The 288,358-nt window shown below is 42.0% G+C and overlaps 1 protein-coding gene across 7 annotated transcripts; it reads right to left on the bottom strand.

Moving 5' to 3' along the window:
* Positions 1-14,907: 14,907 nt before the first annotated feature.
* Positions 14,908-156,168, bottom strand: LRRC8D (leucine rich repeat containing 8 VRAC subunit D). Of its 7 annotated transcripts, none has more exons than XM_036754739.1 (3): positions 156,149-156,168; positions 117,741-117,893; positions 14,908-17,885 (listed from the first exon to the last, which is right to left on the bottom strand). In XM_036754739.1, the coding sequence occupies exon 3, from the start codon at positions 17,881-17,883 to the stop codon at positions 15,295-15,297; it is 2,589 nt and encodes an 862-aa protein (XP_036610634.1). In that variant the 5' UTR covers positions 17,884-17,885; positions 117,741-117,893; positions 156,149-156,168; the 3' UTR covers positions 14,908-15,294. The 7 variants fall into 7 exon arrangements, with proteins under 7 accessions (XP_036610634.1, XP_036610632.1, XP_036610633.1 ...); XM_036754737.1 differs by lacking the exon at positions 156,149-156,168 and adding an exon at positions 155,215-155,366; XM_036754738.1 differs by lacking the exon at positions 156,149-156,168 and adding an exon at positions 145,960-145,998.
* Positions 156,169-288,358: the final 132,190 nt, after the last annotated feature.

Here is a 288,358-nt window from a genome sequence, read left to right on the forward strand (position 1 = left end):
GTCACACAGCTAGGAAATGTCTGAGGCTGGATTTGAACTCAATAAAATGAGTCTCCCTGACTCCAGGCCTAGTGCTCTGTGAACTATGGCTCCCCCTAGCGGCCCTTATAAACCCTAGTTTTTCCCTAATTTTAACCATGATACTGTGTGACCTTGGACAAGTTCCTCAACCTTCCTAGGCCTCAATTTCCACCTCTGTAAAATGGGAGTAGGATTAAATGGATTCTAAGTCTCTTCCAGGCCTAAGTCTACGATCATTTGATTTCTGCTCTATGTTCTCTACTACAGAACACCATCTTTTTTTGTTTCAGAGAAGTTTTTTTTTTTTTTTTAGATTCTTAGTTCTGGGAAAGTCCTCACAATCACAATTTGTTAATGAGAAAGGTTAGACACCTAAGATAAGAGCAGATGCAGCAAAATAATTGAGGTTATATGTATTGCCTAATGATATGCAACTTACCTGTGGTTCTCATTTCAGGCAAGTCCATAGATCCACAGCCCCAAAAGTTTCTGAGGTCAGAAAAGGCCAAGAAATGAATCAGAACACTGTGGAGGCTTTCAGTCCCAAACCTGGAGGGTTTGTGTGCGTGTGTGCGCGTGCGTGCGTATGTGTGTGTATATACACATTGGCAAGGGTGGGGATGCTAACTTTTCCAGCCTTTGTTCCTTCCATCCTCAAACCAGTTCTTCCAAATGAAACCTGCCCTTTCCCCACCACCAACCACAAATTTCCGACTCCTGCCCTGGCCCAGATGGTGGTGTCCAGTGATGGTCCATAGAGGAAGAAAGCCAGCCAGCAGCAAGAAAGGTCAGAATGAAGGGGTGAGTGGGTGGGGGTGGGCACGGTGCAGCTTTGGCTGGGCTGTCATGGTTAGCCAATCTTGGCCTGAAATGTCATCGTAGGAGTAAAAGTCACACAGCCCCCGAGGCCACTGACGAATGTTGCAGGGTGTGTCCCAGCACTTACCTTTCTGGGCATGTTCCTTTGGATGTAACATTTTGGCTCTAACACTCGTGCTTAGGGACAATAGAAGGAATAAGACTTTGTGTAAGATTTTAACATCCAATATCCCCATGAGTTTACTTTGTCTCAAACAACTAAGAAATCACTTTGTTTCCGATTAAACCACTGTATATGAATAGGGACAGGACACATCCCAAACCAGGATGTCTACGATATTTAGGGTGGGAAGATAATTAAGTTACCAGGGTGCACTGCCCTTTTACATCTACCAACTTCCTGGGGAGGAAGCAAAGGGTAATACTGAAGACAGATGCTCCAGCAGATCAAACCCCCCTGTTTAAATACTGAAGCATTAGAAAAAAATCCTCACTTGGGGCATATGTGCATTATTTGATGTCAATACAGATTTAAAATCACCATTTTCCCTCTCTGACTACAAGAAGCAGCTGGGGGCTTGAATTTTGCTCACTTGCCTTCTAATACCTTCTTGTACCTTGAGGATGTCTAAGCCTGTGGCCCTAGGGAGCTCACTTGGTTACCTCCAGAGACAGTTTTTCAAAAGCCAATGTAGAAAAATGCTAAAACAAATGAACAAACAAACCTCGCTAGATCTGGCAGCTAGGTGCCATAATGGATAGAGTAAAGGATTCAGAGACAGAAGATCTGAGTTTGAATTCTGACTCACACACTTTTTAGCTGTGTGATCTGGGCAAGTCACTTAAAATCTCTTAAGACAGAGTTCTAAGAAGGCAAGCTAAAGAGGGACAAAGTAAAAGCATCGTGAGTAGGAACCTGGCATCCTCTGAGAAAGTGAGCTTGACCCCTGACGTAAGCCTGAGCTGGCAGTGGTTTAGCAGTGAATTGGGTTGTTAGGACCCCCAGTGCCCATGTTCCTCAATAAAAAGTGCTCTTTGGGGTACCAGACTCCCCAAACCTGCTAGACATTGATCAGGGTTGAAGAAAAGATGCTTGGAGAAAGTAGCCACCTGTAGCAGCAGCTTCCACCTGCCCCCTCGCCCTACAAAACTACCAACCATGACTCTAGCTTCTGTCCTTCTGATCCGTCAGCATGGGAAGGGAAACAATTCGGTTCAATCGAACAAATATTCATTTGGTCCATGTGAGACACATATTTGTAACTATCAGTTGGCCAAGGGCAACTTGTCACACAACCAGCACTTCAGAAGGAGGACTTTAACCAAGGTTTTTGTTGCTTTTTTTTTGTTTGGATGCCAAGGCTGGCTTTCTATTCATAGGTGTCCATTACATGTAAGTTACTGAGCTGCGGGATTCAAAGATACATATGATCCAGACCCTGTTCTTCAGAAGCACAGTCTAAGGGGAAGCAGAGGGAAAGATAGCTACAGAAATAATTGTGAGACAAGAATGTGTGTGATGAGTGAGGCAAGGGAGTATGGCTTAAAACTTGGTTTGAATTAGAGCTCTGCGACTGACTAGTTGGTGTGACTGGCAACTTTCTCCCTCCTCCTCTTTTTCTCTTCTCTCTGTCTCTTCTTTCCTTCCTTCCTCTCTTTCCTCCCTCCTGTTCTCTCTCTCTCTCTCTCTCTCTCTCTCTCTCTCTCTCCTTCCCTCTTCAGTTTTATTATCTATTAAATAAGAAGATTAGACTATCAGGAGGTTCTTAATCTTTTTGTGTGTCATGGACCCCTTCTCAGAATGTGGTTTTTAAGTGCAAAAAATACATAAGATTACAAAGGGAACCATTTGACATGCAATTATCAAAATGTTTTTAAAAACAAGCTTACATAATGCACATTAAGAAGCCCTAGACTAGATGGTCCCCAAAGTCTCTTCCAACTTTAAATTCTATGATCTTATAGTAAATGTTATGAGAAATTTCAGAATCAGGGAATTCCAGTTGGAAGAGATCTGAGAGGCCACCTAGGTCAGCTTCTACACAGATAGGAAGACTCTCTTCAACAACCAAGGCAGTGAGTCCCAACAGGTAGAGTGCTGAAGTTGGAGACAGGAACACTTGGGTTCAAATTCACCAAAGTTACTTGTGACCTATTAATTGCCAAACCTGATGATCTCTTCTCAGTTCTAATCTTTCTGGACCCATCTGCTTCATTCAACACTGTTGACTAGTCTTTCCTCCTGGATACTTTTCTCTGGGTTTTTTTCTTCACTTAATAGTATTTCATTTTTTCTCAATCACATGTAAAGATAGTTTTCAACATTCATTTTTGTGAAATTTTGAGTTCCAAAATTTTCTCCCTCCCTTCCTTCTCCCCTTCCTCAAGACAGTAAGCAATCTAATAGAGATTATACATGTACAATCATGTTAAATATATTTCCACTTCAGTCATGTTGTGAAAGAAGAATCAGAACAAAAGGGGAAAACCATGAGAAAGAAAAAACAAAAAAAAAAGGGGGGAAATTGTGTGCTTTGATCTGCATTCAGACTCCATAGTTCTTTCTCTGGATAGGGATAGCTTTTTCCATCAAGAGCCTTTTGGAATTGCTGACAAGAGCTAAGTATGTCATAGTTGATCATCACACAATGTTGCTGTTACTGTGTACAATGTTCTCCTGGTTCTGCTCACTTCACTCAGCATCAGTTCATGTAAGGCTGTCCAGTTTTTTCCTGCTCCTCATTTCTTACAGAACAATAGTGTTCCATTACATTCATGTAACATAATTTGTTTAGCCATTCCCCAATTGATGGACATCCTCTCAATTTCCAATTCTTTGCCACCACAAAAAGAGCTGCTATATTTTTGTACATGTGAGTCCTTCTCCTCTTTTTATAATCTCTTTGGAACACAGACCTATTAGTGGTATTGCTGGATCAAAGGCTATGTGCAGTTTTATAGCCCTTTGGGCATAGCTCCAAACTGCTCTTCAGAGTGGCTAGATCAGTTTACAACCCCACCAATAATGCATTAATGTTCCAATCTTCCCACATCTTCTTCAACCTTTATCATTTTCCTTTTCTGTCATATTAGTCAATGTGATAGATGTGAGGTGGTACCTCAGAGTTGTTTTAATTTGCATTTCTCTAATCAATAGTGATTTAGAGTATTTCTTCATATGACTATAGATAGCTTTAATTTCTTCATCTGAAAATTACCTGTTCATATCCTTTGACCATTTCTCCATTGGGGAATGACTTGTATTCTTATAAATTTGATTCAGTTCTCTCTATATTTGAGAACTGAGTCCTTTATCAGAAACACTGGCTGTAAAAATTGTTTCCCTCCTTGCTGCTTTCCTTCTTATCTTGGTTGCATTGGTTTTGTTTGTGCAAAATCCTTTAAATTTCATGCAATTGGGAAACTAGGTGGCACTGGCCCTGGAGTCAGGAGGACCTGGGTTCAAATCTGGCCTCATACTCGACACTTACTAGCTGTGTGACCTTGGGCAAGTCATTTAGTCCCAATTGCTTCTCCTCCCCTTACAAAAAAAAAAATTTAATGCAATCAAAATTATCTATTTTGCATTTCACAATGTTCTCTATCTCTTGTTTGCTCATAGATTCTTCCCTTCTCCAGAGATCTGACAGGTAATCTCTTGCTTGCTCTCCTAATTTGCTTATAATATCACCCTTTATGTCTAAATCATGTACCCATTTTGAGCTTATCTTGGTATAGGGTGTGAAATGTTGGTCTACGACTAGTTTCTGCCATACCGTTTTCCAGTTTTCCCAACGTTTTTTGTCAAATAGTGAGTCCTTATCCCAGAAGCTGGAGTCTTTGGGTTTATTGAACAGTAGATTACTATAGACACATGTAGTCTTGTGTACCTAACCTAATTCACTGATCCACTACTCTATTTCTTAGCCAGTATCAAATAGTTTTGATGATTGCCGATTTGTAATATAATTTTAGATCTGGTACAGCTAAGTCACCTTCCTTTGCATTTTTTCCCATTAATTCCCTTGATATTCTAGACCTTTTGTTCTCCCATATGAACTTTGTTATTGCTTTTTCTAGCTCTATAAAATAATTTTTTGGTAGTTTTCTTCTCTGGGTTTTTGTGATACTCCTCTCTCCTGGTTCACCTCTTACCTGTCGGACCTCTCTCAATCTCATTTGCTGGCACATCATCCACACTGTACCCACTAAATGTGGGTATCCCCCAAAGTTCTGTCCTAGGTCCTTTTCTCTCTCACCATTTTTTTCTTTTGGTAAACTCTTAAAAACCCAGGGGTTTAACAACCATTTCTATGAAGATGACTCAGATAGCTCCAGTTCTATCTCTCTCCTCTCTAGCACAACCTCACCCAAGTTTCAATTCTGCTTCACCAATTTTCTATTACACATTTCAAACTGGATGCCCTGGAGATATTTCAAAATCAAAACATCCAAAACTCAACTTTTCTTTTTTAATGAGGCAGTTGAGGTTAAGTGATTTGCCCAGAGTCACACAGCTAGTAAGAATCTGAAGTCAGTTTTGAACTCAGATCCTCCTGACTCCAGGGCCAGCGCTCTATCCCCCGAGCCACCTAGGTAACCCAACTCATCATCTTTCCCACTTAAATACTCCCCTTTTCTAAATTTCTCTATTTCTGTCAAAATCACCACCATTCTAGTGACCATGTTCATACTCTTGGAATTAGCCTGTACTGTTCACTTTCCCTCAGCTCAAATATCCAATCAGTTGCCACTTGCTCTTTCTACAACAAGAAACATCTCTACCATGCAATCCCTCCTCTCCACTCACACTGCTACAACTTTCATTCAGGCTCCCACCCTCTCTCACCTTGATTATTCCAACAGCTTCTTAGTTAGTTTCTCTGTCTCAAGTCTCTCTCCATTCCAGCCTACTATCCTATACACTACTACCAAAATAATTAATTTTCCTTAACACACAGTTATGACTCTCCTATACCATCAACTCTGGTGGTTTTCCACTTTCTCTAAGATAAAATATAAGCTCTCCTGTTTAGCTTTTAAAACACTTTTTAATCTGGCTCCAACCTCGCTTTCCAGCTTGACTGGGCATTGCTCCCCTCCACCCACCAGCCGTGTCTATACTCTGTGATTTGGGCAAACAAGCCTTCTCTCTGTTCTCTGATCATACTTCATCTCCCATCTCTGTGCTCACCCTCCCCCATGCCTGGCAGTACGTGTATCTTAGAATTGGCAGCTCAGGCACCAATTTCACCGTGAAGTCCTTCCTGACTGTGCTGAGGCTGCTCTCTTGCAGACAACCTTGCATTTACTTGTCTTGATTGATGTCATATTTTTGTTGTATACATTTTTATACGGACTTGTTTCCCCATTAGAGTGTAAACTTCTTTGTTCTCATATCCCCAGAGCCTAACAAAAACCAACAACAGTGCTCACAATGTTCACAAAACCTTTACTTTTATCTTATTTGGCTTGTTGAAGTAGGTGCTCCCCCCCCCCCCCGAGCTTTTCATAGAGGGAACTGAGGCTGAGAATTTAAGCTGCTTGCCTAGAGCCACACAGATATTGTGTCTGAGGTTGGATTTGAACTTGGATTTGGCTGATTCCAAGTCTATCCACTACACCTCTTGGCTCATGGTAGGTGCTTGATAAATACTCCAAGGCCAGCACTCTACCCGCTACACCTTCTGGCTCACAGTAGGAGTTTAACAAATACTCGATTGAACTTTGGCTTCTAATACTTATTAGGTATAGGACTAAGGGCAAGTCACTGAGCCTCAGTGTGAATATTCCTATCTTTGGTAGTTAACTCATAGGTTCTTTGGGAGGAGTCGATGAGATAAAGAGTACTTTGGAAACCTTAATGAACCCCATAAATGTCAGTCTTATTATCATCATTCCCCAACAATATTATCTCTAGGAAGGAGATCAGTTGGAAGGAAGGATACAACTTCTGCATAGAGCTGTCCAGCACATGTGAAGACCACAGAACTGTATTGTCTTTGTTCATAGACCTCTCCTGAATTTTCCCTTTCATTGAACCTAAATCTGCTTCTTTGCACCTTCCACCCACTGTTCCTAGATGGGCCTTCTGCGACCAAGTGTAACAAGCCTAACCCTTCTTCCATATGACAGCCCTTCAAATATCTGAAGATGTGTCATGACATAGGAGCAAAGAGTAGTGCTAGAAGGGACTTTAGAGGATAATTACTCCAACCCCTTCATATATAGATGAGATACAATGTTTGAGAAGTTATGACTTGCCCAAGGACACACATGTAGTTAAGTCAGTGTCAGGATTCCAGCCTAGTTCTTATGATTCCAAATCCAGTTTTTTTTTTCTTTTCTAGGCTAAATACTCCCAGTTTCTTCTACCTATTTTCATGTATGACATGACTTTCAGACCCTTCACCATCTCTGGTTTATGCTTTTTTTTCCCAAGAGGTGGCATCCAGGACTGAATGCAATATTCTAGATGAGATCTAACCTGGGCAGACTATTGTAGGTCTGATCACCATAATAAATGGAAATATTAGGGAAAGTTTCTTGGAGCAGAGGATACTTAAGTTATGCCATGTAGAAAGGGAGTATATTCAACAGGATGGAGCACAAGCAAAGACATGGAGGGCACAGGATGACACCAGGAGCAGTCAGAGAACCAGAGTTCAAATCCTGGTTTTGCCATTGACAATCCATGTGACTTTGGAAAAGTCATTTGCCTTGTGACTTGCCCACTCTTGGGGTGGGGGGGTGATGTTTTCTCAGTTATAAAATGAAGTGGTTGGACTAGATGACCTCTTGAATCAATGACTGCAAGCCCAAACAGGCCTGAACTAGACATGGCCTGTGGCTAGAATCTGAGTTCTTTTATTCAAAGGGGGAACAAGTCTCCTAGAGTTTGTTGTTATTGTTTCTTTCTTATGAAAGAAGCTTTTTTAATACAGTCTTTGTTTTGGGAGTCAGTTGATAAAAAAGACCATTTTATTGGGATGAATTAATGACATAGAAGCTGCCAGAAATCTCTGAGAGGATGCTGCTCAGGCTTTTACCCAGAGAGGCGAATGGTAACAGCTCTGGGTCTCAAGGACACACTGGCAGATAGGCCTGAGCAGGCCTCTGCTGGACTCTGGCTGCCTGGAGCCAGGTCACAGACTCTGTCAGCAGGACAGCAACCGCTACAGAATGATCTCAACAAAGGGATTTCTAGTGCAATTATCATTTCCCCTTTTGAATGTCAAACCTTCCTGGACTTGTTGGGCTAGGAATTACATAAGTACACCCTTGGAATAGTTAATCCTTGAGGATAAATTATTTGGCCTCTCTGTGTGGTGATTTCCACACATCTTTCCGAACCCCATGGCACGGCACTCCCTGGGAATGTGTCAAAACTTGCTAGAGGAATACAAAGAGTGAAAATGAACCAGTGGCTGTTAAGTGTTTCACATCCACTCTGATAGACTCATTGGATCAGATATGTAAGAGTCCCACATTTTTCTAGGTGCCCCATCCCCTCATTTTAGACAAGGAAATAGGCCTAGGGAAGGTAAGTGATTTGCCCAGGGTCACACAGGTAAAAAGCAGCAAAGTTGGGCTGCACTGTACATTTAAAGGGTTTGCCTGTAGCCAAAGAGCAATGGTGGGCCCTAAAGAAGGAAAAACCACATTAGACCCAACCAGGCCAAACCTTAGAATCTCCTCTTACTCGTTGTTGGTTCATGCACAGACTGGAGAAAGGCTAGAATGTTTGGATAGCATCTGAAGATTACCAGCTCTGTGGCCGCCAAAAGATTAGCAAGCTTATTTCCAGATAGCTTTCTTGACTTCCTTGAAAATTTCAAGCCCAGACTGGATGCAGAATGGTTGGTTAACACCAGCATTTCATGGAATCAAAGATTTAGAGCTAGAAAGAACTTTAGAGGTCACTTACTCCATCTAGTCAAATACACTGCTGAGTGCTGTCCAAATCAGAGTAAAATGTAATAGGGAAATGTTTAACAAAATAAATACAATAAAATGTAGATAAGGCTAATATGAGATTTTCTAAGTCAAAATGTACCCAGAGGGATCCTTATATAGTTTAGAGGCCCGTGTATTTGCATTTAACACCAGTAAGTCCAGCCTACCTCATTTTAGAGAAAGTGAACCAAGAGGGGTGAATTAATTTCTCAAAGGTCACTCAGGTGATGGTAGAGCTGAAATATTAAGCCCAGCCCTCTGACTCCAAACCTAGCACTCTTTCCCTACACATCTCATAGAATTACAGTCTCAGTGCTACAAGGGACTCCAGGGACTGTCTAGTCCAACTGATACAACATCCCTGGCAAGTAGACGCCCAGCTTGAAGACCTGTTGGGAAAGCCAGGTCCAATTTCTGCCAGCTTTGATTGTTAGGAAGATTTTTGTTTTCCCCTGACATTGCAGCTTCTACCCATAGCTCCTAGCTCTGCCTTCTGGGGCCAACCAGAACATAACTAATCCCTCCTCTGCAGGGACACCTTTATGAAGGATAATATGGATAGCCATGGTGGTACCTACTGCACTGATGAATTTTAACAAGCCATCTTCAGACACTGCGCTCCTGTGAATTCAAGCCTGGGCTCACCAATGATGTCACAACCCCAGAGAGTGAGGGCTTCAATGATAAATTTCAGAGGGTGGTCCTTCGGCTCCCCCCCAACTATATACATTAACTAGGACATACATTAAAAGGGACTACACATGTAGCAGCAAAAGCTCCCACAGCAAGTCAGCAAATTCTTTTCATCAGGCAGCTTAGCTGCCAATGTATTTTTATGAGCAATTATCAGACAATGACTATGGAGACAGGCAATTGTGAAGGAGGACAAGTGGATGCAACAGACAGGGAGGCAAGTTCATCCAGAACCTGGATCTTCAGCATGGGATAACCCCTATATCAACGAAGCCTTCTAAAAAATAAGTGAGCTACCTCAGGCCACCGCGAGCATCAGGCAGCTTCCCAAATGCATCTCTGGTCATGCTGCGGTTCTATGGGACATCACTGGGGTGGCAGAGGAAAGCATCAGTGCTGCTACCCTTCCCTCCCCTTCCTTGAAATTATGTATGCATCATCAAAAAGACTTATTACATGCAGCACTATGAAAACAGGCTTAAATGCCTCTATTTCACACTAAAATTTCTCTAATTCTCCTTTATTTCCATTTGTTAGGTTACTTTAATATCACAACTGAGACTCATTGGCCATCTGCAATGCCGGTCGGGAATGCTGCATTCAAACTAAGCAATTATAAAAATGGCAAAGTTCAAAGAAATCATTTTAATAGTTTATTCCATTAAGCTAATAGAAATTCTGCAGTCCAGGTATGCTGCTAGCTTATACTGCATGGAGGCAGTCAATGCCCACTTGTTTTAAGCCCAAAGTTTTGATTAAGAACTAGACATTGCTGAAGGGTGATTCTAACACTGAAGAACAGGTATTAACATTCTCCACACCCTCCTTTGCCTTCTCCCATTAATCTTGGGAGTTCTGCTGCTATAGAGACTTCCAATCCCAATCAGCCATTATTTTGAGCTCCAATTAGAATGATTCAATGTTATGAACATGGTGAGGGGTAAATGGATGCTTTGGCATTTTAACCAACTTGAAAAAACATCCCCAACATACCAAACACTGCTAACAATGTAGGAGGTGAGGAAAAGGCATGTGAGAAGTCAGCAGAGCACGTGGTCCAAGGGATCGAGGGAAATGGGTGGGTTAAGGGAGGATATAGCTCTACATCTCTAACTCTCTGTCCATCTCTCTATATACCTATTGATAGATAGTGGTATAGAATACATATGGAGCATGGAAAGAAGAGTGGAATGAGAGCCTTGGGTGATGGCACCTACTACCAAAAATTTTGTCATCTGCCACTGTATCAGATAAAATCAAAATAATCCCTCCAAGAGACACCTGGGAAGTAGGAAGTTCTATATTTTATTTGCCAACCAAGCTGGCTAGTCACCTAGAGCTTCTCTATGCCACAGGCATGAGCATCCATTACCAGTCTAAAGCCATCAGGAGAAGTCTATGGACCCCTTCTCAGAACATCTTAAATACGTGTGTAAAATAGAGGATTACAAAGGAAGAAAATTATATTGAAACAGTTATCAGAATAACAACAAAGTTCAAAGACCCCAGGTTAAGAACCTTGGGCTAAATAAAAGCTACTGACCTCCAGACAGCTGAATAAATGTAAGCAAACTTAATGCTGCCCAATTTTGTTCACTAGTTTCACAAGAACACCCTGAATGAGATAGGAACATGTTTATGACAAGGTTTTGCAACATCATAGTGGGTTCAAAGGTCTGGAGGCACAAGGAACTTCCAAGGCCATCTACTCCAAAGCCCTTGTTCTATATTTGAGGAAACTGAGACCCCTGGTGGTTCAGTGACTTGCCTAAAGGCACGGAGGAAGTCAGTCTAAAGGCGGGGAAGTCATTGGGCAACTGAGTCAATGCTCTATTGTACCATGTTGGTTTGGTTATAATTAATTACTGATATTGTTGTGACAAGATGTTGTTTGTTGGAATGCTGGTTCTGATAAGCTTGCATTTATGAAGTGCAGAGATGGTGGTAATTACTAAAGATAGATAAATAAGATACAATCCCTGTCCTCATGGAGCATGCAGCTTTTGCTCAGTGCTCCTCTAAACTGGACACTAATGAAGTTTTGATAGGACTCAAAGAACATGAAAACGGACTCATATTTTAAAAAAAAACACAAAATAATGAGGTTTATATGTAACAATAGCAACAATACAAAATTAGCCCCTTAACTTTTCAGCTGCATGTTTGGTACAACTCAGGTTGTCCCCTCAGCATCTTTTTCTACCAAGCCAACAAGCAAAGATACCAGTGGTCAAGCCTTGTGATCAGCAGATGCATGTTTCAGGTGTTAATTCTGGGTAAGGGGCTGATCCTGAAACAGCTTGACCTCTCCCTGCCCTTGAAGACTCTGGGTCCCCTTGACTTGGACATTGGAACACATATCTTTTCTAAGTCTTTTCAACTTTTTCCTTTGGTAAAACCTAGGGAAGCCTACTTTAGGTCACAACCTGAGGGTGGAAGCTGATGAATCAGGCAAAGGTTCATTCCTTTGGGACGCATTTCTGGATCGACCCCATCATTATGACGAATGGCCACAGTTCTTACCAGGCACAGGCAAAAACATGAATTTAGTTTTGTTTCTTTCTTCCTACAGTTTTTCACGTGGTGGCAAGAAATTATGAAGATGCTGTCCAATCTTTCACGAACCCTTCAAATCTGGCTGGCTTAAAGACAGATCTTCATCCTAATAATGCTTTGGCATCTAAAGCAAAATAATCTTCATGATACCCACTCATACCCTAAAGGACAATGGTTGTCCTATTTTGCTGGTTGAGGCCAAAGGAGACAATAGTGCTGCTTTAATTGAGGGTAAAAATCTCTTTCTGTATTTGAATTAATGCCATCACTCAGAGGGCTGATGAGGACCTTAGTTTTGCTGTCAACCTTTGGACACTGAACTGACTGCAGGTAACGGGGTGTGGGTGTGTGGGTGGGAATAAAAGGAAAGGGCAATGCTGAGAGAGAAGTCTAAAGTTCATGGTGAAAGCAAAGCTTTGGCATTTTGGTATTATTTTAAATGCCAAATATTCATGCTTTTATTTCATTGTTCGATAAATTCTGTTTAAAAGAAGCTGGGTCTTGGGATTCTCTGGGGCGGAAGGTATATACAGAGAAAAACAAATATAAAATGCTCTTTTGGAACACTGCTTACAAGGAAAGCATCAGCTGACCATCCAGGAATAATAATGCAAACTGGTTTTAATTCTGAGGGAGAAAAAAAAAGCAAGAGCACACCAGACAATCAAAAAAGCAAACAGCAAAAAGCTTTATCTTATTACCAATATAAAAAATGCTGAAAGGCCAATGAGGCTAAATGACAAATTAGGACATGAGAAAAGGACTATTACATACTTTGAGAACAAAACACCATGGAATGAAATGAAGGGCAAAGTCTAAGCGTTGAGGGAAAGCTGGACTTGTAATATGTGTTTAGCTGAGTAAACATTTACCAAAATATGCAAAACGAAGATACTTCAATGGGTTGAAGATGACCTTCCACCAGTTTTGAATTATCTTTCAAATGACTATTTTGTTTTCTGGAGAGGACCTTGGAAGTCCTGGCTAAATAATGGCCCACTGGGCTTAAAGGGACTTAAAAATATTTGACAGTGACCTTAGAAACCATTACCGGACATTTGAAGAGATTGACTGTATTATCCCCTTAGAGGTGAATGTTACTGGTATCTCCCTACATATGACCTTGCTCACACATGGTCAAACACAGGAAATATAGTTTGTCACTAAACTGTATGGGAAAGGTTAACATTTTCAAAAGTGAATTGAATTTAAGTCCTATTTGATTTTTCATTTGTTACTACCATTGTTACTGCAAAAAGAGTATTTCAATTTACTTTAGGCCAAATGCCTATGTGTGGGATCAACTGCAAAATTCTTAATTTACTTTAGTGAGGTTTTGGACAAATTAATTTTCATTTCTAAAGGATGCACACTTTCCAATTAATGGTAAACCCATAGGATATTGCTGAGAGAAGTTGTTGCAGGCTGTCAACATCTTTGTAAAAGTACCTGCTAATGACCAACCATGACTGCAGACGGCTCATGATGAAACATGCTACCCACCTCCTGAAAGATGAGTGGACACAGAGGGCAGAATAAGCCCTACATAATCTTTGGGCATGACCAATGTGGGAATGTGCTTTGCTTCATTATATGTGTTTGTTACAAGACTTTCTTTTTAACTTGGGAGAGGGGAGGTAAGAGAGAGACAGATTTTAATTAATTGAAAAGATATAATAAAAAAATAGCAGGGACTACAGAGAGGGTGTATATCTTAAAAGATTGTTTTTTAAAAGCCACATCCCTTAAACCAGAGCAGCATGTGATACTGTAACCAGAATGGCCTTTGTTTTCTTTGAGTGACTCAATTTATCTCAGTGAGCTTTACTAGGTGCTAAGCCCCAGGCCCAAAGCCCATTAGGTGTTAACGTAATCCATGTGGATGTGAACCTCCCAGGGTCCTGAGGCGAGGGGCCAACTCAAGAACCAATCACCAGAGCCTGAGCTCTGGTGATTCAGATGATGTTTGATGTCTGAAGCCCTATAAGAAGGGAGGACAGAGCCATTTGTGCAGGGCTCTGGAGATGGTGTTGATGAGGAGACTCCGGGCCGCTGTAGCCAAGGAGCCCTCCAGCTTGTAAACCCAGATATTGAGATTTTGTTGAACTCTGGTAACTATGTGTTGGGATTTGAATCAGACAAAGTCTATTGATGTTTGTAATTTGTTTGCATTTTACTTTGAAGTTCAGGGTGCTGGCTTTTTCCCTTGAACTAACTGAATGATATTTGAATGCTGAATTATAAGTAAGCTTATCAACCCCTTCACCTTGCTTTCCTTAATTAAGCAGATCAGAAGAAACTGTGCTGTTGGCAGCTTTCTGGGTGCTGGCTGTGGGTGAATCTTATACCCCCGCAGAAGCTGCTAGCCGGATTGTTCAAACAGATATTACTTACGGAGCTGGTTTCAAAGCCAGGAAGAAACTGGGTTCAAGTCCTGCCCCTGACATATACTGACTGTGTGACCTTGGGCAAGTCACTTAGCCTTCTGGTTCTCTAGGCAAGTCTTTTAAACTGTATAAGTTGCAAAGAAAGGGGTGACCTGAGTTGCGGGGGGTGTTCCTCACCTGAGAATTCCCTGTACCAATGAAATCACAGGTGTAGCCCCATAGCCTTATCTCTTTTCTACATATTATAGTCCCCAGAAAAGTGAGAGCCAAGCTTTGGTAATATCCTGAGTCAAACGTGTGTATTACGTGTATACATTTTATATAGAATAGAATTTGACTCTTTTAAACTGAAGCATAAAAGGAAAGCAATGGTAGCAGAACTATCCCTCACACATGGGCTTTTAGGGGCTTTATTTAATCCAAGTATTGGTCTAATGGTCGGGCCCCAAATAAATACAGACACCTAGGGAAAGGGTTATATAGTAAGAAAATGTGGATTTAATCATTTACTTTAGCAGGCAAGCACTTTGTAAACATTCAACAGCGGCAGCATCCAAGTTACAATTTAAAAAGAAATTGAGATTAGTGATTATAATTTGTCCTTCCCTTCCCACAAAAAAAAAAAAAGAAAGAAAGAAAAGATTTGGAAATGTTGTCTTGAAACACTACGAACACTGAACACTCGGTTACGTCTCCTATCAGACTCCTTCTACTCATTCTCACTTTCCCACTCTCTCCCTCACTCTCTCTCCTTTAGAGGTGTCTCTCCTCCTAATGTATCATCTTGCAATAACTCGTATACAAGCATTTGCAACCTAGGAAGTCTTTCCCACCCATGGGTGTGGGTATGTATGATCTCCACTCAGATCCCGTTTGCAAAAGGGGTATTTGTGTCTTGGTTCAATGCTTCCTTGACCTCTATTGGCAAAGTGTCAAAGAGGTGATCTTCCACCACCAGCCCGCTCTTCTTGAGGAGTCGACACTGCCCTAGTTGGGCCGGTAGGCGGTCTAAGCAATTTCCCTTCAGTTCCAACTGAGTGAGCTGTGATAACTGACCGATTTTTTCTGGGATCGAGGTGATACAGTTTTGCCCCAGACTCAAAGTCCTCAATTTAACGCATTTAAACAACTGTTTGGGCAGAATGTCCACTTTGTTCCCGGTGAGATGCAAATGCTGCAGGTTCTGGAGCGATCCTATTTCTATCGGGATCACTGAAATGCTGTTGTAGCTCACGTCTAAGCATCGGAGTTTCTGTAAACTAAATACTGCCCCGGGCAAGGCCTCAAGCTTGTTGTTGGAGAAATAAAGTGACTCCAGATTCTTGACGTGGGTAATGGAGGGGGGAATGTTCACAATTTTGTTATGCCATAGTTTCAAGCAAGTCAGTCTTTTCAAATGCTGGAAACTAATGATTTCCTCAATTGTGCGTATATTATTGGACTTCAGATCCAGCTCCTGCAAATTAGAGAGGCTGAAAATGGCATGAGGGATCCTTTCTAGCTCACAGTTCTGGAGTTCCAACTCGGCTACATTCATCATTTTCTTAAGGCTGTTGAGTACCACAAGCTTAGTACCGTCGTTGTGAATGACTAACTTTGTGAGATGCGGGGCTACGTCAGTGATGTTGGATGGAACTTTGGTCAAATTGCTCTTCACGTGGAGGATTTTAAGGTGCCTCAGCTCCCGCAGAGACTCCAGTCCTATCATCTTATTGTTCTCAGAGTTTAAATTGCCCACCAAGTACAACTCCCGAAGGTTCTTAAGCAAGTACACCCAGGCTGGGATCTCAGCCACGTCGGTGAATTTGACATGAAGGCATCTCAAGTGATCTCGGAGGAAGCTAAAAGCCGTCTGTTCCACTTTGGCGGGACAGTGGCAGAGATGGAGCTCTTGCAAATTAGTCATCTGGGAAATCTTAGCCGGGATCTTGGCTTCCGGGATGAGCTCCAGCTTGAGCACGTCAAGGTCCGTGAGGTCAAACACGGCATCGGGGACCCCCGAGAGCATAAAAAGGTGCAATTCTTGCTTGTCTTGGGCATTGCGAGACACGTGCTGCCGGAGTTTTTCAAATGTCCATTCATGGTTTAAGCTGATTTCCCTAAGTTTATTTTCACTGACCTCAGACAAGAAGACACCAAAACGCTTAGAGTACAATTGGTCGTACTGGTCGACCATGTGAAGAAGAAATGCAAAGTCATTCTTAACGTCCGGAATATCACTGAAACTGCTCTCTTCCCTCACCTTTTCAAAGGAATATTCCTTCAGAGGTATCCGAAACAACCAGAAGAGGGTATAGAGACAGATAAAACCATAGACACAAATGATGGAGATGTAGCTGATGAGCAGCTTTTTCAACATATAAGCCATATTGTGGGTACACTCAAACTCCTCATAGCCAGTCAGGTGCTCCACTTTGGGCTTGCAGGTATGCTCAAAGCTGATGGCGTTGACAAAGTTAGCAGTGTAGCAGAGAATGAAAATGAACTTGGCTGTCTTGATAACAGTCTGGACTACATAGAGTTTATAAATCAGGTCACTGTCTTCCACATGGGCACGGAACTTTCTCACCTTCTCAAACAGAGCTTTGGCCTGTTCGCCATCTTTTTTATCCAGAATAGTCATGCTAGGGACCTCGATCACGGGCTTCTCGGCTGAAAACTTGAAGCCCGTTTTGTTGATCATGGGGGTACTCGCACTGGGGCTCCCTTCGTCGCTGCTGGTGGACACGTGTTTTGGTAGAGACTGGGCTCCGGTTATCCTCTGCTTGTTCTCTTCTGAATCTTCACAGGCTGTTTCAGACAGTGCTTTTGTAGTCCAAGGAGATTCAAAGCACTTTCCTAATATAGAAACAAAATGTTCCACTTTTGAGCACGTTTTGGGATATTTGAACCAAAAGTTGCTACTGACCATGAGAATAATAGTATGTATTAGAGCAAGGTAGGGAAAATACTTGGAATACCATGGAAGAGCGACATGGTAACACATCTGGTTAATAAATACATATTGCTGGAAATCCAAGTTAGTTTTCCGACCCGTAGGATCTTTGATCTCCTTTCTCACCTCCTGATTTGGGACTGGGGAATCTGTGTGAGGAGAGCTAGCCCTGCTGAGAGGTGAGCCAGGGGTTACGGCAACTGCCTCATCAAAGGATGTGGGTTTGGTCATCCCCCGGCCTTGGCCTTGGCCTTGGTCTGCAGTGACTTCAAACTTCGGGACATCAGTGGTCACATCAGCATTTCCTGACACGAGGTGTGCTTTTGAATTTACTGAGGATGGCAACACTGGCAGGCAGACCACCTGATCTTTGGTAAGCTGCATGGTTCCGGCGAAGATGGCGACCATCAACATAACAACAGCCAGATAATCCATAAATACATCCCACCATGGTTTTAGGATACGGTAAGTAGGCTGAATGTCATTGAGAGAGGCAACTTCTGCAAGGGTGAACATTCCTGGAGAAAACAAAAACAAACCACCCATTACTACAAGGATACAAAACACTCATTCATTTTTCTCTTTAAAAGAGCTTCACACCAGTCAACCACTTTTGGCGTCTACCCAATATAAGCCCAAGTAGAAACGGAGGGATAGATGAACTGGAATCCCCAAGGATATACCTGGAAGTAGAGGAGAAGAAACAGAGTGAAGATGTTAGAGCTCTTTGTTTGGCTTCCTTTCTTTGCCCCTTGAGAGAGAAGGGAAGTAAAGAATGGAGGTAGGAGGGATAGCAGGAGGAGACAAGTATGGAGGTATTTGTTAATGTGAGTATTTCCCGAGCATCTTCCACTTGTTAAGTGGAGTGGGATATTGAGCACTTTTCTCTGTCTTTAGGAATTTTTCACTTTTCTCATTTGGGGTTAGACTACGTCTCTGGCCTGCTCTAAAACTACGATACTATGATCTTTCTTGGGAAGACATGTTTACACACAAGAAGATAACTAATAACATAAGACAGGAGTGGGTAAATGCTGAATAGATAGTGTACGTGTATGTATATATCTCTATATATATCCTATCTACTATCCTGTCTCTCTGTCTGTCTAGTCTGTTTATCCATCTAGCCTATCCTCTCTGTCTGTCTATCTATCTGAAGGGCTTCACACCATCAGCTCCTCACAGGAGGAGGCTCAAAGCTTATCAAAAGTATGCTTCTTCAGTAAGTAAGCTTTACCAAGTGAGATAATACTGTGTATGTATCAGCTATTAGCATTGTTATCAGTAGGAAGGATGGATGGTTTCCAATATAGCATGATTTTCTAGGTATCAGGCAGGCCACCATGTGCAAAGCCCTCCCCCTCCCCCTCCTCCTCCCCTTGCCCATATCTTTTTAGGATCATGAGATTTAGCAAAATGGGATGTTGGAAGACATCTTGTCCAACCCTCATTTTACGGATGAAGAAAATGAAGCCCGGAGGATGGTGATGTGTCCAAGGTCATACGGGAAGCATTCACAAAGTTGGAAAGCCCATAGAATGGCTTACTTGGGCCAGATAGTTAGTTCCCCACAGATGTGTGGGCCAAGAGTTACTGGGAAGGCTGTATAAGGGCAGAGACCTTTAACTTATTCTGGGTCATGGACCCCTCATCACAATAATTTTTTAAAATTCATAAAATAAAACACAGCAGATTACAAAGGAAGCTAATTATATCAAAATGCAGTTATAAAAATATTTTTTAAAAAGACAAGTATGGATGCCAGACAAAGAAACCCTGCATTATGATTTCTTGCTGCTATTAAGGTTCTTCCTGATGTTGTACAAAAGATCATTTAAAATCTACAAACATCTGCATCTGGTTTATTATCCCTGAATATTACACCGATGTAACTCCAATTTTAATTACCTTAATAATTGCTGGCCTTTCTCAGAACACCCACAGACTACTTAGAGAACCAAAGTGGTGGCTACAGCATAATTATCCTGTTTCATTGTTTATCTTTTCTTTAAAAATTTTTACCAGGCTGCTATCTGTGGAGTATTTCTTTCCTGGTCACTAGACTACCCAAACTGGTTACCATCCACCACCAACTGGTAGACGTAAACTCCAAACTTATTTATAGTAGCAATTAAGCCACTAAAATCATTATGCTCTAGTCCTTTCATGAAGAGACAAATGTTTAAGATGGCAAGTAACACGAATGGAATCTAAACCCACTTCCCTAATAATAATATACTTAAACCAAGTGTTTCTTTACTTGTAATTTGGAAGTTTCAACTTCTTTGTTCGAATCATATGGTCACCACATCCTGCTTTCGTAGGAAGTTCCGAGCTTCCAGTTTAGCTGCTATATTTGTATCTCATATCCTTCATTTCAAAAAGCATTAGTATAGGGTTATTTAAAATGAAACTAGCAGAGTTATTTAAAACTAAGCAGGCCATTCAAAACAAAAACAAAATAGCAAATGCCTAAGATTCTGACACTACCTATACCTTCTAGCATCTAAATCCATTCAGGGCCAGGATCATTAAAGTACCAGGAACTATCAGTATGGGACCTTGTATGAGGTACTCAAGAAGTACTTGCTAATTCATCTTTAAATATCTACCAACATTTATTGCCCAGGCTTAAAACCTGTTATCTGATTATTGCCATGTTTTGTATGTGTGTATATATCTCATGGGTGTGTATATATGTATGTGTGTACACATGTATATATGGGAAGAAGAGGAAATGTATGTGTATATATATTGATTTTTGTTTTTATATTTATTTTCTGCTAGCTATCATTCCATATGTGCTTAATATTTGTTGAACTCTTCTTGCCTATGACAGAATAAAAGAAAATCTACTAAACAGTTCTTTTGTAAGCACTTTTTTTTTACCTATTCTTCCAGCATTCATGATAATAAGGCAAGACTATAAGTTCAAGTTCACTGAGAAAAGAGACTCATCTTGTTTACACTTGTGAATCTCTCCCAGGGCCTAGCAGAGAAGGCCATGCAAACCATAGTTGTTTTATAAGGTCTGCTTAACTGAATAAAGAAGAGCTTCTCCCCCACCCCCAATTCCAGCTCAACAAGCAGGGTAGTTAAGGAGAGCTTTTTAAGGACAGCAATAGAGACAGACCACCCTATTTTGACCACAGCCCCCAGTTCTGAATCTGAAGAGCAGGCAGGATGAGAACACTGGACTAGAGATAAACAAAGGGTCAAGGAATCAGTCCCTGGGTACTCACTGACTTCCAAGGCTTGTCAAGGGAGATAGGGCAGTGAAAGTAGGTTATCTTTGTGGCCTAATTACAAAAATGCTTGCTATAGCCCAACTTGAGGGAGAGAGAATAGGGGGAGGGGGGAGAATGATCATCCATGAACATATGATGTACAATATGAAATAAGAATTGGAATGCTTTTAAAATGCCTTTGTCCGAGGTTCATCTCCAAGGTGGAGGGGGTGTGTCCTTAAGGGTGGTTAAGGATTAGGTATTTTGCAGGTATGAAAAGATTATATAAAATGATTAGTTCAAATTTATTTTTATACTCTCTGGTGTGGAAATTACTAAATATGATCAGTCAACAAGCATTTATTAAGCACCTACTATATGCCAGGCACTGTGCTAAGCACTGGAGATACAAAGAAAGGCAAAAGACAGCCTTTGTTCTGAAGAAGGTCATGTGGACAGACAACATGCAACGTACTGTATACAAACAAGCAATCTATAAGGTGAACTGGAGAAAATCGACAGAGAGAAGGCATTAGCAGTACCAGGGATCAGGAAAAGCTTCTTTTAGAGAAGAGTGTATTTTAAATGGGACTTGAAGGAAGCCAGAAATTTGGAGCTGAGAAGTGAGAGAATTCCAGGCATGGGACAGCCAGAGAAAACTACTTGGAGTCTGGAAATGGATCCGGATGGTGATAGAAACCATTTTAGGAAGGCCTGAGTGGAACAGAGCCTCAAGCAGGGAAACCAACCAGTAGGCTACTGTAAGAGTTCAGATATGAGGTAGTGAGGGCCTATGCCATGTTGGTGTCAGAGGAGAGAAGAGGGGCATGTTACAAAGTGAGGTTACAAAGAAATCACAGGACTTGGCAACATACTGAATATGGGGAGAGGTTTGGAGACTAGGTAGAAGGACCCTCAATAGTTAATAGGAAAATTTGTTGTTGTTTGCCTTTTGTTCTCATGACATCAGGGAGGTGATGTCATGACACGCAAGTGAACTGGATTAAGTGAGGGAGGGCTGTGCAAAGTCACCACCAGCCTCACTTTCTTCTCCAGAGCCATCTGGGGCCAGTGGCAAGACAGATCAGGATGGCTGGAGATGGCCCAGGGAAATATGCAAGGAAAGGAGGAAATAACGAGTTAGTTTTAGACACACTGAATTTTACATATCCATAGGCTATCCAGTTTGAGACAACCAACAGAAGGCTGGAGATGGGAGAATGGCGATCAGGAGAAAAGTTAGGGCTGGATACGTCGATCTGAGTCATGAGCACAGAAATGATAACTGAATCTATGAAATGATGAAATCAACAAGTGAGATAGTACAGAGGGAGAAGAGAAGAGACCCCGCAGGACCCCACCCTTATTGGGCATGGACTGGGTGAAGATCTGGTAAAAGACCTGATAACGAAGAGACAATATCCAAACAACTACATATGCAGCGAGAAGAGGAGAAAGTGGGGAGAGTGGTATCGGAGAAATCCAGAGGGAAGAGAGTACCAAGGAGAAGAGTGTGACTGACAGCATCAAAGACAGAAAAGAGGGCAAGAAGGGAAAGGCCGAGAGATTTGGCAATTAGATTTACTGGTAATTTTGGAGTCATCAATTTTGGCTGAACGGCAAGGCTGGAAGCCAGACAGGAGAGAAGTTAACAGAAGAGTGAGCAAAGGCTGTCCAAACCCAACCTTTGCTTCCAAAGACAAGCAGTTAAGAAACACACAAGAACACAACCTTGCCCTCGCCAGCTCTTAACACCAAAGATGTTTAATTTAAATCCTTTGACCTGGTGCTAGTGTCTATTGCTGTGCTAAGCACATAAGAGGTACTCAATAAATACTAGACTGTATGAGATAGCAGCACTGTGAGCTGGCTTTATTCTAATATATACGCAAACACAAGAAGGATCTAACATTTCATCAGCACTGGGAATTCTCAGGGCGGGGTCCCTCTACTAATATAGACTGTGACCTGTTTACGATTTAGTATTAGTAGCTGTGCTGGAGCATTAGAGAGCTGGCTTTGGAGCCAGGCTGACCTGGGTCCAAGGTCTATCTGTGACATATGCTGGCCATGTGACCATGGTCATGTCACTTAAATTCCCAGGGCTCTAGGCACCCCTCAAATTGCAGCAAAGGTATACTGGGAGGAGTTTCTTCACCTGAGAGTTCCTTAGATCAGTGAACACACAGGTCCTGTCTACAACCCTATGTTTTAGTGGGTCCATCCTAGGCAATGGCCAGAAGCACTGAGGAGTTACGTGACTTGCTTCCCTGTGCCCTGTGAGGAGGTGTCAGCGGCAGCATTTGAATGCAGGTCTTCCTGACTCTCTAGTCCAATGCTCTATCCACTATGGCATGTTGCCTCTTATTCTAATCTACATGGGACCTTTTCTGCAGTAAAAGGAAAATGCCCTTTTTATATCACAGATCCCTCTGGCTGTCTAAGGAAGCCCTATGGACCCCTTCTCAGAATAATGCCTTTAAACACAGAAAATGAAATACAAAAGGATTACAAAGGAAGGCAGTTCTATTAAAATACAGTTATCGGATCCTCCCTTCCCCAATAAAAAAACAACCAAGAAGTCACCCAAGCTCCAAGACAACAGATTCAGAATCCCAAAGTGTTAAATGAAAAGATGGTGGAACTGTAACATCACAGGGATAATGGCGGAGCTATCCCTTCTCCCTTGCACCCTTCCTGCCTTCCAAAGTCCCCAGCCTCAGAAATCAGAAGCGCTGCTAACCAGGGACACATTTGCTTCCCACCCAAGTCTCAGGGAAAGCAGATCTCGCTTGAAAGGGCCCCAAAAGATGCCTATAACATCTCTCAATAATAATATGTAATATTTATTTGTAGGGAAGGTTAAATTATTTCTCAGTCTTCAAAACTTCAAAGCAAGGATTTATGGTGAAGAATATTTTTATACAGTTGTCTATAAAAAGATAAATCCAACTTCTAAAAAAAAGTGGACTTTTTTTTAAAGAAGCAAAGAACTTCCTAAAAGGGAAGTTTGTTCATTAGTTATGGCAATGTTTAAGAGACAACAACTTGTAGAAGTTTGGAATTTGCAACAACGACAAAGGGTCTGGAACAAGGAAATTATAAAGCAGATTTCACGAATGAATAGTTATACCAATCTATTGAGCACCTACTGCATGCAGGGTACTGTCCCAGGAGCTAGGAACACAGGTGGATGGAGACTGGTACCATCTGTGATGGCAGTTACCTGAGACCTTGAAACACACCCAGCTAATCCAGGAGAAGAATTCTAGGACCTCGCCCCAGCCTAAGAGGTATGACTCAGGGCTATAAAAATCTACATCCACAGTGACAATTTGTAAATCCCCAGAGTTGTGTTTAAAATCTAAATCTCAAACTAGAAAAACAGGCTCCTTTCTTACCCAAACTTCATTAAAAGCAGGTTCATCTATCTGCATTAGAGCCCAATAGAAATTCATTCAAAATAACTGTGTCAAATATTTCAAAGAATATTAACTAGAAGGATCAAACGTTGTCAGGTTTATCATATGAAATATATTTATTGAAGAAAGTTTAAAACACATATTTTGATTAAACTACAAAAGATAAATTACCTTCATTTAATCAATCAAAACAATTTTCCAGGTCAGCAAACAGCACAAACTATGGCAAAATATCAAACTCCCTATTCTCTTACATGATACACAACAAACCTTATACTTTTTTTGGGGGGGAGGGGTAATATCGCTTCTTTTCCTTAGAGCTTTTAAAAGCATAGGTTTTTATTGTGTTTTTAATGAGCAAGTTGGCTGACGCAGTCCACCCAAGGGACAGATGAAGGGAGAAACTCAGATCACTCATTCTCTTTCACCTGAAATTACCATCTAAAAAAAGCCAAGGGAGATAGAATCTGAATGCAAGAAGAGGTTGGACAGACTTACTGTACTCTCACCATCTGCTTCCTAAATCAAAATCTGGAGCTCAAAACTCAGAAGGGAAAGGAAGAGTACACAGACTGTCGACTGCTAGTAAATTAAAAAAAACAAAAACACAGTAAAAGTGACTGGCTTCTTTCGACATCCCCATATATTACAGATCATTCCTATTTTTAGTGGCCACGGAGGAAAGTACTGTTAGGGTTGGCACTGTATGCTATATAACCTATACTTTTGGTGAGGGCACAGTCTCTGGTAACCCCCCTGAATCTGGAATACAGTCTCTGGGAGCCCCCTTGAACTGTCCTTGAATCTTCCAACTAGGTCTGGCCTTTCCCTAAGGTCATAAGCCTCACATTGTCATTGGACCCAAATCTCTACCTAAACCTTGCCCTCTATTGTTACTATAGGTATGCATGCCTTCAGCTACTTCCCATCCTTAATCCCATTCCCTTGGTTCCCGGACTCTGACCTCACCTGGTCCTCCTTAGACTCCTCCTCAAGACCCTCCCTAAACCCCTCCTCTGGTCACCCCAGACCACCCCTCAATCCCTCCTACAATCTTTGTGTATATAATCTCCATCTTGCCTCCATGAAGGCGCTCAGGTTCAATCTATCTCAGCTCAGATTCAATCTAGCTCAGCTTAGATTGAATCTGGCCCGCTTGTGAAAACAGGCAACACAAAGGGTGGGATTTCTTAAGACAACTGCATGGGGTGGATAATTGTGAAGACTTCACAGGGTATGTCTAATGGAGAGGTTTTGGGATTTGGCCTTGTAATTTTGGGAAGGCATGCCCTTCCCTCCCCCCCCAGATGTTAGAAGATAATGAACTTCCTGTGAGCTATTTGTTCTCTGCTCTGGGAAGGGTCTCTCCTTCCCCCATCCCATTTCTCCTCCTAGACTTTCAGACGCCACCCTGGCAGTTGAGTTCTAATAGGGAAAAACCTGAACGAACCGGATCCATCTTGGTCCTCTGTGTAGTTTTCGAGCCTAGACTGTAAGCCCACCCCCCCAGCCAATGGTGAAAAGGGATAGAGGTGGGTGGGAATCTTTTTCATTAAGACTATAAATTAAGGCAGGTTCCCTTTTACCTCACCTCCTCCCTTATGGAGGGGTGCCCAAATCCTGCAAGGTTTGTAGAATAAAATTTACTTTGTTTCTCTTAAAGATGTCTCTCCTATTATTTGAAAATTCTGTCCCATACACAACCCATTATGGTGAACCCCTAATAAACTTTGTCTTTTCCCTTGGCTGAGAAGGCTTGAGTTGAATTCTTTCGGCAGAACCCGGCGTGTCGGTATTTTGGGGTCTCGAGCACCCCTAGAAACGTATAGTTCCCCTACAATCATTCATTTTTCTATAACCTCTTCACTTTGACGACATTTTGGGTCTTTTAGGAGTATTTCATTAATTAATTATATTTTGATAACTGCGCCCATGGTTGGATAACTCAAAAATATCTTAACTGACAAACATATCTTTTCTAGGACCCACCTTACTGAATTGTATTTCCCTAATAGTACTGATTTGTAACAAACAGCATCTGGCCTGGAGTCAGGAAGACTTGAGTTCTAATGTGACCTCAGACACTTACTAGCTGTGTGTCCCTAGGCAAGTCACTTCACCCTATTTACTTCAGTTTCCTCATCTGTAGAACAGGCTGAAGAAGGAAATGGCAAACCACGTTAGTATCTTTACCAAGAAAACCCCAAATGGGATCAAGAAGAGTCAGACACAACAGAAACGAGTGAATAACAATAACAAAGACCACACCTTTATTTCTGGCCCGCCAAAAACTTTAAAATGTCTTTCCATTAGATAGTGAGCCAACTGAATCCAGGGACGGTTTTTGCTTTTATTTGCATCACTAGCACTTAGCATAGTGCCTGCCTGGTACGTGATAATGATAATTATTATTACTATAAATAAAAATAAGCCCTTCATGAATTTACTTGTTGACTCAATGATTAAAAACTACAAAGTACCATGAAACAGAGGGCTTTATATAGTAACATTCAGAAGTCTCGTTTGCTTCTTTTGCAAGTTAACACTAACCACAGGGACAAACAATTTAAAAAGAAATTAACAGCACACATGGAAGGAAAACTGCAAGATACTAAATTTAAGTAAATGTTAATCGGTCTCTGAACAACATCCTCAGAGCTTTCTAAATTACTTCAAGGGTGAAATATGTGTCAGCACACTGATGATATTTTCCTGTTCCTTCCTCCTCTCAATTCCAAAAGTCAAGGTCTATTTCTGACAAGACATAAATGGCTATCTGTCATACCCATGCACAACGCAGTCTATCCTATAAAAGAGAGCTTTCCAACTTCACTCTGCACGGTTCCTGATGTGAAAGTTTCTCACGCAAACCCCTGTTAGCAAATCCATTTCCCCGACGTCAAAGTTATCCACATGAGTTCATATCTGGCCTACCTTCATGTGTAATGTTGGGAGAGGAAGTACCTTCTGCTCCCACGCATCAGTTTCCTCATAGAAAAGATGGGACTTGGACCGGACAGCTAAGCTTTTTATTTTTTCCTCCCAGCTCTAAATCTATGATCCCATGACCCAGATTTAAATGCTGGCTCTGATATTTATGACCTGCATATCCTTAGGGTGAGCCATTCAGCAGCAATCTGGGCCTCGATTCTCTGGTTTGCAAAATGAGGGGATTGGATTAGATGACCTTCCAGGTGACTTCTGGCTCTAAGTCTTATGACCCCATGCCAGTAGCTCATATATACTCAGGTTTTAAGATTTCTAGACATGAAATAAATACAACATGAAATTCAAATCTCAGAAAGATGAAAACAGTGTTTTAGGGCTGCCTACATGGGTCACATCCAGCCCATTTTGCCCCTGGGTCATGGCTGCTCTGTATCCACCCACCCCCCCCCCACCCCCCCCCCCCCCCGTATATTGGTATCAGTATACCTTCAATTTAAAATAAAAACTATTCAGAACTTTTGGGGGAGGTTCACAGGACAATGGCCAGATGTCAACTTAAAAAATCTGATAATCTAGTCAGGTTGAAGCATCCCCTGGGACCAGTGGTGTGACCGACGTTCTCTCTTTGTTGGATGAAGAGCTGTTAACCAGTCCCTAGTGCTACTCCCAAAGAGTCAATAGGAGACAGACAATGGAACCTATTCCAGGTGGGGCTACCAGCCCTGGGTACCTCAGCTTAACTGTGAGTGATACCTCCCTGAACTAGTTGGATGTTCTCAACCAACCTCTGGAAGAGACCAAAGGGACTTTAGGCTTCATGAAACCTCCAGTTTCCTCCCTGGGGTCATCTCCCCAATCATCCCAAGCAATGCTCCAGGGGGGGCACTCTTCTCCTTCCCTACTGGGCCTGGTAGCCCTTTGTTCCAACCATTGCCACTCCAGTAGGGAAGCCCCTTGAAGAGAAATGAACTCTTCCTTTGACCAATGTCTGCACCCTGCTGCAATCTATCAAGCCTGGCTGAGCTCTTTCAGTGACAGCCTATGACAAAAATGGTTTCTGCAGTCCCTTTCACTTTGCCAAGGAGTGCCCACCTAGGCAGCCAGATGTGCTGGTGGTTGGGGTGTCCGTGTTGGACACAGCTCCACTACCTGTCAAGTACATTTCAACAATCAACTCCTTTACCATCTGGAGAGGCAGGTGGGTGGCACAGTGGGCAGAGCACAAGATGTAGATTCAAAACTCTCCACACATACTTCCTAGCTGTGAGACCCCCTAGGCAAGTCTCTTAACCTCTTTTATCTGTAAAACTAGGACTATAGTACAACTACCTCCAAGGGTTGTCTGATGATCAAATAGAACATCTAAAATGCTTCACAAACCTTAAAGAGCTATGTAAATGTTTACTATTAACTATATTAATGGAGAATAGGGATGTCAATACATTTACAACAGAAATTTCTCAAAAATTTGAATACTTTCATAGGGTAAGGAACCCCCACAACATATTTACCTTCCTGATTATGTTCTCCACAGGTCAATAGCGTAAAGAGTTTGTATTCCCCCAGTCAAAGCGCTACTCCGAGGCCAATCTATCTGAGGAGACCCATAAGATACAAATGAGAAGTCAGTGACAGGTTCTGTGTTTCCAATAATAAATGTTGTAGGAATTTAGAATTAAGAGTGATCATCATAGATCAATGCTGTCAAGGAATAATTCATGGAAGAAGCTTAACTTTAGCTGGCTTTTCAAAGAGAAGAAAAGTGGGCACTTTAGGCAGGGGGAAGAGTACAAACAAAGCATGAAGGGAGCTATGATGGATACAGTGACACGGCAGAAGACTCGGCTGATCAGAGCAGGGTACACATTCTGGAATTAGTAAATCTGGACTGGAATTAGTAAATTGGATAGGTTTCACCAATTGGAATTAGTAAAGCTGGATAAGTAGGGAAGAGTTTGAAGACAAGAGGTCTTGAAAATAAAAAAAAGGAGCAGAGACTAACTTGCGGTAGACAATGAGGAGCCATTGAAAGTTCTTTAGCGGGAGAGTGACAGGACGAAAGCAAAAGATAAACTGGGCTAAAGTTACAAGAGGCCAGTGAACTTGGCAAGGAAGACCAGTGGGGATTATTACTGGCAGTCCAGGCACAAATTGATGAGACGGTAGCAATGGAAATGAAAAACACTAAAATGATAAATCTATAGGGCTGGGCAATTACTGAAGCACAGAATTTTTAGGGACTTCTGAAGTCATTTAGTCAAACTCATAGCTGACCAAGAATTGCTTCAATAACATCCTCAGTAAGTGGTTTTCCAGTTTGGGTACCAGTGAGGAGGAATCCATTACTCTGAAGTAGCTCAATTTACTTTGGGATGGCTAAGAAAATTTTCCTTACATAGAGCACAATATGATTCCCTGCTACTTTCATACACTGCTCTATTGGGGCCACATGGAGACCACTGGAAGACTTGAAGACATCTCTCCTCTGGGCTAAACATCTTCAGTTTTTTTCAACAGTCTCATGTGTTGTGTCCTCCAATTTTCTCTCTACTCTAGTCACCCTCTTCTGGAAAAGGTCCATCTTAAGGACATGTGTCGAGGTCATTCTTATAATGCGGTGCTTGTAACTGAACACAGGTCTCTAGATAACCTCTATGGAACCTTTCAACTCTAAATGTATGATCCTAAGATGTGGTGGTCTGACTAGGGCAGAGAGGCATCTGGAATGAAGAAAGAAGAGTCAAAGCTGACTCCAGGTTGCTGGGAATAGCAATGTCATTGACAAAGAAAAGTAAAGGTAAAACAGGGAAACTACATATGCTTGAAAAAGAACAAAATGACACTGCTTTTAAAAGTCTACAATTTAAACTTCATACTAATTCAGATTATCCTTTTTCCAATTGGTACGAATTAGTGAACAACCAAATTTAGCAGCCCAAAATTCCTTTAAAAAGGCTGAAAACAAACAAAAAACAAACCCTAAATTGATTGCTGTCCAAGATAAATGGTGGGTGCAAGCAGGCACTTTACCAAAGAATAACTGCCCACACATCACTGAAGAGTAAGGAGACATATGATTCAAAAAGCAAGTGGATTGGCCATGGTGCTCTCTGTGGAGGATTTCTGGCACAACACGGGTAAAAGTTCCCCAACGTGAGGAGCTGTGTGTGAACTGTGACTTGCCATACATAAAGATGTCCCTCTTGGATAGATCTGAATAAATACAAATATGCTTTTATCCTAAAACACATGGTTATTTGCCTTGGGTGAATGGCTGTTTGCAAGGCTACAGGAGAATTTTTGTTTTATACAAAGTCTAGATTTAGAACCAGAAAGGATCTGAGAAGTCATCTAGTTCATTTTATGGTTGAGGAAACTGAGGCTCAGAATGACCAAGGGGCTTGGCCAAGGTCACATAGCTACTAAGAGGCATCAGGTCCTCTCTGCCTCCACTGTACTTCTCTATAGATTCACTTTTTCTTTATGAGTTCCCATTGCTTTTCCCTCAAGTAGTTTTAGGCATTTCACTCCTGATAAAGGTTTAAGCCTGTTACGGGGAAAAAAAAGGAACCAACAAAAAACCTAAAACTAAAACCAACTGAAGAGTGACCCATGACAATTTATTTTAATGTGCTAAATATATCAAGTCCTGATGTCTCAAAATGCCTACTAGTTTAAATATGGGAAGAGCCTAGACAGAGCTAGATACTTAGGTGAAGATGAACCTAAATGACTCAAAGTTTTATTGCTGTAAAATCTTATAAAAGTAACAGAAATGAGCCATCTTGATGCTTTGAGGAGGATATCCTCTTCAGAGAAATATGATCGTTCTTAACGATAATATTTCCTTCCTACTGAGCACAGGCAGGACCAATCTTCTGGCAGAACCCACAGAAATAGGTTTTTTGAGGTCAGGGTCAAGACAAGGGAGCTTAGTTCTGTGTTAAGCAGTTCTTTTCACAGTTCATTATTACTAAATAACAAAGGGCTTAGGGGGTATAAACTTTACAGGATACAGGTGTGAATACCATAGGCCAATAAATACTTATAAATCCTTGACTTGCCAAGATTTATTAGTTGGAGGCTGAGCAATGGGGCTTAAATCCCTGTCACTTACTATGTAGCTTTGGAGATATCACTTACAGATGTTTCCTTGTCTGTAAAATGAGAGGGTGGAGTAAAGGGTCCCTAGGTACTCTCCGAGATACGAATCTATGTTCCTATTTGAAAAACCAAACAAAACCCCCCTGACCACACCATCCTACCTCCAATCAAGCTCCTTACAAATGTTCTAAATTCTCAGAATTGGCATCATAGGGTACCCTAAAGTAGATACACAAACTTTCAAGATCTCTTCTTGGCTTGTAAAGACCTAGCTATCTACCCCAACCATTTTCAAAGCTTTTTCATATCTTTAGTATTCTGAAATAAGTATATCCTTATCTAGGAGCTTTTCATTAAAGTAGTTAAACCATAAACAGCTTATCTCTGGCTCCTTTCACAATAACCTGGTCTTGCATAAGAAAGCCTAGAACGTGTTGTGTTGCCCTGTAAATGTGTATATATGTGTTTATAGCCTGAACTGCAAAGTTAAACACCTATGGCTACAGACTACAACTTGTATTCATTTTGTGTTTGATGCATTCACAATATTTCCCCCATTAGAATTTAAGTTTCTTGAAGGCAGAGACTAATTTTTGCCTTCAATTATCACCAACACCTAGAACAGTAAGCACTTAATAAACGCTTGTTGATTGATTAATAGAGAGGTGATCTCGGACTAAGGAAGGACTAGGTTTGAGTCCAGCTACTGACACTTCCGAGCTCTGTGAGCCCGGGCAAGCCACCTCTCAGTGCCCTCAGTAAGGGCATTATCAAATAAGATAATATTATCAAATACTAATATGTAAGATATATAAGATAATATTATTAAATAATTACAGTAAGACAAATAATCAAATGAGGTAATATTTGTAAAGCTCTTAGCATATTGCCTGGCACATAGTAGGTATTATATGTTATTCTTCTTTCTATGATATAAGTTGCAGAACTGATACAAATCTGCATTGGTATAGGGTATTTCCTGACTGGGAGGTTCCCTAAAACCAATGAAATATAAAGTCTGGTCCAAAAAAATACATATTTGTGCTCACCTCTTGTTTTGTATACGGTATTACATCTGATCTTCACAAAAACTTGGTGATACAAATAGTGTATGATTATCTCCATATTACATATAGGAAGATTAAAATTATATGCAGAAGGTCATAAAATTGCAAAAGGTAGAGTTGGGTCTGAATATTAGTTGTCTAGTTCAACCAAACTGAGATCTAGAGAAATTAAATGATTTTTGCTCAGGAAGCATATATAAGATCCAGGATTTTAAGCGGAATTCTATGACTCTAAGAATGATGCTCTGAGTTTTGGCAGCTGTAAATCTCTTTGGAAAGATTCCCCAAGTACTTCTTCAATGAAGATTTCTGCAATGTATTGGCATAGGATATGCCAGGATTGTTCTTGAATGAGAAGTCTAGATCAGAAAAGATTTTACATAAAGGACCAACAAAATCATACGTCTAATAAGGTAAGCTGTGTTTATTTCCAACAGATATTAAGGCAACAGAATACAATGGATCAAAGATAAAAGATGGCCTCTTTCCTGACTAAGGATATTTCCTACTGTCCACCTGGGCCCTGAGGGTCAGGACCAAACAACAGAAGAAATGCAAAGAGGAGGGGCAGCTAGGTGGTGCAGTGAGTAGAGCACCAGCCCTGGAGTCAGGGGGACCTGAGTTCAAATCCGGCCTCAGACAACTGACACATGTACTAGCTGTGTGACCTTGGGCAAGTCACTTAACCCCAACTGCCCTGCCCCCCCCAAAAAAAAGAAATGCAAAAAGGAGGTGACTGTACAGTGGCTGCAGGACTCTGAAGACAAGAATCAAGGAAAACAAAATATCAATCAGCCTTGCAAAAATATTAGTGATGCCACAGTAACACTGCCCAAATCCTGCAATTTGACAGAATCCACAGCAGTCTATACAAGTGGTCCCAGCATCTGTCTCTATTGCCCATCACAAGAATACCATAACCTCAGATAAGAACAAGCTGACACATTTATTTACATGACTTCCACTCTGAGTGACAAAAGCTAGCAGAAATGAGTAGAAAAACATCTAAGGACTGAAGCATTGCCATTTTTCTAAAATAGCTGTAACTAATCATAGGAGCACAGGTCTAGAACTGAGCAGAACATTTGTTGACACGCACGAAGAAAGGGGATTTTTCTCACCAGAAGTTCCCTTTACCAATGAAATCCCAGGTTGGGACCCAAGAAAACCCATCATTGTGAGTCTAAAAGGAAAATGGGAGACGTGTGTGTGTGTGTGTGTGTGTGTGTGTGTTATTTGCCTTTCTCTTTGTTTTGGTCAACATAAAAGCATGCCCATCACCCAAGCCTCTTCTACAAAGTGCCTCTGCCTTGTAAAAAAACAATGGCCCTCTACATACGGCCCACAATGTGTTTTCTAACTTCATGGATGGGCACCGCTGCCCATTTGCATGTAGTCCCATTAGCGATGCCTTTGAAGGCCAGGACGATGGCCCCAATCTCATACCGTCTAGTTGAAATACCTTTTGTAAAGGTCAATCGTTCACTAAGGAAGGTTCTTTAAAAAAAAAAATCAGGCTGACTAGACTAAAGCAAGGGAGGTGGGAAAACAAATGCTTATTATTCCTTGAGAACCAAAAGAGGCATGTTTTCTTTTTCTCTGCTTCTAGGGTGGTAAAAGGAAAGGGGGACAGAAAGGTCCTGGGCCGTGGGTGTGCTCTGGCCATTCCCAGCCCTCAGTGGGTGTTTCTGCATCACTGTCATTCTATGTGGGCAAGGCAGGCCTTGCAGAAAGTGCCCAGGGAGGAGTAAAAACTACAAAGAAGGAATTTTCAAAATGCAGTAACCAATTTAATAGCACTGCCATGCTGAATTTATATTGCATTTTCTAGTTTTCAAAGAGATTGCCATGCCTGGTATCTCACAAGCTTCCTTTGGTACAAAGTAGGGCAGGCACAATCACCTCTCTTTTATAGATGAGGAAAGGAAGGCACAGAGATGTCACACATTTTGCTGAAATTCACACAGGTAGAAAGTTCCTCAACCAGAATTAAACCCAGGGCTTCTGGCTCTTCTACTATTTAACAAGACTGTTTTCCCAAACTAAAACAGGCTCCAAGGAAAGAAGAGAAATTTTTAAATGCTGGGAAGTCCAGGAAGTTCTGTAATAATGCTAGATCACTGACTGGATTCTCCTATCTGCCCAATTCATTTGGGTCAAGCTCAAAATGTAAGTCAGTAAAACTGCATGTTTTGATACGTTAGGTATGAAACTTGCATAAGTGGTAGATCAAGGCTGCTATACACTCCTCCCCCTTACCTTATCTCCTCCCTGGCCCCCATTAGCACATTCTCCTTCTTAAAATTACTTTGTATCACTGTATTTTATATATTGTATATATTTGTATATTGTAGAATGGAAGCTCACTGACTATGCAGTTTTGGTCTCGGTAGCTCCAGTACCTAAGGCACAGGAGGCATTTAGCAAGTTCTTGTTGAATTAAAATTTACTTCAATACCCCAATGGATCTGTGAACCTCACAATACAGGCTCTTGTTCCTAAAGAACCAAGAGTGACCTCTTCATTCTGTGCAACAGTCTAATCTACTTCACCTAAATCACAACCAAGAGGAAAGAACACTGGTTCTGGAGCCAGAGGAAGCAGGTTCAAATCTTGGCTCTGTTACTTTTTTGTTGTATGACCTTTAACAAGTCCTTTGACCCCTCTTGACTTCAGTTTCCTCATATGTAAAAGGAAGGGATTGAATAAGGTGAGCTCTGAGGTATCTTCCAATTCTAGGTCTATGATCCACCATGAACAAAACATTGTTTGGCACCAGGAATACTTACAACATATGCACAAGACAGTACCCTAAGGACCTTAGACAAGTCCCTTATATTCTTTTACCTCAGTTTCTTCTTCTGTAAAGTGAGAATGGTAGACAGGATGACCTCTAAAATCCCTGGTAGCTTAAAAAAAATTATATACTTTAATGCTATATTTCTAGATGGTTTTTATTCAAGGGGAAGGGAATGTATATAGTTAACTGAGCAAATCACTTCCCTGCCCCCATTTTCCAAACTTTGCTTACGTTCCTCAGGAAAGTTACACAATTGTAGTCCTAAGCACATGTTTTCTCTTAGGTTGTGAAATGGACTTCATGAATTTAAATAAAGCATTAGGACATATTACTTTTATTTTGGAGTGCCTGGCTAGACAGCTAAATCTGTCTGAATCAGGTCCTATTCATTGACGGAGGATGAATATTTTCCTTAAACTTAAGAAAGTTTAAAAAAGTGTGGTGGTTAAGGTAATTGGCTTCTTAAGTGACCCAGCCATTTACTTACCAAAGAGATGATCAGAAGCAGAACAGAAACTGGACCTGCAGCATCCAGGCACAGAATGAAAGATACCTCCCCGGATCTGAATTACAAACTTCCTGTGAATCTGAGACTGTCATCAATCTCACATAATGTTTCCTGCCCATTAAGATTCTCCTAAATCGTTTACTGTTGTTGCTGAAAAGCCTTGTATCAGTACTGCCTCAAGACCCACACACAGAAAAGCACCATGGGAATTTCTGGGAGACACACACACACACACACACACACACCCCTCAAAGCCCAAGTGTACACAGAGCTTTTAAGGAAACACTAACAGGGACAGGTTGGGGGTATTTTCCACTGGTTTAAAAATAAAACATTCTACTCATAAAAAATAAATCTAAGAATCATAGGAACAGGAAGCAACAGCTGGATTTATCATCCTTTATTTCCTCTGAGAAGGCTTTATGAAAAATTCACAGGCAAGAACAGAGAGGGATTAGTAAGGCTTTCCCCCATGTTCCTTCTCCAGCCTCACTCACATATTCTTTCTCTTTCTCTCTTCTCTCCTTTTCCCTCTTTCTCTCTTCTCTCCTGCCCCTTTCTCTCTCTGTCCTTTTGCCTTCTCTCTCTCTCATTTCCCCCCTCTCTCCCCTCCTCCCCTCCTTCTTCTCTCTGCTGCTGCTTTAATTGGATTTGCTGCTACTTGCAGCCAAGCAAAGGATGGCCAGCAATCAAAATAATAAGTAAAACTGGATTTACTTTGTGCAGCTTCCTGTGACTGAATCTTGGTTTTAGATACACATGGAGCTTTGAGAAATGATGAACATGATTTAAAAGCAAGCAAATGCCGAAGGGGACCTGGTAGAGTGTCTTAAGGAATGTCTCTTTTGAATTGCCATATTTTTGTGATTGCCTGTTGAGAAGTGGAAGAGTCCTGGACTGGTGGCTGGAACTTAAGATTGTGATCTCAACTTTACCACTAAGTAGGATAGTGAGGTCGTGAAGTGGATATAGCACCAGGCCTGGAGTCAGGAACACTTAAGTTCTAATCTGACCTCAGACACTTACTGGGCAAGTCACTTCGCCCTGTTTGCCTCAGTTTCCTCATCTGTAAAATGAGCTGGAGAAGGCAAACCACTCCAGTATTTTTGCTAAGAAAACCCCAAATGGGGTCATGAGGAGTCAGACAGGACTGAAAACTACTAAACAAAAACAAGCTGTGAGGCACAGGAGATGTCTCCTACTTACTTTGGCCCTTACCTTCCCATCTGTAAAATTAAGAGGGCTTGCTTACCTGATCTTTAATGTTTCTTTCAGGCCTCAAACTCTGTGATTCTAATCAAGTCCTGCAATCAGAACAGGTGTTCTTAACCTGGATTCTGGGAACTTGAGTTTTCAAAAAAAAAATTTTTTTTTTTGATAACTGTGTATAATTGATTGTATTACATTATTTTGGTATACTGTATTATATGCTATGTAACTGTATTAGATTTAAATATAATTAAATATATCATATTGATTATAATACAAATGATTCCTCTGTAATTTACCTACTTTATTTTGTGCATTTAACATTTTTCTGTGAAGAGGTCCATTGGTTTAGCCAGACAGCCAAACTGGGACACAAAAAAAGTAAGAATCCCTGGCCCAGTCTAACAGCCTCATCTTACAAATTAGGAAATTTAGGGGAAGACCATAGTCAATCAGGCAGTGTTAAGATTGGAATCCAGGCCCTGTGACTCCAAATCAGAAACCCTATCATGTTGCTCTCTGAGAAAAGACATTTGTGATTGCTCATCACTATCGCAAATATTTCTCCTTATGGCTAAAACGCTACAGAGGCTTGGGTGCAGCACCAAAGAATTGATTTTATTTTTATTTCTTGTAAATGTAAAGAAAAAACTCATTAGCGATAGGAGTGATCCAAATGGTTAAACACAGATGTTTTGCTTCAGAAATAGATTTAAGCAGAGTCTCAGCAGGCTAGATAAAGGGCACATAATTTCAGAATCTTATATTTAATGGCATATTTTCTAGGGACATGATCATTTCTATTTTTACTCTGCAAAATTAGGGATTTTGTTCTGAAAATACAGTCTTTATGAAATTCTGTAAATATAATTTTGAAAAGCAGCTACAGTTAGGGTCTCCTCTCTTCCTATTCCTCTGGCCTTTATTCTCCTGGCAAGAGTAGGGTTGGTAGTGGTGTTTTGAAAGTTACAATTTCATGTAACATTAAAGATTTAACTTCGGGCCAACAACCCAGGAAATGCGAGCATGTCAACTTATTCACAATCTCCTCCACTCTCTTATTGCTCACAGACAGAGTTTTAGATAATTAATTGGGCTGTTAACCACATGCTACCTTTTGTTGTGTTTCAGCCCAGTAAGTTTAATGGGAAAGGGAACACACTTGTGTAAAATTCAACTTCTTGCAGCTTGAGTGGGATGCCTTACCTTGCAGCATCAGCATGCACCAAACAGATTTTCCTTTCGATATGGCCTGTGTTGAACACCATCCTTCCACTGGCTTGGAACCAATGCCATTACTTCCAGCCCCTTAGGGCTTAAGGGTTTTACCCTTGCCAGTAATGTCAGGAATCAGGAAGCATGATAGTGTGGAAATTTCACACTCTGGAGATGGAGGACCTGGATTAAGATCCCATCTCTTGTGTCTGTTTAAACACCTATATAACTTTGAGCAGTTGCGTGGTGCGCTAGCTAGAGCACAGGGTTTGGAATCAGGAAGACTCATCTTCTTGAGTTCAAATATAGCCTCGGACACTTACTAGCTGTGTGACCCTGGGCACGTCACTTAATCCTTTTTGCCTCAGTTTTCTCGTCTGTAAAATGAGCTGGAGAAGGAAATGGCAAACCCCTCTAGTATCCTTGCCAAGAAAACCCCAAATGGGGTCACGGAGATGACAACAAGAACAGTATAACTTTGGGCAAGACACTTAACATAGCAGTTTTGTTAACTGTAAAACTAGGAGGAGGTTGGATTTCATGGTGGAGGGGTAGGGGTGGTAGCAGTTTCTAGCTCTGGATCTAAGACCCTGGGGTCCTAAGTCTTTGAAATTAATTTGCCATAACCTGTGACTGCAGAAAAAAGCACAACTCAAATACCAACCAAAAAACCCTCCAAAACCAAAAAACTCAACAACAGCAATGGGGGTGGGGTGAAGAACCTGGCCCCCAAACACCTACGCTATTCTAGGTAATATAGAAATACTGATCACAAAATATGATCATCTCAGCCTCCTCAGCCTCAGCTTCCCCTTCTGTCTAGATCTTGAGGCAGCTAGAACTAGAGGCAGCTAGAGGGGCACAGTAGATAAAGGGCTGATCCTAGGTCAGTTCAAATCTGACCTCAGACATGTACTAGCTGTATGATCCTGGACAAGTCACTTAAGCTTTGTTTCCTCATCTATAAAATGGAATGATAACGGCATCTACCTTCCAAGGTTGTTAAGAGGATAAAATAACATATTTTTAAAGTGCTTTGCAAACCTTGAAGCACCATGTAAAAGGAGTTATTATTACTTGACTATTTTATTCCATGGTTTCCTGATAATCATTTGTGTAAAAACTGCAGAGTGAGAAAAAAAAGACTTATCGAGAATTAATAATAGTATCCTATACATCACAGGCCCTCGATAAATGATGATAATGATATTAGTAAATTGCCGTACCAAACTATAGAAACTTTTAACTAAAACGCCTGGACAAAAATCGGATTTCTATAGGAATTTTACAGAAATAGGAATCATAGATTTCTATAACTGGTAGGACTGGAAATTTCCAGGGCTCTGGGAAGCTTAAAAGATCAAACTAATTGTCTTTTGTCAGGGTTCGTGGTCAGGAAATTTCAAAATACAAATATGCAAAATACAAAAACAAAAAGCCAAAAAAATCCAATAGGGTAGTGGTGTTACCATACTTTCCTGGAAAAACGCTCCTGTAACAAGGCTTGTCATCTCCCACCCAGCCAGCCAGCCTCTGGCTTCTTCCCTGCTCTGTGGGGGCAGGATCTGTCACACTGCGGCAAACTTTATGCAATAGTTCAAAATGCAAAAATTATTTGTGGGCCATGAGTGACTCCACTTAACAAGTTACTAAGCAAGCTGCCTTTGTAGTAAGGCAAAGCTGGAATGCTGTTAGTTATCACCAGGGACGTTGGAAGGCCAAGTTAATAGCCCTACTAGCAAGGAAGTGAAATCACTGAAGGTTAGTGCTGGATGGGGCGTTAGCCAGAAAGGGGGTCTCAGTGCTTACATGTGCACTAAGACTTTTGGGACACCTTACATAAAGAAGTGGCTTAATTTAAAAGCCAAGGAAAATGAAGGACCTTACAGCAGACCCCTAATTCCCAAGGTGCATCACTTCAGTGGCAAGAACAGTGTATCAGGAGTAGGGAAGATCTGGATTTGAATTCTAGGTTGAACTAGCTGTGAGACCCTCTACTCAAATCACTTAGGCTCTCTAGGTCTGACCTTCTTTATCTGGACAACGAGAGTCTGGCCTTTAGTTGAGTTCTAAGGTCAGCTGGGTGAAAGAGTGTTGGGTCTGGAGTCAGGAAGACTTGAGTTCAAATCTAGACTCAGACACTTACTGGCTGTGTGACCCTGGGGAAGTCACATCCCCGTTTGCCTCAGTTTCCTCATCCGTAAGATGAGGATGATAATAACTGGATTTACCTCCCATGGCTGTTGCGAGGATCAGATAAGATAATAACTATAAAGTGTTTAGCACAGCACCTGGCACAAAGTAAGTGCTGTATAAACGTTAGCTACTGTTCTCTCCCAGGGTGGTTATGAGGGTCAGAGGAGATGACGATTATAAAGCGCATGGCAGGCACTAAGTGCTATCCAGATGTTCCCTATCACTGTTGTCATTAGCCTCAGTGTCTCTCTCCACAAAATGAGATAATAACAGCACCCACCTCCCAGGACTGTTTAGAAGGATCAAGAGATAATAACCTCAAAGCACTTCAGCAAAGCGCCTGGTATATAGTAAGGGCTGCCTAAGTATTACTTATAATTTACGTTTGTTTATTCTCATTTTTATTGTTGTTCCCTGCCTTTTTGATTTAGACGATCATAGATTCAAAGCTGGACAGGACTTTAGTGGTCGTCTAGTCCAACCCCCTTATTTTTTGGCAGAGAGGTAAACTGAGTCCCAGAGAAGTGAAGGGACTTGCTCAAAGTTATGCAGGGGGTAGCTGGCTCAGCCACGTATTTACTACTGGCCATGGGGCTCTAGATTTCAAGGGGCTGGTCCTCTGTCTCCAAATCAAGCCACCTCCACTTAAGGACATCAGTCAGGGGGGCCTGAGTTCAAATCCGGCCTCAGACACTTGACACATGTACTAGCTGTGTGACCTTGGGTAAGTCACTTAACCCCAATTGCCCTGCCTTCCCCTCTCCAAAAAAAACCCCAAAAAAACAAACAAACAAAAAACATTCACAAGTGACTGTGCTCAGAGACTGGAATGGGTAGATGGGACGGTACAAATACTAATAAGTACACCATTCTTGCTCTTAAAGAAATTTTAGCCTAAGTGGAGAGACAGTACTTAACAGAAAAGGGGACATTACAATAAAAGCTAGATGACGCCGTGGTGAAATGAATGGTGCAGACAAGGACAGCTAAGTGCCCAATCAATCTCTAAGGTTGCTTCCACTGAAATCCCCTGTGATGGGAAATTCTAAGCCTTAACCTGACTTGCCTTTTCTACCTTTCTTCATACACCAGTGTGCGATGGAAAGAACATGGGATTTTTACCCAAAGAACCTGGGTTTGAATCCTGACTCTGACACCTACTGTCTGCACAACTTTGTGAGGCGACAAGCACTGATCACCTCCTTTTTAAGTGTTGGGCCCTTGTTAGTTGTCACTACTCTTCTGACACTCGGCTTCCTCATCTATAAATTGAGGGTTTTTGTGGACTGGAAGGTCCCTTCCAGCTGTCAATCCTATCATCCCATGCTCCTGTTCCTGATGATCCAACTGTTCAGAAAGAAAAGGAAATGTTCTTCTCAGTTGACTGAACTGAATTTGGGAGCAGAGGAAATGCTAACAAGCCACAAGTGGCCAGTTCAGAAGAGGAAGAAGGCAGAATATTTGAGAGCAAGGAGAGGGAAGAAAGAAGCCCAGAACCTGAGACACTGCAAGACAGGGTGGAGTAAGTTAGTGGCAAGGTTATTCCAGGCCAGGGGAGGAGAATCAAAGGAGCACAGATAGATGGTTTTTGGCTTGAACATGTTTAGCTTTCGGGTTCCAAATCTGCCTGAGTTTCATGCAGGACTTGACTGCTTTCTGCTATTTATTTTTCCTGTTCATTCACATCTTTAGCATTCAGAGACAAAATGAAGGGAGCCACCAATGCAAAAAGCTCCGTGGAATGATGGGAAGTCGAATCTCTGTTCTTTGGGACACTAAGAGTTTTCAGCCTAACCAAAACAGCCTCTTTGTACATAAATTAATAACTACAAAGACACTTGAGCTAAATGGATTTTTCCCACTGCTTTCTTGGTTTTGAAAGGAATCAGAATTGATGTCTTTAGTTTTCACACCCCAGCAATTTCTGTATAACCCTTTCCCTCCCCTGTATGGAGCCCTCCTATATAACAGAGAAAAACAGGTAAGCAAAAACACAGCATTCCATCTCCCTCCTCCTTGCCTTTGCATAAAATAAGCTGTACCTCATGCCTGGAGTACCCTCCATACTTCTCCCTCCTAGAATCCTTAGCTTCCTTTAAGGCTCAGTTCAGGTACCACTTTCTCCAGCATTCAGTTCTTTCTTGATTCTACTATCCATCCCCAATTGCTAGTGCCTCATCCTCCAGCCTGGAGCCAGGAAGACTCCAGTTTGAATCTTAGTATTTTTTTTTGAGGGGGGAAGGCAGGGCAATTGGGGTTAAGTGACTTGCCCAAGGTCACACAGCTAGTCACTGTGTCAAGCGTCTGAGGCCAAATTTGAACTCAGGTCCTCCTAACTTCAGGACCGGTGCTCTACTCACTTCGCCACCTAGCTGCCCCCTCAGATACTTGTTATTTTTGTGACCCTGGGCAAGTTATTTCACAGCTTCTTGCCTTGGTTTCTCCATTTGTAAAAATGGGGATAATAGCACCTACCTCCCAAGGCTGTTTTGAGGATCACACGAGATAACAATTTAAGGCATTCAGCATAGTGCCTAGCACATAGTAGGCACTTTATAAATGTTAGCCATTATTATTGTCTGTTATTTACTTTGTATATGGTTAACATTAACATTAACATACATAGATATATGTAGATGTTATTTTGAAACTATTGTACTTACGTTCCTTGACAGCAGGGACTAGTTTGTTTTTGCTTCCCTGGTGTCTTGTGCAAAGCAAGCATGAGAAAAGGCATGGATCAGGGGTGGGGAACCTGTAGCCTCAAGGCAACACATTCTATGAAGTTTGGATCCAGTCAAAGGGCAGCACTTGGGAAACTAGAGGGCCAAGTATGGCCTCGACACAGAAGGTTCCCCACCCCTGCATAGATGAATGACCAGGGTAGAGACTAAGTCTTCCAATTCATGTAATTCATCAGCCTCTGCCTCTTGTCTGAGAGGAGGGAGCAATGTTTCTGTCCTCTAGGACGGCTGTTTTTCCATTGTTTCCTTGGCCTGTGGTTCTCTCTGCTACACTAACCTTACTATCCACAGTTGGGGGTTTAGAATAACTATCAGAAACAAAATAAATGACAACCTGGTTTGTTAAGTGCCAAGTGCCTGGGGATACACAGGAAAAAAAAAAGCATTCCTGCTCACCAGGAGCTTCCATTCTAATACTTGGGGGGAGGTTACCTATGTGGAAACTGATGGCCAGGGAAGAAGATAGCCTAGACTGGGAAGACTCAGGGATGGTCAATTAAGCTATAAGACAATTAGGGATGCATGCCCTTTCCAGAAGCAATGATAACATCCTTTTTATTACTGTGGCTGGATGGGTATTTGGATTGGTAGGAAGATGGAAGTAAAGAACATTTGTGTGACTCGGGGCCAGCTAGATGCAGTGGGCTCTCACCAAATAAGACACCAGGGCCCCAGCAGCCCAGCCCTCATAGAGAAGTTAGGGGGCCTACCTTTTATTCAGGGTTTCTCCAGGGTTGGACACAAATGTGTATAAGCTACTTTGTCTTTCTCCTCACCCTCTCTCTGAATCTTGCCCCCCCAAATGCCACCTGGATGTGATATGAGCAGCAAGCAGGCTTTATTGAAGAAAGGAGGAACTCAGGGCATGGTTGACCAACAATACCTCCACCCCCACTCAAAAAAAAAAAAAAGCTTGGCCAGGTCAGGGAAGCAAGGAATAGGTCATTAGGAAATGGAGTGTGGGTCTGTTTATTATTGAGGGGGCTAGAACAGGGGAGAAAGGAAAAGAAAAAGGGAAGGTAATTTTGTGTCTCCATATAGAGGATACTTTCAGGGAACAGCCACAATTCTATTTCCCAGATGACAAAACTGAAAAATTCCCTTCAGAGATGAAAACAGCCCCACCTTTTTACTGTTCTCTAAGGTCTGCTAGGACATTGTGACTTATGTTTGAGCTGGCACTCTGCCCTGCGCTAGCATTCAGGGCTGAGTTTTCACCCGTTGGTTGAGTCCAAACTGCACATGCTGTAATTATAATGAACAGGCTTTGCCTTGGGAAGGGATCAGAAAATGTACCTCCTGAGCGCCTTCATTGCAGAGGTGGGGAACTCTGGATGTAGAATCCTGTACATACTAGGTCAGACTAATTTTGCTAATTTTGCTGATATGTACACTGCCCCGCGCCACCCCCCCCTGCCGCTTTTTATTATATTTAAATCTCTGTAATAAGGGAGAACAGGTATGTAATGGGAAAGTTACATTTGGAAAGGAAGGTGTAAAAAATAAAAGATATTGATGGGGAAAAAAATGGTAACAAAGCCCTTGGAAGGCAGAACCACCTGCTCCTTTTAAGATTTCTCTCCCCGCTCTGCTCCCTTGTTGATTTTACAGAAAGGATCCCTTTATTGGTTAGAGGTACAGGTGAGGAAGGCCCAGTCTGCAGAAGCGGGATTGTGGGTGGGAGATCAGAAGGGGCTGAAGACCAAACAAGACTACCAGGTGAAACAAAGCATGTCTCCAAAGCCACCCTGGGTGCCCCATACATGGCATGCAAGGATATGGGAAGAGGAATCTTGAGAGAAAATCTGGCCTTTCCTTGTGTGGTTGTGGGTGGAGATAATCTAACCACATCCTATTCCACCAAATTCTTAAGAAGGCACTCTAAAAGAGTAAGAGATTTAAGGGGTGCCTGATCCAATTTCATTACTCAGAGGGAAGCCCTTTAACTGCACTTAAAGGAAAACGGGAAGTGGAGGAGGGGAGAGAAGCTCTTTGTTGACTACACACAGGCTAAATAGGTTCTCATTAGTCAGGAAAACCATGGGGAAACTGGTCTCCCAAAGGTTACGAGTCAGATGGCAGACTGTAAATGTTTGCTAGCTTGAATCTACCAAGGGCAGCCTCCTCCTTGGCTCTATCTGTTGCCATACGGACTGTGAAGGAGGCTAATGGCTATGGCACCAACCTCTTCTGGTTTGGTATTAAGAGCCCTACCCCACTGCTGAAGCACAATATTTGGAAAAACTATTGAACTTTTCTTTTTTCCCCCTTGGGAAACATGGATAAATGTTTTCAATAAAACATTTCTCTCTAGGAGCTCTGACCCTGTTATGCCTAACCATCACTTCTGGAGATGAGCAGACAGCGACCTGTTGGCAGCACAGTTGGGACCAGTGCGCACGCATCCCGGGGCAGCTAGAACGACTGCTGGACACCTGGAGGCCGGGGAAGTGCCTTGTGTCATTAAGGGCCAGGGGCAGATCAGGTTTGGAAGAATGTCTGGCCCATCGTCATGCAGGAGAAAGCTGCTGCTTGCACACTTTAAAAGGGGAAATAGAAAGCTGGAGTTACTGAACCTGTCAGAGGGTTAGCAGGGATCTCAGAGGCCATTTAATCCAGCCCTTACTTAAACAAAGATCCCCTCCACCTCTGGCAAGTGGTCATTTAGCCTGTGCTTGAGACCTCCAATGAAAGGGAAACCCCTGCCTTCCAAAGCCGCCCATTCCATTGCAATGAGTATGCTCATTGATGACATTGTTTGCTTATGTTAAGTCTAAATATGTCTCCCTTCATTGTCAACTCACTGTTTTCAGTTCTGCTCTGTACAAGATTAGTAACTTATCTCTAGCCTTCTCATTTTTCCTCTCTAAAATACTCCTTTTAGGGGTAAAGGAGGCAGCTTGGTACAATGGCTAGAATGCTAGACGAAGTCAGGAAGCCCCAGGTTCAAATCCTGTTCCAGACACTTCCTAGATGTGTGACCCTGGGCAATTCACTTCAAACCTCTGGATCCTCAGTTTCCTCATTTGTAATATCACAGAGCTAGACTTGATGCTAAAAGTCCCTTCTAGGGAAGAATTTAGGACCAAACAAGAGAAAGAAAACATTATGAAGTGCAAAATGGATAATTTTGATTATGTTAAATTGAAAAGTTTTTGCACAAACAAAGCCAATGCAACCATGATTAGAAGGGAAGCAGAAAGCTGGGAAACAATTTTTACAGCCAGTGTCTCTGATGAGTGTCTCATTTCTCAAATATATAGAGAATTAAGTCAAAATGATAAGAATATAAGTCATTCCCTAATTGATAAATGGTCAAAGGATATGAACAGGTAATTTTCAGAGGAAGAAATTAAAGCTATCTTTAGTCATATGAAAAAATGCTCTAAATCGCTATTGATTAAAGAAATGCAAATCAAAACAACTCTGAGGCACCACCTCACTCCTATCAGATTGGCTAACATGACAAAACAGGAAAATGATAAATGTTCAATACGTGGGAAAAGTGGAATACTAATGCATTGTTGGTGGATTTGTGAACTGATCCAACCATTCTGGAGAGCAATTGGAAACTATGCCCAAAGGGCTATAAAATTATGCATACCCTTTGATCCAGCAAAACCACTTTCTAGGTCTGTAACCCAAAGAGATCACAAAAATGGGAAAAGGACCCACATGTACAAAAATATTTACAGCAGCTCTTTTTGTAGTGGCAAAGAATTGGAAGTTGAGGGGACGCCCATTGATTGGAGAATGGCTGAACAAGTTGTGGTATATGAATGTAATGGAATATTATTGTGCTATAAGAAATGACGAGCAGGCAGACTTCAGAAAAACCCAGAAACACTTATATGAACTGACGCTGAGTGAAATGAGCAGAACCAGGAGAATGTTGTACATGGTAACAGCCGCAGTGTGTGATGACTGACTCTGACAGACTTAGCTCTTCTCAGCAGTGCAAGGACCTAAGACAACTCCACATCCAGAGAAAGAACTATGGAGTCTGAATGCAGATGGAAGCAGACTATTTGCTCTCCTTTTCTTTTGTTGTTTTCTTTTGTTTCTTCTTTTTCCCGGTTCCTCCCACTAGTTCTAATTCTTCTTTACATCATGACTCATGTGAAAATATGTTTAATATGAAAGTAGAGCCTATATTAGATTACACCCTGTCTTGGTGAGGGGAGAGGGGAGGGAGGGGGAGAAAATTTAAAATTCAAAATCTTATGGAAGTGAATGTTGAAAACTAAAAATAAATTAATTATAAAAAAACAAAAGTGCCTTCTGGCTCTAAATCTAGGATCTGTAAAGTTGATCGCGGTGTTTCTTTACTCTTACCCATCCAACTCCATATCTGCATAACGAAGACCTTTATGACCCAGCTCAGATGCCTTGGCCTGAGACAGCTTAGTGAAATAGTGGATAGAGTACTGGGCCTAGAATCAGCAAGCTCTGGGTTCAAATCTTGCCTCCAGACACTTATGAGCTGTGTGACCCTGGGCAAGTCATTTAACTTCTGTCTCACTTTCCTCATCTCTAAAATGAGGGGGCTTAACTAGACAGACCCATGGCCCCTTCCAACTTTAAACCTATGATGCTGTGACTGCCCCTTTTCCTTAGCCCCAAACTGAATTTTCCCTTGTGGCAAAGTGAAAAAAAAAAAAATATCCAAGTGAGTAATAGCCCTCTTACAATGTAGATACTCTTCTGTCCTTGGAGTCCTCCAAGGAGGAAGGTGTATCTCATGATAAGTTCTTTGCACCTTCACTGGGTTTTTCAATTATTTAAGAGTTTGATTTCCTTTAGAGAACTTTACATTCACATTGTGGTAGTTACTGTGCATATTATTCTCTTGGTTCCGTCAATTTTACTGCATCAGTTCATACAAATCTTCTCATGATTCTCTGGATTATTCCTCCTCATCATTTCTGATTGTAGTATTCTACTACATTCCTTTATTCCTACTTTCTTTCCAGCTTATTGCTACCATTAAAAAAAATGCATTTGAGGAGGATGAAACAGACAGAGTGTAGTGGAAACAACAAACACAAACTTGGACCGACTTTGAGAGAGTGCAGGATAGAAGGGCCTGGCGTGCCATGGTCCTTGAGGTCATGAAGAGTTGGACACGACCGAATGATCAATTAAACAACAACAAATTTATATGCATACTGACCCTAGTTTCTTTACTTTCTTTTTTCTTTAAACTTTTTTTTTAAATTTTTAGTTTACAACACTAGGTTCTACATAATTTTGATTTCCAGATTTTCCTCCCTCCCTCCCTCCTCCTCTCCCTCCCCAAGATGGCATGGAATCCCATATAACTTCCACGTATAACTTCGCATTGAATTAATTTACACACTAGCCAAGTTGTGGAGAAGAATCATGACTAATGGAATGAATCATGAGAAAGAAGAAACAGAACCAAAAAACAAAACAAAACCGGAAAACAAAAACAAAAGAGAGAAAAAAAAAAGGGGGGGAGGAAGGCGAGCATGAAGTATGCCTCAATCTGCATTCATACTTCATAGTTCTTTCTCTGGATGTAGATAGCATTCTCCACTGTGAGTCCTTTGGAGTTGTCTTTGCACATTGTGTTGCTGAGAAGAGCAAAGTCTGTCAGGGTTAGTCCTCACTGAATCCATATATCTGTGGTTGTGTATAATGTTCTCCTGGCTCTGCTCCACTCACTCAGCATCATGTCGTGTAGGTTTTTCCAGGTTGTTATGAAGTCTGTATCATCCCCATTTCTTATAGCACAACAGTATTCCATTACCTTCATATACCACAGCTTGTTCAGCCATTCCCCAATTGATGGGCATCCCTTTGATTTCCAATTCTTAGCTACCACAAAAAGAGCCGCTATAAATATTTTTGTACATATGGGTCCTTTTCCCACTTGTGTGATCCCTTTGGGATACAGCCCTAGAAGTGGTATATTGCTTTCTTTGAACTTCTTTAGGAGATATGTCCAACGGCAGGATCACGGGGTACAGGAAGTCTTAATACTTCTCTTATACAGAATGACTGGGCCAATTCCTAGCATTACACTCGGTGCACTCACGTCCCTGACTTTCCACAGAACCTCAAGCATTGACAATTCTCATCTTTTGTTACTTCTCTTTCAGTTCGAATGGTACAAGGCAAAATATCTCAGACTTCTCTTAATTTGCATTTTTTTTGCAGGTTTTCATGTAGTCACTTCCAGTTTGTAATTCTTTTGAAAACTAGTCCTATTTTTTTTTGACCATTAACTATTAGGAGAACGGCTCTTGGTTTTAAATATTTGTGTCAATTCCTAACTTTGGATGTCATACTCTTATTACTAATATTTGATGCAGATAATTTCCCCATTCTCTCGTCTCTTCTAATGACATCTTCACTGAATTTATTTGTGTAAAAAATGTTAAATTTTGTGGGGTGGGGGGAGGAGAGACAGGGGGAGGAGACAGAGAGAGAGTCAGTCTATAAATGTCTAGTCTAGTGAAGTTTCCCAATAATACCATATCATGACTGAGCACCAAGTCTGTGATCTGTTTCTAGAATGCATCAATTATTTTCTCCTTCTGGCAAGATGGTTTCTAATATGTTCCCATCAAACTATCATATCTATTTGGGTCTTTGTATCCCTAGCAACTAGTGCCGTATCTTGTACTCAGTATATACTTAATAAATATTTGTTGATAAGCCAGAGAAGAGAGACCTATTTCTCCGTCTGTTACCTTTCTTCTTGCAGGGAGACCAATCAAAGTTTTGTAAAGCCATAGTAATTACCTGGCATTGGCAGAAAAAGAAATACATTTCAGCAAGTTTGGAAAGGGAGAAGTCCAGGGATATGTTTCAATTCTCTCTTACTCATGTTACTAATTTGGAGACCCACTTTCTATTCAATGCACCTGCTCCTTGTGGCCAAGGCCTTCTGGGTGAGCCTTTAGTAATGGTATTGAGTTTTCTTTCTGGTTTCTTCGCTTTTCTCACTGCTATCTGATAGGCTGATATGCTGAAGTTCTCTTCATCTGTACCTAGCAGATTCCTGTTAATACTATCACGTAAATTGTTAACTCTTGGTGGAAATCCAGCCCCCAGTCACTTCTGCCTTCTTTCTTTTTCTTCTTTCCTAGATGTGACAGATGCATCTGACATCTCCACTGTTCCGAGGTTCTTCTTTCAAAGCTTACTGATGAGGTAACTCCCCACAGATTTCAGGTCTTTTCTCTCAGACCTCCCTTTTGTCTCTCTGGTGGCAGCTTACCCCAATTACAAACAAAGTACCAACTGAGGAATAACTAGCCTCTTGAGAGCTGGACTCGAAGATTCTTCTGAACTCCTCTGGCGTATACACCTTGCCCTGAGGTCCAGCATGCCTCCCAGCTCCAAGCTAAGGCAGAGAGGGCATGGGGCAAGAGTCCATAGTAAAATTAAAGCACAAGAGGGGAAGGTTATGTTTGGTGGGAGGGATATGACCTTTCTTTGGACAGTTTCAATTTAGAGAGAGCAGCAGGGCTTTGTACGTACTCCTTTTGAAGAAACTTGGAGTTGTAAGATGGAGAAGACTTGGGTTGGTAGTGGGGCAGGAGGACGGGAAATAACAGTTTCTTTAAGTATGTGAAAGGCAGACAGTCACATGTAATAGGGATTAGACTTGTTCTACTTCCCCTCCCCCCGCCCCCTTTGAAGGGCAGAGCGGAAGGCCAGCTTCAGCCTTTGTAGTAAACACTTTCAGGAGAAGAGATAACCCAAAGTGGAATGAGCAGCCTTGGGGGGCCTTCAAGTGAAGGCTGACTGATTACTTATTGAGTAAGAAGCATAGGGGATCCTTCTTTGGGTTCAGGCTCAACTAATCAGCATTTATCAGGCACCTACCAATCATCAATCTAGGTGATGAGGACAAAAAGACAAACGTTTTAAAAAAAAAAAAAAGGGCCGTGTCTTTGGAGAGCTTATATTCTACTGGTGGTGGGGGGTGGAGGAGGTGAGAGGAATAACATTCACACAAATAGACAAATATGAACTATATACAAAATGAATATGAAGTAATTTAAGGGGAGGGGACAGGCACTAACAACAACTGGGGAAATAAAAGAGAGAGGCCCTTTGAAGGAGTTGGTACTTGAGCTGAGTCCTGAAGGAAGCTGGGGGTACCAAGAGGTAGAACTGAAAATGGAGAGCATTCCAGGTCTGGGAGTGACCTTTGCACAGGCTTGAGGAATGGAGATCACATATAGGGAACACCAGCTTGACCGGAATCGAGAATGTGTGAAAAGTCAGACTAGACAGCCTTCCAACTTTGGTTCTGGGTTGAGACTACCAGGTGGCAAACTGAAATCGGGCAATTTCATATATCAATGCCACAGCCGATAATGATGGGCGCAATATGCAATAGGAGATGTATGAACCTTGGAGTCAGCAAAATAATCTGAATGTTTGACAGATGACACAGTTTGGCAAGAAAATTTAGGGGACCTATTTAAGTGTGCTGTGAAACCACACCAGGAGCATCTTGCAAAATTTTCACCCCCTCAACAATCTTCCAGTTTAGACACCCAGTCCACCATGATAAACATGCCTTTCACCATGACCTATGTGGTTTCTTCAAGATACTCCATCGACCAAAGCATATTTACAAACAAAAAGACTAAACTAAAATCATGCAACAACTAGAGGTTTCCTGCATGAAACACAAGTTGTGACCATCAGCCCATCTTGAAGCAGTGGCAGACTCTGAGACATTAATTAATCACAGATAAGATTCCTCCGCATGAATCACTGTCACCACTCCAGTGATAAACTATGGCAAACACCCCCAAACTGCACATTAGGTCAAGGAGTTCCCTACGCTAGCATGTTCCTTCCGGAGGAAAAGAAACATAACCAACAGACCCGAAGGGAAAAAAATATGGGAGGGGAAAAAAAAAAAGGATTTTGTTTTTATGGTTTTTGAAAATCCTGTTCTTCTCTCGGCAGTGAGAATGCTGTGACCACTATAGGAACTACTACATGCCAGCCGTCAAATAAGCCACTTAAAAGCAGATCACTGCTGTTCACCTTGTTTGGAGCAAAAGCTGGGGAGAAAAAATGAATCTGCAGAGAAAATACAATGAAAATTGGGGGGGGGGGAGGTGCCAAAAGAGTCAGGTTCTAAGACCACCAACTCCCTCTGTGACCTTAAGCAGGTCACTCTCTGAGAAGGGTTTTGATTTATTGACCTCTAAAATCCTTTTCCTCTCTAAGCAAATGATCTTGTGCTCTTGAGAGCGAGAGAGGCCTAGAAGACTGAGGAAAAAGGAGAGTCTAGCTAATGTAGAAAAGCACAGTTAAGACCTAAAAGATAGAAATTTTCAAAGTCCAGAAGGAGGGGTGCTTTGGAATTTCTTCCTGACAATAATCCAATTTTCTCTCACTGTGGTTCAGAGAAATGTCCAAGAGAAACTCAAAATCGACTCCACCCCCCACCCAAAAAGGGGAAATTGCTAGATTCATTCCCCTGCCCCTCCTGCCCACTTCCTTTTCTTTGTCTAATACTCAGAACCTATCACTCTTCCCCTCTATTCCTCTCCATTTCCCCCCCCAAGGGTCAATAAGTATGAAAAATATATTTCTGGAGGATGTTTGTATGCAGAGCCCATGGAAATCCCTAAATAATTCTCTGGACAACATAAAAGGCCCACATAGAGGTTCTGTTTGGTCTCCTATGACCTGTCTCATCAGAAGTCCCATTTTAGCACCTGAAAACTTCATAACAATGAGATTATTGTATCCACTGTAAAAATAGATTGTGCTTTCAGACTGGAAATCAGAAAGCCCAAGTATTAATTCCATTTCTGCTACCTCTCTAGGTCCCAGTTTCCTATATTATAAAATAAGGGGGTTGAACTAGCTGATTCTGAAACAAATTCTTATTCTCATGGGTTGGCCTGACTCAGGTAAGCAGTACAAGGGACGGTTTTGACTGTTGATACAGTACCAGTCCATACTCTCTTCCTCAAAGGAACAAGGCTAAAACATGATGAAGACTGGAGAATCAAGAGAGAATGAGGGGAGCCCAAAGAAGGCAGAGACTCATCTTCTGCAGACTCTAAAAGCTTCCAGTGCTCTGGGAGAGTTCAGGTGCCCCATAGTGGGCAGCTGACAAACACTGAAGTTTAACACCTGAAATTCTGAGACCCTCGTTCAGATATATATGTTTGATGAATGTAACCCAACTCATTACCATCTTCTCATTCTTCAATTCCACTGAAGCTCAAATCCCTCCTTCAAACAGCCTTCCATAGGTATTACAAGGATTATTAGTCCCATCTTAAGGGAGGTTTAGGAGCTTAGAATAGTGAAGTGACTGGGGTTGGGATCACAGAATTAAGCAAGTATTGCAGGCGGAATCTGCATTGGGATTTCTGCTGGCTCCAAACCCAGTGACCTTCCAATTACACCACACACCACCAATACTAATCACTCCTTTTAATTTCTTTTGCAGGCATGGTTGTTAAGACACAGTGTGGTATTGTGGATGGTGCTAGATGAAGGTACAAATTCTACCTCAAACACCTAACTAAATGTAAGCTCTCTGACGGCTCACTATTGTCTTTGCATACTCAGCACATAGCAGAGTGCCGAGTACATACAGTAAGCATTTAATAAATGCTTGTTACCTACAATGAACTGAAATGGCACATCAGCTGTATGACCATGAGTAAGTCACTAAACTTGGAGCTTTAAACACTTCTTTTGTATATAGGGGCAGATAGGTGGTACAGTAGATAGAGTGCCAAGCCTCGAGTCAGGAAGACTCATCTTCCTGAGTTCGAATCTGATCTCTAGCATTTACTAGCTGTGTAAGCCTGGGTAAGTCATTTAACCCTTTTTACCTCAGTTTCCTCATCTGTAAAATGAGCTGGAGAAGGCAATGGTAAACCACTCCAGTATCTTTGGCAAGAAAACCTCAAATGGAGTCACAGAGAGTCAGACACAACTGAAATAAATGAACACCAACAAAAATTTGTAGATACTTTAAGACTGTAAGTTACATGCAGGTTGTGATCTACATTAGGGAAGGGATGGGGTCCCACACCCATGAAACAACAGGCTGTCTATATAACTCATGTTTTTGTACCTAATCATGCACTTCTATTTTTTTTCCCTCTATTTTGTTATTTAAGCAATCCAAATGTATTTGCCATCTCCCCAAATGAACTGCATACTTTTGCAGGGCAAGACTGGTTTCTCATAATCTTGTTTATCTTTTCACAGCACCTTCAGTATTGCTCAAAAAGACAGATCAAGTTAAATACTGTAGACCAGAGGCGTAGCCCCAGGGCTTTGCACAGTGCCTGACACATAGTAGGCACTTCATAAATGTTTATTGGATGAATGAATGTCAAACACGCAGCCCTGGAGCAAACCACATTAAAACGTAACTGAGAAATACTGAACAAAAACAAAAATACTATAGGACATAAACAATGTTAATATGTGGTTTTCTAAGTCAATATACAGCCAAGAGGGATCCTTATGTATGGTTTAGTGGCCCAGGTTTTCTATTTGAGTTTTTTTTTTTAAACCACTGGGCCAGACTACATAGGGAAGACAGTAATGAATGACGCTTTTTTCAACAGAGATCTCAAAAACTGGCAAAGCCAAGATATATAATTATGACGGGCTTTAAGACTCCGAGTGTCTACTAGAAGTCTCATTTCACAAAAAGCCAAGTATCTGATGAATCTTTTAAAAAAAAAAACTTTTAAAAAAATATTGGAAAGACATCAGTATATAGCACCATGGAAAGAATTAGGGAGATGTGGATTTCAATTCCAGCCCTGTCCCTACTACCTGCCTGAGCTTGGCAAAGTGGCTTCACTATTATGGGCCTTTATTTTTCTCATCTGCAAAATAGGGGGCTTGAACCAGATAACCTTTGATGTCACCTTCTACATCTAGGCTCTTATGCCACCTGACTGGTCTTGGTGACAATTTCCCCTTTTTGAAAGTAAAAGAAACACAAGGAAGAAGTAATTGGTGAAGTGAGCAGAAAGGTTGGGAGATGAGGAGCAGACGATCCCGAGGAAAGGAACACTGAGTACGGACAGATGTGTGCTGTAGATTTTAGGAAAGCAGATTTCAAAATCAAAATAACAATCATGACACCACAACTAGAGACTTGCATCTCTCTCTTCTTCAGTATCTTCCTCCTGGTTTCTTCCTCTACCTAAAATACGCTCAGATCTCCCTTAAAACAAAATCCTATCTCTCCCTCCCTCCCATTCTCCCTTCACCTCTTTCTCTCCCTCTCCCACCCTCTATCTCTCGGTCTCTGTCTGACTAGCTCCACTCCCTTTCTTTACTAAATCTGAAGAAAGAGGAATCTAGACTCATCATCTCCATCTCCTAATCACCTGCTTCTCTTCTTGATCCTCTGAAATCTGGCTTCATCTACTCAAATTGTTTTCTCCACAATCGATAATGACTACTTAATTGACAAATCAAATGACCTTTCTCCAGCTGATGCTTCGACAGCATTTGAAATCACTGACCCTTTGTACTGATAATCTTTTCTCCCTTTGCTTGGGAGGAAGAAAACATTTATTAAACACCTATTATATGCCAGGCACTGTGTTAAACACTTTACAAATATTACTATACTATTATCACACCTATTTGGTGTACATCTTAGCCTTTCTATTATAGTGTGAGCATTTGGGGGGCAAGAATTATGTCATTTCTTTTTGCCTTCATATTCCCAGCACTCAATATTTATTAAGCAAAATGTTTTCTGAACTGAATCAAAAGAAACCAAGAAGCTGAAAAAAAGGAGAGATGCACAAAAGATGGAAAAGGAGACATAAAATCAAAGACAGGTTTAAGAGTGGCACAGATCGGAAGGAATAGTTTCAATGAGGCTAAAATCCAGAGTAAGGTGAGTGGTGGGGGTTGGAAAGTGGTGGTTGTGGTGGCTGGCAACAATGAAAAAGGCTTTGGTTTTTTGGCGGAGTTATACTTGGACCAGGAAGAACACAGACTGTGTAAGTATCTGAGCTCACTGCTTGGGGGCAGATGGTAGAAATGTCAGCAAATTATAGAGAAGAAACAGTACATTATTCAATTGTTATTTTGCTCCCACTCCCTTTATCAAGGAAAAAGACCTAACTGGAAAACTAGAAGAGATTGAGCAAATATGGTTTAGAGGAGATGAGTGATAATAAAGATGTTATAAGAGACCTATGATACATTAAATGCTTTTGAGCATCCTAACCCAGATGAATTACCTGACACATTACTAAGAGAACTAAGATTATTGAACAACTGTTGGTAATATTTGAGGAATCCCAGAGAGTGGGAGTTGACAACAGTCTGGAAAACAGGCAAATATCCTACTTTCCACAATGGGGAAAAAAGGTGAATTCCAGGGACTGTGGATCAGTGGAACTTGACGTCAATCCCTGACAGAATTCTACAGTGGATGGCTTGGGAATGATGGGAAAGGGAAGTGTCGATTATGGTGATCCAGTAGGCACTTGCTAAAAGTAATTCCTGTCAAACTAAGCTCATTTCCTTTTAGGAGACTGCTAAATTTGCCCATTAGGAAAACAGGCACGTGCCTTAGATCCAGATTTCAGCAGGGAATATGAGCAAGTATTTCAAGATATTCTTGTGAATAAGATGGAGAAGTCAGAATCTGATGATAGTAAAGTTAAAAAGATTCCCAGCTGACTGAATGATCACATTAAAAAAAAAAAAAACTAGTGATAAATTGGTTCATGTTGACATAGGTTCTGTGCTCTGACATGTACTGTTTAACTTAATTTTCATCAATGGCCCCAAGGAACACATAGACAGACTTCAAGCTCTTTGAAGGCAGGAGCTGTTTCACACTTGTTTTTGTATTCCCCAGTGCCTAGCACAGTGCCTGCCACAGTAGGCGCTTAATAACCACCTCTTAATTGATAATACAAAGCTGTGGGAAATGGCTAATGGATGACGGAATAAGATTCAGAAACAAAGCCAAATTGAATCAGAGGTAAATACAACACCCTGTATTTGGGTTCAAAAAATCAATTATATAAGTGCAGGTGTGATTTAGTGAATTTCTAGCAACTATTTTCTGGGTTTTAGTTAAACTCAAGTTTAGTGAGTCCCTTGAACAACCTGGTTAACAGTGTAATCTAAGAGTGTTTACAAAGAAGGTAACTGTCCCACTTTACTCTGAAGGGATCAGATCACATCTGGAAAATTGTGTTCAGATTTGGGTGTCCCATTTTGTAAGGGACATTACTAATAAACTCGTGCCCATCCAGGAGGGTGACTGGGGGAGTGAGGAGATTCAAAACCGAGGCAGAGGAGGCCAGCCAAAGGAACTGGGATGTTCATTCTACAGAAGATCTGAGAGGAGGATGGTAGGAACATAATTGTTATCTTCAAGGGTTGCCACTGGGAATAGATATTAGACCTTGTAGAAGTCCAAAGCGCAACACTCAGACACATTACTGGAAGTTTCCAGGAGACAGATCTGGACTTACTAGAAGGAAGAATTAACACTGAGAGATGTTTGAAACTGGGCTGCTCTGTGGCTTCTTTCCTTCTCCTAGCCGGAAGTGATACCACCTCCTCTTCTTCTTAAGCACTTTGCACCTCTTATAGACATTCGCACTTTACTAGATGCAATATTGTTAAGGGAAGGCGTCATTCCTTGTCCTTGTATTCCCTCAATGCTGACCACGGCGCTTCATACAGAGTAGATGCTCATGAGGAAAGTTGTAGGGAGGGTTGCTATGTGGAACACGAGAATGGATTAGACAGCTACTGAGGTCTTTTGAAATCTGAGATTTTATAGTCAAACAAGGGCATGATAAAAACTAGTAATCTTTTAGTAGACCTCAAATAAGTACATGTACAAGTGTAAGATGGAAGAAGAAGGAGCAAGAGACCATGCCCGAAGGTAGGAGGGCCACCTGTGACTTGTACTCAGTACCTTAGAGTTGGAAAAGGCTGGATTTCAGTTTTGAGGGGGAGGCAAAGAAGGTACTTCTGACATGGAGCATCACGTGAGAATGCCTAAAATGACACGGCAAGGTGAACGGCAGAACCACAGAATCTCAGCAGTCCAATCTATGCTTCACCTAAGAATTCTTCTGCAACATGACTGACAAGTGGTCAAAATGCCTTCCCTTGGAGACTTCCAAAGAGGGTTGGAACCCACAATTTCCCAGGACAACACATTCCACTTTGGGACCATTCCTATCACGAGGAGTTTTTCTCCATTATGGAGTTGAAACTTGCCTCTTTGTACCTTCTAACCGTGGTGTCTGGCTCTGTCCTCTAGGGCCAAACAGAATGAACCTACTCTCCCTTCTACATGAATATGGTTATAACACCCAGCCTAACTCTCCTCTTCTTCTAGTTCCTCCAACCAGTGCTCCTATTATGACCTAGAGCAGGGGCTTTGACAAAGGCCATATGCGGCCCGAAAGCCACAGGTTCCCCACTGCTGACCTAGAGGATGTAGATAATGTCCAGGTTTTTAATGTCTTTCCTAAACGTTGTGCCCAAATTGAATACCTTAGGTACTCCAGATGTGGGCAGTCCAGGGCACAGGATAATGGGGCCTATGGCTTTCTGATCCTGGACATTCTGAATCTCTTATGCAATCCTCTTCTTACTAATCACACTTGCTCAACAACCCAGTTCAGGATGGTTTCTTCATTTATTTTCTTGCCACAAATCTTCTGCCTTTCCATTCTATCCACACGGCTACCTACGAAATATTTTTAACCTATGCAACTTCCCTGATCAACAAGTTCTACTGCCCCTACACTTAAAAGGCAAACTTACCCTTTCTTTCTTTTTTTTCCAGCGTTTAAAATTGCCCATAACCTAACTCCAATCTACTCTTCCATGTTTCTTACACACTTGTTCTATGATCTGCCAAACACCCACCCACACCCACACACACCACGAACATGTGTGTGCAAATACCATGCCTTTCCCAAGATAAACTTTCGTGCTTGGAAGGGACTCTCACCTGTGCCTTTCAGAATCGCTGTCTTCCTTCAAAGATCAGCTCAAGTTTGACTTCCTACATCAGGGCCTTGACGGATCCCCTCCAAATGCCAGTGCCTCCCCTTTGAAATTACCTCAGTTTACTCCGTCCCTGTTACTTCATACACAAGTACCCCAGCTCCTCCAGGGCAGAAGCTGTTTCATTTTTCTCATTGTATGTATGTAGCATTTAGCATAATGCTTGGTAGGCAGTAAGTGCCTACTAAATGCTGGCTGACAGATGAAACTAGAGCCCTTCCAAATTTCTATCAAATCCTTATGACTTTTGGGTCCTCTTAACTTCTTATACCTTCCCTTTCCGGAGTATTTTGTCCATTTGTTTAGCTGTTTTCAGTCATGTCTGACTGATTTTCTTGGCAAAGCTATTGCAGTGGGTTGCCATTTCCTTTTCCAGCTCATTTTACAGATGAAGAAACTGAGGCAAAGAGGGGTGAGTTACTTGCCCAGGGTCACACAGCTGGTAAGTGTCTGAGACCAAATTTGAACTCAGGAAGATTCTTCCTGACTCCAGGTACGGCACTCTATTCACTGCACCACCTAGCCACCCCACTTCTGAGAGTATCTGCCCTATACCCTAGGGGTACCTAGTTACTTATATTTATCCCCTCCATTAGACTGAGGCCCTCAAGGCCAGGGCCTGGTTTTGCCTTTCTTTGTATCCACAGTGCTCAACACAATGCCTGGCATTTAGTAAGCTCTTAATAAAGGCTTGTTGACTTAGTAACTTTAATACTCCAGGGAGGCAGCAAATTAATGAGTATCTGGATGAGTGGAGATGAACAGGGTTGGCATCTTACTCAACAATCAAGGGTTGGTTGCCTGTGGCCAAAACATGACACCAGTCCATTGTGGATGGCCCATAGGCTGGTCACAGCCACGAACCCCTCCCTGCTGTGGCTTGAGCTGCTCGCCACCACAGGCCACACATCCTAGGGAGGGTGTCCCTGAGTAGCCTCACCCCATCCCTTGTGAGAGAATCACCACTAATGTTGGCTCTTGCCCGAGCATGGCAGAACCACAGAGCTGCCAAGTGAGAACATAAATTTTTGCAGAGGCCTGAAGTGAACCACAGCAGTGCTTAAGTTTAAAAACAAAAAAACACCTAAGGCCCAAGTATTAAGGATGGCTCAAAGAGATTATGTTGCTGTGGGTTTGTAAGAAGTTCTTGGTTCAGAAAACAGTGATGGGAAGGGGCAGGTAAGTGCCTGTTTTGGTATAATGGCTAGTTCTGGAGCAGGCATGGTGCACAATTTAACAGCTAGTCACCCTTGTTAGCTGGTGATGTCTTCATTTCTACCCAAGGCTCGATTATGTGAAGATAAGTGATTTGAGAGGTTGAAAGCACTGCAGGTCTCAGGACCTACTGTCAGGTATCGTTAATTTACTACACCCTTACCTGTACAAAGGGCTCTTTTACAGTCATTCGTTTTGGATGACGTGTCTAAATCACTCAACCTTTACTCATGTTCCACTTCCTCAAAGGCCTGCAAAGAATTATGCAGACAAATGGAGGCGCTTACATTGGCTGCTATTTACTTTACTTTCTAAAAACCCAAATCTATTTACTCTGGTATTGCATCATAAGGCAATCGAGGCAGCCAGGAGGCATGATGGATAATAATAACTGGCATCTCTAGAGAGCTTTAAAGTTTGCAAAGTGCTCTGCAAATCTCACCTCATTTGATCCTCAAAATAACCCTGTGAGTAGGTGCTGTTATTATCATCACTTTAGGGGAAACTGAGGCAGATGAGCTCAAATGTCTTTTCCAGAGTCATACAGCTAATAAGTTTCTGAAGCCAGATTTGAACTTGGGGCTAGAGCTTCATTCACTACACCCACCACTTAGCTGTAGAGGGCAAGGTTCTAGACCAGGAGTCTGGAAGATGTGAGTTCAAAACCACCCTTTTTTCACCTATTGTATGAACCTGGGCAAGTCACTTAACTTCTCAGCCTCAGTCTCCTTAGCTGTAAAATAGGGATAATAATTCATAGTACCGATCTCTAAGGATAAAACCGGTAATATCTGTAAAACACTCTGCATACCTGTGATATATAAATGTCAGCTTATAAGGCCATGTCTCTCTCTGCAGAGAACAATATCATTAGAGTTTAATTATGTTGCATGGTTCATTCAATTATTCTAATCTGAAGGTGAAATATACCTAACTTGCCTCTCTGACATGGAAAATGTGAAGAAAAAGCATTAGGGCTTTTATCATCCCCATTTCACAGAGGAGTAAACTGATGTCCTAAGGGTTCAAGAGATTTGCCTACGGTCAAATGAATTGGTGGAGTGAAAACAGAACATAGGATATAACAAAAGGTTTTTTTTTTAAGATTCATTGTCTAAGTCAAAAGATTTTATTATTTTTACTTTGTTCCCATTAATGTGCCTATGGCTATAGTTCAATTTAGTTGTAAGGCTAGGTTTATAAAGAGGAAAAATGTGAAATAAGGATGGAAAGGTATGTTGGACCCAGTCTCTAGTCTAGAGGTCATGAAATGCCAGACCAAGGAGGTTGCTTTTGAAGAGATAAGCGGCTGGAAGCAGGGGGGTGTCACGGTCAGACCTGCCCATGAGGAAGATGTCTCTGGCAGCTGTATGAAAGCTGGACTGGAGAGGGGAGAGACTGGAGGCAGGGAGTCCAGTGAGGAGGCTATTACATTAATCTAGGCAGGAGGACCTGAAAAAGGCCCTTGTGAGGGCAAAGGAGATAGACTCTAAAGACACTGTGGAGACCAAATGGATGGGTCCTAAAAGTGGACTGGGAGGGATGGGGAAGGAAGGGTCAAAAATGACTCTGAGATTTCAAGCCTTGGTGGTTGGGAGGAAGGTGGTGCAACGAGCAGAAACAGGGAAGTTAAGGAGGAGGGAAGAGGGGCAGAATTAGGAAAGAAGATGAGCTTGGCTTGAAGCATCTTGAATCTGAGTCAGTGGAGAGATTCAATCTGGAGATAATCTCTCTCTCTCTCTCTCTCTCTCTCTCTCTCTCTCTCTCTCTCTCTCTCTCCCCGTTATTCCCCCCTCCCTCCCTCTCTTCTCTTCTTTCTCCCTGCCTTCCCTTCTCTCCTCTCTTCTCCCTCCTTCTCTCTCTCTCCTATATGTACACATTTTCCATACACACACACACACACACACACACACATATTCTTTCTCTACATATACACACACACAGGAGTAAAAATAGGTATATATGTATGTATATACATAGATCCTCATTACATCTTTACTGATTCTCCTAACTCCAGCCCTCTGAGTGTGGGTGCTCTCCAAGACGCTGGCATTAGATCTCACGTCTTCTATCTATATGTTCTCACATCCGTCTTCATAGCTTAAATGATCATGTCTATGAAGGGGACCCCCCCCCCAACCAAATGAAAAATACACCAAGCAGTGGTAGCCAGACACATAAGAGAGCTCCCTGTCGGAAAGCCAAGGAAAGAAGTACAATTGGGACAGAGGAAGGCAGTCAGAAGTAGCAACAGCCAAAGGTACAGAAAAGTAAAAGGAGAGAAGACTTAAATTCGGTGAGACATTTAATGGACATTCATTGTCCCTTCACACCAGGGTGTTTTCTTTTAGAGGAGAGGGGTGGGGTGGGGTGGTCCATAGGTTTCCACGGATGACCAACTGCTTGAGGCCACAACATACAAACACCAAGCTTACAAAACAGAACAAAATTAGGGATATTCATTAACCTTATAAAGGCCTCATCACAGATTTACATCCAATAGTCAGCTCGGTAGGGCATTTAAAATGACTTTATTTACAAGATTTCAATTTACAACTTTGAGAACACATCTACTTGTAAACCTAAGTGGACCCACGTGAACAGACAGAAAGCCCAGAGGTGGGGAGGAGTACATCATTATGGCTAGCACTGCACTGAACACAGAACCCACTTAGGACATGCATGCAATGTACAAGTGGCTTTCATTTGAAGAGGCAGAATGCTTCTTAATAACGCCATTCCTAAAGGGTCTGGATGGAGCCGTGTAGTTGGCCTTAGTAGAGGGCACATTTGTCTTTGAAGTCCAAGAGAATTTCTGGGTAGCATTTCCTAGAAGAACATTCCCTAATGCTTTTTACTTGGCTCCTTAGAGTACACTGAACGTAGAGTACATTGAACACATACTAAGGCTGACAAATTTTTGTTAATTGCAAGAGTTTAAGGACGAAACAAAACAAAATGAGGAAACACCCAACACTCCAAGCGGTGGCTATTAATGGTTATATAATACAACAGAAGGAAGGGAAGGGGGGATTTGTATTTAATCTTACCTCCCAAACAGATGTTCCGTGGAACACTGCACTCTTTCATAGTATTCAAAAAAGCCTGAAGCCATACACCTGCATACATTTTCAGTTTCTAGTCATACTTTTTAGGAACATCTAATCATAAGCCTGGTTCTCAAAAACACTGGTGATGGATGTATCTGCAAAGTGCTGGATACCATGTAGATAGCTCATCTCTCAAGCAATCAAGGGCAGGGATGAGTCAACACTGTCCACTGTTACCCATTTCTAGTTAGTTACCTGTTCCTCTGCTTGGGAGAGGGAGAAAAGACTTGATTTGGCAGCACAGTTGGGACCCGGAGCAGCAGTTGAAAAAGGAAGCTGGCAGGTTCCTAGGGAGCATAATGTTAATGTCCTACAATCACATGATTCTTCCTGAATTTGCCTTTATATAGTATTTAAGCCAATATATTCTCGGATCTATGGATGCATGAACCCATCTAGCATCTGGTGAAAGAAAAGGGCCAGTGAATTTGAAAGGATTATTAATATTGCCATCTATGAAAAGAGTTAGAAGAGTCCCCCCTGCCTTGCAAAAAAAAAGGGGGGGGCAGCTAGATGGCACAGTGGATAGAGCACTGGCCTTGGAGTTAGGAGGACTTCAAGGAGTTCAAGTCCTAGCTTGAACCCTGGGCAAGTCACTTAACCCTGATTACCCCCTGCCCACCAAAAGTTTATGTGATATTTCTCCAGAGCCAAAGTACCAAGTAAACACTGTCACCTCATCTTGCCTGTGTCCCTCAGCAGCATCTGATCTAAGAGGAATCATTATTAGAGCCTTTTGGACTGTCATCGAAAGTGGATAAAAACTGACAGTCGCTGGGAGTTCACCGGGAACATGAACATATACCTGATAACATACGTTGGCACTGATGCTCGAGCTGGCTGCTTTGCACTCACCTCAAGCCAATCTAAGTCACCAGCCTGGATTAGTTTGCTGTCACCTACACACAGGCTATATGGCATAATTAGGGGGTAGAGTCCCCCATCTTGAGCCTGATTGTCCTTCAATACAAACTGCGACCCACAAGGACGTTCAAGTTTCTGAATTTCCTGTGTTCTAAAAGTTAATACACAAAGAAAAATGAGCCAAATTCTTCCTCTGCTGTATATTCTGCTTGGCTCCCAAACATTTCCTCTTTTATTCATACTCTGTTTGCAGCAGAGTCCAAGAATGCCATGCACTTGACCCATGCTGGGAGTTGCAGCCTGGAATTCTGACATGGCAAGGACATGTGGAAAGTCTCCCTTCACAAGCTTTTCTATTGTCATAGGGGGCCAGACTCATACGAAGCTAATCTGAATTTTTTTTTTTTAAAGAACAATCCGGGATTAAAATAAATCATCGAGGATGTGGCAATGTGAAACCTGTATTGGGATTTTTTGATTTTGGCATCCCCAAAGTAAGAACTGAATTCTTCTTGGGATACATCTATTAAAACTCTTGTTTATTGTCATGCTCTATTGAAAAGACTAACAAAAAACAAGCCAGATCATCTGATTTACTCCAAGCCTGCAATCATCAAAAGAGCCTCAGTCTGGGAACTTGCATACCAAGTTAGGTCTCAAGGCAGGATTTTACACTAGGTATTAACCCATCCAAAACAATAATCAATGCCCATGACAATGCAACTGTGTTTTCACTGCTGAAGTATCTTTGTATCTAATCAAGGGAATGGTTGTTCACTTGGGACAACTCGTCTCTTGGCAACTCAGAAAAAGCCAACATTTTTCTGTCTCCTTTTTTTTGGCCGTGACACTCTCACAAAGAGGTGTCCTAGACCCCTCCCCAGAATTCTGCACCCCATCCCACCCCCGTCTCTCTTAGGTAGATTTCATCCTTGGAAACCATGGGAAATTATTTGTTATCGTTGTTCAAAGAGAGTAGATGTTTCTTAGTGTAATCAAGGGGAAAGTCCTGTCAACTAAAAGGAGAGAGGGAGATTTCCACCTAGTGTAAAGAGCTTTTCGAAAATGACCATTATCCAAAAATGGGAATGCGATGCTTTGTGTGGGGGAAGAGGGGGCGGGGTAGGAGGGTCAGCCCAAGGCTTCAGTTAGAAGCTGGATGGCCTCTCTGGAAGGAGAATGTTGTAGTTCAGGTACTGGCTGGAGACGATATGAGGTTCCTTCCAACTCCGAGTTTCTATGACATATATATTCATATACATACGTGTGTGTGTGTGTGTGTGTACACACACATTTTTGCACAAGGATGCTTAATTATTTAAAGACTCTGGGGACATTCTAAATATGTCTATATGTTTGTAAGAGACTCTTCTTAGAACCTTTTTGATATGACCTGTCGATCCAATGATTTCCCGAATCTCTCAGTGTTTACAACTCTCTACTACTGTAAATTAGAGCAGAGTTACAGGTTGGCATTACCGGAGGGAGGACCCACACTTAGCACATCCAACACTAAGGATATTATTATAGGCCTAGATCGAGGCAGAGGAGTTAAGTAACTTCTGTAAGAGAGAAAAAGAGACTTTGAGATAAAAGCGGCGGACCAATCCACGTTCAATGAGGGGAAAGCAGAGTTAGAGGCTCTAAGTGAAACAAAAGCAGCCTCAAGCGGGACGGGGATCCAAGCACTTGAGGAACTTAGAAGTTAATTGGGGAGAGGGAGCTACAACAAAGGAAACACTTAAAGGACAATTAAGTGCTAACGGTGGCAAGGTGTTCCAGAGAAGAGACGCAGGTGCACTGGGAGTCTATCCCAAAGCTTTATGGGGGAGGGGACTGGACCATAAGGACTACAGGATCAGGGATTTAGAGCCAGAAGGGGACCAAAGGCCATCCGGCCCACCTCCCTCACCTTCTGGGTGTGGAGACCGAGGCTCGGAGAGGTTTACTGAATCCGTCCGACATGTAGCCAACCTCGGGCTCTGACCGGGCTCTGACTCAGATTGCAGACCTGGTGCTTTCTCCATTGTACCGCCTGATTCTATGACCCTAAATTGGGATAGTAATAGGGGTAACAGAAAAAGTAGCAGCAGCAGCGGCGGCGGCGGTGGTGGTGGTAGTAGTAGCAGGTAACAGTAGTAGTAGTAGTAGTAGCAACAGCAGCATCAGTAGTACTAGTAGTGGTAGTGGTGTTACTGGTGGCGGTGGTGGTAAGAATAATGTCATTAATAACAATTAATAGCTAATATTTCTATAGTTCCTACTATGTGCCAGACCCTGTGATAAATGCTTTACAATGATCTCGTGTGACCCAGGGAAACAGGTGCTGTTATTATCCTCTTCTGTCAAATGAGGAAACTGAGGCAAACGGAGGTTAAATGACTTGCCCAGAGTCACTCGGCTAGGAAGCATGACGAGGTGGGATTTGAACTTGGGTCTTCCTGCCTCCAGACCCAGGGTTCTTATCCACTGTCCCACCCATGGGGGATATGGTGACAATTGGTACAAGTATGGCAGCAGCGGGAGTGGAGAGGAAGGAACAAATCCCAGAAACATTTGCAAAGAAAGAAGAAAGACAGAAAGTTGTGTTTCTCTTGCTCCAAATACTTATCCGATGTGTCTTGTCTTCTAGCTCAGCTTTTTTTTTTTTTTTTTGGTCAGGGCAATTGGGGTGAAGTGACTTGCCCAAGGTCACACAGCTAGTAAGTGTGTCAAGCGTCTGAGACCGGATTTGAACTCAGGTCCTCCTGACTCCAGGGCTGGTGCTCTACTAACTGTGCCACCTAGCTGCCCCGTAGCTCAGCTTTTAGGCAGCCCAGGGGCATGATGGTCAGAATGCTAGAGTCAAAGTCACAAAGGCCTGAGCCCAACTCATTCCCTCACTATCTCTGTGACCCTGGGCAAGTCATGTAAACTCTCTTCCCTCAGTTCCCCCATCTGTAAAACGGGGATAATAAAAACACCTACCATATTTCACTGCATAATCGTTGCACCCTGTTTATTCAGTCCAAAAGTTGGTTTATAATATTATATTATTATATGTTATAATGCATCGCTGTAGCTTGGTATAATTCTGTTTGTCACACCACTTAAAAGGTAAACAGAGCAGCAATGTATTCACAGGTGGTGGCACATGGATATGCGCTGATCTCTCTGTGTGTGCCATAGCACACGTGCATTGTCAGTATTCAATTCTAACATATATTCACAAGTATTCCATGCATCCTAATCTTGCACCAAAGACAGTTTAGTAATAACTGATTTTTAAGTAATAGCGGAATAAATTAAAAAAAAAAAACACCTTTACATAATGGTCGCACTCTCACTTTTTTGCAGAAAAATTTGGCAGAAAATCTGTGACGATTATGCGGTGAAATATGGTACATAATAGGGCTGCTGTGAAGACCAACCAATACAATATACACAGGGTGCTTTGTAAAATTTAAAGTGCTATGTGATTGTTTCCAGTAGCAATGTATGGCTGTGAGAGCTGGACTATAAGGAAAGCTGAAGGCTTCTGAATTGTGCTGCTGAAGACTGTTGAGAGTCCCTAGGACAGCAGTGACATCAAATCAGTCAATGCTTAAAGAAATTAATTCGGGCTATTCACTGACAGGTCAAATACTGAAGCTGAAACTTAAATACTTGCATTACATAACAAGAAGAGGGGACTCAGTGGAAAAGACACTGATGTTGGAAAAAGATTAAAGGCAAAACGAAAAGGGGACAACAAAGGATGAGATGGACAGATAGTGTCATGGAAGCAACAAATAAGAACTTGGATGGATTTTGAGAGATAGCAGAGGACAGAAGGGCCTGGCGTGTTATGGTCCATGGAGTCATGAAGAGTTGGACAGGACTGAATGACAGCAAACATAATTGTTAGCTATTAATAATAATAATAATGAAGGTGAAATTCATTAGGAAAAAAACATAAAGTCTTCTACGGGGGTTCAAAAAGCCAATTTCACAAATACAAGATAGGGGAGGCATGATCAGACAGCAGCTCCTGTGAAAGACCTGAGGTTTTAGTAGACTCCAATGGTGAGATGAGGTTATCGAAAAGTTACTGTGATCTTAGGCTGCCTGAGGAAAGCAGGGCAGACTGCCCGGTCACATGACATCTGGAGGCCTGGCAGTTCTGGGTGCCATTTTAAGGAACATACTCATAAGCATCTAGAGAAGGGCAGCCAGGATGGTCGAATGTACCCAAGTTCATTCCACATGAGGATTGACTGAAAGAACTGGGGATGTTGAGCCTGGAGAAGAAAGAGATGAAGTGGGGAAAGTGGGGGAAGATACCCTTGGGGAGAGGGGCATGGTGGCCACATTCAAGTAGTTATGGGCTGCCATAAAAAGAAGGATTAAATGCGCCATGCTTGACCTCAGATGGCAGCACTAGGAGCAAAGGGTGGGGAATACAAAGGCAAATGTTGGCTTGATAATAAAGAAACGTTTCCTAAGAGAATTACCCAAGAGTGCCCTTGGCTGCCACAGAAGGCAATGAGGTTCAGCCTCACTGGAGAGTTTCCAGGGAAGACTTGTTGGGTATCTGGTAAAGATGGGTGGAGTCTCATCTAACTCAGAGATTCTGTGATTCTCTATGCCCTGGGACTTTTGTGTGCATCATAGACCTTTTCTTTGGCAACTGGACCCCTTTCAAGAAGAGTATTTTTAAATGCACAAAATGAAATACATAGGTTCACAAAGGAAATAAATTCTACTGAACTACAGTTAGCAAAATACCCAAACTCAAATTCATGGCTCCCAGGTTGAGAGCTGTACTTCAGAAAAACACTATTTGTCTAATTTGCTCTGGGCCTACTCACAGCACTTACTCCAAGTATTCAGCATTCTAGTGCCCCTGCCTCCTTGCTGTTCCTGCCACATGACACCCCATTTCCCGAGTGAGCAGTTTCCCGGCCTGTCCCCCATGCCTCTCCCTCCTCATCTCCACCTCCTGACTTCCCTGGCTCCCTTCCAGTCTCAGCTAAAGCCCTGCCTTTTCCAAGAAGCCTTTCCCTCTCCTCCTTAATTTCAGCACCTTCTCCCTGAGACTACCCCCAATTTCTCCTGCCCAAATCTTGTATGTCAAAGTTGTCTGCACGTCGTTTTCTCCATTGGACTGTGAGCTCCTCCTTAAGAGGAGAGACTGGTTTTTTGGTTTGGTTTTGTTTAGGGTTTTTTGTTTCGCTTTTCATTGTATCCCCAGTATTTGGCATACTGCCTGGCAAACAGAAGGTACTTAATAAATGCCAGCTAACAGACAGATTTTCTTATATTAAATCAAGTCAAATAAAACCAGCTGTGATTGTTCCATGTATGGTTCAGCTTCTCAGCTCCCACTAGACATCAACTTTTACCAGTTCACACTGAGCTCATTCTCCTTTGTAGTAAAGGCTCCAGACCGAAGGATAAATCTCTGTTCACCCGTCTGCCAGTTTTATAGAAAGCCCAGTACCTTTGTGAACATGCCCTCACACGGCCAGATACCATTCAAACAGCAAGCTCTACACTTTGTGGGTTGATGAAAAAAGAAGCGTTCCTATGAAGTTCACTCTTAAAACAGCTGGTGGGTGTTTTTCACCAAACTCTGCAAACAAAACACTGGTATTGATGAATATGAAAGGGAAAAGAAGGTGTAGTATCCCTCTCAATCCCGGGTCACTTTCATCTGCCATCTCTGGAATGGTACCACTGGCAGAAACTGCCAATTATCCAAAGCTTGAGCCATTTATAGTGAGATACTCTTTCCTCCTCCTCCTCCTCCTCTTCCTCCCCCTCTTCTTCTCCTCCCTTGGTGCTACCATGCTCCTATCCTCTTGTTTATCTGAGAAAATCAATCAACACATATTTATGGGTGTTGATTACACTGTATGAGTTATGTCAATTCTTCAAGGACCTGAGATTTCATTCCTGTGGGAACTCTTGGCCTTGGCAACAACCTGTCTATAACTTACAGTTTGAATGAGTCGTCTGAGTCTCAAAGAGGTCCCAGGCAGGATCTGAACCCAAGCCGTCCTGACTCTGAGTTCAGCCTCCTATCCACTATGCCACACTGGTTTATACGACATCGAAGTCAAACCAGCCTCTTCTGGCTTGCTTACTAGTCTCACTCCACAGCCAAGATCCCATGGTTGGCTGTTCCAATGATGGTCACCTCCCTGCCCCTTCATTCCCCACAACCTGGAGTCCCATAAACCTTCTGGTAGAGCCCTCCTGGCCAAACCTTAACCCTTTACCAATCCCACTATGCCCTGTTTCTAGGCTGCTGATTATTTTTAGAAAAAGGCATAGAACTGCTGATTGGGCTCACTAATTCATTCATGCTATTTAAACTGGGTTAGGATCTTATTGCTTTGGGTAATCATTTTTTGTTAATCTCTTGAATTCAAGCCTTCCTATCAGATCTTTATAGTGCCTGCTCTAAATGTTAAAAAAATTCTCCATAAGTCCTTAACTGTGCCTCTGCCCTGCTGCAGGTGAGGATGTCTTGTATCTTATGAAGGTCATGGCTATCCAGTAAAAGCTGCCTCAATTTCCCTCTTCTCCACCTCAACATTTTTATTTTTCTGGCTCCACTTCTCCAAGGTTAATGTCTCCAAAAAGTATTTTTGCCTTGTTCATCCATTACCTGTTTGCTCTACCATCCTCAGTCAGATCTTCTCCACTGGCTCTTTCCATCATGCTAAACCTACAGAGCTATTCAGATCCCCCCATCCTAAAAAGAAAAAAAAATCCCATTCCTTCTCAATCCCCACTCCTTTTCAGTTCTTCATTTCATTGCCCAACTTATCAAAAGAGCAGAAGCCTCACCTCTCTCATCACCCATACATTCCTCACCCCCTTGCAATGAGGCTTCTGCCCCAACTGCTGCAATGAAGCTGTGTCCTCACAGGTCAGTGAGCATAGAGCACACTACAAATCTAATGGCCCTTGTCCCTCCTGGTCCTCATCTCTCTGACCTCTCTTTGCAGCATTGGAAACTATTAAAAGTTCTTGACTTTCCTTTCCCTTCCTTTCCACATCACTGCTTCTCTTTCTGTCCCCTTTAATGACTGTCCTTTCTCTGGCCAAGCTTAGGCATTTCTCCAAATTCTGTCCTTATGCCCCCTCTTTTCTTTTTCTAGACTTTGCCCTGGAGATGAGATCCGATTCTGTTGCTTGAAGCATCCCCCCAATGCAAAAATTCCTGTCTCCAGACAGATTCTTCACTCAGAAGTCCCACAGCCTGGTCCTCAGTTTCAACTCATTCAAAATGGCTATTTCCTGCCCATAGAAATTAGGCCTGCCTCTAGGCTAGACTCTGAGATTTCAGTTTCTAATACCATTTGTCATCTCCTCTCTCAGGAAACCTTGGAAATATCTGTAATTCCTCCTATTTCTTTATTCCCCACATAATGAGCTGTATAAACACACATACACACACACACACATACACACACACACTGTACACACACAGAAAAAGAGAGAGCATGCATAAAAATGAGGCAGCTAGGTGGCACAGTAGATAGAGCAACGGGCTTAGAGTCAGGAAGACTCATTTTTCTGAGTTCAGACAGACAATTGCTAGCTGCATGACCCTAGGCGAGTCACTTAACCCTGTTTGCCTTACTTCCTCCTTTGTCAAATGAGCTAGAGAAGGAAGTGGCAAATCACACTAGTATTTTTGTCAAGAAAACCCCAAATGAAGTCAGGAAAAGTCAAACGCACCTGAAAACAACTGAACATATTGTATAATGTGTGTATATATCAACACACAAACACACACACGTATATCTATTTCCTTCAACAGGTTTATCCATCTTTCCATCTCTACTGCCATACTGTAGTGCAGTTCAGAATCTCACTGGGAAGAAAGGAAGGAAATAAGCACCTATTCTGTGCCTGACATTGTGCTAAGTGATTTAGGAATATTTCATCTGATTCTGACAACAACCCTGGGAGGCAGGTGCTATTATAATCTCCATTTTACAATGGAGGAAACTAAGGGAGACAGAAATTAAATGACTTGAATCTGGCACGCTGCTAGGAAGTGTCTGAGGCTGGATTTGAACTCAGGTCCTCATGATTCAGTTAGAATCCAGGCCCAGACTCTATCTACTACATCACCTAGCAGCCCCCATCAATGTCCTATTGATGCTTTGGAGGGGTGGGGTGGGGTACCACTGTCACTTCCCAATAACTCTCCAGCTCCACTCCCTATACAAGCTTTTTTCATAACAACGAGAAAGAGCTAAACAAAAACAAAACGGAAAACAAACAAAACAAACCCCACACAGTGACTGTGACTAGCAACATAAGCAACAATCCACACCCACGGTCCTCTGAGGTCATGATTCCTGAGGACTATAAGGTATTTCTTCACAGTATTTACCACATAGGAGGCAACTGTAACCGAAAAAACCCTTCCTCAGCCACTATGAGTAAGGCACTGGACTAAGCATCAGGGATGCGAATGTGGGCCCCATTTTTCCTTTTGTTCTGTTTTTTCTTTCACAACATGACTAACATGGAAATATGTTTACATGACTGTACATGTATAACCTATATCAAATTGCTTGCCCTCTTGGGGAGGGGGATGGGAAGAAGGAAGGGAGAAAAAATTTGAAATTATCCTTACATGAAATTGGAACAAATAAAATACTATTTACCAAAAAACCTGAATATTAAATAACTGAATAATAAATTATTAAATAAATTTAAATTTAAAAAATTAAAAAACAAAAACAAAGATGAGCCCAGATGGAGGGGGTTGGGGGAAAGCTTATTTCAGGCATGTATATGCTGGGGCATAGAGATGAAAGGGTGAGAGGCAAGAATAGGAAACTGAGAACAGGTTGTTTTGGCTAGAATATAGGCTAGATTTGGGGCGGGGGGGGGGGAACCTGTGGCTTCGAGGCCACATGTGGCTCTCTAGGTCAAGTGCAGCCCTATTCAGTCAAAGGGCCACACTTGAGGACCTAGAGGGCTACATGTGGTCTCGAGGCCCCACAGGTTCCCCACTCCTGGGCTAGATCAGTGAGACTCATGTGAGGTAGGATCAAGAGTTGACACTTTATTCGATAGGTAAATGGGAAGTTACTGAAGTAGTCTCAGTAGGGAGGGGGAAAGGAATAAGCATTTCTTAAGTACCTACTATGTGCCAAGTACAGTGCAAAGCACTTCACAAATATTGTCTCATTCAATCCTCACAACTCTAGGATATGAGGTGCTATTATGATCCACATTTTACAGTTGAAGAAACTGAGATAGGCAGAGTTTAAATGACTTACCCAGGGTCACCCAGCTAGTAAGTGTCTGTAGCCAGATTTGAGCTCGGGTCTTTCTGACTCCAGCACTAGTGTACCATGTAGCTGCCTCTGAGTAGAGTGTAGGAATGACATGATCGACTGCAGGGCATTGGAGAACTATTCAAGCAGGAATGTGAAGGGAATATTAGAAAGAGAAGAGTGGAGGCAGAAGAACCAGTTAGGAGCCCATTACAGTAATCTGGGTAAGATAAGGACCTGAACAAGGGTGCTTATAGTTGATATTAACCGGAAAGGGGAAACTGTAGAGACACTGTGGAAGTGAAACGAACATGACTTGGAAGGTAATTAAATATGGCGGGGGTGAGGGAGGAGGAAGAATCAAAGATGACTCTGATGGAGGAGTACCCAAGCTGGGGTCCATGCATTTGGTTTATAAAAAAGACTGGTAACTGTCTTTCAATACAATTGATTTCCTCTGTAATCCTTTTTATTGTATGTATTGAAAAACATTGTTCTTAGAAGGCTTTGATAGATGCCAATGGGGTCTATGAGATGGAACAAGGTTGTTCTGGGGAAGACATATGGATGACAGGGAAGTTCCATGGTGCTACCACTGGCAATTGAGGAATCAGGAGGAGGAGAAAACTTTGGGGAGAAGATCATGAGTTCAGTATTAGAAATGTTGAGTTTGTGCTATTGAAAGGGGTTTTGAATCAGCTGGAAATAGGAGATAAGGTCACAGATTCAGAGCTAGAAAGCACCTGGGAAGCCACACAGTTTAACCCCCTGATTTTGCAGATGCGAAAATGGAGGTATAGAGGGGTGAAGTAAATACAAGGAGAGAGTGAAGAGGGACTGGAATCCTGGTCCTCCTGATTCCAAGTCCATTTCCCATCTACCAAACAAGAGGTTGGGGACAGAGATTTATGTTTGCGATTCAGCTACAAAGCATTGCTAACTGAAGCATGGATGTGGAGGATATTATCATGTGTTAGTGTATAGAAAAAGAAAAAGACACCATGCAATGGCGAGGTCCAATGGGAGAAGAATGAGAAGCAGGCAGAGAACCATAAACACACAGTAAACAAGGGAACCTAGGGAGAAGGGAAGGCATCAAGGAGGGAGGAGTCCACCGTTCCAACAGCTACAGAGAGATCAAGGAGGACAAAGATAGACAAAGACCTCTGGGTTCTTTCTGATAAGGAGACTATTAGATCACACTGTAACATGGACTGGTATTTCTCTTGCCATCCTCTAAACTTCCCTTGATCTTTTCAGATGAATTCTGTCTGTCCTGCATCCCTATTCAATTCATCTCAATCGTCAAGATCTTTCTCATTCCTGATTTGAACATCTAGCTGTCTCTTCCATTTTTAGAACACATGCATTTTTGCTCATCATTGCTATCTATGTATGCCTTCATCTAAGTCACTGCTAAAAATGGCAAACAGCACACCCCCATTCGTGCTTTCTACAGGTTGGGCAGTGAAGGGGAACAGAGAAACAGGACAACAGCTTGAGGGTTTACCAAGGTGAAGGAAAAGATTTAGTCTGGGAAAGGGGGAGCATATCTGTAGACTGAAGAGAAGGAACCAGTTTTAAAAAAAAAAGAGAGGGAGATAAGATGATTGATTGAGATTAGAGAGGAAGAGATTCATGGTATGGGTGGCTTGGCAAAATAACAGTAATAATCTCAGAAGCAACCTCAGTACCCATCTTAGTCCAATCCATTATCTCAAAGGAATTCCCACCATAACATACTGATAAGTGGTCATCTATTTTTGACCCAGGCAACAGTGACAATCTTTCCTTGACTCCAATCTTTCCACCCCCAACTCTCACCCTAATCAATTCTCATATACACATGAAAAGTCCTCATCCCACAAGAGGGTTAAATCTGGAGTCACACCTTCAGGAGAACCTTACCCAGAATTCTGATCAAGTTAGAGACTATGGGGGTAAGTACTTTGCATTCCCAATTCCATAACCACATCATTGAAGGTATATCCTGCCTTCTGAACTAAATTACTATGAGGATGGAAGGGAGTTGCTAGCACAGAATACTGTATATATGGTCCAATATGGTCACTGTATGGGACGTTCTTGATTATTTTTCTTTATCACAAGGGAGGATTCAATTTGTAGGAGAGATTCCCATCCTTTCCCTTCCCACACGTACATACAAATGACTGTGATGTAAGAACAAAATGTATTTAAAAAATAATACAGCTCTATGTATGTACACCACAGGTACCTAATCTGAGGTCCATGAACTTTCAAAGAAAAAATGTGTGTGTGCGCGCGCGTACACGCGCTTGAGAGAGAGAGAGAGAGAGAGAGAGGGAGAGAGAGAGAGGGAGAGAGGGAGAAAGAGAGAGTGAACTGCATTTCAAAGTAATTGGCTTCCTTTGTAATACTGAATATAATACTGTAATTCTGAAAAGATCCATAGGCTTCACTAGATAACCGAAGGGGTCCATACTGAGAAATCACTCTTCCAGAGACCATGGACCTTTTGAAGCCACATAAAACGCTCTGGTCCTATTGTGCGACAGAGGACTACTTAGACCACATCTATCCTATTCTTTACTATTCTCCTTTCCTTTATAAAGTCACATTTATATGTTCTTGTAGAGATGGATGGAGATGAAACCCAAAGCCAGCATCAGGAGACGGCTGGAGGCACCGCTGTTGCATCATCTTTACAACATAAAGAGCTGTAACTAGTATTAGGCCCTACAGACGCTCTGATGCAATACATTCCACACACAACTGCCACCTAATCAATGATGGTACATGAGTTTCTGCTGAGGGTAGGCTCATTTTCAGGCAAAATGTTTGTCCACAATATCTATCATTGCTCAGATGCTTAAGCTGTTGATTTTAAACAAGCCTTCACTGAGGTTCTAATTGTTTCCTTTCCCATCATTCAGCCTCAGAGCTATACAGTCACCATGGAACTTAGACCCGGCTGTGTATTGTTACCAATCTTTTCCAAGAACAGCAGCACTGGGAGGAAGCTATCTGGTCCAACCAATAAATACCTGAGAAGCCCCTCTAAAACATTTTTAAAATAATACATTTAATTTATAGAATAAATAAATAATAACATTTTTATAAAAATAATAAATTTTCCGGTGCATCAAAGCAAAATCTGCTTCTCTGTAGCTTCCCCCTATTGTTCCTTCCTCTGTCACCCCCACCACTCCTTGTGTGAGATCTTTAAGTTCAAAAACCAAAGGCTAAATCCTAACATGTCAAAGTCTCACAATTCAAAAGGCTCTTTGTCACTACATGTTATTTTAGGGACAACAGAATGCTGCAGCTGAAATGTACATGTCCTGTTCCAAGTGACCAATCCCTTTCTAATGAATTCTTCAAATGGCCACCATCAGGCTTCTTTTCCTTGGCGGGGACTTGTGGCTGTCCAAAGCAACTTCTTTTTTTTTTCCTCAAAAAGTGAAGAGTCACACAGAAATGCAACACACACGCGCTCTCCCTCTCCCTCTCTCCATCTCTCTCTCTCTCTCAATCTCTCTCTCTTTCTCTCTCTCTTTCTCTCTCTCTCTCTCTCTCTCTCTCTCTCTCTCTCTCTCTCTCTCTCTCTCTCTCTCTGCTACTTGTGGTTTGTTAGCAAAACTAAAACATGGTAAGGGCTTTGGGGGAAGTTGTATAGCTAACCAGGAATTCTATACCCTTAGCAGTTTCAAGTTTACACAATATTTAAGTTATCTTCGATTATCATCTCTCCTAGACCCTTCATCCTGCCTCCAAAATTCTCTTTCTATGGAGGATACCATTATTCTTCTAGTCACCCAGGTTTTCAATCTCAAGAGTTATCCTTGACTTTTTCCTTGCCCTTCTCCCTCCTCACATCTAGCCAGTCACCCAATTTCATCATTTCTACCTTCAAAATAATCTTTCTGAAGCATAAATCTGACCATGCCACTTCCTCTGATCGAGAACCTCACTGGCTCCAGAGTAAAATACAAACTCATCTTAGCATTTAAAGCCTTTACAATCTCAGCTTTAGCTTACCATGTCAAGATGAATTCCTTACTTCTCCTTGTGAGTTCTCTATTTCTTGTCACACTGGCCCACTCAGTGTTTCACCAATTAGTTGTTTCATTTCCTATGACCTGTGCCTTTGTAGAGGCTGTACTGTGCCCAGAATATACCCATTCATCATTCTTACCTCTTAATAATAAAGTTCCTGGTTCCCTTCAAGGCTCGGCTCATCTGCTTCTATGAGAAACTTTTTCTGATTCCTCCTAGCTATCAGTATGCTTATATTTAAAGAGGGGGTATGGTCTGTACACAGACAAATACAGAAATATTAATTTTAGGAAAGGACACACTATAGGTAGGAGGAATTAGAAAAAGTTTCTTGTAGAAGCAGATCAGCGGAGCCTTGAAGAGGGCCTGGAACTTTATTAAGAGGTGAAAATGATGAAGAGGGGTACGGTTTGTATACAGACAAATATGTAAAGGACTATATCTCGTTTTGTGTTTGTATCTGCAGGGCTCTACACAGGAGCTTACTTCATAATTCACAGAAAAAAAATATTTGAGGTCATTTGCCAAGCTCTCCTCCCCTTCTCAGTTATATTCCTTGAAAAAGTCATCCATATGAGTACAGCACTGGCCCTGGAGTCAGGAGGACCTGAATTAAAATCCGCTGTCAGAGACTTGACACACTTACTAGCTGTGTGACCTTGGGCAAGTCACTTAACCCCAACTGCCCTGCCTTCCCCCCTCCAAAAAAAAAAAAGTCTATAAAAGAAGTTTCCACTTCTTTTCTTCTCACTTAATCTAAATCCCCTTGTGACCTCATTGTTCAGCTGTTCTCTTCAAAGTTACCAATGATCAACAGATCATTAACAAATTTAACAAATTAACAAATTGTCAAACATAAGCTCTTTTCTCAGTCCTGATCCCTCCTGACATTGCTATACCTTTGACAATGTTAATTACTTATCTCTTCTCTGACTTTATCACAGTTTTTTCCTAGCTCTCCTCCTACCTATCTCACCACTCTTTTTCCCAGTCTCCTTTGTGGGTGTTCATTGATGTCATGCTGTCTGACCATAAGTGATCCCTAAGGTTCTTGTCCTGGACCCTCTTCTCGCTGTAAACTATCTCGCTTGGTGATCTCATCAGCTCCCACTGTGTTCAATGATCATTTCTACCCAGATGATTCCTAGATCTATATACCCAAGCCCTAATCTCTCCCTTCAACTCCAGTCCCACATCACTGATCACCTTTTGAACACCTAGAAATGGCTGTCCCATAGGCATCTCGAATTCAACAAAGCCAAACCAAATTCATTACCTTTATCCCAGAACCCTCCCCTCTTCCAAATGTCCCATTACTGCTGAAGGCACTATAATCTTCCTGGCTACTTGGGATCACACGATTGGAGTCAATCTCCAATTCTCACTCACACTTAACCCACATATCCAATCTATTGTTAAGTCTTGGTTTTTTTTAAACCTTCAAAACATCTCTCATAAGCATCCTCTTCTGTACACTCTTCTGGCACCCTGGTACAGGCTCTCATCACCTCGTGACTAGGATACTGAAACAGCCTGCTAGCTGGCCTCCTGCCACCAGACTCTCCCCACTCCAATCCATCTTCCACTCAGCTGCCAAAATTACTCTCCTACAGCCTGGGTCTGAACATGTTGGCCCTTAATCAATATACTGCAGTGGCTTCTGATTACTTCCAGGACCAAAAGTGAAATGCTGTTTGATTTCTAAAGTCATTCACAATCTAAGACCCTTCCTCCATTTCTAATCTTCTCATACTTTACTCCCCTCCACATAATCTGGGATCCAGCTACCCTGGCTTACTTGCTTTTCCTCGCAGAGAACATTCATGTTCTGACTCTCTGTCCTTTCACTGGCTGTCCCTCATGCCTAAAATGCTTCCTCTCATCTCCAGGCTTCCTACAAGATTCAGATCAAATCCTAGCTCCTCTAGAAGGCCCTTCCTTCATGCTGCTCAGTGCTATATCCTTCCCTCTGAGATCACCTCCCATCTATTGTGTGTTTTATATGTATATAGTAAATTGTATATTGCATCTCCCATCATAACATAAGTTCTTTGAGAGCAAAGACGTGTTTACCTTTATTTCTAACTCCAGTGCTTAAAACAGAACCTAGAACACAAGTGCTTAATATATGCTTGCTAAGTGACTGACCATAAATGTTTATGTAATTAGAACGTAACTTTCAAGAAAATTACGCATACACACATATATACAATGAGAACAAATACATGTGATGACATCTTATAAATGGGACAAAGAGAAAAATGATTCAATACCTGATCCTTGGCTAAGATATCATTGGCTAAGAGCCAACTTAACTTTCTGCTGAAATTTACATAATGAAGTTCTTCTCCCCTGCCCTGCCCCACTCCTCACCAAGTTTTCAGTTATTCTACAGGAAACAAATGTCGGGTAACTAGATGGCATGGTGGACTTGGACTTGGGGTCAGAAAGTCCTGAGTTCAAATCTGGCTTCAGACTAGCTGCTTCACCCTGGGTAAGTCACTTAACTACTCTATGTCTCAATTTCATCACCTGTAAAATGCAGACCATAATAGCAATTATCTGCCAGAATAAGGATAAAATGAGATACTATTTGTAAAAAGCTTTGCAAACCTTAAAGTATTTATAAATGTTAGCTACCACTATCACTACCACCACCATTACCACCTCCTCTTCAGGAAAGGTTCACCATATGAAAGAGAAAAAAGGTGGAGGAGGAAGGAGATTAATTCTGATTTTAGCTTCAGAAAGTTTTTACTGCTTTCCCCCCATTGCTGCAAATGATATGAATGGGTACCAGTGCATAGAGAATGAAGACAGCCAAGGTTACAATCCTTATACTGTACAAAGCTCCGTCATCCCTCACAGTAAGAAACACCACAAACCCACTTCTATCTGCCCTGTCCTTTAGAGTTTCCTGCTTTTTGTGATTCAGTCAAATAGATGCTGATGTTCCCTAAGACCACTCTCTTCCCACCTACACCCTTTCGGGGGGAAAAAAAAAAGAAGGGAGGGTGTAGAGAGAGGGGGGAGAAAGACGGGAGAACGAGAGAGAATATGAACATGAATGAATATACAAGGCTGGGTTTGTTGTCAGGAGCTGAGTTTAAATCTTAGTTTTGAAACTCACTATCTATGTGGACTTGGGTAAATCATTTAACTCAGTTTCCTCCTCTGAATAGATAAGATATCCTTTCTAGTCCCTTCCAGATATAAGATTATGACCTGATAAACACCCTCAGTTGTTTAACAGCATTCAGAATAAATACAAATACAATCAACAAGCAGAAACTGGGAAAAAGTACACACTATGAGGGTGCAGCCTAACAGAGAAGCTGCTAGAGTCAGAAAGACTAAGCCTGAATCCTGACTGATTATTCTCTAGCTCCATGATGCTAGGCAAGTCGTGTAACACCCCTCAATGCCAGGGGCCTCTCTGTTGATCACCTCCAATTTCTCCCGTCTGTCTGTGTCCTACTACTTCTAGGACATGAAGATGTAAGCAGAGCTTTCGTTAACAGAAGAGCCCCTCCTATCCAAGCAAAGCTTTCTTCATCTATTATTGGCTTATCAGGGGGCATTGCAACATGTCCTCACTGATCAAAAAGAGAGCCTTGGAGTTCAATTGTTTGAGCACGTCCTATCTGCTGAACATTCTGTTGCTCTGGCCTTGGAGGGCAGATCCGAGGACTTCGAAGAATTGTTACATCGCTGTTGTCTCTAAACCGGACGGGATCAGTAAAAAGCTATAATTATGGGTCCCTTGAAAGTTTAAAAAAAAATAGCTATTCCTCAGTCAGAGAAACAGTTGTTGGACTGTGAGTGTACAATATTCCAAGAAGACAAGCTGACAGTCTAAATCTGCTCACTTGGTTTCATTAAATTTTTTTAAAAGGTTTAATTTATGCCCACCTGCTTCTTTCACTTGCCTATAAAGGAGAACACATGAAATCTAACGTTGCTAGGGGACTCACTGTCTCCCTGGTGGCTCTCGAAATAAAGTCTCTGGCTTCATGTTGCTTGGAAACAGTCTCATTCATTTACCAAAGGTTTATCAATGCCAGGAACTAGACTAGGTACAGGAAGGCTGGAGTGGGGGTAGGGGTAGTGGAGGAACAAAGCCCAGTTCTTCCCCTCCAGATGCTTATAATCTAGCAGGAGTGAAAAGAGATAAGAAAGCCAATTCAATTTGACAATTCTGGAGATCAAAGGTACCAGCCTGAAATTATAACCCAGTAAAAGGGGATGAGGCCAGAATATGAGTCAGAGGGTCTGGGAGAGTGAGTGAGACGCATCCAGAAGAGATAACAGCTGGCCTCAGTAGTGGAAGTGGAAAGAAGGGCAAGACAGGGAGGGCCAGCAACTCTGGAAGAGGCCAGGTTCTAAGGGAGAAAACCCAACAAAATGAAACTTGCCCTAAGTGTGGGTTCCAATTAGGCTCAATTTCTGTTTAAAAAGTTGTACCTGTTATTCTTCACACCACAGACAATGCCCCGCCCACCCACTCCCAGAATCTTTCCTCGCAACAAAGAAAAAAGACTAAGAAAAAAAGTGGTGCAATATTCTGTGTACCAGGAGCCCTTCACCTTTCCATCAAGATGGGGGTGGGGGAGGGTGGGAGGTAGGGAGGCAGAAGTGTCCTCTTTAGGGCCAAGATTGGTCCCTGCATTTAATCTGAGGTCACTCAAATATGGCAAGATTTTGGGTACAAACAATCTCCAACTTGAAATTAGACTATGTAGAAAAGTTAATTTGTAAAAGTTAATTCATGCCGGTCTTGAAAATGAGAATGGATTTGGCCATGAAAAATAATATCATGAATACACTAACCCTCAAAAAAACCTGTTTTGCCCAGAATGCAGCTGTAACACTGTCAATCTGCAAGGAAAACAGTTGGAAACCAGCAACGTTACAACATCAGTAATTAAAACTGAAAAACAAAACATTGATTTAAATTTTAAAAAATTATTTTAAAAAATTTAAAATCATATTAAACACTGTTGCTTGAGGATATGTATCCTATTTCCCCAGGCTTTCCCTCTTCCTCCTCTCTCTCTCTCTCTCTCTCTCTCTCTCTTTCTATGCCCCAGTCCAAGGAATTCAGTGGTCTGTCTGCATCTGTCTGTTCCGAACAGCATCCTTTCTGGCTGACCCCAACCCTAACCTTTAACTTGGAACCAGGAACCAAACGCACCCTCCATTCCCAACCATCCTGATTGCTCTTTCGCCTTGATAACCAATCTGGTCCGGAAGAAAGTGTGAGAGAGGGCTACAAGGGTCAATCCCATCCACTCACCCAGCCAGCTAAGTCAGGGAAAGGGCTAAAAGCTAAGCAGGCAATTTCCCACTCTGAGCTTAAAGGGTGCCAATTAAATCTCACCTATCGAGTACAGGGCACGACCAAAGCTTAATGCTGATGGCCAATGGGGAGAAGTTCCCTAGTCTTAGGCTCCTCTGAGGCTGAAGCTGACAGGGTTCCTTCCTAACTTGGCGAGTTCTCTTTCTTCTTCCTTTTCTTCTTCTTTTCTATGTGGATTCCTTTCTGTTCCAAAGCTGCCTTCTTCCCTGGTAGAATCCTCTACTCCTCACTGGCCACCTGTGAGTATGATGAGAATTACAACAAAATCTACAACAGACATTCACTCAGCCCATTAAGGTTTACAAGGTGCCCTACCAATGATAAAATTTCGGCCAGTCCTCAAAACAACCCTGATTGGTATGTAGCTTAATCTAGAGGTATGATTATCCCTACTTTGTGCTGCTCAACAGGGGCAGAGAGCAAGGCTCTGAGACCTTAAATAAGTCTGGCACCTCATCTGACCAGCGTGGATAAAGGCATAGAATTATCCTCATGGTATCCTTGAAATGTAGAGATGAGGCAGTATTTCCTCTTCCCCTCACCCCAACCCCAGCTCCTGCCATTTTTCAAGATGAGAAGGAAGTTATGAAAGGTTGAGCTGTCTGAAGTCACATAACCGACAGTAGTGGAAACCGAGACTACTAAGCCCCTCAGGCCTACTGATTCCTAAGTTTACGGTTCATCCCACTAGATTTGGTTGCCTAGAGATCTAAATTCCATTTATAACAAGCAGATGTTCTTGTTATAAAGAATGTTAGTTACAGTGAAGTTTCAACAGAACCAAAAATTAAGAGGGAATAATTGTCCACTAATATCAGCTTTTTTCAAGATCTTGGTTCTGAACTAACTGGTTTTTCCCTTTTAAAAAAAATTCTTTGTTATAGTGGATGGCTCTCTGGGAGGAGGGGGAGAAGGGAGGGGAAGCCTGGGAAATGTAGGTGGTATAAACACAAAGGAGAGCAGTAAACACGTCTTTTTTTAAAACGGGAGATGCAGGGTGGTCCAATAAATTCCCATTTCTCCATGCAGTGCTCCACTTATTAAGGACATGTATAATTACCTCTTTTTTTGCCTTAGCAAATCTCATGGCTTCCAAGTACAAATGCACGGGGCGGCCAGCTCCATCTTCTAAGCATAATCATGGCATTCCAAATAAACTTTTGGGTTTGAGCCAGAATTCAACCTTTCTATATACAGATCATCACCATCATACTTTACCACTCACTAGATAATGTCTGACAACCTAAATCAATTCACACAGAGCAGAAAACAGCCTGAACACAAATATAAGTTATTATACACAATCCAAAACACTGCTAAGTGCACTTGGGAATCAGGAATGCTAAACTGAGTTACTTTTTAAAAATAGATCACAAAGGAGAAATACCAACAGGGAGGATGACAAAGGGTTAGTCTGACAAAAGTGTGATAATTGTCTTTTTTCTGAGAGCTCTAAAAATCACTCCCTATTCATTTAAATTTTCACCATCTCCCCGCTCCCCTCCCCAAGAGAGCATACAACCAGATATAGGCTCTACACATACATTCTTATTAAACATATTTTCATATTATTCATGTTGTATAGAAGAATTAGAATGAATAGGAGGAACCATGAGAAAGAAAAAACAAAACAAAAAAGAGAGCAAATAGTATATACTTCGATCTGCATTCAGACTCCCCATTTAATTAAAAAGAAAATTTCTTTTTCACAAGTGTTTTCAAGAAAACATACTGGGCTACCCAACCAAACTCAAGTCTTTCTTTCCAGCCTCTTCCTTTATCGTTTTGATCTATTTGTTAAAGAAAATCACGTTTTATAAAAAGTTACTTTTTTTAACCTAAAATTAATTTGGTTTTGCTTCAGATTTTGTCTGAATGAATACAACCAAGAGATAACTCCTTAAGAAGGATGCTTCAGATCATTCCCTCTTGCTAAAATTTTTTGGTTTCTATAGTAATAAACAAAATGCATGTGGTCTGGCTTAAACCTCAGAGTAAGTATTTCCTGATGAATGGCAATTCCCAAATGACATAATTTTTCAAATATTTCATCCAGATGACGGGGGTGGGGAATACCCCCTAGAAAAGATGAATAAACAATGAGGTCATTGAAGATGGTGAGGCATTCAAAGTTTGCTAGGGCACAGCTGACATTGTATATAAAATCTGTTTTAAAAGCATAATGGAAAACGTTTGGTATTTATTATACAGACCCAACAGAAATGAATTCAAAAGTCAAAAGTGATACGGTGCCCTGAATTGAAGACTCATAGAATTTCAGAGCTGGGACCTCATATATCATCTCAGGGGTTCTTAATTTGAAGTTCACAAACCTGATTTTGAAAAAAACTTTATAGCTGTATTTCAATAGAATTGGTTTCCTTTGTAATCCTATGTATTTTATGCATTTAGTAACACTATTCTGAGAATGGATCCAAAGGCTTCATGAGACTGCCAATGGGGTCAAGGACACAAAAATGGTTCAGGATCCCCTCTCTGGTGGCCAAGAACTGGAAATTGAGGGGATACCCATCAACTGGGGAATGGTTGAACAAGTTGTGGTATACGAATGTAGTGGAATACTATTGTGCTATAAGAAATGATGAATAGGCAGACTTCAGAAACACCTGGAAAGACGTATATGAACTGATGCTGACTGAAGTGAGTAGAACCAGGAGAACACTGTGCACAATAACAGCAACACTGTGTGATAACTGACTTTGACAGACTTAGCTCTTCTCAGCAATGCAAGGACCTAAAGCTATTCCAAAAGATTCATGATGGAAAATGCCATCCACATCCAGAGAAATAAATATGGAGTCTGAATGCAGATCAAAGTATACTATTTGCTCTCTTTTTTTCTTTTGTTTTGTTTTTTCTTTCTCATGGTTCCTCCTATTCATTCTAATTCTTCTATACAACATGAATAATATGAAAATATGTTTAATAAGAATGTATATGTAGAGCCTCTATCTGGTTGTATGCTCTCTTGGGGAGAGGAGATGGTGAAAATTTAAAACTTATGGAAGTGAATGTTGAAAACTAAAAATAAATAAATTTATATATATAAAAAGAATCCTCTCCCTAGTCCACCTCATTCATTTGACAGATGAGAAAATGAAGGTCCAAGTTCACAGGGCAAGTTAATGCTAGAGCTGGGTTTAGAACCTCAGCTCTTGGGCTCCCTGTCCAGTATCTCTCATTCTCCAAACCCTAACCCTCCCTCCCCAGTCCATACATCATGCTATCGGAAGTTAATTGCTTTAACATTGTCTTTATCTAACCCCAAAATGTAACTTAAAATTCTTTTATATTTCAAATATTTGTTTTAATTTCAAAGAAGGGTCCTATCTTATTTTCATGTTAACTGTCTTATAGCATCTCCTTTGCCTCTAACCATTCCAAAAATAAATTATTCTGGATTACAAACATACCATCAATAGTTCTTCATACTGAGAATTTTAGATCTGGAGATGACCTTGGAGGCCATCCAGTCCAACCCAAACCCATAAAGGAATCACCACTGTATACATAGCCAACAAGCAGTTATCTAGCTTCTGCTAGAAGATCTCCAAGGAAGGAGATCCCTGTCTTTCCAGAAACAGCTCTTTCCCTCTTGTAGAGTTCTCATTGTTAGAAAGTATTTCTGGACATCTAGTCTAATTCTGTCCTCTTAGGGACTTCCAGGCATTGCTCCATGGTTCTGCCCTCCAGAGTGAAAGAGAAAAAAAGTCTAATCCCTCTTCCCCATCTCAGGCTTTCAAATACTCAAAGACACTTACCACTGCCTCCTGCTCCAGCTACACACCCCTTATTCTTTCAACACATCATGATACTGACAATTCAAAGACTCTTCCAGTACCTGATGTCATGGTACTAACTATGCAAATATAAGGGAACGTTAATTGGGGTGGGAGGAATGGGGTGATGGGTTTTATATCCTACTTTGGAAAAATGTTCTAAGAAGAAAACCACAAACAATACAATGACCTAAGTTCTAGGATCATTTAGAGCTCGGAAGTTCTTCAGAGGCCCTCTAGTCAAACTCCATCTCTTTACAATGGAGGAAACTGAGGAGCAGAGAGGTTGTAACTTGTTCAAGGTCACAGTGGTGAAATTCAAATCTAGGTCCTCTAACTCCTGAATCAGAGCCTTTTTGATGGTGTTACAATGTCAATGGATTCACCATTACGAAACTCCCTTTGTACTCATAACCATAGTCAGGACCCTACATGACTTGGCTTTTTGTGAAGATGTCAAATCTCTTCCGGGTTAGTGAACAGCTGTGGTTGCCTGAGGAGATTGAGCTCTCTCTCATTAGTATGTTTTTATTTGCATCTAGGTTTCAGTTACACTATACGAAAATTTAAAATATTTTGATGACTCTGCGATCTTATCAGGATTTCATATGTGCCTAGATTAAAAATACAAATAATGTCACATTACACGAAGAAATAGGTACCTAAAAAAACCAAACAAACCCAGGACACCAGGCTTGACAACCAACCCATGGTATACCTGAAACTTTTTTTTTTAACGTAGATAAGCTAGGCGCCTTTACAAGAATCAAACTTCTCAGAAATGGTGACAGTATTTAGGTCATTAAAAGTATGCCTTGAACCTGAATCATAGGCAGAAACTTTTTAAAGTTTGTTTTGTTTTCTTACTAGCCTCTTCATAGGCAACAGTAACATTGAAACCAATTTTAAAGTCAAGCTGATCTCTCTCCCATTTTGCAACTTTGTTTTTACACTAATTTCTTTGGGCAAATATTTGCAAAACGCGACAGGTTGAATCGATAGTTTGATGTTCCCTGAATCTTCGCAATTGACAGTCTGGTACAAATCTGGAAGTGCCAGTGCCCGCGAGTTCACCCTCACACTCACTTCCACATGAACTTTATTCCTTACTTCCTCCCAAAAGACTTAGAACTCTTTTGAAATGTGATTCAGAAACTCTGTGTGTGTGTGTGTGTGTGTGTGTGTGTGTGTATGTGTGTGTGTATGAGAGAGAGAGAGAGAGAGAGAGAGAGAGAGAGAGAGAGAGAGAGAGAGAGTAAATAAAGTTTTAAAAACTATCTCTGCATCTCTTCACTTCAGGATCACGGTGTACTTTTAAAGTCAATATGGTACAGCGGACAGAGCTCTGGAATTGGAATCAGAGGACCTTGGCCCAAATCTTGCCTCTGCTAATAACTCAAGTTCATGTCTCCTGAGTATTAGTTGAAGGAACTGGGGTGTTTAGCTTGGAGAAAAGAAGACTCAGGGGAGCCATGATAGCTGTCTTCAAGGGCTGCCATATAAAACAGGGTTAGGCTAGATCTGCTTGGTCCCTGAGGACAGAATGAGAAAGAGTGGGTGGAAGTTTGCAGATGATGAATTTCCTAACAACGATATTTATCCAATGGTGGAATGGATTGCCTCTAGAGGTCACAGTGGGTTTCCCATCACCAGAGGTCTCCGAATTGAGGCTGGATGATTTTGAGTTTGAGACACAGAGGAATGAGTTAGAGTAGATGGATGCTAAGGTACCTTTCTATCTCTTCACATTTTATAACCCATGGGATGTTGGCCAAGTCTCTTCTCTCTGAGTCTGTGAAATAAGTGGGTTGGATTTGATGATCTCTAAGGGCTCCAAAGTGAATTCTCTAATTATCTAAATACCTTCACCATTGCTGGGACCTTGGGTTATTATGGGAGTACCTTCCCTTGGTCCTTTGCAGGACTATGACTATGGACTGGTGTTCTGGAGGCTAGAGCTGAATGTCTTAGGAATGAATGATCACCATTCCTAGTTCAAATACAGGCAATAGATGCACTGTAATAAAGAACATCATCTCACAGCTACCCAGTCACCAGAAGCCAGGCTGGTCATGCTACTTTAAAATAATCATTTATGTTCATCCTTGGCCTGGAAATGCTGTTTCTTCCCAACTAAAAGACTCTCTCAACTGAATGAGGTTAGCGCCAGTGAGTGGGAAGGAAGTAGCTTAAGGCTTAATATAAGGAAGAACTTGTTAAGAATCAGTTGGTTCCATATGGAATGAGTTGCTTCATTAGGTTGTGCTTCCGATGGTGTAGCTGAGTGGATAAGGCAGTAAACATGGAATTAAGCAAGATCTGGGTTCAAATCCCACCCTCAGATACTTACTAGCTGTGAGTAATTACCCCCACATTTCCAAGCTTCTTACACTTTAAACCTCTTCACAGACTCTGCCATCCATCCAGTGTCACTGGCTACCTTGCTATTCCTCAAACAGGCTAATCCGTCTCCTGACTGAGCATTTCCACTGGCTGCTCCCCAGGTGCAAAATGTTCTCCCTCCTCATCTCTGCCCCAGCTTCCTTTGAGTTCCAGCTAAAATTCCACCTTCTAGAGGAAGCCTTTCCCTTTCATGATGCTTCTCAATGACAATGCCTTCCTTCTGTTGATCATTTCCAATTTATCCTATATCTAGCTTGTTTGTACATAGTTGTTTGCAAGCTGTCTTTCCCATTTTACCTTCCTTTGTACCTCCGATGTCTAGCACAGTACCTGGCATACAATAGGAGCTCAATTAATGTTTATTACCTGACTAGCAGAGATTTCAGAGAGAAGATTTTGCCCATTTGGTAAAGGGTTGATTAGATGCCTTACATCTTTAAAAGCTGATGATTCAAAGGATTAGGCACCTGAGATCTGCCAAGCCCTTACTTAAATCAAAAGTAACTAAACTGAGAGAAATGTCAGTTGACATTTAAAAGAAAAATGTTAAAACTTCCAGCATTTTAGAAGAAAATGGTTCACACTAGGATCTTTTCTCCCTCTCTCTCACTTTCTGTCGTTGCTGCTATGCTTTTTTTTTAGAGGACATTCTAGGAATTTCTTCTCCCTCTCTGAAAGTGCACACCAAATTCAGGAAATTTAGTCTTTCTCAAGTTTCAGACTACCTCAGATATGCATAATGAAGCACCCTCATGCACATACACATCTGTCATCTCCAAAGAGTTAATAATTTAAGTGTCTTGTTAGCATTCCAACCAGTGGAGAATGAAACAAGTATGCTAATGAATAAAGTATGCAACACCATTTTTGTCACAGGAGATCTGACAGTAATTATGTCCCACATAAATTAATGCAAACAAAAGAGTCTAAGAGTAAGAACAAGATGTTTTGAGATTTGGTCAAATGAGCCTTCACTCCTAGAGTAAATATTAAATTTTTTGGCAGGGGTGGGGTAGGGGAATGGAGAGGATCTTGAACCTTTATTTCTAGAAGACTGCCATGTATTAGCCCTGTAGAGAAAACTACTTGTATCTGTAATTAATCATTAATGAACCTGTTTGTTAGGAAGGTCTTCTATAAACCTGCAACTCATTTTCATTAACAAAGTGAAAACCAACAACTATTCAGTTAAATTAGATTACCCCAAAGTCTGTGACATTTAACCCTAGATGTACACAAGATAACTTAGCTCCCTTTGGAAACATCTGTCATCTGTAAGAAAAGTCAAAAGATATTTATCTCAATGAACATTTGGGGTCCGAAGTTTCCAGCAATAGAAGCAAATGAACTTTTCATCACTAGTGCAGTAAACAACTTACATAACTCAGCAACCTTGAGGCAGGCAGGGATGCTGTTTTCCTCCTAAGAGTACTTCATCATCTCCTACTACAACTGCATATTATTAAACAGCTAGCCAATCTCAAAAGTAAGATGGCAGGGGGGGGGGCAGTGCGGGGAAGGGTAGGTATCAAAATGGCATTCGAGGCCTTGGAGGATTTTTTAAAATGGGGTACAGAAACATCCTACAGTCAGTAACTTAACACTCAAAAGTTTTAAGTCATCAGGATCATGTTAATTTCCCCACCACCACAAGCCATTGCAACAATTGAACTTTTATGGGAGAGAAAAGGCTGGAATTAAGATTAGCAATTAATTTTTGAGGGATACATATGGGAAGGGGTCAGAGGGCTCATTCAGTTAATAAACAAACCTTATTAACTAACACATATGTACCAACTGCCCTCCCTACCCACTTAGAGCATTCTTTTACAGATTTGGGGGCAGCTAGTTTGGCACAGTACATACAGTACTGGGCCTGGAGTCAGGAAGACTCATCTACCTGAGTTCAAATCTGCCTTCAGACACTTACTAGCTATGTGACCCTGGGCAAGTCACTTCACCCTGTTTGCCTCAGTTTCTTCATCTATAAAATGAGCTGGAGAAGGAAACAGCAAACCTCCAGCATCTTTGCCAAGAAAATGCCAAACGGGTTGAAAAAAGTTGGACATAACCAAATAAGAATTATAGACTTGTCCCTTCTTAGTGCAAGGAAGATAAACATAGTTTGCAATTAATATAGCCATCATAACTGATTAGATAATGGCTACATTCCAGTGCTATTCAGAAATATATAAGAGAGTACCATCAAGAATAATACTGGTTACTAACAATGAAGAACATTTAACTCAGTGAATGGCATATAGGGGGTGCTTAATAAATGCTTCTGGACTAATTGATTGATATGACTGAATCAAAAGCAGTACAAGGTGGGCGAAAAGAAATCTCAGAAAAAGACAAAGCAACCATTACAACTCTGAGATACTTTCTAAAAACAACTAGCTTCTTAGCGCCATCTTGTCAACTTCCATCACACCATGAGAGTCAAGTGGAAGAAGAAGCAAATGCATAGGCTGAAACGCAAGAGAAGAAAGATGAGGCAGGGGTCTAAGTAACCAGACTGTGCTAACCAAGGGGGCCACAGGAGCTGAGATGGAATGACCCTTGGTGACATTCTCAGGAAAGCAGAAATCTTTGGAAGATATCACCCACTCAATGAAAGATCCTACCATCTGAAAAAAGGACTCTTAACCACTTCCCTGACTGAAGGACATGCCATCATTTAATGAAAATTCCACCAGCCTGACTCGACTTTGTGCCATGGGACTTTTGTCATTCCGGACCAATTGTTTTCTTTGTGGCTAAGTGTAGCACACCTGTATAATAAATCCTCAGTACTTTCTTTCGTGTGTGAAAAAAAAAAACAAAACAAAAAAACAACAAAATGCATATTCCTACTGCAAGAAAAGGCATATATCCCTTACCCAAATTCTAGACCTTAAACCCATCCTAAGTGGAAAAGTTTCTTAACGTCTACCAATCTGAGCCACCTTCTCATACACATGTATAGCTCTACAATGAAGACTGGGACATAATACTTTATAATACCTCAGGCCACAGGTTCCCATAGAGTTTTTTCTTTCTCTATGACAAAGAATTTGGTCTTTCAGGAATCCTTATAGTCAAAAGGTTCATGGCTGGGAACTAAAGAAATAGGCCCATATGTATATCAGGAAGCTAATTAAGGAGAAGAATTCTGTTTGCATACTAGCCTGGCATGGCAGATAGAGAGTCAGAGTGGGAGACAGGAATCCCTGGGTTTGAATCACCTCTCTGAACCTCCCTAGTTGTACTGTGGGCAAGGCAAATCACTTAACAACTCTTGGAACCTGATTTTCCTTCTCTGTAAAAAGGAATTAAATGACTACTTCTCAGGTTGTTATGAGCTAAAAATGACATACTATATGGAAAATGCTTTGCGACCTTTAGCAGCAGTGATGCAGTGAAAAGAGTGCCGGGCCCAGGGTCAGAAAAACCTGAGCTTCAATTCTATGACGTGCCCCTGAGCCAAGTCATTGTTGTTATTTCAGCCTCAGTTTCCTCCTCTGTAAAATGTGAAGAATAACAGCATTTCCCTCATAGAGTTGTTGCAAGGATCAAATGGGATAATATATGTAAACTGCTTCATAAACCACAAAGAGCTATGTAAATGTGAGCTAGTATTCAAACGCTATTGTTATTAGTGGGAAATGCTCAAAGTCTAAGCAGTATGTTCTAAGGCTGATATTTATATTCTGCTTTGTGCAAGGAATCTGAAAAATCCTCAAATACTTTAGTCCATGTGTATCAGCACTTAAAAAAATTTTTTTTGATAACTGTATTTCAATATAACAGATTGCCTTTCCAATCCTATGCATTTTATTTTGTACATTTAACATTATTCTGAGAAGGGATCTGAAGGCTTCATTAGCCTGCCAAAAGGGGTCCATAATTCACACAGAAAGGCTAAGGACCCCTTGGTCTATATACCTATCCCAGAGACTTTATTTTCCGGCCCCAAATCCCAGGGACTCCCATAATGATGAAGGCTCAGTGGTAGCAATATTCAAAACAGACCCTCTGATATTTTCTCAATGTCTCATTTAAAAGGGGAAAAAAAAAAAACAACCCAGCTCTCTTCAAATCCCTTGTCCCTTATCACTGACATGGTGCCTCTGAATACAAACTAAAGCATGGCAAAAGATGCCTCTCAACAGAGCCCTGGATAGGGAGGTTTCACACAGAGCCACTGCTCCATTACAGAAAAAGACTGTGAAACAGCATTCAGCTTGGTCACTTAAGGCTGATTTTCCAACCTGCGCACGGCATACAACTCCATCTACCCAAATGTACAGACTTCTGAGAACAAACAGCTCTGGGAAATTTTTCCTGACCCCAGTGGCACGTTTTAACACTCCTAAAGAGAGTTTAAAATGGAATGGAGTGATTTAAAAATCTCTAAGGGCCAGAGAGACAGGAATGAGGAGTCTGAGTATACATTATACATAAAAGGGATCAAGGCTCCCAGAACAAGGCATCTTCCTCACATCAAATGACTGGGGCAGGAGGAAGGGCTAGATTCACAAAGCCTAGAGAAAAACCACTACAAGAAAGGAAATGCATCCTGGGCCTCAATTATGCCCCATAATCAGCTAATATCCACTTTACAAAATGACATACAGTTTTCCTGGGTCAAGGAGTACAAAGAAAAATGTTTTTCATTTTTAGAAGCCTAGATAATGAGATATGAGACCTTTATCAAGACTTCCAGGTTATTAAGAGTTACTTATGGGAGGAGAAGGAGGAGGAGGAGAAGGAAAGGAGACTACAACTTTTACATTCAATGGTCTATACCTCTTGTTCCCCACACAGAGAATGAATGGGATCTGGAGCGGTAAATAGGGCCCAGGTTATTCAGGAAAACTGGCCCACTCCAAATTTTTGTCTTTCTGGGCAGCTCCTCTGCCAAAGCAATCCAAAGGGGTTGAGTTCTACTATACAGAAAACGGTCAGATTCTAAAACCAATTAAAGGTAAGAAAGGAGACATCCTGAACAAACCCCCAGATCCAGCCTTGGGAAGCGACTGACCTAATGAAGTTGAACATCATCCTCCCAGCATGCTGAGTTATAGGGCTTTGATGGGATGCAGCTCTATTTCAAAGAACACGAAGTCAATGAACCTCTCCTGGTCTATTTCTTCATCTATAAAGCTACGGGAATGGAAAGGCTGAAGGGATTCCAAAAGGGCCAGGCAGGGCCGGCTCGACAGTCTTACTGAACCATACACTTGACAGACCATGTCTAGAATATTAAGGTTCAGCTCTGGGGGCCCCATTTTAAGAGGAACACTGACAGAGCTGGAGCTGACCCAAAGAAGGTTCCCCTAGAGATCAGCAGCCTCATTAGCCTCAAAGGCCATCAGGTGTCAATAACTACTGCTGGCAGGTGTCAGGTGCAGTCAGAGTTGAAGGAAGAAAATGAAAGTTAAGGGAGAAGGGGAAGAATGAATAAAAAGGCATTTATTAAATACTTGCCATGCCCCACGAATTCTACTAAATTCTGGAAATACAAGGACAAAGTGAGCAGGTCCCTGCCCTCAAAAGGAGAAGACAACACACAGAAGGAAGTGACGGCCAGTGAGGTTGTGCTTCGGTCTGGGGAGTCTTGGGGATGTTGGGTTGAGTCATAGGGTATGAGAAAAGGAACTGAGTTCATTTTAAAAGGAGAGAGGGCATTGGCACTCATGTGAAGGAACATCTCTGCCAAGGTAGCTGAATCAACAAGCATCAATGAATGAGCCAGCCTGCTGGACAGTTACCCTGTCAATGCAGGCCTAGAGGAGAGTCATACTTACTTAGATACTGTTATTAGTGACTAAATGTCAGCAAGGGAGGAAGATAAGGAGCATGATCTACAGGGAATGTATGGTCTTTGGGCTGATGTTACCAGAAGACTTCTGGCAATCTCTTGGGAGTTTTAGATAAAAGAGAATTTTCTGAAAAAATGAGTGCCTTTTATGTTTGAAGCTCTTAGCAAGTCGGCTGGATGCTACCTGGGGTGGGAAAGGTAATATCACCTTGAAGGGTATAAAAAAGTTGAATGGAGATAAGAAACTAGACAGCACAAACACACAGGCACTTACATTTAGTAAGAATAAGTTCATGGGATTATATACAAGAAAAGAGAAAAATTAACTTTACAGATACAAGATGGAGGCAGCAGAAGGTAAGACTTGGGGGCTCATTGTGGCTGGCTAGTAATGTGCTCTTAGAAATGCTTTTGGACTGATTAAAATGTATAAATATGCCACTGTTATATATGCATGGAGGTTATTCCTCTCCATCACTCTTGGCATGGATCACAATTTGGCTAAAAAACCGTCCCGGCCCAGAACCCACTTCCTCTTAAACCTATGATCCTTTGCTTTGCACCCACCATTCCTTTCCTATGCTCTAGTTATTTCTGGCCATGTCTTTCACTCTCTGTATGCCTCCAATATTACACTGTAAGCTCCCCGAGGGAAGGTATTTTCATTTAGGTATCCTCCACGGCACCTTGCCCATTGCCATGCATGGTGAGGAAGTAAGCCCTCAACCAATATTTGGAGGCCCAAAGGAGATAATATACAAAAAGTCAACTTAAAGCACCAAATAAAGGTCAGTTTTTATTGAGTTGGACTGAGTTTGTTGACTCTTATTCCACAAATAGAGGAAACATGGTGTGGCAGGTAGAAATTCTGCATGATCCTAGTCAGAACCAGAAGCCATGGGTGGGAAATATAAAGGGATGAATTTGAAGGTAAATTCCTAACAATTAAAACAAGTCTGAAGTAGAATGGGCTGCCCTATGAATCAGTGAGATCCCCCTCACTGAAGGTCTTTAAGCAAAGGCCATCACCTATGCTATTGGAGGGGGTTTCTATTTAACTATGGCTTGGACTGGAGAGCCACCAACAACCCTTTCCATTTGTGAAATTCTGTGATGTTGAGGGTTAGGCTTGAAGTCACGGAAGACCTACATTCATGACGTCTCGAGAGAGCATCTCCTGCCAATCCCCAAGCTTACTAAAGGCTTTGTGACTGACTCACTTAGGACCCTAAAATAACTTAGATGAAGAGAGGAAACTGCATAGAGATTCTTTTTCTTAAAGGGTCACTTGTATTTGGTTTGAGATAGCTCATATGTAGCCATGCCCAAAGTAGCAGTCTGAATGAGAACACCCAAATTCCATTCAGTCCACCAAGTTGGCAAAGCCTTTTCTCACATGTCCCCATGTGAAGCCCAGGATCTCCTGCAGAAGTGAAAGCCAAAGGAACATGGCACGGAACTGAAAAAAGGAGCGAGACCACAGCCCAAGTTTTCTTTGCCAAGACTGAAAGAAAGCAATTCATGATTAAAAGGTAACTTTAACACAGCTAAGCAATTTTTTTTAAAATTCTAAAATTGGTTGTGCGACCCTAGGCAAGTCATCCAATGATGCCTAGCTCTCTGGGCAGTTGTCCAAGACAGTAAGTCACATTGGGAGAGGGAGTTTCATTATTGGAGGAGTTCCCTCTACCAAAGTGTGGTCTTTATCCCTATTCTAATGCAGGTATAACAGTGGCAGGGGTGGGGGGGGGGAGAAGTGCTTTAAGATCTTTTTATGGAGATCATTTTTTTTCACCCCTTAATCAACAAATCTTAATAACATATTTAGCTCGTAACAGTCACTTGTGAAATGAATCAGAATGCTCCACTGCTCTGAATATAGGCCAGTTTGTTCTTCAAACCTGGTTTATATAAAATTCTAATATAGCTTATAATTGCTATCATTTTTCAGTGTATGCCTTCTGTGTATGTGTGTGCATGTGTGTGCATGTGTGTGTGTGTGCATGTGTGTGCATACATGTATGTGAGTATATATATATGTATCTTCACATACTGGAGGTTTCAAGGTGATATAGTTGAGAGAGGGCTAGAAGCCAGAGATCTGAATTCAAATTCTGCTCCAAAAGGCTTACTTCTCCCTTTGTGAGCCAGGGCAAATGACTTTTGGAAAATCACATGTGTGAAATGAAGATAATCACCACCTACTTCATAGGATCGTTGTGAGCATCAAATGAGAAAACGGATACAAAATCCTTGGCAGAACTTAAAAGTTATTAAATGTTGGCCATTATATAATTAAATAAACATTGGCTATTATTTTATTTTCTTTCCAAAAGAGCTCATTTTGTAGCTGATAATTGAGGGTCGATTATTTTATCATTATCAATTAAAAAACTGACCTCCATTTAGTGCTTTAAATTTACTTTTTGTATATTATCACCTTGGGGCCTCCAAATAACCCTGGGAAGTTATCATGGCTATCATTTCCCCTACTTTAATGACTAGAAAGCCTAGGAACTCAAGGCTGTGAGATGTTAAGTGACTTGTCCATGGGCACTCCTATTAGGGGCTAGGTGGCACAGTAGATAGAGTATAGGGCCTGGAGTCAGGAAGACTCTTCTCCTCAAGTTTAAAACCACCCTCAGACTCCTACTAGCTGTGTGACCCTGGGCAAGTCACTTCACCCTGTTTGCCTCACTTTCCTCATCTGTAAAATGAGCTGGAAAAGGAAATGGCAAACCACTCCAGTATCTTTGCCAAGAAAACCCCAAATAGGGTCACCAGGGATCAGACACAACTGAACAACACTCTTATTAGGGTTGAGAGAGTCTATTTTTCAGAGAAACATATGATACGATGACACCCAAATGCAAAGATGAACCTGATTGTCAATATCTAGTCTAGACTTTCACCAATGATCAGTACATCCTCAGGAGAAATTAGGAACTCCCAAGCATCAAGTTTCTGCAAGTCAGAATTACTCAATGTCAACCCCAGACTGATTAACAGTAATGTTTATTTTAAGTAGTGACTCAAAGAGATCATGTAACTATCTGGTATTTGTCTCTCCCGAGTCTGAGATGCTTTTTTGCCTTGGTGTTTTTACCATCAAAACAGACTACTTGCAGACCAAGATTTTTCTATTTTTTTTTGGGGGGGGGGGGGAGCAGAATATAAGAAAAGAAAAACAAATTAGCAAGCCAGCATCTGGGAAACAGTCATTTTAGTTCTTAATCACTTAAAGGGGGCACTGTCAAGATGGAATTATAAAAATTGGGAAAAATTATCTCTTTAAAGCTGATAATCACCTCTTGAAAGCCAGGAATGGAAACTAGTTTCCTTGATGAGTCTATTCTCCAACATCATGGCCTCCCATTGGGTGTTCACCACAGGACTAATCACAAGCTCTGAGTTTTTTCACCAGGAGCATGTGATAAGGCAACAAACATGTACGAGACTCATGGAGGGAAAAAGCCTAATTTAATGCCTACCCACCTTTCAATGACAGGGGACATTAAGGCAGTAAAGAACACATTCATAAAAGGAAAGACAACCTATGAGGATGTCTATTCTTTAGGGCTGAAAAGCTCAGTAAGTATACTATGTGGGAACGCTATATCCCATCTTGCCCCAAATTTGTAATAACGGCAGGAGTATTTTCTGTTCTCCATTCACTTTTAAGAGTACTTCTGGCCATCATAACCACTGCCTTCTTAAGCCATTTTCACAGCTCTACATAAAGCATGGAAAGGAAAGAAAAAAGGTTGTATCTTAGGGTTGAGGAAGCTAAATCAGAGCCGCTGAACCACAGGCATCTAGGCTAATGCTGAGAATAATCAGAAAAGACAAGCCAACTGCTCCCCCAATCAATCAATGGCTTACCAGGGTTGGGAAGCCTGTGGCCTCGAGGTCACACCTGGCCTTCTAGGTCCTTGGGTGCTGCCTTTTGACTGAGTCCAGGTTTTACAGAACAAACCTTTTTATTAAGGGGATTTGTTTTGTGAAGTTTAGATTCAGTCAAAGGACCGCACCTGAGGACCCAGAGGGCCACATAGGGCCTTGAGGCTGCAGGTTCCCCACTCCTGGGCTAGGGGACCCCCACCCCAACAATCATAGCTTAACCTTTCCAGGAACCCTAGTTTCATTGCTGCAAGCCCTCCTTCCATCAACTCAGATGGCAATCCTGCTATAGCTAGGCAGATTTTCTAGAGTGCCTGTAACCCCAAAATATTTTTTTTTCTTTGAAACCAACTTGGTAATGAATTTCTCTGAGCCTTGTTAGGCTGTTTCTCAGATGTCAGACCTACAATCCATTACTGGGCCCACACTTAAAGCCTTCTGTAGGAGCTATCAGACTTACGATATGCTGGAATGCCCAACATGAATACAAGATCACCTCCCAGCCCAAGAGTAGGAATTAAAATCAAAACACTACTACGTAGGAACAAGAGTCAATTTAGCTACTCTACCTTCCTCTTGCTGCCAAAAAAAAAAAATTCTGCAAGAAAAAATCAAAACTGAACCCAAGACTCCCCAAGGAACACAAAGATTTAGGTCTACCTTTAGACCTGGAACAGACCTTAGAGGTTAATCCCCTATTTTGCACTCAGGGTCACAGAGGTAATAAATATCACCAGCAAGATTTGAACTCGGGTCTTCTAACTCTAAATCCAGGGCTCTTCTTTAGACCAGAGAAAACATATTCAAGCTGATAAATGCTGCTTTTAAAAATCTTTCCCTTCATTTTAATACAATTTTTTCAGTTTTGCTTCATCTTCCAAATGTAATCACTTCAGTGATGATATAAATTAAAATGGAGATCTCTGATTCTTCAATGGGAAAAAAAGAACCATTTTCCAAAATGCTCTTATGCCTTTCTATAGAACCCTTCCATCCAAAAAGCTAAAAGCATGTCACATGTGTCATGTTTATAACCCTGTGAGGCTGGCAAATAGCAGGTAGTATTATGCCCCTGAGACATTTAGAAATTAAGTGACTTGCTTTAAATCACTCAGGTAGAGAAGTTAATGGCCCTCTTTGAAACCTAGACTTCACAGCTTACTTTTCTCTCTTCCCTAAACTCCCTGGTTTCTTCAAACTCCACTAGATTTATTATTATTATTGTTATTATTATTGAAAATGATGCAACACACACTGCTGTAATTGACACCGTAGCAAGAATAATGTTCACTTTTCTAAGAGTCCTGGGGCCCCCACGTATGGATAAGAGCTGACGTTCTGAAAAAGTCTGATTCTTAACCACGATGTTCAGGAAATAGCACCACTCTGATTGAGGGTGCACAATCCCTTTATGTTTCAACCTTCATTTTTCACATTAACAGCCTAAAGATGAATTCCTAAAGTATATTCCTCCAGATAAAAGGTTCTTAGCCTGAAGTCCCTCAACAGATTTACACCTTTATTCTCACTCACTTCTAACTGAAATGTGGATTTCCTTCAATTAACAATCAAGTAACAAACATTTATTAAACACCTACTGTATACAAGACGCTGTGCTAGCACTAGGGGTATAAAAAGAGGCAAAAGATAGTAAGTGGAGATGAGGAAGGAGCGTTGGAACTGGAGAAAATGCCAAGAGTTGAGAGATGGGGTGTCTTATCTGTCAAACAGTCAGGAGGCCAGGGTCACTGGATCAAAGAGTACTTGTCAGCCAGTAAGGTGTGATTAGACAGGAAAGGTCAGAGGGGGCCAGGTTATGAATGCCAAAACAGAGCACTTTGTATTTGGTCCTGGAGGCAATAGGGAGCCACTGGAGTTTATTGAGGAGAATGGGGTGTGTGTGTGTGTGTGTGTATGATATTATAGGACTTGTGCTTTAGGAATTTATGAATTAAAACAAAGAAAAATATTATTCTGGAAAGGCTTCCAGAGAATTCTCCACACTGGGAAAGGGGTCCATAATATGGTTAAGAATCCCTGCTCTAGAATGTAGAAGGTCTGGGATAAGAATTAATGACCTTTTAAAAGAGCCAATGCCCCAGTGCCCAGGGACAGTCAACCCCAGGCTAATTCCAAAAATCAACCTTGCTCCAGGAAAACAGATGATCAAGGACACTTCCCTTGGGGGACTACAGGCATGGTCTACATGGTCAGTTTCAGTCACAGAATTCCGGAGGTGGAATGGTCCTCAGAGGCCCATCACATAATTGCACAAGAATCTGAGTCTGTCAGCCTTTGTTTGAAGACCTCCAACTAAGGGAATTTACAACCTCCCAGGGCAGACCCTGTACTTCAGGATAGCTCTGTGAAGAAGTTCTTCCCAACTTCTTTCTCTCTTCAGCTTGTGCAATGGGTGGGCTAGGTACTGTGAGCTAACTGTTGTATAAAAAACCATCATCATCTTCATCAACCACCATCATCGATACAACTTAAATAAAAAAGGGGCTGTGCCAAGATGTCAAGGCAGGGAGAAGGTGCTTGTTAAAGGCACGAGGAAGGTGTGTGTGGCCAAAATGAGGGAGTCAAGTTACAATGGAAATGCACCCATATCTCGCCATCTTTGGCATGGGTGCCAGAATTTGTCACCTCCTGATGCTGATGAGGATCCAACTGTATGTATGCTGAAAACAGGACATCTGGGTCATGAGTGGTGTTTTGTCATTTTTACACTGAATTCTTTGCTTCTTCATTCCCTAAGTCCAGTGCAGAAACATTCAGGTCAATTGGGTTCCAGGAAATAAGAGGTTTTACTATACATGGAATTAATCATTAGAGCTAGCATCACACAGCTATTAAATGTCCCAGGTGGGATTTGAACCCAAGGTCTTCCAGATTACAAAAATTTAGAACTCTATCCAAAATAACACATTCTCTTGTTTAAACCCTATAAAGATAAACCAAAATTCTTGAGTCCTGACTTATTTTGGAATGGATAACAGTCTTATATTTATATCCAGATAGCAACAGATAACTTCCAAATAGCATTCAATCTATCCTGTATTTAACTCGTTTGTACATAGTTGTTTTGAATGTTATTATTGTTATTATTAAATTCATTAGACCATCAGCTCCCTGAGGTCAGGGACAATCTCTTGTCTTTCTTTTGGGTCACCAGGACCTGGCACATAAGTAGGTGCTTAATAAACGCTAAGTGATTGACGGACCGAAGTGTATCTTAAACTCTCTCTAAAATGAAACCTGGCAGCCTGAAAAGTAACCAACTCTTTCGTTTAGAGTTTGGTTTTTCTCTCCTCTCTGGAAGGAAGAGAGTTAACTGATGTGCTGCTTCTTCCTGGTTATTACATTGATCCCAATCAGAGAATGCATGAGTGGATAAAGTCTTGGACTTGGGACTAAGAAGAACTGGGTTTGAATCCAGTTGATACTCACTAGAGTGCAACTTACTTAAGCTCTATGAATTTCGATCTAATATATACATACCTCTACATACATACATACATACATACACACACACACACACACACACACACACACACGCTGGGCCAGCTTGGTGGCAAAGTGGATAGACCATCAGGACTAGAATCAGGAAGACATCTTTGTGAGTTCAAATCCACCCTCAGACACTGACTGTTTGCAATCCCTTATTGCCTCAGTTTCCTCACCTGTAAAATGAGCTGGAGAAGGAAATGGCAAGAAAACTCCAAATAGGGTCACGAAGAGTTGGACACAACTGACACAACCCAGCGAGAACAAAAACAACAATATATCTGCTGCTTGCCATAATTTGCTATTGAGACAGACAGACAGACAGACAGACACACACACACACACACACAGAGGCTATCTTATTTTTAAAATTCAAGAACATGTTTGCATCGCCTACCTCAAAGGCTTTCAGAACTAAAGGTTGCAATCTGTAGAGCTGTGGGCTCCTATTCATTGCATGGTGGATTCATCCTCTCATACAGGTCAGCAGTCAAAATGTGCTCTTTATTTTACCATTTTTGGTCACTCTACTGGAGAAAGGTTTGAGCCCGTAATGAAAAAGAATTCAGGGTCAGGTCAGAGGAACATCAAATGTTGGTTCCAGGCCATTGTTTGTGACCATGTATCCAACTTGGTCAAAATACATGCTCAATCTGGCCTGGCCAAGAAATGAGCTTTGGTAGACACTGAGGGAATCAACACTTGAGATAAGGGAATCTCTGCCATGCCAAGTCATTCATTTCCCTATGTTTCACATTCACATCCTGTTGTCCTAGGCACCAAAAAAAAAAAAAAATCACTGCAAGGTCCTGTGAGGTTAGAAAAATGACTTAATAATTTTCCATCTTTGTGATCCTAGGATCTTTGATCTCTAACGTTTTGAGTTTACAGTCAAGCTATTGGGGCTATTTTTAAGAAACCAAATCCTTCCTGCCATCTCAGGAAAAGGAAGAACATGCTTAAGGGTGGTTTTCATATTCTGCTCTCACTTACTTAAAAAAAATACTAAGTATGTTTCACTTTGAAGAGCTGTTAATTAGTAGGAACAACTGAGACTTTCAGAAAGAAATACAGAAAAAAAAAAAAGACCAAGTCACCTTTCTTTGAAGGGGTGAATTTCTTTTCAAGTAGATTATAAAACCTGTTGGACCACGTTTCGGTCCTATAAAGGATTTTCCAAGCATTTAACAAGTTGTGTAAAACTTAATTGGGCAAAATGAAAATGTCCAGGTTTCTATCTGACGTATATAACAGCAAAGAAAAGGGACTGCAGTGCTCATCATGTCTCCCTACACCCCCAGATTTCACTGGTCTTTTATTTTTAAAGTATCTCATCACTTGTTTAAGCTCCCTGGACTCTTCCCCTGGTGGGTACTGATCTAGACTCCTTCATCTTTGAATGGAGAGCAGCTTCAGGAGTCCAATGCATCTAATCCCCCTCTAAAAAAGATGTCTTTTTTTTCTGAAAGGTGAGGTTAATGTTTCTATGTAGGTGTCTACAGCTGACAAAGTACTTCTCCTAAGAACCCTAAGAGGTCACCAATGCACAATCATCATGATTTTGGTCAGGAACCCCTTATTTCATCTCTATAAATTATTTGCAGTGTGGAAATTCTTTCTTCTACCAGAGATACAGCTCAGCAACTTATCTTTAATTAAAGAGTTGCCTGAGGGTACCAAGAGATTAAAAGATTTTTCACCCACCTCCAATATGTCAGAAGCAGGATTTGAACCCAGGTCTTCCTGACCATTAAGGCCTAATCTACCACCCTGCTTCTCACAGGTCCTGTTAGGTATGTTTTAGAGATGAGGAAATGATGCCCAAGGACAGATGGCTAGTAAATGATAGAACTGCAATCTGAAAGGAATTAAGATTAGAAATAGAATTGGCATCCAAAATGGAAGTAGAAAATAGAGTTAGAAAAAAGAATTAGGGTTAGAATTAAGTCCAGTGTGGTCCAGAGGAAGGATGGAGATAGAAGATGTGGGTTTGAATATCAGCTCTCATTCTTGCTAGCTGTGTGACCATAGGCAAGCCTTTAGGACCCGAGTCTCAGTTTCCTCACCTGTAAAACAGAGTACTCATGCCACCCGGCCCATAAAGTTATTATCAGGAAATGTTCTGTAAACCTGAAAGCATCATCTGAGTGCAACGCACAGCACATTGGAATTTTCTCTGCTCAGATCTCAGACGCTCCTCAAATTTCCACTGTCATCAAGCAGCCCAGTTAGGAAGAGTTCACATGTCTATGGAGGGGCAGCTAAGGCAGAGTAACAGTGAAATAATGTATTTCAAATTCTTTCTGATTCAATTCATCCTGTTGGTGAACATCGCCTCTGGGAGACAGGTGGGCTCAACCATGGTTAAAAGTGGCTGTAAATATGCCCAAACTTTCTTCTACCTAATATCATTACAATAATCCCTAGTCCTACTTGAAAAGGTGTGTGATGGGTTGGGAAGGAGATGGAGGAAAGAAAATAGTGTAAGAAAAAGAAATCCAGAGAAGGAAAACCCCAGCCCAACCAGCAGCATCCCTAACCGACTACCTTTGTGAGGTGGCAAAACCATCTGCTAACCTATTGTCCTTCAGGGAACCACAAAACACAGCAAGAGGGTCAGAGAGAAACTACGCTGCCTGACCATAGGACTCCTGTCAATAAAATGTGTTCCTTGCTCATTTCCTTTTCATCTCTGACCTACAGACTCCCCCTTTTCAATATTCAGATATGAGAGAAAATGCTTAAGAAACCTATTATTAGACAGCTGTCCGTGCACTATGTTGTTGACTTCTAAAAGCTACTGGAGGTGAATCTGCCACCGGAAGAATGTTTAAGGTAATACTAGGGTATACCATAAAGAGATAAAAGGTAGAGGAAAAGGAATCAGACATATCAAAATATATACATAGGGGCACTTTTTAACTGTAGCAAAAAAATGGAAACAGAATGGATGCCCATCAGCTGGGAGGTTGAACAAATCATGGCATGTGAATTGTAGTGGGATATTATTGTGCCCTAAAAAAACGACCAAAATAACAGAATAAGAGAAATTTGGGAAGACTTAAGCAGAACCAGAAGAACAATTTAAATAGTTAAAAATTAAAGCATAAAACTGCACTAAGACATTGGACCACCCTGTGTCAACTCTGAAAGACCTCAGAATTCTGATCCAAGCAGTGACCAATTCATGACTTCAGAAGAGGGCTGATGATGAAGTTGGCCATCTGGGCCTTCTTGGCATGGGAGTGATGGAAGAGAGGTGCACAATAAGACAGACATACCGACATTTCTAGAAACAGGCAGTTTGTTGATTTGTTGCTTGAATATACTTACACGTTACAAGGGAGGGTTTAGACTGGGGAGTAGGTTAATGGATAATGACAAAGTTGCAAAAAAAATATTAAAAAATCTAAAATATAAAGAAAACAGTCACAGGACAGACAAATAGGACAATTTTGTTATGACTTTGTTAAATTTAATATATACTTAAAAAACAGGATACATGAAAGTTTATTCTAGAGTCCTCTTTCATGTTCTTTGTATATTGGAATATTTGTTAATTATTGTTAAGTTCATGATAAAAGAGGGGAAAATTTTTAAATGTGTACCAGTTATGCCTTAGTTTTTTTTGAGACTGCTCACCCTCTCATCCAGCCACCTGTAAGCATGATGAGAATAACAGCAGTATCTACAACAATAATGAAGGCTGACATTTACTCAGCCCATTAAGGTTTACAAAGTGCCCTGCCTACAACACATCTCAGCCAGCCCTTCGAACAACCCTGATTGGTAGGTAGCTTAATCCAGAGGTATGATTATCCTCACTTTGTGCTGCTCGACAGGAGGAGAGAGAGCAAAGCTCAGAGAGATTAAATAAGTGACTTGCTCACAGTGGTTCATGTTAGAGGTAGGCAGGTGGGCGGAGGGGTGGGGAACCTTCTGCCTTGAGGCCTCACATGGCCCTCCAGATCCTCAAGTGTAGCCCTTTTCACCCCTGGCCTAGGAGACCCAAGTCTTTCTGAGATCCAAGGCCAGTGTTCAAAGCCCAAGTTCAATGTTCTCTTCTGGAAGCCAAGTTCACTGTTCTTTCTACCTCATTTTTGGGAAGGAGCCTCAGTGTTTTGATTTATGACTCACTCAGATTATTCAGCCTCCTTCACAAAATTAAAAAGCAGAGATGCTCACCATACAGGCTTGTCTTCCTTCCTTCTACCCGAGCACCCTAATTCCAGCTAGCTAGCTCTCTCTCTGTCTGTCTCTGTCTCCTCTCTCTCTCAAGCCCTGACAGCAAGGTGGCTTATAGCAAATCCTGTTAGCTGTTCTATTCCAAGGTCACAGATCACAGTCCTAACCTCCTAATCCTCAACCTAATCTACACGGTGCTAACAGTCAAAAGGTAATCCAGACATGCCACAAGTTACTAACACTTGGTGCCTTAGGCAACTCAGACTTACCTACAACACTATAGGAATGAAATTGAGAGCTGCATCCTGGATCCTTGATCTATTTTTCATCCAAAGAATTTCAAAAGTGATTTAGTGTCTCTTAGTCCAGAATGGAGAAGCCTTCCCAGAATGCTTTTAAATGCATAAAACAAAGAGGATTACAAAGCCACTTATATTGAAATATAGTTACTAAAATATCAAATTTAAAAAACCCAAGACCACAGACCCTAGGATAAGAATACCTAATCTAGCCCAACCTCCCCCAGCCCTACATCTCCCCATTTTACAGAAGAGACAGGGGACTGGAATAGGTAAGTGATTTGGCCAAGGTCATACAGCTAGTGAATGGAAGAACTGGGACCAGGGCCTCCTTAAGATCAAACAAGGTAATACTTGCACATGGCCTGGTACATAGTAGAATCAATCAATGCTTGTTCCCTTCTTTTTCCCCCCTCCTCCTCCTTCTGAGGCTTTTCATTGGGATATGAGAAGATAGCATCTGAAATCAGGAAGATGAGTCTTCTTGATTCTGGGCCCAGCACTGTGGTTGAAAACCTCAGTCCAAATTTATATCCACTACTACTGGAAAACTATCTCCACACGTAATAAAAGTCCAAATCAGCATCCCCAACACACTCTTCTATGACATTATGTTGTTGAAACCTTTTTTTCTAGAGTATTTCATCACACAATAACTTGTGTGATGGAGTATCAAATATCATCATTCTCATTCTTCAGCAAAAGAGACAGGCTTAGAGATGAAGGGCCTAACCCAGGTCAAGAGCAACGAATGTGGTCTTTGGACCAGAAGCCTAGCATCCTCCTTGTGTACTGTTCTGCCTCTAAAGCCTTCTTGATAGTGATTCGACAGCATCATCTGGAATGAAAAAAGAATAGGTGTACAGTGTGGGGAGGAAGGAAAGGCACGAAGGAGCAGTGGGGTCATCTTCTTTTAGACTTAGGAACTCTGGAGGAACAAATTCCAACAGCTCATGTTCACTGGCCTGCCTATATAAGCACAACTGTACCTAAATTCCAATTCTGGCCAAATTTTATACGACTTTGCAAAGGTACTCCACTTATACAACTTTCATTAATAAATAAGAAATAATGGCTCCCAGAGATGGATTTGTGAGGTGTCTGGAGAATCTCTGGCCAAATTCTAAGACGGATTATTAAATGGAAGGCGTACAGATACCTAGAAGGGAAACAGTGACCTCTATAAAGTTCACATCGGTTCAATGAGACAACCTGGCCAAAAAAAAAAAAAAAAAACCCAAAACCTAAAACCTAAAACACTATCCTTTTTTTAATGTGATTCAACAAATATTAATTAAGCAGCTATGATGTAATAATAAGCACAGTGCTGGATTCTGGGGCCATCCCTGCCCTGGAGGTGATTACAACCAAGTAGAGAGTACAAAGTCATCTCTCCCTCCTCCAATTCAACGGCTTTTAAGCACTAACTTGTGCCAGGCCCTGAGGAGACATGAAAGACAAACATAAATCAGTCCCAGTCCTGGAGGAACCGACATTCCACTGGCTGTACTTTGGTCAGCTTGCCTTTGCTGCTATGAGACTAAAATCCTAGGGATCTTTTTAAGAATGTTGTCTCCTCTGGGAAGCCCTCCCAGATCCTATAGTTCACAACAAGCTTTCCTTCCTTCCTCGGATCTCAAAAATTTTTTTCCTTTTACGCATCAATGACATACAACACAGCTACCTGCATGTCTGGTGCATCCCTCTACTAGACTGTATGGTGTTCTGCACACAACGCACTATACACAGAGAGGAAACAGAGGTGTTTGTTAAAGTTGAACCTTGCTATGTGTTAGACTCCCCTCCCCTCCCACCCCCACATAAAAAAAAAGGATGTTGACTTAGTTTGCAAAAACAAAAGTATAGTGTTCATGCTTTTGCTGTTCAGGCATTTTCAGTCATGTCTGACTCTTCGTGATCCCATTTCGGGTTTTCTTGGCAAAGACACTGAAGTGGTTTGCCATTTCCTTCAGCTCATTTTACAGATGAGGAAACTGAGGCAAGCAGGGTTCAGTGACTTGTCTAGGGCTGCACACCTAGGAAGTGTTTCAAGGTGGATTTGAACTCAGGTCTTCCTGATTCCAGGTCCAGCACTCTATCTTGAATGATAATAAGAACCAACACTCATGTAGCTCCTGAAAGTCTGAAAAATATTTTACACAGGATACCTCATATGGACCTCTCTAAAACCTGTGAGGTATTAGCCCTCAGATAAGGAAGCTGATGCTCAAAAAGGTCAAGATACATACCCAGGGTCACAGAGCCAAAAAGTGAAAAAGGTAGGGTTTGAACTAGGGTCTCTCCTAACTCCTAAGAACACCCTTTCTACTACTCAGAGGTATCACACAGACCAACAACACTCTGGAGTGTGGCCAGAACCAGATTAAGATGTAACTGGGAAGTGTTTAACAAAAGACAGAAGAATACAGTAAAACACAGATAATATTGATATGTGGTTTTCTAAGTCAATCTATGGTCCACAGGGATGCTTGTATAAGGTTTAGTGGCCCCTGTTTCTATTTCAGTTTGATGCCACTACAATATGCCACACTGCCTGTCTTGTTTTCCATTCTGGGTATCCCATTTTCGAAGAAACATTAATGAACTAGAAAGGGTTGAGGATGGCAGCCATGACAGGGGTTTGAAACTGTGTTATAAGGAGCGGTTAGCTAGAAAGGCCATGGCTAGTCCAGAGGAGAGGAGCCTCAAGGGGGACAGGAGCAGGGTCTTCAATCAGTCAAAAGGTTTTCAAAGAGAAAATGGATCAAATTTATTCTGCCTGGCCCTGGAGGTGAGGACCAAGTCAAGCAAGGAAGGTGATGAAAAATGGGCAAAAAGCACGGGAAGACAGATTTTAGTGCAACCTATGAAGGAATTACTGAATGATTCTGTATGATCTGAGGGTTGGGAGAGATGTTGTTGGCCCAGCCCAGACCCCGAGAGGAAGATGTACTTTTTAACAAGCCACCAAACAGCCCCCAAGCCAGTGTGTGAAATCTTCCCCGAGGCAGGGGAACTCTCTACCTCTCAAGACAGTCACTTTCCACATTTAAAGAACTTAAATGAGTTCGAATCCAGCCTCAGACACTTCCTAGCTGTATGACCCTGGGCAAGCCCTATTTGCCTCAGTTTCTTCATCTGTAAAATGAGCTGGAGGAGGAAATGGCAAACCGCTCCAGTGTCTTTGCCAAGAAAACCCCAAATGGGGTCATGAAGAGTCAGATATGACTGAAACAACTGAACAACAAATACCTGGATACAGTTACCACATCTTTCTACGGTATTATCTTTTCCTGGTAAGTACTGAGTTCCCATCGCTGGAGGAGTTTAAAGTGGAGGATAGGTGACTAATCAGTGGTTGGGATTAAAAAGGATTTCACGTTTCAGGTAGGGATTAAATTAGAAAACTTTCTGCGGCTCCTTCCAAATCCTAAGACTCTACGAACCGGAAACAAAATAAACTGAAGAAGGTAGACAAACATGGTGTAGTGGGAAGAACCAAAAATCTGGAGCCAGAGGACCTGCATTCAAATCCAGATTCCACTACTTACTACCTGTAGGAACTGGGACAAGCCACCAAGTGGCACAGAATCACAAACTTAGAGCTTTAAGGGACTTTAGGAACCAACAGGTCCAATGCCCAGAAGCCAAGGGATTTGCCTAGTGTAAGAGAACTAGTTAATTATCTAGCAGAATTTGAATCTGGGTCTTCCTCACTCCAAGGCTAGTGCTCTATCCACCGATCATAAATTTCCCCACCAGTAACATAAAAGACAGCCAGACCTTAAAGTGCCTTCCAGCTGGAGGTCTACAATCCCCTTTAATCCTTTAGGAGACTGGTATTTTAGAATAATTTTTTTTAAAGGATAGGGCAGCTTCGGGGCACAGTGGATGGAGCACCAGGCCTGCAGTCAGGAAGCCCTGAGTTCAAATCCAGCCTCAGACACTGACTGATGAAAAAAATGATTATTTCTCTCTTATATTAATAACAACTTATTGAATTAGGACTATTTTCTCATTTGGAAATCAGCCCCTTGTAGAGTATTCAGCCAGCATCTGAAGGACATTGCTGATAATGAGACTGGATTAACTCTCTCTTCAACCTTGTTCTGACCCCACCCAAGGGGAGAAGCCCATTCTGTTCTACTCAGGCTTGGGTGAGGGATGGATCCTTTGTCTAGAATCTAGACAAGGATCTTCTAGGTCTTTGGGTGGGGTCTTTTGCCTGAAGTCCAAGTTTTACAGAATAAATCCTTTTATTAAGGGGATCTGTTCCATGAAGTTTAGATTCAAAGTGTTGCACCTGAGGACCTAGAGGGTCACATGTGGCCTCCAGAATACAGGTTCCCCACTCTTGGTCTAGACTGCCCTGGGCTGAGAGTGGTCTGAGAGCAAAAGTGATATAATCAATCAAGTTCTCTCAGCCTCTTATTAGAATAGGTCCACCTCTCAATAGAATATTCATTATCTTTCATTAATTGGTAACCAATCAGAGCTGATTTCCATCCTCAGGAAGGGCATTTAAGCATTGAATGGGTTCTAAGAGGAGTCTTGGGTTTACAGAGACAGCCAAATAACCATCCTTTTATTAATTATTTGCTAGCCATAATTAAGAAAAATGATTAATCATCTAGAAATTATGTCTCTCAAACTTTTTATATGTCATACTAGCTGTGTGACCCTGGTAAAGTCACTTGATCCTGTTTGTCTCAGTTTCCTCATGTTAAAAAAAATGAGCCAGGAAAAAAAAATGGCAAACCACTCCAGTATCTTTGCCAAGAAAAGCCCAATTGAGGTCACAAAGGATTGGACATGACTGAACAATAACAAAATTTTAGGATGAGATTAATATCTATCTAATACGCAAACCATACCTGTGAAATACCAAGTCAATTCTGTCTTGGGGGCATGCGGTTTGACTTTGGGTATATTCACAACAATGTAACAAGGAGACATTCTAATGGTTTGATACTGGTTTCCATAATCACGTAAGATCCCCTCAGAGATATGAATGGTTAGACCAGGGGGCGAGGGGGGAGGGGATGACCAATGGAGATGTGGGAAATGGAAGGGGCCAAAAGGAAACTTGGCAAGACCCAACCTTAACATTAATTGTCCTAAATTGTCAATCTATTAAAGAACCATCTTCATGCACATTCACACATCCACTTAACAGCATTTCTCCAGCGAAACTCAGAGAAGGAAAGGCCCTAGAAAGCTATCATTAAGTCCAAGTGATGCTAGAGAAAGGCCCCCAAATGCTCCTCAACAGACCAGACAAGGGGGCTGCTAGGATTTGCTTGACCACTTCCAGTAAGGAGGACTCTCACTTTGGAATAGCTGTAATTGTCAGGAAGTTGTTCCTTACAAAAGCCTAAATTTGCAGCATAATTCTACCCCAAAAGAAGCCTAAACCTTTGTGATGAAATAGCCTTTCAAATGCTCGAATACAGCTATAGTATGCCCTACCCTGAATACAGATACAGCATGTCGTGTCTCTTCTCCAGGCCAAATAGTCTCAGTTGTTTCAACAGATCCTGGCACAGACCGGCTGCCCACTCCTAGCTTGTCAATTGCCTTCCTGATCCAAGAGTTAGGGCATCAGTCAGAAATCAGTGAGTCGATAAACATTTACTAGCCACCTACTAATCAAGATGCTAACACTGATGCTTGTAGTGATTGGGCTAATTAGGATAGGGACTGACCCTATGATTTCCCACTGTACAGGGAATGCCTAGATAAGGAAACTCCCATTACTGAAGTAAGAGGGCACCTCCTCTGCAGCTTACAATCTTAGAGAATCTCCTGGGACAATCACAGGTCAAGGGACTTTCCCAAGGTCACGCAGTCAGTATGTGTTTGAGGCAGGATTAGAAGCCAGGACTTCCTGGCTCCAAGGTCAGATTTCTAGGCACCACAACACACACCTCTCTGTGGATAATGATGGCTTTATTCAGGACCTCTTATGCTTGTTGGTGTCACGGCACCAACTGTATCAAAGGGAGGTGATGAAAGTTTTTAAAAAACCAAATACTGTGGGAAAATATTCTGGGAAATAAAATTGTAACAGATAAAGTGACTAAGAATTACCAAATGTCAGAGGACCTCAAATCTCCCCATTATGGAGACTCAATGTGGATACAAGATTCCCATCCAAAGTCAAGATTCTACACCGACTAGCTTTTCCCTGTAGATGCCAGATCTGTTCTGGCTGAGTTGGCAGCTGCTGCTGTCTTAGAAGATGAGCTCTCTCTTATTGGCAGGGGGAGCTACAGTCCTTGGAACGCTGAGCTGGAACTTGGGAGGCAGAGTGATGTGGAGACAGGACCAGGGCTGGACTTGGGGAGAACTGACCTCAAGCAGCGCCTCTTATTCCGATGACAGGTGAGTCATATGTTAAGCCAAATTCAGCTAACAGATGTATTCTCCATCTTCCCCCTCACAACCCCCAACCAAAAATATAAGCTATTTATTGCTGGTACATGCCAATTACATGGTAAAAGCACTGAATCTAGAGTCAGAGGACCTGAATTCGAAACCTGACTGCTGTTTACTACCTAGGGCAAATCCCCTAATCTTTCTGGCCCTCCGTTTCCTCATCTGTCCAATAAGGAGGTTTGTACAGATCATTTCCAAGTCCCCTTCCAGCTCCAAATCGATGATGCTACATAAGGTAGCCTTACACTTAGAGGGGAAGTCAATCTGTCTCCAGTACCTCACAATTTTTTTATTGTTCCAAAACATTAAAATGTGCCAACCTCACCGTTCAAAATAATGAAGCCTTAATCCCAGAACATGATTTAAGGTCGATTTGAAAGACTGGCATGAACATGCCTCAAGGGGTTTGGCAATACTAGCACACACTCTGCTGATGAAACCCGGATCAATCTAGTCTTGGAGGGGAAGGAGGAATAAAAACTATCACAGTCACGGAAGTATTAAGTTCTAACAAGACAAAGCCTGGTCTGTGGCAAATCATCATAGGAAACAGAATGGAAGGCTCCTGGACCTGAGAAGACCAGGATTAAGATCCCACCTCAGATCCTCCACAACTGCATGACCCTGGCTGAGTCACTTAATCTTAATCTCAATCTCTCTCCCTCTCCCATGTCTCTGTTCCTTTCCCTTCCCCCTCTCCCCCTTTGTCTCTGTCTCTCTCTCTCTCTCTCCCCCCACCCCCTCTATCTCCCCTCTTTCTCTCTCTCACTCCTTCCTCCTTCCCCCCTCTCTCTTCTCCCTTCCCTCTCCCCCTTTGTCTGTCTCCCCCTCCCCTCTCTCTCTCTCTCTCTCTCTCTGTGTCTCTCTCCTTCCCCTTCACTGTCTCTTTCCCCCTCCCCTCTCTCCCTTTCTCTCTCTCTCTTTGCCCTTTCCTCCCCTCTCTTTCTTCCTCCCCTCTCTTCCCTCCTCTTTCTCCCCCCTCACTCTGCTTCCTCCTGCTGTTTCTTCTTCTTTTTTCTCCTGTCTCTCTGTCTCTCTCTCTCTCGCCCCGCCCCCTCCTCCTCTGTCCCAGCTTTTGTTTCTTCCTCTGAAAAATGGGGATAATAACACCTCTACCACTTATCGCACAGGGCTGTGGGGAAGGACAAATGAGATCATGAAAGCGAAGCACTTTGCAAGTCTCCATCCGCTTTGTGAATGCCAGTTAATTATTATTGTTGTTTTATTATTCATTCAGAACCATGATTGCATCTGGGAGGAAACTCCCTCTACAGTTGGCAGATCTTCAACTAACTCCCCTTTAACCTGGAATCTCAAAGAATGGGCCTGAGTCATGCAACAAATACCTATTAGAGGCTAGACTTGAACCCAGGTCTTCCTGACTCCAGGGCTGGTCCTCTACCTACTACATCACTCTTTAATATTGGTGCTATTATCATCATTGGGAAAAGTGGGAGTTGACCTGTCAAACCAAGGAAGACCTAATTCAGAGTAGTTCTAGGGTTCGGTTACTGTTTGTTGATTCAACCTCTCATTGGGCGGCTAAAGACATTCTGAAACAACGCTCAGGATGCCCCTTGCATCACAAGTCACCAGGGAGGAATACACTCAGGTGAGATAGCCACCCTCCACCTTCCTCTTGAGACAATGGATGCCAAGGAAGTGAAGGACAGATTGAAGACTCAATCCTGAAACAAAATGACTGGAAATAGTTGGTCCCAGGCTGAGGCTCTACTTTCCAGGCCTCTCTGAAATTTGGGTTCATCCTTCTCATCCCATGACATCTTTCTTGAAGATGCACAAACTCTGATGTCTCCATTAAATTCCTTTCTAAAAAACAACAGAAAGCCACCTGGTTCTGCAAGATCCCTCCTTTCCCCTGATTTCTGGAAGACACCATAGACATCCCTAAGTCAGTCTAAACTCTTGACCAAGAAAAGCCTAGACTTATTTCACTTTCTATATTTCTTCTAAAATAGAAGTATAAAATTAGAGTTTTTTACTCCTTAAGGTATATTTTGGATATTTGCTGCTAAAACCAAAGTGCTGAATTTGGAGTCTGAGGGTGTGGGTGCAAATTGTGCCTCTGCCATGTGTTTTCTTATGAAACCAGAAAGTCACTTTACCTCTTGGGGTCTCAGTCTCATCTATAAAATGAGAGTTAGACTTAGATGACCCATAAAGTACCTCTCTCTTACAAACCGAGGATTCTATGATCTGTTTATTATTACTCTAACCCCAAAGTAGCTGTATATTAGAGAGCTGAGGCTTGAAATCCATACAGGGATACACAAATAAAGGGCACAAATTTATTACTACTATGGTCAAGGGCACATGGTCACCTGGATAGAGAGCCAGCTTTGAATACAGGCAGACTTTGGGCTCAAGTCTCTTCTGTGACCTTAGTGGCTGAGTGACCTCAGGCAAATAACTTAATACCTCGGTGCTCTGAACAACTAAGGCCGTAAATTGTAGAGAGGATGACAAGCTGAACCGGTAGAGAAAATTTCCTCATCTGGGAGTTCCCTAAACCTATGAAATCATAGATTAGGTCCCTATAACTATTTGATAGAAGAAACGGGATGTAGGATCAGAAGAGAGCTGGTGCAGCGGGAAGGGTGAAGCCTTTGGATTCTAAATCCTACCTCTGCCATATATTACCCCTGTGATCCTGGATACCTTCTTAAAATGAAAGAGTTGGATTAAATGGCTTGTAAGGTCCCTTTCCAGCTCTAAGCCTATTGTGAGACCTGAAAAAGACCTCTGAGACCACTTAGGCTAATCCATTTTACAGATGAGGAAACTGACGTCCAGGGAGGTTTAGTTAATTTCCCATGGTCACACACAAAGTGTCAGAGGTGGTATTTGAACTCAGGTGCTCTAACTCCAGGACCAATGATCTCTCTGTTTGACCATGAGTTCACTTTGCCATCATCCATCACTCACTCCCCCATGGAATCAAAATGAACTAAAGAAATCACAATGAATCTTTCATCATCTATAGTGTTCCTGGCAGGAATCCATATCATGCTCTTAAAAATCACAACTAACTCTGGTGCCAGATGAACCTTGGTTACCCAATACACGGAATGATGGTATGTGTAGGAATAGAATTTCATCAATTCTTGGAAAAGCCATAAGGAGACCACCACTTTTCCCTGGTCCCCTAGTAATGATGCTCTATAGGAAGCAATGTTTCTGTACGTAAATTATTTCATTCTTCACTACTGTATACGAAAACTAGTTTTTAAAAATATATCAAGTATTAATATGACTCAGATGGGCAACTTAAAGCCAAAAACAGCCTCGTACCAAACTGGTTTTCTTCATCCCCATGCTCTGCCCTTGGTTTGCTTCAAGGAGGAGGATATTTGTCGGGGGGGGGGGGGGGGAATGCCTTCTCTTTCTATCCCTGGCACCTAGAAGTCTGACTGGCACTCAGTAGGCTCTTATTTAGTGCTTGCTGATGAATAAGTGAATGATAAATGCAAAGCACTTTGCGAATCTTAAAATGCCCATTAAATGCCAGCTGCCAGCATCGGGTAACAGAGTATGGCCAGAACTTGGCCGGTGAAAAAGTCCAATTGATTTAGGGATCTGCAAGGGAAGAGAATAGCAAGGGAGATGACCAGAGAGGAGAGTCGGGGACAAAAGCCACTTTTCTCTGAGCCTGGTGACATCTTTGCTAAGATGGAACAAGGCATCCTCATGAGGTACCACTGGGCCCTGTTGTAGCCAAGAAAAGCTGGGCTCAATGGTAACTGTGTGATGAGCAACATTCAACAAACCAAAGATGTCTGGCTCCCACTTTAAAAAGTAGCTTCTGTCTAGGCAAAGGAAGCCTGACCAAGAAACCAGACAGGAATTAACAGCCCAGACACCAGACTAAATAACTCACCCTGGAGCTCTCTGCCATCTCCGGAGTCTGTACCCCTTTCTTTCTCTTGCCTCAGGTCCCCTGCCCAGCTACCTTCTACCTTCCGGCCTGGATCTCCTGCCACAGAGAGGAAGAAGTCCAGCACTCCTTACTCTATAGCCTAAAGAACAGGCATTTCAGGAGCTGCAGCATTTCCTTCAGAGGTAAGGGAAGAGACCAAGACCCTTCCTCCTGTCTCCCTCCTACACCCCTCAACTCAACGGCCCTTCTTTTTTGTTCCTCTTTCCTTTCTTCCCAGCACCTCCTCCCAAACAAAATCAAAACCACGATTTCAGCAGTTTCCCAGCACAACCTAGAAAATAACCCTTAAGAATTGTCCTGTGCCAGGAACAAAGAGCTGGCGGAACAGCAGTGGCAGCGTGCGGGAGAAGGCCGGCAGAGGCAGCATCGGCGGCGGCCGCCGCAGGCTGGAGGAGCCTGCCACCGGCAGCAGGCAGCCAGCTCGGGCGCAGAGCCCAGGATGGGCGCACGCTGCTTCTCCTACCCCGTCCAAGCAGGGTTAAGCATCTCCCAACATATCCCCGGCGAGCAGCGGCGGCACCAGAGTTTGGGGCAAAGAACAGAAGAAAGAGAAGACAGAGTGAAATAAGGTGGAATTGGGCCAGACCTGCAGGGTAAAGAGGTACATCTGAGCAAAGGGGGCATCCATCACTGACAGCCCAAAAGTCAGCGAGCTGGCAGCTTGTTTGCTCGGGATCCCCCCTCCCCCGCCATCACCCCCAGTTTCCCCCTTTTACCTGGACCAGGCGGCTACCCTGCTTGCCTCAGGGTGCTCTCGGTAAACTCAGACTGCAGCGGGCTCCCGAGTCGAGGATCCGGCACAGGCAGCTGGGAGACCTCACTCCTTCATTCTGGGACCCGGCGGCACGTTACAGACAACCGTGTACTTCCTGTTTGAAAACACAAGGGAGAGAGAAAGGGAGAGAAATCGAGTGTCGGCAGAGTAGAGGGAGGGACGGAGCCATGGAGGAGGGGGGAGGGAGAGGGGGCTTGGAGGTTGCATAATCGCCTGCTTCACCATTGTCAGCCCGGTGGGCAGGCTGGAGCAGCCCTTTCGCCTAGCTCTCTGGCTCCCCAGGAGGGTGTTTGCTCCCTGCTTCCCCCAGACACCAACCATGAGCCGGCATGGCCTCTCCTGCCTCCATCCCCATGGTCTTCCCCCTGCTGGCAGTCATGCTACAAGACGAGCCCTGAGCCCTTCCATTTCCAAACACGCTGGGTGCCCCTACTCTCCCCAAACACAAATACACACTTAATACAACACCAGGTTGCTCCCTGCATCCCTACGCCCTTTTGCCTCCCCTTTGCTGCCCCCGACGACAATTATCCTTTGGCAGATGAAAAGCCAAAACTGGGGAGAGGCTCCCCACAACTTCAGGCATAACAGTTTTTAAAGTTAACTGCCGTGACCGGTGAATCCCTCACAACAAAGATTTTAAAAAAAAGTTATCGGGGATGACATTGCTTACATCTTTTACACTTAAGGGAAAACAGCTGAACACGAATGAGATGAAACTACAATGTAAGACTCACCCCACTTAACTCATCCAGATGTACAGTTAATAGATGGCAGACCCAAATCAGATACACGATCAAAATGTGAAAATGCTTATTCCCGGGTCAGGTCCTTTCCAACAAAAAGTTTTAGGGTGACTTTCATTTCCTTGGCTTATGGTCCCTTATATAGGTGAACTTTCCGGTACTGCTGTTTATAATAATATTGTTAATGATAATGCTAATTCCAAAGCGGTGGATTTGAGTAGGAAGATGTTATTAATTGCCTGGTGAATCCTCATTTGTATTCACTACTACATCAGTCACCACCTATCCCATCCAGCTGATTTCTGACCCTGCCACAGAATCTGACCGACAGCACACACACTGGATTTTACAAGGTTACCCCGAGGCAGCCAGAGACAAAACAACCTCCTAAATTACCAGAACGACGGTGCAGACATCCCTGGTTTTTAGAGCTCATCAAAACAGACCCACAGAGCACGAAGAGTGATCGTCCCCTCAAGTACATAGCTGAGCTCCCAGAGAACAAAGAGATCACTTATTCTCAGTAGAAAAGTGAGCCCGATGACGATCAGAGGTCAGCAGAGTCAGCTCTGGGTGGTCCTGCAAGCTGACCCAGTATCACCATTCTGCTGGGCTACGCTCGTACACAGTTGAGTATCTCTGTACCTTGATCACCAGAGGACAGTGTGCTATTTTCCATTATCAGCTACTGGCCCGTCCACCTCCCACCACTTCTTCCCTCCCCCTCCCTGAAATGACTTGGTGGCAAAAGTTCAGAAAGTCCCAGTACAGGCATTTATACTTCAAGGTACAAAGTTCCGGCAAGTTCAGATGACCATCAGCTGACTTTTCCCAGTAACTTGGCCTGCTGATTAGAAGTCAATGCTCTCCCTCTACGTTTGATGATAAATGCTGTTTTGAAAGCTTCTGTGGCTGCAGCATCTTAGAGCTCCCTCACCTGTCGCTACTGGCCTCCTGGCAGGGAGCAGAAAGTCAGCACCCTTATTAAAAAACGACTGAGAAGAATCTTGGCACTGGAGGAGCCTCCCGGGAATGGGCCCAGCAAGGACATGGCTCTCACCTGTGGCTGTACTTTGTTCCCAATCCAGGCCAATACCAAAGCATGCCTAACATTAAAGTACTGAAGATGGACTGACTGTAAAGAGGCCTCTCCTTATCTCCGTGCCTTTCCTGAAATTTCTCCCTATCACCCTTTTAGGATCCAGCCTGCTCTTCCTATTCCTCTTCCTATGACAAGGCACCTTCTCACTTATCCTGGCCCTGCCAAGCCTGTGCCCTCAGCACAAACTCAGTTCTTCCTCCAACAGCGAGTTCTACTTCCTCTGGAATGGTAATGTGCGTTGGGGGTCCATCTCAAGGACTTCTAGCCCATTTTCAATCCCTGGAAATACCCTCCTCCTTCATTCTCTACATCTCTCTCACACGTAATAATCTCAATTTATATTCTAATAAATGCTGTGCTTGTTTGTAATTAGATGCAATTTATACCTGCATTTTTCAGAGTTCTGCATATATAAAATGCACAGGAGAATGCTGCATTTGTAAATAAAACATATGGTGGTTTACATAGCAGCTGCTTTTTCAAAAATACTGCATTTGCTATGACCAAGGAGCCGGGAGAAAGAGATAATCTTTAATGAAAAGAGTGAACTCCTCAAGTACTAGAAAAAATACTTCAAAAATCCTAATTTTGCTACATATCGCCCTGGTTTGAACATGGGTTGCAACACTGAATGGATTGAGAAACATCACTGGTTGTAGGCAGAGCTCAGGTTTTTTAACTCAATTCAACTCAGGGCAAAGACCCATATTCTGACAAATGTAGTATTTTCTATGTAAGAGCACAGAGTGGGACCCTGGGCAGCTAGGTAGTGCAGTGGGCAGAGTGCTGAGCCTGGAGTCAGGAAGTTCAAAGTCGACCTCAGAAACTTCCTAGCTGTGTGACCCTGGGCAAGTCACTTCACCCTGTTTGCCTCAGTTTCTTCATCTGTAAAATGAGCTAGAGGAGGAAATGGCAAACCACTCCAGTATCTTTGCCAAAAAAAATCCCAAATGGCATCACAAATAGTTGGACACAACTGAGAAAAAAAAAGGAAGAAGAGGGGAACCCTAAGTTAGGGCATGAATACAAATGTTTGTCCACACATGTCTGGCACTAAATAGCACTGTGCTATAAAGAATTTTAAAAGCACATACCTTAACTACATCATTTTAAGCTGAAAGAGAACTTACCACATTTTGTCCAACTTTTTCATTTTGCAGGTGAAGAAAATGAAGTTCAGGATAATTAAAGCTTTTTTGCCCAAGGTCACATAGCTAGCTGGTCAGCCATCCAGCCAGGAGTAGTACTCGTGTCTCCTAACTTCCAGGCAAAGTCCTTCCTTCTATTACATCACCCAGTCTCGCCTAATCCACCTGTTACTCAATTTCTCCACCAGCATTCCTATAAACACTTGAGTCCTGGCTGTGACCGGCTTGGAAAAGATGATTTCCCGTTGATCCCATGAGGATATCTCTGTTCCCAAAGTGTAACCACAAGCCCAGAGTAACAGGGGATACACTCCTTCGACACAGTCAGTCCTTTCCTTCTACTAAGTTAGTTTGACACACTCCAGTTTCTTTCTTGCCACTGTATGTACTCACTAAATGAACAAAACAAAAACTGAAACTGTGACCTCTGTAGCAGGAGAAGCAAATATGTGCCCGGGCACGCACAAATGATCTGGCTTTGAAAGCTAAAAATCAATTTTCAAAGGTTTGGGGTTTTTGTTGTTGTTTGTTTTGCTTTCAAAGTCTTCCTTCGTCCTTAGATACCTGTGCCTGTAAAAGACAGCAGCAACACTGAGAAAGCCATTTTTTAGCCTAGAAATTATGTTTTGAGAGAAGGCTTTTCTGAGGCTGAAATGGGAGTTGGGGGGAGATAACAGAAATAACCCCAAAGTGGCCCCATTCACCTTCCTTCAATTTCAAAGATGGAGTCCATTAGAAAAAGTTGTTTTAGAAAAAGGAATGCACAATTAAATTTCTAAACCTCTACCTGCTGCAGGACATCTGCACATGAGTTAGCATGATCCTTTCTGTGTGGACTTTCAATTATGTCCATGGTTTCAGCAAGCAGAAAAAAAAATGACCTAGCTCTTGGTTACCTAAGAGAATGACACACTCTTTCTCTCTCCCCCTCCCCACTTCTCTCTCTCTCCCCCTCTCCCCACCTCCCACCATAGGTCCCTAGAGCAACTCCCTCCCTCCCTCCTAACAAATCAGCCTCTCACCTTCAATTCCAGGGCACCTGAAAAAGAACATGTTTTGTGAAAGAAGTCTTTGGAATCAAAGCATCTCCACTTGGTCTCCAGCTTGGGGACGAGGTGGGTGGCAGTAGCCAAGCAGGTGGCCAGTTCACCTGTGTGAATGCCACTGCCCACAGTGAGCTGAGCCCCCAGCAGCGGTTGCTAGCCCCATGCTGCCAGTGTGAGTGAAGGGGGCAGGGCTGGTGAGCTTACAGAAACACACGTGTATCTTATCTCACTTCAGGCTTCTGTGTAGGGTTCATTCCCCGGGGTGAGCTTCTTCCTGACTTTGTCTATACAAGCTGGGATGGAAAGCAGTATTTACATGACACAGCAGCATGACTAAGCAAACAGGGCAGCAGGACAGGGAGCCCAGGGACTAAGAATATAATGGGGCTTTGCGACTCATTTCCTCTCTTGACTCCACTTCTCCATATTCCAGAGGACACTGCAACCTTACCCGGCTTCTGCAAAGTGTTACTGAAAAGAAACATCTTAGCAAAGGCCTTTAAATATGAAAACTATTTGGCATTCATTTAGGTCAACATGCTTTGGAACATTAGACAGCTGCCTCTTGAAAATTTTTATTACATACTTATTTTTAAAGGACATCAGAACCAAACACATACAAACTTTACAACCCCTCCTCTTCTGAGGGTTTTCCTACATAAGATAAGTCCATAAGAGCTTACTAATGCATCTGGATCCCAGCTGCTCTCCTCGGCATCTGTTATTATATGTACATGAGTGCTATACATGACACATGCTGTACACGACACCATTACATACTACGGATGTGCACAAATATACTATACACATATGTATGTATAAGTGCATGCATGTGTATGTGTGTATGAGTATACGCACACATACAAACATATGGTGAGTTGGGCCACCAGAAGAACGCTGCAATGGGAGTAAAGGCAGTGACGCTGGGGAGTTTAGAGAAACACACTCTATCTTATCTAACTGCAAGCTTATGTGCAGTGATAGAGATACACAGATGTGTGAAAACATGTATACAATACATGGATATATATACACACAGACATACAAATGCATGCATGCATACACACAAACACATGTATACATACACTAAAACACATATATACATGCACATATAAGCACATGCACGCACACATACAAACACACATAAACACAATGTATACACACAAACATACATACAAATATAGGCATACATACAATATAGACAAACACATACATATAAACACAAATATACATGCAAACACATACATACTAATACATACATGTAGACAAAGATATACATACACATACATCCATACACTCATATAGATATACTGTTGTTGTTCAGTCATTTTCAGTTGTGTCAGACTTTCCATGATCCCATCTGGGGTTTTCTTAGCAGAAATACTGGAGTGGTTTGCCATTTCTGTCTTCAGCTCATTTTACAGATGAGGAAACTGAGGTAAACAGGGATATGTGACTTGCTTATAATCACATAGCTACTAACTGTTTTGAACTCAGGAGATGAGTCTTCTTGACTCCAGGCCCTGCGCTCTATGCACTGCTGTCTAGTTGCCTATACATATACAAATGTATGTGTGTGTTTACAGATATATATTAAATATATTAATTTATTACTGATTTACAATTTGATTATATTATTTTGATCATTATTTACAATTGATATATTAAATATATATACACTTAAATCCAATCCACATGCAAATCAATGGTCCTCTTCAAAAACAAAGGATGGATAACACGTATACATATGTGCATGTTTGTGTAGGTTATACATATATGATATGTGTGTATACACACACATATATAACTGTAAATACATACTTCTTAAATATATCAATTTGTCAAATATTTCAAGTACCTGACATATACTCTCATAAACAAATTTTTCTACCTATATGGCTTCTTTCCCCTCCACTATCTGCAACTTTGTCCACAAAATGGTAAGGAAGTACATGAGAAGCAAAATGAGCGGGGCTACCAGACCATACTGGAATTTACATAAATACATTTGTGAAGGATCTACCGGAACTGTAGGACACTACAAAGTTTTAGTAAATGCAAATAAAGCCATGAGCAGGTTAAGGCTGTCCAGATGCCCTAGGCAGGAACAGCTCAAGGCTGAAGGGACTTCCTTTGATTTATTTATTGTTGATTGCAATGTGCATCATGTAAATCAAACAAGATCCTTAGAAGCTAAAGACACTCAGACACAAGCTGAGGCTACTCTGAAACTGCCTGGGTGCTGTAGTTCACCTTTTGTATAGGATTTTTTTTTTTAGCATTTTTTTCTTTTTTAAAAAAGAGAGCAAAGTTCCACATTAGCATTGTCTGAATCAAAGGCCAATAAAGAAAATTTCAAAAGGAGTGGTTCTAAAAATATTTGCAGGCAAGACAAACTTTGATTACCTTGAAAACCATTATGGTTTTATTTTTTGTTTTCTTTAAGAGGAGTAGGATGTAAGCCCTTAAAGTAGCATTTACCTTTAGGACACCTTTAAAACACTCTTAAAAATCACTGAGGATGCCCTTCCAAAAGGGCTTTTCTTAATGTGGGTTACATCTAAGGATATTTGTTGTGCTAGAAATAAAAATTTTTGTATTATTATGAAAATATTTTTGACCTCATTGGTCCCCTAAAAGGGTACTGGGACATCTAGTGGTCCCTGGACCACACTTTGAGAACCCCTGACCTCTATGGAGGAGCAGGAAGTGCAAAGGAGCATGAGTTGCTAAGAAAATAAATCCCATCCTGCAAATTGGTTTTTCTACACAACTGATTTTCAATAATCCATGAGAGGGTTCAAGGAATACATGGAAAAATCTAACTCATGGGCAACTTAAGCTCAAAAAAATGGACTAATGACTGTCTTCTACTTGCTTTTCCTTGTTCTGATAGTTAAATGGCAGTAGAAGCCAAGAGTATGAGAAATTCACAAACTAAATGGTCAGCCCTGGAATCATTAGACAGCGATAGCAGCAATACTACTAAGATTTGTGTGCAAACTCTGAAATGTGTAAGACCTGGGCAGAGGAAAAAACCAAGCAGCCAAGCAGAATCTAGGAATGAAGAGACATGAAGACAAATAAAAAGAGAAGGAAGGAAGGAAGGAAGGAAGGAAGGAAGGAAGGAAGGAAGGAAGGAAGGAAGGAAGGAAGGAAAGGAGGGAGGGAGGGAGGGAGGGAGAAAAAGATATAGATCTATATAGGCAGTCTCCAAGGCTTTCATTCGATACGGAGGAATCCTAAAACTCAAGAACACTATCAACAAGCAGGAATGGCATAGTGAATTAGGCACAGAAGGAAGGCTGCCTAAACAGATGAAGCCGGTAGACGATCTTCCAGATTGCATGATGCTGGAGGCTAGGGACACAGTACCATATACATTAATAAGAAGGCTAGGGTGACAAAGAATTGTGCATGAGTGGAAGGGTATGAGGAAAAATTAAAGAGGAAGGGTGGGGAGGGGAGGAGACCTGATTCTTGTCTCCAGCCTACCTTGGCCAAGGATTTCCTGATTAACAACTCAAGGACACACATACCATGAGCCCATTGTCCTTTATCTTAGGGAAGCATCTGATAGAGTGTCTCATAAAATCATGCTCACTAAACTACCTGAAACTTATGTGGCCACAGGCGTCATCATGCGGATAGAAAGTGACTTAAAGACAGGAAACCCAAGGACAGCAATGGAGAGCAAACTAATAAAATGATGGTAAATGAGCTAGTTCAGTGCTAGATGTTACCTTTCAAAATATGGTAGCGGAAATTAATCTGCATACAGCACTAAACTGGACCTTACTTGGACCAAAGTGGCTAGACCAAAAGCACACTGGGAGGCAGAGTTCTAGATAACATAGTACATTTCAAGGCTCAGTTGAGGTATGACCCCACTACAAAAGGCCTACCCTGATCACCCTGCTAGTAACCAACACCCTGAAAAATTATTTTGTCTATATTTTTTAAAATTTATTTATCAACATGCTTTTCTCCATTAGCATGTAAGTTCTTTGAAGTCAGGGCCTTTTTCTGAGTCTGAGGTTCCTATATCCCCAATGGCTAATAATAGTACCCCACAGAAAGTTATACCCACCCCCAGAAGAATGTAACTTCCTGTTTATCACTTTAAAACTTTGTCTCTCCAACACCTGATGACTGTGCCTGGCATACAGTAGGCACTTAATAACTGCGCATTGGATTACCGTATGTATTGGAAAGTACAACTACGTTTCACTTCCTTTTCTGTGACAGACCCCAAAGAAAAAACAAATCCCACATACCTTTAACTAGTGGTAGTCACTTACAGGGTTGATATGACAAAAGAGACCACCATAGTTGGCTAATTGGATTTTAGGTCCTCATCATTTCCAGCTTCACAAGGTAAACTAAGAGGGTGGGAGGACGGGAAATGGGGGCGGGGTCAGTGAAGGGATGGAATGAGCGAGAAAGTCTGTTCTACTGTATGTCACTGGTAAAGCCATGTGATAATGCTAACACTTTGCACACCGAGATCTCGTGAAGACAAAATACCGACCAACTGAGAGGGGCTGAGGAAGAACCCAACAGACCAATGGAGGCCCCCAAAAGCCGAATCCTTCGACCGGCCCTAAGTATTGTCTGGCTGCCTGGCCAGGAGATCATGAGAATAGCTCTGAAATACAGGAAGAAGAGTGGGGAAGGAGGAGGGAGAAGAAAAGATTATACAACAGGACAACACTTGGACTGACATGACTTACTATACCATAAATTTCTTGCCTTATTACTTTAGTGCCACGAAAAACACTTCTGAAAGGTAGACTAACAATAAATCGACATTTATTTACATAGCACTTCAGAATTAGCAAAGCACCATGTATGTTATCTCATCTGACCCTCAAAACAAGTCATTCTCATAGTACAGATGGAAAAACTGAGTCTAAGAGAGGTAACATTTTTTGCACCTGATAAGCATTAAATAATTGTTCAAATGAATCAATGAAGGAATGTGACTTGCCCAAGGTCACACAGCTAAGTGTCAGAGATGGGATATGAACTCAGGTCTTCCTGACTCCCAGGCCAGCATTAAATGTTCAGATTTATAGCTGGAAGAGACTTTAGAGACCATGGAATTCAAACCTCCTTCATCTTACAGATGAGGAAACCGAGGCTTGGATAAAGTGACTTGCCCAGGGTGACACAGCTCAGTGTGAGAGGCAGGATTTAATTCCAGGGTCTCTGTGACACCAAGGCCAATGGGATCCACTACACCAAATTATTTCTCTAGATTGCTGCCTATCCTTCCCAAGAAAATTACATGTTAAAAGTTAGTGGTTGGCTTAAATTACAGAACGTGAATAAACTAACAGGTTCTTGAAATGGTATTACCCTGGCCAAAATGCAGTTGGGTACAGCAATGCAAGGCCTCAGTCATTCATTCATGTATTAAAAGCTTCAACAACTGAGCCATACAGCCCTACAAAAAAGTGTTCCTCCTCTCTCTCCCTGCATGAAGAAGGAAGGAAGGAAAGAAGACAGAAAGATGAGAAGGGGAGAGAGGGGCATGGGGGAGGTGGGAAGGCAGGAGGGGGGGAAGGAGAGAAAGGAAGGAAGGAAAGAAAAAAGAAGGAAAAGAAAGCAGGAAGGAAGGAAGGAAGGAAGGAAGGAAGGAAGGAAGGAAGGAAGGAAGGGAGGGAGGAAGGAAGGAAGGAAGAAGGAGAAAAAGTTCTTTCTCAGCTTTTTTTTTCTTGTTCTAGGTCAATACTGAACCACCATGATGGCTACTTTCCTCTCTGGGATATATCTGTTAATGGAAAATTAAGTTATGAAAGACTAGAAGGCACACAATCTGCCTTTTCAAAAACTTCATGTACTAGGTTCAGCACTGTTTGCAGCATTTTTTGAAATTCCCATGACATGCTGATATTTCAAAATAGACAAAAATAAATGTATTTCTAAATCTTCTAAGTTTTCTTCCCCAGATTCTGAGGCACCAGCATATGGTCCAAAGAACCCAGGACTTAGAGGCAGCTAGGTGGCACAGTGGATAGAGCACCGGCCCTGGAGTCAGAAGGACCTGAGTTCAAATCCAGCCTCAGATATTTTGACACCTACTAGCTGTATGACCCTGAAGAACCCAGGACTTGTAGGCAGAAGAGAATGGATTCCCACCCCACCTCAGCCATTTATAAGCTCTGTAACTGAACAAGTCAAAACCGAAGTGTCTTTGGCTATAAAAATGGGAATACCACTGCTAGCTATAGTACTTACAAGGTGGCTGTGGAGCTCATGAGGAAGTGCAGGCACTAATGGCAGCTGTCACCGTCGTTATTACACAGACACCCAGAGCCCAGGGGGGGAAGAGAAGGAACCTGTACTTTCAGCCCACTGACTATAGGAGGAATAAGGCGAGGAGATTCGTGAAATCCTAAGTACCTTATGTCCCTTCTGGGAAGATATGTAGGGAGAGAACAGACAATATAGAGGGTGGTTGCCTTCTGGACAAAAGCATGACGGTGCATGTGAGGAGCTAATGTTCTGAGAATGCCATTCCCATACCCTTTGACCCAAGGATCCCAATACTAGGCATACACTGAGGTCCTGATCAGTGCAAATAATGAACCCATGAAGAGGTCGCATTAGGCAGCACAGGGGATAGAGTGCTGGGTCTGGAGTCAGGAAGACCTGAGCTCAAATCCAGACTTAGACACTTCCTAGCTGTGTGACCTTGGCCAAGTCACTTCACCTCTGCTTGCCTCAGTTTCTTTATCTGTAAAACAAGGATAATAATAGCACCTAGCTGCCCAGGGCTGTTGTGAGGATCACACAAGATAATATCTCTAAAGTGCTCTACACAGTTCCTGACACACAGAACTCCATAAATATTAGCTATTATTAATTACTGTTATCCAAACTCACATTCACAAACACCTAGCTGCATACTCCCAGGAAGCTGATAACACAAAGATCCCCCTGCACCAAAAGCTTTATGGCAGCATTTTTTTTTTTTTTGCTAGTAGCACAGGACAGGAAACAAAGTATACGTAACGTACTTTGTAATATGCGATGTAATCCTACCGGCCCGGAAGAAACAATGAGAATACAGTTGCCCAGTCTTGTCATTTCTATTTCTTATGCAGCTACTACCCTGGCTCAGGCCTTCATCCTCTCTGGGTAGAACTACTGTGAGAGCAACAAAAGGGATCTTCCTAGAGTGTACGTATGTCTGCCCACGGCGTTCTCTCACTCAACAAACTCCAGTGGCTCCCTATCACCTTGATGATCAAATGCAAAGTCTTTGGGGAATTTCAAGTTTTCCACCACCTGGCTCTCCTACCTTTTTCAACCTTCTTATACATCACTGCTCTTACACACAAAACTTATCCTCCCATATTCCAAGTCTTTCTGTTGGCCATCTTCCATGCCCAGAGTACACATATTCTCATCCCCATTCTCTCTCTCCATTCCTCCCTCCTTTTCCACCTTCATTTCTTGGTTTCCTTTAAGACTAAGAGTGGCTCCTTCTTCAAGAGACCTTTACTGGTTCTCTCCCCACTCTCGCTTCCCACCTCCACTTCCACGTATACCTTCTATCTACCTGATGTGTCTTTCCTTTGTATGCCCAAAACCTCTACCATGGTCCCTGGCACTTAGTAGACACTAAACAAATGCTTGACTGGAGATTTACATGAGAGATTTACATGAGCTAATGCATAAGGAAGTTAGCAGAAGCAGGAGAACCATATTCACACTGGCTACACAGACTGAAATGGAAACAAAGCAAAAATTCCAAACGATGACCAAAGCTGACCCGGAAGAAGAAACCAGAAAATGCCCTTCCCTTCCTTTTTGCAGAAGTAGAGAACTAAGGATTTAGAACAGTGCATGTGCTTAGACTCAGGTGATATACTTATTAGGTTTGAAGAGCTGCCCTTCCCTTCCCCCCCTTCTTTTTCATCCTTTGGTTACAAGGGTGGGCTCTGTGCAGAGGGAATAACTTTAGAAATGAAGGAGATATAAAATAAATCAATAAATTTTTTTGCAAGATTCAAAATTATTTTTGAAAGAATCAAACCAAGGTATCTATTCCCATACTTCCAAAGGGCTAGGATTTCCTCAATGTGGGTTCTCCTTCCACTGGCTTGGACCACAACCTGTCCATAACCTTAGTAAACTGTCCCCATGAATTGCTTTGGTCAAAACACACACACACACACACACACACACACACACACACACACACACACACACGAGCAATGAGGCATCAGAGTAGCACTGAGTTAACCACGAATGCTACGTCCACTAAACAATTCAACAAACTTTCCCAAGAATCATAAAGCTTCCACATCACAATGAATATTTTAAAACTGGAAGGGACCTTAGAAGTCATCTGGTCCAACCAAGGTCAAATATCTAGTAAGTAACATGTCGGAAAAGAAACCTGGGTCAGTTGAAGGTACACATCTCAGCTTCTCTTCTAAAGGCCATGCTCATCAGTTTCCCAAGTAGGAACTATTCTCTCCCCACTTCAACCTGCCTCTCCTCCAGATTTCCTTATTTCTGTCCATGGTACCACCCTTCTTTCAGTCACAACTTTGAAGTCATCCCCAACTCACCTCTTACCCATCCTCATTCAAGCTGCCTCTACAAGACCTTTCCCATGCATCCTTCTTTCTCTCCACTCACGTGGCCATCGTTCTAGTTCATTAACTGTCATTAGCCAGTTCTTAGCGCAGTATCTGCCACTCAATAGACTCTCAATAAATGATAGCTGAATGAATGACTGACCGACCTCTCAATCCACCGACTACAATAGCCTCCTAACTGGACTGCTTCTAGTGTCTCCTTTCTCTAATCATCCTGCACCTGTTACAAATAATCTTCCTAAAGTACAAATCTGACCATGACATTCTCCTTTTCACTACTCTTCAGTGGCTCCCTATTTCTTTTATGATAAAATGAAAACTCCTTGGCTTGGCATTTAAAGATCTTCCTAATTTGGTTCCAGTCTACCTTCCCAGACTTTCTGCATGTTATTTCCCTTCACACACACTATGTTATAGCCAAACTGGCCTACAGTTACTGTTCCTTGAACTTGGCATTTAATCTCCCTGCCTATGCCACAGCCTGGGGGGTGGGGGTGGGGTGTTTCCTGGAATGCATTTCTTCTTATCTTGGGCTCTTAGAATCCCTTCTCTCTTTAAGGCTCAGTTCAAATGTCACCCTCTAAGGGAAGCCCTTTGTCTTCTGATCACCCTAATGCTCTGTGGTCCCTTAAATTATCAAGCATTTACCTATTAGTTTACATGTTGCATCCCCATCTCCTACCTCCATGCAGCCTCCAAGGCAGGGGCCATTTTTCTTCTTGTTTTTGGAGCCTCGGTGACTGAACACAGTGCCTTTCACATAGGAAAGCTTAATAAATGCTTCCTGAAATCAATTTCCCCTACACCAGTGAGAGCAAAGATGATGATGCATTAAGGAAAAGGCCTGCTCTTTCTGCTCAGCATTTGCTTCTGGTGGGGGGCTTTCTCTAGCCAATGCCTTTAGAACGTTATTATCCTCACTTGCCTTAAAAGTGAATAAAACCTAACCTAACCAGCCTGTGTCAGGGTACCTCCCGCCTCCTCCAGAGCCGTCATGTTTTGAACTAAAGTGGCTGTTTGCAGCCACAGCCACTGCCCAGATAATTGCCTGCTTTACCCTATAACAAACAGCACTTTGTTGGCAAATTGGAGGTAGGCCTGAAATGGGAGGAGGAGAAATGGGGAGAAAGAATCTGTGGCCTGCAAACAGAGTTCACATCAATGCAACCAGGAATATCATTCTGCAGGTAGGGGAAGACTAGGAAATCGGAGGAATTTGGATGAACGTGAATAACACATTTAATCCCCCCTCCCCCAGCTGCTCACAAAGATCCTTCCTTCCCCACCAACCTCCTAAGCTGGTACAGGCTGACTGATTCTCATGAAGTTTTCAAGCATGCCTTTAGGAACTGACCTAATCTGCCTATAGCAAAGGGGAAAACTGAACAAAAAGGTTCCCTCTACTCCCAATAAGAAATATCTCTACTGTTCAGGCTTACAGACTTTCCTTTCCAATATCCCTCCCCCTTTCTTCTCCCACTTTCTCTCCCTCCTCCACCCCTCTTTCTCTCTCCTCTTTTTCTCTTCTCCTGTCTCCCCCTTTCTTTGTCTCCTCTCTCCCTTCCCCCTTTCTCTCTCCTTTTCTTCCCTTCTTTCTCTCTCCTTTCTCTTTTTCTCCTCTCCCCTTTCTTTCCTTCTTTTTCTCCCCCTCCCCCTCTTTCTCACTCTCTTTTCTTTTTCTTCTCTTCTCCCTCCCTCTTTTGCTCTCTCCTCTGCTTTCTCTTTTTCTCCTCTCCCTCTTTCTGTCTCTTTCCCCTCTCCTCTTTTTTCCTCCTCTCCCTCTCTCCCCCAACCCCCACAACATTGTGTATAAAGCTTCTGAACATGAGACCCACATCTCAGATAACTTACACAACCTCTCTACACAGATAGCCCAACAAGACTTCCAAACCAAGAAGTCCAAACCACAATGACTGTGCCAAGATTTCAGAATTAGTCAGGACCCCAGGGACCATCTAGTCTAACCTGTGCCTGGGATCTGAGCCATCCCAACAGGTGGTCTCCCAGGCTTTGTTTAAAGCTTTTACGTGAGGAGGAATCTGATGCTTGCTGAGACAGCCTATCTTTCCCCTCAAACTTGCTCCCACTTCTGACTTTGTCAGGAGCATCAGCTTTAACCCATACTCAAACTCTGGGTGCCATCCTTAACTTTCTGTCCCTCTCATCTAACACACTCAATCATCAAACCCTATCAGTTCTGTCTGCATTCCTCTACGTCTAAAATCCATCCCCTCTTTTTGGTTCCCTTTGCCACTGTCTGATAAACCTTTAGCCTCAAAGACCTCCGTTACCACCAGCCTCAATCGGAGGTGTCCAACACATGGCCTGCAGCCCGCAACACTCCCAGGGCCACTGCCCCAAATTAAAATATAATCAGGAAATATTTAACAAAATTTTAAAAATACAAAACACAGACAATATTACATTTTAAAACTAGTCAACATGAAGCCCCCACAGATCTTTATGTATGGGTTAGCAGGGCCCCTCTGTATTTGAGTATGACACCATCAACCCAATGACTACAGTGGCTTCCAAACAATCCTTCCTTTTCACTCAAATCTATCCCTCATAACTGCTTCCAGACTGACCTTCTTTGTTCAATGATGTCGCTCTTTTGCTCAAAACCTTTCAATTCAATTGAAATCCTACATGTTTATTATATTTAAGGCATGGTGATAGATGCTCAACTTACAGAGACAGTAAGAGACAAGCTTTGCAATTAAGAGGCTTATAATATAATGAGGGACAAGACAAGTACACAAATTAAGTCCTGTGAGAAATCTGGGAAGGGCATCAGGATGCAAGTAAAAAAGTACTGATTGTGGAATTATAAGCCCCAGATTCAAATATCATCACTGCCACTTGCTAGTTGTGTGGCCTTGGGGCAGTCAATTAACTTTGCTGGGCCTCAGTTTCCTCATCTGTAAAATTAGGGGACAATTAGGGGTCACTTCTATTCATCTTTGAGTTAGTGAATCTCCTATGCAAATAATAGTAAAGTGAAGCTTCTTGGTAGCTAGAGTGCCTAGCCTGGAGTCAGGAAGACCTGAGTTCATATGCAGCCTCAGACAGTGACTAGCTGTATGACCCTAGGCAAGTCACTTAACCCTGTTTGCCTCAATCTCATCTGTAAAATGAGCTGGAGAAGGAAATAGCTCCAGTAACTGTGCCAAGAAAATACCAATTGAGTCACAAAAAGTGGAGCATGACTGAAAATGACTGAACAACAATAACTTCTTGGAAGAGGTGGATTCTAAATTAGGCTTTGAAGGAAGAGAGGAACTTGAGAAAATTATTGGGGCGGGGGGGAATTTAACTAGGCATAAGAGACAGTAAGAGAGAACAAGAAAAGGAAAGGAAAAGGGAGATGCAGGGCATCCGATTTTACCAGAACACAGACTACAGCAAGGAGGCTAGTAAGAGAAAAGGAACAGGGAGAACCCATGAGGAAGTGGGAGTCATCATTTACTTTGGATCTATTTTATCTTTCTGTATACCTGGTGTTTCCCCCAGAAGAATGTAAGCTCTTGGATTGCAAGTCCATTTTGATTTGGTAGAGCAAGCATGCAACAGATGCTTACTGAACAGTATGAATTTTAAACTCATCCTAACCTGGCATTCAAGGCTCTCCCCAACTTGGGTGAACAACCTAACTTTTACCCTTATCTCACACTCACCTCCTCCCCACACTCCCACTATGTTCTTCTCAAAATGAACTTTCTGATACCTTCATACACGTAGATTCAGAGCTAGAAAAAACCTTAGAGATCAGGTCCAGCCTCCTCATTTTACACATGGGGAAACTGAGGCCCAGAGATATTCAGTGATTTATCCAGGGTCACACAGCTTACAAGGGTCTGAGGCAGAATTTGAACCCAGGTCTTCCTGACTCCGTATCCATTGTTCTACTACAGTGGGGTACTGCTCCCTGTGCCTGGAATGCCCTCATTAATCTTAGCTGGTTGAAATTATATTTATCTTCTGAGGCCCAGATGAAATGGGCACATGGGCCCACGAACCCTCTCTTGAGCTCATAGGCTAGTAATAGCCCTTCCCTTTCTACTCCTTGGATTTTGAGAAGCACTTGCTCTTATACACTTAACATATATCATTCTGTATTATGTTACCCACCTCCCACCACAAGAGCAAAACCCATATGGCAGCAAAGGGCAAGCACTCCGTCAATGTCTGAATTTTCCCCAGACCAGTGGTTTATCAGTCAGTAAGCAATTATTAAGTGTCTACTATGTAGCAGGCACCATGCTAAGCACTGGGGATACAAAGAAGGGCAAAAAGATGGTCTCTGCCCTCAAAAAGCTGACAGTCTAATGGAGTAAGTGCTCTGTACAGAAGTGGTGTCTAATAACAGCATTTCTAATGGGCAGTCCAGTATTCCTAACACAGCAGACAGCCTTAGCACCACTGTGTTTCCTGGTGATTGTATTTAAGAGGGGGAGGTTGTGGTCTTCTCCCTCTACCCTGCCTTTCTGAGTGAACCCTGATCTTCCTTCTCAGGACCAAAATGACAGAAGGAAGAATTTCCTTCAGTCAATTTGGTTTTGCTACAAGACTACTTCTTCCCGAAGTCCTCAGAATGAATCAAAATCATTCACATCAAGCCAAAAGTTGAAAACATGGAATTAATTCATTCTTATTAATTTATTCTGCAAGGATAAAAGAGAGTAAAGAGGATTGGATTTGGAGTTGGAAGTCATGGGTTCAAAGCTTAGCTTGGCCACTTACCGGGGTGACCCTGAACAAACTGCCAAACTTCTTTAGGCTTTAGTTTCCTCATCTGTAAAATGGAATGGTGCTGGATGACCTCAATGAACTCTTCCACTAATTAACGTATATTATGAAAATGTATTATTGAGCCACCTTGCCCCCAAACTCTGCACAGTGATTATTAAGTTTTACTTCTTAGAAGGAACTTCCAGGATTTCAAACTATGGACTAGAGTCCTTGAAAAACCAGTATTTCAGGAGTTTGGAGAATTTACCTACGTAGCAGCTCCAGGAAACCTGCAGGGAGCCTCCTGATCCAACAAACTCAGAGTTTCCATTATGCAAACTCTTGATAATTTCAGTGTTAATAATGATAAAAGCTCAAAAGCTGTTTGGGACATGTTTCTCAACATATAGATATATTTTAAACCATTGTTTAAACACTGATATTTACAAAGTGCTATTCTTTGTGGAAGTCATGGCTGTGTTTATAAATAAAAAGGAAAAAGAATCCTTGAGGAGGAAAGAAGGAAAAAAACCTAAGAAATCCAAGGCTCCTTCCCTAGAAAAAATTGGAAATGTTGGGAAAAACTTCCTATATTTCAGGATGACTTGGGGGAGGCTTTAAAACAAAACATTCTCCTTACTATCTAGAACCTGGTACTCAGTATTAGGCCAGATTAAAACTGAAAATATCACAGCCTTTCTCGATTTCAAACACAAACATTACACTCAAAACACTGTTTGTTGTCCATTCTGTTCAAGAGAGTAAGAGTCACTGCCATGCTAAAAAAAAAAAAAAAAAAAACCACACAACCCGCCCCGCCCAAAACCAAGCAGGTTGGCCCCCAGACACCTTCCTCATTCAGTCAGGACTGCCATGTATACCCCTCTCTTGCGAAGCATATCCTGTGGTTTACTTACCCAAAGACAAATTCCACATCGGGATGCTTCGAATGGTAGATGTCCCATCCGATGGACATTTCCCAGTGTTCTTAACTCCCTCCTTCTTACTGTGCTCTTCCTTCACTCCTGTTTTCATGCCTCTCCTCAACATTCACTTTATCACCTGCCTCTCAAATTCTCCAAATGTGAATGCCATTAGGAAGGGGTAGAGCGGCTAGAGGATCATGGAGCTAGAGCTGGGAAAGCCTTCACAGACTATCTAGTCCAATATGCCCATTTTACAGAAGAGGAAACTGAGAGGTCACAGGATAATAGGATCTGATATTTAGGGCTGAAAGAAACTGTAAAGGCCATTGACTCCAACTCTCCTTTAAAGGTCAAGAGATTTGTGTGAAGTCACATAGGCAGTGAGCATCAAGGGCTAGATTTGAACCCAGATCCTTTGAACAAATGCTCCTTCCACCCTACCAGGGGATAATGGCTTTAGCTTTCCTGTCATCTATCATGTTTTCCTTTGTAATGCTTTTAAATAAATGAAACTATTAAATAATATTTTCCTCCCATATAAAGACTTCTATTTGCCCTGTTCCTTCCAACCTTAAAACATAAAACGACATTCGCTGCTTCTGCTATTTGCTGACACCGATGAGCTCTCTCTCTTTTTTTAACCAGGTGATGATTTCCCTGTTTCTTCTCTATTCCTGGTGCTAGAGGCAGCTCCGCCCAACCGACTCCCCCACCAAACATGCCTTTTCCTATTGGCTGTTTCCCTCTCCCCATCACCCACAACTCTTCCGATCTCTCCCCACCCACAAAGGAATTGGGAATTACCAACATTAGAAGCCAAGACTGTCAAAGGAAGGCCTTTTCTTTGTTTTCCTAAAGGGGCGTCAGAGCATTAGCAGAGCCTCCGGCTGCTAATGAAGGTTAATTGAACTTTCATTCATCCCCATTCTGGTAACTAGCTTAGGAAGGAAAACAACTGGAACTGTAGGTGAGAACTTTCTGCTTGAGCCAGGCTCTCAGTAGGTTCACAGGGTCCGAGAGGGAGAGTGGGCATTCTGCGGGCAGTTTATAGGTGGATGCAATAGGGGCAGGCTCCTGGACAGGGAGGAAGCCAGATTTGGGACACTGCACACAGCATAAATGGAGTGACCATCACTACCATGAAGGGATACATGTACAATACACTGCCTAAACTAAATCAGATAACCCCACCCCCCCACACAACACACTGATACACACACACACACACACACACACACACCCTAACCCAGGGCTGGGGAACTGAATTAAAGGGCCACACTTGAGGACCTAGAGAGCCACATGTGGCCTCGAGGACCCAGGTTCCCCAACCCTGTGCCTAACCTATGAAAATTCATAATATCATGAATACATTGTAAGCAGACCCCATGTAACATCACAGAGCCTCCCTTAGCAGGAGGCCATTTATAATTTATACCATCGTAGCTCAGGCACTAATTGCCCTGGGTACTCTTACACCTAACACTTAACTTTCACAGAACCATTAAGAGCATTAGGCAAATCAGCCCCACAAGCCTAACGGGATGTAGGCATTCTGGGAGAGTGCCATTCAGACTAGAGAAATCTGATTCTCAAATTCTAGCCCCTAAACAGCCACGGCTAACCCAGCAGGTAGACAGAAGCTGGGTGAGAGCATCACTGGGCCTAGAGTTAGGGAAAATGTGGGTTCAAATCCAGTCTCAGACAGCTATTTATAATTGGGAGCTAGCTAGCCCAGTGGATAGAGAGCCAGGCCTGAAGTCAGGAAGAGCTGAGTTCAAATCTGGCCTCAGACACTTACTAGCTGTGTGACCCTGGCCAAGTCACTAAACTTTTGTCTCCATCTGTTACCTCAATGGTAAAGTAGGGATAATAGCACATACTTCCCCAAGTTGTGAGGATCAAATGAGACGCTACTTGGGGGTAGAGAATGGGAGCTGTCCATATATTGGAAAGGTTGTCACCTAGAAAATAGATTTCACTTGCTCTGCTTGGCCTTGTGGGCATAATTAGTACCAAGAGATAGAAACTGCAAGGGGTGGGCAAGCAGAGGAGATGGGGCAAAAAGGGCACCATCCCAAAAAGAATTGGGCTGCGCTGAGAGGGAGGGAATGAATTCCCTATTCCTGAAGGTCTGTGAGGAGAGGTTGATAACCAATCCTCCAGGATGCTGTAGAGAGCATTCCTGATTCAGGAAAGGGTTGAATTAGGTGATTTTTGAGGTCTCTTCCTTAGAGTCTAGGATTCCCTCTTCTCTAGGGTCCCTCCCAGCTTTGGTTCCTAAATATCTAATGACTGAAATTAGAAGACAGCATTTTAGTTTCAACTCCACTACTTACTAGCCTGGTGACCTTGGAAATCATTCATTTCTTTCTCGGTTTCTTTATCTGTAAAAAGGGGGGGAGGGGAGAGCGGTGCGCAATACTTTTATTACCTATTTCAAAGGGTTGCTGTGATGAAAAAAAAGGTACACAGAATAACTTAATCTCTGTTAGCCTCAGTTTCCTCATCTGTAAAATAGGGATATTTATAGCAACTACCTCCCAAGGTTGTTGTGAGGATTAAATGAGATGATAATTCTGAAGCACGGTGCCTGGCACATAGCATTATATAAATGTTGGCTATTAAAAAAATTTTTTTTAAAGGTTGGCTATTTTTATCTTTATTATCATCATCACATCGATGAAGAATATAAAATGTGTTATAGCCATAAAGAACCATATAAATGTAGTAGCTGTTGTTGGGGCTGTTTGGTAGTCTGACTGACGCTTCATGACCCCATTGAGGGTTTTCTTGGCAGAGATCCTGGAGTGGTTTGCCATTTCCTTCTCCAGCTCATTTTACAGATGAGGAAACTGAGGCACAGAGTTAAGTAACTTGCCTAGGGTCACACAGCTACTAAGTGTCTGACATGAGACTTGAACTCAGATCTTCCTGACTCCAGCCCCAGTGCTCCATCCACTGGACCGACTAGATGCCAAATATAAACAGCTATATAAATAAGCTATGCTTATCTTGGCTTAATAGTGAAAAACAAAGAAGCACTTACTAAGTACCTACTATGTGCCAGGGTCAAATGGAAAATAAAAACTTTACATGCAGAGACATTACAGCAATAGCAAGATCTCACTGAAATGATAAGGCACTTAGGACTTGAGCACAATATAAATATTTATTCACTGGAGTTGTGTGCTCCAAGAAGAAGGCTCATAACTATTTGTTTCCATCTGCATATATTGAGTTTTCTTCAATAAACATTTGAGAAGCTCCTTGAGATCCGGCACCAAATGAAGAACAGGGAGAGCCTTAGAAGAAAATTCCCTCATGTCTACAGTACCTTCTTCCACCCTGCAAGAGGTCCTCATGGGATACTACTGCAGGATGGTTTTTAAAGCAAAAGACAGTGTGTAGCTGTTTAAATAAAGGGAGAACGGGAACAACCTGTGCAAAGTCCTTTAGGGAGGGCAATTTCAGCATCCAACCTCCTAAGCCTCTCCTAGTCTTGACCCTGTACCATCACAGAGGTACCTTCTCCCTCCATTTGATAGACTGGCTGGTAGAACAAAGGCCTGGGAACCAAAAGACCTAGGCTTAAGTTAAGCACTTAATAAGGATCTATCAAGGGCCTACTATGTGTCAGTTGGCAGGCAGGTGGTGCACTGGATACAGCACTGGGCCTGGAGTCCAGAAGACCTGAGTTCAAAGCTGACCTTATTAGCTGTATGATGCTGGGCAAGTCAATTAACGCTGTTAGCCTCAGTTTCCTCATCTGTAAAATGAGCTGGAGAAGGAAATGGCAAAGCACTCCTGTATCTTAGCCGAGAAAACCCCAAATAGGGTCACAGAGAATCGGACACAACTGAAAATTAACTGAACAACAATGCTCTTTCTTTCCAAATAAAGGCATCCAGCTCTTCCGTTAAGTGGCTTCGTGACCTGGGAGAAGTCAGAGGAATAATCCCCGAGTAGGTTTCATTTTAATTTGATGTAAAAAAAAAATTAAGGACCAGTAACTGAATGGAGGATGCTCTACCTGTTGTTAGATGACTATGACTGCCCCTGATCTCAAGGGAGCTTAGTCAGTCAGTCAAGAGCATTTATTAAGCACCTACTATGTGCCAGGTCAGAGCTACGATACGTAAACAACTAGAATGCAGAATAACATATGGAAAATGCATCTGAGTGATACAAACAAAATGCCACATGAGTCCTAAGAGGGGAAAGGTCATTACTGAGCACGAGGGTCAGGAAAAGCTGGGATTTAAAGAATTCAATGGGTGGGGACAGCAGAGGAGAGGGGGCAGGAAAGGACATTCCAGTCCCAGGCAACAAGTGATGAAGCAAAGCATGGAGGTGGGTCAGCAGGTCAGTCCAATGAGCGGGGCCTGGAAGACATGATTCACTCGAATCTCCTCCACCTAAAAAACCTGACTCTCTTCCCTGTCCTCTGATGGAAACACCGATGGGGTGCCTCTAGGGGTGGGAGGGGGCATGGGGCACATGCAAACCTGCTCTGAAAAACAAGTGAAGCAGAAAGAGACAAACAGGCTTAGAGAGCCTAACTAGAAAATTACCCTGGGTCAGTCAAGTCAAAGAGTTAACTATATCAGGCCGACAGGCTGGAAATGGTTCTTCAGCGGGGCCGTTCCAAGCCAAAATGAACAGTGTTGCAAAAAAGCAACAGATTCGATTTTGCAATATTTCTGAAAAGTGAAAAATGTTGACTCGTGGTGGCCGGTTTCTTTACCAGTGACAGGTTGTCACTGTCATATTATGAGGCTATGATACATGCTGGAAAAAAGTGCTTTTGGCATCTGACATCATTGCCCTCCATCTGTATTTCTCTACCTCCTTTTCTTTCTCCTCTCCGGTCTTCACGACAATGTTAGCTGTTTGAGTATGGCAGATACTGGCAAGGGGATTCTGAGAGCAAGGAGTCCTATTTGACAAATTCCTAACTCTTCACTGGCGAGGGAGAGGGTGGAAGAGTAGGGAAAAAATGATCTACTTCACGAAAAGCACTGTGGTGTGGTAGAACCAAAGTCATAGGCAGCTAGGTGGCCTAGTGGTTAAGGAGCTGGCCTTGGAGCCTGGAAAACCATGGTTCACATCCTGTCTGTCTCTCCCTTTCTCTCTCTCACACACACCACACACACACACAGTGGGACTAGCAAAGTCACTCTCCCCTTGGTGTTCTGTATACAACACCGACCTAAGCTGCAGGGTGGGTGTAGATCTGCACTACTAAAGGGAATTTCCTCAAGTGGGAGTTCCCTGAACCAAAAAATAAAAAATCATAGGGCCAGTCCTTTAGAGTGAGTGTGTGTGTGTGTGTGTGTGTGTGTGTGTGTGAGAGAGAGAGAGAGAGAGAGAGAGAGGTGGGGGGAGAGAAGGAAGGAGGGGAAGAAAGGGAAAGGGGAAAAGGGGGAAAGGGGGAGAACGGAAGAGGGAAAGGGAGAGAGAATCCTGTTAATAGAACCCAACTCCAATAGTGGGGTCATCCTTAATGGTGGGTATGACATAGAATGAACACATCTTAAATCCTTAGAATTACAGCTGGTAAGGGACTTCAGGGCATCTAGTTTAATCCCTTTTACAAGATCCCGCAGCATCTGCTTGAATTCTTGCAACAATGGGAGATTCACTCCTTCCCCTTTTATTAGGAAGGTTTTCCCTTAAATTAATAAAAAGCTGCTTCCTACAGCACTCAAAAGTGATCTCTACCTTAAGGGCAGGCCTGACCATGTCACCGCACTATTTGACCACCTCCAGCAGCTCCCTCTCCCCTCCAAAATCAAACAGAAAATCCTCTGTTGTAGAGGCAACTGGGTGGCATAACAGCTAGAGCACCGGCCCTGGAGTCAGGAGGACCTGAGTTTAAATCCGGCTTCTGACACTTCCTAGCTATGTAACCCTGGGCAAGTCATTAAACCTCTGCTTGCCTCAATTTCCTCAACTGTAAAATGGGGTGATAACGATACCTACTTCCCAGACCAAAAGACGTAATATTTGTAAAAAGCACTTAGCATGGTGCCACACGCTGACACGCAGGATGTACTATATAAATGCTTCCCTTCCCTCAATAAATGCGTGTTGATTTATTTACCATAACTCTGTCCCTTCCGAGTTTCAAAGTGTTCATGTAGTTTGTGATTTTCCAGACTTAAATCACAGGCAGCCAGGTGGTCCCCATGTGAGAGGGGGAGACTTGGAAGTCAAGAATATCTGGGTTCAAGTACTCACGTAGACCCTAGGAGTGTGACCCTGGGCAAGCTGGTGATATATACATATATATGCATGTCTATACAAACACACACGTTTATACATCAGCATCAATTTCTTCACTTGTAAGATCCTCACTTGTAAGACTGGGATCATCGCAGCACCCACCTCCAAGGGCTGTTGTGAGGCTCTCTGCAAACCTTGAAAAGCTAAATGACTGCTTTTTGTTGTCTCACCTCCGTGACCCCATTTGGGGTTTTCTTGGAAAAGACTGGAGTGGTTTGCCATTTCCTTCTCCAGTCCATTCTACAGATGGGGAAACTGACACAGATGAGAAACTGAGGCAAACAGGGTTAAATGACTTGCCCAGGGTCACACAGCTAGTGTCTGAGGCTGGATTTGAACTCCGGAAGGTTAAGTCTTCCTGATTCCAAGTCCAGTGCTGCATCCACTGTGCCACCTCGCTGTCCTGTATATGAATGCTGGTTATTATTTTATATCCCCTTTCAGCCTGCCTCTTTCCTTACTGAACTATCTTATCCTTTTTGGTTTCTACATGTAAAATTTCACAAAGTGCTTTACACACATCATCTCATTTGAGTCTTACAACAACCCTGGGAGGCAGGCACTACAGAGATTGTTATCCCCATTTTGCAGAGGAGAAATCTAAGGCTGGAATGACTTACCCAAGGTCATACTGCCAGTAAATGCAAGAGGCATGACTTGAACCTTAAGCTAGCAGATGCCAAGTTCACAACTATGGCACACTTTGGTACTATTATGAAGTGCCAAAGAGGATATAACCTATTTATGTGAAGTCCCTATCCTTTAGGAATTGAATGGAGCCTGGTGTATGTGGCAGGGGAAGAGCACATAAACACCCAACATGGAATACTTTGGCTTTCTATGTACAGAAGGCAATTTTATTTCCCCTTTAATCATTCTGAGTAATCATTGCCCTTCTCCACCTCCATCATATCTTTTACAAAGTGCAGTGGCCAGAAACACACCCAGCATGCCAGGCTCCTTGGCACCATGGTTTGGTACAAGACATGGCTGCTAGGCCCATGGGAGGGCCTTAACCAATACTTAACTTGATCCAAAAAGGACACGTTCTACTCTGTTGCCAACAGGCCGTCAGCAACAGCAACATCCTCAAGAAACGGCCAACAGTGACTTCCCGTCTTGTTCCTCAGTAATGATTGTTTTTTTCTTTCCTCCTAAACATATGACCTGTATATTGTTTCCAGTAGAAGACCTCTGTGACTTTTCCACGCGCAGATGGCCCGGAGCTATCTCCCTCAAAGTTACGACCCTTAGCTAGACGTTTCATTATATGGAAGGGCTGAAGCTGACTCGAAAACTGGAAGAGTTCATTGTTGTACTTGCCCTTCTCCTTCAGATCACTTCGATAAAGTTAATCTGGCATGACAGAGATACTGAAGATACTGAAGATAACTGGAGGACAAGCAGAAGGCGATGGAAAAGACGTACCCAGATTTCAGCTCTACTTAGATGTCAAACTGATCTTCCTCAAGTGAAGCCCTGACCGTGTCATCCCCTAACTCAGTCACCTCCACGATCAAATCCTCTTTCTGGTGTCCAAAGCCCTTTATGTATAACCTGGCCCCTTCCTCCCTTTCCAGTGTTATTATACCTGACTCTCCTCCAGATCTTCTACAATCCAGTGACACTGGCCTCCTTGCTCTTCCTTGCATGAGACAATCACCTCCAGCCTCCAAGCATTTTCACTGACTGTCCCCCAGGCCTGGAATTCTCTCCCACCTCATCTCTAACTCCTGGGCTTTCCTCTTAAAATCTTCCCATTTATAGGGGTCCCAGACTGATCCCTCTTGGTGTTGGTGCCTTCCCTCTGTGATTCTCTCTAATTTCGCTGGTATGTATCTTCTCCATACATACCATACGTGTTTACGTGTCGTCTTCCCCATCAGACCGTGAGCTCCCTGAGGGCAGAGACTGTTTCTGGACCTCTGACTTTGTGCGTATAAACTCCTCTGCCAATGACAACAGGCAATTCACCCAAACTTAGGCCTTGAAAGTCACCTTAGATGATGAAAAGCTAAGTGACTTTCCCATGATGTCACAAGCTAGTGTGTGTCAGAGGCACATCTTGAATCTTCCTTGCTACTTACTACCCACATGATACCAGGCAAGTCACCTCACCTTTCATTAGAAAGTAAGCTCCCCGAGGGGAATGACTATCTTTTGCCTCTTTTCACATCCATGGCACTTAGCACAGTACTTGTCACATAGTAGATGCTTAATATATGTTTATGGAATTGAATTCTGGGCCTCAGTTTCCTTACACGTAAAATGAGGGAGTTGGACGCTGATGTCTAAGGTCCCTTCCTAGCTCTACCGTTCTGTGATGCTGTTTCTTCCTACGTCTGTAAGATCTGGAGGCCCACAACCTGGGTTCAAATCAAGGCTCTACTACTTACTACTTGAGTAACCTTGGACAGGTCACCTAACTTCCATTCTCTCACCTTGCATATAAGGACTAGATGTCCTCTAAGGTCCCTTCTGGCTCTAAGTCTCTACGACTCAATGACCTAGCTCTTCCTAAATCCAAGGCCCCTGCACCATGCTAAAATCACCTCACTATTCTGGGTCTCAGATTCCCCATGTTTGTAATGAGTTGGCCTAAATGATCTCAAAGTTCACTTCCAACTCTAGTGCCCTGGGATGCCCTCAAGGACAGTAGTCACCGACATCAATATTTTAATGGTTATTGGTGTGGAAAAACATTTTTCTAGACTATGCCAATAATTTCTGTTTCTAAATTCAAATACATCACACATTATTTCTTGTCATGGAAAATTATATTTCCCTCCCCCAAAAGTCAGGGGCCTGAAATGCTCGGTGATCACCAGTTCAGTCAGTGAGGAAGTGAGACTCACAAGTTTGTAGTTCTCAGGGTCTTCCCTGAAACCCTTCTTGAAGATGGCCATCACACTGGCAAACGGCCATCCTTCTGGCAGAGCGGCTGTTTGTAAATGGCAACACATTTTGGCCCACAGTTCCAGATTTTCACCCTCGACTTCCTTCAAAGGTCCTGGACAGATGCCACCTGATCTCAGTGATTTAGACACATCTCATTTGCTGATTACATTTAGGACATTCTATTGATTTACTGCTATTTTTTTTCTTGTACATCTGACCCTTGTGTTTTAAAAGACTGCTTTCCAAGAGGAACTTCACTAATGTATTTCCAAGCAAATGCCAAAGTTGAAAAAAAAAATCAGTCTCTCCACTACCTCCTTTTCCTTTCCTAGTTCATCTTTTACACACTTGGCGGGTCTTGCTGATTCTCTACCTGAAATCTACCCTCTGAGGTACTACAGCCTTCTCTAAGACACGCCTCCAGTTACTTCTCTGTCTTGGAAACTCTCTTTGTTTGCATCCCTCCTGACACACTCTGGTGACTTCTCTCTCCTCACTTGGGCTACTGGGATTTTTTTTTTAAAGCTGTCCTTTACCCCAGAGATAAACACAGAGGGATATTCTCTATAGAAAGGAGTCCCCAGAGGGGCCAGGTATATAAGGATAATGCTATAAAGCACTAGAGAGCACACACAATAGAGTAATATAGTTATTACGCACCTGACTTTACAGAGAATTCCTGGAACCCTAGCTTTATCAGCTCAAGTTTTGGAGATTAAAAGCTGTGGTGTCCAAGTCAATATCCTCCGCATGTCTGAATGAGGGCTCTCGGGGGGGAGAAGTCTCCTACCCTTAGCAGAACAAGGGATAGCCAGGAAGTGCATCCATCTATGAATTAAACAAAGGCCCATGATTCCCCACAAAGAATTTGTTTTTTCTCAACTCCATGATCATCCTTAAAAAACCAAAGCCCTGGTGACCTGAGGGTTCAGACTATAGACAGGAACAAGGAAAAGAAAAGGAAGATTCACCTGTGTGAGAACCAGGCCCATGTCTAGCTTTGCCCTGCATTCGTTGCCTTAACTACCTTTTTGACAAATCTCAAAAGGCAATTCTGATCGGGCAGCTTTGAGAAGCTTGTAAAAAACAAAACAAAATACTTCTCTCCAAGATGCCTGAGCTGAATCACGAGGACTCTAGGGGATGGAGGCTACCTGCAATACACCATCCAGTGAGTTCTCAAAGATCAGCTCAGGAGAAGGCGTATTGGTAAGCAAAAGCAACATGACATAAGAACCACCGCACCAGAAAATAGATTTAATCCAGTATCATATACCAGATATCACATTAAATTCTAACCAGCTATGAATGAATGAATGAAACAGCTTTCGTTAAATGCTTACTGTGTACCACACACTGTGCTAAGGGCTGAGAGTATAAATAAGAAAAAAAAAAAGGACAAGACAGTCACTGCTTTCAAAGAGTTAGTACTATTCTTGAGGGGAGACAACATATATGAAAGCATTCAGATAGATGATGACCTGACTACAGGATTAGACAGATGTAGGAATGGAGAAAGGGAGAGAGAGAATAAAAGGAGAAATCTTTTATAACTGTGGCTGAGGAAAAACTGAAACAAAAAAGAGAAAACAGACAATATCAATAGCACAGAACTAAAAAGCTTTTGCATGAACAAAAATTAGTGCTGATAGGATTATAAGGGAGACTATCAACTGGGGTGGGAGTTTTTGTCAAATATACCCACTGAAAGTCTGCTATGACCCAATTATATAAGGAATGAACATAAACATATATAAGGTCACTGAGTCATTGCCCAGTAAAGGACACAATTTTGAAAAGAATCACAAACTCTTAACAGCCACATGAAAGAGCTCTAATCACTACTAAGAAAACACAAATCAAACCAACTCTGAAGCTTCATCTCCCACCCTTCAAACTAGCAAAGCTGATGAAAACTGGAAGTCATCAGTATATTGCTGATAGAACTGTAACTGGCATAGCCATTCTGGAAAATAGTTCGGAATTAGGTGAGAAAATTCACTAAAGCATTTATACCCTCACAGCCATTCGATCCCACTGCTGGGCATATTCCCCAAGACAGAAAGATACCATATAACAAAGTATACAGGGCACTGTTTTGTGTAGGAAAAAAAAACAAACAAACCTGGAAACAACGTGGGCATCCCTCTATTGGGGAATGGCTAAACAAATGGTATATATACACAAAATGGAATATTATTGCATTATAATGAGAGAGAGAGAGAGAGAGAAGCGTGGAAAGATCTGTTTGAACTGCAGTCATCAGGACCAGGAAAACAACATACCCACCTGCTACTATGCAAAGGAAAGTGATCAAGATGCAAGGTCAATGACCAGTCTTGGTCCTGGAAAACAGATGATGAAACATACTACCCTCCTTTTCTCAGAGAAATGGAAGGCTATGGGGGCCAAAGTGCACACTTTGCCATAGGCAGTCTCTGCATCAGTTGACTTTTTGTTAGAAGGAAAGGTTTATCAGGTATGCATAAAACCCAGAAATGCCTATATTTTTATAAAGTTATTAACAAAGCCTTGAAAAAAAAAACCCTCTGCTCCAAAAACCACTATAATAGTAAATGGAAGCAGATTAGCCCACAGATACAGCAGATACTCCAGGTCTAGAATCATGCTAGTGTCCTGTGTGACCCTGGGCAAATCACTTTAAGTTTCTGGATCTCAGTTTCTCAGTCTGTAAAAAAAGGGGGTTAGACCAGGAAGGATCCCTAGGGTCTCTTCCAGCTCTTAAATCCCCTTCTCTTTCCATGGGATAACGAAACGATATGATACAGATAAAAATAAAAATGCCTTCTCAACAAGGCCAGAATTGAAACTACAAGATACATACCACCTATTAGGTATGTTGTAGAGGCGATTTTTGGGGGCAGCCAGGTGGCATAGCAGATCAGAGTGCCACAGCTGAAGGCCTGAAGTCGAGAAGACTCATGTTTGTGAGTTTGATTCTGGCCTCAGACACTTCCTAGTTTGTGTGACCCTGGGCAAGTCACTCAACTCTGTTTGCCTCAGTTTTCTCATCTGTAAAATGAGCTAGAGAAGGAAATGGCAAACCACTACAGTATCATTGCCAAGAAAACCCCAAATGGCGTCACTGAGAGTCAGACACAACTGAACAACAACAGAGGGGATCCTTGTTCGGATATTGGCTGGATTAGTTGGCTTCTGATGTCTTTTAATTCTGTGGTTCTAAGACAACCAAAATGATAAAATTTATCAGGTAAAAACATTTTGAAATTCTATATTCAGGCTAATTTTGTTAAAGGTTTGAAAGGAGACTCACCCGATCCAATTTCAAAATATATAATAATTACTAAAATTCTCACAGAATCATGGAATCTCAAAAGCCAAGAACACACATTCTTGAAGAAGAATCCCCTTATCTAAAACACAGCAGATTAGAGGAAAATAGATAATGAAACAGAACAGAGAATCAAGAAATAAAAGTGTCTAAGAATTGAGTTCTTAGCAAACCCAAGTTTATAAAACATTAAGAAAAAGAAAATCGATAAAAACCAGCTGGGAAAATTGGACAGTAGGGCAAAAAGTTGAATTTAGTTCCACATCTCACATGATACTATGACAAATTCCAATCCAAACATGCAAAAAAAAATGAAGGTAAGAACATTTATCACAAACATAAGGAAAAAGGTTTATCTATTGGAATAATGGATGAAATTGCTGGAGACAAAAGAGATTGATTTGATGGCAAAAAGCTAAATATTCTGTGTCCCAAAGAATTTTTTTAAAAGATTGGGGGGAAGAAAATCTTTGTGGTATATAAGTTAGGCAAAAATCTGACATCTAAAAATAAATGCAACACTGATATAAATTTTTTCAGAACAACAGCCACCTCCTAATTCATTCCAACCCTCCTTTTCCCCTCTTCCCCTCCACTGAAAGATGTTTCATTATGCTGAATAAAAAGTCAGGAAAACTTTGTTTCAAATACCACTTCTGACATCACCTATGTGACCTTAGACAAGCCTTCCACCCCATCTCTACCTCCTGGCTTCCTCCAAGACTCAACTCAAATCCCACTTTTCTAAAGATGCCTTCCCCAGCCCCAACCGGGCTTTCTCTCCAGGATTCTCTCTCCTTTACTCACTATTTTATCTGGCATGGGCACAATTTTTTGCAAGTTGTCTTTCCCATTATAACGTGAGCTCCCTGAGAGCAGGAAGCTCATTTGTGACTCTCCCAGTATCCCCAGCACCTGACAGATACTAAGCTTGATAAATGCTGACTGACCAATTGGCTCAGCGCCCAAATTACCATCCAATGTCGTAAGGTACCAATCCGGTGCCAATCTGCACTGGTGAGGGAGTTTTCTAATTGGGAGCATCTGTAACAAAAATCACTAATTCTTCTCACCCCTCCACCATCACCCCCATTCCACTCCCCAATTAAATAATGACCAAAGAATATGAACAAATAATTATAGGAAAAAAACCACAAATTACTGATGTAATCACAAACATTTTTTCACATACTCAATCGGAGAAATGGCCATTAAAATATATGGCACCTCTTTACACCCAACCAATTGGCAAAAACAATAAAGTTCAAAGTGGGGAGAAGACACAAAATTATACCACTGATGGAACTCAAACTGGCACGATCTGATCCTTTGGAAGAAACATTTACAAAACAAATCCTGTTTGGTATTCAAGTCTTTCATACCTTGCCCTGCCTTCCACCTTTCCAGTCTATACCTCACCTATACTGGGCAATCCAATGACACTGGCCTTCCTGCTGTTCCTCGGACAAATAATCCATCTCCCAACTCTGGGCACTTTCTTTGGCTGACCCTCCTGCTAGAATGCCCTCCCTCTGCATCTTGGCCTCCTGGTTTCCTTCAAGTCCCAGCTAAAGTCTCACCTTCTAGAAAAAGGCCTTCCTAAGTCCCCCTTAATTCTAGTGCCTTCTCTATTGCTTATGCCCAATTTATCGTGCATATAGCTTGTTTGTACATAGCTGTTTGCATGATGTATTCCTCTTTAGACTGTGAGCTCCTTGACAGCAGGGATTATCTTTTGCCTTCCTTTGTATTCCTACTGCCTGACATATAGTAGGTACTCAATAAATGTTTATCACCTGACTGGCAAAGATCAATCATACTTTTTGATTCAGTGATTGCACCATCAGGACAATGTCCTAAAGATATTATTAGAAAGAAAATAAATACTCTCCCTGCATAGCCTAAATATTGGAAATAGACAGGATTTTCAAAAATAGGGCTGTAGATGAGCAAATTGTGCTATAGCAATAAATGGAATATTACCATACTGCAAAAAAAAAAAAAAAGACTGTCATTCCAAGCCATGCGGCAGGACTTCTATGAAGCTGCCAAGTGAGACGAGCATATGCAATGACTATGGCCACATTTTAAAAAAATCCAGCGTCACATCTAATTTTACAAACTGAACAGCAATAAGGAAGAGATACAAAGCAAGTTTTTGTTAACATCTTGTTAAACAGTTTTATTTTGTTCAAAAAAAAAAAAGTCACCTAAGGATAAGACCAAAAAGCTAAGGAGCTGCTTTTGTAAAGCTGCCCTGGTTGACTGCAGGCATCCTACGAGCCAACAGAGTATTGCAGCTGCTTAGAAGAGCTAAGTCAGGCTGAGGCCGCACTAGCCCAGCACAGTCATCTAGGACACAGGAAGTAACAGCCCCACTGTGCTGTGGAGGGGTCAGAAGACATTAGGAGGAAGTCTCTTGTTCCATCCCAGTTGCCAAAGATTGAGGAAGAAATTCACAAACAATCTGTGTGACTAGGGAAGGGGAACTAGGATAGTCACAGGAAGAATTCAGATGAAGGAAGAAGCGCAGTTTATTTAGCTTGATAGGCGTCTTCAAGGATCTTAAGAACTATCAAATAGAAGACAAAGGGATGGCACTTTTCTTCATTGCCTGTTTCTTAAAGGGGAACATAAAATAGGGTAGGTATGGGATGCAGGATGTGGAGACACTCGCTAGTAGGTGACGACAGATGGACAATTCGCATTACACCGCTGTTATCCCAGATGTAAAAGGGGCCAATAATATTACCTGTGTTTAGCTAGCAGGACTGCTGGGTGAGGGTGTGCGTGTAATAAAGATATATACATCATATTCACCGCAGGCAAGAGCTGTTTTCCCTGATCATCTAGCAAAGTATTCTACACACAGAATGCATTTGATACATTAAAAAAAGAAAAAAACCAGAACTGTTCTGTGTTGCAGCAGAGTTACGAACTAGTATCCATGGAAAAAGTTACAAGAAGGCAGCTTTGGGCACAAACCAAGAATAAGAACTGTTCCAAAGTGGAATAGGCCACCTCAGGAAGGAGTGAGTTGCCTGGCACTGGAGGTCATGTCTAGGACTGGGAGGGACCTCAAAAGTCCGTTAGTCTAATGTGCAAATATGTTTAATACGATTATACACGTATAACCTATATTAGATCGCTTGCCGTCTTGGGGAGGGGGAACAATTTGGAACTCAAAATATTATAAAAGTAAATGTTGAAAACTAAAAAAACAAAAAATTAGTCTGATCCCCTTCATTTCACAGGACCTCCAGTAACAGCCTCTTTACTTGGCTCCGGCTTCTTGCTCCTCAGAAGTCCAAAATCATTCAGATTCTGTCTTTTGCTGTATCATATCATTATCTCCTTGAATGTCATTTTGCGATGCAGACATCTACAATGATTTTCAACTGCTTCAAATTACTATTATAAACCTCAAGCCTCAAGAATTGGAAATTGAAAGACTGCCCATCAACTGGGGAATGGCTGAACAAGTTGTGGGAAAAGATTGTGATGGAATACTACTGTGCCATAAGAAATGATGAGGGGGGTGGGTTTCAGAAAAACCTGCAAAGACTTACATGAACTGATGCAAAGTGAAATGAGCAGAAGCAAGTCATTTTACACAGTAACAGTCATATTGTAACAATGATCAATTGTGAAAGACTTAGCTACTCTGATCAAGACAATTCCAAGGGACCCATCATGAGAAAGGCTATTGACCCCCAGAGAGAGAACTGATGACCTCTGAGTTAAGACTGAAGCATGCTTTTCTTGCTTTCTTATTTGGGGGATTGGGGGAGTTTATATGTGTTTTCTTTTGCAACATGGCTAATACGGAAATATGTTTTACGTGACTTCACATGTACAATCAATATCATGTCGCTTGCCTTCTCATGAGGTGAGGAAGAGCAGGAAGGAAAAAGAATTCAGAACTCAGACTTTTAAAAAATGAATATTCAAAAATTTAATGTAATTGGGAAATATTTCAGAAAATAAAATAAACAATATTCCTCAAACAGTATGGTGCAGTAGACAGTGCTGGCCTTGAAGTTAGTTAGCATTTACATAAGGCTTTGCTAAGTACTTTATGAGTACCATCTCACTACAACCTGGGGGTGGGGTGGGGAAGTGCTGCTATCATTTCCATTTCACAGATAAGGAAACTAGGGCAGACAGAGATTAAAGTTCACAGGTTCACACAGCAAGTGTGGATCTGAATTCAGGTCTTCCCAACTCCAGGTCCAGAATTCTAACCACTGGACCACCCAGCTTGTTAGCTATGTGAAATATGGGAAATCACATCAACCCTAAGTATCTTTTAAGCTATAGAGAGAGGCCGTCCTCTGCATTTAGGGAGAATTCTCCACACCCACTGAAAGACACTACAACCTACATCTTTCATGCTCCACATACATCAAACAAATCTACTTACCATTCTCTGAGTCAGCACAATGGATCAGAGAACATTTGTTGTTCAGTTGTTTCAGTCATGTCCTATTCTGTGTGACCCAATTTGGGGTTTTCTTAGCAAAGATATTGCCATTTCCCTCTCCAGCTCATTTTACAGAGGAGGAAACTGAGGTAAACAGGGTTAAGTGACTTGCCCAGGGTCACACAGCTAGTAAGTGTCTGAGGCCAGATTTGAACTCACAAAATGAGTCTTGGTGACTTTAAGCCTTCAGCCCTGGCACTCTACCCACTGTGCCTCCTAGGTGCCCCGTAAGGAATTCCTAATCAGAAGACCCAGTTTTAAGTCTGAGACCTGCCATTTACTAGCTATGCGAACTTAGACAAACTAACTCTGAAACTCAGTTTCCCCACAGGTAAAATGAGGGAGGGGCATGGAAGGGGATAAGGTAACCTGCCCAGACTTCCTCACAGGGGTGTGTGTGTGTACCATGTGATAACGTAAGGTGCTTTGTAACCTTAGAGTGTCATATAAATTTAGGCTCTTATTACTACTACTGCTTACACATGGCTCCCTTCTGAGTTGGCACATGCCATCCCCTCCATATGGGATGGCTTTCCTTTCAGGTTCACCCAATCTTTTTCCTGCTTTAAAAATGCAAGCAAGACTTAACCTTCCTAATGGTCTCTGGTCTCTGCCGAACCCCAAGCACCCAAGTCCCTCCAACACTGCCCGAGCCAATTTCACCTGACTATCCCTGCTGTGGGTGTGCTCACTAGTCTACCTTCCTGGAGAGTCTAATTGTTTCTTTTAAACTTCTCAAAAGCCACCCTTAGTCTAGCATTCCCCACATTGCTGGCAACTGAACAAATGTTGTTGACTCGCTACTCTGAAAATGTTGCATAATCGCAACAATCATAAATACCAGAAATCCCCAACTGCCATACTTCTAATATCGACTAGTCTTTTTGTATTTTTTTAAGAACAATTTGGAATTTTTAAAAAAATCTGTTTTTCCATGGACAGTGTCAATTTATTAAAATTGCTCTCTAGAACTGCTGAGCCTTACCCATTTTAGATACACACACACACATACACACAATCTTTTAACTGAAATGCTACTTGAACCTGAAGACAGAAAAGCAAAACATTCTGAAATCAACTTAAAAAAACAACAACCCTGTAATAGAAAATAGCCTGAGGGAAAGGAAATGTCTCCAAATTGGATAATATGACAGGATTTTTTAAATGAACAGTTTCCTACAGTGCTATCACAGGACACACAGCCCAGCCTGTCTGAAGAGTCCCAGGGTATCAGCTCACCTACCAACAGTGTAAGCAGCCTCCAACCTTCTAATCTTTTAGATTGTGGCCAACAACATACAGGTAGCACTTACATAAACAGAAGAATACTTAAGATTAAGTGGGGGGAGTTGATATGAGTCTCTCTACAACTACAGATTTTCAACACCAATGACAAAATTAAAATTAATCCTGCAGACTGGAGGGCATTCCTGAACAGCTGGGCAAAGAATCTGATTAGGCAGAACGTTAGAATTCAATTTCTAGATCCACTTTATGGCCATAACTTTCTACTGCTTAGGGTGGGAGATTTTTCCGCAGAAGTCGGTAAGAACTAGAGGGCTCCTGGTCCACTCCAGGCAGGGAAGCTCTGAATCACTATTATTCTTGGCACCTGAAACAGCACTTGGGTGTTTAAGGGGGAAATCGAAGTCAGCAGTTGCCAGAACTGCTGGGAAGGAGTTACCTAAGACCTAGTACACCCAAGCTCCTTGGTGAGTGTCATTTCACGTTACCTTAAATGCAGCTACCAACAGCACCTCAAAACACGTCTCTCCAGTCCAGATCTCTATAGAATTATCACCAAGTATTTTCTGCCCACTAGAACTGAAACCACAGTTCCAAAATCACAAGGGGGTGCAGCTTTGGGTCTGGGATGAACAAAATTTGACAGGGCACAGTTGTCAAAAATGACACTATTCCCAGTACACTTCAAGTTGGTCCCAATTTATGGTTAAATTAGGGTCATGCCAACACCTTAGCCTATCCAGTTGCCAGTTACTGCTTTTTATGTCCTCACCCCACTTTTCACTTTATCCTCATTCCCTCAATGCTCCTCAGCATACGATGATCCCCAACAACTGCCCCCCACCCCATCTTTTCCCCTCCAACCAGAACCTACCTCTCCTCCCCAGGACCTGCCGCAGTTCCTCTCCACTAGAGATGGCCCTTAGGGAAGAAACCAAACAACTCCTTTTTCTAGGGCAGTGGGGACCCTAAAAGGGGATGGCACAGAGTTAAGTGTCCCCTATTAAGCCCTGAATACTTAGGTAGAGTGTGAGAACCCTTTGGCGGCTATTGGAATGCTCTTCTTTTCAGGTTCTCCCCCACCCCCCATGCAGGATTCAAGCCGGAGAAGTCACGATCCCAAATGCCCACGCCTCTAGGCGAGCTAGAAGCGGATTATACCGGTGCCCAACCGGAGGTGGCCCCGCACCTGCTGCCCCCCCCCTCCCCTGGCGCTGGAGGAGGAGCGCTGGCTCTCACCTCCCTGGAGCCCGGCCAAGCGGATTCCCAGCCCCGCCCGCCCGCTCGCTCCCCCGGTGAGGCTCAGCGGGCGGGGGCTGGCTGGCACCGCTGAATATGCCTGGGCACTGGGGCGGGTCTGGAGGAGTGGGCGCGCTCACGGCACGGGGTCGGAGCCAAAAGACAGTGAGCCCCACGCAGCCAACCCAGCCCCGTGCGGGGCCGTGTCCTGGGCTCGCAGTCCTGTGACCGTGGAGAGGGAGGAGAAACGGGAAAGAGGTGGGAGGGTAGGAAGGAAGGACCGACGGACGGAAGGAAGGAAAGAGGGGCAGTGGGGGCCGTCCAGTCCGCAATCGCCTGGCAGCCCGCAGTCGCAGCACCCCGCTCGGCGCACAGGCCGGGGTCCCACCACCACCCCAGGCCCCGGAGCTGGGGGCACCCTCCAGGAGCCCCGCTGGAGGGGCAGCCGCAGCACTTGGCCCGCAGATGGGCGCGCACGGGAGGGGAGGAGAGCGGAGGGCAGGGGAGCATGCCAGCGCCCCCCCCCCCCACTGGGGGCTTCCCCTCGGCAGGGAAGCTGCGGGACCCACCTGGCAGAGCGGCGGCGGCATCACCTGCGGGGGGCGGCGGCGCGGCTGGCCCGGGGCGCGCGGGGCTGGCGGGGGCGCGGCGCGGCGCCCTGGACCCTGCTCCCGCGGCCCCTCCCGCGGCTGCCAGCCGGACGCGCGGCGGAGGAGCCGGGGCACCGGCGGGGGCGACGGCGGCGGCGGCGACGGGAGCAGCAGCACATGACTCTGTAACGAGGGGAATTAGACAAAGCGTAACATGGACTCCGGGGCCGGTGCTGGCGCTGCAGCCTCGGGACCAACCGCAGCCGGCGAGCGCCGCGACTGGCCCGGCCGCAACCAATGGAGCTGCCCGGGGCCCCCATGTGATTGCGAGCGAGCTCTAGCCGGCCGGCCCCTCCCCGCTCCCCCGGCCCTCCGCCGGGACCGCGGGGCTCCGGGCCCCGCTCGCATTGACACGCAGTACGCACACGCCCCGCGTGTGGGGAGAGCGCGGGCTGCGAGCCGCCTCCTTCCCGCCGCAGGTGCAGTGGGCCTGCAGCCCGCGGTCAATGTCGTCCTCCTTGTGCGCCCACCTGTGCCCGGGCCCTATCGCGAACCGGCCATGAGCCGGGGCAGAGGGACCTGAGACTCCCGGGTTCAAATGGAACCAGTAAACAGCTGTGCGTGCAGGGCAGGGGTAGGACAGATACCCGGGGAAAGCAGTTACGCAACTCCCATCCCCCAACGGAGAATGCCCATCTGCTAGTCCAGTGGCTAGATTAATATCTGACCACCCACATTTCATTTCTTACCCCTTTTTGCTCGGTTTGTTATCTTCGGATCTAGGCCTAGTCTGTTACTCTCCCACCCGTTTTCTCCAACCAAGTCTTGCATCTCCAGCAGACCGTAACCGAACTCCCTAACTAACCCAGATTACTTTAGGCTGATGCTGCCTAACGGGGATGTCTTCCCGTAGACACACACCTTTGGCCAGTCGCTTAGCCTTCCTGGGACTCAGTTTCCTCTAATGTAAAATCGAGTTGTACTAGATGTTCCCCCTTTCCAGATCTAGATCCATAATCCTATGATAATTGGGGCTGATTTTCTAGAATGACACCCTCCATAATAAATGATTCATCTTGTTTTTCTTAAACGACTGAAGCTTGTCTAGTATGCCCCCTTTCCCCTTCTTTGTGGGAGAGAAGTGAAGGCGAGAACGAGAAAATAAATATTTTCTTTTTCTTTTTTTCCTGCAGAACAAATAATAGTGATTTGCATTGGACAGGCCCTTGGAAGTCTCTCAAAAAATGAGAGTGTTCATATAATGGCCCAGACTCTAGACCTGTAACTAGTCCTGGTCTTGGTTCCCCACCCCTCTTTGACTGAATGGAGTCCTGTGACCTGTGAGGCAAACCGAAAGACTTAAAATCATAGACTCGTAGATCTTGAGCTGGAAGGGCCCCCAGAAGTCATCAAATCAAACCCCAAATTTGAGGGGGGATAAAACTCAGGCATGCTGGTGAAATGATTTGCCATATAGGCCCTCTCCACCTTATGGTATAGCATATAATAACACTCAAAGGTTGCTAATAGTCTAGTATGAGTTGAATAATCCCTTTTATGAGAATGTTTGTAATATTTTAGGACAGGGTTTTTGACCTGGGGTAGAGGAGCTTGAATGTTTAATATTTTGATAGCTTTCAATAAAATTGATTTCTTTGTAATCCCATATATTCTGTTTTATGAATTTTTAAACATCATTCTGAAAAAGGGTCGGTAGATTTCCCCAGACTGCCAAAGAGGTCCTCTCACATACACCTTAAGAACCACTAATTGAGCAGAAGAGAAGAAAGAGATAAGAGGTTTGGGTTGCTTTATTATCTCCTTTACAACTGAGTTTTCCTTCAGTCCATCCTTTTCCCTTTCAGGTGTCTGAGGGAGAAGGGCAATCACCTTTTGTAATTGCCCGCCATAGGGATGTGTTGGAAACTTTCTGGAACAGTCAGCAGGAGGAACAGAGAAATAGACCCCATAAGAGGAAGTTCCTATCCCCATAGGATGTCAATGAAGCTGTTGACTCAGGGAAAACTGGATCCTCTGCCAGACGGGAAACACTGAAAGCCTTCTTTATTGTGGCAAACATGGTAAGGGAAAGAATTGTTTTTCTTGGGGCTTTGAACTTGCCTGACCAAAAATGCTGAAAAGCTACTGCTCCTGCGGCCAAGAGCTAGAATAAAGTAATGCCTGAGGACACTTTCTGGGAGCAGTCCAGAACTGCAGGAGAAAGCATGTCTGGCCACACCCGACCCTAGGATTATGAAAAGGACCACCATTATGCCATCATTAGGGACTGTAATTGATTGGCAGCTTATGTGCATCATTGGAAGGAATGAATTTGTTCTATGGGTGTTAAATTCTGACTATAAATTACACACTTTTTTGTAATTTTTTTATTCATTTTAAACTTAAATACAAAACAAAGGGAAAAAACATGCCCATGTACATAAGAGAGAATTCAATATAAAACAATAAATTTCCATTTCAAGAAAACCTATATAATAAATGCTATACATTGTTTTCCAAGCCACCCAGCTTTTCTTTGTTTTCTTCTAGGTTTTCTTTGTACTCTGCTGTGTACTTTTTACTTCATTTTTTTTCTCCCCTCCCCTCCCACCCTGCAGAAGGCTACAATTAAACTCGGATATATGCGTGTATGTGTATTTATACATGTATATATGTACATATACATATATACACCTAGATCTATATAAACATACATGTATATACATACATATACTCAAATACATATATGTAAGACTGTAGTATGCATATTTTCACATGTTATCTCTCTCTCTCTGGAGGTGGATATACTCTAAGAATCCTGCCAGGCTGAGTTTATTAAAAGTTTTCCATTCTGATCAAACAGTGTTGGCAGTCACCTCATCCATCTTAATTTAGCCTCGATATGAATGGACATCTTTGAAAATAAAGCTTTTTTGATTCATGTTTTTAAAATCAACAAATTTTAATTGCAAATTCACAGCTCCAAGCTCCAAAAGTATTAGGTTGTATATACCAACAGTGAAGAACCATGAGTAGCATGCAATAACTTACAGACAGGAATGGATCATAACCAACAATTTTATAAAGAATTATAAGCATTTTGCACATTTGTTAATTCATTCTCTTAGGCAAAGTGCATTTTTTTATAATGAATAAATTAATGGATAGACAACTAGAGCAAATTATTCGAGGTAACACAAAAAGTTTTCCTTTCCATAAAATGTCTGATAGTATTATGAACTGTACGTTTGCAGATGGAAAGTTGGTCTGAGTATATCATGGGATATTGTGCGTACGTACATGCCCAACCCCCATCTCCTGAGCTGCATGTATGAGCCAAGATTGTGAGAAAATCATCTCAAATGTACTTTGGCCCTTTGTGTCACCAGAGAGCCTCTGGCAATCTAGTGACAAACTGAATGTTAGGACCAGGGACAACCAATATCCTAAGGACACAGAAGCCCGTCAGCTGGGTAGCGGCAGGTTGATGAATTAAAACCATCTATAAGTCATAAAGGGCTGTAATCTGTGTTAGTGCAGCTACTCTCCTTGTCCATGTAGAACAAAGGAAAGATTCTTTAAAAATATAATAATAAGCCATTCCCCAAGGAGCCATTGGCTAGAGACTTAGGCAGGAATTTTGAGATCTTCGAATCTCCATGGGCAATATCTCATTGGAATATGCCTTTAAGACTGGGTATTGATCTACTGAATCAAACACTTTTGTTTAAAATCAAGAAAACCATAGACATGACAGGATTTTGTATTTTCTGTATCACTTAGTCAACTGAGGTCCCATGAAGAGGTGGTCAGCTATAGAGAAGCATCTGTGAAAGTCTTCCTTCGTATTTTCTTTTAAAAAAATAGCTAAATATGAAAACATATTTTACATGACTGAACATGCATAATCTGTAAAATTGCCCTCAAGGAAAGGAGGAAGGTAGTGAATTTGGAACTCAAAATTTAAAAAAAAAATATGCTAATTGTTTTTATATGCAATTAAAAAAAGATAATTTTTAAAAATTAAAATGGCTAGCATTTATGGAGTGCTTCAGACTTTGCAAAGGGCCCTGCATATGTTGTCTGATCTGCAAATCAATATTGTTATCTCCATTTTACAGATGAGGAAAGTGAGCCTCAAAAAGGTTAAGTGACTTTCTCAGGATCATACTGTTATTAAGTGTTGGAGGCAAGATTTGAACTTAGTTCTTTCCGACTCTAAGTCTGACTCTGTCCACTTACGTGCCTCCTCAGATTTTCGTCGAGGAGAACCTTAATCTATGAGTACACCATTCTACTAAAGATTTTATTGAAATGAGAAAGTAAGCATATAGGTTGGTAAATACGGATGTCTTTTCCATTGCCTTTTAGGTAAACATGCCATTTACTATTCTTTTTGTTCTTTCATTTTATTTGAGAAATCTTTTTTTTTTAAGTATCCTTGAGTATCTTTAAAATTGTGTTGCTTCTAGTTCAGATTTGACTCTGAACCTCGAACATCACTTCCACTTAGCTGTGAGCTGTTAAGAATACAAATATTGTGATTCTGTTGTGGATGATGAGAATGGATTGCTATAGAAATGTGGCAAATATGTTCCATTTCTTTTCTATTTACTGCTATAAGCCTAGAGGAGAATTTTGCAGTACTAGATTGTGGAGACAGCCCAGTTCCAGGTGATGGTGCCTGGAACACTTTCCCTTTTCCCCTCTGTAGCCTCATCCCAAGATGGCTGGGAGGAGGAGGTGCACCCAGAGGAAAACTGTCAAGCTTGGAGGAAGACTCCTCCTGCTACCATACAGTTTCTGTTTTGCCTCCTTCGCTCCAAAGCTATTGCAGACTTTCAATGCATTAACCAAAGCAGATTGGCCAGAACCAGTAAGCTAATTGTTCTGTTGTACTCTGTGCTGATCAGATCTCACCTGGAATCCTGGGCACCCCATTTCAAGCGTGACCTCAGCTAAGTAAAGGTAAATGACCACCATGGTGAAGGGGCTATAAAATGTCCCATGAGGACCCCCACTTGAAGGAACTTGGGACACTTGGCCCGAAAAAGAGAAAACTCAAAGGGAACATAGCTGTTGTCTTCAAATATCTGAAGGGTTGTTTGTATGGGCCCTATCCCTGAGCAGATACAGATGTCCAAATGGAACAGTTAGAGCTGTCCTGAAATGGAATGAGCTGCCAAGAGAGGTAGTGAGCACTCCACCACTAAAAGTGTTTAAGCAGGAGCTCCTGGCTTTCAGAGGTCATCATGTCCCACCAATACCTGAGGAGGAATTCCCCCAGTAACATCCACATCAAACCTTTATGCAGCTTTCAACTTGAGACATCCAGTGAGGAGCCCACCATCTCCAGAGGCACACATTCCACTGCACTTTGGGATAGCTCCCAGTCTAAATTAGCAATTTGCACCCATTATCCCTGGGTCTGCCCTCCAGGGTGAAACAGAATATGCCTCATTTTTTTTTAAAGAGAGTATTCCAGCTTGGAGTAGGGTTCAAGCCTATGTTGAGGTTCCAGCTCCAAGATTTTATGAATCTAACTTCCCCTCCCCACCCTACCTCCACTTAGCTTTGAGATTAAAAAAATTAAAAAGTGTATCATGCTCCCCACATATCCTCAAGCTTTCTAACTGTCTCAAGTGAGTGTCTGCAACAGTTTTGAAATGTGTTAATGGATTTCCTCTCTCTTGGTACTTAATTTTTTACATCTTTTTTAAAAAAGTCTATATTTTGCCTCTCCCTAGATCACTTTTTTTCTTTTTAAGTAGTAAAAGGACAATCAGCCCTTTCAGCTTTTAATTTTGAACTCAGGGTCCAAAGGTTCAAAGTAAAAGAATGAAAAGAAAATCAGCAGATGAAAGACGGAATGAGCTAATTCAGAAAAATTTGAAAGTTTTATGATCAAAGTAAAAAAATAAAAAGGAAAAAGTTGCAGGGTTAAAAACAGCTTTAATATATAATAGTAATAAATCATATTCACAAAGCACTCTCCTCATGACCACCTTGTCAAATAGGTAATGCGGCACTAATAATTCCCATTTTGCAGGTGAATAAACCGAGGCAGGAGGGGTGGCATCATACTCTCATTGTCACATAGCTAGGGAGTGAGTAGCAATGGAGGATTCACACTGGAGTCTAGGGCATCTTTCCGCTGTACCACAATGCCCAGACAAGGGCACAGGGGAACAGTGATTTAAAGCTGGGACAAGTTTATAGCCTTAGAAGGCAGCACCTCTGTTTCATAGGGCGCCAGAGCCAAAGACATGAAAAATGGGGCAGATTTTAATTGCTTTAGACAAGTCCAGAGAAGGACAGAAGAAGGCTTTGTGGAGAGATTTCACTTGCCCTCTCCTACTTAGTTGGGGATCTGAAGGATACCAGAAGCCATGCTTTCTACAACCTTTTCCATGTGTTATCATTCTGTATTATAAAATGAGGAGATATTAGCAAAGACCAGGAAGGTAAGATACTGTTTTATGCCACCCACATTTTCCTGGTGGAAATTAATTCTTATAGATTGAATTATTTTGCATGAGAAGAGCTTTCTAGGAATTCTGAGATAAATCCTTTTGGAAGAATCATGTTGCAAACTGGATAACCAGTCTATGAATTGTCATTTGAAGAGGGTTATATAAAGGGAGTAAATTCACAAATCATCACCCTTGGGGTAGGTTGGCTCTTCTCCTGAGTCACCTGGGTCTGTGCTGGCAGTGACTGCCCAGGAGAAGAGTGGAAGACAAAAAGAAAGAAAGCAGGAGTGCCTTTCCAACTGCTGAAATCCTCCAACATGCTTCCATGAGAAGGAGATACTTTTTGGTGCTAAAGCAAGGAGGAGACACATAGGATAATCTCACCTCAATCTGGCTAGTAATGGGAAATGGAGATTCATCCAAGTGGGGTGAAGGAATATGTTCTCACCGCTCCTTGAGGAAACTTTTTCTCTAGAGTAGGACTTGGGGCCTGGCTCTAAAAGAATGGAATTTTGCAAAAGGGCTGTTGGCTTTCTGATCGATCTGAAGTCATTAATGAGCTGGAATTTAGCTAATATAGTCATTCCTCTGGCCCATTGCTTGGGTAGACCTTAGAATAACCAACTACCAGAAGCAGGAGCCAGTGACCATACTAAGGAGTCCTAGGTCCTTCCAGGGTTGCAAGAAAACAGCAACAGAGTTCCAGATGCCTGTTGGGAGAAGTAGCTGCTAGCAAAGGACAAATGTTTACCCCCACTCCTTTTGGATACCAACCCAGGGAGGTATTTTGAATCATAGAGGCTGTCTAGGTCTCTTGGGGAGAAGAGGAATTTAAGACTTAGTGGGGAATGAAGTGGGTCCTGTGATGCCATATCCAGTCAGGAGTATACTGGCAAATATTTTAGGACTGGCTTTCTGGGGGAGGGAGGAGTACTCAACACACTTTTAAATTAAATCTACATGACTAAAATTTTTTCCATCACATTCAGAAATCTAGTTGATCAAAAGCAACAAAATAAACCAAGCCCCGATTTATAGTGTTTGCTGATTTCTGAGGTACAGTGAAATTTAACAGTCGGCTCTCAAGCTGGTTTGAGCTGGCTTCAGCATGCCCTTGAATCAATCGATCTTTTCCGCTATGTGAGGTATCTCATCCCATCTCAACTAATCTGAGCAGCCAACAAGGGTTCATTTCAGAGACACAGTATATGGGTCAGCAAGTAGACTGTGATGTAGTCATGGCTACATTGAATGATAAACTCCCCAATTTTATCTGCAAAGCAGAGGCTAGGAATTTTTAATCTTTCAACATAGATTATACCAAAATTCCCTGATTTTTTTTTTAAAGGAGGAACGTCTCAAGGTATCATGAATAATGACAGCTTCATGTCGAGAATGGTGGCGCCATTTTCCATACATTTTATTTTCCATCACCTGCTTGGCTTGGCTTCACTTTCACAGAACAACCTTCCCCAACGCCCCCTCCCGCCCCAAATCTCATCACCGTGAAGAGTGACTCAGGTTTTGCTACTCTACACTTTCTCAGTTCGCCCTCAGTTGCCTCTCCTCTCTGAGTGAAGGGCTAGATGGTGGAGCACTAAACTCCTCCCCAAGCCTTCCTTTGTAGAGGACTCACAACCTCCTGGTAATTCTATTTTCCATCAGCTGCCCTGCTTACCTTCAATTCCACGGAACAACATGCATGTTCCCTCAGCCAGGTACATCCCATTCTCCCCACTTCCTAGTTTTTAGCTTTTTTTGGTGTGCCATCTTCCCCATAAGCTTGAGGGCAGGAACTATCTCTTTTTCTTATTTGCTTCCATAACACTTAGCACTTAATAAATGTATTGAATTATTGAAATTGAACCTTCAATATATCATTAAAAAACTCTTTCATATGGATTACTCAATTCACCCAATTTGATCCGCTCACTAGCCCTGTAATGTGGACAGAGCAGGTGTCCCATTTTAGAGATGAGAAGGCCACAGAATCATAGAATTTGGGAATGAAAGGGACCCACCTCACTTACCATCTAGTCCAGTCCACCACCATCCCCACAGGACTCCATTAGGACATTGCTCACAAGTGGTCACTTAGTCTCTGTTTGAAGACCTCCACTGAAATTAAGCGTAAACACACCTCTGATTTCCATTCGTTGCTCCCAGTTCTGTTCATGGGGCCAAACAGAGCAAGTCTAATCCCTTTTTCCTATGACAATCCTTCAAGTACTTGAAGACTATGAGAGCACGTCCTCTCTCTCCCCCAAACCTTCTCTTCTCCAGGCTCCAAGGTTCTTCCACCCAGTCCTCAAGTAGTTTGGACTCAATCAAAGCCCTCTTTCCTACCGGTTGACTCCCTCTGGAGTTCATCCATGTTCTCCAGTTCATCAATATTTTCCTTCCACAGTGGCTTCCTGAACAGAATATGACACTCCTTGTGTGGTCCGAGCAGGTCAGAGTACAGAATGGTCATTGCCTCCTTATTCTTGAAATCTATGCCTCTCTTAATGGCTCACATTAGCTTTGTGAGAATATACTGAGCTTGTAGTTCACTAACACCCCAAGATCTTTTTCAGACAAATTGCTGTCTAAAACATTTCTACTCCATGTTACCAGACTGTTAGAGCCAAAACTTAACTCAGATCTCCTGCCTCTTAAGTCCAGTGCTTTCCACCACAAAACACGAACCACTGGTGGGGCAACATGACATTGACCACCATGGAAGTTTGCAAGGGAGACTCAGTAGGACGTTTTGTTTCTTAGTCTTTGTCTGCCCTTTTGTCCTTTTTTCTTTCTCATTTATGAACAAATGTCTGAAAATGGAAATTCACTTAAGGCTTTCTATAAGCTAAGTGACTTAAACAAGCAAGAACTCAACTGGTATGGGTAGTTTAATCATTTTCTGACGAATTTAGTCATTAAGATTGTGAAGAAATACCGACCTACAAGAAGCATTCCCCACCCCACCCCCATGGCAAAGAGGCTAAGGACTACTAGGGCAGAGTGTGGCATACCTTTTCAGATGCAGTGTACCAGGTGTTTTGATTAATTATTTTTCTTTATTACAAGGAGTTCAGTGCAGAGATGGGAAAAGGGGGAATATTTACAGAAATTATTAATATAAAACAAAAGATATCAATAAACTTTTTTCAAAAATAAAAAAAGAAATACTGACCTTTTCTCACCTATCTTATGAAGAAGGATAGCAGAGACCAGGGCCAGCAATCATACGTTGGTGATGCAAAAGGATCATGGGATCAGAGTTCTAGAATTGGAAAGGAACTCAGAGGTCATGCAGGGATATTTGATGAAACAGCATTCCCAAAATATCCAAGTGGTGTTTCAAGGGGAGAGTGACCATTTCAAGTGAAAGAATACCCCTTAATTTGTAACCCTAGAGTAATATATGTACACACACACACACACACACACCGCCCCCATGTTCTAGATTAGGGACAAGATCTTTGATTTCATTATTATAAGGAATCCCCAGGTGAGGAAATCCTTCTACTAAGCAGGTCAGCATCTTCTCTATACCTCCCATAGTAGAGAGCTTACCAGAGTACTGAGAGAGTAAGTGACTTAGTCAGTGTCACACAGCCTATATGTCTCAGAGGCAAGACCTGAAAAACAGGGCTTGCTGACTGTGATGTCAGCTCTCCGTTGGCTCTCCCATGCTGTCCCCTCTGTCAAGTTTCTCATGTATGACTCATCAATAACCGAGTTAGTGAGGAACTCTGAAGGGAAAGCCGGTGGTGGTGGTTGTTACTGTTGTTTGGTTGTTTTTCAATCATGTCTGACTCTTCGTGACTCGATTTAGGGTTTTCTGGGCAAAGATATGGGAGTGGTTTACCATTTCCTTCTCCAAAAGCCTGTGGACCCCTTCTCAAAATAATATATCAAAATCCATACAATAAAGTACACAGGATCAAAAAGGAAACCAATTATACTGAAATAGCTATCAAAATATTTTCTTTTCAAAAGACAAGTTCATGGACCCTTGGCTAAGAATCCCTGTTCAAACATATTTGCAAATGTGAGTAAACGGATAATAATTTTTAAGTGGCATTTGTATGGTGCTTTTAAAGTTGGCCAAGCACTTTGCATACAACATCATGTTTGGACCTCACAACAATTTTTTTAGGATGGCAGTATAGGTATAATTATTTTTGTTTTATAGATGTGGAAAATGAGGCTCAGTTTGAATGACTTGGCTATAGATTCACAAGTAAGTGTCCAGATGCAGGACACTGTTCTAAACCCTAATCTCCCTGATTTCAAATCCTTTCTACACCCTACTGACATCAGCTGCCTGGGTACCTGGCCCAGAGATCATACCCTGGAGGACTTAACCCTTTCTGCTCCAGAGCTTTTACCCTGGGATCCCTACTGCCCTGATTGGTGAATACCTCATGTGATTCACTATATCTAGGGAGCCCTAGCTTGCTAAAGAATCTCAGTTCAAATCCCGACTCTGACATTTATTACTCGTGTGACCTTTGGTCACACTTAACTTCCCTCAGTTTTCTCTCTTGTAAAAGAAGCAATTAAATTAGATGACCTCTTTTGTCTTTTTCAGCTCTTAATCTATGATCTTCTTGCTGTTTGCCCTGCCAGCACATCTACCTTCTCCCCTCCCCTCCCCTACAATTCCTCTAGCTTGGAATCATAATCGCATCAATGCTGCCATTGCTACTGGAAAGGGAATATCAGTCTACTTCCTTGTTGCCACACTTGCCATTCCAGCAACTTTCCAAAATACCCTTCTCTGGCCACCACTGCTCTAGATATGGTGTCTCATGCATTAGAATGTAAGCTGCTTGAGGACAGGGATTGTCTTAATTTTGGTATTTGTATCCCTAGTGCTTAGCTCAGTGTTTGATGTATAGTAAACAATAAATGCTTTTTGCATTCATTAAAAACAAACTACTGCCCCCCCCCAAAACCCCAAACACCCTAGAATTAGGAAGAAAAATGTTTTGTGTCCATCTCTTCATTTGTACTCTTTTGATGATACTTTCTATCTTGGAGCATTCTGGGTCTGGTGCCTCTCATAAGATTTGTTCCTAATTGCTAATGGTCATAAAAGGGAATCCTTAGTGAAAAATATTACTATTTTGTAAGTCTCCCGTAAGGGGAAAAATAGTGAGTTGTGTTAACGAGCAACTCAAATTGCAAAACAGTGATTCCAAAGTTCTAAATGATGTACCCTTAAGGGAAATATTTAAACAAACTAACACAGCCTAGTAAAAAAAAAGTTACAGCAGATTAAACATTCACTTTTCCTTAAAATATCCCTTAGCTCAGAACAGCTTTGTTTTGTGATGAGACTGCAACATATTCTAATTTGGCTAGAGTAAAGGCACACAGATATAACATAAATTAGCAAGTTGGGGCTCTTAATTATAGTTTTTCCAATAGAAACTTTCAAAAGACACAAAACACCCTTAGCAAAAATGCCAAGAATAGCAAGTGGGCAGCTGCTGAAAACTATGCCCCAGGAAGCTGAATTTATGTACTAATGCATCAATAGATTAATATAAAGGTCGTTAGAAAACTAGAAATTTTACTGCTTGCCTAGGAAAGAGTCCCTGGAATGTTACTTTTATTCCCCATGTTGAGATCACACAACTTTGCTTGTATTTGTGAGGAGATAAATTGTTCTGAGCTGGAAACATGACACATAAAGTTGAGACAATCCAGTGGCTGAACTGGAAGAAGAAAGAAAACTGTGGGGGAGGGGGAGGACACAGGGCAGGGACAGGGGGAGCATGGTGGGAGGAACAATCATCTGGAGTTTTCCTACTTATGGGTGAAGTTTCATCAACTCAGATGAAGCATGTCCTGGAACTTTGTATAAGTTTATATATGTATTGCCCCCAAACAACAGTGCGACCTAGAAATTTTAAAACATAATAATAAATGAGTGTTCTAATTGGCTCTGTTGATTAACTTCTGCTTGGTGACGAAGGGTAAAGCTAGGAGAAATGGGTTGAGGACGTACAGGACATTTCAGCTTTTACATGTGTTGTGTGTTGTTTGTTCTTCGTTTAGAAGAGGCCCGATGACATCACTGGGTGATGTCTTAACTTGTGAGTGGATTGGATTTAAGTGAGGGGGAGTTGCACAAAGCCATCAATCAGCCTCCCTCTCTCCTCCAGAGGCATCAAAATCCAGAGGCAGGATGAAAACAAGGATGGCTATTGATGGCCTGGGATGCAGTGGATGACCTTGGCATCTTCAATGTCTGACCAAGCTCTAAGTGCTCCATAGCACCTGCTTCATGGCCCTTGGAACAAATAGTTCTCATCCACCCATTCTTCAGGGGAAGTCTTCACATGGTTGGGGTAGACATAACTCTAACTCACTGACAAGTGTGAGGCCAGTTGGTTACTCTCAACCTAGTTTAGCTTGTCTCCCAAGACGGTTTTACTGGGGTGTGGCTGCTGCGCATGCTACAACTTCTTGGAGCCACAGGTGAGAGTTGGGTGCCAGGAGGGCACCAAAGGTGGATGAGCAGTCCTGAAAAGGGCCTAGCAAGCCCTCACACCAGAGGTGCTAGTCCTTTGTGAACACCTCCTTCACCTCGGCTCTTATGTAAAGGGAAAAACAAAACAAAAAATAAACCTACCCTACCAATGAGAACTACTCACCTAAGAGCACACTGGGCTTCCTTGGTAGATAGTGAGCTCCCCAGCATGGGAGGACTTCAGGCAGTTCATGATCATACTTAAAACTGGGGAGGAGGGGAGTTCCAGCTTAAATTTGAGGTGTCTTCCAGCTCAGAGATTCTACATTCTCAGCAGGATTTGAAATAAGTGATGCTTTACTATAAGTTGATATTAAGTCATAGGAACATGGGATCAAAGATCTGGAACTGGAAAAGACCTTAGAGGCCATCTAGTCCAATCACCTGATTATAGATAAGGAAAAGGGGAAAGGGAACAAGCATTTATTTAATGCCTACTATGTGCCAGGTACTAATGCTAAATACTTTACTAACAGTATCTCAATTGATCCTCATGATGACCCTGGGAGGTAGGCTGCTATTTTGATTTCCGTTTTGCAGTTGAGGGAACTGAAACAGAAGTTAAGTGACTAATTCAGGGTCACACATCTAATAAGTGTCTAAGGATGGATTTGAACTCAGTTCTTTCTGTCTCTAGGCCCAGCACTCTATCAGCTTCACCAACCTAGCTGTCCACGATTCTAAGAAGCAGAAGAAGGGAGTGCATTCCAGGTATGGGAGGCAGCCTTAGCTAAGGCACTCAGGAAGGAAAATGTAAACTATGGGGAGAAGCAAATAGGCCAATATGACTGGAACAGAGAGTAATATGAAAGCAGAATGGAAAAGCAGGTAGGATCAAGAACTTTGAAACTAAGTCCTTCCTGGCTTTTGAGATCTTCCTTGACCTGTCCTTACTCTACATAGCCAATGCATTTCCCAGTGTACATGATGGAAATGGTAAATAGGGGAGGCTATGCTTGCACTCCTGGCTAAAGCCCATGCCCAGTGTCCACAGTCAGTGACTAGTTTTTTTCCTTTGATATCCCAATCAGTATTAGGTCTGATGTTTTTCAAATTTCTGTTTCAAGAAGTTTTTGAGGGAGAGCTCTGTATTTTTTTTGCTACCCCATGGTCTTGGCTCCACCCCATAATTGGTATTTCAGCTACTCAGAATTAAACTTCATTTTAGTGATCTGTTCATTTGACTTAAATTTTTCTGGTTCTGCTTATTTCTCTGTGCTTCAGTTCATATAATTCTTCCTACAATTCTTTTAATTTGTTATGGCGAAATAATATTCCATTATACCCATATGCTACAATTCGTTCAGCCATTCTGTAATCAGTGGGGCACCAACTACCTCAAGGACCAGTCTGAGTCTCACCTTCCTGCCAGGACAGTCTGACCCTCTGTATCTCCAACTGTGTGTGTCTAGATGACCATCTCCCTGTATTCTACCCTGGTCAAATGGCTTCTGAAATATTGTATTCAGTTTGGGAGTCACATTCAATCTTTACTCCTCTGATTCCATAGGCACTCAGTACATGACAGGCTTTCAGAATGGAAACAGACAAGCAGCACTGTATTTAGTTTGGACAATTGGAGTATGATCAAATTATGGTGGGTGGTGGTACCTGAGTTGACCCTTGAATGGAGCCAGGGCTTTGAGGAGGTAGAGGAGAGGAGGAATTACATTCCAGGGATGGGAGTACCAACCCATGTGAAAGTATGGAGGGAGAAGATGAAATGTTGTAGGAGGACCAGCAGGTAGACCAGTTTGCTGGGATTGTGGAGTGTGTGAGGTGGAATGATAGGAACTTAGTGTGGAAAGATAAGTAGGAGCCAGAGGGTAAAAGGTTTTATGCTTACAGAGAAATTTGTATTTGGTCCTAGAGACAAGGGGGTGGGGGTGGGGGACGACACTGAAAGTAGGGCTTTGGGCAGCCAGGGGAAAGAGGGAGTCACCGGGAGACACACAATTGAAGGCATAAGGATGGCTTCTGTGTACAAAGGAGTCACCTGAGCTGAGTCTTGAAGGAAATCAAGGACTGTAAGGAGCACATTGTGGGCATTCCCTTAGTGAAGGTCATTTGCACATCAGCTTGTTTCCCTGTGAGAGAGCACTCAAGTTCAGAAGCTCTGTGAGTTGACCCTGGAATGGAGGTAGGGCATTCAAGAAATCGAGGTGAGGAGGAAAGGCGTTCTAGAAATGGGAGATAATTTGTGTAAAGATATGGAGACAGGAGGTGAACACAAGAGAAGCTTTTGACTAAAAACAAAATTCTGAATAAAATATCCCTGGAGAACCAACATACCTTGGATCAGATGGTTAGAGTTAGAATCATCACTAATTCAAGGAGCATCTGCCTCACCTTCTTCTGGATCCCCTGGCTAGAGATGACATCTAGATAGGAAGCCTTCACATGCTCATGGGCAGCCAAGCCATATGTGCTTGAGACTTTGACCTTGTGAGGACTTATTGCCAAATCCATAGAGTCAAGGTTCAGGAACAACCATGCCATACCTGGGAGATTAATCAGTAGACTTTGGAACATTTCTGGTTTCGTGTTAGTAGATGAATGTTCCACCATGACTCCAGGGGGGCTTCCGGAATACTTTGACAGGCAAAATGGAGAGCTGGCCACCAGGCCCTAGCTGCTGCTACCTCTTAGCCTAGGTACTGGGATAGCTTGTGACTTAATTTCATATTTTAGGAGCTCAGGTTTGTGGACTGTTGTTCCTTGATGTCAACTGCTGAAAAGTTTATTGCTAAAACCTTTAACTTCCAATGTCTATAATTCTTTTCTCTCTACTTTAAATTAAATTATACATAAATATATAATATAAACACATTATATAAAATGCATAAATTACACATATACATTTTATATAACATAGAAATTAAATATCTATCTATTTCAAATGATGATGAGCAAGCTGAACTAATATCTCACCCTTGATTATTTCCTGCTGATTAGGAGTAAAGCAGAAAAACTGGCACATTTAAGGCACTGTAAGCAGTTAGCCCTGGCAAACCTTCCATTGGCTCTCTCTGGAACTCTCCCCTAGCCTCCCTCTGAGACACCAACACTGATCTGAGGGGGTAAGAAGTCTTCCTTTTCTTTTTAATGCATGATGAACTTTGGAGCAGCATTTGTGAGATACTGTGTGGGGGCTGCTGTCCAAAAATAAACCATTGTGTTGCAGAAGGAAATGGCTGGTTTTGAGGTGCATGCCAGCCAATTCCACAGCAGTCTGTAGCACTTACTGTGAATTTTTCTTTTTGAAAAAAAAAAAAAGCCCATTAAGCTCCCCTGATTTAATTTCTTAAAAGAAAGGACACCAAAAATAGCTTAAGTATAAGTAACGTGGGTAATGAAAGTACTGTGGCTTCAGAACAGTAGGAGGTGAGGACAAGAGAGGAGATTCAGAGAATTAAGCCAGCAGGCCTGGAGCCCAAACTCCAAATAGGCAGAAGGACCTACAGATTGGGACAGTGTCCAGGAGAGGCACAGTCAGAGAGGATGCTAGCGCTGGCTGGAACCTTAGTCTCGGTGTTACAGAGTCTCAGGGTCGGAAGCAACCTCCAGTGACAGCTAGTGCAACTCGGGTGAACAGGAATTTTCTTTGCAAGTGACTCTACAGCCTTCATTCAAAGCATACTAAAATAAAGGGTTGGCCAGTGAGATAGGAAGACCTGAATTTGAATCTGTGCCCCTCTTATTGAAGGGTGGAGCCACGAAGTCCAAAATGTCCATTTAAGGAGGGACTTCAACTTACAACATCACATTTCTCATCAGGCTGTGCTACCTAGAGACGTTTCTGACTTCTCCCTTATGCCCCCTTCTTGGTACTTTCCCTCCCTGCAATGGTGCAGTGGATAGAGTATGCCAAGCCTGAAGTCAGGAAGACTCATCTTCCTGAATTCAAATCCAGTTTCAGACATTTCCTAGCTGTGTGACCGTGGGCAAGTCACTTTACCTTGTTTGCCTCAGTTTCCTCATCTGTAAAATGAGCTGGAGAAGGAAATGGCAAACCGCTCCAGTATCTTTGCCAAGAAAACCCCAAATAAGATCATAAAGAGTCAGACACAACTGAAAATAACTGAACGACAACGGTTATTATTATTCCATGCACGACAGATGATGGTTGACTGGTCAACCTCAGTCATTGCTAATTCTCCTTCTTCTGCCCAAGATCCTCCAATGTCTAGAGTCATTTCTGAGAGGATGAAGTGTCAAAAAAATCATTCTTTAAACAGATTTCTTTCCTTCTTTCCCCCTCAACACTTTTTAATGTAAATTATGGTTGTGTTGTTCAGTTGTGTAGGACTCTTAATGACCCTAAGGAGCATGCTGTTCATGGGTTGGTTTGGGTTTTTTTGGAGTGGTTTGCCATTTCCTTTTCTGGTAAATTAAGGCAAACAGAGGTGAAATGACTTCCCCAGGGTCATACAGCTAATAAATGTCTGAGGCTGGATTTGAACTCAAGTCTTCCTAACTCCAGGCCATCTCTTATTCATTCAAATTCAACCAGGTTAAACCATAAATCATGAGCATCCTTGTAGGGAGAAAGAGGTCACAAAGGCAATATGTAGCTACCCCACCTTGGTGATGCTAATGGGAGGACAGATGTTTACCTATGATGTAATCCTCAGGTCTCTGGTTTTTAGCACCAGCCAGCTGAGCCCACTCCTTCTCCTCAGTGGCTGTCTCCCTCAAACATTAAACAGCATCAATCACTGTGGCATCTCCCAGATCAATGCAATTCATCTCATCTGCAAATTCCTTCTGCTTGTGTCCAAACAATTGTGTCAAAACAGACCAGCATTTTGAGTGGGAAAGCTTTCTCCTCTTGTGAAAAGAGGGAATAATGGGGTTGGCTGGAGATAGGGGAGGGCCTACTGTTATCATGGTTCCCCAGCCCTTCCCCTAGTCTAGCTCCAGGACTGTCTGTCTTTTAAGGGGGGATAATAATAGCACCCACCTCCCAGGGTCCTTGTGAGAATCAATGAGATTATATATATTTATATGTGTGTGCATATAGGTATATGTGCATATATACATAGTTAATTTTTTATTTTTAGTGAGATATTTGTAAAACATTTTGCAAAACTTAAAGTGCTTTATAAATGCATGCTCTAATAATAATAATAGTTAATATATAGTATAGAAATATAATAAGTAGTAATATTAATAGTAGTAGCAGCAACAGTAGTGGTGGTGGTGGCGGTAGTAACGGTAGTTGCAGGAGTGCAAGCTACCCACTCTGCCATACTAGCTCCAGTGTTGTCTGGGATTCCCACTGTCTTGCCAGGTCCACAGTAACATCAAGAAAGCTGCTGGTGGGAGTAGAGAAGACCAGGGCACAGAATGTAGATGATGATAGAAATCGCAGTAGTGGGGTAGTGCAATAAAACAGGTTGCTTTTTTTTTAAATCTTCTATAACCCCAGAACTGAAGGCTCTTCCAGGTGATTATAGGATGGGGAACATGGCCTTCATCATCTCCTGTACTTGTCCTAATTCTGACTCACTGCAGTAGCCACAGACTCTGAGGCCACTCCTCCTGAGTATAATCATTAGACTTGTATAGTCTAGTGGCCTCTGGCCATCAAAATTTACTTTCATTTGGAGAAAAGGAGAAGAAGGAGAAGACAAACTGAGTCACCTGACTAGCTGGTTCCCCTTTTCAGCAGCTCGGTAGGGTTTACTGGCTAGCTTGATTGGATTTCCCTTCCCTTCCCTGCCTGGCCCTGCCTTGCCTTTCAGAAAACCTTAAACCCAGTTCACTCAGAAGCTCATAGATTGGACCACAATAGGTCCCTGCCCAAGCTCCACTTAATGGTTGTATTTTGGGCCCTCCAGCCTTAGAATGAATGTCTATGGTAACTGTTTTTCTTTGGAACAGCAACCCTGAGGATCTTCCCCTCCCAGCTTGACTTTTTTTTTTTCCAATTAAAGGGGCCATCCCTTGACTCACTTTTTAAAGAGGCCTATTCATTGAAAGGGCTTTATCTCACTCTAAGTGAGTACATGAAAAGGCCTTAGCTTAAAAGGCCAGGGTCTCCCATTGCATCTTGAGTCATCTCCAATCATTGTGATGAATATCTGGTCACTGGATCCAAATGGCTCTGGAGGAGAAAGTAAGGCTGGTAACTTTGCACAGCCCTCCCTCACTCAAATCAAAGAACTGCAAGTCACGTCATCATTTCCCTGATGTCATGGTCCTTTCTGAAAATGAAGGACAAATACAACAATAGTCTAGTGGCCAGAATACAAGACTACGCATCAAGATTTGGATTCTAATCCCAGGTCTTCCACTTATGAACTGAGTGGCCTTGGACAAGTCACCTCTCTGGGTCTATTTACTGATTTCCTCACTGCCCTGATGAGAAGGGTGAAATTCTGAGATACTAAGGAATAATATCTATTCTATATAAGTAAGTCATTTCAAGGATTTGACATTTGGTGGCTCCTGCAAAAGTCAGAGTCATCTCTCATTTACCCTAGGAAAAGAAATTCTCGCATTCACAAGGTATCCCAAAAGTCTCAATGTGGTTTAAAAGCTTGACTATTCACATGGTTATGTTAATAATAATGTTAGTTGACACTGATATGGGGAGATAGCAGCAAGGTTGTTCTTGTTTGGTGATAACCAGAACTGAACAGAGAAACATGGGGGTTTTGTTGTTGTGGCTGGCAGATATTTCAGTCTCTCTCACTGCTACCTCTACCTCTCTCTCTCTCCATCTCAATCTTTATCTCTATACCAAGGCAAGGTGATGTAGTAGAGAGAGAGCTGGCCTTCAAGCTTAATCTGTAACAGGATCCCAGGCCATTACGTATTGCTTAACTTCTGAGTGTCCTGGACAATTCTCTAAGACTGTGAGTTACTGAGTAGCTGCTGATATGCACTGGTAAAGGAGTTTTCTTCTCTGGAAGTTCCAGTGAAATCACAGGTCTAGTCCCTATCCATATCTATAACTAGTGAAGTGGGGAATATACACATAGAATAAAGGGGTAGGAATTTGGGACCAGGGATGACTGTCTGCTTTTGTTTGTTCTCATTCAGTTTTATTTGTTTGCCTAACCAAGGATTCAAGAAAGTAAAACAGGCTTCACTCCAGGCTCCACACAGCTCTTCGTTTTTTTGGGGGGGAGTGGCGCAGCAGAGTCCAGCAAACGGATTTGAGGATGAAAGGAGTTAAATGATAGTTATAATGAATTTTCTAATCCTAAATCATATAGTTTCTAGGTCCACAGACTGCAAATCTCTCTTAGGCACAGGCAGACTTAATCTTAGCCTGGGGATATTTTTCTGGCTTTTGTTGACTGTCCTTAACTAGGTATAGGGGTTCATGTCCCTACTGACTATGTATGGAAAAAACTTAGCTTGCAGTTTCTCAGGGAGAGGCTTCTTGGCCTTTACACCTCAGAAGATGGGAGCAGGGTATCAACAGATGGATACAGAGAGCCCCTCATCAGTCAGAGGAGGTGAACAGTGATAACATATAACCCAATGGATATGTAACACACAGCACAGAGAAAATGAGCCCAACAGAGATGAAATGCCCAGAAGAGAACAGGGGTGCAATACCCAGGAGAATAAAGCATAATGACACCAACAGAGAATATTAGCTGTCCTGTAGCTTTGAAGGCTGCCCTGCCTGTATGAGTTCCCAATGTGTATCTGTTCATGCACATTCCCTGATCACCTCTGTTATCTTTTCCTTAGAGATGGTATGATAACTTCTGAGACAATATCTTTCATGTATGCACAAAGGGATCTTTTTTTTGACATTTTATTTGCTAAGCTATTTGACTAAGTGTTTTATGGTTTAAAATAATGTCCCTTAGGTGGCTGTTAAAAGTCAACACATTGGTGGGGGCTTATGAGTGCTGAAACACAGGTTTGTTTTTTTTTCAAACCTAAGATAGTTCTTCTGTGGACATGTATGAGAGGAGTACCCTTGGTGCTCCACTTGTAGTGATTTAAGAATTGCAAAATACTTCAAATATATTATCTCTTTGATGAGAAGAAATAGACACTACAGGTACTATTCCTATTTTAACAGATGAAGAAACAGAGTCAGAGAGGTTAGGTGACTCTCTAGGTGTGCCACAGCTAGTAAGGAAGGGTCCAAGGTAGGATTTAAATTTAGATCTCCTTAGGTTCCATTTATTCTTTAATGCAATGGGCAGCTAGGTAACAGGTGGCACAGGGGATAGAGCACTGGACCAGGAATCAGGAAGACTCATCTTCCTGAATTCAAATCTGGCCTCAGACATTTACTGTCTGTGTGATCCTGGGCAAGTCACTTCACCCTGTTTGCCTCAGTTTCCTCATCTGTAAAATGAGTTGGAGAAGGAAATGGCGAACCCCTCCAGTATCTTTGCCAAGAAAACCCCAAATGGGGTCACAAAGAATTGAACATGACTGAACAACAACTCCTTACTACTATCTCTTTAATTCTATTAACATTTTAATACTAATAATGCCATCTACTCACAATAACAATAATAATAGCAGCTAACATCTATATAATATTTTAAGGTTTGCAAAGCATTTTACATATAATATGATCTTTATAACAACATAGTAAATAAAGGAGTTGCTGTTATTGTACCTGTTTTACAGATGAGAAAATTGATGTGGTACTAAAGCTTCTCATACCCTCTGGAACATACCCTCCAATTCCCCTCACAGGGAAAGCAGCGGCTGTACTTTGCCATCCTCTAGAAATGCCATTGTGATAATCATCACGGTCATCACACTCTCTAGTACACACCCCCATTGTCTCTTGTAGATAGGATGATCAAACACATCGTTACCCCAATCAGTGAAGCACACCAGATGATCTGTAGGAACAGGAAGGCAGCAGCAGCTGCCAATGGTACTGATGAGGACACCAGTTTAAGACCCACTCTGAAGCTGACTGTAGGCAGCATATAAAATTAGGAAGAGTCAAAAAATCTGTTTGAGTATTAGGTTTTATTAAGCTTAGAACGGCACTAGGAACTTTTGGAACGCCCTATATTACATTCGTTAATGAATATTGCTTTTTTAATTTTTCCTTTTCTTCCATGTTTCTCTTCCCAGCCAGACTGATGACAACTTGCTGAGCATCACTATATGTAATTAGGGACTTCCTAAGGGTTTTTTTCATCAACTCTCTTTGAGACAACTGATCTTTTTTTGGGGGTGGGGTGGGGGGATGGCGGCGGCGGCAGCGGTGGTGGTGGTGGTGGTGGTGGTGGTGAAATGAAGGAATTATTGAGCACCAATCCACTTAATGAGGGCACCAATCTCACACCTACTCTGAGGCTGTTTGTAAGCTGCATATCAAAGCAGGGAGAGTAGAAGCTGTGGTGGTGTGGTGTTTAAAATAGTCCATCATAGAAAAGGATTGGAAACTGAAGGAGAGCCCATCAATTAGGGGATGGCAAAACAAGATTTGGCATATGAATGGAATGGAATACTATTGTGCTATAAGAAATGATGAAGGAAGTGGTTTCAGAGAAGACTGGGAAGATGAAGAGTTCAGGAAAGCAATTTATACTACAATCGATATACACTGCAAAGACAACTTTGAAAGACTAGAGATCCCTGATCAATCTCTGATGGTTGCTATGATCAGCCGCAAGTTCAAAGGACTGATGATGAAGCATGTTACTACCCATCCCCTGAGAGAGAAGTGATAGACTCAGGAGGCTGAATGAAACATTTTTTGGACATGGTAGATGTGAGAATTGATTTTGATTGTCTATGCATACTTGTCATGAGGGTTTTATTTTGGGTTGATTTGTTTGTTTTAATAGAGGTAAAGAAGATGAGAGGGAGAGAATATAGATTTTTTTAGTTAAAAAAAATTAAAAATAAAATAGCCCATAATGGAAAATGCCATCCACATATAGAGAAAGAAGTATATAGTCTAAATACAAATCAAAGCATTCTATTTTCACATTTTTTTTTGTTTTTTCTTTATCATGGTTTTTCCCTTATGTTCTGATTCTTCTTTCATAACATGGCTAATATGGAAATATGTTTAATATGATTGTACATGTATAACTTAGATTGCTTGCCATCTTGGGAGGGGGAAGGGCGGAAAAAATTTGGGACTTAAAATTTTATAAATTTTGAGTTTTGAAAACTATCTTTACATGTAATTGGAAAAAATAAAATACTATTACATGGGAAAATTAAAAAAATAAAATGGCCCATTATAGTGCAATGAGAGAGCAGTATAAGGCAGGTAAGGAGAAGTACCAGATAAGGACTCTTTGAAGCTAATTAGTACCACTCCATTGATTTCTTTTTCTAGATGACTTTTCCCATGTGTGTACTTCTTTTCCCTGGTGCTATGAATATCCCTAGGGAAGTCTCGTGTCCTGACTTAATTTGCAAACTGTCCAGAAATTAGGCCTAGAAAATACCAAAGGGTTGAGCCATTCTGTGTTGAGCAAATCTGTTATAGCTATGTACTTGATAATACTTTCTAAGCCATTCCTCATGCTCTATCAGAGATGGAGGGACCCTGACAGATATAGAAGACACATACCTATCCTCACGAAGTTTACCATTTTCTTGGGGGTAAAGTATAGGGTGTCCCTAAAATCTGGACACGTAGGACATCTCATTAATATCTCATTAACCATTTCACCGAAGACTCTGTGTTATTCAGTGACTTCTTTTTCTGGGGTCTGCTAAAGGAGAAGGTGTACTCAATGAAAATCACAGATGCAACACACTTGATTGAACGCATAAAGAGTGAATGTGCTAAAATTGAGGGCAATGTGGAATTATTGCATCGAGTTCATGTGAATCTTACAAAGTGCATCAAACTTTGCATCACAAATGATGGAAATCATATCGCAGATATTATTTGTTAATATTCCAATTAAATAAAGTGTTGCTGAAAATTTCATTCATTTCATTTCTTGAAAATATGTATTTTTGCCTACATGTCCAGACTTTAGGAACACCCTGTATATAGAAATAAAGCAACTGAAGAAAAATAAAGTATTGCATTGGAAGTCAGATGACCTGGGTCCAAATCTGGCTTTGCCAATATGGTCATGCCATGCCAATGAGCATACTCAGAGTCACTATTCCTGGTTCTATTGACCATGAGAAACTTTGGAATGGCCTTCTTACAACTGTTTGTGACTCATCACTAAGGGTTTTCAACTTGGAGATGACAAGAAGTCCTCTTGTTTTCTACTGAGACAGAAGAGCCAATGACTGAGTATTTTTTTTTTAAAGGGAGTGGCCCACCTCTCTTCCCTTTCCAGACTTAAATTATGCTGGACTTTTTCAAGCTACTGGCCTCAGTTTTCTACCCTGGTTTTCATGTGAACATGGTTGTTGTTTTTCCTTCATTCTTGAAGAGGACCATGACATCATGGAGATGATGCCATGACGTGCAAGTGAATTGGATTTAAGTGAGGGAGAGCCGTGCAAAGTCACCAGCCTCACTTTCTGCTCTGGAGTCATCTGGGTCATGGACACATGGCATCAAAAACAGATAGCCTGTCTCATTAAACCCATGTCTGGGCTTGAGTTTCCTCTTATGTTTATTCTTTCCACATCTAAGGTGAAAGAGGTAACCATTCTGAGATGGATGTAGCCAGGATTGGAGGTGATCTTGTGAGTTAGAGAAGTCTGGAGGTCCTGAATCTCATAGGGTCTAAGTTGAATGACAATAGAAAAGGAGTCCTAGGTAACTACTCCAGGATTGTTGGAGAGAATGGCCCATGTTTGGCCACTTTATCAACATACAAGTACCATGAGTTCCTTGAACAGTGGAGAACCTAGGTGGAAAGTAAAATGCTTTCTTAGCAGTCCTACAAGCCTATTTTATGTTCTGATGAAGTTTAAGTATAAGCCTCTTGACAGATTACAACAATAGCTCTAAGTTCATTTACTAAATTCTGATCTGTGTTTGTGAGCCTTTTGGTTAAGCGTTTCTTGCATGGGTAGAAATAAATTACCTGTTCCATACCTGACACATGTTGTAGTTGAGTACTTCTTTATAGTTTCCCTTTTTTGGGGGAGACCCTAGATATAAGCTAATTGGTAAAATAATCCTCCAGTCTGCTGGGGTAGGGGAATTACTGAGTCAAAGAGTGTAAGCTCTAGAAGCTCACCCCCTTTCATTAGAGGCAGGTTCTCCCAAGGCTGAACTTCATCCAACTGCATTTCTGGGTACAGAACAAGAAGTGGGCACAAAATCACCACAGTGACCCAGCAGTGATTCCTTGATGTTAGACGATGTTCTATGAGTGTCACCTTGGGAAAATCCTTCTACTTCTCTGGGCCTCAGTTTTCTCACGTGAAAACAAAAGAATTTCCCTCTAGGTCCAAATAAAAAGATCCCATGAATTCTAAAGCAAATAGTTAACATATAAAATATAACAGGTCATTTAAATACATTACATTCAGAAAGCATTTATTGAGCAACTCTTAGGTTCCTGGCAGGCTCATAAGGAAGTGATATGGGGAAGTGGGGCTGATTCTTCTGGAGGAAATGACACTCCTCCTAGTCTTGCCATCTGGGGGCCAAACAGAGGAAGTCTACATTTTTTTTTCACTCAGTAGCCCTTCAAGTACTTAAGACAGTTGTCATGTCCCCTCTACACCATTTTTCTTCCAGGCTAAGCTTCTCCACATCTTTCAGTATCACAGGACATCACACTAATCTCAGGACCTTTCTCTGTAGTGGTTTCTATCATCTGGCTGATGTCCAGTCTATATGCTTCCTAAAATTTGGTATCTAGAAATGAGAACAAAACTGTGTCTGTGGTCTGACTGGGATGGCAGAATCGAGGGGTACTATTTCCTCCCTTAACCGGGTCTATCTTAATGCATAAAACTAGGATAAAATAAGCTTTGCAGGTTATCAGATCACACTGTTGACTCAAATTGACCTCACAGCCCCCAACACTCCCAGTTCTTCTTGAGATAAACTGTTACCTGCATACACCTCCACATCTTATACTTGTGAAGTTGATTTTTAACTTGATTGTAATTTTTATTTCAGATTGGATCTCCTTATTTTATCTAGGCTGGAAGTATAGTGTCCACTTATGGGCCCAATCCCACTGCTGATTGGCACAGAAGGTTTAATGGCTCTATGTCCAATTTAGGCTAATTAGGCAGTCCCTCCTTAGGTACCCACCTGGTGGTCCTCCTCTACCAAAGATTCAACACGCTGGTATTGAATGTAGTGTAGACATCTGATTGGATTTAGCCCTAGTTCATCTCAGAACTCCTGAGCTCAAGCTATCCACCAGCCTTAGGCTCCTCCAGTAGTAGGCATTATAGGTATGAGCCACCACACCCAACCCCAGGGTAAAACTTTATATTAATCCCCTTTATATTCTATCTTAGTAGATTTGGTTAAATGTTCTAGTCTATAGAGATCTCTTTGTTTTCTGATTCTGTGACCCAAAACATTAGTTGTATCTCCTAACTTTGTGTCCTTTGCAGATTTACTAAGCACATTATCCATGCTTTTATCCAAATGTAACACCCTTTCTAGTGAATAGTCCATTTGGAGCTGGGGAGAAAAGTTAGAAAAAATGGGGCTACTTTTTTTTCTGAAACTGCTTCTAGTTTGAAATACTTCTAGGAGAGTGTAAAGCTCCCTAGGACAAAAGGCACTTGACCTTGAGATTGAGGACTACCAGGTCAAAGGGCAACCACAAGAGACTATGGCTAGAGAGGTTCTAGAGAACCACTCAGAGAAGTAAGTAGACTGCGGATCTCTTGCACAGAGCCATGAGTGGGAGCCAGTGCAGGTGATCAGAGCAGAGCAGATCAGGACCAGGATGCTGAGGTCAGGTGGTAATGGTGCAGCCCAGGAAATTTCCACTAGAGACAAAGTTGTCATGGAACCAGTAATGATTATTTTTTGAGCCTGGACATTCAACCAGTTTTGAACCCATCTGACTGTACTATTGATTGTCTACTTCATTCCTAGCCACCTTTTCCACAAGAATAGAGCGAGGTAGGTATGGGGTATCATAAAAGTCTTAGTGCTACCTTAACTTTTAATAGCTTTGTGCTATGAAGAATGTGCTATACTTCACCAAATGCTTTGATAAAATCTAGGGAAACTGTATCTACAGCACTCCCCTGATCTATCAGTCTAATTTATTTATTCATTTGTTTGTTTGCTTTGTACTGGACTTGTGATTTCATTGGTATAAGAAACTCCCTTTACCAGCAGATCATAATTTGTTCTGCCATTTAAATTCTTAGTGGGGGCAATGAGAGGTTGAATGACTTCCTGGGATTAGAGCCAGTAGGTGTCAGAGGCAGGATATGGACCCAGATCATCCTGACTCTGAAGCCTCTGCTCTGCCCATAATCCGTATACCATGTTTACTCTGTTTAAAAAAAAAAGGTAATGAAGCTAATCCATCATCATGACCTGCTCCTGATAAAGCCCAGCTGGCTTTTTGTGATGACTACTTCCTTTTCCTTATGTTCACCAATCATCCCTTTAAAAATATGTTCTAAGATGTTGTCAGGAATTAGAAGCAGGCTTCCTGGCTTATACTTTCCAAAGTCTATTGTCTTTTTTGAAAATAAGGACATTTATTGGTGTTCAGTCCCATAGGACTTCTTTATTTCTTCTTAGTCTTTCAGAAATGCCTGACAGTGGCTCAGTAGTCACATCTGGGTGGAGTCTTTTAGGATGCAAGGATCTCATTCATCTGGGCCAGATGACTTGAAGTCATCAAAGGTCTTTACTTACCTTGGACATTAATCCCTTACTAGCTATTTTAGTTCTGTCCCTTCCATTCCAAAGAACATTCTCCTTGGTGAGAAAACAAGCAAAAAGAAACAACTGAGCATTTCTACTTTTTCCTGTCCTCTTTCATTTTTGGCTCTACTCTAAGCAAAAGACCTATTCCTTAGACTCTTCATCTCCTTTTTGTTGTCCTGAGATTTACTGCCTAGACTCTTTTCATTCTAAGCTGTAGCACTCCTGACATTAATCAATGTCGGAGTTATGTCAGAGATACGTTGGAGCCAGCTTAAACCGGCTTTCGAGAGCTGATTATTAGGTTTTCAGTGTAAGCGTTTAAACCTCAAAAATAAGAGATTGCTAAAAACCAGGGTTTGATTTATTGTTTTGCTGGTTGTCTAGACATAAGAAAGTGATAGAGATGGTGTTAATAAAGAAGATTAAATCAAAAAGTGTGTATGGCGTACATTTTTTTTTCTCAAAAAGCTAGTTAAACATTTACCAGCACATCCCCGGTTGCAGCCCTGCTTCATGCCTGCCTTGCATCCATCTATGTAAATTCTATATTCTACAAGTGTCTCATAGAGATCAAAGTTGATCAATAAGTTTCCTGTGCAAAGCTATAATTAAGAGGTCACATGGCTGGGGCAAATTTAGTGACAAGGTGGTGATGGCAATACAAGGGCAATCCTATGACATGTATAGTTTCAATGGGAGATGGGGCAGCCTAGCTCCCAAAGACTCAAGCTCTCCTCCCTGCCAGTGGGGTAAGAGGCTGAACTGGAGGAGATAACTCAAGGGCAGAGGAACACGTAATCCAATTGTTCCCCATAAAAGCTGTTTTAACCAATGACATTCATTTAACTGCTTTCAAGTTCTTTGCCTGCATCATCTCATTTGAACTTCACAGTAACCCGTGAGCTCCATGTAACTGCTATTACTGTCCTCACTCTACATTTGAGAAAATAACCTCTGAAGAGGGTAACTGACTTTAAAGCTGGAAAGGTGACAGTTAGAAATACTCTTGACACAGAAATTCAGGTATCAAGGGCAATTTATTATTATTGAGGAATTCAAAGGAATTGGTAAACGTTTCTGGCCATGAGCAGACTCCACCCTTCCTTACGAAGATGGGGTGGGGAGTACAGGAGTGAGACCAACTTTATTCTGCTAGACTGATATAGATTGATGCACCATCAGCTCTGTACCTCCCTTTAGAGAGTGGATTGGTCTGCTCCCTTCTGGGTTACAATCTTCCCTACATCCCCCCAACATGCAATTCCTTGGTATGTTCCCCCTCCTCAACATATGTCCCCTGTTCAAAAATGGCAGAAAACTCCTCCCTGTGGGTGTGTAAGGTAATATTCAATTAATCATGCATGGTAGCTATTTGACCCAGTTTTCTCTTCAACCCTGACTGTTATCTGGCCAGTTTAGACCAGTTTTCCTAAAACCTGAATCTGTGGTTTCTGCAAAACCACAAATTTTATTCCCGTTGGCTGGGGACCCTCATCCTAGTTAATTTTTACTCCTTCTTTGTTCAAGCTGACACTTAGTTCTGTGGAACTTAATTTACTTTTCTGTGGAAACCTAACTTTCCCTAACTTTTACTAGTCTCTCACAGTGGCTAAATACTATCTAATGATTAGATCCTAGCCTAACCCCCCTCATCTTACTGATGGGGAAACTGAGGCCCAGGCAGGTTGTGACTTCTCCAAGGTCACACAAGTGGTAGAACTGGAATGGAAATAAAACTCTCAGACTCCAAAATCACCTCTCTCTATTCTGTACCCTGCTGCCTCTCCCACAGCTGGTGCCTGAGGCATGATTCTGTCCTAGGCCTTTCTAACTCAAAGTCTACTATTCTCCTCTGGCTTCCTTATCTAGATAACCAGTAAGGCTTCCAGTTCTCCAGTTCTAGATTCTGTTGTTGAGTTATTTCAGTGGTATCCGACTCTTTGTGATTCCATTTAGGGTTTTCTTGGTAGAGATACTGGAGGGGTTTGCCATTTCCATCTCCAGCTCATTTTACAGATGAGGAAACTGAGGCAAACAAGGTTAAATCGCTTGCCCAGGGTCATGTAACTAGTGAGTGTCTGAGGCCAGATTTGAACTCAGGTCTTCCTGACTCCAGGCCTGGTGCTATATGTACTGTGCCACCTAGCTGGCTCCATTCTAGATTCTTTGAGCCTATAAACTATAAAGCCCTGTATAAAGGTGAGATATAATTATTATTAATCATTATCCCAATCAGTTCTTCCTGTTGGCTGGATGCTTTAATGAGTCATTTCACCTGGAAAATATCAGGGGTTTGAAGATCTGAACCTGAAAATAAACTACATAAATAAAAAAAGAAAACGTTTGAAAAGGGCAGACACACTGTCATCAATAGCCAAAGTACTTTGCACTTGTTATTGTCACTAGTCCTGCCTGTGTGCGAACACATGAATTTGTTCTGGGAATAAGGATAATCTAATAAAGAATATTTTAGGAACAGAAGCCTCTAAAAGCCTCTATCCAGAGCTTTCTCCTGCATACTCGAAGTAACTGAAGGAATGTTTTCTAAATGTGCATTTGCTATATTTGTTTGATTGTCTATGGCGATTTCTTTTTTTTTTTTTTTGGTTTAGTTTCTTTTTTTGTTTGTTTGTTTTTGGCAGTGCAGTTGGGGTTAAGTGACTTGCCCAAGGTCGCACAGCTAAGTACGTGTGTCAAGTGTCTGAGGCCAAACTTGAACTCAAGTCCTCCTGACTCCAGGGCCAGTGCTCTACTCGCTGCGCCATCTAGCTGCCCCTATGGTGATCTCTTATCTACGATGAGCTCTCTTTTTTCCGAGTTCAGCTTCCTGAGAATTAGGCAGTCATGGTAGAGCCATATTGTAATATCTATGGAGCTTGACTTTAAAATCGTTGGCTACACATGCCATGGTGAGTGTTCCTTTGTAAATATAAAAACTGAGGGAGACCAGTTCATTCTAATCAAAATTATTGTCAGTTGACATCTGTGTCCTATCTCTCATGTAGGAGGATAAATGGGTGCCATTATTAGGGCAATCATGGGGACCGAGGAATACTGAGGCCATATTAGGATTCAGGAACTGGGGGACCAGCTAGGTTAGGATCCCAGGTTCCTTCAAGATGTCAAAATTCTATAGGCAGAGATGGAATTATAAAGGCTGAAGGCTAGAACAGAGAATTCAAACTGAGAATCAGGAGGCATACCACAGAATTTCTATGGGAACTCCTTCGCATTCCCTTTTTCTGGATCTCTATCTATATCAAAGCCACTAATAATGGATATCCCCCAAGGCTCTGTCCTGATACTCTTCTCCCTCTATACTATTTCACTTGGTGATTTTGTCGGTTCTCAAAGGTTCGATTATCATCTCTATAGAGATAATTCCCAGGCCTTTATCTGTAGCTTTAGTCTCTTTCCTGGGGTGCGGTGGATAGAGAACCAGGCCTGTAGTCAGGAAGATCAGAGTTCAAATATGACCTCAGACACGTACTAGCTGTGTGACCCTGGGCAAGCCCCTTAACCCTATTTGCCTCAGTTACCTCATCTGTCAAATAAGCTGAAGAAGGAAATGGCAAACCACTCCAGAATCTCCACCAAGAAAACCCCAAATAGGGTCACAAAGAGTCGGATATGACTGAACAACAGTCTCTCTCCTAAATTCTACCATTTGTCTTGTAGATATCTTGACATGGATGTCCTGTAGCCACAATATGTCCAAGACAGAACTCACCTTTCCTCCTAAACCCTCCCTTTTTCTCAACTTCTCTATTACTGTCAAAGACACCCTCTCCCCACAGCTACTCAGGCTCACCATCGCAGTTGTCCTTGATTCCTAAGTCATATTCATCCCATATATTCAAGCTATTGTCAAATCCTGTAATTTTTTTCTTACCAACACCTTCCTTACAGGCCCCCTTCTCTACACTCACAGCAGCAAGGACCCTAGTATAAGTCTTGGCACGTCTCACCTGAACTATCACTACAGCCTTCTGGTTAATCTCTGTGCCTCAAAGCTACCTTTAATCTAAGTTATGCTTTTGGGGGAAAAACCTGCTAAAATAATTTTCCTAAAGTGCTGGTCTGACCATGTCACCCCCCTGCACAATAATCTTTGGTGGCTCCCTATTACTTTTGGGATCAAATATAAAAGCATTTGGCATTTAAAGCCCTTCAAAACTGGATCCCTTCTTATATTTGCAGTTTTCTCACGCTCCCCTCTCCTCCACTAAGTCTGTGATTCAGCCACACTGGCCTTCTAGCTGTTCCTTACCAACAGCACTCATCTCCCGACTCCCTGCCTTGCACTGGCAGAATGCCAAGAAAACTCTCTCTTCACCTCCACCTCTTATTTCCCTGACCTCCCTTAAGACTCATTCCAAAGCCCACCTTCTGTAGGAGGCCTTTCCCTCTTTGCAGCTAGTGCCTTCTCTCTTTGATTCACCTTCCATTTGTTCTGTATGAATTTTGTATGTACCTGGTCATTAGCATGTTATGTCTCATTATATTGTCAGCTTCTTTAGGGCAGGGACTGTTTTTGTCTTTCTTTATAGCCCCTATTGTTTAGTCCTAGGGTAAGGAACCTGTGGACTCCAGGCCACCTGAGGCTTTCTAGATCCTTGGATAAGGTCTTTTGACTGAGTCCAAGTTTTGCAGAACAAATTCTTTGAAGTTTGGATTCAGTCAAAGGGTTGCCCTTGAGCACCTGGAGGGTCACAATTGGCCTTGAGGCTGCAGGTTCCCACTCCTGTTTAATCCAATGCCTGCCATACAAGAGTCACTTATTAAATGCTTGTTGACTGTTTTTGAAAAGTCCCATATATTCTCATTATCTCTGTCTCTCTCTCTCTGTCTCTCTCTTATTTTCCCCCTTTCTCTCTACCATAGCCAAAAAGACACCCCTCCCCCCATAAACAAGTAGGGGGAGGGAAGAATGGCAACCACCATTAACACCCTGTGTTGAGCCAACTCACAGAGTTGGAGGGAGACACATCGAATTCAGTTCGGAGGGATTGATATGGTTTAACATCAGTGCTATTTCCCATAGGTTGTTTTGTTTTTAAACTAAAAAACAGCTTGTTCTCACACTGTCACCCAAAGGGAAGGCTCAGGTGGCAAAATAATCCTGTTTGGAGGAGATCTGAGTTTTTCCTTCTTTTCTTTCCTAATCTCCCTGAACGCTGAAGAAGAAAGCACACGTGAGGCTTCTGAGGAACATACAGCCACACATGGTAGAGCAGGTGCCTGGAGACAGCCAAGAAGCATCTGTAGGGAAACTGGGCTGTGATGTGCCATGGCGGCCGGCTGCACCCACCTACACTTCTCTTGTTTTTAAAATTAAATCTACTGCCAGTCGTATTTTTATCTTGACGTGCAGAACCCTTGGGATGGATGTGATCAGGATCAGAAAGAAACCAGGAGTTTATCGCCTGGCAGGGGCGAAGCCAACCACTCAGTGCAGCAAAGACAGCTATTCTAAGAAGCCCCTTTCCCCAAGGAAAGCTCCCAGGACAGATTTTTCCAGCAGTATCGCCCAAGGTATAACTGTGGGTTCTCTCTGGTCCCATTCTCTCGGGGCCAGACTACATTTCACACCTCCCCAAGATTCTCCACTAGTTTGCAGGAATTGGGGGGGGGTCCCTGGTTCTCTACAAGTGGCTAGAGTCTTTACTGATTTTGTTCCCCCAGTGTTAGGGGGTCTGAGTACCCAGTTCTATTTAATTGCTTAACGATCCAATTAATTTTTACAGACTATTTCGAGAGTACAGAAAGAACAAACTATAAACATGTGTCTCCATCACATACAACACTGTAGTCTCTGGGGGAGGAGAGAAAAATTGGGCTCACAGCTTAGCTCATTTTTTACACAATATTAATCCCATAGCGTTATGAGAACAAAGCCTCCCTAGGGCTAGTATCCAGGGCCTTGCCTGGTGGGCTGGCTGCAACATCTGGCCTGAAATCCTAGGGCTCCATATCTCCAATTGCTCAGGTTCCAAGGTTTGCGATTCTACTCCCTGAAGCTAGAACTGAAAAAGACAAACAAAACAAACCAAAACCTCAAGATCATTTCTCAGGAGCCACATAACCAAAGAAGAGCGAAGCCCTCAGACGCTGCCCCCTTATCATGAGGTTTCACCTGATGGTAGTAAAAGAGGGCTTGGAACCTTAGAAATGCTGGCAAGAGAGCAACTCTGTGCAGTCAAATCAATTTCAAGAAGCGAACAGTTTCACCTATGCTTTCAATAACATGGTAGGTCCATGACTGTGCCAGTCCCCCTATCTCTCAGAAGCAGGGCCCCTCCATTTTAAGTGATCTGGCCATGTGCCAAACCCATGGCTATATAAGTTAAGGAGAGAGATAGTATGGTATAATTGGAAACAGGGCTGTCCGGGAGTCAAGAAGACTCAAATCTTGACTCTGACGTATTAGCTATGAGAATTGAAGAGTAGTAGCTCACATTTATATTGTGTTTTGCATACATTATCTCATCTGCATATGTTATTTTCATAACAGCCCTGTGAGGTAGGTGCTGTTGGGATCATCCCCACTTTATGGATGAAGACGTTGAGGCCCAGTGTGGTAAAGGGACTCAAACCTGGTAAGCGTCAGGGGCAAGACTCCTACTGTCCTAACACCAAATCCATCACTCTCCCCATTATCCCATTGGCTTTTCTCTTGTTGGTCTAGTCTCTACATGGCCAGGCAACTCTGGGGTTATAAATTTGAGGTAATCCCATTCTCTGGAGGAACTTCTACACCAAGAGTTTTGGATATCAATGAAATTACTGGTGAGGACCAAATTTTAAGTCACCCTTAGTGACTTTTTTCTTCTGTCTTGGTAGCCTTTTCTATGGCTTCAGGTGACATACGAGTGGGCATCCCATTGGCTTTTCTCTTGTTGGTCTAGTCTCTACATGGCCAGGCAACTCTGGGGTTATAAATTTGAGGTAATCCCATTCTCTGGAGGAACTTCTACACCAAGAGTTTTGGATATCAATGAAATTACTGGTGAGGACCAAATTTTAAGTCACCCTTAGTGACTTTTTTCTTCTGTCTTGGTAGCCTTTTCTATGGCTTCAGGTGACATACGAGTGGGCTGTAAGAGAGAGGGGTTGGAAGGAAGGAGGCCCTTCTCATGGAATGGATTCTGTACTCTCAGTTTTTGCAATCGTGAAACATGCCAGCAGGGAAATGTAGAACGATTTAATTTTTAAGACAGGATCAAAGCTGGTAGAGAATAGGGATTTCTCCAAAATGTTGGCCCTAGGCAATTCCAGTGGCACTGGAATTGTCCTTAGAATCTTTTAATCCCCTTTTCAGACCCAGATCCCAGCCCTTTCCCACCAATGGTTCCCTAGTCTGCCCATGGCCACTGTGCCCTCAGGGCATTTCATAAATTGATGAGCTGGTTAGGGATCTTAGAGACCACCTCGTTCAGTACCCTCATTTCACAGATGAAGACAGCCCATTGAGGGAAAGGGACTTGACCAAGGTCATGAGAGTACCAAGTAGAATGACTGAGATTAAAACTCAGATCTTTTGATTCTAAATCCAGAACTGTTTCCTCTATGACATGTCTAGTCTCTATACCCTCAGCATCTTGCTAAAGTGAGTCAAACTTAGCTAATAAATTAACTTAAACTAAAGTGTTAATTGATGACTATGGTTTAATGTATAACTCTTCCCAGGCAGCACTTGAATTTTAATAGACCTCTTCAATGTTTTACCCCAAAGGAATTTCAGGCCCTGGGTCACTGGGTAGAGGTAGGAGGAAGAGTTCAGAGGAATGGGAGACATTTTTGGATGGGTTGGTGAGGGCTGCTGGAAATCATGGATCTTTAAGGAAGAGCTGAAGAAGAAAGAAAGAGGAAGTGAGAGACAGACAGAGACAGACAGAGAGACAGAGGGAGATATATATATATATATATGTATACATATATATACATATATATAGAGAGAGAGAGAGAGAGAAGAGAGACAGAGAGAGAGACAGAGAGAGAGACAGAGAGAGACAGAGAGAGACAGACAGAGAGACAGAGAGAGAGACCAAGAAAGGGAGAGACAGAGAGAGAGAAAAAAGAGAGACAGAATGACAGAGAAAAAGAGAGAAAGAGAAGGGGAGAGAGAGAGAGAAAAAGAGAGAAAGGGAGAGAAAAAAAGGACAGAGACAGAGAAAGGGAGAGAGGGAAGGGGATCAAGTCGTGGTATAAAATAACCAACAGGAGTGACCATGGATTATGTTTGCATTGAAAACATGAAAATGACAACCTGGAGTTGCCGCCTCATGAAGCTAAGTTGATTCAGCACATTGCTAGAGAGGGTACCAGCCTTAGAGTCTGGATAGCCTGGGTTCAAGTCTAACCTCTGACTCATAATGACTGTGTGATCTTAATCTATCAGAGATTCAGGCAGACTGAAGTTACAGTTACAGTTGCAGAATAGTTGTTCATCTGAATTAGTCGACAGAATTTGCTCTTTGGGAGCTCCCTCAACCAATGAAATCACAGGTGTAGACAGACTGTGGGTCTGGCTGAGGCACAGGGGGAATGACATGATGCTCAGATCGGTTTTTTTTTTTTTTTTATCTAGGCCGAAGTGTTGTCAACAAGTTTGACCCCAGAGAACACGTTCTCGTTTTTGCAAAGGTGAGGGACTGTGTCTGTGCATATACTGTTAAAATCAGCCGGTGTGCTGGTTGGTTTTACTGGACTGCTCATTTTCTCTTTGTTAATCTTTGTGACAAGAAATGGCTCGCTGGGTGGGGAAGGGAGGAGGATATGTTTGGAAATTAAGGTGATTATAAAAATAAGATATCATTAAATAAGATTTTTTAAAGTGCTGTCAAAATATAAATATAATAAATTTTAAAATTGCACCATCCTTTAAAATCATGATTTACAATTGTTGCAGCCTCTAAATTTTGGTGCCCTGAGTAAAAGCCCTGATTGCACCATCCTAGATACTGCTCTGGAGGTAGAAACACAAGGCCTTTTAACTGTTGCAGTCATATGTAGCTTAATGTGAAAGAAAATATCTGGGAGCAAGTTTTGCTAGGAATCCGGGGAGATCATACAGATCATACCTATGGCTGGCCCTGCTTGAATGCTGCTCTATACACAACCCTCCAATTACAGTCATTTATAAGCCAAAGTCAGTGGAGAACTTTGAGATCTAACTTTCTGAGAAAGATTTTAAGCAATGCTTAGAAATTACCCTTTCCCTAGAGAGGACTGAAGAGTCACCCTGGAGGAATCTTCTTTGACATTCTTTTGAGTCAGGATTAGCATTTCTAACTATAAGGAGATCGGAGTACCAGAGTCTGATTAGTTTATAGATTACTTAGATCTTCTGTTTCTCCTTTCCCTTCCTACTTTGGCCTGGAAGTTCTGAGATTTAGAACTGGAAAGGACCTTAAAGTCATCTTCTCCATCAGCATTATTTTATACCAAGGTTAGGAATTTGCCCATGGAGACACAATTAATAAGAAGCAGGTGAAGGATTTGAACCCAGGTCCTCTGACCCTATTAGGGTCTCCATTGTACCAAGCTCCCTCCTTTTATTCACCTATCACTTTTGTGACTTGTCCACCAGATATCAGACTGGAAGAACAGAAGGAGTGAATACTAGTAGTAAATCCAGGACCCAAATAGGGTGTGCCCTTGGAATTTGGGGACAAGGTCAGAAAAACCTAAAATTAAAACTGACAAGAGTTAGAGAGTTGATGAAGTTAGCCATCTTCCTAGGAAATACATGTGTGTTTGTTAATTCATATATTTAGAATTAGAACTTTAGAGATCATCCATTCCATTTGACAGATGAGGAAAACTGAGGTGGTTAAATGGATTTTCACTTCCTGTCATCTTCTTCATCTCTCCTAATTTCCATCCTCTAACTACAATGTTGGGCTCTGCCCCTGTGTTCCCCTATCTCTGATAGGTTAGTTTTCACTTTTTTTTTTCCCTAAGAGCAGCCTTTTAAGCCACCTCTCCAACTCCACACCCTTCAGGATGCTGCAGTGGTGCTCCCCATCCAGCCCATCCTCTTCCTCCTTCTATCTCCCTTTTCTTCCTTGTCTTCCTCCATTAGAACATAGGCTTCTTGAAGGCACAGATTCTCTCCTTCTCTCACACAGGTATTAAATGGCAGATCTGGATTTTGAACCCAGGTGCTAGATCCAGAAGAGGCGCTATCCTATCTAGCCTCTTCATTCTGCAGATAAAATGGAGACCTAAAGAGATTAAACAGTTTGTGTAAAGTCATGCAGGTAGTAAGTATTAGAGACTTGGTTTTAACCCAGGTCTTCTCATTCCAGACGCTGTGGGTCCTTCCACCTACAGGTCACCAGTGCCCTGCACACACCACTGATTAAGATGTTTCCTAAAACTCAGCAGGGGAGCTTCCCGGAAGGGAAGGCATTGATCTAAAATGTAACTAGGGAAAAAGAAACTGTAATCTTGGGAACCAGAATAGGCCGGTTATAAGGAAGTTATGTGGTGATAGCCTTAGTGGTGACTGACAAGGAATCTTGAAAGAGGAGAATCAGAGACAAAGAGTTTCTCATGGTGGCTCCAGTACTACTCTTCTTTTCTCTACTCCTCCTTCCCCTCCCCCTCCTCTTCTCTCCCCTACAGTCCCTGCCCTCCAGGAGCTTACAATCTAAAGGAGGAAACAACATGTAAATATGTACAAGTAATCTATATACAGGATGAATAACAAAGAGAAGGCACTGGAATGAAGAGCTTTAAGGAAGGCTTCCAGTAGAAGGCGGAATTTTAGTTGGAAGTTAAAGGAAGCCAGGGAGGTCTGTAAGTGTCTACAAAGTACCTACAATTTGCAAGTGACTGTACAAGACATGGGGAATGCAAGAAATAATTGCTGCTCTCAAAGAGTTCGTATTTGGGGTGGGGTGGGAGGAGGCATAGGGGGAGTTGTCACAACTTTTATACAGATCAGTAAATATGAAACATTTACAAAGTAAATACCAACACCTGGGAGCACCCCTGCCCCCAACTAAAATTACCCAAGGCAGTTATCACAGGCATCATCATCATCATCACCATCACAACTGACACTTATATAGTGCCTACTATGTGCCAGGCATTGTGCTAAGCACTTTACAAATATTATCTCATTCCGAGGGAGGTAGATACTATTATTTCACATCTTTACATGAGGAAACTGGCGTAGACAGAAGTTAAATTATTTGCTTATTGTTACACAGCTGGTAAGGATCTGAGGCCATGTAGGACTTAGGTCTTCTTGACTCCAGGCCCCACAATCTATTTACTGTGCCACCAGCCGCATCTAAATTCAAAGAACTCTTTGAGTCTATGTCTACTCAAAACAAAGCCCCTAATGATGTATTTACCTCTACTAGTCAGCCAGAAGACAAAATCAATTCAATAGAAAGGTATTTAATGAGATGGCATAGCCAGAAAATTAGTAATAATTCCCCCCAGAAATCTGGGTTACAATCTTCCACAAACATCATCATTGGAAAAAGTATATGTATATAAGGAACACATATAGAGGGACATATGGATTTGCATATAGGAAAAGTGTGGAAGGGGACATGTAAAGGGAACATGTGTGGAAAAGCACATGTGTGAGGAGACAGCTACATTCATTCTCCCTCATCCTGCATATCTGATTATTTGCCAAGTCATCATTTCACAATATCTCTTTCACATGTTTCACTCTCTCTATTTATATAACCACCACCCTAGTTCAGGCCTTCGTGACCTTTAGTCTGGACTTTTGTAATAGTTTCTTATTTGGTCTCCCTGACTCAAGCCTCTCCCCATTCCAATCATCCTCCACATAGCAACTAATGTGATTTCTCAAAATGTAGGTCTGACCATGCCACCACACTCCTTGGTAAAAACTCCAGGTGTACCCTATTACTTCTGTGAGACTCAACAGGAATGCCTCTGCCTGACTCTTAAGGTTAACTACACATTACTGACCTTTATCCAATCTTCAATGTAGCCAAACTGTCTTTCTTGCTGTTTCTCACTTGTGACACTCCATCTGGCATCTCTGTGTCCTTGTGTAGGCTGTCCCCCATGTCTGGAATACTAAATGCCATTGTTCTTCACCTTCACCTCTTAGAATGTTATATTCCTTCAAGATATAGCTCAAATATCATCTTCATGGAGTGTTTCCTGATCTCCCCACAGGCTAGTGCCTTCTCCTCTCCAAATTACTTTGTATTTATTTTGTATATACTGATGTGCAACCACAGTATTCCCATGGAGCACATGGGAGGATAGGCTTGGGCCCCGGCCACTTCCAGTGACAAATGCTCTGTGCCTAAAGGACTTGGAGCTTTAAAGCCTTGGAATGAGGCAGCAAATCCTGGACCATCCCTTGCCATCCCCCCCCCCCCCCCCCTCACTGTATGAAAGAAGATTAAACCCTGAACTAGGAAGAGCCACCCACTTAGTTAACTAATTCACTCTCACTCTCACTCATTAAGACAACAGAAGTGACTTTGCTCTCCCTCCCTCTCTCTCCCTCTCCTCCAGCAGAGATGGCCACTATTACAAATGATGAGGTAAAGAAACCGTATGATGAGGTTAGGGGTGCTTGAGACCCCAAAATACCAAGTCCTGCTCGAATGAATTCAACCTAAGCCTTCTTTCAGTCAAAGAGAAAAACAAAGTTTATTAAGGATTCGCCATATTGGGTAGGCTCTTAGGGAATCTCACCATTTGTGACGCTCATTTTGACAAGAGAGCCAGATTCAATCTGAAGTAGATGGAATGCGAGCACCTTCACAGAGGCAAGATGGAGCTTATATACAGATGGCTAGAGGCAATCTGGAGGTAATTGACTATGTAGGGCTAGGCTAGTTTAAGGGTAACAGATTGGGTCACAGATATTTTGATAGGATCGAGGGTGGGAAGTAGCTTCAATAGAGGGCTAGGCTAGGTAGAGATTTGGGCCTAGCGATAATGGAAGACTTATGGCCTCAGGGGAAGGCCAAATCAAGTGCGAAGATTCAAGGAGAGTTCAAGGAGGCTCCCAAAGACTGTACCCCATCACATATACATATATCATATGATATGTCATATAATATTATATACATTATATGTGACATGTGTATATATGAATTTTTATTTTTATTTTTTTTTTTTGTTTGTTTGTTTGTTTGTTTTTTAAGCACTAGGTACATTAAGCACAACTTCCCTGAAGCGATCCCAGCAAATTTTTTTTTTTTCAATGCAATTTATTTATTTAACATATTTGGTTTTCAGCATTGATTTTCACAACAGTTTGGATTACAAATTTTCTCCCCATTTCTGCCCTCCCCCCCCACTCCAAGATGGCGTATATTCTGGTTGCCCTGTTCCCCAGTCAGCCCTCCCCTCTATCACCCCCCCTCCCCTCTCATCCCCTTTTCCCTTCCTTTCTTGTAGGGCAAGATAAATTTCTACGCCCCATTGCCTGTGTATCTTATTTTTTAGTTGCATACAAAAAGTTTTTTTGTTTTTGAACATCTGATTTTAAAACTTTGAGTTCCAAATTCCCTTCCCTCTTCCCTTCCCACCCACCCTCCCTAAGAAGTTGAGCAATTCAACCTAGGCCACACATGTATTATTATGTATAACCCTTCCACAATATTCATGTTGTGAAAGGCTAACTACATTTTGCTCCTTCCCAACCCATCCCGCTTTATTGAATTTTCTTCCTTGACCCTGTCCCCTTTCCAAAGTGTTTGTTTTGATTACCTCCACCCCCATCTGCCCTCCACTCCATCATCCCCCTGCCTTTTATTTTTTATTTTTTTTTATCTTCCTCCCTCTTCTTTCCTGTGGGGTAAGATACCCAACTGAGTATGTATGGTATTCCCCCTCAGGCCAAATCTGATGAGAGCAAGGTTCACTCATTCCCCCCTCACCTGCCCACTCCCCTCCTCTCCTAGAACTGCTTCCTCTTGCCACCTTTATGGGAGATAATCCACCCCATTCTATCTCTCCCTATCTCCCTCTCTCAGTAAGTTACTCTCTCATCCCTTAATTTCATTTTATTTCTTTTAGCTATCTTCCCTTCATCCTCAACTCACCCTGTGTCTGCTCTCTCTCTTTTACATATATATATATATACACATACATACACATACATACATATACACATAGATACATGCATACATACACATTCACTTATATATATACATAAACATATATATATGCATATATATATATGCATATTCCCTTCAACTACCCTAATACTGAGGTCTCATGAATCATACTCATCATCTTTCCATGTAGGAATGTAAACAAAACAGTTCAACTTTAGTAAGTCCCTTGCAATTTCCGTTTCTTGATTACCTTTTCATGCTTCTCTTGATTCTTGTGTTTGAAAGTCAAATTTTCTATTCAGTTCTGGTCTTTTCACTGAGAAAGCTTGAAAGTCCTCCATTTTATTGAAAGTCCATATTTTGCCTTGGAACATGATACTTAGTTTTGCTGGGTAGGTGATTCTAGGTTTTAATCCTAGCTCCATTGACCTCCGGAATATCGCATTCCAAGCCCTTCGATCTCTTAATGTAGAAGCTGCCAGATCTTGGGTTATTCTGATTGGGTTTCCACAATATTCAAATTGTTTCTTTCTGGCTGCTTGCAGTATTTTCTCCTTGATCTGGGAGCTCTGGAATTTGGCAACAATATTCCTAGGAGATTTCTTTTTGGGATCTATTTGCGGAGGCGATCGATGGATTCTTTCAATTTCTATTTTGCCCTGTGGCTCTAGAATATCAGGGCAGTTCTCCTTGATAATTTCCTGAAAGATGGTATCTAGGCTCTTTTTTTGATCATGGCTTTCAGGTAGTCCAATAATTTTTAAATTATCTCTCCTGGATCTATTTTCCAGGTCAGTGGTTTTTCCAAGGAGATATTTCACATTGTCTTCCATTTTTTCATTCCTCTGGTTCTGTTTTATAATATCCTGATTTCTCATAAAGTCACTAGCTTCCACTTGCTCCAATCTAATTTTTAAAGTAGTATTTTCTTCAGTGGTCTTTTGGACCTCCTTTTCCATTTGGCTAATTCTGCCTTTCAAGGAATTCTTCTCCTCATTGGCTTTTTGGAGCTCTTTTGCCATTTGAGTTAGTCTATTTTGTAAGGTGTTGTTTTCTTCAATGTATTTTTCAGTATTTTTTTGGGTCTCCTTTAGCAAGTCATTGACTTGTTTTTCATGGTTTTCTCGCATCCTTCTTATTTCTCTTCCCAATTTTTCCTCTACTACTCTAACTTGCTTTTCCAAATCCTTTTTGAGTTCTTCTATGGTCTGGGGCCAGTTCATGTTTTTCTTGGAGGCTTTGGTTGTAGGCTCTATGACTTTGCTGTCTTCTTTAGGCTGTATGTTTTGGTCTTCTTTGTCACCAAAGAAAGAATCCAAAGTCTGAGACTGAATCTGGGCGCGTTTTCGCGTCCTGGCCATATTCCCAACCAACTAACTTGACCCTTGAGTTTTTCAGTGGGGTATGACTGCTTGTAGATTACAGAGTTCTATGTTCTACGTTTGGGGGGGAGGTGCCAGCTCTGTCAGAGCCGCACTCCTCCTTCCCCAAGGACCCCCAGTCCAGACTGGGCTCAGATCTTCGGCAGGCTGTGCACCCCTGCTGTGATCCGCCACTTAATTCCCCCCCCCAGGTGGGCCTGGAGCCGGAAGTAACAACAGCTGTAGCTGCCCCACCTCCGCTGCCCCCGGGGCTGGAAGCCGAACCGCGAACTCCTTCCACTCCCGCAGCTTTTCCCACTAACCTTCTCCGCAGTCTTTGGTGTTTGTGGGTCGAGGGGTCTGGTAACTGCTCACGTATTCAGGGCGCTAGGGCCCCCTCCGCCCGGCTTCTGGACTGGATCGTCCACGCCGCTCAGGCTGGGCTCTGCTCCACTCCGTTCCCAGCTCCCAGCTCCCAGCTCCCAGCTCCGTGTGGAATAGAGCTCACCCAGTGACTATCCGGGCTGTCCTGGGCTGGAGCCCTGCTTCCCTCTGCTGTTCTGTGGGTTCTGCCGATCTAGAATTGGTTCAGAGCCATTTTTATAGGTTTTTGGAGGGACTCGGGTACGGAGCTCACTCTATATGAATTTTTATAATCATTTCCTCGCTAGAATATAAGCTCCATGGGGGCAGCTAGGTGGTGAAATGAGTAGAGCACTGGCCCTGGAGTCAAGAGGACCCTGAGTTCAAATCTGGCCTCAGACACTTGGCACACTTACTAGCTGTGTGACCTTGGGCAAGTCACTTAACCCCAATTGCCCTGCCTTCCCCCATCCAAAGGGGAAAATAAAAGAATATAAGCTCCGTGAGGGCAAGAATTGTTTTATCTTCATAATCCCAGCACCTAGCACAATGCTTGGCACATAGTCAGTGTTTAATAAATACTGACATATTGGTTTTGTTGGGAAGGGATATGTTTGGGAAAATGTTGGGGTTTTTCCACCTTCAGTAAATACTTTTATTCAATAAATGTATAGCCAAAAAATTCACACAAAATAGGGAGAGGGTTAGGAACATGAGCAATCAGAATTTTGTAAAGATTTTGACATATTTGAATGATGGGCTCATTACTCATTGGGGAGGATTCTCTTAATAGCTCAAATTTTTCTAGCCTTTACAAGTGGCAAGATGGTCTGTGGTCTACCTTTATCAAGTTGCCTCTGACACAAGAACAGATGATTGGGTCTAACACTCAGCTCAATTATTCTTTGAGTTGAGAGTCTATTCATTTTGGGGACAATAGAAGACCACACTCAAATGAAAACTATCATCTAAGGCTAAGGGTAGCTAAAGACCATGGTTATCATATATTCATTTGTTCGTTCATTCATTTATTTATTGCATTTACTCATTCATTCAAGTAGATGTTTGCTTAGTTTACTTTCCTAATTCAAGCAACATTTTTGTTGTTTAAGACCCAACCTAATTTGCCCAGAGACCCTACCTTGAGGCACACTGTGGGGTTCAAAGACAGGAAGAAAGGTTCTATATACATTGAAATATTCATAGCAGAACTTCTTGTGATAGTAAAGTAAGCAAAGTAAATACCCATAGGTTGAGAACTGGCTAAACAAACTGTCGTAAATGAATATGATGGGCTATTACTGTGCTGCAAGAAATGATGGATGAGAAGAAAGCAGAGAAGTATAGGAAGATTTGCATAAACTGAAATAGAGTGAAGAAAAACCAGGAAAACAACATACCCAAATGACTGCAACAATGTAAAATAGGAAGAATACTTTAAAAAAAAATTTTTTTTAAATTTTTGGAGGGGGAAAGGCAGGGCAATTGGGGTTAAGTGACTTGCCCAAGGTCACACAGCTAGTGAACGTGTCAAGTGTCTGAGGTCACATTTGAACTCAGGTCCTCTTGTTTTCAGAGCCAGTGCTCTACTCACTGCGCCACCTAGCTGCCCCCAAGAATACTTTTTTTTAAAGCTAAAATTGAATAAGCCATAAATCAGAATGCTAGAAATAAACTTGAGAAAAAAATCATGACTAGCTTTAAACTGAAAAGGAAATTGTAAAGTTTGATTAACTTGATTTCCGTGCCTTGGAAATGTTCAATATGAAGACTGACTGAATTAAAAATCCTTGAAGCCAAGGAAAGGCATAAGTAGAATAATTCAAATTGTGCCTGAATTAATCTTATGCTTTAGGCAGTTGAAAGAATTTCAAGATCATCCTTTTTGGTTTTGACTAAATATTTATTCCTTATAAGATTAGTGCTCAGAGCAATATTATTGTAAATGTTTCAGAGTGGCATTATCATTTGGGAATGGTTATGAAGGAAAAACATAGTTTAAAAAAAAGCTAGGATGGGAAGCGGAAGTGAAATTCACTGTCATTTACTGACAAATTTTAAAGTGACTGAGGGATTTGGGTCTGATACCTGGCAATCTTTTGCATTCACTGGAATACCTATATAATTTGCCCTAATGAATTTGAAAAATTTTATTGCACGTGTACAATATTTTTAAAGGTAATGACAATTACAAAACTTTTTGGTAAACTTATTTTAAAGTTTTGATTTATTCTAAATTGCAAACAAAAAGGTAGCATTCAAATAAACAGATAGAACTAAAATACTACCTATATTACTATAGACAAATAGGTCACCTCTCAGCCTCAGTTTCCTCATCTTTAATATGGGGATGATAATAGTACCTCCCTCAATGTGATGTGAGGACCAAATGAGATAACATAGCATTTTTCACACCTTAAGTGCTATATAATTGCTAGCTATTAATATTGTACATGAGATTGTAAACTCTTACATAGACATTGGTTTAAAAATTCATGTATTAACTTGAATGAGACTAATAAAAACAGACATCCAAATCTCTCTTTTGCTTCAGGTATCCATCTGATCCTTTTTTCCTCCAATGCATTTAAAAATAATAACATAATGGTAGTTGGTGAGTTTTAGCATTCTTTACTCTGAATCACTTCATGGGGTCTCCCCATATTTTTCTCCGTTCTTCATATTTATTTCTTTTCTTCCTGGCCCCCTGACATTCCATTCCATTATGCAACAATTCCTTCAGCCACACTCCCCAGTCATTGATTTCTTGGGTTGTTTTGCTAAGATGAATTCAAAATTTTCAAGTCTATCTTATCATTAGAATAAAAGGAGGCTCCCATATTTCATTTGAATATGCAAATTGATGCTCTATCTGGGAAAGACTTACTAAAGGAGGCTTCTAGTTAGAAACAAACATTGCCTTAGGAATGGCTTTTCGTTTCCCTCATTTCTGAAAGGATAATTTTCTCCTGTGACTTTACCAGGAACATAGAGTAGAAGAATCAAATACAATTGCTCTGGAACATCGCCACGTATCATTTTCCTCCTCCTCAGTCTTCTAGGACCTACACGTGCTGCCTGCGTACAACTGGAATCCAGAGGCAATACCTGAATGACTCCATCTTCATGTTTATAGCTTAGGATAGTTGGAGAAGGCTTGCGATGATGAGATACACGGTTTACAATTAACCATTATAATTCGTACAACATAGCTTTCTCGTAACTCATGAGACAACTTTGTAAAAATGAAGGCAAATGGAAGCACCTTCTAGAATGTATTTTCTTTTTTTTTTTTTAACTTTTAACGAATCAGGTGATTTATTGGATTTAGTTTGGTAAAAAGTGAAAAAATTTCAACACTACACATCAATCCACCAAGAAGGAAATGGGCTGGACAACCCAGAAAGGCAAAATGTGAAAAGTCAAGGACTCCATTTTGCAAGGCAGACTTTGAAATCACAGGAACACACATATCAACAAATGAGAGAGTCCTTTAAAGGAAGCTGGGTCTCGATGCAGTTGAAAACAAAAAAATCATAGCTCATGAATTCTAACCACAGGTGCAGATAAACCTCAAGATAGAGTCATTTGGCAAATCCACACCTGATATGCTGAGACTATAGGCAGAATGGCCCATGGCACTTAATGTTACAACTAAACCAGATGGTTTACAGGCAAAAGCCTTGTCAGTACCAAACTGAAACCCTCTAGTTAACATGTCCTAGCAACTGGGCCTGATCACTATCCAGGTCCTTCCCAGGTTCTCAACTGTTTCAAAACTACATGTGCAAAGGATTCTGATTCAGCTTCAAAATGAATTTCAAAAAAACAGGTTAAGATTAAAAAAAAAAAACTGGAGTGAAGTGAGACAGAGAAAAAAGAAGTAATCCACAGTTAAATAATATGAGATTTTAAGGAGAATCAAAGAATCTTAACAAAATTCCTCTAAAAAATTGACCAAAAAAATTCTAGAATGTATTTTCACTTCTATTACTCCAAAAACAAACAAAAAACTTTAGTTCCTACAGATCATCAGGTTTTGTTGAGTTGCTTCAGTGGTGTCTGACTCTTCATGAACTTATTTGGGGTTTTCTTGGTAGAGATACTGGAGTGATTTGCCATTTCCTTCTTCAGCTCATTTGACGGATGAGGAAACTGAAGCAAACAGGGTTAAGTGACTTGCCCAGGGTCACACAGCTAGTAAGTGTTTGAGGCTGGATGTGAACTCAGGAAGATGAGTCTTCATGACTCCAAGCACAGCATTCCATCTACTTTGCCACCTAGGTGCCTAGGTACCTCTGCTTTTATTCGTTTTGTCCACATTGCATTTGTTGTGGACTAGAGATGGATACACATATACAGGACATAGCAATCTTGCATACATTTTCTTTCACTGTTGAAGTAGGTTTTCTTTTTTTTAATGGACTATGGTCTAGAGAATGAGGGTACCTTTTCAGGTAAACTAGATGGTCATTGGGATCCCTTTTGATTTTGTGATTCTGACTGAAATTTTGAATTTGAGTTCTCTAAAACATCAGTGGGATTCTATGTCTTCCAACATGAAAGCAAACTAGATATAACTTAAAATGTACACCCATCTTTTGGAAATTCTTAATCCAGTCTATCTAATCTTGAGAATATTTCCAACAATGTATGATTCTAAAACAATTGGGTGTGCTCTTAGCATGGTGGACAGAGGGCTGGACTTGGGTTCAAATCTCACCTGTGATTCTTACTATCCATGTGACCACAGGCAAATCCCTTTGATACTTTGAGTGCCAGCTTCCTTATCTGTAAAATGATGGCTACAACAATACCTAACTCACTGGGTTATAGGGATCAAATAAAATAATTCTATTTGATGTGACTTTTGGGCTGAAAGTGGAATATACATGTCAGGCATATGTAATTATAACTCATACAGTGATGAACCATAACAAGCAGAGCCCATGACACTAAGTTGTAAAAAAAAATTAATAAATTATGATATTGATGAAATGTCCCTGAGCAATTGTTGATTTTTACTATCATTTTAGGAATTTGGCTTGATAGAATTTCTACTGCACAAATAATTTCTGACTTCTGTCTGGGGAATAATGGGAGTGATACATTATAATCATGTAGTATTTAAAGATCTGCAAAGTGCTGGGAGCAAGTGCCATTTTATCTGTCGTCCTTATAGCCCCAACTGAGAAGCAAAGTGTTTGGCACGTAGTAGGTGCTTGATAGGGCAGCTAGGTGGTGCAGTGGATTGAGTGCCAGGCCTGGAGTCAGGAAGACCTGAATTCAAATATGTCTTACTAGCTGTGTGACACTGAGCAAGTCATTTAACCCTGTTTGCCTCAGTTTCCTCATCTGTAAAATGAGATGGAGATGGAAATGGCAAACCACTCTAGTATCTCTGCCACAAAAACCATCAATGGAGTCACGAAGAGTAGGACATGACTGAACAACAAACAAAGGTGCTTGATAAGTGCCCTTCAATCATTTCGCTTTTTGATTATACAAAAACTTTTTAATGATGGTACTATTCTTATCTCTATTTTATTGAGAAGGAAAGTAACTCTCAAAGAAGTTAAATGACTTGCCCAGGCTTATCTAACCAGTAAGCTTCAGAGGCATGATTGGAACCCAGATCTTCCCTGACTCTAAATCTCAAGTACTCTATTGTGCTGACTCTTAAGACCAAAATTTTGTATTTGAAAATTATTTTCTAACTACCAAGAGGATATACTGGCTGCTACTTCTTGTTACTCAGGAAAGAGCAAATTACCATTGTCCCACAGAAGAGTACCAAACATCAGCAGTGGATGATATACTCAGGCCCAAGCGGCTCCTTAAACAGTCTAGAGGAAATGAGGCACATCAGAAACATAGCTACAAGTTATCATTCCTCGGTGGCCTTCTCACCTTGGAAGATCCCTCCACCATTGTGACCTCTTCCTCTGATTCCTCAGTTCCTCCCAGGAACGCCATGTTAAGTAAGTGTCCAAGTCAGCCATGTTCACTCCTTCATTCCCCCAAACAGATAGCTCCCCTACGTCTACTTTTCAGCTTTTTTCTAACGTATCTTGTCTCCCCTATTAGAGTGTAGGTTCTTTGAAGGCAAGGACAGTGTTTTGGCTTCAATTTGTATTCTCGGTGCTTGGCAGAGAGTCTGAGTGTAGTAAATGCTTAATAAACATTGACTTGTTGACTATAAGTCATCATATCAGCTCATAACTTGAGGACAGTCTTCTAAGACCTTTTTTGCCTTTTCCCATTGGATATTTTTTAAGGACGAGTTATATCTTGTGGACTATGCATAATTTATAGATTGTAATAATTTTCTCAAATTGGCAGTTTAGCGGTTCATGTGCACTCAGCAGGCCAGAACTGAGGGGAATACTCGAAAATTAAGATGGACTAAACCTCTAATGAGAGCCTTTTAAAGCATAAATTGGGGCTGTATGCCTATTACCACATGTTTCATCTCTATTTCTTGCCACAGTAATGTTAGTGATATGACACTAACTTGGTAGATTGGTGTTATATTATGACTCTTTATCCAGATTGCCTGAGTAAGTTCCTTTGACCTTTACTGAACAAAATCTGGGGTCTTTGAGACTGTATGTTCTTTTAGCAGGATGAGCTAGCTGGTATCTAGAAAAGGGAGCAATTAGCAGAAGGAGCTAGCATGGCTTCATCAAGAACCGGTCACACTAGAGTGACCTCATTTACTATTTTAACAGGATCACTGAACTGGTAGATCAAGGGGATACTTACTGTCTATGTGGTTTATCCAGATTTTAGCAAGGCACTTAACGATGCTTCTGTACACTATTCTCAGGGAAACAAAGGTTAACAGATGTAGGTTCCACAAGAGGACAGTTAAGGGAATTTGGAATTGGTTAAATGGCCAAAGGGTAATTATCAAATTGCTAAAGGGTAATCAGTAATGGCTTGGAAGGAAATTTCTATTGGAATCCTCTAGGGAGCTATTCTTAGCCCTGTTATTTATTATTAGCAATTTATATTATTATATATCATATATTCTTAGCCCTATTATTTATTATTAGCAATTTATATTGTTATATATTATATATTCTTAGCCCTATTATTTGTTAGCAATTTATATTATTATATATTATATATTCTTAGCCCTAGTATTTATTATTAGCAATTTATACTATTATATATTATATACTCTTAGCCCTATTATTTATTGTTAGCAATTTATTTTTTTTTAAAATTTCTTTATTTATTTTTAGTTTACCACACACGGTTCTACATAGTTTTGAGTTCCAGTTTTTCTCCCCTCCCTCCCTGCTCCCTCCCCAAGACGGCATGGAATCTCATATAACTGTCATGTATAACTTCGCATTGAATTAATTTATGCACTAGTCAAGTTGTGGAGAAGAATTTTGACCAATGGAATGAATCATGAGAAAGAAGAAACAGAGCCAAAAAAAAAAGCAACCCAAAAACAAAAACAAAAGAGAAGCAAAAAAAAAGGTGAGCATGTAGTGCACCTTGATCTGTATTCAAACTTCACAGTTCTTTCTCTGGATGAAGATAGCATTCTCCATCATGAGTCCCCTGGAGTTGTCCTTGCCCCTTAGGTTGCTGAGAAAAGCGCAGTATGTCAGGATTGGTCCTCACGGAATCCACATATCTGTGGCTGTGCACAACGTTCTCCCGGCTCTGCTCCGCTCACTCAGCATTATGTCGTGTAGGTTTTTTCAGGTTGTTATGAAGTCTGCATCATCCCCATTTCTTATGGCACAATAGTATTCCATCACCTTCATATACCACAGCTTGTTCAGCCATTCCCCAATTGATGGGCATCCCTTTGATTTCCAATTCTTAGCTACCACAAAAAGAGCTGCTATAAATATTTTTGTACATATGGGTCCTTTTCCCGCTTGCGTGATTTCTTTGGGATACAACCCTAGAAGTGGTATTGCTGGGTCAAAGGGTATGAACATTTCTATAGCCCTTTGGGCATAGTTCCAAACTGCTCTCCAAAATGGCTGGATCAGCTCACAACTCCACCAGCAATGCAACAATGTTCCAATTTCCCCACATCCTTTCCAGCATTTATCATTTTCCTGTTTTGTTATATTAGCCAATCTGACAGGAGAGATGTGGTATCTGAGAGTTGTTTTGATTTGCATTTCTCTAATCAGTAGTGATCCAGAGCATTTTTTCATATGCCTGTAGATAGCTTTAATTTCTTCCTCTGAAAACTGCCTGTTCATATCCTTTGACCATTTCTCAATTGGGGAATGGCTTGTATTCCTATATATTTGGCTCAGAGCAATTTATATTTTTATAACAATATATATTATTGTTATAATGTGCATTATTCTAATTAGCGATCAACTAAGATGACTTAGATAAAGGCATAGATGGTGTGTGTATCAAGACCGCAGAAGGCATAAAGTAGAGAGGAATGGCCAGGGAATTGTGCTGGAGCCAGGTCCAACTGGCTCATGAGAGCTGGTAGTCAAATTACACCTCTCATAAACCACCAAACACTACAAATGAGAGCTTGATTTATTGTTTTGTTGATTGGCTAGACTTAAGTGATGGATATCGTGTTAATACTGGAGATTAAATTGAAAGTCTATTGTGCAAACATCCTCCCCTCGGCTGATTGTTAAACATTTACCAGCACATGCCTGAACAGTTAACATACACCCATCTTTGTGCCATCTGCAAATTTGTGAAGTGTGCCATCGGTTAGACCGGGAGTCTGAAAAAATAGAGGCCAAATCTGGCCCCAGACAGTTATGAGCAAGTCACTCATCTTCTTCTATCTGCTTCAGTTTCCTCCCCTTTGAAATGGCAGTGATAACAATAGCACCTTCCTGCCAGGCTTGTTCTGAGGATAGAATGAGGTAGCTTAAGTGAAACACTTTGTACCATATAGCACTATGTGAAATGCGCAATGTAAGTGCTAGCTGTCATCATCATTGATATAAAAATGTTACTACAAGTCCACACACACACATACCTAAAGCATTCCCCTAGAGACCTCCTTCCAAGTTGACATTAAATCTTAATGACCATTCTTTGGGTCCAGTTATTCAACTATTCTCCTGATCTGTCTCATTAGGTCATTTAACCTATATCCCTATATCTTTGCTACAAGGATAATGTGTGTTTGTGTGTGTGTGTGTGTATGTGTGTGTGTGTGTGTGTGAGAGAGAGAGAGAGAGAGAGAGAGAGAGAGGGGAGGAGGAGGAGGAGGAGGAGGCAGGGAGGGAGGGAGAGAGAGAGGGAGAGAGAGACAAAATGGAAATCAAGGGGAAGAGACATAGAGACTGAGAGAGACAGAAAGATGGACAGAGAGAGATATACACACAGAGAATGATCCATTGGGCAATTTCTTGGGGGAACTAGAAAGGTTGAGATGAATGGAACAATCAGTCACTTGGTTATGTAGCATTTATTAAATGCCTACTTACATACCAGACACTGGGGATACAAAGAAATATCAAATGAGACAATATTTCCAAAGCACTCTGCAAACCTCACAACACTATATAAATGCTGTCATCATCAACGTCATCACTGACTGTTCCTGCTCTCAAGGACTTTTCACAAATAGAAGAGTTTGTTTTGACAGGGAGGAGGATTATCTTTTCCTTGGAGATTGGAGTTCAGGAACAGAGAACAGACAGGGACATAAGGGGGGAATAGATCAAGTGAAGTTTCTGAACTTGCAAAGATCAAACCCTACAGCCATTGTGATCTAGTTCAGCCTAGACTTCCAGTCAGGTTCAGGCTAAGGAGCCCTGAAACCAATCTCTCTCCTCTCCTTTTCTTTCTTCTCTCCCTGGCCTCTTCAGCATAACAAAGAGATTCAAATTCCTTTCCATCAAGTATTTATATGGCTGAGAAGAGGTGTAATTTAATCATTCTTGTATCTTTGTGCTAGAAATACGCTTGACACTGAAATTCAGATATCAAGGGCAATTTATTATTATTGAGGAATTCAAAGGAATTGATAAAAGTTCCTGGCCAGGAACAGACTCCACTCTTCTTTAGGAAGAGGGAGTGGGGAGTACAGGAGTGAGCCCAACTTTATTCTGTTAGACTGACAGAGATTGATGCATGATCAGCTCAGTACCTCCCTTCAGAGAGCGGATTGGTCTGCTCCCTTCTAGGTCACAGTCTTCCCTACACACCCTCAACATGAAACTCCTTGGTATGTTCCCCCCTCCTCATCATACATCCCATGTTCAAAAATGGTGGAAAACTCCTCCCTGTGGGTGTGTGAGGTAATATTCAATTAGCCAATTAAGCATGCATGGTAGCCATTTGACCCAGTTTTCTCTTCAACCCTGACCTTTATCTGGCCAGTTTAGACCAGTTTTATCTATATCCTGAAACTGTGGTTTCTGCAAAACCACAAACTCTATTCCCATTGGCTGAGGACTCTCATCCTGGTTAATTTTTACCCCTTCTCTGTTCAGGCTGACACTTAATTATTCTACGGAACTCAATTAACTCTTCTGTGGAAACCTATCTTTCCCTAACTTTTACCCATCTCTCATATTTAGCAACAATATTATTCTTTAGCGCCTCCCCCCCCCCCACCACTTCCCATCTCTCTGCCTCCATAGTATCAGCTACATTTCCCATCCTCTCCACCTCCATCCTTTATCCATGAGACTGATGGCAGGGTCTCCTTTGTCTCAGACCATTTGTTGGTCATGCATATTTAATTAACCCTGCTCCATCTCAGAGAAGAGTCACCACAGAGCTAACTGGATTCCTCTCTTCTCTTCCCCCCCCCCCCCCCCCCCCCCCCCCCCCCCCGTCGTGCTACAGGCCAAACTCAAGATGGCCAGCAGGCCTGAAATAGCAGAGTAGGGCAGAACCAGCCTAAGGCAATTTAGAAATGGCAAAGTTTATCTTTGAACCTTCCATGTTGTGTCCATGCCTTTCCCCACTGAAACTTCCTTGCCTGGTACAGTCCTAGAAACTCAGTTTCCTCTGGCTGGTCTAAGTTCCACTTGGGCCTGTCCCATTCTCCAGAGTGCCATGTCATATGTCTTCTTCTCCCTGCCTCCACCCAACCCCTGCATTTTTGGTGTAGGGTGTTAGGAAAGCAATCTGATTAAAGAATGGGAAATGCCACGAGTCCTGGATTTAGGATCATGGGACCTCAGATTTGGGGCTGCAAGGGACATCAAGTTCATCTCTTTCCACTCCTTCATATTTCAAATTAGGAAATGGAGGCCCAGAAAGATGAAGGCCCATATCCAAAGACAGAGAGAGAATTAGCAGCAGAGTGAGGATTTGAACCCTGCTCCCTAACTTTTCAAACCCCTCTAGTGCAAGCCTCTCTCACTAACTGCTACTTTCTTACTGATCTCAGGATACTGTTGCATTCAGTCCAGGAATGTGCCTTGTAGGGTGTAGCTGGTTCCGTGTCCTGACATGTGGTTTGCCTACCCTTTCCTCTCCTCCCTCATCTTGGGAGAGGGAGAATGGTGTTTGGGAAAAAAAAAAAAGCAAACAAAAACTCCATAAAGAAGGCTCCTGTATCCCCTTCCCCCTTCCAGATGCTTGTTCTAGCACGGGAAGGAGGCTTGGCAGGCTGCATTCAGCTTTATGCAGACCATTAGAGCTGAAAAGGGACTTTGACTCTCATTTACTTCAAAACATCATTAAACATGAGAACCCTGGAGCCCAGAGAGGGAAAGTGACTTACCTGTCATTGCTGTCCTCCTAAAGATGCCTAGGATCAGAACTGCAACTAGCAAGGGGTGAATAGGGCTTTGCCACAGGGTGCCAGCATCTGAGGTGTGAGGAGGAGCGGTTTCATTTCCCACCAGCTGCGATTTGGGGGCTGGACTACAACAGGGCTCCAGGAAACTTTCACCATCCTGGAAGACTGTATCAGCTCTGATACTCACAGCTCATCAGTATCTTCAGTACCATCTGACTCTCCAATTGGAGGGCTGGAGGGCAAAGCAAAGAACTCCCAAACCTCAATTTTAAAGGGCCAGCCAGCCATCTCTCTGTTTCCTACCAGCTGCAATCCTTTTTGGCTTGACTCCATTATGCTGGGGACCTCTACTCCACTCCAATTTTTAGCTTCTTTTGTGTGTCTTCTTCCCCCCATTAGATTGCAAACTCTTGGAGGTCAGGGACTGGCTTTCTTTTTTGTATTTGCATTCCCAGTACGATAGGTACTTTTAAAATGATTATTGACTGACTGATTTCTGGGCCACTGAATGTCTTATACCCATTACTCTTTGGGTATTGTTCTGGAGCAGCGGGAGGAGGCTCTAAAAGATGACTTTTCTCCCTATAGCTACTGCACAGCATCCTGGGCCTCAGCCCTGTCACCAATCTACCATGCAGGGGGGTGAAACTGCCCCTGGCCTTTCAAGACTGTTCTTTGCTCCGAAGATGCTCCTATCCCGAGTTGGACTATTCTTTGTGCAGGCCATTCACTCCTTCCCACAATTCCTTTCACCCTGGGGGAAGTAATTCCTAGTTAGAACTCTGCCTGGTTATAACACTCATTCTACTCTACATAGAAATTCATAATCTACATGTACATATTATTGTATAATATTAACATATTTTATCTTTAAATACTGTAAACACCCCATAAAAGAAAAAGAAAAAATTCAGACTTCTTCTCTGGTATGAGGGGAGCGCCTGGATCTTCTAGATGGAGGGGAGCTCTGTTCCCCTATGCTAGGGGTGGGGAACCTGCAGCCTTGAGGCCACATGTGGCCCTCTAGATCCTCGAGTACAGCCCTTTGGCTGAATCCAAACTTCACAGAACAAACTTGGGTTTTGTTCTGCGAAGTTTGGATTCAGTCAAAGGGCCTGTCCTAGCCTCTACTATGGTAGCTCAGTAGGAACTTGTTTCATGTTGACCGGTGGTAAACAACTCTAATGAAGTGAAACTGGGTCCAAGTCTGTTGACTCTGCATGTTATTATGTGGGGATAGTTGTCAGAGCACTAGACTTGGAGTCAGAAGGCCCTGGATTCAAATCCTGAATCTGACACTTGTTAGCTGTGACCAAGATAGAAGTGAACCTCTCTGAACCCTAGTTTTCTCCTATGTACTATGAGGAGACAATAAGACCTCTGGTGCCCACCTCTCCATTTTCCATCAATGGCTTGGCTTTGCCTCCCCAGGATAGGCTGATCACCTGAAACCTCATCGCCATGCATGTTGATTCAGCTTTGATACTCGGCACCTTCTCAGCTCTCTTGGTTACCTCTCTCCTCTGATTGGAGGGCTGGAGGTCAGAGCAATAGACCCTTCCCAAAGCTTTCCTTCACAGAGGTTTCCAGGTAGCTCCATTTTCCATCAGTGGCTTTGCTTGGTTTGGATTCCATGAACATCATGCTGCTCATACCATCTCACCAACTACCCCCAGGGGTTTCCCTCTTCCCATTCTTTTCAGCATCTTTTGTGTATTTTCTCTACCCCCAATAGATTGTGAGCTCCTTGAGGGCAGAAAATGTCTTTCTGTTTCTTGTTTGTATCCCTAGAGCTAAGCCCAATGCATGGCACATAGTAGGCACTTAATAAACACTTATTGAATCAAATTGAGTACCTGACAGGGTTGTTGTGAGGCTCAAAAGAGATCGTGTGTGCAAAGCACTTTTGCAAATGTTTAAGTGCTTTGTGAAAGGCAGTTGTTTGCCCCTTCCAACTGTTCGGTATCCGTTCCCTCTGTTCTGATGCGTGATTCTTGGTGTTCGGTCCACAGCTGGGGATTTAGCATCTGAGCAGGACTCTCACATTAGAGAGAGAACAGGGCCCCCTTGTGGAATGCTGTTTGTCTGTTCAGGAAGAACAAGGGCATTAGAGTACAGGAAAACCTTGGAAGCAGAACTAATTAGCACCAGATGTCCATGGGGAGGGACGCCTGCCACCACTGTTGGTGCTTGAGGTCCCTACTAAAGATGAGAAGGTCCTCAGGATGCTTTGTGCTCCATGATGACACAGTGGCTAGCCAATCTTATTTATTCCGTATTGGTTCTTTTTTTTCCTTCGGTTTTATCTGGGACTCTGACAATGGTGACTTGAAAAAAAAATGATGCCTTTTTTCTTTTCATTACATTCATTTCCAAGTTTATCCTTACCTTCTCTCCTTCACCCGGAGCTCTATGTTGTCACAAAGACTTAAAGAGAAGGAAGAACATGGCAGCTTAGCCAGATCAACCAACACGTGGACTGTGGCATCTGACATGATAGGCAATACTCCGCAATCATTGCCTCCCAGTTCTTCAAAGGTGGGAAAGAAGTCCAATTCTCAGCTCCTCTCTTGGCCCAAGGCTACTCATTATAATTACATAGCATCCAGCGGCAGTTACATTCATGTCCCATAATTTGTTTAGTCATCTCCCAATTACTGGACCATGACTTCATTTTTAGGTCTTTGAAATGACAAACACATACACATATTGCCATAAATATTTTGGTCCTTGTGGGATCTTCCTTTCTGCATTTGGCTTTCTTGGGAGAACACCTAGCAGTGTAGCAGTGAGGTCTCTGGTTCAAAGGGTATAGACATTTAAGTCACTTTCCAAACCATAATGAGAGACAGAGAGAGACAGAGAGAGACAGAGAGAGAGACAGAGAGAGAGACAGAGAGTCAAAATTCTGATTTTTTTTAGCTTTTCATAGATGAACACAATTTGTTGTTAGAAATGTTCTGAAAGGAGGGCTGTAAGTAACTAGGTTCTAAATCATCTGTATGAAAGGCAGTTTGTGGCATGATCTGGAATGAAAAGCCTGGGTTCAGGTCCCATTTCTGAATCCTATCAACTACCTGACCTTCATTAAATCGCTTAGGCATCTTAGAGACTTGCCTGGGTCCCTAAGAGGTTAAGCTATAAAAAAGGTATTCATTTTTATTGGTAGAGAAAATGACCTCAGCTGGGTGTGCTCTACATTAATGAAAGAATAGGTCCAATCCCCATAAGTCAAGGGCAAGTTTTGACAAGTTATTGAACACTTTTGGACATTATCCCCCAGATCTAGGTGTGCACATGGGAATAAACACGCAAGGTCCCATCAGCGTAGAGTGAAGTTGGACCTTCAGGTTGTCCTATGGATGAAGTGCTCTCTTTCTCTCTAGGGGGGACCCTGAGCTGGTCTGACTCCGAGTGCCATTTTGTGAGGCTGGATGTATTGTTCTCCCTGTCTGATTTACCCTTGGGCTTAGGGGAAGGTACCTGTAAATGAGAGTCTTTCTTTTAGTAGGTATTGGGAAGGGGGGAGCTAAGGGAAGGAGTTCAGAAATTTGCCTTTGGTTTTATTCATGGGTGGGAGATCTGATATGTGTTCTTAAAGTCCTCATTCTTAGAGAAAACAAACTCCAATTTTCTCAAATAAGAAGACCTCTCATTGTGATCTAGAACTTCCTTGTTCAAGCCAATTCTGCCCCCATCGGTTATGTTGCCATTTAGAGAAATAACATTTGGTCCTAAGACTGATCTGTAGCTCTTGGAATCATGCAATTAGACACAAGAATTTAGGTAAGGCTGTAAAGACAGAGAAGAATTTATAAGATATTAACCACTAGGGACAGGTGGCCATCATGCCTTTTTTTTTTTGTTTTGTTTTTTTGGAGGAGGGCAATTGCCCAAGGTCACACAGCTAGTAACTGTGTCAAGTGTCTGAGGCCGGATTTGAACTCAGGTCCTCCTGACTCCAGGGCCAGTGCTCTACTCACTGAGCCACCTAGCTACCCCGATGCCTATATTTAATATGCCTGGTAATTGAGGATCCATAATCATTTCTGGTGGCAGCTAGGTGGCAGAGTGGATAGAGTGCTGGGCCTGGAGTCAGGAAGACCTGAATTCAAATGTGGTCTCAGACACTTACTAGCTGTATGACCCTGGGCAAGTCGCTTAACCCCATTTGCCTCAGTTTCCTCATCTGTAAAATAAGCTAGAGAAGGAAATGGCGAGCCATTTCAATACCTTTGCCAAGAAAATCCCACAAAGAGTTGGATATGACTGAACAAACAACCGAACAATTGCTACTGGCAGCTTAATATTATCGTTCACACTGTCACAGAGCATTCGGGTTTGTTAAACAGTTCCCTCATGACAATCCTGTAAAGTTATGAGTACGACTGTTATTTCCATTTTACAGGTGAGAAACTGAGGTTTGGAAAAGTTAAAGGGACTCCTCTATGGTCATACAGCTAGTGATAGTTGAAACTAGGTTTCAAACCCAGGTAAGCATGACGGCAAGTTGGCTTGACTATATCACGCCCCCTCCCTTCTGCTGTTCCTTATTTCACTGAAATCACAAATCTAGTCCCTATGCCTAGTAGCAAGGATAATGCCTGGTATGCAGTTGGTGATTAATAAATATTTATTGGATTTAGCTGAATTGAATAGTTACTTCATACCTTCTCAACTACTGTTTGAGAATTGTCAATTTAATGGAGTAGCTACTTGGCTTAATGAGGTACTAGGAGATCTTCTGTCTGGTATTCATTGCCCTGTTGAATGCTTCCTCCTGGTTATTTAAAAAAACATCTTAATAACATACGATTCTCTTGAAATAGATTGTTTAAAATTTTTTTAGAACATTCAATACACTCTGCAAGGCTATTCTATAATTCCACCCAAGAGAACTAAGGCATCTCTAGTTTCTGTTTCATTCTGCAGACATTTGTCATGTTCTTAAATCTCACACTGAAGTCATGTGCTCGACTGATGGTTGACTATTTTGTGGGTTAAGTTCAACACACTGAAAGGCAGTATAGTGACCTTTAGCCCTCTTATCCTGGGGCACTCTGGCATAATAGCTCATTTCTTTCCCTAGCAGGGATCCTTCCACACTACCCTAGGGTTACCCAATTATCACATCATTCATTCTGTGAAGAAACAGCTATTAAGTGCCACAGTGTTAGGCACTGTGCAAAGCATTGGGGAGATAAAGGCAAAAGACAATCTCTGCTCTCAAGGAGCTGCCAATTGAATGAGGGAGACAATATGAAAACAACTATACACAAAGAAGTTATAGATGGCATAAACTGGGAATAACAGCAGAAAGAAGGCACTGGAATTAAGGGGGTTCAGGAAAGGCTTCCTATAGGACTTAGATGGGAGATGAAGGAAGCCAGGAGTGAGAGATGAGGATGGAGGATATTTCAGGCATGGGATATAGACACTGAAAATGACTGGAGTCCAGAGATGGAATGTCCTGTTCAAGGAACACCAAGGAAGCACATGGCCCTGGAGCATGTGGTCAAAGAGGGAAGCATGTAAGGTACAAGAAGACTAGTAAGGTGGGGAGAATGTGTGGATCTGCATTGGACATGTTTTTTTTTATGGAGAATTCCCTACTCTGATGAAAGTATAGGTCTGGTTTGAAAACAAAATATCACACACAGCACAGTGATAGCCTAAAGATGATCAACAGTCACAGAATCTCAGAGCCGAAGGACCACAGAGACCATCCTGACTACTCTGTATCTCACCAAGTAGTTCTTCATTTCAATAACCCTGTGATGTAGATTTTATAAGTATTGTCCCCATTTTACAGAAGAGAAAATTGAGTCTCAGAAAAGTTAAGCAACTTCTCTTCAGTAAAATGGTCACTATGTGGAACCAGATACAAAGCAGGCAGGAGAAAAGCTAGTGATACATTGGAATCTCAGGCTCAAGATACTGGGGAAGTATAGCAGTAGAGCTGTGAACGCCCATAGTCAGTGACAGTGGGGCTCTTTTTCTTTGGCTGGGAGGAGAATCTTCTTTTAAAGGAGGCTGTCATACCGATGGCAGCATGACTAAGGCTGGGCAACTAGCTCTAAAATTTAGAAGGTGAAGGCATGTAAGAGAATGGATTTAAAAAGCTGTGCAATTTAAAAATTAGTCACATTTGCATTTTTGACAGCACTTACCCTCCTACTGATTCCATGAAACATACTGAGCTTAGTAACTAGCTAGCAAAAATAATTGATTAAAAGAGGAAGGTACCAAGAGAGTATTTCCTCACCCTCCCTATTCAGCTCTGGTGGCCACACCTCAGGTAAGCTCCTCCCCACCACAGGCCCACCTGCTCCTCTCTAGGAACTTTTTCATTCATTCATTCATGCATTCATTCATTCGTACCTTCCCCAGAAGCATCCTCAGTGGTCTTAGAATATCCAGGCTTCTCATACCCATAGGGAGTGTTGCAGAACCTCTCTGATCTTGGGAAGCAATGAGGAACAATAGGAAGCATGGTGTCTTTGGGTTCATAGGAGTGTGTTGGAGCCCACTCAAATAGGTTTCTGAGAGCTGATGATTAAAGTTTCAGCATAAGAGTTTATGCCTTGGTGAGTTCACCTCTAATGAAGAGGAAATCAAAACAATAATTAGGAATTATTTTGCCCAATTGTGTGCCCATAAATTTGACAGCCTTAGAGATATGGATGAATATCTACAAAAACATAAATTGCCCAGGTTAACACAAAAGGAAGTAAAATTTCTAAATAGCCCCATCTCAGAAAAAGAAATTGAGCATGCCATCAATGAACTCCCTAGGAAAAAATCTCCAGGGCCAGATGGTTTTACATGTGAATTCTATCAAACATTTAAAGAACAACTAATTCCTTTACTTTGTAGACTATTTGGGAAAATAGGTGAAGAAGGAGTCCTACCAAATTCTTTTTATGACACAAATATGGCACTAATACCCAAACCAGGTAGAGTCAAAACAGAGAAAGAAAATTATAGACCAATTTCCCTAATGAATATTGATGCAAAAATCTTAAATAAAATATTCGCAAAAAGATTGCAGCAACTTATCATGAGAATAATACACTATGACCAGGTAGGATTTATTCCAGGAATGCAAGGCTGGTTCAATATTAGGAAAACTATTAGCATAATTGACCATATTAACAACAAAACTAGCAGAAACCACATGATCATCTCAATAAATGCAGAAAAAGCCCTTGACAAAATACAACACCCATTCCTATTAAAAACACTAGAAAGCATAGGAATAAATGGAACCTTCTTAAAATTATACATAGCATCTACCTAAAACCATCAACAAGCATTATTTGTAATGGGGATAAGCTAGATGCATTCCCAATAAGATCAGGGGTGAAACAAGGATGTCCATTATCACCCCTACTATTCAATTTGGTACTAGAAACGTTAGCTGTAGCAATAAGAGAAGAAAAAGAAATTGAAGGAATTAGAATAGGAAAAGAAGAAACTAAATTGTCACTTTTTGCAGATGATATGATGATTTACTTAGAGAATCCTAGAGAATCAAGTAAAAAACTACTTGAAATAATAAACAACTTTATCAAAGTCGCAGGATATAAAATAAACCCACATAAATCCTCAGCATTCCTATACATTACTAACAAAGCCCAACAGCAAGAGATAGAAAGAGAAATTCCATTCAAAGTTACTGTAGACACGATAAAATATTTGGGAGTCTATCTGCCAAGACAAACCCAGGGCCTATATGAACATAATTATGAAACACTTTTCATGCGAATAAAGTCAGATCTAAATAAATAGAAAAATATCAGTTGCTCATGGTTAGGCTGAGCTAATATAATAAAAATGACAATTTTACCTAAATTAATCTATCTATTCAGTGCCATACCAATTGAACTACCAAAAAATTATTTTACTGAGCTGGACAAAATAATAACAAAATTCATCTGGAAGAACAAGTGGTTTAGAAAATCTAGGGTATTAATGAAAAGAAATGCTGGAGAAGGTGCACTAGCCATACCAGATATTAAACTGTACCATAGAGCAGCAGTCATCAAAACTACCTGGTACTGGCTAAGAAACAGTTGTGGATCAGTGGAATAGGATAGGAACACAAGATGGAGAAGTCGACAACTATAGCAATATACTCTTTGATAAACCCAAAGAGGACAGCTTCTGGGCTAATAATTCACTATTTCACAAAAACTATTGGGAAAATTGGAAAATGGTAGGGCAGAAACTGGGCATAGACCAATATCTTATACCATATACCAAAATAACGTCAAAATGGGTTCATGACTTAGGAGTAAAGGCTGATACTATAAGTAATTTGGGAGAGCAAGGAATAGTTTGCTTATCAGATTTATGGAAAAGAAAAGAATTCATGACCCAACAAGAGATAGAGAACATTACAAAATGCAAAATGGATAATTTTGATTATGTTAAATTGAAAGGTTTTGTACAAAAAAAGCCAATGCAACAAGAATTAGGAGGGAAGCAGAAAATTGGGAGAAAATCTTTACAACTAGTGTATCTGATGAAGGCCTCATTTCTAAAATATACAGGGAACTGAGCCAAATATATAGGAATACAAGCCATTCCCCAATTGAGAAATGGTCAAAGGATATGAACAGGCAGTTTTCAGAGGAAGAAATTAAAGCTATCTATAGGCATATGAAAAAATGCTCTAAATCACTATTGATTAGAGAAATGCAAATCAAAACAACTCTTAGATACCACATCTCTCCTGTCAGACTGGCTAAAATAACAAAATAGGAAAATGATAAATGCTGGAGAGGATGTGGGAAAATTGGAACATTGTTACATTGCTGGTGGAGTTGTGAGATGATGCAGCCATTTTGGAGAGTAATTTGGAACTATGCCCAAAGGGCTATAAAAATGTTCATACCCTTTGACCCAGCAATACCACTTCTAGGGCTGTATCCCAAAGAAATCATACAAGCGGGAAAAGGACCCATTTGTACAAAAATATTTATAGCGGCTCTTTTTGTGGTAGCTAAGAATTGGAAATCAAAGGGATGCCCATCAATTGGGGAATGGCTGAACAAGCTGTGGTATATGAAGGTAACGGAATACTATTGTGCCATGAGAAATGGGGATGATACGGACTTCATAACAACCTGGAAAAACCTACACGACATAATGCTGAGTGAGCGGAGCAGAGCCAGGAGAACATTATACACAACCACAGATATATGGATTCTGTGAGGACCAACCTTGACAGACTTCGCTCTTCTCAGCAACACAAGGTACAAAGACAACTCCAAAGGACTCACGATGGAGAATGCTATCTACATCCAGAGAAAGAACTATGAAGTATGAATGCAGATTGAGGCACACTTCATGCTAGCCTTCCCCCTGCCTTTTTTTTTCTTTTTCTCTCTTTTGTTTTTGTTTTTGGGTTGTTTTTTTTTTTTGGTCCTGTTTCTTCTTTCCCATGATTCATTTCATTGATCATGGTTCTTCTCCGTAACTTGACTAGTGTGTAAATTAATTCAATGCGAAGTTATATGTGGAAGCTATATGGGATTCCATGCCATCTTGGGGAGGGAAGGGGGGAGGGAAGGAATAAAATCTGGAACTCAAAATTATGTAGAACCAAATGTTGTAAACTAAAAATAAAAATTAAAAAAGAAAAAAAAAAGAGTTTATACCTTGAAAAATGGCAAATGCTACAAATCAGGGTCTGATCTGTTGTTTTGTTGATGATCTAGACTTAAGAAAGTGATGGAGAAAATGTTTGTAAAATGAAAATGAAAAATGTAAAATTGAAAATGTTCATCCTTTGTTTTCGAAGACGACCAATGACATCGTGATGTTGGGGTGAAATAGCAAAATAGTGGATAAATCATGATGTCTTGACTCCTGTGTGAATTGGATTTAAGGGAGGCAGGGATACAAAGCCGTCAGCTTCACTCTCTCTTCCAGAGTCATCAAAGTCCAAGTGGCAAGAAAAAAGTCAGAATGACTGGCAATAGCCTGGGATGCAGTGTTTTTGATGTCTTTAGAGTAAACTTAAAAGTATGATATATTTATATTTATATAGTTATTTGACTCTCTGGTTGTTAAACATTTACTATCACACCCCTTCTTTTGAATTAGAGGACCAGGTTTCAAGTTTGGGCTCTATCACTTACTACTTGCATGACCACAAAGATCCCTGCCAGTTCGGAATCTCTGATCCGATGATACTCTAACCCTAATGAATTTATCTTAATTACTTCTGTTATTTTTCTATCACCAATTACAAAGTTGAATTGCAGGTGCTTTGTTGTTATTGCTGCTGCTTGTTTTTTGGTCAAGTTGCTAAATTACTGGCCCTTCTTCCCACCCAGAGAGCAAATTCTCCCAGACTGCCAGCTTCTGCCAACAGTAGCCTTAGTTAGAGATCAAAGGTCAGTCTTCACCTGAGGACAGCAGAGGGGAGACTCTGACCACACCTGACCATACAGACAGCAGTTCCATCAGCCCTGCTCATAGAGTGCGGAAAGCATAGCGTTCCTTCATCGATGCTAGCTTGTGCACGCTTTGTCTTCAGCAGGAAGGCGGCCTTTATGACATTAAAAGCCCTTGCATGCTGGTCAGTAATGGGCTCCACAGATGCTATGGGAGGAAGGGGGTCTGTGACTGTAATGTCACCAGAGAATGGAATGGGTCTATTCTAGGAAGGAACATTGGTATGGATCCAGGTCATTTAAAAGTGAGCTCTGGCCTCTTCCTTCACCAACAACTGATTCAAAGCCCTTTGATGTAGTTTGGGCAATTCCCAGTGTTTGCAATGGAATAAACAGTTCTGTTTCCTCACCAAAAAAATGACTTCTGGGGTCCAGGCATGAACTAATGATCCATTCCACTGCCCTGATTCGTGGGGATGGGGCCACTGAGCCACAGTGCATGACAGTTTTACTCCTAATATTCAGCCTACTAATTCTGTATATGTTTGCAATTCTTTTTTTTCCCCCACTTATGGAAACTAACCAGAAAATCCTGTTTCAAAGGTGCTCTAGAAATGTGAAGTCTTCATTAGAACTGGAGCATCCCAATAAAGGAAAAACATCACTCAGTGTTTGTTAGAGGTATGGTCAGACCAGCCACTGAGACTTTTTTCCACACAAAGAAATCCAAATCACCACTGGGGTCACTTTGGAAATGTCAGCAAAGCTTCATCAAATGTAATTGGCTGAGTTCCTGGGGTCAAGAGTGTCTGCTTTCTTTCTAGCTATTTCAACCATATGACTTTGGGGAAATTGCTTAATATCTCTGTATGGCAATTGTTGGCCTCTATAAAATGAGAATGGTTTTTGCTAAAAGGCAGCAAAGTGCAGCAGAAAGAGCATTGAATTTTGAATCAATAGACCTGGGTTCAAATACACATTTTAACGTGTTCTAGTTGGGTAACCTTGGTCAAGTCACTGAACCTCTCCAAGCCTTTACCTCTCTGTAAAATTGGCACGATTATATTTAGTAAACCTGCCACTGAGGGCCGGTGCTGAGAAAACCATTTGTAAACTTTAAGGTGTTATAAATAAATCTGAGTTTCAGAGGGGAGGAAACAGAATTTATTGCATTTGGGAAATTATGCTTCTCTTTTATTGATTCTGAACTAATCTCTGTCATAAAAGTCAAGCTTTTAATACCAATATTTTGCTGCTATATGCCTGAGAACCATGGAATACTAAAACATCCAAAGAATCAAACTTGCAGGTGATCCAAGTAAGGCTTGTATGTATACACACACACACACACACACACACACACACACACATACATACACGCACACACACACAGGGGTGATGAAAGACACCATCAAGGACGTGTATGGCTGGGAAAGGAAGATGGTCAGTTATGTAGCAAGGTTGAGGGGTAACAGGTGGACAGCCTAGGTATTATACTTGTATCTATGAAATGTTAAAGACACAAAGGTGGATCCCCAGTATGTTGGGCAAATACTATATGGAAGATGTATGGAAGGATATGCACGGCCAAGAATCACACCAGATGAGAAATCATGGATTGATTGAGGTCTATATTTGTGAAGAGGGTTCCCACTGTTATTACTTGGCTTCATAAGTGCAACAAGGGATTGGCCAAGGAAAGCTCAATCCTGAGAGCCTGTGCTGATTTGCATTGGGCATTCCTGATTGCTTTTTAATCTTTGGAAACTGTAAGGTTCCATCTCTTACACCCATATAATAATATTGATTGAATATTGGTTTTGGGAGACATGTTGCAATTTCCTGGAGGGAATGGGTCCATTTTCTTCCTGTTTTATTCTGGACCCAACTCCTTGGCTATTTGTACTACCCATCACAGATATACACACGGACAAAGTTTTCCATCTAACTTCATGTCAAATTCTGCTAAATAGACATTATTCTTTCACTTGGTTTTTCTTGTGTAGATGATCTGGTCAAACACTGTTGAATGATTACAGATCTCTTTCATGAGGCTTTTCCATATTCTAGGGCTTTATGCAATCATCATGATGTCATCCACAAATCATACATTGGCAGGACTTCACTATTCATAGGGAATTTCTTTGTAACTTGGACTCCGTGCTGGGTGTCTCTTCCATTGCAGTTGTGAATACTTTTGGTGAGTATACCTCTTCTTATTTTATGCCTTTCCAGATGTTTATAATTAGAGGTTCATTGAACAAGGCTGTCTCTATTGGAATGTCTCCCAAGAAATCTTGAGTGAATTTGATACATGGATGGGAAACATGTCACTGGAATAGAGCCTTTGAGGTCAAGTTTTGCTCTAATAAACTGAATGCTTTTTCATAATCAACAAACAATAAGCGCAACAGAATTCCATATTCCCTAGATATTTCAGTCAGTCGTATAATGATAAAGATGTGCTATGCTATGGAATATCATCTGCAAAAACCTTCCTGTTGCCCACCCTTATCATGGGTGCCATTGATGCAAGCAGAGATGATTCTTATAAAAATGTGTGGAGAGAAAAGTAGACACATAGATCAATAGCTATTCTCAGTTGTCTTCATTTTTTGCTATTAATAATATCCAAGATTTTTCATACAGTTAGTATCTTCACCTTGTTCGAATACCTTGTAAATTGATTCTTCTATGGCCTCACAATTTTGTCACCTCCAGCATAGATCTCTATACTTGTTTCAATTTGGGTGCCTTTTCTGTCTCTGTTATCTTTAGTGATATTTCTATTTCTTCTATTAGCATAGCTGGGACTATGATCCCAGTGACCTTGAGAAAGAAAACTGTTTATTATTTTTAAAAATGTGAAGATCTTTTCCATTTTTCTTCAATTTGTTGTCCTTGCAACAGACCAAGTATGCTTTCTCAAAACCATCCTAGTTAAATACATTTGGTGATGAAGTCTTTGGACATGGCACCCCATGAAACAGCTCATTGGAAATGCTAGTATTAAAAATTTTTTAAAGTTATTAACATTATATTTTGCATTCCTTTATAAAAAAAAGGGAATTTTTTCTGAAGGAAGGACCTTGAAATTCAATGCTATCTATCCTCCAACATATCTTACAGTCATTTGTAATGTCAAAGTCTCACTGACTTTTTAGTCTTATAACCCATGACATGGATTCACTGGAAACACCGGGGAAGGGGTCAGAAGGTGGTGTCGACTAGGCTGTCACTGACCTTGTGACATAAAGCTGTTGTTACATAAATCTTCAGTTTTCCCTATGCCTAAGACCAAAGGCAGCTCATAGCCTACCATGTGACGTCCCAAGAGACATAAAACATAGAGAAACATGGAGGCCCACAGAGGAAACTGTCTAGGAATAGCAAACACCTAGAGACACCCAGCTCCCCCATTTGGCTTTTGCATTCTCCTTTCTTCCAAGACAATCGGCTCCACAAACACGGCATAATGGGCCAATCTCTAACAAACCCCAGCTCAGAGGTTTTGGCTCTGCCTGATTTTATCTGCTGCCTGAAGGCAGCCTCGAGATGAGAAGGAGGCCGGTGCCCTGGGTAGGGATATTGACACCAGATGCTGCCTTCCAAGAACAGCTTGAGCATTTTGAAGTATTCCAGATTGAAGCAACAGTATCCTTACAATTTCAGGCTGCAGGAGGCCTTAGAATGCTTCTAATGCAAATCCTTTGTTTTACAGATGAGGAAATTGGAGAATAGAAAGATGAAGGTGCCCCAAGGTCAGGCAGCTGGTAAGCTCCAGTTAGCAGATTTGGACCCAGGTCCTCTGCTTCTAAATCGAGGTCTCTATTTCCTAATGCTGTCAGGAGGTCACATCTGAAACACAGGCCATGGTAGCCACAACCCAAAGCAGCCTGCCATCGACAAACAATTCCTCCTTGAACAGATTTAGCACTATATTGCCTATCCATTGGCATCCTCCACTTTCTTTACTTTCTAGATGCCTCCTCCCCTCAGTCCCAAATGGATACTAGCCATCAGAATTTATTAACGTGTGTGTAAAAGAGTCTTTTCCCTTCTGCACAATATTGAAGCTTCAGGGTCTTACCTTCTGTGAAGACACCCAAAGGAAACCAAGAATATCTGCTTAAAATACATATTTTTTGTAAGGCGGCGATGATAATACTGCTGTGGCTGGAGGCATGGGGGGATCTGTGGGGGTCTCCTGGGGAGGTTCTGCTGTGTGGCTTACCTGGCAGCTGCTTCCCTAGGCCACATATCACCTCTTTCATATGGGGGGGGGGTAGATTCCACAGTGTTGATTTCCCTGTCCGGTCCATGACCTCCGAAATAGACATGCCTTAAAAGGATAGGGGAAAAATCAGGAGGCATGAGGACTCATTCATCATTGTCTAAACCCTTTGGTGCTTCCTGCACCTGAGACATTGAGCATTTTGTAGTCCCAAGGGTTCCAACTCTTCCTGGCTTTAGGGATTCTCTGTTGCAGAATTGGGGAGGTAGGGAGCATTCCACACATGGGAGCCCAACTCTTCTTCAGGGCACCCCTCTCTTCCTTTATGTCATGGTCCAAGTACCACCTTCTCTATGAAGCCTTTCCTTCTACACCTCAGTGTGCCTCCTCCCAAACTACCGTACACTTAACAACTTTGCATTTATTTGTATTTATTCTCCTTATATTTATTCTATATACTTAACATCTCACAACTAACATCTCACCGTTAGAATATAAGATTCCATAACGGAAGAGATTATTTCATTCTTTGTATCTGTACTCTCAGGTGGCTAGGTTTTGCTACTGTTCAGTAGTATCTGACTCTATGTGACCCCATGGACTTTGTCCATGGGGTTTTCTTGGCAAAGATATTGGAGTGCTTTGCCATTTCCTTTTTCAGTGTGTCCACATTTTACAGATGAGGAACAGACAAATAGGGGTTAAGTGGCTTGCCCAGGGTCACACAGTTAGCATGTGTTTGAGGCTAGATTTGAACTCAGAAATCCCTGACCCCAGGGCCAGCAGTCTATCCACTGCACAACCTAGCTGCCCCTCCTAGGTATAGTAATAGTTTAACAAATGCTTATTTATATATGATTGGAGAGTTGCCTAGAGCACTGAGAGGGTGTGACTTGACCAGGGTCACACAGCCAGTGTGTGCTTGAGGCTATACTTGCTAGGTCTTCCTGGCTTCAAGGATCGCCTTCTTGCCATTGTTCTATAATGCCTCATATTTAAATTTTCATTTATTGTGAAAAGAAATTTGACATTTTTCAACTCCATGTCCTGGATAATAAAAACTGATGAACCTTACTCTATTTCAAGTCCCATGGCACCAGAGCCATAAACAGAATGGGAAAGGAAAGGGGGTGATTGTCTCGTTTAAGGATATCCAGATCCCAGCTATTGATCTTCTCTGCCAGGCTAATTTCTGGAGCTGCTGCCATTTGTACAGACTTTCTTGTACAGAAACAGCAGAGGGCAGTATAGGAAGGCCAACATTGTCCAGGATTTCTGTCTCTTCTGTCCCTGGTTGTCAGAGCTGTCAATCAGAATCAGGTCATCCAATAATAGCATACCAACCATGTGGCACCGTTTCTGGCTGGTCCTGATGCTGATTAATAACTCAGTTAGCCATTGACATTGGTGGAAGAAGGGAGAAGCGATCTCCTAACACTATTTTAATGTTCCTATAAACATTTCCAAGGTCTCATTTCTACAATGTAGGTACATTCGGTCTTACTTGAAACCTATGTCTATGCAACAAAAGTCTAATAATACAAAATGAGCTGATAGTATGAGCCTGAGTCCTGTCCTTCAGTACCAGAATTATGAATGGGTTTCATATAATTTGTTGTTATTGTTAGCATTCCTAAAATACTAAACAATGTCTGTGTGAGGAAACTTGCTTTAAAAATTCACTCAGGAAAATTCATTCCAGGGGTTCCTATGCATCAGTGAGAGGCAACTGAATCCAGAGAAGAAGGATATCTTATTATTGCTGGATTTTATTTTTAAATGTGCAAATTTTGAAGAATCAGTAGGAGATACTTTCTAGTTGGGCTAGACAGCATTTAGCCCAATCTTTTTGTTTTTCACGAGAGCAAATTGAGGCTTGGTTGGGGGGTGAAGGCTCTTACCCAAGGTCACACAGCTAGTTAGTGGAAAACAAAGGATAAGAACTCTGGTTCCCTGGAAATTTCAGTGTTTGGCTCTCTCCATTACAGCACTGCTTCCCTTTATCTGGGTCTGGGCTGCACATTTTAAGTAAAAGTTGCTTCCCTTACCCCCACCCCACCCTAAGTAATAGGACCCCATGGGGTCAGCTGCCAAAGGAAGAGGCTTATCAGATGACCAAATAATCAGGGATATAACAGTTAAGCAGTGTAAGCTTTCCTATTCCAGGTTGAAGTATTAGAAGAGAGGAGATGTGGCCTAAAACCATTATAGCTGTGGCCCTGCCAATAGATAATGTTATATTCCCAGATGCTAAAGAGTGGTATCTCGTGGGCTGGCTCAAAGGCCTGAGCTGTAATCTCCAGTATGGAAGGCATGGATCTTTTGTTCTCGGCCTCAGCAGTACCTTCGCAGAGAGGAAATGGCACATCCCTTATGGCCTGAGTTTCCCCCGGTCTTCTGCCTTTCTCTGAGGCATAAAACTATACTAGGAGAAGCTATGAGGGCCTTGCCAGCATTGTTCCATCTAGCCCTCCTTCGGGGTATAAAAACTTCTCCCTGAGGGAAGCTATAAGCCAGTGTTGCCTTGTGGGTTCCAATGGGCCATGCTTGGGGTAGAGTCCCCCCACAGCCATGAAGATGGCTGAAGCAGGCTCTGTAAAGCTTGGTCAGGCATTGAAGACACCAAAGTCATCCACTGCGTCCCAGGCCATCACCAGTCATCTTGATCTTTGTCTTGCTACTAGATTTTGATGACTCTAGAAGAGAGAGTAAGGCTGAGGACTTTGTTCATTTAAATCCAATTCACATGAAAATCAAGACATCACTCTATGATGTCATTGGTCCTTTTTGAAAACAAAAGATGAGGGGCAGCTAGGCGGTGCAGTGAGTAGAGCACCGGCCCTGGAGTCAGGAGGACCCGAGTTCAAATCCGGCCTCAGACAGTTGACAGTTGACACCCTTACAAACTGTGAGACCTTGGGCAAGCCACTTAACCCCAATTGCCTTCCCTTGAAAAAAGAAAACAAAGCAATGGTAACATGGACCATTACTAGGGAAACCCAAGGCTTGCCTTGGAGTGGGAAACTCTGGGCCACTGTGTGGAATGGAGCTGTGTTTGAGCTAGTGGAAATGACTAGAAAGGGATTCTGATTTCTGCCTGATCCTATAGTTTTCTTCCATAAACACCCCTAGGTTTGTAAATAAATGCCTTGGGTCCATCCCCTTTGGGATTTTGTAATTTGAAGCCAAGCTCTGATCAGCTGGTACATTAGACTAAACCACAGTTAAAAAAAAAATCAGTGGAATATAAATGAAATCTAATTCTCTAATCCTTTTAAGCAAGTATTTCTAGTGAACAAAAGAAGAGAGATCTGCTGAGGGCAAATGGACTGAAAGGGGGTGAAGCAGTTGCTGAAAGCACATTAGGTCAAGAACACAAGACAGTTTGTCCCTTTTCCCTCCGCCAGACCCTGATTCCTTCTGCTTTCTCCTCTCACTGAGGTTTCTCAGAAAGGGAACTTTTTACAAAAAGGAAGTAGAATAGAAGCTTGAGGAGGGAAGGGAAGGAGGAAGGAGAAAAAATAGGGCTTGAAAAAAAGGGCAAGAGGGAAAATGAGGAAAAGATGTTTTGCATTTCTTGAGTTCCTTTCACTAATTGTGCTTGAAATAAAGGTCCCCTATTCCTGGGTCTGTCAATATTGTAGATGGTCATCTACAAAGTAGATAAAACTATATTGTAAGCTCTGGGATGTCATGTGTACAGCATACATCAAGGGGCAGGTGACGATGGATAATCTGTACCAAGGACAGTTACTGCTTCAACCTTGACAATACCTTCTGTTGCCTTCCTTCCCTATTCTTTTAAGCGTGCTTGGGTCTGAAGCTACAGCCTCCTGACAGTACCTTTGTATCCATAAGAATATACACTAACACTCTTTGCTTTTACATTTATAGAGTTAACATATACACATTGGTATTAGAAGAGCAGGACTAGGCAGTGAAAAGAACACTGGGTATAAAGACAGGAGACCTGGGCTTGAGTCTCAGATCAGCCACAGAACAGCTGTGTGACCTCGGTCAAGAGCCTTAACCTCTCTGAGTCTCAGTTAACATGGTCAAATCAATCCATAAACATTTATTAATCACCTACTGTGTGTGAAGCACTGTGGATACAAAAAGAGGCAAATGTCCCGGCCCTCCAGGTGCTTAGGAGGAGACAATATGCAAACAAATATATACAAAGCAAACTATATACAGGATAAACGGGAAATAATTAACAGTGGAAAGGCGTTAGAATTAAGAGGAGTTAGAAAAGGTTTCCTGTAAAAGATGGGATTTTAGTTGGGACCAAATAGAAATAATGTACTTACTATATTATATGCCTCTAATGATGAGTTATTGCCACGCTTATAGGTGACTATATTTAAAAAGTTCGAGAGACATAAGTTCTGGGTAATTAACCATTTTATTAATAATGATAGAATATGGCCAATAAAATGGGTCAGTGACATTGTCAAAGATGAATCATGGTAGGCTCACAGTTTATATGCCCTTGGAGAGTGGGTGTTCCCAAGGGTGGTAATCAACTCTGATTGGTTGACAATTAGTGAGAGAGAATGAATATCACAATGAAAGGTGAACCTACTCTAATGAGGGACTTGGAGGGGGTGAGGAATATAACTTTGATTAAGTCATTTACTTCTAAATTGCCCAGCCTTGGGTAATCTGTTCAAAGAATTTATCCCCATCCAAACCTTTGTGGAGCACAAGAGGTTTCCCCACCTGGGTGGAGTCTGAACAAGATTGAAGAGAAAGTTAATTCAATCTCATTATCAGCAATGTCTTTCAGAGAGGGAACAATTCTATAGACTTATGAAAAAATCCTGGTCCTAAATCAATAATTGATTATTAATATGAGAGAGAAATAATCATTTCATTGACATATGAGACATAGAAAGAAAAGAAAAAGAAAATGGGGCAGCTAGATGGTGCAGTGGATAGAGCACCATTCCTAGAGTTGGGAGGACCAGAGTTCAAATCCAGCCTCAGACACCGGACAAGTCACTTAACCCCAGTTGGGAAAGAAAGAAAAGCATAGAACAAGACATAAGAGACATAAAGCAGAGAGGCTTGCCTGAAAACATCTGGGGTTTTTAATGAGTTGCACACTTGATATGAGTAAAATGTGATAAGGTATTAAAAAAAAAGTGAATGTGGTCTTGGGCCACATTTTAAGAGGCGATTTCCAGGGTGCTGGGGTCAGCCTGGGATACTGTGTTCCAGAAGTAGGAAAGTGATAGGGCTGCTGTAAGTGGGTCTCCACTGATGTTGGGGTCAGCCTGGGATACTGTGTCCTAGGAAGGACCTTAATAAGTTGGTAAGTATCTGGAGGAAAGTAAGCAGAGTGATGAGAGGTCTTTATATTTTTTAAATTTCTTTTCTTTTTTTTAGCTTTTATTTAATTTTCCCCAGTTACATGTAAAAACAATTTTTAAATTCATTATTAAAACTTTGTGTTACAATTTATCTCTTTTCCTCCCTCCTCACTGCCCCCTTTGAGAAGGCAAGCAATTTGATATACGTAATGCATGTGTAGTCATGCAAAGCATATCCATAATAATCATGTTCTGAAAGAGAACATGGACAAAAAAAACTCAAGGAAAATAAATAAAGTTTTAAAAAAGTATGCTTTAATCTGTATTCAAACACCATCAGTTCTATCTTTGGGGATGGATAGCATTTTTCATATAAGTCCTTCAGAGTTGTCTTGAATTGTTATATTGCTGAGAATAGCTAAGTCATTCTTTCAATATTGCTGTTACTTTCTGCATAGTATATTTCACTTTTCATCAGCCCATGAAAGTCTTTCCAGGTTTTTCTGAGAGCATCCTGTTCATCAGTTTTTATACTACAATAGTATTCCATCATAATCATATTCCGCAACTTGTTCAGCCATTCCCCAATTGATGGACTCGTTCTCAACTTCTAATTCTTTACCTCCAGAAAAGAGCTGCTATAAATATTTTTGTACATGTAGCCCCTTTTCCTTTTTGCTTTTTACCTCTTTTGGGACACAAACCTAGCAGTGGTATTGCTAGGTCAAAGGGTATGCATGTTTTTATCACCCTTTGGGCATAATTCCAAATCGCTCTACAGAATGGTTGAATCAGTTCACAACTCTACCAACAATACATTAAAGTCTCATTTTCCCCACATGCCCTCCAACATTTGTCATTTTCCTTTTCTGTCCTATTAGCCAATCTAATATCGTATGGCCCAAATATGGAGTATTTCAAGGGAAATTGTGATGAAACTAGGAATGAATGGTATCCAGTATTACCAAATTTCAATTTATACAATAACATTGCAATTATGTTAGAAACAAACCTTATCAAAGTTAGGTAAAATATTGAAAAGTAAACCAGTGAAACAAATGTGATAAGGAAGACATAAAAACAAATGTAAATAGTAATTTAATGCTTGATTAACCCAAGAACACCAACAATTTAAAAAGGTACCCTTTTCTAAAAAAAATTAAGATTTTTTTATTTTTAGTTTACAATGCTCAGTTCCATATAATTTTGAGTTCCAGATTTTCTTCCCCCTCTCCCTTCTCCAAGGTGGCATGGAATCCAATATATCTTCTACATATAACTTTACACTGAACTTATTTACACAATAGTCAAGTTGTAAAGAAGAATTATGCCCAATGAAATGAATCAGGAGAAAGAAGAAACAAAACCCAAAAAACCAAAAACAAACAAAAGAGAAAGAAAAAAGGAAAAAAAAAGGAGAGCAAACAGTGTGCCTCAATCTGCATTCATACTTCATAGTTCTTTCTCTGGATGTAGATAGCATTCTCCATCGTGAGTCCTTTGGAGTTGTCTTTGTACCTTGTATTGCTGAGAAGTGTGAAGTCTATCAGGGTTAGTCATCACAGAATCCATATATCTGTGGTTGTGTATAATGTTCTCCTGGTTCTGCTCCGCTCACTCAGCATTATGTCGTGTAGGTTTTTCCAGGTTGTTATGAAGTCCATATCATCCCCATTTCTTATCGCACAATAGTATTCCATTACCTTCACATACCATAACTTATTCAGCCAATCCCCAATAGATGGGCATCCCCTTAATTTCCAATTCTTTGCTACTACAAAAGGAGCCACTATAAATATTTTTGTACATATGGGTCCTTTTCCCACTTGTGTGATCTCTTTGGGACACAACCCTGAAAGTAGTATTGCTGGGTCAAATGTATGAACATTTTTATAGCTCTTTGGGCATAGTTCCTAATTGCTCTCCAGAATGGCTGGATCAGTTCACAAGTCCACCAGCAATGTAACAGTGTTCCAATTTTCCCACATTTATCATTTTCCTCTTTTGTCATTTTAGCCAATATGACAGGAGAGATGTGGTACCTAAGAGTTGTTTTGATTTATCAGCAGTGATTTTGAGGACTTTTTCATATACCTATAGATATCTTTAGTCTCTTCCTCAGAAAACTGTCTGTTCATATCCTTTGACCATTTCTCAATAGGGGAATGACCTGTATTCCTATAAATTTGACTCAGTTCCCTGTATATTTTAGAGATGAGGCCTTTATCAGAGACAGCGGTTGTAAAGATTTTCTCCCAATTTTCTGCTTTCCTCCTATTCTTTGTTGCATTGGCTTTTTTATACAAAACATTTCAATTTAACATAATCAAAATTGTCCATTTAGCATTTTGTAATGCTCTCTATCTCTTGTTATGTCATGAATTCTTTGCTTTTCCACAAATCTGATAGGTAAACTATTCCTTGCTTTCCCAAATTGCTTATAGTATCAGCCTTTATTCCTAAATCAAGAACCATTTTGACTTTATTTTGGTATATGGTTTAAGATATTGGTCTATGCCCAGTTTCTGCTCTACCATTTTCCAATTTTCCCAGCAGTTTTTGTGAAATAGTGAATTCTTAGCCCAGAAGCTGGATTCTTTGGATTTATCAAAGAGTAGATTGCTATAGTCATTGACTACTGCATCTTGTGTACCTATCCTATTCCTGATCTATGGCTCTGTTTCTTAGCCAGTACCAGGTAGTTTTGATGACTGCTGCTTTATAGTACAGTTTAATATCTGGTATGGCTAGGCCACCTTCCCTAGCATTTCTTTTCATTAATATCCTAGATATTCTAGACCTCTTGTTCTTCCAGATGAATTTTGTTATTATTTTATCCAGCTCTGTAAAATAACTTTTTGGTAGTTTGATTGGTATGGCACTGAATAAATAAATTAATTTGGGTAAAATTGTCATTTTTATTATATTAGCTCAGCCTAACCATGAGCAATTGACATTTTTCCATTTATTTAGATCTGACTTTATTCACGTGAAAAGTGTTTCATAATTATGTTCATATAAGCCCTGGGTTTGTCTTGGCAGATAGACTCCCAAATATTTTATCGTGTCTACGGTAACTTTGCATGGAATTTCTCTTTCTATCTCTTGCTGTTGGGCTTTGTTAGTAATGTATAGGAATGCTGAGGATTTATGTGGGTTTATTTTATATCCTGCGACTTTGCTAAAGTTGTTTATTATTTCAAGTAGTTTTTACTTGATTCTCTAAGTAAACCATCATATCATCTGCAAAAAGTGATAATTTAGTTTCTTCTTTTCCTATTCTAATTCCTTCAATTTCTTTTTCTTCTCTTATTGCTACAGCTAATGTTTCTGGTACCAAATTGAATAGTAGGGGTGATAATGGACATCCTTGTTTCACCCCTGATCTTATTGGGAATGCATCTAGCTTATCCCCATTACAAATAATGCTTGTTGATGGTTTTAGGTAGATGCTATTTATAATTTTAAGGAAGGTTCCATTTATTCCTATGCTTTCTAGTGTTTTTAATAGGAATGGGTGTTGTATTTTGTCAAAGGCTTTTTCTGCATCTATTTAGAGGATCATATGGTTTCTGTTAGTTTTGTTGTTGATATGATCAATTATGCTGATAGTTCTCCCAATATTGAACCAGCCTTGCATTCCTGGAATAAATCCTATGTGGTCATAGTGTATTATTCTCATCATAAGTTGCTGCAATCTTTTGGCCAATATTTTATTTAAGATTTTTGCATCAATATTCATTAGGGAAATTGGTCTATAATTTTCTTTCTCTGTTTTGACTCTACCTGGTTTGGGTATTAGTACCATATTTGTGTCATAAAAAGAATTTGGTAGGACTCCTTCTTCACCTATTTTCCCAAATAGTCTATAAAGTATAGGAATTAATTATTCTTTAAATGTTTGACAAAAATTCACATGTAAAACCATCTGGCCCTGGAGATTTTTTCCTAGGGAGTTCATTGATGGCTTGCTCAATTTCTTTTTCTGAGATGGGGTTATTTAGGAATTTTACTTCCTCTTCTGTTAACCTGGACAATTTATATTTTTGTAGATATTCATGCATATCCCTAAGGTTGTCAAATTTATGGGCATAAAATTGGGCAAAATAATTCCTAATTATTGTTTTAATTTACTCTTCATTGGAGGTAAATTCACCCTTTTCATTTTTGATACTGGTAATTTGATTTCCTTCTTTCTTTTTTTTTAATGAAATTGACAAAGGTTTTATCAATTTTATTGGTTTTTTCCTAAAACCAGCTCTTGGTTTTATTTATTAATTCAATAGTTTTCCTGATTTCAATTTTATTAATCTCTCCTTTGATTTTCAGTATTTCTAATTTGGTATTTAATTGGGGATTTTCAATTTGTTCTTTTTCTAGCTTTTTCAGTTGTATGCCCAATTCATGGATCTCCTTTTTCTCTATTTTATTCATGTAAGCATTTAGAGATATAAAACTTCCCCTAAGAATTGATTTTGCTGCATCACATAAGTTTTGATATGTTGTCTCATTATTGTCATTCTCTTGAATGAAATTTAATTGCTTCTCTGATTTGTTCTTTGACCCACTCATTCTTTAGAATTAGATTATTTAGTTTCCAATTAATTTTTAGCTTTTTTTTCCCCCGGTTCTTTATTACAAATAATTTTTATTGCATCATGATCTGAAAAGGATGCTTTGACTACTTCTCCCTTTCTGCACTGGATTGTGAGGTTTTTATGCCCTAGTACATGGTCAGTTTTTGAGTATGTGCCATGTACCACTGAGAAAAAAGTATATTCCTTTTTATCCCCATTCGGTTTTCTCCAGAGGTCTATCATATCTGCCTTTTCTAAAATTCTATTCACCTCCTTAACTTCTTTCTTGTTTATTTTAAGTTTAGATTTATCAAGTTCAGAGGGGGGGAGGTTGAGGTCTCCCATTATTATAGTTTTGCTGTCTATTTCTTCAACTCCCTTAACCTCTCCTCTAAGAATCTGCATGCCATACCACTTGGGGCATATATGTTAAACAATGATATCGCTTCATTGTTTATGGTGCCTTTTAGCAGGATGTAGTGTCCTTCCTTATCTCTTTTAATTAGATCTATCTTTGCTTTTGCTTTGTCTGAGATTAGTATTGCTACCCTGCTTTTTTTACATTAGCTGAAGCACAATATATTTTACTCCAGCCTTTGACCTTTACCCTGTGTGTATCACCCTGTTTCAGATGTGTTTCTTGTAAACAGCGTATCGTAGGATTATGGTTTTTAATCCATTCTGTTATCGGTTTCCATTTTATGGGAGAATTCATCCCATTCACATTCACAGTTATGATTACTATCTGTGCCTTTTCCTCCATCCTATTTCCCCCCATTTATACTTTCATTTCTCCCTTTCCCCTTCCACTCTTCAACAAAGTTTTGCTTTTGACGGCCACCTTCCTCAGTGTACCCTCCCTCTTGATTCCCTTCCTTTATCTTCCCGTTTTCCACTTGCTACTTCTTCCCTCCCTTCTGACCCCCCTCCCTTTTTTCCCTCTTTCCCCTTCTACTGCCTGCAGGAAAAGTTAGATTTCTATACTTATCAGGGTATGTTATTCCCTTCTTGAGCCAAATCTGATGAGAGTAAAGCTCAGATACTGCTCTTCTCCCTCCCTTCTTTCCCTCTACTATAATATGTTTTTGTGCCTCTTCATTTGGTGTAATTTACCCTTTTCTACTACCTCCTTACCTCTTCTCCCAGAACCACCCCTTTATATCTCTATAATTATATTTTTTATCACATTGGTTATTTTATACTGACATCCACAGTCTATGAATATTCCTTTCAATTGTCATAATAAGTATACTATTCTAAAGATTGATATATATATATATATATATATATATATATATATCAAACATATATAAAACAAAGTAATCCTATATAATGATGTAATTAATTAGCCTTATTTATTAACTAGGGTTCCCCCCCTCCCCCACCATTTACCTTTTTATGGCTTTCTTGAGTTTTGTATTTGGAGATCAAATTTTCCATCGAGCTCTGGCATTTTCATCAGGAAGGTCTGGAATTCCCTTATTTCATTGAATGTCCATCTCCTTGCCTGGAAAATTATGCTCAGTTTTTCTGGGTAGTTGATCCTTGGTTGTAGTCCAAGCTCCTTCACCTTTTTGGAATATCATATTCCAATTTCTTCTGTCATTTAATGTAGAAGCTGAAAGATCTTGCATGATCCTGACTGTAGTTCCATGATATTTGAATTGTTTCTTTCAAGCTGCTTTCAATATTTTCTCCTTGACGTGGTAGTTCTGGAATTTGGCTATAATATTTCTTGGAGTTTTCAATTTGAGATCTTTTTCTAGGGGTGATAGGATTCTTTTGATGACAGTTTTACCCTCTGCTTCTAGGACCTCCGGGCAATTTTCTATATGGATTTCATGGAAGATACTATCCAGGCTCTTTTTTTCATCATAGCTTTCAGGTAGACCAATAATTCTTAGACTGTCTCTCCTGGATCTATTTTCCAGGTAGGTTGTTTTTCCAATCAGATATTTCACGTTTTCTTCTATTTTTTCATTTTTTAGATTTTGTTTGACTGATTCTTGATATCTCATGGAGTCATTAGCTTCTACTTGCCCAATTCTAATTTTTAATGTTTTGTTTTCTTCCTTTGTCTTCTCTATCTCCTTTTCCATTTGGTTGATTTTACTTTTCAATGAGACATTTTCTTTGTTTATATTCTGATTTTCCTTAACCAACTCCCCGATTTTACCTTTTAAAGTTTTGTTTTCCTCATTGAATTTTTTTTTCCATTTTTTCTTTTGCCTGCGTAATTTGGTTTTTAAAGTCCTCCTTGAATTCTTCCAGGAATGCTTTTTTGGTCTGGAGACCAGTTCACTTTCCCTTTTGAGGTTTCAGATGTGGGTGTAGTGTCCATGCTGTCCTCTTCTGAATTGGTATTTTGGTCTTCCCTGTCTCCATAATATGAGTCAATTGTTTTTGAAAACTTCTTACAATTCTTTTTCATGGTGTTTTTTTTTTCCCCTTCTGGTTTCTGAAGTGGATCTCTGCTTCTGAGGCTCAGGGGTCTCTGTCCCAAGTTTCTTGTGTTGGGATCTAGCTTTATGTGCTATGGCCTCTGGTTTAGTGAGGTGTGGGGGAGGGGTGGTCTGCCTGCTGGGAGTCTCCTCTTCCCCAGGATTGCTCTACAGCAGGGGTGGTCTCAGTGCATCTCTGTGTTGGTGTCTGCCACTTCCCTGGCTGAGCAAAGCCAAGTCTGGGGTCCTGGCGTTGACATTAGTTAGCTCCACCCCCTGGGGCTCAGTTACTCTTGTTGTTCTGCTAAGGTGAGGGCTGCTGGGACACCTCTCTTCCTGCACTTGTCTCCTTCCACCACCACAGGAAGGGCCCTTTCCCCCACTTCTCTTGCTACTGAAGCCCCGCTTCTGGCTCCTCTGTTTCTCCTGAGGTTTTATTCTCTGGGTTTATTCAAGGGAGGGATATGAGCCATTTTACCTGCACATCCTGGCTACTGGGAGTCCAAGAAGGTGAGTTTCATACCTTTAGACCGTGGGTTGAAGGCCTCCAGGCTAGCTGTTCCTGGGGCCGCACGTTTTGCACTGGGATAGACTCCTGTCCTGGACTGAGAGGCCTGGGGCTGGCCTGGGGCTGGATCACAGCCATAGCCGGCACTTCCACTCTGGGCTTGTTCCTGCTCTGACATTTTGCTCACCCAGCGCACTCCCAGACCAGCGTGCTGGCTGGATTCCTCTGTTGTTCCTGGTTGGTTTGGTCTGGTGCTGATCCGTGTGCCCGGTGTTCCTACCCCTCTCAGTCTACCCGTGGCTTCTAACTCTCTCAAATCTGCTCAGATTCACTTTTTTAGATTTATCTGACAGAATTTGTGAGAGAGCTCCACTAGTTCCTTCCTTTCACAGTGCCATCCTGGCTCCACCCCCCCCTCCCCATCCCCCACAGAGGTCTTTCTTGACTTCACTCAGTGGATGGGTTGAAGAAGTAACATGTGTAGTCTGAAGAAGAGGCTTAGTGGGGATATCATGGCTACCTTCAAGGATTTGAAAGGTTATCACATGTAAGAGGCATCTTTGGCTTGGCCCCAGAAGGCAGAACTTAGTGTAAAGGGTGGAAATTACAAATATGTAGATTCAGGCTTAATATACAAGAAAATTCCCTTAACCATTAGAGCTATCTAAAAGTGGAATGGGGTGGCTTGCGATGTGGTGGGGTCCCTCTTGGAGATTTTTTTAAACTAAAGGCTCTTAGGTAGCAGATTGGATAGAGTGCTCAGCCCAACGTCAGGAAGATCTGAGTTCAAATGTAGCCCTGGCAAGTCTCTGTGACCCTAGGCAAGTTATTTAACCTATCTTTGCCTCAGTTGCCTCATCAAATGGGGATAATGGGGATAATGAGAGCAAGTATCGTAATCTTCTGTAGCTTATTTCTTATTTATCCTATATATAAATGTTTTCATGCTATCTCCCTCATAGACTGTGAGTTCCTTGAAATCAGAGACTGTCTTCTACCTTTCTCTGTATCCCCAATGCTTAGCACACTTCCTGGCACATAGACAGCAGCAAATATTTGTTGATTATCTGAGTCTCAGAGAGGGTAAATGACTTGCCCACAGATAGTAAGCATTGTGGGCAGAATTTGAACCTAGAAGTTCCTAACACCAAGCCCAGTCCTCTCTCACTTGAACCTTTATATATATAGATAGATAGATAGATAGTCCTCTCTCACTTGAACCTTATATATATATATATATGCTCATTTTTAGTTTAAAAAATCCATAACCCTTTCATGTCATCAAAATCACAAAGACTGTAGGGACTATATGTCAACCAGTTAATCGGTAACATCTATAAAGCTAGGATTACATGCCAGGCACTGTGCTAGGTGATGGTGATACAGGTATAGCATCCCTCTGAGGCCATTCCCCCGATTCACACCTGGACTTGCAGGCTAGGTTCCTAGAGGGTGGTAGCTATTTGGTCTTTGGCTTCTAGGGGTAACCCTGAAGGGCTGTGCTTTTAGTACTGCTGCTCCGGAGACACCACTGGTGTGCTCCCTGTGGACGATCATCTAGCCAGACTTAATTAGCTTTTTTTTTTTTGGAGGGGAGAAGGCAGGGCAATTGGGGTTAAGTGACTTGCCCAAGGTCACACAGCTAGTGTGTCAAGTGTCTGAGGCTGGATTTGAACTCAGGTCCTCCTGACTCCAGGGCCAATGCTCTACTCACTGTGCCACGTAGCTGCCCCTTAATTAGCTTTTAGAAAAGGCTTTTTTCTATGGTGCTATAGGAAGAACAGTTGGTACAAATAATTTCCACAAAAAGACAGGACATATTCTCCCACAAACACTACGTCCATGGGGAGAGTAGGCTCAAGCATAAAGTACAATGGCAGGGAGGGGCACATGCAGGCATCCTGTGTGGCCAAAGACTACATCCCAGCCCCAGCTTCCCTACCTGGAAGTCCTTTTCATCTTTCATAGAGCTGTCACCTTAGAAGTTGCTTTCTGCTGGGCTCTAAGAGTTGGTGCCTTTCTCAAGTCCTTAGCCAGCACTTTTCTCTGCTATGAGGGGGTCACATTCCCTGAACCTGATTTCCTTGGGTGACTTTTGCTCTGTGTCTGTTTGTTCTTAGTGGGTCTTTCTATTCTCGATGCAGGGACTCCTACTGCTATTGGTCCCTACCAATCTGGAGGACCCCTCTACCACGCCATACAAGAGCTGATGGGACTTTTGATGGGACTGCTGAATCTCTAAACTTACAAAGCAACTTGGACATTTCAAACCTGGGCTACTCAACAACCTAAAATCAAGAAAGAATAAATGTAAAAAGACAGAGATATCCATGGGCTCATAGTAGCCATGGACGAGGGGGAGGTAGGCCAGATGACCTTCTCCTTATTGCTACTGGGAGACAATTCATTGCAGCTCTATTTTCTCACAGTCACAAAGCAAGAAAGCTCAGAAGGGTCCCTTCGGTATACACACCAAGCTCTGGCTCAGAACTTCCATTAGCTATTCCCATCTTAGCACCCAAGTAGAGAACTCTTTTTCCTCCTACAGTACAATCCCTTGGATCACCATGATGGAAGCCGATTTACCCCAAGCTTCCATGTAGTCACTTGGGCAAGAACCAGGCAGAGAATATTTGTGTATGCTCCAAGGACTAGCTCCCATTGGACAATCCACCTCCAATGTACAAGTGAAAAAATGAGATAGTCTTTGCCCTCAAGGAGCTTAGATTATATTGGGAGGATATAATAGGTTCACAGATAAGTAAATAAAGGATATATACGAAAATCAATGCAAAGAGATTTGGGAGAAATAACAAAGGCTGGTACCTGAGTTGAACCTTGAAGGGATCTGCGTACTCCAAGATGAGGAGGTGGCACAAAAGGGATTTTGGAGTTGAGGGTCAGGGGAGATCAGGAAATGCTTCATGGAAGAGGGAGACTTGAGCTGGGCCTTGAAGGATAGACAGAATTCAGAGAGGTGGGGAGGATTAGAGAGGGCATTCTAGGAGGATAAAATGAGAGGAGCAAAAGTGCTGTGGTAGGAGCTGAGAGTAGACAGGGCAGTTTTGCTAGAGTAGAAGATTAATGCTGGAGATAGAGAAAATTGGAAAGGTAGGATGGAAACACATTGTATCTTGAATTTGAACTTTATACTGAAGTCAAGGGAGCCACTGAAGATTTTTGAATAGGAGGCTAGCATGATCAGACTATATTTTCAGGACTACCTAGAATGGATTGGAGGGCAGCTAGGTGGCACAGTGGATAGAATTCTGGACCTGAGGTCAGGAAGACTCATCTTCCTGAGTTCAAATCTGGCCTCAGACACTTACTAGCTATGTGACCTTGGCTAAGTTACTTAACCCTCTTTGCCTCAGTTTCCTCATCTGTAAAATGATCTGGAGGAGGAAATGACAAATCACTAGCTGCATAACCCGGGGCAAGTCACTTCACCCTGTTTGCCTCAGTTCCTTATCTATAAAATGAGCTGGAGAAGGAAATGTCAACCCACTTCAGTACTCTGCTAAGAAAACCCCAAGTGGGGCCACAAAGAGTTGGGCATGACTGAAATGACTGAATAACAACAAAGAATGGATCAGAAAGAAGAGCCAAGGAGCTTGTCAATAGTTAGGGGGCTATTTCAATAGTCATATGATCATAGAGTCCTAGATTTAGGGCTGGAAAGGACCTTAGAGACCATTTATTACCACTTCCTTATTTTACAGATCAAAAAATTGAGGCCCAGAGAGGTTAAGTAATTGGCTTTGGGTCACACTGGTAGGAACTGCTGAAGGATTAAAACTCGGGTCTTCTGTCTCCAAATCCAGAGCTCCTTCCATTCAAACCAGTGACCCAGGTCCCAGTCGTCAAGAATTTGGACTCAATTCGGAGAGGTGAAATTGGCAAGGATGGGATAGACTTGAGATGTGTTAGGAAGAATTGCCAGGATTTGGTGGCTGATTGGCTATGGGGTTGGGGAGAGAGGAAGATATAAAGCGAAAAGTCAAAGGTTCTGAGATCCAGGATTAAATTTGCAGGTCTTAGGAAACCTCAGAGTTTGTCTTGTAGATTAAATTTTGGCCACTAGAGAGCAGCGCTGCTACATTTGGATGACATGAACCAAATTCTTAGAATTGATCAAAAGTAATCAGGATTATTGTGAGGATGGATCCACCGAGGCCAGGGAGAGTAGCCTGCTGTTATTTGGAATGACTGATCGTCAGGGATGAGGAAACATGCATCGTCTCCTAATGGTTGGAAACAGGGCGTTGGATACCAAAATGAACGAGTGAGCTGGCAAGCCGAAGCAGAGAAGGAAGCCATGGTGGGGCCAGGCCATAAGGGGAGGAGGATAAATGGAGGGAAGAGGGAAACAGCTGTCCGAAAAGAAAAGGAGCTGATGGAAGGTGTCCCCAAAGGACTGAAGAATGAAAGACAGTATAGCATCCTCCCTTTGTTTCTGGTCCTTGTGCCTGAGCAGTCCAGTCTGGAGGATTCCCCACTCAGACTCTGACCACCAGGGAGGGCCTCTGCTACAAGACCATGGCCACTGCATGAATGGGCTTGTGTGGTTCTCATAACACTTGCTATCTCTACAGCAGTTTACATACATGACTTACATGCAATGTTGGACACACAGTAGATGTTTAATAAATGCTTGTTGGTTGGTTCCATGGATTATCTGGTTCAAACCTCAAAACAAACCTGTGAGGTTAGGTTAGCACTGCATTAATATCATCCTTATTTCACATGAGGAAATTGATGATCAGGGAATTTAAGGGACTTGCTCAAGGTCACATAGCTAGTAAATACCAGAGACAGGAAATGATTAACAAGCATTTACTAAGTGCCCACTATGTGCTAAGCACTGGGGATACAAAGAGACTATTGTCCCAACCCTCAAAAGGCTTACGTTCTATCAAAGGAAAAAATATATGCACATATAGCTAAACAAAAAAAATCAAATTAACCAATAAGCACATATGAAGTAATGTTGGCAGGGGACAAATGCAGCTGGGGGGGTCCTGTATTGGAGGTGGCCCTTAACCTGGACTTTGAAGGGAACCTGGAATTCCAAGAAGCAGGGCTAAGGAGTGTATTCTAAGCAAGTGGGATAGATAGCCTGTGAAACTACAGAGAGATGGGTGATAGAAAGTCATGTAAAAAACAAACAAAAAAAGAGAGTGAGTAGACCAGTTTGATTTGAACTTAGTTTGTGAGGGGAATAATAAGTGATCCACCTGGAAAGGTTGGTTGGGACCAGATGGTGAGGGACTTTACACGTCAAAAGAGTTTGTATTTGATTATAAGGCAATAAGGAGTTCCTGGAGCTTCTTGAGGGGAGGAGAGTGACACCTTCAGGCTTGTGATTTTGGAATTTCATGTTGGTCAATGAGTGGAAAAGTGAGAGACTAGAAGCAAGGGTGACAATTAAGAGGCTCTTATATTAGTCCAGGCCAGAGATGAAGGAGGAAGGTCGAGAGGAGGGAAGAGATGCCAGTTGGAGGCAGAATGTACAAGCTTTGGCAACTGATTGAATATATAGTGGGTTGGGGAGAGTCCACAACCTTAGTGATTGAAAAGATAATGATCTGCTTGACAGAAATTGGAAGTGAAGACGAGGGGTGGTTTTGGGCAAGTGATAATGAATTTTATTCTGGTCATGTTGAGTTTGAGATGTCTATGGGATATCCAGTTCCAAATGTCCAAGAGGCAGCTGGTGATGTGGGAATGGTGCTCAAGATACAGATGAGTGGGGCAACTAGGTGGCACAGAGAATAGAACACCAGCCCTGGAGTCAGGAGGACCTGAGTTCACATCTGGACTCAGATGCTTGACACACTTATTAGCTACGTGACTTTGGGCAAGTCACTTAACCCCAATTGCCCTGCCTTCCCCCTCCAAAAAAAAAAAAGGTACAGATGAAGGCTGGAAGTCATCTACATAGAGATAATAAATACAGCCTTGGACCCTAATGAGATCATCAGAAGAATGGAGAGAATGGAAGAAGGCCCAGGCTAGAGCCTTGCATAGAGGCTGGATCTGCGAGGGTGACCCAGCAAAGGAGGCTGAGACAAACCACTCAGCTACAGGTAGCAGAGGAGCCAAGAGGGCAGTGCCATGAAAATACAGAGAGGAGTAAGTATTCAGGAAGAGAAATAGTGTCCCACATGGCTTCCTTCTCTGCTTCTGCTCCCAGGAAGGATGAGAACGGAGAAAGGCCAGGAAATGTGGCCATCAACAGCACCACCAGGCAGCCTCTCTTAGCAAAGAACGCCTTTCTCGAAGTTGATGGAGGACTATGGGTAGGGCTGACTTCTTGTTGCTGGCTTGGCTTTGAGTCAGAAAAGGAGCAGGCTAGAAGGTGCCATCAGCTGAGCTGGCTCTGGCCTTTCGCTGCTACTGAAGCCTCTACTGATTCTGACAAGGAGACAACCTGGAAGGGGGAGAGGAGGAGCTGGGCAATGTGACCAAGGAATAAGAAGGTTGATTTTACTCACAGAGTGAGACTCTAGGAAGTCCAGATGCTGGGGGAGAGGAAGCAGCTCTAAGTGTACTTTGGTACAACTGGATTGGCCTTGGGTTTGAATCTCAAATCTAGTATTTGCCACTGGCATGGTGTGATTGTTAGAGGGCTTAGGAAAGAAGCTTTGACTTCACATCCTGTTTTGCACATTTACTTAATGTATGACCCTGGGTAAGTCATCTCACCTGTCCCAGCCTTGGTTTCCCCACCTATATGATGGAGGAAAAAATATTTGGTAGTTATAGAGGAAATATGGCATCCTCCAAGTCAGGAAGAACTTGGTTCAAAGTCTGCCCCTGACACATACTGGTCGTATGACTGTGGGCAAGTCATTTAATCTTTCATTGGGCCCAGGTAACCATGACTGTGAGTTGCAGGGCAGCTGCTGTTCTGTAGAGCAGGTCTCCTCACAAAGGAGCTTCCTCAAATCCCCAGTGAAATCATCCTAGAACAAAAAAGAAATTCCAGTAGTACCTCCCTCTCAGGGCTTTGTAAGACTCCAATGAAATAATCATGTAAAAAATTGTACACACCATACTATATAAAGTGCACTACAGACCTTCAAGCAAACAATGAACAAGCATTTATTAAGCACCTATATGCTGGGGGCACAAAGACAAGAGACCCTGCCCTCAGGGAGCTTACATTCGATGGTGGAAATAATGTATAGAAAATAAATATGGGGCGCATTTTTTAGGGGGAGGGCCCTGGTAGCTGGGGGGAGCAGACATGTTTCATGTAGACAGTCACCTGAGTACAGTTTTGAAGGGAACAAGGGATGCTGTGAGGCTGAGGTGAAGTGGGAGTATCTTCCAGGTATGGGGAACAATCATTATAGAAAAACATCACGTCAGCTACTATTATAATTTTTAATTGCATGACCTTAAGTCATTTAAAGTCTCTGAGCCTCAATTTCTTCCTCTGTCAAATGAGCAGTTTGGACTAGGTAACCTTTGAAGACTATGTTCAGATCTAAATCCAAGATTCTAGCTGTCATGCTCAGTGAGCTCATTTATTGAAGGCCAGTCAGTTACTTACCTCACTACCCCTCTACCCCTGCCCTCACCCTCTGGCAGTTTACCATACTATCTCTTTAAACACATTAGACACCAAGGAAATGTGAGGGTGAGGCTCTCACCTGCCTCTCACTTATTGTTCAGACTTGACTCCTGCCCTTTGTCTTGACCTTCTCTTTAGTCCTATTATTTGACCTAATTTCTACATGTGTTTGGGTAATTCTTTGGCCCTATAGCATTCTACCTTGTGTTACACTTGCTTCTACGTGGATGGTAGCAACTTATAGTGGGAAAAGTGCTGGGATTTGGAATCAGGAGAGCTTTGGGTTTTAGTGCTAGTGGCTATATGATCCTAGACAAGTCACTTAACCCTATGAGCCTCAATTTCCTAAGCAATGCCATCGTCCCAGTCCCTCAAGCTCAAAACTTAGGTGTCATCTTTGATTCCTTCTATCTGTTATCCACTCCCCACTCCCAATATGCAATTTGCTGCTAAGGACTATTGATTTCACATTTGCAACATCTTTAGTATCTGCCCCCTTCTCCCTTCTGGCACTGTCCCCACTCTAGCGCACGCTCTCATCCCCTCATGCCTAGATTATAGCATGGGAGGTGCACCTGCTGGGAGGTGGGATGGGGGGGAGGGTGTGCCTGCCTCAAGTCTCTCCTCTGTCCAATCCATTTTCCCTTCAGTTGCCAAAGTGATTTTCCTCAAGTGCAGGTCTAACCAGGTCAACCCTTTCTCAATAAACTCCAGTGGCTTCCTCTTGCCTCCACCATCAAATACAAAATGCTCTGTTGGGCATTCAAAGCCCTTTATAATCTAGCCCCCTCCTTCCTTTCCCATGTTTTTATGCCTTACTGTTTCACCAATCTGGCTAGCACCTGCTGTGGGGGTGTAAAACCAACAACAACCAGCTCACAGAATGCTGCAACCAGGTTCTTTTGATCTGCTTTACTAAGGAAAGCAACATTAAGGGGTTAAGAATCTCAATTTAATCCAGCATACAAATATCATTCACTTAGTTCAGGGGAAAAAGCCAGCACCCTGAACTTCAGAGCAAATACAAACAAATTACAAACATCAACAGACCAAATATGATTCATAGTTACCAAGAAAACCATCAACATCTGAGTTCAGCCAGAAGGCCCTTATAGCAGCTGCCCAGAGCCCCCTGCCTCCAGGAGTGAGAGTCTTAAGCAAATAGCTCTGTTCTCCCTTTTTATACAGTTTCAGACATCATCAAATGTCATCTGAGCGACCAGAACTTAGGCTCCTATGATTGGCCCTGGTGTTAGCACCTCCATTCATTGGCCCCACCTGGAGCCCCACCTTAGTTACCAATTCACACCCACATAGGCTTAGTACCTAATAGATAGGGGTTTGGGCCTGGGGCTTAGCACCTAGTAAGACTCAATCAAAGACACTGAATTAACCAAAGGAAACAAAGGCCAAACTCTTCAAGGATCCCCAATACACTTACTCCCTGGCAAACATTCTTACATCCAGTGACTCTGGCCTCCTGGCTGTTCCTTGAATGAGACCTTTGTCTTTCCACTCCAGGCATTTTCTCTTGCATTCTCCCAAGTCAAGAATGCTTTCATGCCTCAACTCAGACTACTGGTTACCCTGATTTCCTTCAAGTCCCGATTAAAATCCCATTGTCTCCAGGAAACCTTCCTAGTCCCTCTTAATTCTACCACCTTCCCTCTATTAATTATTTCCAATTTTTCCTATATATAGTTTGTATATATTCATTTGCTTGTTTTCTCCCCTGTTAGACCATGAGCTCTTTGAGAGTGGGGTCTGTCTCTTCCCTCTTTTTATCCTGGTCCTTTGGCTGTACCTCGCTCACTTCATCTCTGTCAGAATGCCACAAATCAGAATTAGAAAGGTCCTGAGCCAACATCTAGTGTAGCTGGTATTGGAAAAAGAAGCCTGCATGACAGCTATGCTCCCAATAAGTGGTCATCTAGCTTCTCATTCAGGTTCTTTAATGAGGGGGAACCCACTGCTCCCTGAGGACACCTTGTCCACTTTGGGGCAACTCTAATTGTTAGGAAATTTTTCTAGATGTCAGATCAAAACTTGCTTCTTTGCATCTTCCACTCACTGCCAAACAAGTCTAAGTCCATCCTTCTTCCAAGCCATTGCTTGGTTCTTCTAGTACTTGACAATTGCTACTGTGTCACCCTTGAGTCTTCTCTTGCCGAGGCAAAAGAGCCTTGTTTAAATCCAACTTTATGTGATTAGAGATTGTTTACACCTAGATTGTTATCCGACCTCAGTAACTTTCTAAGAATGCTGGAATTTTGGGTTCCCCCAGGTCCTGGGTCCACCCAAAGCATTCTTGTTCTAGTTCCACCCAAGCTTGGGTTTTGGGTTCCTTTTAGGTGATTTTATGCAACTCATGGGCAGAAGCATTTTTCAAAATCCTTTATGATGTTGTATCAACAATCCAGCTAGCAGCTTCTGTGAGGGTGTAAGATCCACCAACAACCAGCACCCTGAAAGCTGCCAACACAGGTCCTTTTGATCTGCTTTACTTAAGGAAAGCAATGTTAAGGGGTGAACAATCTTACTTTAATCCAGCATACAAACAACATCTACCTAGTTCAGGGGAAAAAAGCCAGCACCCTGAATTACAGACCAAATACAATTCGTAGTTTTCAACATCTGTGTGTACAGCTGGGGAGCTCATTAGAACAGCTGGCCGAGAGTCACACGCCACTCCTGCTGTGGCTAGAAGCTCCAAGAGAGAACACTAACCTCTGCACTTATATGGCTTGTTCAGGGCCGCGACCTCACCCAGGCTGGGTGTGGAGAAGTTCCCCACTCCCAATATCACATCAGATACACATCAATGGCTCCCAATTGTCTCGGTGCTGAGAAATACAAAAACATCCCACTTTATCTGCCCCGTTCAAACAAAGGCCAGAATCATTAAAGGTCAACAGCAAAAAGTTCCACCTTAATTACTATTACAGATGTAAACTTTCCAGAACCTGGGAAGCTCCTCTTGCCTGCCTTTTACTAGATACTCTCTGGCCTTCAACATCTTTCTCAAACTATGGCATCCCAAAGTGAACACAGAGTCTCACAAAGGCAGAGGGCAACCGGATTATGACTTCCTTTCAGTTTCTTCACCTCTGAAATGGGGGTGAGGGGTGGGACTAGATGATCTCTAAGGCACAGCTCTGAAACTCATCACCCATGCAATACCTCTGCTCTCAACTATTACCATCTTTCCTCCAATCCCCAAAGTCTTTGTGAGCCTTTCCTCAGAAGGGGCAGGGTCCTTCCTCTGATACTATGAACAGAAGGTACAGGTTTCCTCCTCTTCCCTGAGGCTGTAGGGTCCTCTCAGGCTTCTTCTACCTTTACCCTTTCATTCCGACCAGTTCCAATGACACCACATGTGAATCACGCCTCATTGCTCATAGCATTTTTGGTAAACAAGAAAGGACCTTCTCTTGCCCTCTGTCTAGTAACAGACAGTCTGGATCTTTTTCTTCTAAAGGTTATCCATTTACTATCTGGTAGAAAGATCAAACTGTCTGCCATGTGCCAGACTTTAAAAGACTTTTTTCTCACAGTTGCCCAGGCCTAAACAAGGGCAGCTTAACAAAGAGTCAGGACACTTCAGGGTCTGCCATTAACCACTGCTGTTTGTGAGAACAAACTCCAACACCTGCAATCATTTTAGAAAGAGATTGATTGGCCATTTGGTAGAGGAGAGAGCTGGAATGAAGGGGTGGCTCCCTCTCCAGGTTCTGCAAAGTTTACATTGTATAGGATTTTACAGAAGTTTCTGCACATGAGTCACACAGAATCACCTAAATAGAACCCAGAACACAAGCTTGGGTGGAACTAGAACAAGAATGCTTCGGGTGGACCCAAGACCTGGGGGAACCCAAAATTCTAGCATTCTTCGAGAGTTACTGAGGTCAGATAACAATCTAGGTGCAAACAACCTCTAATCACATAAAGTTGGATTTAAACAGTCTAATAATTAATAAGTTTTCTGAACAATATGATAACACACTCTTTTCACACTAATTGCATGAATGTGGGCAAGTCACTTGACCAAGCTCTTCAGGCCTTAGCTTTGTCATCTGCAAAATGAAGAGATTGGACTAAATGATCTCAAAGGGCCCTTCCATCTCTGATGAACAATTAGATTGGTTTTACTTGGTCCCAGAGAGCAGAACCAGAAGCAGTCTGTAGAAGTAGTGGAGAAGATGATTTTTGACCAGATATAAGGAAAACTTGATAATGGTTTCAGTTAGCCAAAAGTAGGATGGGAACCCTCAGGAGGTGATGATTTCCCCATCTCCAGAGGGCTTTGGTCAGTCAGTTGTTACATCTATTAATGGCTGATCATGCTAGCTTTTTTGGCTATGATGTTAGACTGTTAACTAATAGTTTGCAGTCCCCTAGACCTCTTAAGCATTTTTTTTTATGAACCGTTAGGGCCAGGATTCTTAACCTGGCATCTGTGAACTTGATTTTTAGAAATATTTTTACAATTGTATTCAAAATACTTTGTTTCTTTTGTAATCCTATGGATTTTTACTTTAAAACATTATTAGCAGGACATGGTGGTCAACACTTATAATCCCTGCTGTTCCTGGGAAGGTTGAGACTGGTGGATTGCTTGAGTCTGGGAGTTCTGAGCTGCAGTGGGCTAAAGTCAACTGAGTCTCTGCACTAAATTTGGCACCACTATGGTGAGCCCCGGGAAGGGAGAGGGGTGGTGTGGTGGTACCAGGCTGCCAAATGACAAGCACATCAGAAAAAGGGCAATTCAGAGCTCCTGTGACCATCATCAGTAAAGGTGGGTCCATGAGTGTCTATACTTTGAACCAGAGTGAGATAGGGAAACCCATCCTCAAAAATAAGTGAACAAATGACTGGGTGAGTAAATAGAAATATTATTCTGAGAAGGGGTCTGTAGGCATCAACAAATTGCCAAAGAAGTCTATTACGTGGAAAAGTTTAAAAATCCTTGCCTTGGGGTTAAAAAAAATGAGTACTACTATTTTTTATAATTTTATAATACTATGTTCACTTCCTTATTTCACAGTTGTCTGCCTTCTGGATTTCATGCAGAGATTAAGTATTTTATCCTATCTTTTGTTATAGTTAATACGTAACCCAAGCTAGCACTAGCTCTCCTTTCATTTTCCAATACTGGCAGCTCAGGGTTGTCCCCAGCAAAGTTCAAAGCATCTTTGAAGTCTCCCCTGGCCAGAGTCTTTATGGGTGATTCTTGGTTCAAACCATTTGTATCAGTTTCAGGACTCCAAGGGAACCAAGGGAACCAAGTGTTTGATATTTACTTTTTCTCAGTCTTGGTCTGTCAAGCAATCCCATTAAAATTCCTCTTTACCACCATCATTCTTCATGGTGCATGTCTTCATGTCTATTGACCACTGCTTCCTATGCCTTCTTCCGTAATGAACCCTGATGCCTGTTCAGGCCACTTCTCCTATATTTCTGTAATCATAATCGGCTGATAATCTATTTTCAACCTGTACCAGATTGTTTCCTGTCATTTCACATTCTGACCTCAATTTAGAGATGAAATAAGCTACTTTCTCCCTCCTTTGCCCTTTGTGGATCACCGTAGATGCTGGGTTGAACTAGCTAATGTTGATTTTAACCTCTATGATAACATTTGGCCATTCCAGAGGTTTCTAGGTTAGACTCACACAGAAGAGACACCAGTAGAATGTCTGGTGGTTGTTCTAATGCCTTAATGTTTTATGTGTTTAATGAGTCAGAGCTAAATTTCTTGTACCCTCTCATTTTGGGAAGTGCTCTCTTCCTTCCTTTAATGTCCACAATGTTCAATGCTTAGCATAGTGCCTTATACATACTAGGTACTAAATGATTATTAACTGACCCTTAGAGCAGAGGGTCTTAAATCTTTTTTGTGTCATAGACCCCCTCGGATCCCATCTCAGAATAATGCTTTCAAATGCAGTAATGGGAGTCTCTCTACATGGAGGATGGCCGGGAGCTGCTTCTGGGGAATTGTGATGATGATGTACAAAGGAAATGCTTTGAAGAGATGGGACCATGCATTGATATTCTGTGACTGGTTCTAAGGGCTATGAGAGGAAGAGGAGACTCTCTGGTTGGCTGTGGGGTCATTCCAAAAGGCCTATCAGCTTCAGCTTTTGGTCTCTCTTTGCATCAGCCCTCTTGGAGGAGCATGGCAACCATTGAAGGGAGTGTTTCCTATGACTCTGTGACTTTGAAAGGTCCAGAGGGTTCCTCAGTATCCTGTCATTCTAGAGTCTGGATTTTGCAGCCAACACAGCGTTGATGCTCTGAGGAGCTAGGAACAATCTTTGGTAATGACCTGTAGGACATCAGCCAAGCAGAGGCTGAGACACTGGTTCATCTGGCAGTCACTCAGCATTTGGACATGAACTTAGTGAGACCAATGCTATGTAGGAATGAACTGCTTTGAACCTACTTTTCTCCCTACAAAGGCCAAGTAGATATTTGGGAAAGTATGCCACAAGGCATTGGAAGGGAAAGCATGATTGCATGGTTGATCTTGCTGTGTCTTTGAAGTAAATATTCCTTTGTAAAAGCTAATCTGATGTGAAGTGGTTAAATGAAACTGGGATGTTGGCTATTGGGCCCCCTAACATTGAGGGAGAACACAGTCTAGGGGAGCTCCATCCAATGATGGAGAAAAGAGATGCCCACAAATCCTTCAGGGTACCCTCTGGAATCCTGAAGAGCAAAGTTAGCTAGCCCAGCCCAGAGATAGTGGGGCCAGGACACACATGCTATTTGCATAAAATAAAATAATATTACAAAGGAAACCAATCATATGGAAATAGTTATCAAAATATTTTTAGAAATCACAGACTCCAGGTTAAGAATTCCCATCAGTTACTGCTTATATCACTTGGGACTTACTATAGATGGTTTTACAACCATTCTTCCCCATCCCCAATTGATAAATGGTCAGAGGATATGAACAGGCAGTTTTTTGATGAGGAAATCAAAACTATGTATAGCCATATGAAAAAATTCATCTAAATCATTATTGACTACAGAAATGCAAGTTGAAACAACTTTGAGATATCATCTCACATCTATCAGATTGGCTAAAATGATAGAAGAGGGAAAATGACAAAAGTTGGTGAGGATGTGAAAAAATTGAGACACTAATACACCGTTGGTGGAACTGTGAACTGATCCAACCATTTTGGAGAGCAATCTGGAATTATGCCCAAAGAGTTAGGAAACTGTGTTTCATATACCTTTTGACCCAGTAATACCACTGTTAGGTCTGTTTTCCAAGGTGATCAGGGAAAAAGGAAAAAAGAACCGATATGTTCAAAAGTATTTATAGCAGCTCTCTTTTTGGTGGCAAAGAAGACCCTGATGGAATAGGGGAGAATAGGAAGAAGGCATGGATGATGCTGGCTTCATCAATAGCTGTTACCTCTTTCTTCCCCAACATCCCCAGAGTAATCTGGGCTCTCCAGCTTCCCCCCTCCTCTGTCCTCTAGAATCCAAGGTCTCAAATTCAAATTCTGTAACTGGACACATTGGTGCTTGGCAGCAGGAAGAACAGGAATTACCTACCTGAATTTGGGAGGGAAAGCCTAGAACTCTCCAGGATCTCCACAGAAGTCTTAGTCTTCTTGGCCTGCTCTTCTGCTTTACCACGTGTAGGGACACAGCCAAACCGAAGAAGAAAGAAGGGCAGAACCAAATCCCAGTCATCCTCACCCTCTTTATTAGGACCAATCCTCATCAAAGAACCTGGAAGAAAGACTGGTGGAGATATAGAACCCCTGGACACAGTACCATAGCATTGGAGCTGGAAGAGACCGCAGAGCTCATTGAGTTCTTCCACATTTTACAGGTGAGGAAACTGAGGCCCATAAGCATCACACAAATGTGAGGGAGGATTTGAACTTGGATCTTCCTAATTCCAACATCAGCCAGGCAGGAAGGGGGTGGGACCTGGTCTTCCTTTCTCTCCCAGTGCTTTCAGGTGAGACCAACCTTTCCCTTTGATCTCTTTCATCAAGGGGGAGCCAACAAAATTGAAGGAGTGGCCTCAACGGTGACCACTATGGAACAGCTGAATAGAATATAGAGGGATAAAAGCAAGTGCAGAATCTCCCGACAATTCTCGACTTCAGCCGCAAAGAATTGAAGAATGTGTGAGGGAGCTTAGGGGCCATCTCCACCATCGTACCCCTGAACAAGAAAATGTTCTACAGCTGTACCTGACAAGTGGTCATTCAGGTTCTCTTTATTTGTTTGTTTTAAAAACAGTTGATTTTATTTTATTGTCAAGCAAACCTATTGATTTCTTCACCACCATAAAGGATGGAGGGCAGCTAGGTGGTGCCATAGCACATAGAGTGCCAGGTTTGGACTTAGGAAGGCTCATCTTCCTGAGCTCAAACCTGGCCTCAGACATTTACTAGCTGTGTGACCCAGGGCAAGTCACTTAACCCTGTTCACCTTATCTATAAAATGAACTGGAGAAGGAAATGGCAAACCACTCCAGTATCTTTGCCAAGTAAACCCCGAATGGGGTCACAATGAATTGGACATGACTGAAACAACAACAAAAAAAGTGGGACCCTAAGGGTATGAATACAAACGTTTGTCCACCCACGTATGACTCTCAACAGCACCATACTGTGGAGACTTGCAGTAGTACGTACCTTAAGGACATCATTTTAAGCTGAAAGAGAACTCTCCTGCCACATTTTGTCCACCTTTTTCATTTTGCAGATGAAGACAGAGAAGAGTCGGATGTGACTGAACAACAGCAATAGAGGATGGAAACCTTCCACAAACTTGTTTATTAGAAAATGCTAATACAAAATTACGAGATGTGAGAGGCTGCCATCTACATAGTTTTTACAACAGAGCTTTAAGTAAGCCACACACATTAAAAAATTCATTCTTTCTGTCTCGGTCTCTGTAAATATATGAAACAGCATCTTTCAGACTCCCTTTAAGACTTCTGGGGAGGGGTAATCCAATAGTGATCTCCTCTCTTCCCCACCAAGCCCAGTCAACTTGTGAATAGCTCTAATTGTTAAGAAGTTTTCTGCCTGGCACCAAGCCTAAATCTTCCTCTTTGTAACTTTCTTCCTTTCACCCTTCTAAATTCCTTCCCCTTCTTCCCCTCTCCCCACACCTTGCTGCCCTTTGGGACGAAGGAGAACAAATCTAACAGTCAATAAGCATTTATTAGGCACCTACTATTTGCCTGTCACTGTGTTAAACCCTGGAGATAAAAAGAAAGGCAAAAAAAAAAAACAAAACAAAACCCTAGTTCCTCCTCTTAAGGGGCTCAGTCCAGCACCGCCTTGCACTGGCTGGTTTGTTTGTTTTTTTTTTTTTTTTGCTTTTTGGCAGGGCAATCGGAGTTAAATGACTTACCCGAAGTCACACAGCCAGCACATGTGTCAAGTGTCCGAGGCTGGATTTGAACTCAGGTCCTCCTGACTCCAGGGCCAGTGCTCTACTCACTGCACCACCTAGCTGCCCCTCAGTGCACTCTTAAGACAGCTATAAGGCCTTCTCTGAGGCCTTTCTTCTCTTCTCCAGGCTAAACATTCCCAGATGCTTCAATCTTCAACAGACCTTCCTATGGCAGACCATAAATTTCCTAGCCTGGTTGCCCTACTTTGGGCATTTTCCAGCATGCCCATGTGCTTTCTAAAATATGTCACCCATCACTGAAGTATTGGGAAAGGGAAATGAGGGAATAAGCATTTATATATCACCTACTACATGCCAGGAACTGTGCTAAGCAGTTTATAAATGTTATTTCATTATTATTGCTTGTTAAAGACTTTAAATGCCTCCTACCTCCTAGTCCCCCCTAACTATCTTTAATTTAATTATCTGGTATTTATTCTGCATGTAGAACCCTACTGTCCTTCCCTACCCACTCTCTTAGTATGGGTCTCCCAGAGAGAGGTAGCTTCCTAAGGGTGATAATCTGCTTTCTGCGGGGGCCTCAGTACTACTTGTTAAATCATTGAATTTGGTCCTTTGTTCTTTTGCTGAGCTTTGCTAAAAACTACTGTGATGCTGTTCTCTTTCCACAGATTCCCTACCTTAATGAAAGTTCCAATATGCCTATCCTTTCTCTAGTTCTTGGGTTATACTTGAATTATGAATTATTAATGAATTCTCCCCTTCTTTCTGTTCCTTCTCTTTTACCCACTCAATTAAGAGCTAGCTAGGTGCTAGAGTGGAGTCAGGAAGACCTGAATTCAAATCTTGCCTTAGACATTGCATGACCCTGGACAAATCACTTAACCCCTCTCCGCCTCAGTTTCCGCAACTGTAAAATGGGGATAGCAGCACCTACCTTGCTTAACTACATTAAGATAAAATGAGATAATATTTGTAAAGTGCTTAGCACAGTGCCTGGTATATAGTAGGCACTACATAGATGCTTATTTCTTCCCCCATCCAATGCAAAATTTCCCTTCCCTATCTCCCCTCCAACTTTTTTTTTCATTAACTATCTTCTATGGTGTCTTTTTCTAAGAAGGTTTTCTTTGCCTTATTCTTTTCATTTTTCCTATCTGAATTTTTTTTCTGGTTTATATAAATTTGAACTCAGCACCAACCTATTTTCCTTTATTATGCTTTAGTGACCTTCCACATTCTCTAGTCAAGACAAACTGGTTTTTATTCTGGCCTCTCTCATGACCCTCTGCTTCTCTGCCCTGGCCATCTCCCATGCCTGGAATATACTCGCTCTCACCTCCACCTCATAGAATTCCTCACTTCCATCAAAACACAGCGAAATCACCACCTTGTACACAAGCCTTTCCCGGTCCCAACTGCTAGAGCTCTTCCTCTCTAATGATTTTGTACTGAATTATCTTGCATTTACTAAGTTTCATCTTTATTCTTTAAGTAGCATTGACTTTGTATTCTTCTCCAATTCCCACACATGGTTTGGATCTCCCAGGGGAATCTTTACTGCCAGGACCTCAATGGAATTCATTCAAAAGTAAAGAGCTTAGACTGTACCATGGCTAGAGAGCCCTGAATACCATCACCATCTGGGTTGAGTGGCCCTACTCTGCACCTCTGGATATTGAAGCCAATGGCCCCTATGAGAGGAGTGTTAATCATCAAATGGAACCTTGGGGGATGGGGAAGAGGAAAGGAATATGGCTTGGACCAGAAACAAAGACACGAAAGAGAGAAGATAGCTTTTTTCTCAATCAATCAACAGGCATTTATTAAGCATTTACTATGAGCCAGGCACATGTTTGGGGGACCTTGGGTTAAGAATGCCTTCTCTGCAGGCAAACTTCAGAAAAACCTGGAAGGACTTACACGAACTGAGGCAGAGTGAAATGAGCAGAACCAGGAGAACACTGTACACAGTAACAGCCACACTGTATGATGACTGACCTTGACAGATTTAGCCCTTCTCAGCAATGCAAGATCTAAGACAACTCCAAAAGACTCATGATGGAAAATGTCCACATCCAGAAAAAGAACTTTGGAGTCTGAATGCAGACGGAAACATACTATTTGCCCTCCTTTGTTGTTGTTGTTTTGTCTTGTTTCTTCTTTCTCATGGCTCCTCCCATTAGTTCTAACTCTTCTTTACATGTAAATGTGAAATATGTTTAATATGAATGTACAAGTAGAGGCTTTTTCAGATTGCACAACATCTTGGGGAGGGGGGAGGAGAGAGTGGGGGAGAAAATTCAAAACTCAAAATCTTATGGAAGTGAATGTTAAAAACTAAAAATAAATAAATTATTAAAAAGAAAACAAAAACAAAAAATTGCTTATTGAGTAACACAAATAAGAACGATTAAAAAAAAATGCCTGCTCTGATGTCAAAAAATTTCACATGGTAGCTCCACCGAGCCTTCTGCTCAGGCCTCAGGGCCCTAGAATGTTCAGTCATGTATGATGAGGCTCTGAGGCTTTGGGTCTCCTGGCCCCCAGCCTTTCCCCTGATGAGACAGGGTGGAACATTCTGATTTCCCCTTGGGCTTGGGGTGGGCAGACAAAGACACAGTCCCTGCTGAACAAGAAGATGAGAGGAAAATTCATTTTGTACTCCAAGGGCTCATGGGATCAGGGATTTAGAGCTGGAAAATGTGCCTTTTCCCAGTGCTCAGATGGCCTGGTGTTTGCTTGTTAATTTGGTGATTTCTTTTCTTTGGCCCGTGTGGACAGCAGAAAGCCTCCTGCTCCTCACACTGCCAGGCTTCCTCTGATGGGCCATCTCTGTGTGCCAAGGCCTCCACAGTTCACAAATCCATCTGGGTTTTTGCCCTGTGCAGGCCTCCCTCCACCCTCAGCTTTCCCTCTGGCTGCTCATCTCCAGTATTTTCCTGGTGGTGTTTTTTTGCAGTAAAGTTAATTGAGGTTGAAACTTTGCCAATTAATTTCTCATAAATTTCCTTTCAAATGGGAATTAAATTACTGAGAGTACTTAATGTGTTGTGGTCAGACAAATAACAATGGAGCTAAAACTGACCTCCTCACCCCACCAGCTCTCTCTCTAAGGTTCTGAAAAGAAACAGGGGAAGTAATTTACTGAAAATACGTATACGATTTACTTTTTAATTATCCCCAGGCAGTCATGTAGTGGACAAAGTGATGGGCTTAGATTCACAAAGAGCTGGGTTTGATCCTGGCCTCAGACACTTATTGGCTGTGTAACCTCAGGTAAGTCACTTTACCGATGTCTGCCTCAGTTTACTCATCTGTAAAACTGACATAATATTAGCAAGTACGTCATAGGGTTGTTGTGAAGATTGAATGAGACAATATTAAGTTCTTTGCAAACCTCAAAACACTATATGTGTTAGCTACCATTATAATTTCTCTGTCTGAAATGGTTATAGGTGTGTATACTATCATTTCCCACCCTCCCATGGCATCCACTTCAAGTAATTGAAAGATTGCATGGAACCATTCACAAATTCTGGCCTCTAGGATCGGCCCTTTGGAGTAGCACAAGTCTCAGATACTCCGAGCCTTCAAGACACGTTCCCCTTTTCACTTCCTTTCAGATTTTCGTTGTCTTCTCTTTTCTCAGGCAAGGCTCTGATAACAGTTAAACACATTAGTGTGAATTCCAGTTAATGTGTTCCCTTTTTCAGGGGGCCATTTGTGTTTGAGCTTTTTTGCTCATGGCAGCTAGGTTGGGTAGTAGATAAAATGATGGGCCTGGAGTAAGGAAGACTAGAGTTCAAATTCTGCCTCAGACACTTACTAACTGTGTGATCTTAGGTAAGTCACTTAACCTCTGCTTGCTTCAGTTTCCTCACCTGTAAGATGAAAATAATAATAGTACCTGCCTCATAGGATTGTTGTAAGGATCAAATGAGATAATATTGGTAAAGCACTTAGCATAGCGCCTAGTGCCTGGTAAATACTATATACATACTCCCCATTATTCTGTGGTTGTGGAGTCATTTTTCATTCACATCTGACCCTTCATGACCCTATTTGGGGTTTTGTTGGCAAAGATGCTGGAGTGGTTGGTCATTTCCTTCTCCAGCTCATTTTATAGGTGAGGAAATCGAGGCAAAGAGGGTTAAGTGACTTGCCCAGGGTCACACAGCTAGTAAGTGTCTGAGGCAGGATTTGAACTCACAAAGAATTCTTCCTGACTCCAGGTCTAGCATTCTATCCATTATGGCAGAGAATGTGGGGATTAAACTAGATCTCTTAGATCCAAAGATGACACGTAGATGAAGCATTTATATTAGGCACTGTGTTAAGTGTTGGAGATACAAAAGAGTGAGATGGTTCTCTCTTCTGTCTCCCTCTCTTTCCTTCTCCCCTTTTCTTCCCATTTCTGACTTCTTCTGTTTGTATTTGTCTGTCTGTCTGTCTGTCTGTCTGTCTGTGTGTGTGTCTGTCTTTCATCCAGGCTGGAAGCACAGTGGCCATTCTCAAACCCAATCCCATTGCTGGTCATCATGGAAACTTTGACTTATTCCCTTTCTGACCTGGGTTGGTTCACTTCTTCTTAGGCAACCTGCTGGCCCCCTGATCCCAGGAATTTATCATGTTTGTGCCAGACAGTGTGGAAAGCAATTCCTTTTTCTCAGCCTCCCCTGCAGTAAAGGTTAAAGGTGTGCACCCCTACAAGCCATGGTGCTTCCTACTCATGCACTTTTGTATGGGAAGATGAAGCACAAAGGGGAGCCTTGCCAACTGTGACTCCTTCCAGTCCAGTTTCAAGGTTGGCCAAGATGTTAGGTGGCTTCCACTGCTCCATTGGTGTGGGGAAAGTATCCCGTGTTTCAAGAAGAGGAAAGATGTGCATAGCTATTCTGGCACTATCCCTCAATGCTAAGTAACACCTATCAGAGGACAAATTCCTTGCCACATCTGTGTTCGCAACCCTCTCCCAGCGCAGAAATAATTCTGATTTATGTACTTACACCCACTCATTTCCCTCCCCCAACACCCACATCCACCACTTCCCCTCCCCCTCCACCCATTCCCTTCCTCTATCTCAGCCCATCATCTCCCTATTCTGCTTTTTAGTGTCTTCACAATGCCTTCCTGGCTTCCCTCAAACTTATGGAATTGTCTGGCTTCTGGTAAAAGAATATCCACAAACATCCAGCTGGGTCCTGGAGTTCCATCATCCCTTGCTCCCAGCCTCCTTCCAGACAGGCACAGCAGCCTTGAGGGTGGAGTGGAACCCTCTCCTGCCTAGGCTACCCACATCTTCCTGAGGAATGACTACCAAGAAGTAGGACCCGAGGGGAACATGTCATGGGCTAGACCAGTGAGAGGGTGGGGCGGCAGGAGGAGGTGTGCAGACAGAGAATGACATCATGTGTCTGCTGGTTTGAGGGCAAAGAAAGGGAAGTGTCACGAGAAGCCCAGGGAGCCAGGGCTTGGGAGGGGTTCCTGTCCCCGTCTCCCCCGCTTTGCCTTTTCCTGAGGGGGTTGCTGCTCTCTTTGCCAAGGCCTGCCCTTCAGAGTTATCCCATTCCATCCCATCTCCTCCAATGCCCCATGCCCCTCCCTCCCCCCCCATCCCTACCCTCTCACTCATCTCCAGCCGCTCCCTGGCTAGAATTGGCTGCTTTCCAATTGCATAACAAACATCCTCCAAAAATTCTCACTCGATCCATCCACCTTCACTGTCTATTGTCACATATCCCTCCTCCCTTTTATGGCTAAGGTCTGCAATAGGTGCCCCTATTTCCTTTCCTCTCTCTCTGTTCTTAACTCTTTGCAGGCTGGTTCCTGACCTCGTCATTCAACTGAAGCTACTCTCCCCACTAATGATCTCTTAGTTGCTAAATCTGATGGCGTTTTCTCAATTCTCATCCTTGTGGACCTCTCAGCAGCCTTTGACACTTGCAATAACCCCTGTCAAGCTGAATTCAGGAGATCACAGCCAACAAAGCAAAACTGAGGTCTTTAATGGGGCAAGTGAGTTGCAATTCGGGGTCCAACACAGCCAGTGCTGGGGTGCCCTGGGAGGAGGCTGGGAACAGGGCTTATGTAGGGTATTAAGGCAGAGGGACTGGCCAGGCTGCAGGTGGGAGGGGTCAGGCAGAGGGACTGGCCAGGCTGCAGGTGGGAGGGGTCAGGCAGAGGGACTGGCCAGGCTGCAGGTGGGAGATTTACAAAATAATCAGAGCCTGGGAGTGACTGTGTCTGCTTAGCTCCAGGCAATGCATTGACGTGAGACCAGAGACAAGGTCAACTTCAATCAGTTCATAGTCACCTGTGTTTGTCACCCTCTTTTAGATCCTGTTTTCTCTGGAGGTTTTCATGACTCTGCTCTTTCCTTGTTCTCCTCCTATCTGTCAGACTCCTCCTTCTCAGTCTCCTTTGCTGGCTCTTCTTCTAGGTCACACCTGCTAATAAGGAGTGTCTCCCAAGGCTCTGTCCTGGGCCCTCCTCTTCATCTATCCTGTTTCTCTTGGTGATGTGATCAGTCTCTTATGGAGTCACTTATCATCTCTTTATGCAGATGACTCTCAGATATACTTGTCTAGCTCTAACTTCCAGTTTCACATCTCCAGCTGCCTATTAGATATCATGAACTGGATGGCCCACTGGCATCTCAAACTTAACATGCCCAAAACTGAACCCATCATCTCCCCCTCCCCCCCAAATTCCCACCTTTCCCCTTCCATACTTTCTTACTATTGAAGAACCACCATCTCTGTCACCTTGGCTTTCAACCCAGGTGCCATCCTTGACACCTTCCTCTCTCTCACCCTCTTTTTCCAATCAGTTACCAAGGCCTGTCTTGTTGCCTTTGTAACATCTCTCATGTGTTCTTCCTTCTTCCCTCTGACACTGCCACCAGACTGGTTCAGGCCTTCATCACCTCATGCCTGGCTGATTGCAATAGACTGCCAGTTAGTCTCCCTACTTCATTCCAATCTATCCTCCACTCAACTGTTGAAGGATCTTCCTAAAATGAAGGTCTGGCCATATGGCTTCCTGTCCCACCCCCCAATTCAGTAAAATTCAGTGGCTTCCCATTGCCTCCAATATTAAATATAAAAAACTCTTCATAACTTCGCCCCTTTCTACATTTCCAGTCTTCTTAGACTTTGCTCCCCTCCACCCACTCTGTGATCCAGTGACATTGGCCTCCTTGTGCTGTTCCTCATACCAACACTCTATTTCCCAGTGTCCAGCATTTTTACCCACTATTATAAAGCCAATACATAGTCCATGCAGATGTGATGAGGGACAGAACTAGGGTGATTGCTCTTTATCCTAGTATAAATTCATTGTTAGATATAGTTGAGTCTGGGCCTACAAGTGATGATAGCCAGAGGGAGATTAAAGGTATACCCTGTCTCTAAATGAGGTAAGGGCTGAGGTGCTGAGATTACCTCTCAATAGCAGAGAATAAAACATTCATTTTACATTGCCTCTGTCTATGGGATCTGCCATTAATATATTGTGTATACACAATAATATATATGCATAAATAATACATATACAATAAAATATAATATAGTATAGCCTCTGAGCTACCTCCCAACTCAGAATTCAGATTCTCAGGTTGTGTTCTAGGGGGTACTACTCCTACTCCTGGTTCAAAGACATTCTGTGGATTCTGACATCCCACACCTATAGCTCATGAGTGCCAACTGAGGAGCTTACCTTTAGGAGTCAGCCAACAGGTATAATTAATTCAAATGAAAGGTATTTACTAAGGTGGTATAGTAAGAACAGAAGCTATAAAATGTCCCCCCTCCCTTCTAACATGGGCACCCTCACATTGATGAGGGGTGAAGACTGAGTACAGTGGGCGTGAAGAATAGTCTTCTTATGGGGTCCTCCTTCTTATGGGCTTCTCCTGGAGCACCATCTCTGGTGGGCTGATTGCTCAGCCAGGATCCTCTTCTCTACACTTGAATCTTGATTGCAAGGATGATTGCCTCTTCTCTGCTGCCAGAGGTCATGTTCTTTGAAATGGCTTCCTACTTGGCATGTGCTGCTTCGCTCTGTCTGTGGCTCCACAGAAAGTGCATCTATCTCTGTTCCATGCTGGACACATCTCCAGTGTGCCTACAGTTCTTGAATTGTCCAACTGAACATCCCCAGGGCTTGGTAGACTAAGCTTATTTAACCCCCTCCCCTCAGGGGTATGGTCAATCTTCCCAAGACAGTGGCCAGCTGTGCTTGAAATTCAATCAGAGGACTCCTTTGCACCTTTAAAAGGAACAAAGCATATTAATATCTCATAAGCTGCTATTTGCCCCTTGCTTTCTGTGATTATATCAATTACCCGAGGATGGGGAACCAAATTACCCTCTCCCACTTCAGTGCCCAGCATAGGGCCTAACAGCAGCTGGTGCTTAATAAATGTCTATTGATTGACTGTTTAAATCCCAATCCAATGGAATATAAAATCTTTAAATGCCGGGACTATTTCTTCTTTTTTCTGTGGATCTCCAGCTAGTACAGTGCCTTGCGTATAGCCAGAGTTTTATAAATGTTTGTTGAGCTGAGCGCAATCAAATTGTCCCACTCTTCCAGCCAGTTTAGACATGGAGGAAAGATTTACTTTGTTTCCTTTCTCCTGAAGCTATCAGTCATTCCCAATGGGAGAAAGGAGGGAAGTGCCTGTTTATTAACAAAATTTCCCAAAGAGAAAACAAACAGCTTAATCAACTCACCACCACAGGAAGCTGAGTGTGTGCAGAGCTGCCTTATCCAGGCCTGTCAGGCAGCTCCCCCAGAAACCCTGCCAAGGGAGAGTCAGCAGCTGGGATTTTTTTTTTCTGCTTTGAAGTCAGGATGGTGAAATGTTGGGGTCATGGGATCATCCATGGAGGGTGGAAGAGACCTCAGTGACCCTCTAGTCTGACCTCCTCATTTGACAGCTGAGGTAAACTGAGGCACTCAGAGGCATTTTAGCCACTTGTTCAAGGCCACACAAGTTTGAGCTTGGGTGCTTTGATGGCAGATTCCTCCATCACATGGTGATGAGGAATGAAGGAAAGAGGGAGAAATGAGAATGTTTACTAGATTTTTTAAAAGAAGTCAATTTGCCAGGAGAGTTTGCTTTGCCGTCCTCCCCTCTGAGGTACAACATAGACAATAGGGTCTTCCTCAGGGATGAATTTATTTGAAATCTGGGTCCCCTCTGGGCCTTTGATATGGGTCTGAGCTTCCTTGAAGCCTCCTCAGGAAGCTAAAATGGCAAGTTTCTATCACTAATGAAAAGGAGTTGAAAGAATCTTGGCCTTAGAATCAGATACAGTAGTTCTGAAATGCTACATTCTGTGGTCTGGGACAAACTGCTTAACTTCTCTGATTCTCAGTTCGCTTATCTGTAAAATGGGGGTGATGGCGATGCTTGCATCACCTTACCTCCAAGGACTGTTAGAAAGAAAGCACTTATGTAATATATAAAGCACTGCATCAAGGGGACATTATTATATGTGTAAATATACCAAATCATAGCTGCATTTCCCCATTAAAGCTCAAGAACCATGAGACAGCATGGAATAATGAAAGGCATTTGGATCTGGAGGATTTTCATCCAGAGCCTGACTCTGTGGCTTATTTCCCTGTGTGACTGTGGGCAAATTGCTTTGTCTCTCAAGTCTTAGGACATTATTAAGGGGGAGAGGATATAGAGGAGGCCAAGTAGGGTGGCGAAAGACCTTTAGTACTTGGCATGTGAGGAGGGGTTGAAGGAACTGAACAGGTTGTCAGCTGGGTAACTGAAAATTGGTCTAGGTTGGAATCAGGAAGACCTGAGTTCAAATGTGGCCTCGGATACTTACTGGATATATGATCACGTGCAAGTTGATTAACCCCTTTTTTTGCCTTAGTCTCTTCATCTGTAAAATGGGCATATTCATAGCACCTGCCAGTGTTGTGTGCATCCAATGAGATCGTAATTGTAAAGCCCTCAGCACAGAACCTGGCACATAGTACACGCTATGTAAGTGTTAGCTATGGAAGGATGATGGCAATGATAACGCCCTGGAAACCGCAGGGAAACTCGCTAGGAGTGAAAGGCTCAGAGTCAAAACAGATCTTCAGAGGTCAGTAAACAGGATCCCCGAAGCATGGAGGAGAATGACATCACCAGTCAGACCAGCTTCAAGGGAATGAGTGTCACTTCTGAGAACAAATCATAAAAGTGGGAGGAGACCCAAGGCACTTAATCAGATGAGCAGAAAGTAGCTGAATCTGATTAGAAACTCATCCCAGGGTCTCTCTTGATGGACACTTGGATGTCAGAGTACCAACCCTGATGCAGGGCATAAGACATCCAAGAGAGGGGAAAGCAGGTGGAGCCACCCCTCTTCTTAACGAGTTAGCACCACTTTAGAGCACACAGGACACCACTGGGGAAAAATACTCCTGCCGGCAAAATGCCTGCCACCCTTTTCTCTGCTGAGCCCTAGAGTTTTACCAGACTCTTTCTCTTGTCCCTGAGGAGTCACTGCCCAAGAACAATAGGCCTTTGTAGCTAGTCTCACGTAGTCTGGCAAATGAATAAAGGAAAAAACACAGCAAACCATAAAAACATGCTGCCTCTGCTTAAAACCACTGGCTGCGTGAGAGGAAATGCAGGCACAAATACCCACACCTGTGCTCCCAACTCTATTGACCCGTCTAAGGCCTTCCTTCCCGTAGCCTCTCTCTTCCAAGATGGAGAGTCCCAGACCTCGCTGTGTGCCCCTGGGCAGCTCAATTATCGGGTTGAGGGATGCAGATGCCAGTGATCAGTCCCCATTTCTACAGGGCAGGCTGTGCTGCGCCACCTTCATCTTCAATTACTCTTCCTGCCTGGCCAGGCCAGCACACCGTTAATTGGCCAGTTCCTCAGCTGGCCTGTCATCCTCATGGCCTTTATTATGGGCTTCAGAGGTCCGTTAGCCAACATTTTTTCCCCTAGGTGTGTGCACGATGTGTTGGCCTGTTGCTACAGGCTACAGGCCAGTTGGTTGCAGGGTACTCTTTCATTGGGCTTTGCGTCTGTCTTCCCTCATACCCAAAGGACCATTCTTACAGCTGGTTGAATATGCCCTGGACACTCAGAATCCTGCTTATTGGGATGCTCCTGAAGCTTCCTTTTCAGGAAAGGCATGTGGAACAATGGAAAGACCCTACCTCTGGAGTCAGAGGACAGTCGTTCAAAACCCACCTATAATGATTAATTAAGGAACATGGTGAATTCCTTATACGGGATCCAGGCTCTTCCCAACCCCGGCTGGCTGCTATCAACACAGTTGACAGTGTATAGTTGAAAAAGCACTTGGAGTCAGAAAACTGGCCTAGCTCTGACACTTACTAGCCGTGTGACCCTAAGCAAGTCACTCAACCTTTCTAGGCTCAGTTTTCTCACCTGTAAAATGGGGACAAAATATTTTCCCTATCTACTTGACAGGTTTGTTACGAGGCAAGTGCTTTGTAAACACTGATTAGGGATAGGGACTGGGCCTCTGATTTCCCTAGCACGGGGAACTCTAAGGTGAGGAAACTCCTACCAAACGTGCTATAAATGTAGCCTTGCCCCTTAGCAATAATCCAGATCATCAGAGATCCAATATCCAATAACCAATATGAATAATACAAATCCTGTGGATCCCATATGACCTCAGTAGGGTAAGGATTCTAATCTCTATTTGACCCAGTATTTATAGAGTCTAGGAACCTGAAGGGACCTCTGAGGCCATCTGGTCCAATCTTTACTGGAATAGGAAACACAGCTGACAAGTGGTCATCCAGACTCTGTTCCTCTGTGGAGGAACCCACAAGCCTTGTCTTCTTTGGGATAAGCTTTTATTGTTAGGGAATCTCCCCCGAGTTCCTGTCTAAACTTGCCAACTTTCTGTCATCTGCACAACATGTATGCCTTTATCCGAGTCATCAATAAGGATGTTAAACATTCCTAGAACAAGCCTAGATCTCTCAGGGCATGTCACAAGAGACCTACTTCAAAGTTTTCATCAATCTGTTAATGTCTACTCCTTAGAGCCAGCCATTCAAATAGTATTGAGCTCACCTAATTATCTTGTTTTCAAGTATAAATCTCATCTCTTACACAACAATAGTGAATTTGTCAAATGTTTTGTTAAAATTTGACAAACAATTATCTGTAGTCAGGTCTCTTGAGTCCTGTCTGGTGCCTTTGCTCCTATACCACCAAATATCTTAAGCAAATTATCCCAAAAGGTTCTTAAATAAAAAAACCATTTATTTATTTTTACCATGAAGTTCAGAGAGGGTAAGCTATTCTCCCAGTGAAATACAGCAAGCTGTAAGCCAAGAAGGGATGGGAATGAAGGATCTCAGCCACTCAATCTAGGACTCTATCTATGAATCTCTACCCTATTTCTGCAAGGTCACTTCTAATTAGCCTTTTCTGTATTTCTGATGCCCAAAGCCCGAAGATGGGCTTTCACTACCACTTACGGATCTATTCCAATAGTCTGCTAAAAGGTCTTCTAAACTTCACTCCCATCCATCTTTCACACCAATATCAAACTAATCTTCCTTATGCATAGGTCTAGTCATGTTATTCTTCTACTTAAAACTCTTTGGTGGTTCCCCATTGTTGACTGGTTAAGATTCAAATTTCTTAGCTTGGTATTCAAAGCCCTCCACAATCTGGTGTAATTTTACTTTTTCAGTTGTAAGCTATTAATCTTCTCCCTGTAATACTCAAAACTGGTCCACTCTCTACTTCTTATTTTCATGCCTTTGTGTCTCCTCTGCCTGGGATGTCAGAGCCTTCTTCCCCTGCTATTGAATTCTTTCCCACCTTTTAAGCCTCAACTCAAAGGCGTCCTCTTCTGGCACGCCTTCCCCAGTACTCCTGTGTATAATGACCTTAAAATCTCAGCCCTTTGCTTCCACCTTTCTGAAGCAATTATCATGCGTTATATTCTGTTGGGTCATGGCAAGAGAAAACTCATCGCTAGATAAAAAAGTAAAATTATTCCCCATTCTGCTGCCTTTGTAGATAGTCTAGAGGGCATTGTGTTAAATCCACTGAATAATGGCACATTAGAGCTTATGTATGGGGCATTGGGAGATCACCACTGGCCACACAGGGGATGGAATATCGAGCTACCCCCTGTTCTGTGTGCAGGCATGTGGTTTAGACAAAGTTGAGTCCTGGGGGAAGTCAGACTCTAATTAGGGAGTTAGACTTCCTTTTCTCATATTCTTCAGCTCTTTGTCTCCATCTGGGCTCTCAGGGATAATTTTAATTATAGTAAATTATATTGTGACTCATAGGTCTAAGTTCCCCAAAAGAGGGACAAGTATAAAAGTTATTCAGTGAACAATATGAATAAAGATATGGGACAGGTAACTTATTCCTAAGCACAAAAAGAATCACCATAGGCATCAATAGAATGAGGAGAAAAGGTTTCAGTAACAACTTTCACTACAATCTAAGTGGGAAGCTAATACCTAAACCTCATCAGTTTTGCAGTTTTGCAATACTGATCAGGCAGTTTTCATTTCACCTTGGCTCTGCACTGTCACTCTACTTCCAACTGGAACCTCCCCTGAATTTTGTGCTCCTCTGAGCTTGACTGCTACAACCAGCCATTTAGGTATATGCTGCTATTGCTAATACTGTGGAAACTGTGGCCATTGTTCTTACAGACCTATCAAACTTAGGTAGCCTTTATAAAACTCTTCAGTATTTTTATTCTAGCCCATATTCAAATGATGATGTCAGATCCCCAAAGAAAGACTAGATATCTATCTCCTCAGGGCCCTAGGGGTACCCTTGAAAGTTGGGGATGCATTTATCTAATGCTATTGATTTGAATCTCTATTTTAGTGTGTTCTCACCAGTGGTTAGCATCCCAGTTTTATTTAACTAATTAGTTTTACAAAGGGATATTTACTGAGAAGCTATATCAAAGGCAGAAGTACAAATACTTTCCCCTAATATCTAGGGGTACACCTTCCTTTATACCACCTTGATCCTTGGAGAGCATTGGGTCAAACTTTTTTTAAAATTTAATTTTTACTTTCAGTTGCAAGTTCTCATCTTCCCTCCACCCTCTCCCTGATCCATTGAGAAGGCAAGAAATATAGTACCCATTATTCATATGAAATCATGCAAAACACATTTCCACATTAGCCATGTTGCAGCAGGAAAAAAAAAAGAAACAAGGAAAATTAAGAGAAAAAAAAATATACTCCAGTCTGCACTGAGTCCATCAATTCTCTCTCTGGAGGTGGATAGTATTTTTCATCAGGAGGCTATGGGGTCAAACTTAATGCCGCTTCATTCCCATCAAGTTCACTGCCAAATGTGGCCAAAAGAAGAATTGCTATCATTCCCTCTTCGCTGCCTTTGATCTACACTGGGTCAAACAGGTCACAAAAGACTTTTTTTTTTAATGACTGGTCACAGTAACTAGTATGAACTCTAACTCTCAGACTTCTCATAGCTTACCATTCCAACCTTTAAAACTCCCAAGATCACAGATGTCACCAAGGCTCCACTTGAACTCAGGAAAGAACAAAAACAGATTTGAAAAACAAAGACTTTTATTCATGGGCCACATGTTGGCCCCCGCTGGGGGGCCGAAGGACTCTCCCCATCCAGAGGCCTATAGCATGCCTCTTAACTTCAATGCAGCTAGGAAGGTAATAGCCAGTCATTGCCCCCTAAATGTACCAGTTCCAGCTAAGGAGCCAATAAAAAAAATCAATTTCTTTACCATGTGGTCAATGGACTAGAACCAATTAAGGAATATCTGTGCATGTTTCAAAGTCTGCACAAAGATTTCATCAGATTGACCACTGCTCATGTACATAAGATCTGGGCTTATTGGCCATTCCCGTGACTCTCATTACACTCTCACGGTCCCTTCAAAGCCTGGTCATGTTTATCTGGAAGTTGCTCGTTCCATCATCTATTCAGTAAAGGGAACCACAAAAGAGGCAGAAGCTACCAGGGACCCAGGTTCAAGTTCACCCACTTGAGTCCATGCTGCCTATGGGAAGAGGCAGCAGTCATCATAATACTGGAATGGAGAAGGACTAATCCTTTCCTTCCACTCACTGAAGTCAAAATGAGTCACATGAAGACTCACAGCTCAGAGGGGCCCAGCTGGAAGCTATCTCCTTCCTCAAAAGGTCTGCTGAAAAAAAAGCAGGTCCAGCTAAAATCCCTCTTCTATAAGAAGGCTTTCCTGACCCCCCTTAATGCTAGTGTCTTCCCTCTCTTCATCATCTCCAATTTATCTTGTCTATATCTTGTTTGTGGGGCAGCTAGGTGGTTCAGTGGATGGTTCAGGTGGACAAGGAACCAGGAAGACTCATATTCATGAATTCAAATCCAGCCTCAGACACTTACTAGCTGTGTGACCCTGGGCAAGTCATTTAACCCTGTTTGCCTCAGTTTCTCATCTCTAAAATGAGCCAGAGAAGGAAATGGCAAACCAGTCTTTGCCAAGAACCACCTCTATACCATGGGGTCACAAAGAGTCTGAAACAGCTCAACAACAACTTATCCTGTTTGTACATAGTTGTTTGCATAATATCTTGCTTATTAGACCATAAACTCGCCGAGAGCAGAGACTTTTCTGCCTTTCTTTGTATTCCCAGTGTTTATATAACTATATAACACTATAAGTGTTAAACACTTATAGTTGTTGTGGTTTAGTTGTTTTGGTCAGACTCTTTGTGATGCCATTTTTGGGGGTTTTCTTGGCAAAGATACTGAAGTGGTTTGTGGTATCCTTCTCCAGCTCATTTTACAGATGAGGGAACTGAGGCAAAGAGGGTTAAGTGACTTGCCCAGGGTCACAGAGCTAGTAAGTGTCTGAGGCCAGATTCAAACTTAGATCTTCTTGACTCCAAGCCCAGCACTCTATCCTCTCTGCTGCCTAACTGCCCAAACATTTTTTAAGTGCCTTCTATGTGCCAGGTACTGTGCTAAAGGCTGGGGATGCAATTAATAAAAAAGAAAGACAGTCCCTGCCCTCAAAGAGCTTACAGTTGAAAGGAGACAGCATACAAAAGGAGGCAGGAAGGGGGGAGTTTTAGGGGGTATCCAGTACAGAGACATCTTGTTCCATGGAGTTGAAACCAGGCAGAGCAGCAGACGCAAAGGGTCATCAGCATGGTACCTGGCACGTAGTCAGGGCTTGATAAATGGATGTTGATTGAGTCATTAGCTTCTCTGGATCTGAAGCCAACATGGAGACTCAGAATCATCTCAGAGCACACATCCTTTGTGCCTGAATCATAGATGGCTGGAGTCTGCCCCCTTCTCCCAACTCCCACCCAGTCAATAAGCACCAAGAAGGTCAGCTCTGAGTTCTTGTTACATTCATGAATCACCATAGTGCCTCTTTCTGCAAATGTATCTGAAGACTAGAGTGACCCTGACTCATTCAGAGTCCCACATCTGGCTGGTGGCAGAGCCTACTCTAATACAAAAGTTGAGGACCTCCCAGTCCAGCACTCTGCATCCCAATGAGTCACAAAGATGCATATTGTCTCTCCCATTAGACTGTGAACTCCTTGGGAGCAGGGACTGTCTTTTGCCTTTCTTTATATCCCTAGTACTTAGCACAGTGCCTGGCACACAGCAGGTGCTTAGTAAATGCTTATTGATTGCCTGATGTCTTGAGGTTTTCTAGGAAGATGTTATAACTGACCTTTATTTATTGAGCCAAATAAGCTCCTGTCTTTGTGGTATTTATCTTGCCTACTAACCAAACCCAGAGAAAACCAAAGCCAACTCTACCCCATTCACACCGAAAGTTAGAAAGTTTTCTCCCAGCTTTTCCTGGGAAAAGCCTGGGGAAGGTACAATAACCTCATTTGGTTTTCTTTCAAATTTAATTCAATCTAAAAAACATTTATTTAGGCCTACTATGTGCTGAGAGCTTTCAGATATGCACTTAGAGTCGTTTTTGTCAGTTCCTCCTCAAAAAAAAAATGCTCTCTTTGTTTTCCAGGCCAAATAGTCTCCCTGACAACACAGTGACTTGATAACAAGTTCCCACGTCCTGATTTAATCTCTCCTAAATCTTTGAAGGCAGGGAATTTCCATTGCACCCAGTTGTCTTTTTGGTAGGCTCTTGTTATCCATAAAATCTTTGTTTAAACCAGGGCATTCAGGGGCCAGGAGGTTCTAGTAAGGTTCCGGGTAACAACCAAACCCCTTTTCGGTCAAGTCCTGGCTGCAGAAAATTTTTGTCAAAAAATTGCACCTCAGTAAGGGGCAGCTAGGTGGCACAGTGGATAGAGCACCAGGCCTGGCGTCAGGAAGACCTGAGTTTATATCTGGTTTCAGACACTTACTAGCTCTGTGACCCTGGGCTAGTCATTTAACCCTGTTTGCCCCAGTTTCCTCATCTGTAAAATGAGCTGGAGAAGAAAATGGCAAATCGCTCCAGTATCTGTGCCAAGAAAACTCCAAATGGGGTCACGAAGAGTGAGACATGACTGAAATGACTGAATAACAAGCGGAGTCTAGTGGGATTACTGATGAAATTGAAGGACACATACTAGGCACTTAGTGTGTATGAGGCACTGTACTTAACACAGAGGAAGGTGGAGGACAAGAAGGAGGATACAAAGTGTAGATAAGACATGATCCCCACCCTCGTGGAGTTGTCAGTCTAGTAGGGAGATGGGATGCCAACACAGATAGATATAATACACATTACGTACAAAGTGCATTGACATTACAACGTGCTATTGAATAATAATCATCGTTAACATCCACATAGTACTCAAAGATTGGCAAAATGCTTTACTTATGTTTCTTCCTAACCCTGTAGGAACTATTGTTCTCATTTTACAGATGGAGAAACTGAGGTTGAAAGAGGATAAGGGATTTGCCCAGCATCACTCAGCTAGCAGGAGCAGAACTCAGGTCCTCAAGACGCCACCCACTCTGCCGCCATATTGTGGTTTGATAGAGAAAGTTATTAGCAATTGGGGGGATTAAGGGAAGGCTTTCCGGAGAAGGCACACTTGAGTTATACTACTATTAATAACAGGAGCTTGTGTTTGTATAGCTTTTTAAGGTATGCAAAGCACTTTATATAGGTTAAGTTTGAGGTATCAAGCCCAGGACCCATTGGGCAAGCTGTGGCCTTCAACACTCCCAGTGAACAGGAAGCAGATTAAAGTGTAATTGGGAAATATTTTTAAAAAATAAATAAAAATATAATATAGATAATGTTAGTAAGTGATTTTTTGTCTCCATTTCTATTTGAGTTTGACCCCACTGCTGCAAGTCATTTAACTTCAGTTGGGAAGACAGGTGGGTAGGTTCACCATGGAGTGGGGAAGATGGGAAGGGAGGACATCCAGGCTTCCATTGATATTTCCAATGAAGATCCTTCAGGTTGTTTCCGGGCCTCAAAGCCATCATTACGTTTCAGTGACATAAGGTTAGCCTGACATCAGACTATCATTTACTGCCTCCTTCATGAAGTCTTCCTTGACCTTCATAGGAGCATAGGTTTAGGGCAGGAAACCCCTCTTTGTTTAGCTGAGGAAAATGAGGCCCAAAGTATTAAAAATGACTTTCCCAAGGTCACCTATGAGTAAATGACAGAGTCAGGAACTGAACCCTGGTCCTTTGACTCAAAAATCTAAAACATTTTCCTCTACGTTGCAGTGATTTCTCTCTCACCTTTTCTCTCTGTAGGCATCAATCTGATTCTCCTTCATAATTTAATTATTTGTATCTGCCTTTTCATCGCTACTAGAATGTAAGCTATTTGAGGGTAGGGACTATCATGAGTGGAGTGTTGCTACTTGTGTTCCAGGTGATGTTTGACTGTAAATCTAGTAATGATAAAAAAAAAAATCAGCCTTGTCAGCATGAGATAGTAAAAATAGACAATAGACTTGGAAGCAGGAGAGATTTAGGTTCAAACTTTATAGTGAACACGTACTAGCTGCTAAAGGACAAGTCCCTCCTTGTGCCTTAGCCTCCTCATCTGTAAAATGGGATAATAGGACTTGTATCATCTGTCTTTCTCAGGGACATCATTAAGAAAGTGCTTCGCAAACTTAAAAACATTATGCAATAATAATAATACCTAACACACAAACACACGTATACGTGTGTAGGTATGTATAGCACTTACTGTGTGCCAGGCATTGTGTTGAAATTTTGTTTTGCTTTTGTTGTTATTATTTGGTTTTGGTTTTGGCTGTTGACTTTATTTATAGTTTTAATCGGATTAGATTTCTAGCAGCTTGACCTGTATTAAGTAGTATTTTGCTTTCTGTAGTACTGTTATAAAATAGTGTTTATTCTCTTAAAAAAACCCCACCCCAATCATAGTTTAAAATTATTATCTCATTTGATCCTCACAACAACTCTGGAAGGTAGGTGTTATTACTAACTCCATTTTGCAGATGAAGAAATTGAGGCAGAGTTAAGTGACTTGCCTAGGGTCACACAGCTAGTAAGGGCCTAAGGCTGATTTTGAACTCGAGTCTTCCTGACTCCAGGCCTTCTTCAATGGTGCTACGTCTTCTTGTAGACTCTAAAAACTCAGTAGTGCTCTCTTCTTCCAATGCCCTCTCTTCCCTTTTGAGATTCTGTGCCATCCATTCAGCCTCATCACCAAATGGTCCAGGCAGAAGAAGCCAATTAGCAAGAATCTGATGAAGGGGAAAAATAAATCTAATTTCTTTAAGCCAAGTTGGAAATGCCTGTCCTCTGCCTCTGAGTGTAAACTTGTCTTCATTTATATCATTTGCTCTGCTTAAGAACATGTTATCCTGATTAATTCAATCACTTTTGCTGCTATTATCAGGGCCTGCTTTCTGGAAAGGCTTCTTAGGGTTCTTCATGTTTGGAAGAGCTCTCTGGTCCTCATTTACTCAATGGCTGGTCTGGGGCCTGCGGCCAGCAGCCCCACTCAGCCCAGCATGGAGGTCAGAAATCAGTTGTCTTGTGGCTTGGAAGGCCGATCCTGAGCACCACTCAACAGCAACAGAATGCCCTTATAGCCAGATTTGACTTGAAGCTTTTTCATTGCGGATTTCACTGAGAAGGTTTCATAGTATTCTAGGGTTTTATCTATTGACCAAAACAAGTATTTATTAATATGCTCCAGGCAATTTGGATGAAAATATAACCAATGAAACAATCTCTCCTCTGAAGGAACTTATATTCTAACAGGGGAGGGAACAACATATGTAAAATATAGAAATAGAATAAATATGAAGGGAATAAATGCGAATAAACGCATAGTTATTAGACAACTCAGGATGGAAAATGCTATCCACATGCAGAAAAAGAACTATGGAGTCTAAATGCAGATCGAAGCATACTATTTGCTCTCTCTCTCTTTTTTTTGTTTCTTCTTTCTCATGGTTCCTCCCATTAGTTCTAGTTCTTCTTTACAACATGACTAATGTGAAAATATGTTTAATCTGAATGTTATGTAGAGCCTGTATCAGACAGCATGCCATCTTGGGGTAGGGGTAGGGGGAGAAAATTTAGAACTCAAAATCTTATGGAAGTGAATGGTGAAAACTAAAAATCAATTAATTAATTAATTTTTAAAACCACACAGTTAAATACAAGATAGCTTGGGAGGGAGGATAATAATAATTGGGGGACAAAGAAAATTTCCACTTAGAAATCCAGCGCTTAACCTGATTCTATGAGCAGGATGTGAAGAGGACACGATTTCGAGGCATGGCGGATGACCTCGGCCAAGGCACAGAGCTAGGAGGTGTTCAGTAATCAGCACAACATTATTAGGCTTAAGGACCTCAGAGGCCATCTGATCCAAACCGTACCCGAATAAGAATCCTTTCTAAAACAGACCCACGTGATCACTGATTCTTTGCTGGAAGACCTCTAGGGAGAGGTACCCTCTGCTACTTCAAGACACCCCATTTTACTTAGGAATAGATCTAGTTCAGGGGTGGCCTTGAGGCCACATGTAGCCTTCTAGGTCCTTGAGTGTGGCCTTTTGACTGAGTCTAAGTTTTACAGATCAAATCCTTTTATTAAGGGGATTTGTTCTGTGAAGTTTGGATTCCATCAGAGAGCTGCACTGGAGGACAGGAAAATCTTCTTGACATGGAACCTAACTGTTGTTCTCTGAAAGTTCCCTTCCAGTTCTGCTTTCTGGGGCCAAGCAGAGTGAGTTTGAGACTCTCCTTCCCCATGATGCTCCTTCAGCTGCTTGGAGCCAGCTATCATTCTGTCCCTGGGTTAGACATTCCCATTTCTATCAACCTGTCCTCCCCATGGGGTGATCCTGAGGTTCACCAACTGTCTTCCACCTCTGGATTCTTGCTATTTGATTACAGTGGCTTTGGAAGCTAATGGTGCCACATAGGACTAACGGTCAGGAAAGTCCTACCTCATTGAGACATGGAGGCGATGGGAAACTCCAGACTCTGAAAAGTTCTGCCAGATTCTGTCAAGTTGGAAAGACCTCAATGGGATGACAGGCTGCGTTTTTGTTTGTCCCAGAATCAGCCCAGTAGAGTATGGAGTTGATTATCACCATCAGACTGGCCCCAGTGTGGAGAATTCTTTGGCCCTCCACAGCATGGAACAAAAAAACCCCAACCAAAACAAATATATATCTATAGATATAAACATGTGGATATATATGTATGTATATTTACATATGTGTATATACATGCATATATACATGTGTATGTATGTGTTGCTGTTGTTTAGTCGTTTTAATCATGTTCAACTTTTTGTGACCTCATCTGGGGTTTTCTTGGCAAAGATGCTGGAGTGGTTTGCTGTTTTCTTCTCCAGCTCATTTTACAGATGAGGAAACTGAGGCCAACAGAGTAAAGTGACTTTCCTAGGTCACATAGCTATTCAGTGTCTGAGGCTGGATTTGAAATGAGGGAGCTGAGTCTTCTTTCCCCAGACCTATCTACTGTGCCACTTAGTTGCCCACATATGTATATGCATATACATATAGATATCTGCACATTAATCACAAAAATTCCATTAAGACAAACATGAATAATAGCCCACAAACAAATACAGATTTAAAAATCTTCAATGACCTAATGATAATTCATCAATACTCCTTAGTTCTCCTGTTTGCCACGTCCAGTTTATTTTTTTTCTAGTCCCTCAGGATCTCTAACAGCTCAGGTGTAGATTCTGAAAATAAGTTATCCTACTAGGCAACAGTTCAAGCGCTTCTGGCCATGTGGCTTCTTCTTTCTTCTTCCTTGGTTACATGGTGGCTAGTGGAAGAGGAGGATGGGGATGAGGTTGTAAAGCCACCTAGGTACTGTATTACAGGATAATCAATTGAATTCTAGGTATTGAATGGGAGAGGGCACATTTGTTTATTTTTCCTTATTTATATATTATTCAACATTCGCTTTTATAAGATTTTGAGATGGCAAGCCATCTGATATAGGCTATACATGTATGATCATATTAAACATCTTTCCACATTAGTCATGTTGTGAAAGAAGAATCAGAACAAAAGGGAAAACCCACGAAAAAGAAAAAACAAAGAACGATGAAAGAAAGAGAAAATAATATGCTCCGATCTGCATTGAAATGCCATAGTCCTTTGGATGTGAATAGGATTTTCCATCATGAGTCTTTTGGAATTGTCTTAGATCATTGTATGGCTCAAAAGAGCTAAGTCTAACAAAGTTAGTCATTGTACAGTGTTGGGATTATTGTCTACAGTGTTCTCCTGGTTCTGCTCACTTCACTCAACATCAATTCATGCAAGTCTTTCCAGATTTTCCTGAGTCCACTGACTCATCATTTCTTAAAAAACAGTAATATTCCACCACATTCATATACCACAACTTGTTCAGTCATTCTCCAATTGATGGGCATCTCCTCAGTTTCCAATTCTTAGCCACCACAAAAAGAGATGCTGTAAATATTTTTGTACATGTGGATCCTTTTCTCTTTTTTATGATCTCTTTGGGATTCAGACCTAGTAGTGGTATTGCTGGATCAAAGGGTATGCAGCTTTTTAGCGCTTTGGGCATAGTTCCAAATTGTTCTCTAGAATAATTGGATCAATTCACAACACCACCAACAATGCATTAGTGTCCCAACTTTCCCACATCCTCTTCAACATTTATCATTTTCCTGTTTTGTTATGTTAGCTAATTGATAGGTGTGAGGTGGTACCTCAGAGTTGTTTTGATTTGCATTTCTCTAATCAATAGTGAATTAGAGCATTTAAAAATTATGAATATAGATAACTTTAATTTCTTCAACTAAAAACTGCCTGTTCATATCCTTTGACCACTTATCAGTTGGGGGATGACTTGTATTCTTATAGGTTTGACTCAGTTCTCTATATATTTTAAAAATGAGGCCTTTATCAGGGATACTGGCTGTAAAAATTGTTTCCTAGCTCTCTGCTTCCCTTCTAATCTTGGTTGCATCGGCTTTGTGCAAAACCTTTTTAATTTCACATAATAAAAATGATCTATTTTGCATTTCACAATGTTCTCTGTCTCTTGTTTGGTCATAAATTTTTCCCTTCTCCTTAGATCAGACAAGCAAACTATTCCTTGCTCTCCTAATTTGCTTTTGGTATCACCCTTTATGTCTAAATCATGTACCCATTTCGACCTTATCTTGGTATAGAGTGCGAAATGTTGGGCTACACCTAGTTTCTGCCATACTGTTTTCCAGTTTTCCCAACAGTTTTTGTCAGATTGTGAGTTCGTATCCCAGAAGCTGGAGTCTTTGGGTTTATCAAACAGTAGATTACTACAGCCACTATTTACTGTGTCTTGTGTACCTCACCTGTTCCATGGATCCACCACTCTATCCCTTAGCCAGTAACAAGTAGTGCTGGTGTGTGTGTGTGTGTGTGTGTGTGTGTGTGTGTGTGTGCGCGTGCGCGCGCGCTCCCAGCAAGAGACATTAAAAGGAAATTTCATCAACATCAAAGTTTCTGCCTATGGCTGCCCCAACTTTTTCCTTCTGTCAGGACTGGTTATCTCCCTCTACCTACTCGGGAGGAAATTCCCTCCACTAATGCAGATGGGTAACAGCTCTGTAGTTTACAATCTTCAAGAGTTAGCTGGGACACTGAGAAGTGGGGTGACCTGCCCAGGGTCACACAGGCAGCCTATGTTTTCAGAGGGATTTGAACCCTGGCTTTTCTGATTCCAAGGCTGGTTTTCTACCCAGTGCTTCCTGTGAGGCCTCCTTGCCTTAAGTTTTGAGGTTAAAAAAGCCTCAAAGGCTTTCCTCAAGGCAGCCCTGCAAGACAATGTGAGTGTTACCCGTATTCACAGATGAGGAAACAGATGTGGCAATGAGATGTGTCTGGCTGAGCATTTCACAGCAAATGTCAGAGACAGAATTCAAACTCAGGGCTCTTGACTGTGAGATTAATACTTATTACTCTCTGTTAGCTCTTGGCAGACTGGGAAGCTCTAGTCCTTCATCTCTAAGGCTAGTGCTGTCCTTCTGAAATTTCTTCCCCTTTGTCTCATATATATCCTATACATACTTCTTTGCATGTTGTCTCTCCCATTAGACTATGAGCCTGTCTTCGGCCTTTGTTCATATCTTTAGCACATTGCCTGGCACACAGTAAACACTTAATAAATACTTTTCGACTTGTTGGTTTGGAGGACAAAAGTTGTTCCAGACTTCTGAGATGCCCCAGGGTGTCTGCATGGTACAGAGGAGAAAATACTGGATTCCCAAGGCTCTGGGTTCTAATCTTCATTTTGTCATGTGCAGCCTTGGACATATGACTTTAATCTCCCTTTGCCTCAGTTTCTTTATTTGTAAAATGGCAGCAGGAGGACTGGATTAGATCAGCTTCCTTCCAGCTCTGAACCCCAATGGGTTAAAATCACAACCCCATGCTCAGTGAGCCAGACCTCCTGGGGAGGTGGAAGCTTGGCTGGGCTCACAAATTCCATTTCAGAAAATGTGCCATCAGAGGCAGGGCATGCCTGGCTTTTCCAGCTGAGGGCTGCTGTCTGTCCCTGAGGAGTTCCCAGATCAGAGAACAAAGGACTTGTTGCATAATTCAGTCCGGAAGAAATCCTAAGGCCCTCACTATATGCCATGTTGGAAAAGGAATGCAGTCATTAGAAAGGAAAGGAAGTGAGAACCGAAAGGTCCGGCAGAAGGAAAAGCCACTTTTCCTCTGGGGAGGAAGAGAATCAAGAGGTCAAGCTAGGACACCAGGCTAGGCTGAGCAGCATTTCCTCCTGTCTGCAGGGTCTGTACCCTGGTCTGTCAAATGACTCAGACCCCAGTGCCCGGAAGCCCTGGCTCTCTGCTTGGGAGCAGGGCAAGGGCAGCTGTTTGTCAGCCTAGGGTGTAAGGAGGAGGGGGAGGGAGGGAGACACAGTGTTTGTGTGTGCGTGTGTGCGTGTGTGTGTGTGTGTGTGTGTGTGTGCGTGTGTGTGTGTGTGTGTGTGTGTGTGTGTGTGTGTGTGTGTGTGTGTTTGTGGGTGGGGCAGGGGGATGTGACAGTCCCTGGGGCTAGCTGTGCCAGGCATGAAGGTGTTGGCATCTCAGAAATGTGGGCAACATCAGGAAGCATTAGGAGCTGGCAGAGAACAAGTAAAGGAGGGTAAGGCTATGAACGCAGTCACCTGATGCCCAGAGAAAGCCACAACCACAGGATATTTTAAAGTGATGAGGTTTTCCTCATGTTTTTATAGGAAGTGCACTTCTCTCTGCAGTGAGCGTAAGCCGGCTCACTCCAGCCATGCCTAATTTTGGGCCTTGATCTTGAACGAATGGCGACAGATGCTGGTGAGGGCACCCTCTATGGGGTGGGTGAGTGATTTAGGGAGAGGCCTAGGTCATCCTGAACCTGCGTGTAAGTGAAGACAAACTGTGACATGGGGTCACTTTCTTTGTGAATTACCGAGGAGCCAAGGAGAGGACAAAGGCTTTGGAGAAGAGAGGAATCAGAGCCTCCTTTTCTCCCCTCCCCCAACTAACCCTTGGAGTTTGGGGTTTTTTTTTGCCACTTCCTATTTAGTTGAATATGAGCCCCATCACTTACAGCTACTCTACCAAACACCTGGAACTGTTCACAGCTCTGAAGGGACTAGAGGGAAGGGAAGTAGCATTTATCTAGCACATATTATATGCTAGGCACTGCGCTAAGTGCTTTACAAATATTATCTCATTTGATCCTCAAAACAATCCTGGGAGGTAGGTGCAATCCCATTTTCTATTTGTGGAAACTGAGGCAAACAGTGGTTAGATGACTTGCCTAGGATCTCACAGCTAGTAAGTATCTGAGGCCACTTTTGAACTTAGGTCTTCTTGACTCCAAGCCCAGTGTGGTATCCACTGAACCACCTGGCTGCCTGAGACCGCCAGAAAAGTAGAGATGATATGACTACTTCAGTTAACTAGAAAATAAGCTGGTAGAAAAGAAGGAGAGAAGGAGGAATTTGAGGTTGTTAGTTCAATTCAATTTAACGAACACCTATTTTAAGCTCCTACTATGTGGAAAGCCCTGTCCTAGGTGCTAGGGAATTCAAAGACAAAAACCCCAAACAGTCAAGTATATAGGATGTACACATAAGTAACTACAAGATAACTTGAGTCAAGAGGGAATACAAAAGGGGCTCCAGAGATGAGCTTAGAAGGAAGCCAGGGATTCTAGGAGGAGGCAATGCGTTCTGGGCATGGGACATTGTGACGGATGAAGGGATTTTGAGTTTGGGGATGGCTGGATTGCAAAGCGGGTAAAGAGGACCAGTGGGAGATACATCAGGGGAGGTAAGGTTAGAACCAGATTGGAGAGGGCCTTTTGTGGCTGGCTGAGAAGTTTATATTTTCTTCTAGCCGCAATAGAAAGATGTGGGAAATCTTTCAGTAACTTCTTTTTGTAACTATACCCTTTAAGAAGGGTATCTACAATGGGTGCCTCCACTTCCTTTCCTCTCATTGTCTTATTATTTAGTGTCTCTTTGATCTGGCTCCCAACCACATCATTCAATTGAAACTTTTCTCTCTCAAGTCACCAATGGTCTTTCTTTGTTCCTTCTTTCCTTCCTTCCTTCTTCAGTTGGGTTAAATGACTTGCCCAGGGTCACATAGCTAGTAAGTGTTTGAGGCCAGATTTGAACTCAAGTCCTCCTGACTCCAGGGCTGATGCTCTATCTCCTGTTCCACCTGGCTGCCCCTACCAAAGATTTCTTAATTGCCAAGTCTACTGGTCTTTTCTTAATCCTCATCCTTCTTGACCTCACTGTAGCCTTTGATGCTGTTGGTCACCTTGTTCTCTTTGACAGTCTTGTCTATTTAGGTTTTCCTGATACTCTCCTGGTTCTCCTACCTGCCTGACTGCTCCTTCTCAGTCTCCTTTGTTAGATCTTCATCCAGGTCATACCCGTTAACTGTGGGGGACTCCAGGACTCTCATAGATCCTTTTGTCCTCTCCTTCTATACTATTTCACTTGATGATCTGATGGGCTCCTTTGGATTTAATGATCATTTCTATATAGATGATTCTCAGATCTATTTATCCAGCCCTAACTTCTCTGCTGACCTCCAGTCAAGCATTTCCAAATGCCTGGACACCTCATAGACATCTTAAATTCAACATGTCCAAAACTGAACTCATTATTTTTCCTCCAAGTTCTTCCCTCTTCTCAACTTTCCTACTATTGTGGATGATACCGCCATCTTTCCACTCCCCCAGACCCCTAACCTAGGTCTCATCTTTGACTTTTCGATCTCCTTCACCTCACATATCCAGTCAGTTGCCAAGTCCCAATTTTTCTACCTTTATGATGTATCTAGTATATGCCCACTTCAGTTCTCTGACTTTGGTACCACCTTGGTCCAGTCTTCATCATTTCGTGCCTGGATTATTGCAAAAGTCTGCTGGTAGTTCTCCCTCTCTCAAATCTCTCCCCACTTTAGTCTATCCTCCAAGCCAAAGTGATCTTCCTTAAGCATAGGTCTCAGCATGTCACCTCCCTCCCCCTCACACAATAACTCCCAGCTATTCCCTTTTAATTCCAGGATCAAGTAGAAAAACCTTCCATTTGGCTTTTAAAGCTCTTTGTAACCTCGCCCCTTCCTATCTTTCTAGTCTTCTTACACTGTACTTAATCCCTCCTGCTACATAATCTTCAATCTAGTGACATTGACCTCCGTGTCATTCCTCAATGTCTCACAAGACATTCTATTGCCGGACTCTGGGAATCCTGACTGTGTCTGGATTTCTCTCCTTCATCATCTTTACCTCATAGCTTCCTTAAAGTCTCCCTTTGTGGAAGAAGCTTTACCTGACTGATCTATGCTTTGCGAAGATTAATTGGGCAATTGTATGGACCATGGATTGGAGAAGGAAGAAAACAGAAGTAGGAAGACGAGTCAGGAGGCTTTGCAAATATCTAGGTGAGAGGTGATGAGGGCATAAACAGGTGCGGTGGTCATTTGATCGGAGAGGAGGGAAAAGACATTAAGAGAAATTGTGGAAGTATCATTAATACAATTTAGCAACTGATTAGTGAAGAATTGAAGAGTGAAGAATTGAGGATGACTTTGACGTTGGAAAGTTGGGGGATTGGTAAGATGGTGGTATCCTCAATAAAAATAAAAAAGTTTGGAGGAACGGGGTGGTTTGAAAGAGAAGAAGTCCCATTTTTAAATGATAATGGGGCATCCAGATGGAGATGTCCAGCAGGTAGAGTTGCCAATACAGGAGAGAGATGAGAGCTGCATCTATAAGTCTGGGAATCATTAGCACATAATTGGTCATTGGCCACATGGGAACCAATGAGAGCACCAAGAGAATATAGAAAAAGAAAATTAAAACACCAAAGACAAGGGGCCTTTTCTATAGGCCTGGGAATTGTAAGCATGAAGTTGATAATTGAACCCATGGGAGCCAATGAGCACATCAAGAAAATACAGAAAAAGAAGACAGGAAGGCCCAAGATAGATCCTTGGGAGACACTGATGGCTAGGGATTGCTTTGTGGGTGATAATCCTACAAACAAGATGAAGAAGGCACAGATAGGTACCAGAAGAAAATAAGATCATACACGTAAATTGCTTAGTGCAATCCATAGTGGGTTTTTAATAAATGCTTGTTCCCTTCCCCCCCTTCCCCAGGAGAATCAGGAGAGAACAGTACTATGGAAGCCAGACTGGGACAGGGGGTGAGACATGGTGTAGACGTTGTCAAGAACTATAGAAAAGTCAAAAAAGATTAGGACTGAATAAAGGCATTGGGATTTATCATAGTAACCTTGGAGCTGCCCAGGGGGCGGGGTTTGGATGACACCCTGAATGGGGTCAAGTAGTGAGTGGGAAGTGAGGAAATGGAGCCAACAGTAACAGATGATTTTTTTCCCTAGGAATTTGGTTGTAAGAGCGAGGAGCGATGGCTTGAGGTCCAGTGAGGGATGTTTAAAGTACCTGGGGCCCATTTGTAGGCAGCAGAGAAGGATCCAGCGGACAAGGAGAGATTAAAGATTAGACGGAATAATGCAAGGCAAAAGATCCTAGAGAATGTTCACAGGACTGCAAGGAGAGGGCAGACCCCTCAACTTCTATCAGTAACTGAGTCTGCTGTACCCTGAAATCTACCGGGGTGCTAGGATTCCTGGGATTTGGAGCCTTGGTCTTTGAATGCTTGCAAAGCTAAATCCCACAAAATAACGTCACAACTTTTCTCTAGAGAGGTAATTAATACAGATCATCAGAATATAGATTATTGAGGACTTCTTAGCTCAGTTGGGAATGTACCAACGTGAGAAAAGTTCAGCGTTGCAGCCCGTGGACCATCAGGGAATCATTAGCTCCACAGCATGTGAATCTATCAATAGCAACTTCTAGACAACAGGGACAAAAACCCTTGCATATGTAGAGCGCTTTGCAAACCTTGAAGCGGCAAAAAAATGGTAGTTATTGGTAGTAGTAATCAGTATGCAAGGTGCATAGCTATGTATATAAAGATGGTTACGGTCAGCAGCTGTCTGACACCATAGTGGCCTGGCTGGATGAGAGAGAGAGAGAGAGAGAGGCAGACCAAAAGGAAGAGCATGAGGAAAGTATTGTCAAGTCTTTACTCATCTGCTTAACCTGGGGACGGAAGAAAGAATGGAAGCAAAGGAAGAGTGGAAGCAAAGCCAAGAGGAGAAGGGGAGACAGAAAGGTGGTAGGAAGAGTACATAGTGGCATTTGCTCTGATTGGAAGCCAGTAGGTAAGAGAGAAAGTGTGACAGCAAAGTCAAGACCTTTTCATTCACATGGTTGTATTCATTGCTTATATTGCTAATTGCTTTTTTCACTCTGCATCATATGATCATAGATTTAGACACTGCATCAGTTCACACACATCTTCACATTTTTCTCTGAACTTCTGGTGTTCATTGTTTCTTTTTGTTGTTGTTCAGTCTTTCAGTTGTGTCTGGCTCTTCATGACCCCATTTGGGGTTTTCTTGACAAAGATACTGGAGCGGTTTACCATTTCCTCCTCCAGCTTATTTCTCAGATGAGGAAACTGAGGCAAACTGGGTTAAGTGACTTGCCTAGGGTCACCTAACTACTAAGTGTCTGAGGCAGAATTAGAACTCAGGTCTTCCTGACTCCAGGTCTGGTGCTTTATCCACTGTGCCATCTAGCTGTCCAGTGATGTCCCACGTGTTCATATATCATTTATATCATCAGTTGTTTCCCAGTTGATGGGTATCCACTTTCTTTCCAGTCTCTTGCCACCACAATAAGTCCTTCTATAAACATTGTTTCCATCTTTTACTAATTTGGGAGCATATGCCCAATAGTGGGACTAAGGGATCTATCTTTTTTTGTTGTTGCATATTTCCTAATTGATAGAAGAATTATCTGAATGTTATAAATTGAGGGAAGGATCTGGTTGTTTAAAACATGTTTGTTCTTGTCAATGTCCATAAGATTAAGAAGAATAAAGCAAATTTACTGTAGATTGAAGCCATCATTGGTCGGGGAGATGTCCCTGTTATGGAAAAATAACTGCTCTGTTTACCCTAGTTACTGCGTGTCTCAAACATTCTGGTTTGGAGCCTTCTTCCTAGCTGATGTCTGACCTCTAAGACCGTCCTTGGCCTCCACCTGCAGAAGGGTAGACGAGATAAAAAGAGGAAAGAGATTCTCTATCTTTTCCCTTTTTAGTGATGAAATGTTTAGATTGAGTGTTTAGACTGAAGAGGAGAACACCGGGTTTGTGGAGCTCTTATCTAAGCATGCTAAAAAATCTCTCACGAAAGCCATGAGTAACATCATCTCTTTTTCCTTCTAGTTGCTTAAGAATGCACAGTAACTGTATCAGCATGCTACTATTGTTAAGTCAGGAACTTGGAAAGTAAACACGAGGAAGCCCATGAATCATCCTCGGCTATGCTGGAGGCGAGGAGCTGGTGAGGGTTAAGAAATAAATATTTATTTTCCTAATTCAAAATAAATGACCATTCTGTACTTTGGCACCAGCCCCTCCCCCCATCTCCTACCCCCAGAACAAAACATGGTATCTCTTTTCAGATCCATGTTGCCCATGACCTTTACAAATTTACAGACCAATTAAAGTTTTCCCTGTAGGGGAGCTAGGTGGTACAGTGGATGGAGTGCCTGGCTAGGAGTCAGGAAGACTCATCTTCCTGAGTTGAAATCTGGCTTCAAACATTTACTAGCTGTGTGACCCTGGGCAAGTCACTTAACCCTGTTTGCCTCAATTTCCTCATCTGTAAAATGAGATGAAGAAGGAAATGGCAAACCCGCTCCAGTATCTTTGCCAAGAAAATCCCCAATGGAGTCAGGAAGAGTCGGACGGGTCTGAAATGACTGAACAACAACAAACGTTTTCTATGGAGATAAAAAAATGAATAGCCATGAATAGAATTCCCTGAAAGTTTCATTCAATTATAAAATTTTAGCATGGGAAGGACCTATAGTCATAGAATCACAGTGTCTAGAGTCAAAAGGACTTTCACAGGCCATCCAAACCAAGCCCCTCATTCTACAGATGAGAGTTAAGCAACTTGCCCAAGGTCACATGGGTAGTAACCATCAAAGACGGGATCTGAACCCAGCTCTTCCAAGTCTAGAGCTAACATTCTTTCCACTGTACCAAACTGGACACTCCAGTTTATCAATGTTCTTTTAAAATGTGGTGCCCATAATTGAACACAATACTCAAGATATGGTTGAATCTGGGACAGAATCCAGGGTAATAACATCCCTGGTCCTGGAATCTGATTCTCTTAAGGCTGTCCAAGATTGCATTAGGTTTTTTGATATCCATATCATATTATTGACTGATACTGAGTTTGTAATCCACTAAAGCTTTAAATCTTTGTCAGAAGAACAGCAGCTGCCTAACCATACATTTCTTTATCTTGTCTGTATGAACTTGATTTATCAAACCCAAGT

This window comes from Trichosurus vulpecula, chromosome 4, assembly GCF_011100635.1.
Source record: "Trichosurus vulpecula isolate mTriVul1 chromosome 4, mTriVul1.pri, whole genome shotgun sequence".
NCBI lineage: Eukaryota > Metazoa > Chordata > Mammalia > Diprotodontia > Phalangeridae > Trichosurus > Trichosurus vulpecula.

Excerpts from the sequence above, each read along its gene's own strand:
- LRRC8D (XM_036754739.1), bottom strand. The coding sequence starts at position 17,883 with ATGTTCACCCTTGCAGAAGTTGCCTCTCTCAATGACATTCAGCCTACT.